Here is a 288,358-nt window from a genome sequence, read left to right as displayed (position 1 = left end):
CCAGCGGTTAAAGCTGAGACCATCCAAAAATGGGCTGTAAGAGCCTGACGGGTATCGCCAGCCTGCTATCCCGTTTCAACAATGTCTTTTTCAAAGGCTCAAATCAACATACACTGTAATCAAACCATATGATGTTGGTATTAAATATTACACTATTACAACCTCACTTAATCAAACCATATGTATGCCTGTTACTCAATCACTCCAACACCACCACACTCATTTCCTGGAAGATGAAAGAGCTGACGGACCTTTGCCTTAGGGTTCTAGTGCTCATGATGTCATACAAATACATTTCTGCCACCATAAATTACAGATTTAAAGGTACAGTGTTGTATTAAACAGATGCATTATTATATCACAAATAGAAAGAGAGTCCCATCTCATTATTTAGCCAATATGGAAACAGTGTTTTTAATATGAATATCCATTCTGACTCCCTTTGCAATAACTTTTGGACATCATAGTTCAAGGATGGCTTCATTACTGTTAAAACTGAAACCTTAAAGTCTTTCTCCCCATGCTTGTTTTCAATGAAATGGGACACTAAAGGGACATCTGTGACTTTATTCTTTATTCTGGATATGTGTTCTTGAATCCTCACTCTCAAGGATCGAGTGGTACTCCCAATGTATAATTTTTACAGACACATTGTAACACATAAACTACATAAGGTGTTTTGCAGTTAGAAAAGTCTCTATTACTGAGTTGTTTCATAACTATTTGATTCTCTATCTCCTTCAAATTAACTGCCATGTTGCAAATCGTGCAATTCCTACAAGGGAGTACCACTCGACCCTTGAGAGTGAGGATTTAAGGTTTCAGTTTTAACCCATCAGGCTCTTACAGAACATTTTTGGATGGTCTCAGCTTTAACCACTGGGAAATGTTGTAGTGTGAAGATATTCCATACGGATATGAACAGTTCTGAAACTTCTAACAAATATCAACAGCTTTGAAACAGAACAAAGAACAAGATCATACAGGTTTTCATAGCCCAATCTTGGAGATTTTTCAGCTGTAACCACTAGACAATGCTGTCATCTGAGGATACCCCACACAGATACTTATAGTTTTCAAGCTCCACACAGATATTAACAGCTTTGAAATAGAACAAGAACTAAGAATATACAGTTTACAACTCTGGAATTTGGAATTCAAAGTGGACTGGAAGGATTGGACGCTTGATGAATATTTATGATTATTTATGAAGGTTTATTAGCTGTATATTTATTGTAGTATATTTATTGTAGAATAATTATCACATTTGAGCACTTGCACTTTTGTAAGAATTAAAAATATAAAAATTTACAAAATATATTTAACGTATAACCTTCGAGGTTTGTAATTTGTTTTGGAGTGTTAATCCAAGTTTCAGGCATAGTTCCAGTTTTGTCAATTAGTGTGAAAAGAGTCGCCAAGGGAGGGGCCCACCATTCCAAATTGTTTTGGAATAATTCCAGAGGGAGGCTATACTTGTCTGGGGCCTTACCAGCTTTCAAGTGGCTAATGAGCCATTTGATGTCATTAAGGCAAACTGGGGGCCATTTGGGAAGATCAGAAGGCACTGGTTCCTGTATTCCAGTTGTGGTAAATGAAGGATCAAAAAATATATCTGAAAAGTAATCTTTCCAAACTGGCACTGAGATCGAGTAACTCGGGGAGTAACACCTGATATTAGCGGCATCGACAACAAGGGACCACAATCGTCTACTATGTATAGCAAAAGAAACATTGATCAATAGGTCCCAGTTTCTAATGCAAATATGTCTTTCCCTATGAGCTATTGCATTCTTAAGCTAGCTGTTTTTTGAGTTGGAAATACCTAAAAGAGATATTAAGCACTTTGCTATTCCGATAGAGGCGGTATATGCCACGCAATTGAGCTTTCAATCTTTTGAATTCATCGTCAAACCGTACATCTGCCTTGCTTCTGAGTAGGCTGTCATTGGCTACAGAATGCTGTCAGAGGAAGTGTATAATTAAAACAGTCAAGTTATTGTAAGACTGAAGAGCCTCAGGGAGGTTCCTAGCACTGGTTAATTGTTGACTTAACTCATTTAGCCTACCAGTAGGAAGCAGCTGGTTGATACCTGCTTCTAATTTTTTTGTCCATCTAACTCTTTTAAGAACAAGTGTATTATCGTGCTGGTTAGTGGCTTCAGGAGGTAAGTGGGTCAGGGCTTCACTTCTTAGAACTGTAATCAAAGGAAAATGGTCACTAACCTCACTTTCTCTCACCGAGAAATTCAAAATGTGTTGTTTCAGATTAGATGAAACAATAACATAATCAATAACACTACAGCCCCAGGGGGAGCAAAATGTAAATTCACCCAGCAAATCTTGATGCAGGAACTTTGTTGAAAGGAATTCAACATAACAACAAAATAACTTTGTTGGAAGGAATTCAAAAATTAGCCAATAAAGCTCCTGCAGCGTTAACATGGGGGTCTTTGAAATTTCTTGTGGAAAAGAGAAGGTCAGGGAGGGAATCATTAAAGTCAAGGTCTGTGGCCTTGAACAAGGTAAAATTATCCTTCCAGATCCTAGCATTAAAATCACCTGCAATTAGAATTTCTGCCAAGGGGAACTCCAGTTCGATGTCCTCAACATACATGGTTAAACTGTTCCATTGGGCTACAAGCTCCCTTCTGTTTGGGCAAAGAGGTAAGTAAACGTTAATCACAATCAGATTGAACACAAGCAATTTAAGAAGGACAGCTTGAGCCAGGGAGGAACAAGGTGGCAAAACAGAATGTTCAGCCTTGATCTGGGTTGAAACCAGACTGCATAAGTCAGGTGTCATGGCCCAGTCTGAGAGTGAGATCTCCTCTGGAGGAGAGGAGCCTCATGTAGCCAGCCAGGACTCCTCAGGAGAAGAGGAGCCCTGTGTAGCCAGCCCTAGCCCTGATTCAGCAGAAGCCAGCAATCAGGAGCAACAGCTGCTGGCTGATCAGAGCTTGCAGCCAGCAGCTGAGACACCAGCACCCTCTAGCTCCAACACCACAGGGGAAGCTCAGCCAGGGACTTCTACAGGTGCAGCGCAGCCAAGAGCCTCCACCCCCCCCCCCCAGGTTCACCCATGCCCAAGGAACGTCACAGGCAGCGCCAGAGACTGGAACTGCAGGAGAGACAGCACAGTGCTCACCTCTTGAGCCAACGCCAGCTGCTGGAGAGTGACGATGAGCAGCATCAGGATGGAGCCCCAGCAGCTGGCTGAAAACCACGCCTGGCTATAAGAGCCAGTCTGGAGGAACTGCCAGGCATGGAAGCAACGTGTCTACTGCCTGCAACCACTCCGTATTCCTTGCCCATGCCTGCTTTTGGACCTGACACTACCGGTAAATGACCTTGGATTGTACCTGACCTTGCTCTTGGACTTTGGACTCACTCCTGGTGTTATCTTGTGCTCTGACTACCGGTTTGACCTGGCTTTTGCTCTTGGAACTCCCCTCAGACTCTGGCATTAAGATTTGGACTTGAACCACCCTGCTTGGGCTGGCCCAGCCTGTGACACCAGCTCTACTACGGCCCTTGTGACCAGATTTAGAAGCCAGAGTTGATTGAGATCTAGAGCCCCCCCCCCCCCCTCCAGCTGTATTTCATGCTGGTTCCAAGTTTCTTGGAGCAATATGATATTGAAGCGTTTCAGGAAGGTAAGAAAGCCATCATCGCTAGCCTTCTTCCTCCAACCTGCAATGTTCCAGGACAAGATCTTAAGCGCAGTTACTTGATTATAATTAGAGACTCGATCGGTCTCCAGGACCTTATCTGAGGAGCCCCCATAGTCAAAAAAGGAAGTACCATTCTTAATCATATTTCTAGATAGTTCCGGCAGAGAGGAGCCTTTTGGAAATAGCTCCAAGTGGTCGAGGGGGTTAGCAGCATCCGGGGTACCAGGGTTAGTCAGATTAAAATTAGATGAAGAAATAAAACTAATTAATGATCCACCTCAAATAGCCAAGAACATAATGTGCTAATAACTGCAGAGAGATGCATTCAAACTATTCAGCTATGGTGCGCAAGGAAGAGATGTCTGGAATTTACTAGGTAAGCTAGCTTTTTGGTTGGTTGGTACATCAGATATTCATGATATTTTGTATATTTTCTTCTTCACACCTGTCAATATCTGATTAAGGATTCTTTCTTCTGACCTGTACACTCCACTATACTTACATTGTCCAGCAAGAATTCACAGCCTATGAGTTTGAGAAATTTGACTATGTTTAGGATGCAAGATGGTCTGTTGCAAGTCAATGTAGTTCAGAATTTACAAATGAGTTAAGGTCTAATGTGGTGTTCAGAATGATGAGAACCTGGACCTGTGATCCTTCCATTTGATTTGCCGGAATCAAATGGAAAGACCACAGGTCCAGGTTCTCATCGTTTTGAACACCACATTAGACCTTAACTCATTTGTAAATTCTGAACTACATTGACTTGCAACAGACCATCTTGCATCCTAAACATAATAAAATTTCCTGAAAGTCTTAGTTGAACTAAAATACCAATTAATCCATGCAAAACTGTCCTGAGTCTCAGTGAGAAACACAGGCGACAGACAGACAGACAGACAGACAGACAGACAGACAGACAGACAGATAGATGTGTTTAGAGCTGCACACTTTGCACAAACTGTAGAAGAGCAGTGATGATGCAATAGGCCATACAGCAATTTACACTCTGAAAATCTTGTTGGTCTATAAGGTGCCACTGGACTCAAACCATGCAGATTAAGACTGTGCCCATTGGAATCTGTTGTGTTTCACCTAACAAATAGTTAGTGCTGTCAACTATGAGGTAAAGTGGCCAGAAGGCAGAAGAGTCACCATTGCATCCTCCAGCCTAATGGATAGTTGAAAATGTTGGAGGACACAATGAGCAACTCTGCGCACACAGTATAGGAGCATCACTTGTTCACGTAGGAGTGTCCTACTTTTGCATCCATTCATTCACCTGATGGGTGAGACTCATGATGGATACCTGTTTTCACTTTAAGATTTCTCTTGTTAGATCATGATGCCTGACTACCATACGCAGATCATAGTATTGTTAAATGACACATGCAAAAGATACAAATACTCAATTAGAAATAGACTATCATTAGCTATTAAGCCCCCCCCCCGTCAAATCAAGAGACCTGCCCAAACATTTGCACATTTTACTTCACTCAGTGAGACCACTTGAATTGTACTGTAATTAAACTAAAAAGAAAGAGAACAGTCTGGCAGCTACAGAGTGATTTCTGGTGTGAACTTGAATGGCAATTCCTACGTTGACTACTACAAAAGAATTAAAATAACTTGGATAATATTCAACTGCTTTGAATCAGGATACTGTCAAATTTTTGATAGTTTTATTCCTTGTGAGTGTTTCCATGAAGATATTTAATAGGATTTTTAATAGGTGGTTTTATTTAGAATAAGGTACAAATTTCAAACTGAGTAAAAAGAAGATTGCACTGTAATTGAAGTTACTTTAAAGATCTTGCCAAGTCTAGCAATGATTTATTTTGCCAATGATTGTATAATATAATTGTCTCATTTGTAGGCCAAAGAAGGTCACTTTGAGATAATGGCTCACTTCATAACTATGGATAGTCTGTTAAATCATCCACTAACCACTAACTATGGTTAGTCAGGACACCTTAGACCAGGATCTTGAACTACAGTTTGAAGTTGGATAATTAATTAATTAAGATAATGTATACACTGCTTCCTCAGAGATCTGCTTGTGGTGACTCTTAAGTAAAAACAATACCATAAAGTAATAGAACCAACAACATGAATTATCACTATTAAAACATGTCATTGGCATAAAACAGCATAAAGCAAAACTAAATGCCTAAGACATATTCATAAAACAGCTGGAAAAAAGCTGCTTAGTTAAAGCAGCTTGGGTGAGGTTAGCCTCAAGTAGGGCATTCTGAAGGCAACTGAAAAAGCCCCGTCTTCACCACCCACCTCCCTTCCTCAGGCAGGGGTACAGATAGAAGACCTTGGGAAGCAGATCATAACAGACAAAATGGACAGCACAGGAGGTGATGGTCCTTCAAAGAAGCAACACCGAATTGTGTCTGGAAACAGATCACAGAATCACAGAGTTGGAAGAGGCCATACAGACCTTCTAGTCCAACCCCCTGCCCAATGCAGGATGAGCTTAAAGCATCTCTGACAAATATTCGTCCAGCCTCTTCTTGAAAACTGCCAGTGAAGGGGAGCTCATCGCCTCCCTAGGCAGCTGATTCCACCTTTGAACTACTCTGACAGTGAAAAAGTTTTTCCTAATATCCAGCCGGTACCTTTCTGCATGTAATTTAAGCCTATTGCTTCAGGTCCTGTCCTCTGCTGCCAACTGGAACAGCTCCTTGCCCTCCTCCAAATGACAGCCTTTCAAATATTTAAAGAGAGTGATCATGTCCCCTCTCAATCTCCTCTTCTCCAAACTAAATATTCCCAAGGCCCTCAGTCTTTCAACATAGGGCTCAGTTTCCAGACCCCTAATCATCCTCATCACTCTCTTCTGCACCCTCTTGATTTTGTCCACATCCTTTTTGAAGTGAGGCCTCCAGAACTGCACACAGTACTCCAGGTGCAGCCTGACCAAGGCAGTATAGAGAGGGGCTATGACCTCCTGCGATTTCGACGCTATGGCCCTTTTGATACAACCCAAGACTGAGTTTACCTTTTTTGCCACTGCATCACACTGACTGCTCATATTTAGTTTACAGTCCACTATTACCCCAATATCTCTTTCACATACATAACTACCCAGAAGTGTATCCTCCATCCAGTATTTGTGCTTCACGTTTTTGTGTCCCAAATGTAATACTGTGCACTTATCAATGTTGAATGCATCCTGTTCACAGCCACCCACTTCTCCAGAGTATTCAGGTCTTGTTGAATTTTAACTCTATCTTCTTGGATGTTTGCCACTTCTCCCAATTTGGTATCATCGGCAAATTTAATGAGTAGCCCATTTACCCCTTCATCCAGATAATTGATAAAAATATTGAAAAGTACCGAGCCCAAAACAAAGCCCTGTGGCACCCCACTGGACACCTTCCTCCAATCTGATGAAACGTCATTGACCACCACTCTTTGGGTGTGATCCTCTAACCAGTTTCCTATCCACCAAACTGTCCTATCGTCCAGTCCACAGTCTTCCAGTTTACCCATTAGAATGTCATGGGGAAGCTTATCAAAAGCTTTGCTGAAATCCAGGTCAATCACGTCAACAGAGTTCCCATGATCCAGGAAGCACATCACTCGATCAGGTTGGTCTGACAAAACCACGTTGACTTCCCCAGATCACTAAGCAGTCCTTCAGATGCTTACAGATCGATCCTTTGAAATCCTATAAAATCTGCTCTAATATCTTCCCAGCGGAGTTCCACGCATGCGCTAAATCAAGCCAGCAGCTGTACTCCGACCTCTCCTCTGAACTAAAGATTTATAGCTCAAAAGAATGTAAATAGGCCAATTCCAGCAAAGCTAAACGAGATAAGAGTGAAAGGAGTGTCAGAAGTGACTAATGTCCGAGCCTGGAATACGGTAAGACTGTTTTATTTACAACTCTTCTGCGAGGAAATGCCCGGAAGCTGCAAATAGCTAAATCATACCCTCCTAATTAGTCAGCAGAAATGGCAAAAAACATCAGAGAGCTCTCGGAGCAAATATCTACCCTACAAAATACAGTGCTAGAATTCCAAAGTAAACTAAGTGAAGAAATTAAGTCTATTAAAGAAGATGTGGCGAAAGTGGGAAAGGAAATAGCAGGAATTAAGCAAACAGCTCTTTCTGCAAAAGGTCTTGCTATGGAGAATGAGCAGAGGATTGCTCAATTAAAGCGGCAGATTAATGAAATGTCTGACCGTAACAGAAGGGCTAATCTAATATTGGCAGGGATTTCTGAAGAAATTTCTGCCAAATGCTTAGAACAAACACTCAGAGAATGGTTGGGAGAAAATGGTATAAAGGTTCAATCCGAGGACATAGAAAGAGCACATCATGTGCAAAGAAGGAGGAGGGGAGGTGACCCTCACGACGTTATCATTAAATTTTCAAGAGAAAAACTACAACAACAGATATATAAAGAATTAAGAAGGAACAAGGACCTGAGTTTCAGAGGGAGAAGAGTCTGGGTGAGACAGAACTTTTGCAAGGAGACACTTAAGAAAAAGAGCTTAATGCAACCCTATGCCCAAAAGCTACATGCAAATAATGTAAAGTTTACATGGGGATATCCATCCTCAATAATTATATTTAAAGAGGGAAGAAGACTCATGGCACGAAATACTAGTGAAGCAAAGAAACTACTTAACCAGCTGGGAATGGAAACAGAAGATTTGAGGGAGCAAGAAATGGAGGAAGAACCAGCAAAAGAAGAAGTAGAAGCCTACGAGGACCCGGGTGAAGGAAGATCTGCAAGGGGCAAAAAAAGGCCCAGGACGGACTCACAAAGTGGAACTGCCTAAAAGGGAAGGATACAAGAGCTTATTGAGCTAATGATTTATTTTTAGGAGTGTAAGGAGAGGGAGGAGATGCGTGTTACTCTATGAGGTGGAGAGAGGGGAGGATTCACTCTCCCCAAAAGACTTCTCAGCCACAGGGATGGGTGGGGAAAGGGAGGGACTGGTTAGTTAACTATATAAAATACCCACAGCCACGGAGCTTAAAGATCCAAAACCATAAGGAGTATGGTTAGGGTAATAAGGTTACTTTCACTAAATGTCAATGGTTTAACCTTGGACCTTAAGAGATATAGGATATCTAAACTGGCAAGAGACCAAAAGAGCGATATAATATGCCTTCAGGAAACACATAAGGCAAAAAATGATAGAAAGCCGCTTTTAAATGATCCAGCCTGGGAGGTATTAGTAGAAGCTAGGAATGATACCAAAATTAAAGGAGTAGCAGTTTTGATTCATAAGAAACATAAAGTGGAGGAAGTAGATAAAATGGTAGATAGAGAAGGTAGATACTTATTAGTTAAATTTAAACTGGAAGGTATATGGTATACAATAGTTAACATCTATGCCCCAAACAAGGGACAAAAGAAGTTCTTATGTAGAATTTTTTAAAAAACCAAACAATTCTCACAGGGGAAAATTATTATAGCAGGGGATCTAAACTTAGACATTACAAAAGGTAAAATAATCAACTTAGGAGACTGGGGACTGACAGAGGCGTATGAACTTATGTGCTTGCAACCTAAACCCACGCATATATCCAGCAGGCACAAAACAGCATCATGTATAGATTATATAATCCTAGGGAAGACTAGCAATATGAACATAAAAGGGATTAAAACCCACCCAATCTGGATATCTGACCATGCTCCAATAAGTATTGAAATAGAAGTAGACCACCAACAAATAAAAAAATCTTGGAGGTACAACAATTTAATAATGGCTGAGGAAGAGGATAGACAATACATGAAAGAACAGATAAGGATGTTCTTTGAGGAAAATAGAGGATCGGTAACGACTAATATTTTATGGGATGCTGCAAAGGCAGTACTGCATAAGGGGGTACTGCATAAGGGGGTACTGCATAAAAAAAGAAAAAAATATAAAAAGAGAGTGGCACTCAAAAAGACAACTCAAAACTCAGGAATTAGAGAGATTACAAAGTAAACAAATGAATAAATGTGACCCCAGGATACAGTCCCAAATTATGGAACTTAAAAAACAATTAGAAGCTTTAGATCTAGCAACACTATGGAAAAGGGAAGTTATGGTGAGGAATGAATTCCAAAGAAATAGCATTAATTCAGTAAAAAGGCTGGCTAACTATTTGAAAAATAGGAAGAAAAGACAAAGAGTTAAAAGTATAAACGTCAATAGTAAAATAACACAAAGCCCTAAAGAAATTACGGAGGCTTTTGAGTCTTTCTATAAAAACTTATATAAGAAGGAGGACAGAGTAGAATTTGTAGAAGAAATTAATGCAGTAGTGAAGGAGACCGAGAAAGCCAAATTGGAAGAGGAAATTTCAATACAAGAGATAAAAGACGTAATAACAGAATTAAAAAAAGGTAAATCACCAGGCCTAGATGGGTTTACAGGGGAATTCTACAAGGAAATGGCAGAAATCCTAGCCCCAGAACTACAGAAGGTGTTCAATGAAGTCTTGAAGGGTAAGAAAGCTCCAGATTCATGGAGACAAACTGAAATAATAGTTATTCTAAAACCACAGAAAGACCCTGAAGAGGTAGGCTCATATAGACCTATAAGTCTCCTTATTCAAGACTATAAGATTTTCGCTAAAATACTGGCAAATAGACTAAAGAAAATTATTCCAAAAATAATAAAAGAAGACCAGTATGGATTTGTAAAAGATAGGAATATAGCCCATCCTAATAGAAATATAATTAATGTCCTACATCATGGCCAGCGGAAAAAACTGGCCCTCCTAAAATTGGATGTATTTAAAGCCTTTGATACCCTTTCCCAAGAATATCTATGGCAAATTATGAGTATGGGATAGATAACAACTATCTAAAAGCAATTCAGAAGATATATAGAGATGGAACAGCAGTGGTGAAGGTAAATAACGATCACTCACAAGCCTTCCAGATTCAGAGAGGAGTACGACAGGGATGCCCACTCTCACCACTCCTATTCATTATGGCAATAGAACAGTTAGCAGAAAGAATAAGGAATAGTGTTAGGATAGAAGGGTATAAGGCGAAGAAAGAAGTAATGAAAATCAACCTATTTGCTGATGACATTATAGTCATTATGACAAACCCTAAAGAAGGGATAAAAGAAATAAAGATTATATTAGAAGATTTTGAAGGGAGCTCGGGGTTAAGAGTCAATATGACTAAATCGGAAATTATTTATCTTAATGTGAACAACGCCGAAAAGAAAGAGATAAATAAAATCACAAATATAGGGCTGGGAACTAAAAAACTTAAATATCTAGGAATAATTCTACAAAAGAATATTAATAGAATACCGGAGGACAATTATAATAAGGTTTGGAGGAAGATAGAGAAGGATATGAAAAAGTGGAGAGACAAAACCTTAGGCATCTCCTCTAGAATTAGAAGTGTTAAAATGTTCTGGGTGCCCAAATTAACGTATTTATTCCAGACGATACCTTTAGGACTTAGCACAAAAAAGATAGAAAACTGGAATAGAAGAATAAGACAGTGGATATTTGGCAGTAAAAATGTAGGATTCAAAAAAGGTTGGTATACAGTCACAGAACAGAATTGGGCTGGGGAGCCCCAGATTTGAATAGTTATTATGAAGCTTTTCAATTAAAGTTTTTACTAGAGATAGGGGAAGGAAGAGAGACAAAATGGGTGACATTCAAAAACGAGATTAACAACGACATAGGAAGCTTTGGTATTTTCTCAAAAGTTATAAATAAAGATTTAAAATCAACTATAGGGCCCAGGAGCTCAACATTAGAAGTATGGAGGAAATGGCAACCTTTATGGCTAAGGAGACCTTCAAGATGGGCACCGCTAGAGACTATCTACAGCGAGACGAGAGAAACTAAATGGTGGGAAATCTTAAGGGGGAAAGGATATTATAGACTGGGAGATATGTACAGAGGAGGAACCTTAAAATCCTTACAGGATATAGTGGAAGAGATAGGTAAGAAATACTGGTTAAAAATAACAGGTCGCTATAACAGGGTTAAAATAATTAATGAAAAAGAGGCAATATGGATAGAGCAGGAAGAATTTATAGGAGAATGTTATCAAATAAAGATAAGACAATAGCATATTTACAAAAAACTTGGAGTAAGGAGGGTCAGATATCAGAAAAGACAGCAGGCAAAATCATGGAAGGTCTAGAGGAAATCAAAGTTATGAAATTTAACGAGCTGGAACATAAATTTTTTACAAAATGGTATAAAACACCAGCACAATTAGCAAATATGATTTCAGGACTAAGCCCAATGTGCTGGCATTGTAGACAGTCTAAAGGGTGGTTTTCCCACATGTGGTGGGAATGCCAAGAGGTCAAGGTTTTTTGGACAAAAATATTAAAAATTATAGGAAGGATATGCAAAGTATCCTTAACTATAGACTTTAACCTAATGGTAATGAGTATAACAGGGAACCTGACAGTAAATAAGGGGGACCAAGCAACCTTTAAGGCTATGTTATTAGCAAGTAAAGCAGTTATTGCTCTGGGTTGGAAGGATCAAAGTAAATGGACTGTAGAAATCTGGCACAACTATCTGTTTGAATTCATACAGTCGGATATCATCGAGAGAATGCGCCAGAAGACTACATGGCAAGAAAAGAATGAAGAAATAAGGAGTAGATGGAAGACCTACCTAGAGTGGATGTCAACGGAAGGAAGAAAAGATTCAGACTTTGTGCCCGTGGCTAGGAATAAAAGACTAGAGGCTACAAGGGGGAGGGGAGGGAGTAGGGGGAGAGGAAGGGGAAAAATGTGAAATGTACGATATATGAACAATGTATGTTGCATTTGCAACAGATACTAAAAACTCAAATAATATATATATATTGCATATATATATATATGTTGCTGGGAAGATATATATATATATATCTTCCCAGCAACAGAAGTCAGACTGACTGGCCTGTAGTTTCCCGAGTAATCCTTTTTCCCTTTCTTAAAGATTGGGATAACATTTGTTCTTCTCCAATCTTGTGTCACATCCCCAGTCCTCCTGTAAGCAGTCAGCCTGGCCTTCGCCAGTTGTACAGCAGTTTTCATATAGCTGCGTGTGATATTAAAAGTGTACAAGCCTCTGGAGTTTAAAATGGCTACTGTATGGCCACCAGAGGACCTCTAACAGTTGCTACGTCCCGCCCAGGAGAACCAGGCATGCAAGGAATGCTGCCTTGGAATATGGCGTGACCGCAGCTTGATTGGATTTACTATCTTGTTGGCCCCACCGGTGCCCAGAGCAACAAAGGACTTGCAGAGTCACCCCCACTTAGCACATTCCTTTCCCTCCTTCCGTGATGAGATCTCCTGTCCATGATTGAGGAGCTAATCAAATGACATTCATAAGTATAGACAGTCATTCCTGGCACAATGTATCCCCTCCCTAAAAACACTTAACCTAGCTCCGGTGGGCCTCATCAGCAAACTATCCTGTTTGTGTAGTGCTAGAACTAGTTTTACTTTTGTATTCACACACCCCGGCAGCTGCTAATTAACATACTCAAGCCTTTTGTCTAACCCAGGAACTAGCCATTGGAGCCTTCGTTCCAGTGGCTAGGTGGGCTCTTCCACCTCAGGGCACATTTTACCTATAAAGATACAGCTCTGACCCCATTCAAATCATGCAAGTTCCAAGATGCTGCTCCCTTAAGGTCTCTTCCTTAAGCCTCTCTTCCTTAGAACACATTTCTGGATCCACAAGCACTGTTCCCTTGAGGTTTGCTCTAAGCCTCTTGCCTTGCCGAGAACGCTAGACATTTGAAGCTCTCTCTCTCCTCACTGTGGACTGGACCCCCTTCTCCAGGATAGATAGGTATCATTACTCCCTCTCGCTATTCCCAATTTCTGGCTACATTTCCTAGGACTCTGTGTGTATGTGTGTGCGCGTGTGTAATTATTTTCCCCAGTAATTGGTGTGTATGTGCATGAAGTTCTTGTGTTCAATAAAAGTTATTGTTTTATATTAAGCACCAGACTCTCTTGTTCTATTGTAGGAAGGGACCTGGTATACAAAGGTGATAGATTCCAGTTACCGCCTCTCATATAGCCATCTTCCTTGCTAGCTAATTCCCCCATAAATCATATTTATTGCAAGGAGACCACTTCAGGTAACACTCCAGGAGGCCTTGAAGATGATGGACAAAGGCTCTGCAAGTTCCCTAGAAAGTTCTTTGAGCACTCTTGGGTGCACCCCATCCGGCCCAGGGGATTTGTATTCGTCTGGTGCAGTCAGGTGGCTCTCCACAACCTGTCTGTCAACGTCAACTAGTCAACCAGGTGTCTTGTCATGTCTTCTACCATTTCTAGATGAGCTCGAGTTCTTTAGGGAGAAAACAGAGGCAAAAAGTCATTAAGCTTGTCTGCTTTTTCTCTGTCCTCTGAGTTTCTCCTTCTACTCCCAACAGCGGTCCAATTGTATCTTTTACCTTGTGTTTGCTTCACATATCTGTAGAAGTTTTTTCTTATTGTAGCAAACCCCCCCCCCCCGCCCAGCCAGATCCAGCTCATACTGAGCTTTAGCTTCTCTAATGGCTCATCTGCAGTACCTAGTAACCCTCATATATTCCTCTTTAGAGGTCTGTCCTTCTCTCCATTTCCTGAACATTTCCTTTTTCTTCCTTTACTTATTCTGGAGCTCTCTGTTCATCAACATTGGTTCTTGGAGCTCTTCCCATGTTTCCATCTTGCTAGAATAGTGAGGGCTTGAGCTTGCAAAAACTCATGTTTGAGAAGAGCCCATCCTTCACTTGCTCCATTCGCATCCAGCACACTCCCCCAAAGAATAACTCTTATCAAGCATCTGAGTTCATTGGTCAGCCCTACAAAAATCTGAGTCTGGCTACGAACTTCCTTGGCTCCCCACAGCAACTGGAATTCAAGGAGGACAGGGTCATTTCCTCCTAAGATCCCCACCACCTTCACCCCATCTACCAATTCTTCCCTGTTGGTTAATATTAAGTCTAGTATGGCCAAGCCCCTTGTAGCTTCCTCCACCATTTGAAAAAGGAAGTTATCGGCCAGGCAGGTCAGGAAGTTGCATGATTTCTGTCGCTTTGCTGTGCTTGTCTCCCAGCACACATCGGGGAAGTTGAAGTCACCCATAATTATAAGATTCTGATGTCTGGATACTCTACCAATCTGTTCAGGGAGGGCAGCATCCATCTCCTCTCCCTGGTCAAGCGATCTGTAGCAGTCTCCAACAATATCTTTTGTCCTTTCTCCCCTTATTTCCACCCATACCCTTTCCACTGAGCTGTCAACCATTTCCCCTAGAACTTCCTGACAATCAAGCCCTCTTCTCACATACAATGCCACTCCACCTCCTCTTCTACCCTTCCAGTTTTTCTTGAACTCGTACCCATCCACTACCACATTCCAGTCATGGGAATCATCCCACCAATTCTCAGTAATTCCTACTATATTGTAGCCCCCCGTTTGCAAGAGAATCTCAAGCTCTTCATTTTTATTACCCATAGTTTGGGCATTGGTATATAGGCACTTGTAGCCTTGTTCCTTTGTTTGATCTATCCTACCCAGGTGGGCCCCCACTGTTATCATTTCTTCATTGAAATCTCCATGTTGATCGTCCCCCTTCTGCGGCATCAGATTAAAGCTCTCCTGATGAAGTTCTCCAGGTTCTTTCCAAACACTTTCTTCCCTGATCTTAAGAAGTGAAGCCCATCATGTGCCAGAAGACCTTCTATGATAAAACTTATCCTGTGGTACCAGAACCCAAAGTGCTCCTGCCAGCACCACCAGCTCAGCCAATGATTCACCTCAAGTATGGTCAGCTACCTTCGCATTCCTCTGACAGGAAGGATAGAAGAGAATACCACCTGTGCCCCCACTGTCTTCAACTGCCTTCCAAGAGCTTCATAGTCTTCTTTAATTCTTGCAACGGTATTAGTGGCCATGTCATTCGCTCCCACGTGAACCAGCACAAATGGGTACTGATCAGTTGGTCAGATCAGTTTTGGCAGTCGGTCTGTAATATCCTGAATTCTGGCCCTGAGCAGAGAGTCCCCAACGACCACCACTTTCCATTTTCTTCCACTTCTTCCCAGATGGGCAGGCAGTGCAGATAGTCCAGCACAGGACTGATATGGTCCCTGAATCTAGTCTTCTTGACAGTAGCCTTGCTGCCATCTTTTGGATAAATTGAAGACCATCTTAACTATGGTTTCAAGTGACATAAAACATGGATATCCTGGCTTAAGCCTGACTTTTTCCCTGGCACTGCTTTTACACTCCCTAGAGACAGAAATACTTGGCTAGAGTGGATTGAAACAGAAACCTCTTGCTTTTCACTATCTTTTGCTATCATTCTATCTGACTACACTATTGGCTCCTAGTCTGCCTTGCAGCAGCCTAGTCTCTCCTCTTTTGCCTTCTTAAAAACCAGGAACATTGGCCTGCTGTTTACATGCATGAACAGGGAGAGGAAAAGCAATGCCAATGAATCCTTGGCTTCCTTTATTGACTGTGCTTCATCAGCAAAGTTATTACCACAAGCTATCAGTTTAAATTTTTTCCTCATAGACACAGTGATTCTGCAATTTTGAGGGAAAGGGAAAGCAAACAAGACCGCTCCTTCACACATCCCCCCCCCCATCCAACGTTCCCTGCTGCTCCATCTTTATGGGGAGGACTGGCTGTTAGACCCTATAAGGTTTGGGTGAATTAGGGGACAAATTAGTAGGGAGTTAGTTTCCTGGTGTTTGGTGCCAAGAAACTGTTAATGTGAAAAGCAAGTTTCCTTCATGGGTGCCTAAGGAAGTGGAGCATGGATCTGTGGTTGCTTGCCATATAAAGTGTAGCCAAAGATTTGGCTTTCCTGCCCTCACAGTGCTACCAGCCAATGGTAGGAGAATTGGTGAAACGAGACATTTCCCTTGTTCAGGCAACCACAGGCTAGGATACCATCTGGTTCTTTGTAAGCGAGGCAAGGTAAAGTGAGAAGGCTCTGAAAACAAGATTTGCCAAGTAAAACCAGGATTGAATGATTATCTGCACACTTAATTGTAGTTTTACAGTAAAAATAAACTATGGTTTTGTGTTATGTCTGAGGCAAGCCAATCTCTATACTGGAAAAACATTTGTTCACATTCATTGGCTATGTATAGCACAAGTATTTATTGTGTTGTCATTACATATGTTGAAGCGCTCTAAGCAAAAATGATGTATTTGAAGTAGCTCTGGTATTTACTATCACTCCAGGACTAGGCATAGGGTAAGCAAAAAAAAAAAATGGCATCATATACGTGGATAGATGAATACATGAAGCTGCTCTATACTGAGTCAGACTGTTGGTTCTTTTAACCTAGTATGGTCTGTTCTAACAGGCAGTGGAGCTCCAGAGTTTCAGGCAGAGGTCTTATACATCACTTACTACCTAATCCTTTGAAGCAGAAATACCAGGGATGGAACCTGGGACCTGTGGCATGCAAAATAGATAATCTATTAATGAGATTTGGCAATAATCCAAAGGGAAGAAGAACTTCTTAGGTCTACTGCATGCTTTCAGATCCATAGGAAAGGGCCATAGAAAAGCAATAGTCTTGTAAAAAATAAGCACAATATTGGTTCCACAACATACTCACAAACCATGAAGGAATTGCACACAATATAAGTTGTGTGGGGTAACATTTTTCCAAGCTGGGATAATTTATTTATTTTTAAATTGCCCTCTGCTAACTAGAAAAGAATGAGTTGGATCCCATGAATCTGCTCTGGTAACAGCAGAGTTTTCCTCCAGTGCAAGGAGCCTTCCTCTGGCACAAAGAACATTTTCTGGTTATTTTTTCTTGCAGTGCCTTTCCAAGATGGAAGCCCTTATCATCAGGCAAGAACATCAAAGGTTCCCGCTGGAGAAACACCAGCAACTAGAAGATGGGAGTGGAAGGCTAACTCCTGGGGTGCCACTGACTCACAGTTGTCTGTCAGATCCCAACAGATGCAAAATTCTCTCTCAAAAGTTGACATTGGTATAACTGTAGCGTTATGATTTATAGGAAAAGGCTAAAGGAGGACAATGAAGTAGCTCCCATGTCTTTTCCCCACCTGATTTAGGAGTATGTATTGATCTTCTAAGTGTAACAGCAGAGCCAAAATGGTTCCAAAGATGAACAAATTGAAAGCCCATTTTTATTGAGTTTTGATCAGGGTTTTTTAAAGTGTTATTGTATTCTTATAATGCTTTTTTGTTTGTTTGCATGTTACATTGGGGATTTTCAAATGGAAAGCATATCGTAAATACATCTTTGGGAAATCTAGGGTTAAAATATGTCAGCATACAAATTTCAGCTGAGCACGGACAGCTTCATTTGCCTGTGAAGTTTAACATTACAATTTGTTACTTGCCCATGCATCTTGAAAATGAAGCAATTGCCAAGAAAACTGTCTACAGAGCAAGAAGCAGGGCACTTTTGATCATTAGCAACAGCCCAGTGTTCAAAATACCTCCTGGCAAAGATTCTAGTCTTTTGGATTCAGGATCTCATTGCTCTACCAGTTGGTCTCACCACAACCTCTGCTGTTGTTGTGTACAGGGCTCCCAGAAAGAGTCACCTACCCAGCAGGCAACTCTAATTCTACAATGAAGAATTAGAGTTGCTAACTTGCCATGGGGCCTGGGGACCTCCCAGAATTACAACTGAACTACAGACTACAGGGATCAGTTCACCTGGCTGCTTTGGAGGGTAGACTCTATGGCATTATACCCTGCTGAGGTCTCTCTCCTCTCCAAATCATGCTCTCCCTAGGCTCCATCCCCAAATTTTCAAAGAATTTCCCAACCTGGAGCTGGAAAATCCTAAAAAGAATAGATTGGCTTATCTGTGGAGTGGCTGATTGTTTACTTACAACAGCACCACTCTGTGATCTATATGGATTATCAGAGGAGCACATCTCAGATAGATTTCAAAGTGGTGATATGCCAGGCAGATGGCTTGCAACTTGAAGATGCTGATACTGAACCTTAACTTAAGAAATAATATGTCCTGAAGCACTTGTGAGTATTGGGACCAGTATCTAAACAACACAAAGAATTCTCAGGAAAGCAAATTCTCTTACACAATTGTAAGAAAGGTTGTTTTGCAATATCAATATATCATTCACCACCCATGGAGAATTTACCACCTACAAATTCCTGTTCAGAATTCCACATCAAAGTCTGGATTTCACAATGCATTATTATTCAGCCTCTATTTCAATATCCAACAACATAAGAAAAGACTCTTTCTTGTCCCTCACTTTCAAAAAGCTAGCTAATAATTTCACAGAGATCACCATTCATATAGTCAAAAGGACAAGAACCCCACACGCTTAAAAACTCATTAAGGAAATTTTAAAAATCAATGAAAAATGAATGAATCATTTACAATGAAAAAGAACAAAGAGTTGGCCATGCAAAAGCAGTTGTCCAGTGAATATGAGGAGCAAGTTTGCTTATGCAAACTATCTGCTTTCCATCTGCATACAATATTCCCATGTATGAGATCACACTATAGTTTCTTTGCTCAAACCTGTATCTGTATACAGATACAGCTAGTATCAATTTCTGCAATTACAGTAGCAGGGGGGAAATGTTGCTGCTATCACAGAAAAGGTTGCTTCAAGTTCCATAGGATTTCTGAGGAGGCCTACAAAATGTTACGCTTTAGCTGAAGTCACTGACCATCAGGCAGAATAGCAAAACACACCAGTATCATATAGAGGTATGCACATCACCCTTTTATTTCATAGCCAACAGTGTCATTCCAAAGGATAAATCAATAAATAATTATGAACTGTAAAACCCCTCTCTTTGGCATTGGACAGTATCCCTTAAATCACGCTAAATGCTATGTCAAGCAGTTTCTTAAAAAATCATTCCTCACTATAATAGAATGTTGCAGCTTGCTGTAAAAATTACTAGCTTCTCCTTATATTTAAACAAAAACTATCCCCATATTCTGTACTGTGAATGGAAAAAAGTAGGAGAGATGACATGATTTCCAAAGCATGTGCATTCCATCTTAAGGGAAAAAACCTCATCCAGTTTTTCCATTCCAAAAAAGCAGGACTTTGCTAGGAATGATTAATAAATGATTGGTTTCACAGAAAAGTTAAACCCTCAACCCCCCTTCAAACGAAAACATTTTAAGCCTTCACATCTAAGTAACTTACAGATCAAAAACATAACATGGTTGCACACTGCTTCAGTAACAAACAGCACATTTTAAAGAGAGAAAAACAATGACAGATTATTTTAAATGCTAAAGTTAGACTAGCTAAATTAAGTTTGTTTGGAGATGATTTCTTGAAACATTTGAAAAAACATCTTGAAAAATTTTTAAACCAGTGCATTTGACATAAATTATAATTCGGTATTGAAATGGTCAAGGCTTTTTATCAAAGCTCAAACTCTAGATTTAAAAAGTAGTATTCAGTGCTGTAAATAAACTGGAATGATCCAGTGCAGTGCTAAAAATGTGGTCTGGTAAGACCTCCCCGTCATAACTAAGCAATATGGTAGTACTAGTATCTAGAACTCCTTTCATATTCTGCAGATTCAGATGCAGAATTTTATGATATATATATATATATATATATATATACACACAATGTAAAGATTCCAAGTCAGGAATTAAGACTGTTAAAAAATGAAGGTACTAAATTTATCAAATTAATGTTTGCTTTGCAAGTAATTTTTTCCATTTTTCCTTGAAATCTTTTTTTAATTTACATTGAAATCAATTTGAAATAGGAAAACTAATTCAGTTGCACTTTTTAAAAAGTCAGTTCCAGTAATACAAGTACAAAGCACTCAGCCTTAACATCAGTGATTAACTTTGTTCCCAGTGCAAATCCAGTTACAAGAAATGTAAACTGGGTTATTTTAAAGAACACATGGTCCTATTTAAACATTTTCTGTTCTACAATGCAAAAAAAATAAAATACATATGTAAAAATACATATGTTTTAATATTAAGAATTAAGAGTGTATTTCAGTGCTTATCCATGAGTAATTTCTTACAGCAAGCCCAGTCAGGAACAAGTCACAATTTCTGAGTGTTACATCACCATGGATCTGAGTTATCCCTGTGCAAAACCTTCTGTTTCATTATAGTGTTCTAAAGACATTTGCAGTCAGGATTGTCCCAGAGTTCCTTCTATATGATTTTTCCCCTTCTCCACTATCTTCATAATCTTACTATTTAAATTATGGTCTGCTGACAGGAATTAAGTACCATGTGCAAGTCTGTCCACATAGTTCAGAGGATTTTGATGCAATGAAAAACCAACAATAATTTATCTTCATGTGCTATTCCTAGCAAACATACGGTCCCCTCTTAGGGTGAGGTGTTGGAGCTGATACTGAAGCACTTCTGTGTCAGCTGGTTCCTTGATATTCATTCTGTCTAAATTGAGGTAGTCTAGAGATTTAGAGTGAGCCCTTTTACCCTTGAAAAGGCAAAGAGGCAAAGGACCATGAAAAGACTTGTATGGTTCATAAGGTAGTGGCTTGGTGCATTTATCCCCTGAGCTAGGCATTCGTCGCCTTCTTCGACCATTGATGGCTGGGATTTCATAAGGCTGGTAATATCTGCTTCTAGCTTTACACACCCGTGAGGAGCGGGAAAGTCCTGAATCAAGCTGTTTGGAGCGCAAAGTAGGCACCACTTCAACCTTATTCTCCTCGCCTACAGTGCACTTCTGGGCTAATTTCAAGAGCTCCTCCCCAGTTGTGAAACCAACCAAATAGTTAGAATCCATGTGGAGGATCTGATAGCCTGAAACAGTCTGACGCATCGGTGAACATGGAGTGCTGGAACAACGAGGTTTCTCTGAGTCCACCTTGCCTGTGGCACCAACCTCAGCAATAGGCAAGGGGAGAGTAGCTAGGATAGACCTGGACTCTCCGTTAATGTCAACTTCCATTTTAAGTTTGAGACAGCTAGCCTGGAAATATAAAAACAAGATTTATTAGTGTGGCATAATATTCAGAAAGATATAGCACAGTTTCTCTTGGGTTTTACTTCCCAACTTGACATGAGCTCTGATAGTTTTAGATCTTCTAAAGCAGATGATTTCTTGCCAAGAGCAATCCAATGTGTTCTAATGAATAGGTAGCTGGGCTTGAAGTCAAGCCCCATTCCTCTCATAGTACATCTTAACAAGTCACTTACATTATGGGCTCAGTTTCCAGTTCACAAAACAGAAACAGTAGTGACCTCTCTTTATACTAGTAACTATGAAGACAAACACAGCAATAGTTACAGAACAACTGCTAAAGTAAAGGGCATATGTACATCAAATAATAGTAGCGTGAATGCCATCCACAAATCTTGTCTAGGAATGGAGCCACATACTAACAGATGAGAGGAGGCACTCTGTCCAAACCAGCCTTGCATATCTGAAGGATCTAAGAACCAGGAACCAGTTTAGGAATTAGCAGCTTTCAGTTTTACATGATTACGAGAAACTAGACTGATGGATGAAAAAGTCAAAGGTAACAAGCTTGGTCCTCACACACCCATCACACATTTGGCTGCAAGAAATCAGATAGGTACTTTATAGATTCATGCCATACAAGAAAACTGACATCTAAAAGTATTTTTAAAAGTTCTAGATTTTCTCCTTTTACTATTATTTAGCAACAGGGTGCACAAACTAAACTTAGGCTTTGTTTCTTTGTAGGTTGTAAGGCTTCACTTTCTTGCTTCCTCCTCCACAGAAGCAAAATAAATGTGGTGGTCATGTGTCTTAGTAACCATCCCTCCAATCCAGATTGTGACACTGTACAGCTATAAAAGTGCACAATCTAACCTGCATCCATCCTTACTATACGGCGCCAATCTTCTGCTACTCATTCAACACATGCCCCAAAGTACACATTTTCCCTCTTTGGGGGGCTTTCCTTTTTTTCCTCACTTCCTGATAAATTGATAAATAGCTGAATTTCACTGAAGACCAGGTGACTAAACAATCTTTTTAAAAGAGTGAGAGAGGGCCTAGCTAGTTTTGCAGACAGCTCTGTAGCTTGCTTCCACATAGTTTAGTGAAAACAGCTTCTGTTGAAGCTGAACTGACCTTTTACATCTCCTGTTCAAGGTCCACTGGAACTAATGAAATTCAAAGAGCACAACCCTACTAGAAATCTAATTAGACTCTTCTATTTTTTTGAACTTCTAGTGCAGTTGCACTAAATATCCATCTGTCTGTGGGCCACAACTCACATTCTTTTTGGTGTTTTGTTTGGCATAGAATTATCACAAAGACAGCACATATTCACAAAATCCTCTCCATGTAGGTTGACAATATCCACCATTTGTGTTTATTGCAGAAGGCTATGAAAAGTGTCCAGCCACAACAGAATTATCAACATGGACTTTATTTATCCACCTCCTGAAAAAGCTCAAATGAATGGGCCATGTGATTGAGAAAACATTTCACATCTTGTAAAATATAGAATTGTGATTCAATCTCACCTGAACCACAAACTCAGTAAGTGGTCTTAGGAAAACTATTCTTGGCTTCCACCTCTCTGTAACATGTAGACAATACTGGCCTACCTTAGAGGGTCACATTAAAGATTACTGAGGTAATGTATGTGGGGCACCTTGACCTCTTGAAAGTATTATTAAGTAGTAAATATTACATCTGCACTGAACTCACTGTACTGAGTTCAAAATTAGCCTATGGGCGTGGGAGGACAGAGCATTCTGAACAGTAATTTTGCAGTTTGTTTTATATCCCCCCCCAAAAAGCATAGAGATCAATAGGACTGCTTTTTAAAAAGTAAATGCTTAAGTGAATTAGGATCCACATTAAGTAAATTAAATAAATAAAGTATATTAGGATTAGAATTCCAAAAAGGGAGGTAAAATATCCGGTTATTTAGACAGTTCTGGAAGCTATGCATTTTTTCCTTTTATAAGAGAAGCTTATTAAATCATTAAAAGTAGAAACTACATACTAGCAAGATAACATAAAACGCTTTTTAGTTACCCAATTATCTTCTTAGGCAGCTGCAAAAAGAGACAAGCCTCACATAGTTTCAGGTGGGTGGCTGTGTTGGTCTGTAGTAGAAGAGCAAGATTTGGGTCCAGTGACACCTTTAAGACCAACTAGATTTCCAGGTTTCTAAGTTTTTGAGAGTTAGAGGGAGCTCTAACTTTTGAAAGCTCATATATAGAATTCTAGTTGGTCTTTTAAGGTGCTACTGGACCCAAAACCTCACACAGAAACCAAACACTATTTTTAAATAGGCAACAATACATGCAATGTGATGAGAAACATTGTTAAAACTGGAAAGGATGAGGGGAAACTTGAAAAAGCATTTAACATTTATCACCAATAAACATGCAGATTTTATAGCAATTGGTCCTCTTTATGGAACGAGAAGCACAGCACACATTGGGCAGCAGAGATTAAATGTCACTAAAACAGCCTCACAACAAACCCAATAAAGATACTGTGGACAGGAGGTTTTAGTCTCATCAAAGCTAATTTTGTAAGCATTATTATGGCCAGCTTGACAGAATCAGTAAAGCCATTAAGAGATAACTTTCTTAGCCCCGTCGTGCCAAGCCCCCAACAGTTTGTACTGTTAACACAATGATCAATCTTAAAGTGGAAATTCAACTAAGAGACTGAAGCATTTGTAAACAGAGAAGAATCACTATTATTTAGTCTCTGTTTTAAGATTAATATTTGACTTGTACTTAAAAAAGATTTTTGAAAGTATCCAAATTTTAATTGAAATAAAATATACAACTGGAAATGTTACCAAAGTAATTATAAAAATAACTGAATTTGAGGCAATAATTCTAAATACAAAGTATAGCTTATTAAAGTCAGTTAGCTGGGAAATTAAGGTGGATCCAAATGATACTTGGACTGCATTAAAAAGTGTAGCTTGAATCTGAAAAGCTGGGAGCAAATGTCACCTCTGAAGAAGTCAGCTGACACTGCATGTGAAGTAGGCCATCTGATGAACAGAGACAAGCATAGCAAAATTAAGAGCACTAATAAATACTAAATGAACTTTATCAACATCACATCACATATTAGTTGCTTTTTAATAATGTTTGTACTCTTAATTAAGAGAGGCTGGAGTTAGTTCTTCCACGTTCTTATGGCAGAATGAAGATTCTAATCTGCATTAGAGACTTTGCATACAGAATCAAAAGTGGGTAGTTATCACCAAATAGTCGTAGTGAAATTTAACAGAGGTGAAATCCAGGAGATAATCTCCATTCCATTTACACACAGCCTCCTATACAAGCTCAAGATAAGTCTTTTCAAAGGCAATTAACAAATAAATACTGAGGTGCATGTTAAAATACACAGACACACGCATGATTTTTCATATGTGAAGTTTAAGTTTGTAGGGCAGGGTTTAATTTGAAGGTTACATACCTTATAATTTTTATTTATTTTATTTATTATTTCGATTTATAAACCGTCCATCTTCAGGGCACAGTTGTCAATAAGATTTGTTTACACACTCATGAGACAAACCAGAGATGGCAAAGGTAAAACTGACAATGTCTGGCATGATCAGGAACTCCTGATTAACCTATTTTATCCTATGTTGTCACTTTTTAGTTGTTTTTTTTTAATTCAGTCCTAATTTATATGAAATGTGGGCCAGAGATGGAACAAACTCAGGGCCAAGCTACAAGTGACAAATGACACTTGAACAGCAAGTGGATTGAGTGGAGGGCAAGTGAACAGGGAGAAATACACTTGCTGTTCCTCATCATGGATAATTCATGCCTTAGGGAAGCTTTCCACATTTCATCCTTCTTCTGTGGAACTCCTTATCCAGTTAACTGTTTTGATATTTGTTCATTTTGGTTGAAAGGACAGAGATATGCTGGCTTTCAGTGTGATGCATGTGTTTGCTTTTCTTTATAAAAATCGTTGGTATAATGATTGATAAATGCAAGAATATAATCTGGTTTCACATATAGCCTAATTCATTCTTTATTCTTTGTATCAGACAGTGTTCCATAAAGGCAGCAAGAACAACAGAAGGACAGCCTCACAAAGCCTTTCCACATTAAAATGTTTAAACATTAATTTTTAAAATTTGGTGTAGCGGTTAAAAGCGGCAGGACTCTAATCTGGAGAACTGGGTTAGATTCTCAAGTCCTCTACTTGAAGCCTGCTGGGTGACAGCCCCACCCACCTCACAGGGTGATTCTTGAGAAGATAATAATAACACACTTTGTAAACCGCTCGGAGTGTGGCATTAAGTTGTCCTTAAGGGCAATATATAAATTGAATGTTATTATTATTATTATTATTTTTAAAAACCCCAATGATTTTTCAGCATTATTTTTATTTGTTTAAATACTTCTGTTCTGCCTTCTTGTCAAAAACAGTCAAGGCAGTCATTATAGTTTGCCTAAAAGAAATAACTGCAGAATGAATGAAGCAGAATGGGAGATGCAAGAAAGAATGTGGATGGTGTATGCATATCTGTTACACAGCTGTGTACAGAAGAACAAGCAGGTGATATTTGTCTGTATGAGCATATTAGCTATTTGTGTATAGGCCTGTAACACAAAGGACTTCTGCATGTGAATAAATGTACATTTTTTTGAGCCGAGAGATGTAGATGGATGAAAAAGAGCTCATGGTGGTAGGTGAATGAGAACAGGGGCAGAAAGGCTATCCATGACACCCTGGGCCTATGGCAAGCAGCTCTAATGTAAAAGCTGAGATTTTGCTCCCCTTTCCTACATCCTCTACAATTAAAATAGTTATGACTATGGGATTTATAAGGAACTGTTAATCAGGTCTAAAAAGGAGACTGAAATTTTACCAGCAAACAACTGCCCCATCATGACTCCTCAAACACACAGTCCAGCTTGTCTGTGCCGCTAGCCACAGTGCTGATCCAGTGGCAAGCAGGGCAACCACCATGTTCAAAGACAGCAACTCTTTAAGGCTGTGTGAAACAGATGCATGGGCAACCAGTTTTTTGTCTTTATCAGTCTTTTCATGGCAGAATCCCTGATAACCTATCACTCTGTGGAATGTATTTGGAAAGCCAATTTCTCAAAGAATAGCAAGGTTGTTATCATCTCTGATCCATAGTTCTGCAAAGGAACATTGTGACCTATGAATGATTCAAGATAGGCAAGTGAGAGGATGGGGATGAAACACCCTGGAATTTTTTGTTCAGGCAGACAAGGTTTATATGAGACAGCAACATACTCTGAATACTGAAGCTCGTACACACTGTCCTAGGAGAAGCACAGAACTCTTAGGCTTACAAAAATACCAGTGATTATAATGTTTTTCTCAGTATGTCATACAGAATACATACAAACAGCTTTTTAAAAAGCAAGTGATAATTAAGATTGGTTCATTTTGAAAAATCAAATCACATTCCCTGGTATCTGACTCCAGCCATTGCTCTCCCTAGCAACAGATGTTTCCTAATCTTTATGTTTGCAGTATACTGCTATCTTCAACTCCAATGACTGAAAGCATTTACGTAATATATACATATTCTTGCCTTTGTGGGATTTGCCATTCAAAACTCACTCATATGTCTGGTTAGGAGGTTTTTTGTGTATTTGTATATCCAGAAACTATTTTCTCACATATTACATTACATATTTCGCATATAAACTCTGATTTCTATAACAAAAGAATATAAATATTGTTAATAAATTGGCATACAGAAAAAAATGGTCTTTTCTGTTTGTGTTAGCTTTTTTCCATTGCAATTCAGACTGCCTCTCTGACAATATACAGGCTTATCTCGACATGCCTCATATGTAAACTAGCAAATCATATAAGGTTTCTCATACTGGCATACCTCTTACCATATATATGCTATGATACATACATTAAAAAGACTGCATGTCACAGAAGACAGCTTTACAGGGCATGCTATACTCCACTTGGCATAAACTTATACATGCTGGGATCAGGCCTTGGATTTGGCCATCTTTAGGAAACCACCTATGGCAATAGAGACAAAAAGGAAGTCAGTATTTTTGCATCCTAGTGGGCCATAATGTAGAAATACTTTACTTTTACACCATCAGAAATTGATACCCTGACACCTTTATGAGTAAATGTCAACAGTAAAATGTGGGTTCAAAGTGATAGTAATTCAACTTGCTGCCTATTCTGAAAATACTTAGTAAGATGATCTGAAAAATTTAGTACTTGGGCAACCTTAAGTATAATAATGTTGCATAAAGGGGTTAGATTTCCTCATTTCTTAAATCTAACCACCACCTACATTTTCTTCCACCATGCTGCCATATCTCATCATCATATAGCTATTATAGGCACATAAAAGAGTGGGGATGTTGTTGGAAGGTATACAAGAAAACTAGGTGAAGACCAGGCTTCATAAATGCAGGGCGAGAAAGAGATCCCAGGCTGGTTATGCAGAGGAATCAGGGGCTGCCAAGAGCTCTCCATAGTGCTACTTCCTTATATGGACAAGGAGCCAAGGCAGCAGCACCAAGGAAAGTCCTTGATGCACTCACATAAACTACACTTCAGCACTATTCCTTGGCACACCTTTAGTACTCTAGCTGACTGATGACAGAGGGGCATTTGAGTCATCTACCAAGCATAGGCTACACATCAGCAGATCACTAGAAAGACTCCATGTATCTAAAATTAATTTGCAAAACAAATAAATAAAAACCCAGGTTGTTTGATGTTAGCATTTTGCCACTTTATGTGTGGTGCAAAAAATCACGTAACTATAAGGGCCTTATGCTATTTACAGGTATAAGACTACTTTCAGTTTTCTGTCGCTGCAGAAACGCTACATGCTACCAGAAAGGGTAAAGGACATTAAACACAACACAGCAAACAAGCAGCACTGAAATAAAGAGTTGTTCAACTATAATGCACAGGTATTTCTACACTTGTATTTTTACACCATGTGTATCTTGTACCATGTACCACATAATATTAGACACATGCATCATACAATATATATGCATAATTAAATATGCTGCAATAAAAGATATACAATATCACATGACTACTGGAGAGATTACTCAGTGGCCTGCACAAAAAAAAATTACACATACTCTGGAGAATAATGCATTATCTTTGTTAGATTTGAAAGCCAAGTATACACTTGCATACTCAACAATATGCACACAGCTTATTGTTAAATATACTAAACATATGTGCATGATTTCCGTTCACTTTATATCCACACCCAATGTACACTGCTGTACATATGTACATCTCTATTTATGGGTGCGTTCACAGTATGTTGTTAAGGCTCTTATGTAGATATGCATATGAAAACATACAGACAAAAAGACGTAGAAGCCGCTTGAGCGGCTAAATATGGTCCGTAGTCACACAAGAGATAAAAATCTACTTCTCACTGAAGCTCACAGCCAGACTCCCTTCCGTCATTATGGATGGAGACTCAGGCCAACGTACACACCGTCTGTTTACATGCACGCACTTCCCTTTCCAAGCGCGCAGCCACATGCACATGATGCGTCGCAATTCGACCACCCCTGGTGCCTTCGCCTCCATCCCCACCTCTTCTGGTTTTCCTCCCTCCCCGCCAACCCGCTCTGCAGCTATCGGTGCGCTCACTGCACCCGGCTCTGCGCGAAGGTCCGAACTGCACATCCGCCCATCGTGGCCTTTCAGATGCCAAGCCACAGCTTCTAGTCGCAGCAGTGCCTCTGGCTGCCCTACCTGCGGTCCAGGATGCCGGGGCCTGCGGGCCGCGTTCCGGCCGACAGCGAAGCTGAGACGGCGAGGCGAGAAACAGAGGGAGAGGCGAGCAGCCCCGCCCTGCTCTCTTATTCCACGGGGCTGGGGCGGGGATTGTGGCTGGCGATGGCGAGGCGAGGGAGGCGCTCCCTTTCCCTCTAGCCCGCCTGTCGTGGCTGCTGCTGGCCCGCCCACTGACGCCTCAGTCAGGTCGTCCTTCCTGCCTTCCCGTTCTTACCCAGGGGAAAGTGCGGGCGCGGGCACCTCTAGCCCTTTAATCTTCCGAGGAGGTGACTCTCCCGCCTTATGGCGGGCGGCACAGGAAAGTACAGAGGGCAGGGGCTTGGAACTGAACTTGAGGCCGCTCGACCTGCTTCGGACATCTGCAGCTGAGGGAAAGGGCTAGGGCCAGGAGGGGGGCAACCAACGACTTCCAGACACAGCCTGCATTTCCAAAAGTGTGTGAGAGGTTCAAGAGATCAACTTCTTCGATGTGCTCAAGAGAAGAGAGCTAAATTCATGTACTTACTCTCTTACACCCATTCTTTCATGGAAGAAAGTAAAACCAGGATCCTCACGGATCCTATGGTTTTTTAAATAGGAAAAACACAAATGAAACATCAAATCACATATCACAGCCAGGTCCACAGACTGAAATATAAAAAGCACAGATCCAAAAATAGTTGGCCCTGCCACGGTGAAAAAACATGAATCTGAGACACGGATCCTCATGAATTCATATGATTTTTACATTGAAACAAAAAGGCTGTCATATTTTAGATCATGTCCCAGGCTACAGAGAGCAACAAAACAATCACGCATTCACGAATTTGTGGTGCTGCCACGGCACAAAAACAAGCTCAAAAAGCATGGATCCTCATGGATCCTCTTGATTTTTACATGGGCCCATGCAAAATCCACCATACAATACTAGACCATGTCCATTGCCACAAATGGGACCAAAAATTCAGCCATCCATTGCTTCGTGGCACTGCCACGGGGCAAAAACATGGTTCAAAAGTGCGGATCCTCACGGATCCTCTTGATTTTTACGTGGGGTCATCCAAAATCCACCATACAATACTAGATCAGGTCCATTGCCACAAATGGGACCTAAAGATTATGCTGTCCACCCCTTTGTGGCACCACCACGGGGCAAAAACATGGTTTAAAAGCACGGATCCTCACAGATCATCTTGATTTTTACGTGGAGCCACCCAAAATCCACCATACAATACTAGATCATGTCCATTGCCATAAATGGGACCAAAAATTCAGCCATCCACTGCTTCATGGCACTGCCACAGGGCAAAAACATGGTTCAAAACTACGGATCTTCATAGATCCTCTTGATTTTTAAATGGGGCCACACAAAATCCACCATACAATACTAGATCAGGTCCATTGCCATGAATGGGACCCAAAAATTCAGCCATCCACCTCTTTGTGGCACCACCATGGGGCAAAAACATGGCTCAAAAGCATGGATCCTCAAGGATTCTCTTGATTTTTACATGGGGCCACCCAAAATCCACCATACAATACTAGATCATGTCCATTGACACAAATGGGACCCAAAAATTCAGCCATCCACCACTTCGTGGCACCGCCACAGGGCAAAAACATGCTAAAAAGCACGGTGTCATGGCCCAGTCTGAGAGTGAGGTCTCCTCTGGAGGAGAGGAGCCTCGTGTAGCCAGCCAGGACTCCTCAGGAGAAGAGGAGCCCTGTGTAGCCAGCCCTAGCCCTGATTCAGCAGAAGCCAGCAATCAGGAGCAACAGCTGCTGGCTGATCAGAGCTTGCAGCCAGCAGCTGAGGCACCAGCACCCTCTAGCTCCAATACTACAGAGGAAGCTCAGCCAGGAACTTCTACAGGTGCAGCGCAGCCAAGAGCCTCCACCCCCCCCCAGGTTCACCCACGCCCAAGGAACGCCGCAGGCAGCGCCAGAGACTGGAACTGCAGGAGAGACGGCGCAATGCTCGCCTCTTGAGCCAACGCCAGCTGCTGGAGAGTGACAATGAGTAGTGGCAGGATAGAGCCCCAGTCGCTGGCTGAAAACCATGCCTGGCTATAAGAGCCAGTCTGGGGGGGAACTGCTGGGTGTGGAAGCAACGTGTCTACTGCCTGCAACCACTCTGTGTTCTGTGAACCTTGCCTGTGCCTGCTTTTGGACCTGACACTATCGGTGACTGACCTTGGACTGTGCTTGACCTCGCTCTTGGACTCTGGACTCACTCCTGGCTTTATCTTGTGCTCTGACCACTGGTTTGACTTGGCTTTTGCTCTTGGAACTCCCCTTTGACTTTGGCCTTAAGGTTTGGCCTTGAACCACCCTGCTTGGGCTGGCCCAGCCCGTGACAGATTGCTTCCACCCAAAACTCCCTGGCATGGACATGGCAACACCCACCCCAGGGAGCCTGGCAATGCTGCAGGACCAGGTACTACAACTAACCCAAGCACTGGTCACTTTGCAGCAGCAGATTGCTACTCTTCTTACTGCCCCTGCTGCACCTCTGCCTGCAAAATGCCCAGTGAAGCCTCCTGACAGTTTTGAGGGCAATGTGGAGGAATTCCCAGTGTTTCTTGCCCAGTGCCAGCTATTATTGAACTCCGGGCTAGAGACTTCCCCACAGATAAAGTCAAAGTTGGCTTCATCCTCAGCCTGTTAAAGGGGCAGGCAGCAAGATGGGCCACACCCTTGTTACTGGCCAAATCCCCTTTGCTGGGGGATTTTCCAAGCTTTGTGGCTCACATTACCGCCGCCTTTGCAAACCCACTGAAAGCTGTGAAAGCAAACCAGAGAATACGTGCCCTCACCCAGGGAGATGGGACTGTGGCCCAATATACCACTGAATTCCAGCTACTGGCTCAGGACTTGGACTGGAATGAAGCAGCCTTAGTTGACCAGTACCTGGAAGGACTGTCTGACACACTATTGGATGAAGTGGCCCGATCTGAACGACCAGGAGGGCTGCAAGCGCTCATTCTCCTATGCCTCCATATTGATGGACGACTGAAGAGCCAGCAGCAAGCACGTGCGCTACGCCAGCCACCCCCACCCCAGACCTCGCCTGAGAGGACAGCGGAACCCACACTGTCAAACATGCCTTCTACCCGCCTGCCTCCAGAGGAAAAGGTGAGGTGTCATGCCCACAACCTCTGCTGGTACTGTGGTGGGGTGGGACATTTTGCCGATGGTTGCCCTGCCAAAAGAAGGACCCGAGCTATAGTCCAGGAGCAGACTCCCACTAAACAACTTGTGGGAACGGCCAATGCCTCCAGTGTTCCTCCTGAACCCTTCCTGGTACCAGTAAAGCTGTGCCTGCCTGATGGTTGATGGCTATTTGTGTACGCCATGATAGACTCAGGGGCATCCCGCTGCTTCATGGACGCCAAGTTTGCCACACAGCACCGAATTCCCTTGCGGGCAAAGAAGACCCCCCACCGTAGTTGAGGCCATTGATGGGTGGCCGCTACGTTCTGGGCCTGTGGTCGAGGAGACCCAGGACCTCCTCTTGCAGATCCAGCAGCACCGTGAGCGGCTCTGCTTTGACGTGGTAGGCATCCCTCAATTCCCGCTGGTCTTGGGACTTTCCTGGCTTTGCTGCCATGACCCGGTTATCCGGTGGGGCCAGTTGGACCGCCGCTGTCATGAGTCAGCCCCAGCCCCGACTGGCCACCTTACCTAGTGCCTCAGAGTCCTCCTCAGAAGATGAGCAGGAAGGGCCAGCAGGATCTCCTCTAGAGTCGGAAGCCCCTGCAGAAGCTATGGGAGAGGAGGAGCAGTCAGAAACCACTGCTGCTGCTGCTCCAGAGGGAATTCAGCAAGAACAGTCTGGAGCTTCTGCAGAGACTGTCAGGGACGAGGAACAGCCAGAAACCTCCACAGAGACTGTAAGAGACAAAGACTCCCCCAGAGCAAGAGCGAAATCCAAGCCTCTGGGGCCAGCTGAAAGGAGGAAACTTAGAGATAAGGCAGTGCTCCTGGAGAGGCGTAGGAGTGGCCGTCTGCAAGCACAACGCCGAGCTGAGCTGTTCGAGGGAGAGGCAACAGCTGTCCCTCATTAGGACAGCAATAAAGGAAGACGCTGAGGAAACCAAGCGTGGAAGCAACTCAGCTCGCCACTCCCTGCTACCTGGACGTTTGTGTACCCTGCTCTACTGCTTGCTTGGACTTTGACCTTGGCCTGCCTACTGACTACTCTTCTGCCTGTCCCTGTCTCTCTGACTGATAGCCTGACCCTGACACCTGGCCTGACTCCTGGACCCTGGTTTGCTGTCTTCTGTAATACTGAACTCCTGCCTGCTGTGTTCAGCCCTGCAGTACCAGTGAGCCTCCTGCCTGCTGTGCCCAGCCCTGTGTGCGACATCCGCTTCTGGGACCCGTGCCCACACGAAAATCAATGCCCAGGTCCCATTGCAGCTGCTGTACAGGAGGCCTCTGTGATGCCAGAGGAATATGCAGAGTTTGAAGATGTGTTTGAGGAAAAGAGAGCAGACCAACTTCCCCCTCATCGGCCGTATGATTGTGCCATAGACTTGATTCCTGGAGTCCCTCTGCCAGTGGGACGCCTGTACTCATTATCAGAGCCTGAGTTGGCTGCACTCCGGGACTTTCTCACCACCAATCTGCGGCGAGGGTTCATCCGGCCCTCTACCTCACCCACCTCTGCCCCAGTCCTCTTCGCCAAAAAGAAAAGTGGAGAACTTCGGCTGTGCAATGATTACCGGGCCCTGAACAAGATCACCGTTTGCGACCGGTACCCACTGACTCTGATCTCCGACCTCTTGGAGCAAGTCAAGGGAGCCCAGATCTACGTCAAGCTGGATCTTCGGGAAGCCTACAACCTGGTGCGTATCCGAGAAGGCGATGAATGGAAGACCGCCTTCAGTACCAGATATGGACAATACGAGTACCTGGTAATGCCCTTTGGCCTGACTAACGCACCAGCTGTGTTCCAGAGACTGATGAACAACATCTTTCGAGATATCCTGGATCAGTTTGTCATCGTTTACCTGGATGACATATTAATCTATTCACGTGATGCGTCACAACATACTCGGCATGTGCGCACGGTGCTGCAAAGACTCCGGCAGCATGGCCTATTCGCCAAACTGGAAAAGTGTGCGTTCCACCGGCCTACCGTGGAATTCCTTGGCCATGTGCTATCACCTCACGGAATCCAAATGGACCCAGCTAAAGTCGAGGCTGTACAGACTTGGCAAGCCCCCCGTACTCGGAAGGATGTGCAGCGATTTCTGGGGTTTGCCAATTACTACCGGCAATTCATCCCCCAGTTTGCATCCATAGCCGTCCCTCTCACTCAACTTCTCCGGCCTCGAGAGCCTTTCCGTTGGACACCGGAAGCCAACGAGGCATTCCTGACCCTGAAGACACGCTTCGTCACGCAACCAGTCCTACGATACCCGGATCCCCAGCTACCTTTTCTAGTCGAAGCAGATGCCTCCAGCACCGCCATTGGAGTGGTGCTCTCACAACGGGCAACCCCCTCCAGCACTCCACAGCCTTGCGCCTACTACTCTCGCCAGCTGACCCCTGCAGAAAGGAACTACACCATCTAGGAGCGGGAGCTGCTGGCAATAAAGGCAGCCTTTGAGGTTTGGCGGCATCATCTGGAGGGGGCTCGGTACCCAGTCCAAGTGCTCACTGACCACTGGAACCTCGAACGCCTCCAAACTGCCCGCCGTCTCAACCAGAGACAGATCCGCTGGTCATTGTTCTTTTCCCGTTTTGATTTCAGGATCACCTATGTTCCCAGCTCCCAGAATAAGAAGGCCAATGCTCTGTCCCGAAAGCCAGAGTACAACACATCCCCCGACCTGGAACAACCTCCAATGACCATCCTGGCTCCAGAAACTTTCGCCGCCACGCAACCCCCTCCGGGGCTGGTGGAGGAGATACAGACTCAACAGCTACTGGACCCCGTTTCCCAGAAGTACCTCCAGAATATCCGGGGGTCTCCCCATCCCCAGGCAGATGGATTTGCAGAGGAAGAGGGGCTACTGACCCACCGAGGCCGGATTTATGTACCCCCAGGCTCTCTACGAACAAAGGTACTGCAGCTGGTCCACGGTTCTAGACCTGCCGGGCACTTCAGCCGCCACAAGACAACCCATCTCTTGACCCGTGACTTCTGGTGGCCCCGGGTGCAATTGGATGTGGCCCGGTATGTGGCAGCCTGTGAAATGTGCAGACGGGCCAAAGACCCTCCCCGGCAAACCTTCTGGTCTCCTGCATCCACTCCCCACCACTCCCCACACCCACTCGGCCATGGAGGACTATTTCCATGGATTTCATTACAGACCTGCCCTGCCCTGGATTTCATTACAGACCTGCAGGCCACACCTGCATCCTAGTGGTGGTGGACTTGTTCACAAAGATGGCCCACTTCATTCCCTGTTCTGGACCCCCCACTGCCCAGGAAACGGCACACCTGTACCTTCAGCACGTCTTTCGATTCCACGGGCATCCGGATCATATAATTTCTGATCGGGGAGTTCAATTCACCTCTTGGTTCTGGCGGGCCCTGCACTCCCTTCTTGGCACCCAAGTTCACTTATCCTCAGCACACCACCCCCAATCTGATGGGCAGACAGAGCGCACCAATGCAACCCTGGAGCAATATCTGAGATTCTACACAAACCATCAATAGGATGACTGGCTAGCTCTACTGCCTTTGGCCGAGTTCGCATATAATAATGCAGTGCACTCCTCCACCCAGCAGACCTCCTTCATGGCAAACTATGGCCACCACCCTCGTTTCTTCCCTAGCACGGCACCCTTGTCGGGAATCCCAGCCGCTGATGATCGCCTCCAGGAACTCCAATCCATGCAGGAGCTGTTGCGGGAACAACTCCAGCTTGCCAAGGGAAGCTACAAGGAGGCTGCGGATCGGAAACAGCAACCTGGTGTTCCCTTGTCCGTGGGTGATCGGGTCTGGTTATCCACCTGCCATATCTGCAGCCAACGGCCTTCCAAAAAGCTAGATGCCCGGTTCCTTGGACCCTTCGTGATCATAGACCAGGTGAACCCCGTGGCCTACTGCCTGCAACTACCACCAACCCTCCCAATCCATCCTGTGTTTCACCGGTCCCTTCTAGTCCCGGCTTCACCCCCGGACCTGCACCATCCCGCGCCACCGCCCCCTCCGCCTCCGATTACCATCGAGGGGCAAGAGGAATATGAGGTCGCCCAGATCCTAGACTCACGTCGCCGGCAGGGGCAAGTACAGTACTTGGTGGACTGGAAGGGGTATGGGCCGGAAGACCGCTCATGGGAGCCTGCCATGAACATCCATGCCCCTCGCCTAGTCCGACAATTCCATTGGGCCTATCCTCAGAAACCGGGGCTGCCTGGACCACAGAGGAGGGGGGGCTTGGGAGGGGGGATGGTGTCATGGCCCAGTCTGAGAGTGAGGTCTCCTCTGGAGGAGAGGAGCCTCGTGTAGCCAGCCAGGACTCCTCAGGAGAAGAGGAGCCCTGTGTAGCCAGCAATCAGGAGCAACAGCTGCTGGCTGATCAGAGCTTACAGCCAGCAGCTGAAGCACCAGCACCCTCTAGCTCCAATACTACAGAGGAAGCTCAGCCAGGGACTTCTACAGGTGCAGCGCAGCCAAGAGCCTCCACCCCCCAGGTTCACCCACGCCCAAGGAATGCCACAGGCAGTACCAGAGACTGGAACTGCAGGAGAGACGGCGCAGTGCTTGCCTCTTGAGCCAACGCCAGCTGCTGGAGAGTGACGATGAGTAGTGGCAGGATAGAGCCCCAGCAGCTGGCTGAAAACCACGCCTGGCTATAAGAGCCAGTCTGGAGGAACTGCTGGGCGTGGAAGCAACGTGTCTGCTGCCTGCAACCACTCCGTGTTCCGTGAACCTTGCCCGTGCCTGCTTTTGGACCTGACACTATCGGTGACTGACCTTGGACTGTGCCTGACCTCGCTCTTGGACTCTGGACTCACTCCTGGCTTTATCTCGTGCTCTGACCACCGCTTTGACTTGGCTTTTGCTCTTGGAACTCCCCTTTGACTTGGGCCTTAAGGTTTGGACTTGAACCACCCTGCTTGGGCTGGCCCAGCCTGTGACACACGGATTCTCAAGGATTCACTTGATTTTTACATGGGGCCACCCAAAATCCACCATACACTCCCAGATCATGTCCATTGCCACAAATGGGACCCAAAAATTCAGCCATCCACCGCTTTGTGGCACCGCCATAAAGCAAAAACATGCTAAAAAGGCACGGATCCTCATGGAACCTCTTGATTTTTACACGAGGCCTCCCAAAATCCACCCTACAATCCCAGATCATGTCCATTGCCACAAATGGCAACCCAAAATTCAGCCATTCACTGCTTCGTGGCACTGTCACGACACAAAAACAAGCTCAGAAAGCACGGATCCTCATGAATTTTACATGAGGACACACAAAATCCACCATAAAATTCCAAATCATGTCCATTGCCTCAAATGGAAGCAAAAAATCCAGCCATCCACAGCTTTCTGGTACCTCCATGGGACAAAAACGTGGTTCAAAAGCACAGATCCTCATGGATCTTCTTGATTTTTACATGGGGCCACCCAAAGTCCGCCATACATTCTGAGATCATGTCCATTTCCAGAAATATTATCAAAAAAATCAGTCATACACCACTTCGTGGCATCGCCACGGAGCAAAAACATGGTTCAAAAGCATGGATTCTCATGGATGCTCTTGATTTTTACATGGGGCCACCCAAAATCCACCATACAATCCCATATAATGTCCATTGCCACAAATGGAACCAAAAAAATCAGGCACCCACCATTTCATGGCACCACCACGGGTCAAAAACATGCTTAAAAACCACGGATCCTCATGGATCCTCTTGATTTTTACAGTGGGCCACCAAAAATCCACCATATAATCAATGTCACGTCAAACAAGATAGTGATGGTCAGACAGTCCTCTTGGCTGAACTGACTCTTCTCTATCCCAGTGTTGCTCTCCAAGAGCCATATACTGAGGGTGGCCTGCTACTCCACCAAACACTTGAGCATGGCATGGGTGGAGTTAAACATGTGCTAAGATTGCTGATCCGGTGATACTTCGGCATGCCTGCCAGGTCTGCTTCTGGAGCAATTGGTGAGTAGCTTTCACACTACATGAGATGTGTGATCTGCAGGCATCTCATGATGAGACACTGGAATTCAGGAGTTGGAGAGTCTGTTCAAGGTTCCTCAGAACAATCCAGACCCAGTGTGTCCTTCATCACAAGGTGACGTTTGTGGGCCACACAGTAAATATGCTTATAGCCCACTTGGTCTGCCACTGTCAGGATGATTTTGCCACTACTGGTCACCATGAATCCTGTGGTAACATCCTTACCCATTGAACTAATTGCCACCTGGATTTTGGCAGCAATGTTTTCTGCAATGTGCAATGCAGCATGGAGCAAAGCCTTGCAGTATCTGACCTAGTGCCCCTCCATCTCACCTTGCCTGATGCTGGTTAGGTGGGTAAGCACAGAAAAAAAATAGAGACAATCCAGATCCAGAATTCAGGGATCCCAGAAAAATCAAATTCGCCAAATCTGGGAAACATTCTCTGATCCAGTTCAGACAGATCAGAGAAAATCTCTGTTAATTTGGCAATTTTTCCCTATCTGGGGGGGGGGGGGCTATCCAAGGGGTGGGTGGGTGGCATTTCAAACAAACTTCACCAAATTAACTACAAAGGCACTGCTGCTGCTGCTGCTGCTGCTGCTAAGGCAGCTTCTTCCATCAAGGGCTGGGCTTTTCCATCTGCCCAGCCCCGCCCCTTGCCTGCTCCAGCCTACAAAGGCTGCTGCCAGAGGTCTGCTTGCACTGTTGCTGCTGCAGCCAAGGCAGCTTCTTCCATCAAGGGCTGGGCTTTTCCATCTGCCCAGCCCCGCCCCTTGCCTGCTCCAGCCTACAAAGGCTGCTGCCAGAGGTCTGCTTGCACTGTTGCTGCTGCAGCCAAGGCAGCTTCTTCCATCAAGGGCTGGGCTTTTCCATCTGCCCCGCCCCGCCCGTTGCCTGCTTCTGCCTACAAAGGCTGCTGCCAGAGGTCTGCTTGCACTGTTGCTGCTGCAGCCAAGGCAGCTTCTTCCATCAAGGGCTGGGCTTTTCCATCTGCCCCGCCCCGCCCGTTGCCTGCTTCTGCCTACAAAGGCTGCTGCCAGAGGTCTGCTTGCACTGTTGCTGCTGCCGCCAAAGCAGCTTCTTCCATCAAGGGCTGGGCTTTTCCATCTGCCCCGCCCCGCCCGTTGCCTGCTTCTGCCTACAAAGGCTGCTGCCAGAGGTCTGCCTGCACTGTTGCTGCTGCAGCCAAGGCAGCTTCTTCCATCAAGGGCTGGGCTTTTCCATCTGCCCCGCCCCGCCCGTTGTCTGCTTCTGCCTACAAAGGCTGCTGCCAGAGGTCTGCCTGTACTGTTGCTGCTGCCGCCAAAGCAGCTTCTTCCATCAAGGGCTGGGCTTTTCCATCTGCCCAGCCCCGCCCGTTGCCTGCTTCTGCCTACAAAGGCTGCTGCCAGAGGTCTGCCTGCACTGTTGCTGCTGCCGCCAAGGCAGCTTCTTCCATCAAGGGCTGGGCTTTTCCATCTGCCCCACCCCACCCAGTGCCTGCTCCAGCCTACAAAGGCTGCTGCCAGAGGTCTGCCTGCACTGTTGCCTTGGCGGCAGCTTCTTCTATCAAGGGCTGGGATTTCCATCTGCCCCGCCCCGCCCATTGCCTGCTTCTGCCTACAAAGGCTGCTGCCAGAGGTCTGCCTGCACTGTTGCTGCTGCCGCCAAAGCAGCTTCTTCCATCAAGGGCTGGGCTTTTCCATCTGCCCTGCCCCGCCCGTTGCCTGCTTCTGCCTACAAAGGCTGCTGCCAGAGGTCTGCCTGCACTGTTGCTGCTGCCGCCAAGGCAGCTTCTTCCATCAAGGGCTGGGCTTTTCCATCTGCCCTGCCCCACCCCGCTCGTTGCCTGCTTCTGCCTACAAAGGCTGCTGCCAGAGGTCTGCCTGCACTGTTGCTGCTGCCGCCAAAGCAGCTTCTTCCATCAAGGGCTGGGCTTTTCCATCTGCCCCGCCCCGCCCATTGCCTGCTCCAGCCTACAAAGGCTGCTGCCAGAGGTCTGCCTGCACTGTTGCTGCTGCCGCCAAAGCAGCTTCTTCCATCAAGGGCTGGGCTTTTCCATCTGCCCTGCCCCGCCCATTGCCTGCTTCTGCCTACAAAGGCTGCTGCCAGAGGTCTGCCTGCACTGTTGCTGCTGCCGCCAAGGCAGCTTCTGCCATCAAGGGCTGGGCTTTTCAATCTGCCCTGCCCCACCCCGCTCGTTGCCTGCTTCTGCCTACAAAGGCTGCTGCCAGAGGTCTGCCTGCACTGCTGCTGCTGCTGCTGCTAAGGCAGCTTCTTCCATCAAGGGCTGGGCTTTTCCATCTGCCCAGCCCCACCCCTTGCCTGCTCCAGCCTACAAAGGCTGCTGCCAGAGGTCTGCCTGCACTGTTGCTGCTGCCACCAAGGCAGCTTCTTCCATCAAGGGCTGGGCTTTTCCATCTGCCCCGCCCCGCCCGTTGCCTGCTTCTGCCTACAAAGGCTGCTGCCAGAGGTCTGCCTGCACTGTTGCTGCTGCCACCAAGGCAGCTTCTTCCATCAAGGGCTGGGCTTTTCCATCTGCCCAGCCACGCCCGTTGCCTGCTTCTGCCTACAAAGGCTGCTGCCAGAGGTCTGCCTGCATTGTTGCTGCTGCCGCCAAGGCAGCTTCTTCCATCAAGGGCTGGGATTTCCATCTGCCCTGCCCCGCCCGTTGCCTGCTTCTGCCTACAAAGGCTGCTGCCAGAGGTCTGCCTGCACTGTTGCTGCTGCCGCCAAGGCAGCTTCTTCCATCAAGGGCTGGGCTTTTCCATCTGCCCTGCCCCACCCCGCTCGTTGCCTGCTTCTGCCTACAAAGGCTGCTGCCAGAGGTCTGCCTGCACTGCTGCTGCTGCTGCTGCTGCTGCTAAGGCAGCTTCTTCCATCAAGGGCTGGGCTTTTCCATCTGCCCAGCCCCACCCCTTGCCTGCTCCAGCCTACAAAGGCTGCTGCCAGAGGTCTGCCTGCACTGTTGCTGCTGCCACCAAGGCAGCTTCTTCCATCAAGGGCTGGGCTTTTCCATCTGCCCCGCCCCGCTCGTTGCCTGCTTCTGCCTACAAAGGCTGCTGCCAGAGGTCTGCCTGCACTGTTGCTGCTGCCACCAAGGCAGCTTCTTCCATCAAGGGATGGGCTTTTCCATCTGCCCAGCCCCGCCCGTTGCCTGCTTCTGCCTACAAAGGCTGCTGCCAGAGGTCTGCCTGTACTGTTGCTGCTGCCGCCAAGGCAGCTTCTTCCATCAAGGGCTGGGATTTCCATCTGCCCCGCCCCACCCAGTGCCTGCTTCTGCCTACAAAGGCTGCTGCCAGAGGTCTGCCTGCACTGTTGCTGCTGCCACCAAGGCAGCTTCTTCCATCAAGGGCTGGGCTTTTCCATCTGCCCTGCCCCGCCCCGCCCGTTGCCTGCTCCAGCCTACAAAGGCTGCTGCCAGAGGTCTGCCTGCAGTGTTGCTGCCGCCGCCAAGGCAGCTTCTTCCATCAAGGGCTGGGCTTTTCCATCTGCCCCACCCCACCCAGTGCCTGCTTCTGCCTACAAAGGCTGCTGCCAGAGGTCTGCCTGCACTGTTGCTGCTGCCACCAAGGCAGCTTCTTCCATCAAGGGCTGGGCTTTTCCATCTGCCCTGCCCCGCCCCGCCCGTTGCCTGCTCCAGCCTACAAAGGCTGCTGCCAGAGGTCTGCCTGCAGTGTTGCTGCCGCCGCCAAGGCAGCTTCTTCCATCAAGGGCTGGGCTTTTCCATCTGCCCCACCCCACCCAGTGCCTGCTTCTGCCTACAAAGGCTGCTGCCAGAGGTCTGCCTGCACTGTTGCTGCTGCCACCAAGGCAGCTTCTTCCATCAAGGGCTGGGCTTTTCCATCTGCCCTGCCCCGCCCCGCCCGTTGCCTGCTTCTGCCTACAAAGACTGCTGCCAGAGGTCTGCCTGCACTGTTGCTGCCGCCGCCAAGGCAGCTTCTTCCATCAAGGGCTGGGCTTTTCCATCAGCCCCGCCCCACCCGTTGCCTGCTTCTGCCTACAAAGGCTGCTGCCAGAGGTCTGCCTGCACTGTTGCTGCCGCCGCCAAGGCAGCTTCTTCCATCAAGGGCTGGGCTTTTCCATCTGCCCCACCCTGCCCCGCCCCACCCGTTGCCTGCTTCTGCCTACAAAGGCTGCTGCCAGAGGTCTGCCTGCACTGTTGCTGCTGCCACCAAGGCAGCTTCTTCCATCAAGGGCTGGGCTTTTCCATCTGCCCCGCCCCGCCCGTTGCCTGCTTCTGCCTACAAAGGCTGCTGCCAGAGGTCTGCCTGCACTGTTGCTGCTGCCACCAAGGCAGCTTCTTCCATCAAGGGCTGGGCTTTTCCATCTGCCCCGCCCCGCCCGTTGCCTGCTTCTGCCTACAAAGGCTGCTGCCAGAGGTCTGCCTGCACTGTTGCTGCTGCAGCCAAGGCAGCTTCTTCCATCAAGGGCTGGGATTTCCATCTGCCCCGCCCCGCCCGTTGCCTGCTTCTGCCTACAAAGGCTGCTGCCAGAGGTCTGCCTGCACTGTTGCTGCCGCCGCCAAGGCAGCTTCTTCCATCAAGGGCTGGGCTTTTCCATCTGCCCTGCCCCGCCCCGCCCGTTGCCTGCTCCAGCCTACAAAGACTGCTGCCAGAGGTCTGCCTGCACTGTTGCTGCCGCCGCCAAGGCAGCTTCTTCCATCAAGGGCTGGGCTTTTCCATCTGCCCCGCCCCACCCGTTGCCTGCTTCTGCCTACAAAGGCTGCTGCCAGAGGTCTGCCTGCAATGTTGCTGCCGCCGCCAAGGCAGCTTCTTCCATCAAGGGCTGGGCTTTTCCATCTGCCCCACCCTGCCCCGCCCCACCCGTTGCCTGCTTCTGCCTACAAAGGCTGCTGCCAGAGGTCTGCCTGCACTGTTGCTGCCGCCGCCAAGGCAGCTTCTTCCATCAAGGGCTGGGCTTTTCCATCTGCCCCACCCTGCCCCGCCCCACCCGTTGCCTGCTTCTGCCTACAAAGGCTGCTGCCAGAGGTCTGCCTGCACTGTTGCTGCTGCCACCAAGGCAGCTTCTTCCATCAAGGGCTGGGCTTTTCCATCTGCCCCGCCCCGCCCGTTGCCTGCTTCTGCCTACAAAGGCTGCTGCCAGAGGTCTGCCTGCACTGTTGCTGCTGCCACCAAGGCAGCTTCTTCCATCAAGGGCTGGGCTTTTCCATCTGCCCCGCCCCGCCCGTTGCCTGCTTCTGCCTACAAAGGCTGCTGCCAGAGGTCTGCCTGCACTGTTGCTGCTGCAGCCAAGGCAGCTTCTTCCATCAAGGGCTGGGATTTCCATCTGCCCCGCCCCGCCCGTTGCCTGCTTCTGCCTACAAAGGCTGCTGCCAGAGGTCTGCCTGCACTGTTGCTGCCGCCGCCAAGGCAGCTTCTTCCATCAAGGGCTGGGCTTTTCCATCTGCCCTGCCCCGCCCCGCCCGTTGCCTGCTCCAGCCTACAAAGACTGCTGCCAGAGGTCTGCCTGCACTGTTGCTGCCGCCGCCAAGGCAGCTTCTTCCATCAAGGGCTGGGCTTTTCCATCAGCCCCGCCCCACCCGTTGCCTGCTTCTGCCTACAAAGGCTGCTGCCAGAGGTCTGCCTGCACTGTTGCTGCCGCCGCCAAGGCAGCTTCTTCCATCAAGGGCTGGGCTTTTCCATCTGCCCCACCCTGCCCCGCCCCACCCGTTGCCTGCTTCTGCCTACAAAGGCTGCTGCCAGAGGTCTGCCTGTACTGTTGCTGCCGCCGCCAAGGCAGCTTCTTCCATCAAGGGCTGGGCTTTTCCATCTGCCCCACCCTGCCCCGCCCCACCCGTTGCCTGCTTCTGACTACAAAGGCTGCTGCCAGAGGTCTGCCTGCACTGTTGCTGCTGCCGCCAAGGCAGCTTCTTCCATCAAGGGCTGGGCTTTTCCATCTGCCCCACCCCACCCAGTGCCTGCTTCTGCCTACAAAGGCTGCTGCCAGAGGTCTGCCTGCACTGTTGCTGCTGCCGCCAAGGCAGCTTCTTCCATCAAGGGCTGGGCTTTTCAATCTGCCCTGCCCCACCCCGCTCGTTGCCTGCTTCTGCCTACAAAGGCTGCTGCCAGAGGTCTGCCTGCACTGCTGCTGCTGCTGCTGCTGCTGCTAAGGCAGCTTCTTCCATCAAGGGCTGGGCTTTTCCATCTGCCCAGCCCCGCCCCTTGCCTGCTCCAGCCTACAAAAACTGCTGCCAGAGGTCTGCCTGCACTGTTGCTGCTGCCACCAAGGCAGCTTCTTCCATCAAGGGCTGGGCTTTTCCATCTGCCTCGCCCCGCCCGTTGCCTGCTTCTGCCTACAAAGGCTGCTGCCAGAGGTCTGCCTGCACTGTTGCTGCTGCCACCAAGGCAGCTTCTTCCATCAAGGGCTGGGATTTCCATCTGCCCCACCCCACCCAGTGCCTGCTTCTGCCTACAAAGGCTGCTGCCAGAGGTCTGCCTGCACTGTTGCTGCTGCAGCCAAGGCAGCTTCTTCCATCAAGGGCTGGGATTTCCATCTGCCCCGCCCCGCCCGTTGCCTGCTTCTGCTTACAAAGGCTGCTGCCAGAGGTCTGCCTGCACTGTTGCTGCTGCCACCAAGGCAGCTTCTTCCATCAAGGGCTGGGCTTTTCCATCTGCCCCACCCCACCCAGTGCCTGCTTCTGCCTACAAAGGCTGCTGCCAGAGGTCTGCCTGTACTGTTGCTGCTGCAGCCAAGGCAGCTTCTTCCATCAAGGGCTGGGCTTTTCCATCTGCCCTGCCCCGCCCCGCCCGTTGCCTGCTCCAGCCTACAAAGGCTGCTGCCAGAGGTCTGCCTGCACTGTTGCTGCTGCCGCCAAGGCAGCTTCTTCCATCAAGGGCTGGGCTTTTCCATCTGCCCTGCCTCACCCCACCCCTTGCCTGCTTCTGCCTACAAAGGCTGCTGGCAGAGGTCTGCCTGCACTGTTGCTGCTGCCACCAAGGCAGCTTCTTCCATCAAGGGCTGGGCTTTTCCATCTGTCCCACCCCACCCCTTGCCTGCTCCAGCCTACAAAGACTGCTGCCAGAGGTCTGCCTGCACTTTTGCTGCCGCCGCCAAGGCAGCTTCTTCCATCAAGGGCTGGGCTTTTCCATCTGCCCCGTCCTGCCCCGCCCCACCCGTTGCCTGCTTCTGCCTACAAAGGCTGCTGCCAGAGGTCTGCCTGCACTGTTGCTGCTGCCGCCAAGGGAGCTTCTTCCATCAAGGGCTGGGCTTTTCCATCTGCACCTCTAGCCCTTTAATCTTCCGAGGAGGTGACTCTCCCGCCTTATGGCGGGCGGCACAGTAAAGTACAGAGGGCAGGAGCTTGGAACTGAACTTGAGGCCGCTTGACCTGCTTCGGACATCTGCAGCTGAGGGAAAGGGCTAGGGCCAGGAGGGGGACAACCAACGACTTCCCGCCACAGCCTGCATTTCCAAAAGTGTGTGAGAGGTTCAAGAGATCAACTTCTTCGGTGTGCTCAATAGAAGAGAGCTAAATTCGTGTACTTACTCTCTTATACCCATTCTTTCATAAATAAACCCAAAACACACTGCTGGGAATTTGAGTCATGGTGACTGCTTGTTAAGGCTTTTCAAAACAGGGGAAGCACAGTGTTGTGTGGGGACAATTATTTAGTTATTTATTTATTCATGCTCTTTATAGTCCACCTTTCTCACTGAGGCTCAAGGCTGATTACATAGCATAAATCAATACCTAACGCTTAAGTCAATGATGAAGTGTTCTTCTATATTGATAGCAGCATATGTCAGCTTACTGTATTTGTGCATTCTCAGTTCACATTTTTTTGTTTAATATATATATATTGTTTATTTTACAGTACTTATTTAAAATAGTTGTATCCTCTCCCAGTAAGGGAACAACTCCTGCTCCCCAAAATTCACCTGTAGGAGCTGTGGAGGAGGCTGAAGAGCTCTTGCTGCCGGGGGAAGAGGAACTCATTAATATGATAGCAACATATGTCAGCTTACTGTATTTGTGCATTCTCAGTTCACATTTTTTGTTTAAAATATATATATTGTTTATTTTACAGTACTTATTTAAAATACTTGTATCCTCTCCCAGTAAGGGAACAACTAATAAAGCTCTCAAAATATGACAAAAGCTTCAATAATTCAATTAAAATACTGGCTAATATTAAAAAATTAACTATTGGCTTACGTTAACAAAATCATGGACATTAATAATCCTTAATGGTAAAATCAATACTATATGCACAACACAGATTGTGAAATGGTCGGATTTAATGACTTATGGGTAGGATCGATTCATGCAGCCACGCTGGGATATCATGACAGAGGCTGAGTGGTTCCATGTGGATTTGAACACATGGTGAATGACTTCTTCAACTATGCATATCCTAGTCAACCTCCTGTGCCACCACAGATCTGCCAAAAATTAGCAAGAGCCCAGTAAATGTGAGTGGAGTTGCAAGCTGCACCCCTGATGAAGCACTCATTCAACCATTTCATCATAAATAAATAAAAATAGACTGCACAGATCTTTTCATCTTAAAGTGAGCGGGCGTCATGTGTGATAGAAGCATTGTCTGGCTATTTTCTGCCCTTTAATGATATTTCTTAAGTATTTTAAGTATTTCTTAAGTATTTTAAGAAGTTGGCCAATTTTGAAATTTGGTCCATCAAGTATGTAATGCAGCTAAGGAGCACCAAGTTTGGGGCCCCAGGTGACCCACAGGTGGGGTCTTCTGTATGCTTACTGTTGGAGTGAGCTGAAGGCTCTTTGACTGGAAGTGAGCAAGTATTCTCTCACCTTTCTTTTTGTCAGCATAGGCTGTGTCGTGTGTACTGCTGGCTGCTATTCATGTTGTAAGTTGAAAAACTTTTGTCCCCCTGTTGTGCCAAGGGCAGGGAGAGAAAAGAAGGCAACCCCAGGGCTCTTTTGGGTCATCACTTTATCCATCATTCTTCGTCTTTAGACATGGGCACGAACAGCATTACGAACGTAAAAAAGCCATGAACAGTCTGATCGGCGGTTCGCAAAGAAGCTGTTCGTGAGACCCCATACTAGATGAACAAGTGATCCTCCCAAGCTTCGTTTGTTGCGCTCAGCCGCTGTTCAGGAAGCCAGACACTCAGGCACCTTCAATCAATTCCCTTGGCAATGGGGGCAGGGACTATCTGAACTCTGTCTGCACTCCTTCTGTTGCCCTGAAAACCCCAATCTAAGCCCAATTTAGCTTGATGGGCAGGTCTTCCTTCCAAGTGTGGAGCTCCAAATTGGTTACAATTGGTTACATGGGAGCAGACACCAGGGGGGAGGGAGGGGGTGTTCTCTGGCCATGGGAACTCCAATCTCATCCCTGAAAACCCTGTTAGGCAGTTCCGACTGCCAACCACAGACCTCCTGTGTTGCTCTATGAGACCTCTGGTTATAAAAGGCACTCTGTTCCCAGGCTGGCTTTCAGTTTCAGCAGGCAGTGGTGTGGGAGAGAGCTGTTTCTAGCCTTTTGGGAGAGACAGAGTGCATTGGACCTGGTATTTGTGTGTGTGTGGTGGGATAGGGATCTATCCCCTCTGGTTCCAGGGCTGCTGCCAGGCCCTGGGGCCAAGCTCAGTGGTTACCTCGGCTGAGGGCTCACCCTGATTATTAGTAGTATCAGTGCCTGATTTGGTCAGGTTTCTGGGAGTGCTGGGCTAGGGCTCTACCCCCTCCCTCTGGTTCCAGGGCTGCTGCCAGGCCCTGGAGCCAAGCTCAGTGGGCACCTTGGCTGAGGGCTCACCCTGATTATTAGTAGTATCAGTGCCCGATCTAGTCAGGTTTCTGGGAGTGCTGGGCTAGGGCTCTAACCCCCTCCCCTCTGGTTCCAGGGCTGATGCCAGGCCCTGAGGCCAAGCTCAGTGGGCACCTCGGCTGAGGAATCACAGTGTTTTCTCCTTTTCTTTCCTCCTTGTTTGCTGGCACAATTAGGCTTTGGCCGGGGGCCAAGGGTGGTTATGGGGGGAAGTGCAAAGATTGTCCCAGTTGCCCTGCAGGAAGCAGTACTGCGCAGGGCTCTGGGGCAACAGACTCCCGCTCCCCAAAATTCACCTGTGGGAGCTGTGGAGGAGGCTGAAGAGCTCTTGCTGCCGGAGGAAGAGGAACTCATTAAACTGTTTGAGGAGGAGGGGGTGAGGGATCCGTGGAGGAATTATTGGGGTTTGATGAAACATCCATCCCGTCCCCATCCCAAACTTCTGGTGCTGTCCTTGCCTGCAGTCCACCCCTCACTCTGTCTTCCGTTGCCAGCTCCGCAGCGCATCCAGTAACCCTTCGTCCTCCTTCCCCTGGAACAGTTAGTGGGCCATGGTTCAAACTCTCCATATGGAGGCACTTTTGGGCCCTTCCAAATGACCCCTGCGTGGTGCCGTGCCGTGCCTGTGATGGCCTGGTGCGCAGGAGCAATGTCCTGAAGCACCTGTCATCACCAGTCCTGACTAGGCACCTGAAGATGTGCCACCCAATCCTGTGGTCTCCGTCTTCGACTATCAAAACATCCGGCGGGGGGAGACAGAGGGCTACCCACTCCTCTGAGCCAGGATCAGTGGAAGGGTCACCGGAATCCACCCCAAGCACGAAGCCTTGCCCCGAGGGTGCTGCTGGTGGGAGTGGAACAGTCAGGCAGGCCGCCCTTGGGGAGGTTGTTCCATCAGGGTCGGGGATAGTGCAGTTGAAAAGGGTGAGGTCAAGGACTCAGGAGGCAGGCATTCGTGTCGTGGCAGAGACGATTGCCCTGTAAGGACTCCCCCTATCCGTTGTGGAGAACGTGGACTTCCAAAGGCTGCTTCAGCACTTTGGCCCATGGTTCTCCATGTCGTCATGGCGCACCATTGGGTGTCGAGTCCTTCCTGCCTTCTACCAGTTTGTGCAAGACATGGTGCTCAGGGAGATGTTGGCTGCCAAAGGCCATACAGTACACTTCACAGCAGACCTCTGGAGTGGCTGCCATCATGGCTACCTTGCCATCACCACCCACTGGTGGCAACCAGAGGACCTCCACCGCCCCAGGCCAAGAACTGGCACTCAGAAAAAGGTGCCATGCTTGACACTGGGCTACAGGGTAGTTCTTCTCCAGGCCCAGGGGATGGATGATGTCCATACTGGGAAGTACATCGCCACCACTGTAAAGGCGGCTTTAAGGGAGTGGACGTCCAGGGGGAGGAGGGTTTGTCGGTAGCTTCAAAGTGACGGATGCAGGAAGCAACATGTTGTTCTTGGCCTGGTGTACATGAAGCACAAGCTTCTCCTGGTGATGAGGGATGTGCTCGGGCTGGAGAGCAAGCCAAGAAACAGCTGGGATGCAGGAACCTTGTAGACACGCAATCTGCTGGACCGTTGCCGGTGCATCACTTCCCACTTCTCCTGCAGCATCAACTATTCCCGCAAGCTGTTCCAGAGGCAGGGGGAGGGGGGACCCCGAGCACCAACTTTTTTAGGACCTGCCCCCCTGCTGGAACTCCACCTACAACATGATATGTCATTGGATGGAGCAGAAGGGCCCGTTGCAGGACATCCTGTCATCTATGGATGTTCTGAGGAGGTGAGAGGAGCTGAGCCTCAGCTCCATGGAATGGAGAGTTCCTGCCCAGATGTTCCAGATGCTGAAACCCTTTAAGGAGGCCACTGTGCTCTTGTGCTCGTACGAGGCCAGCCTGGGTCAGGTCATCCCCCTGATGCATGTGCTCAACCAGTTCCTGGCCAAGTAGCTCGTGCATGAGAAAGAGCTGCTCCCCAGGGTCAGGGACTTTGTGAGGAGGTTGGAGGCATGAATGGGCGAGTGCTTGCATCCTCTGCACCATGAGGTGCCGTACCAAATGGCCTCCCTCTGTGACCCCCGGATCAAGGGCAGCATCGCCTTGCAGGTGGGTTAGATGCAGCGCTGGAAAAAGGAGCTCTGCACAACAGTGCTCTATTTCCAGAAAGAAAAGGCAGGACAGAGGGAACCAGTCAGGGGCGAGGTGCAGGCAGCAGAGAAGGAGGGGGAGGAGGGGGGGAGAGAGCCATGCCAGGAGAGACCCACCCAAACGGCCCCACTTGATCTCTGGTCCTCCTCTGTGGGCTGTGTGATTGGCCGCAGCACAGTGGGCGCTTCTCTCGCAGTGGAGGATTCGGTGGGGGCTATGGTGCATGAGTAACTTGCGGAGTCTACTGAGCCCCCCCCATTCCAACCCATTGGAGTATTGGGCGAGTAAATCTGCTGTATGGCCGGACCTGTCCATCATGGCAACCAACATCCTGTCCTGTCCTGCCACCAGTGTGCAGAGTAAGTGGGTGTTCTCCCACCTGGGAGACCTCCTCTGTCCCTGCCTCGCATGTCTGCACCCAGACCTGGTGGACATGTTGACCTTCATGAAGGTCAACCTCAACCTACTTGGGTATCCCTCCATGGACCTGGACCTACCTGAGCTCTGAGCCACCCGAAGTCTACTGTGGTTCTAGGCCAAGCTCCTTTGAAGCGTGCTTTAGCCCCCCTCTGTTCTTCAGTCTGCTTGCACGGCTGGTATCCCTTTGTCCTCCTCTTCCAGACAAGTTCCCGGTCCCTCTTTCAACCTCTCTTCTCTGGGTGGAACCACTATGACCCTTCCCAATGACCTCTCCTTTCCTGCTCATCCTGTTCTTTCAGCGAAGGCAGGAAGGTGGGCGATGTCAGCTGCCGCTGCTTTTTGGCACAAGGGACTACCACGGCACTGCCGCTGCCTTTGGGTCTTTCCGGTCCCGCTCCGCAATGTGGCTGGTAACAACCCTTTGTCCTCATTTCCCTGACAAGGTCCTGGATATTCCCTCTTTCAACCTCTCCCTCTCTGGATGGAACCAATACGACCCTTCCCAATGACCTCTCCTGTCCTGCCCATCCCGTCCTTTCCGCGAAGGCAGGAAGATGGGTGCTATCAGCTGCTGCCACTTTGGGCCACTTTTTGGCAGGAAGGTTAGTCATGTCGTCTGTCGCCACTGTCCCACAACTCAGTGGCTTTCTTGTCTCATGGCTCACAAATGAAGGTGCCTTCCCGGTCCTGCTCCACGATGCGACCAGTAACCCTTTGTCCCCATCTCCCTGACAAGTTCCCTGACGGTCCCTCTTTCAACCTCTCCCTCTCTGGAACCACTGAGATGCCTCCCAACCTCTCCTTTCCTGCCCATCCCATCCTCTCTGCGAAGGCAGGAAGGTGGATCATGTCAGCTGCTGCCACTGCCCTGCTACTCAGTGGGTTTCTTGGCTCATGGCTCGCCAATGAAGGGGTCTTCCCAGTCCTGCTCCTCGATGCAGCTGGTAACCCTTTGTCCCTGTCTCCCTGACAAGTTCCCTGATGGTCCCTCTTTCAACCTCTCCCTCTCTGGATGGTGCCCAAATGACCCTTCCCCACGACTTGTCCAGCCCATCTTATCCTCTCCCTGAAGTTTCCGGACGGTCCCTCTTTCAACCTTGCCCTCTGTGGATGGAACCACTACGACCCTTTCCCACAACTTCTCCTTCCCATCCCGCCCTTTTCGCGAAGGCGGGTTATGTCAGCAGCTGCCGCTTTTGGACATGAAGGGCAGCTCAAAAGCTGTTGCTGATACTGTTGTGCCACATGGTGCCCCACATTCCATGGCACCTACTGTCCCCTCTGAGCAGGGGGTAATGGGTTCCTCCCACCCTTTCTGTGAAGGCAGGAAGGTGTGTGCTGTCTGCTGCTGCTGCTTTTGGGCAAGAAGGGCAGCTCAGGAGCTGTTTCACATATGGTTGCACAGCACGGTGCCCCCTATCCATGGCACCTGCTTTCCCCTCTGAGCAGGGGGGAATGGGTCCCATGACTCCCACCCTTTCCATGAAGGCAGGAAGGTGGGTGCTGTCTGCTGCTGCTGCTGCTTTTGGGCACGAGGGACAGCTCAGGAGCTGTTGCACATATGATTGCCCAGCATAGTACCCCCCATTCCATGGCACCTGCTGTCACATCTGAGCAGGGGGGAATGGGTCCTGCGACTCCCATCCTTTCCGTGAAGGCAGAAAGGTGGGTGATGCTTGCAGCAGCCTGCCTGTACTGCCTGCACAGGTAAGCTGTCTCTGAGTGATGTGGATTCTGTGGAACTGCTGTCTTCTGTAGTATGTGCTGAATAGACTGCCATGTCTGTGATGGCAGGCTGGTCGGTGATGTGGGGGGAAGCCCACAGCTCCCCATGTAGGCACCTACTTGTCTGCCTTGGCTCTTAGCATCTCCTGAGCCAGGTTACTGTCCTCTAGCTGGGGCGTGGTTCTGGGCTGTTGTGACTGCTTCTCTTCCTTGGCTGGTAAGGGCTCTGTTTGGGCCACTGCTGGGTCCCTATTCCTCCTGCCTTTGCCTTTTCCCCCTGGTCTTAGCCCCCTATCCTCCCCCTGGAGGGTGGGACTAGCTGGTCTCTCCCTGCCCCTTCCAGCCCTCTGAGGCTTTGGCCTTCTGCCCCTTCCCCCTGGTGTAGGCAGGTTCTGGCCCTGGTTGCCGGCTGGGGCGGCAGGGCAGCTGCCTCCCAGCTGCCTCCCCTGGCTTCCTGCCAGCAAGGCCAGGGGCTGAGGCTCAGACCCCAGACACACACCCCGCCCCTAGAGAGGAGGTGGCCTGCCACAACCTCCCCTAACCCGCCAGGCCTGGCAGCCGCCGACCTCACCCACCTTCTGTCCTTGGTGGAAAGTAGCCTCTGGGAGGCCTGGCGGGCAGGCACATGGGGGGTGCCACCGGCGAGTGGCCACAAACCCCGCCCCCTAGAGGGGAGGTGGCCCACCACCACCTCCCCCAGCCCACCAGGCCTGGCAGCCGCTGACAACACCAACCTTAATGACTTGGTGGAAAGTAGCCTCTGAGAGACCTGGTGGGCGGGCACATTGGGGGTGCCACTGGGGAGCAGCCATACCCCCCACCCCCTAGAGGGGAGGCAGCCCACCACCACCTCTTCCAGCCCACCAGGCCTGGCGGCCGCTGACCTAACCCACCTTCCGGACTTGGTGGAAAATAGCATCTGGGAGGTCTGGCGTGAGGGCACAATCAGGGTGCCACTGGCAAGCAGCCATACACCCCACTCCCAAGAGGGGAGGTGGCCCACCACCACCTCTTCCATCCCACCAGGCCCAGTGGCTGCCAACCTGACCCACCTTCTGGACTTGACGGAAAGTAGCCTCTGGGAGGCCTGGCAGGCGGGCACATTGGGTTCCGCCGGTGAGTGGCCACACCCCCTGCCCTGTAGAGGGGAGGCAGCCCAGCTTCAAGTCCACTGCTTGTACATGGGGCCAAAGTCAACTGATGGCTTCAATTGTATTGAATGGGAGTTTCCTGGGGGTGTCAGATTTGGGAATGTATAAATCGAAGTTCGGTATTGCAATCTTGACCAAACTTGGGTGATCAAAACGATATGTGTAACCATGCCCAACTAACTATGCAGCAAGTATGCTGTATATACTATTACTTTCAATGAAGGAGCTTTTATAAACCAATCAATCAACAATTCTTACACTCCAAATTATATCATAAATGTTAAAGGTGTAAGTTTAATATTTTAACCACTAAGGTATATCATTCACAGTAAGTCATATTTTATCCATCAATTGTGTAGGTACATGAACCATGTTACCATCTACAATATCAATCAATATTTCCAATACAATCAATGTAACTGCTGACGGGTTCGCCAGCAAGAGGTTCCCATTCCGGATGCCCCTTTCTCAAAGCAATTACCACTGTGAAAATATATAAAATAATTTTTAGAATAATTATAAATATTCATACATCTACAATAAGTTACAACCATTTCACTATATACTCACAAACAACAGTTCTGATGGATGTATTATCTCAATAAATACTATACAACTGTAAAACAAAAGCCACATATCAAATTTATAAGTAACCACTGAATGAATATCACAATATATCAATATACACAGTAAATTTACAAATGTTATATAAATACTTACAAGCAATAAATCAACACATTTCTCAACCTTCAAAGTGCATAGTGGCAGCACGCTCTGTAGCGTCAGCAATTCAATTAAACTCACACAGCCGTTAAGGGCACGGTTACACATATCGTTTTGGTTGGCTGCTCCGTGCCTCTCTCTTTTGGTATTGTTAAAACTTGGGTGATGGCTGGAGGAGAGCCTGCTGAACACTCCCTGTGAATATGGGCTCTCTAAGTCCAACGGGGGCCATTCTGGCCCCCACGAACAACAAACATGTTCATTAACAGGACATGTTCGTTACTGTTTGTATGTTCATGTTTGTCGACGGCAACAAACAACGAACAGCGTGTTTGGTTTTTCCCCCCCGTTCGTGCCCAAGTCTATTCATCTTTCATTTTTGCTTATGTCTGTTTTAATAATCTATTTCAAGATGTCCACTCCTTTGCAGCCCATGGAATTAGATGATAACTGAGGTTCCCCCCCACTCCTACTATTTTCTGAGCAGTACAAAATTATGTATGGTGGTCTTATTACATTTTAAGGTTTTGACATGAGAAACAGTGGAAACTACCTAAATATATAAAGTAATATCTTGTAGTATTTTCTTTTTGCATTTAAACTTGGTTTTATAGTTATTTATGTACTTCATTTATATTCCACCTTTCTTTGCAATGGGGACCTAAAGTGGCTAGCATCATTCTCCTCTCCTCCATTTTATCCTCATGTCAGGATCTGCCATGCTGGGGACATGTAGCCTGTGTAACGCCATATTAATTTCTGTAGTTGTTTAGTCTCTCCCCTCTAGGTCTCTGCAAGTACATTTCCATGGGACAGGATGCTGTGTCTTATCTGTTACTTTCTAAGACGACCTTGATGAACCAGTGTTCCCACAGAGAAGCTGCCTGCTATGTGAACTCTGGGGGGAGGCTGGGATCTGAGACTTTGAAGTGTAACAACTTTCGTTTTGTGACTCATTCCTAACAAAGCTTTGCTCAGCCAGGATCTGCTTGGTCCTGGAGTGTGGACACCTGGGCCTGAATGCTGTCTTTCTAATAAAACCTTTTGAAATCAAAAGACCTTGTCTTCTTGCAGAAGGGAGGAAGGCAGACTAGCCAACTGGAATGCCATAGCCTGACATTTTGTTAGGAATCCTTTGTTTTTCCCCGACACCTCACCCAGGGAGGATGGATACCAAGGACGACTTGATTGATCTGTCTAACCCCGGCCCTGAGGATGGGGGACTCCCAGACCAGTCACAGACGGTACCCAACAGTAACCCTGAGACTGTGCCTGATCCTAATGTTACTGCTGTTCTGGATGGAGGATCAGAACCTGTTCCTGATCGCGAGCAAACTTCTGACAGCGGGACGGAGCCCATGCCAGACAGTGGGATGGAACCGGCCTACCCAACCGAAGGGGGTGCCCGGCCGAAACTGCACGGAGTTCCTGGAGGGGACCATCTGATTTCGCTGCCGATGCCGCGGCAATGGGGATCCCAGCCTCGAGAGGCTAGGGAGAGGTGCGCAGGCACCATGTTTTCCCAGTCGATGATAGACTTCAGATGAACCGTCGGGTTGACGGAGCCAGAGGGCCCGAGCATCGTATGGGATTTGACCAGATCCGCCCGAACGCTGGAAGAAGCGCGAGTCAGCACCCAACCTTGGTATAGGTGGGACAGAGAGTCTGGTCGTCTGGAAGAGTGGGACCCCCGGGGGGAAACCCAAGATACCCAGGACTGGGAGACTACTCGACATGAGCTCATGAGTTAGGACTACACGGATGTGAATTCACCCAGAGCCTGGAAGCGAGGCCATGTGCAGCAACTGAGTCGAGCCCAGGCGGTAGACTCCGGAATCTCAGCTGTCACCAGCCTGACGAAAGGAATACTAGCCAGCATGACCATGGAGGAGCATTCGTTGCCAGAGGGAGGAGAGGAAGACCCGATACGACCATGGCCCAGGGACCATGTTCCTCTGAGGTCAAGGGAGCCGTCGGAGTACAGCGGCAGCGCGGAGGATCGAGTCCCAGACTACTACCGTCGGATGGAGGATAGAATGGGAGCAATGGAGGAAGACCTAGCCCAGGCCATCTATCTCATCGGCGAGTTGGTTAGGGAGCAGCGAGAGATGCGAGCAGTGGCAGCGGCGGGACAAGTAGCAACCCTGTCCACTCCAACGCTGTCGGCGGTGCAGGGCCAAGTTCCGCCGGGGACTCAACCAACCCCCGGTCCGGGTGCCCCAAGCTGACCACTGCCGCCACCGCCAGCCCAACCAGGCTCCCTTCCTTGACTCCAGACAACACCAGCGGTGCCGGCGGCACAACCGCTAATACCACCTCAGCCGCCGCCACCTCAGCCTCCAGCTGACGCCAAGCCAAGTAGTGCAGCCACCGCCTCCTCCACAGTTGGTGAATCCACCACCTCCTCCCCAGCAGATACCACCACCTCTGCCTTCTCAGCAAGTTCCGCCACCACCGCCTCCGCCTCAAGTGCAACCTCAACAGGTAGTACCCCAACAGCTGCCGCCGCCGAGGCAACCATCTCTGATGCAGCCTGCGCTGGTACTGCCTGGACCTCAACTACCCCGACAGCCGATCCCGGGTTTACTGCCACCGGGTCCACCGGGACAAGGCCCGAGAGCTCTACCACCTGGAGGCGCACCCAGACACCGGCCACAAGGGGTTGTAGGACATATACACCGAACTCGAGGTCTGATGCAGGGCCCGGTGTCTACGGGACCCCCTCCAGCTCTGTGGCCGGTACAGCTGGAGCGGCAAGGGGTGCCAGAATTACTGTGGGAATGGATTAAATTAGAGGCCACCTTCGATGGAGATACCCAAAAGTTGGGATTTTTCGTGGTTCAAGTGCTGCAGTTTTTTAATCGTTGGGGATAGTTGTTTCCGGACGAGGAAAGCAGGATCAATCACTTAGCCTCCAGGCTTGAAGGCAAGGCAGCCGAATAGTACGTGACTTTGTATGATTTGGGAGCTCCTGAATTAGACACATTACAAAGTTTCGTCTCTGCTTTACAAGCCCAATATGAGGACCCTCTAGAAGAGGATCATGCCCGCATGGAACTACAGATGTTGTGACAAGGAGCACAACCTATCAGAGACTATGCTGCCAAATTTCGTCAATTAGCAGCTAAATGCCCCCACTGTGAAGAAGGAACCAAGATAGTAATGTTTAAAGGTGGCATGAACCCCAGGTTGTTGGATCGGTCCCTAATGCAGGACGACCCGCCAATGCTATTGGGCTGGATACAATTAGCCTGTGAAGTAGAAAATCACATTCAACAGGTGAGGCTAGTAGAACAACAACAAGCTATGGGAGCAAGAAGAACGCCTGTAATAGCCAAAGGGGGACAAGCAGGTCCTCCAAGCCATGGAGCACGAGAAACTCGTTGGCGACAAGGATTATGCCTCCAATGCGGCCGAAGTGGACACTTTGCAGCACAGTGCCCATTCCATGCGCCAACCCCAGCTGCCCCTACTCCTGTGCGCCCCACTCCAGTGCCGAGGGCGAACCGCGGCCGAGGGATACAGAAGCGAGGCCAACAGGAGAAGGGCCTAGAAGTGGAGGGAGTACTTATGGACTTAGATGTTCAGCCCGCTGAAGGTGAAGAAGAACCCCCTAGCCCCCAGTCGGGAAACAAGATGGATCTGTTGTGAAAGGACCCGAATGTTAGATCAAAGAAGAAACCACCCACAAGGAGGTGAGAGAGAAAGGGTCTATATTGTTTCTTCCGGTTATATTGCTGAATCCCAAGAGGGGAACTCTTATACGAGTAGAAGCCTTAATTGACTCAGGCTGCTCTAGAGACATTATAACACCAGCACTGGTGAACGGATTAGGTTTGAAAACCAGAGAGCTAGAGACCCCTATCATCTTTGAGCAAATGGACGGGTCTAACATGAACCTGGTAAGCCTTGAAACGGAACCAGTACCTACTGGCATGGGGGGGGCACTGGGAAAGCAGATGTTTTGTAGTCAGTCAAACAGCCAAATATCCCCTCATTCTGGGCAGCCATTGGTTATGGGATCTTAACCCATACATAGACTGGGCTAAAGGCATTGTCATGTTTAATTCAGAATATTGTGAGCAACATTGTTGGCAATTGGAGTGGGGGACAAAAGAACCACCCCGGGTGGAAGAAGCTCTTCTGACCCAAGAGGAAATCAACCGCATACCAAAGGAGTATAGAAACCTAAAGCAAGCTTTCAGTGAAGAGGAGGCTGACAGCCTGCCCTCCCCCATCGTTCCACAGACTGCACAATAGAAATAATTCCGGGGGAAAGTCTACCAAAAGGCAAACTTTACCCCATGAGCCCATTGGAAAGAGAAGAATTGCGGAAATTTATAGACAAAAACTTGGAAAGAGGCTTCATTCGTCCAGCGAATAGCCCTCATGCCGCAACAGTACTGTTTGTTAAAAAGGATGGAGGATTAAGACTGTGTACAGATTTCAGAGGAATCAACGTTGTCTCAGCAACCAATGCTTATCCCATCCCATTGATTCGAGATCTACTCAACGTCGTGGCTCAAGGTAAGATCTTTTCAAAACTGGATTTAAAAGATGCATACTTCCATGTTAGAATCAGAGAAGGAGATGAATGGAAAGCCGCATTCAATACGCCATTAGGACAATATCAATACCTTGTCATGCCTTTTGGTTTATCCATGCCTTTTTGGCGATCCATCTGTGTACATGTCCATGATCAATGAAGTATTGCACAAATATTTGTATAAGGGAGTAGTCGTTTACCTTGATGACGTGCTAATTTATTCAAAAACAAAAGAAGAACATGTGAAATTAGTGCGGGAAGTGTTAACCACCTTAATGTGCCACAAACTCCCTATTAAGCTTTCCAAATGTGAATTCCATAAAAAGGAACTGGATTATTTGGGATACCGCATATCAGGGCAAGGTCTAAAAATGGATCCTGCAAAGGTCCAGGCCGTGCGGGACTGGCAGACTCCCTCCACACGTAAACAATTGCAATCCTTCCTAGGCTTTGCCAATTTCTATAGAGACTTCATTGAAGGGTTTGCCCAAATTGCCATTCCCCTTACTGATCTATTGAAAACCAAGGGGAAGGGAGATCAAGCGAAAAAGCCTTCCTGCAAATTGGAGTGGAGCCCTGCTTGCCAACTAGCGTTTGACAAGTTCAAAGCCCAATTTACCTCCGAACCGGTACTACAGCACCCCGACAAAAACCGGCCCTTCATAGTTCAAGTCGATGCTAGCGATGCCGCGATTGGGGGGGGGGGGTGCTCTTCCAAAAAGGAGAAGACACAGACCATGTGCATATTTATCCCGTAAATTTTCGGAAGCTGAACGACATTGGAGTGTGTGGAAGAAAGAAGCTTCTGCTGTAAAGGTGGCGCTCGCAGTGTGGCGCCACTGGTTGGAGGGGGCTAAGCATCCGTTTGAAGTATGGACTGATCATAAGAACCTGGAAGCTCTTAAAAGCCCCAAAAGACTCAACGCAAAACCAACTGCGTTGGGCCAAATTCTTCTCCAAATTTAACTTCACGCTCAACTTTCTCCTGGGGAAAACTAATTTTTTAGCAGACGCTCTATCACACATGCCTCAACACCATAGCAAGAGGGAGGAAACCATTGACACTGTCTTCTCCCCCAGTCAGCTAGGAGGTGTGGCCACCACTCACAGCCAAATGGCCAAAGCCCAAACGGAAGAAAAGGGGTGGAGAGCTAAAGTGAAAAGCGAGGTGGAAAAGGAAGGGGAGGGAGCGCCCAAAGCAAAGGTGTCTCAAACGGAGGAGGGAGACTGGGTTAAAGATGACAGACTGTATATACCTGCCAGCCTCAGAAAAGAGGTCCTGCACCAATGTCATGATGCCCATACCGCCGGACATTTCGGTTACTTAAAAACTCTCCATTTAATATAAAGACAGTTTTGGTGGCCAGGCATCAGAAAAGATGTGTCCCAATATGTCTCCTCTTGCCCAACCTGTATAAGTGCTAAATCAAGAAAAGGAAAACCACCAGGACTCTTACAACCCTTGGAAACTCGTAATCGACCCTGGGAAGTGATATCCATGGATTTTATTACAGATCTGCCTCCCTCTAGGGGCTGTTCCTGTATATTAATGGTTGTGGACTTATTTTCAAAACAAGCACACTTTATCCCATGCACAACCATCCCAACGGCCAAGAAGCTAGCTGAAATATTTATGAAACATATTGTAAAGCTACATTCTTTTCCCTCAAAGGTAATATCGGATCGAGGCGGACAATTTGTTGCCAACTTTTGGCGGGAGCTTCTTCAACTAACCGGAATAGAGCAAGGAATTAGCTCCGCGTTCCATCCGCAGAGTGACGGACAATTGGAAAAAAATCAAATCTTGGAACAATTTCTACGATGCTACATTAACTTTCAACAAGATAATTGGACAGATCTTCATTTCGCAGAGTACGCTTACAACAACGCAGTCCACAGTTCAACAGGGGAAGCGCCCTTCAAAATAGTGAATGGATATGATGGTAAGGCATTTCCCTTTGAAATGCAACTAGGAAACAATCCCAGCAGAGATCTACAACAATGGTGGACTGCTATCACAGAGCAATGGACAGCAATTCAAACAGCTCTAGACAAAGACACAGCCGACTACAAAAAAATACGCCGATCGCCATCGTGCGGCGCAATGGGAATTGCAACCTGGAGACAAAATGTACATCTCTACAAAGAACCTCAAAGCGGAGCAACGAAGCAAGAAACTAGCTTTGAAATACTTAGGCCCTTTTCCTGTGAAAAGGGTGATCAATAAAGTGACCGCAGAAATCGACCTTCCAAAGAATCTACACCATGTACACCCCACATTCCACATCAGCCTGCTAAAGAAAGCACCCACACCAGATAAACGGCATCCTTCAGTAGCAACCCCCATTCCCACCATGATCAATGATCAAATACATTATGAAATTGAAGAAATATTGGACTCTAAACTTAGATGCAATAAGCTGTACTATTTAGTTCGCTGGAAGGACTTTGAGGAGGGGTACAGGGAATGGATAGAGTCAATTCATGTCAGCGCCCCCAGGCTCCTAAAACGGTTCCATCAATAATACCCTGAGAAACCAGGAGGGGGTGGTGGAAGGGGGTCTTAAGGGGGGCAGAATGTCAGGATCTGCCATGCTGGGGATATGTAGCCTGTGTAACGCCATATTAATTTCTGTAGTTGTTTAGTCTCTCCCCTCTAGGTCCTTGCAAGTACATTTCCATGGGACAGGATGCTGTGTCTTATCTGTTACTTTCTAAGACGACCTTGATGAACCAGCGTTCCCACAGAGAAGCTGCCTGCTATGTGAACTCTGGGGGGAGGCTGGGATCTGAGACTTTGAAGTGTAACAACTTTCATTTTGTAACTCATTCCTAACAAAGCTTTGCTCAGCCAGGATCTGCTTGGTCCTGGAGTGCGGACACCTGGACCTGAATGCTGTCTTTCTAATAAAACCTTTTGAAATCAAAAGACCTTGTCTTCTTGCAGAAGGGAGGAAGGCAGACTCTAGCCAACTGGAATGCCATAGCCTGACACATAACAACCCTGTGAGGTAGGCTCAGTGAGAATATGTGACTGGTCCAAGGACACCCAACAATCTTTCATGGCACTGTGGGGATTCTTACCAGGGTCTTCCACATCCTAATATCATTATCTAACCACTACACCATACTGACATTATTTTAAAAACGGAAAACATTGTAGCATCTAATTCATAAGTGCAATGAATAGCAACTTGCCATTATCCAAGCACACATCCTAATTTTGAGCCTGGTAATGCCCTTTAAAAAGGAATTATGTGTGCTGTTTCATTGCCTCTTTAAGAATGTTAATGTGTTTGGGCACTTTGTGTAATACTATGATAAAGTCTAATTCATTCCTCAGCCCTTAGTTAGATGGAAAGAAAAATAGGTCATGCTAGACTAAGAATAAGGATTAGCCATTTAGGAATCTTTGTTTCTATTCATATCATCATCATTTCTGTTGCAAATCTTTCCAGTGAACAAGGAGCCACTCATTTTGTAAAGTATCTGTGTTTATTTTGATGGGCCAGTTAGGAAGATGCAAAGCACTGTCATTTGCCTGCCAATATTAGGGAACTTTGTAGAAGTAGAAACAATTATGGGGATTTAAACACTTGGAAATTATCTAGAGTTATCTTAGCTCCTTCTGCATTATTTTATTTTAAAATGTAACCGGTACTAGATAAAAGCCATTCCTAGGAAAAGGGTGGGTGGGTGGGTGTGTGTGTGTGTGTGTCTATCCACGCACTTTTATATACATCAATTTAAAGTATATATATATACTTTAAATTGACGTAACACTACTTTCCCAACAAATAGAATGCAAGCAGCTTACATCATTCTCATCTCCTCCATATTATTCTCACAACAACCCTGAGATGTAGGTTGAGCTGAGCATATGTGACTGGATCAAAGTCATCCAGTGAGCTTCCACAGCAGAATGGCAATTTGAACCTGGGTCTCCCAGATCCTACTCTGAAACTCTGACCGCTACACTACACTGGCTTTGGAGGAGGTACTGTTGAACAGTGGCAAACAGCCAGGTCTTGGTGAGTCATGCAAGTCACATGGTATCAAGTTAGCTGTTGGCTTGCTTCCAGGCCTGGCCCCAATGAGTCTTCTCTAAAAGGCCAAAACAGCCTGGAAAGAGCCCTCCCCGCTGCGTTTTACTGACAGAAAGCAAGCCTGGAATGCAGGCTAAACTGTTATGATAGCCTAGCAACAGCCACTGAGAGCATCTGATTAAAGCTACAGGCACTCCTTTTTCATTTTGGGTTTTTCTGCAAATGTAGGGCATATTTCACATGTTTAGGAAAATGGCTTGTCCATTCATGGCTCCAATCTCCAGATTTAAGTATCCAAATATCAGAGCCACTTGGCTAGTATATAAGATTATAACTATAACCCCAAACTCATTTTGTCTTCTGGGGCAAGGAGCAGGTTGAAGCTGCAGATCTTCATGACTGGAACATAGCCTCAGTCTGCAGCTGGCAGTGTTATTTCTTCTGGTAAGGAGCCTCTGTCCAAGAGGAGTATTGCAGGTGGAAATTCAGCATATTACGGAAACTGCACTGTTGTACTCTCCATACCCCTCCCTGCTCCTGTGAGTAGCAAATACTTTTATTTGGATGAATTATTAGAAAAAACTGACTGCTACCTTTCATTGAAGGTGTAGATTGTAACCATAAAAGTTTTGACTTCTGTGATATTCAATTAGAGATTCAAATCAATATGGCAACTGCAGTCCAGAGTTATATCGAGTACATCAAGGGTTTGTTATTTCTCTCATGAGAAAGAAACTCTATGCACTCAAACATTTTCCATTATATGTGTTATGGGTTTCTCTCATAAAGACCACAGCCTTTACTTATCAATTTTCATGTGCTCATTGCAACCAGTAATGTGGACTGTATTCTTTCCATAGGAGTGCAGATTTTGTAGAATGGAAGATTTTGGGGTGAGGGGCTTGTTTTGTTTTGCGATAACTGCAGCTTTGTTGTGGAACTCTAAACAAACCAGAATGACTTACACATTCTAGAATGTATAATTAGTTTTTAAAGTTGTTTAGCCAAACCAAAGCCTAATTTGTTGGTAGCCAATTTCACCAGGGAAACCAACCAAAATCAGGGACAGGCAACTTTTTGGCCAGAGTACCAAAAAAAAGATCTTGGTGTGTGTGAAAGAAAAAAGGGGAAGGCTGTAAGGGTTGTACCTGACCACACACACTGTATGTATTATTTATAAATCCAAGGGTTTTTTCCCAGGAGGTACGCACCGTTATGGAGCACTGGCACTTCTTAAGCATTTGGGACTTGGGCTGTTCCCATGGAGCCCTCCTTCTTCAGGAGCGGTAATTATCACCCTATCCCAAATTACTTTCTCCCATTTTCCTCCCTAATTTTCTTAGTTAGCTTTGTGTGTATGCTGTGTGCGTTTTCTGTATGCTTACCTTTTATCCCTCTGTAAATAAAAAAACCCTTTCCTGTTGCACATCTGCCTGATTTATTTTAGAGTTCTCTAAGGGAATAATCCCCACAAACATTAGTGGATATTCCTAATTACCCCCTCTCACTTGTCTTCTTTAATGCTAATTCCCCCAACTAATTAAGGAGACCTCCTATTTGGGTAACACCAAGTCCACCTGAAAGGACATCTAATAGATCTCAACTGCTGGAGGAGGGGGGAGCCTCAGCAGCAGTTCCCTGTCCAGGGCCAGCTCCTGGCTCAGGCACCTTTGGGGGTGGTTCTCCTGCAGCTGCCTTAGCAAAGCGAACCTTGCAAGCCCTCTTGTTGTCGCCAGCCAAGCTGGAGGCTGGGCTGGTGGATAGTGGCCCTGCTGGGGCAGGCCTCTTCCATGCAGGTTGAGAAAGAGCCCCCCCTCCCTCTCCTCTCCATCCCTCTAGTTTTTGTCCTCACATTTACCCCAGGGGCCCCACCGTACCCTCTCATTCATTCTGCCCCCCCCCCGTTCTATTTAACTTAGCTGTACTCCACTCCACTCACTCACATTAACACACTAACCCACAAAAATTTATACCCCCTCCCAAAACACCTAGCCAAAAATCAGAATTTTGAAAAAACTACTTTCTGACTAGTACTTAATGTAAAAGCTTGCTAATGGTTTGGTTGCTAACCTGAAGATAGAAAAAAATTATTTTTAAAAGGTCTTATTTAGGTAGATGCTATTAAATATCTACACTAGCAAGAAGTTTAATTCCTCTTCAGGAATCAAGCAACTTCCTTGAACCCAGATTACTGTCAGCCTATACAACAAACTTCTTCTGCATCTCTTCATGAATCTTTATCCAATATTTTCGTGTTTCCTTGCATGTCCACCATATGTGATAAAATGTTGCATCCATATATTGACATTTCCAACACTGTCCACTATAGTCCTTACTAATTCTCACAATATCTTTGGGCGTAGTATACCATCTAAAGAACATTTTGTACCAGTTCTCTCTTAAGAATTGGCAGTCTGTAAATTTAACATATTTGGTCCATAGATCTTCCCATTGATTCATTGAGATAGTTTCTCTGAAGTTTTTCATCCATTTTAACATACAGTTTTTAACTCGTTCCATTTCTGTGTGGTGTTGCTGTAGAATTTTATACTTTTTTCATAGTAAATGCTTCAAGTCACCACTTATTAGTAATTTGAATTCTGTTTTTAATCTTAATCTGCCATCTTCTTTGAGAATTTGTTCTTTGAACTTAGATACTATTTATTGATACATCAACCATGGAAATATTTTCCCCTTGAGCTTGGATTTCTTGCCAAGTTTTCACATTACTTTGCTTATCTGTCATAAATTCATAGCTGAACTGATCAATTCTGTTTCTAGTGGTGGCAACACAGTAAGTGTTTATTGGTGACATCAGTGGCCAGATTGGTGGGCTCAATCTATTTCTGCATTGAAACCATATTTTAAGTAGTTAATCTCTTAGTATATGAACACCATCTTGCTTTTGAATGGATTTTACTGATTTCTTAAGCCATAAATGGTTATGAATACTCTCTTTAGCATCAGTTGTCTCCAATTTGATGTGTCTTCTACTCGGATTTATAATCCATTTCGTTATCCAAACCAATGCCGCTGCCTGGTGGTACAATTTAATATTTGGTACTACCAATCCTCTTCATTTTTTCATCCTGTAATACTTTAGATATTATTCTTGGTTTGTTCCCTTTCCATATAAAATCATTTATTACTTTCTGTCACTTATTTACAATCTTTTGATCTATGTGAATTAGCACCATTTGAAACAAAAAGGCCAGTTTTGGTAGTATATTCATTTTAACAGCAGAAATTCTTCCCAATCATGAAATATTCAATTTTCCCATCTTTGCAAATCTTCAGTAATGCTTGTCCACATTTTTTTATAATTGTCCTTATATAGGTTCTCATTTCATGCGGATACATTTATTCCTAAGTATTTAAGGCTCTGTAGTAATAACACAGTCTGTTATTTTTCCAATCTCTTCTTGTTCTTCTGTTGTTGCCAAAATGAATATTATCTTTGTTTTCTTTTTATTCAATTTATATCCAGAGTGCTGTCTACATTTTAATATTTTTCCCATTACATTGATCAGAGAATTGTTTGGATTTGTCTTTAATATAACCACATCATCTGCATAGCTTTTCATTTTATATATCTCTTTCCCCTCCTTTATTCCATAGATTCTACTGTCTTGCCTGATTCTCACTGTCAGAATTTCCAAAGCAGTAATAAACAGAAATGGTGATATTGGGCACCCCTGTTTTGTTCCTTTTGTTATTTCAATGTTCTCCATAAACAAACTATTAACTAGGATTGTGGCTTGCTGGTTAGTATAAATACTTTGCATCCAATTAAAAAACTCAGTCCCAACAGTTCATTCTTTGCAATGCTTTCCTAAGAAATTTCCAAGACACATTATCAAATGCTTTTTCAGCATCCAGAAACATAAATATAGTTTCTCCCCCCCCCCCTTCTTGAATATTCAGTTGCATAGAGGAGATATCTAATGTTATCTTTCACTTATCTCTTCATGACAAATCCTGTTTGGTCTTCATAAATTACTTCTGAGCTATATTTTCTTAATCTTTCTGCCATTATTGTTGTAAATATCTTATAATCCACATTTAATAAAGAAATGGGTCTATATGATTGTGGTAATAATGGATTGTTCCACTCTTTATGTATTAAAGTTATATTTGCCTCTTGCCATGTCCGTGGTAGGTTCTTCCTGTATTGTATCTCCATCACTTTTTGTAGGGGTATAGCTACTATATCCTCAAAACAGTTACAACAGACAGCCATCAATCCATCTGGACTTGGAGCCTTCACTGCCTTTAATTTTTTTGATGGCAAAAATATAATAATCTCTCCCTCTTGAGAATCTAATAACGCCTGAAAAATATTTCTCATAAAACTCCTTTTTGCCATTATTTGGTGCATATATTAACATTAGTGTCCATACTTGTCCATCAGAAAGTCTTATTTTTAAAATCAGATATCTTCCCTCATCATCTTTTAATTCTTGAAGAATCTCCAGGCTTGGATTATTAATGTATATTGCCACAATCTTTTTCTTCACTTGTAATAACGATATATAAAGCTTGCAATTTTTTGTATAATTTAGTAGGTATTCTTGATTTTTTAAAATATGGATTTCCTTAATACATATAGTATTTGTTTTTAATTTCCTCAAAAAGCAAAAGTGTTCTTGAGATAAGCACCTGGGTAAAGTAGAGAATACCTTAAGCTGTGTGCATGTGTGTATGTATGGGGAGAAATTCAGTGTGACCAAAAAAACCCTTCTGAGGTAAAAGATAAAGGTAATTGTAAGAAGGTGCTGTGGAGAAGGTCACAGCAAATTAAGAAAAGGAGTGATTTGATAAATAGGGCATTGCCCTCCTGAGCTAACAGTTTATGGTGAAGCTGAAACAGAAACCCCAAGCAATTTTAAAGAACAGAACAGGCTTGTAACCAGCCAGGAAATATCTGTTGCCTTCTCTCAGCAACATCAAAAACCCTTCTCTCAGCCTTTCACTCTCTCTGATGGACTCCAACTGTCCCTGGCTCAGCATTCTGACCCCTCTCATTGGCTGGTTACTCAGGAGAGGCAGAGCTGGAGCCAGTGCTGTCATCACACAGGCCTTCACCTAGCCTACTTTAAAAAGCCTTTTGTTCCTCTAGTTCTCTGGACAACCCAACAAGGCCACCCCAAAACTCCACTAGTGGCTGGCAAGCAAAAACAAAAAATAAGAGTTCTGTAGGTCTCAATACTTGTTTGAGACTTTGGTATCTGGATGTTCAGCTGGTCCTGATGACAGTAAGCACAGGTTATTAATTATTTCATAGAGAGAACGTCGCTTGAGTATTGAAACCTACAGAACTGTATTTTGTATAGATATTGAATTTATTGCATTTATAGTATTTAAGGAGATAGAATTAACTATTCACTGTGAGCAATGCACACTTTACTATACCAAAAATTAAGAGTTAAAAAATTAAAATTTTAATATACTAAACTATTGGTGTTAGTTTCCCACAGAAGATTTATATCTTTACTTTGGTGGTTCTATTCCGGGGAGCTTGTTTAATTGGTGTGGTTTAAACCACTGGTGTGCAGGGCAAAAAACAGCAACAGGAGACAAAAGACATGCTCAGAAGAACAGCTAGCAAATAAATGAACATTCATTAGAAAGCTGAGGTTCAAACAAACAATTCAGCAAAAGCCAAAGTACTCCCCTCCAGATCAGCAAAAGCAGTTTTTAAACAACAAACTTTAAAACTAACCTTGTTCCACCCCACCTTATCCCTCTCAGACACCAGGCCACCCCTCCCCCACCCCCAAAGAGACAGGAAAAACCAGAGAGTCTATGATTCTCAAACCAGGAAGCAGTCCTCCAGCAGGCACGGATCTCTTCCTCCAGGCAGTAGTGCTACAGCTGTAGGTAGGAAGCAAATCCACTGGTAAATTCCAAAGGCAAAGCAGGCCAGGTCAGAGAGAGCCAGCAGCAGCAGCAGTCTCTCCCCAAGGCCAGACCACACAAAATGGAGGCTGCTCTGAGTCAAGCCTACATTTTTAACTCTAGCAAGCATTTTGAAAAAAGACTCCCTCCTTCTCCAAGAACCCCATTGGCCAGACAAGGAGAGCTCTTGCATAGATTGGCCACTCACTCCCCCCTCCCTCCTGCCTCACTCTCCTCCCCTTTTGGAAAAAAATGTGGGTGATGTCAAGGAAACAGCCAGCCAAATAATAAAGAATTGGAGTGGAATCTTAAAAGACTGAATCAAAAAGGGTTTGAAGGTGCAAACAAACCTGGGAAATATTTGGCATGGCAATTGAAAAAGAGAAAGGAAAAGAAAATAATAAATAAAATATGTGAAGATAACAAACTTATTTGGAACAGACATCCATTAGTAGAGCCTTCTATAAATTTTATGCTAAATTGTATAATAAGAAAGAGGTGAATAAAGAATCAATAGCGATATATTTGGAGAAAATGAAGCTCCCAGTAATCTCGGAAGCGTGGAGAGACAGACTGAACAACGAAGTAACGGATGAGGAAATAAAAATGGCAATACAATCAACAAATTTGGGAAAGGCGCCAGGGCCAGATGGACTTACAGCCAAATTTTATAAGACAATGGCCAACGAACTGGTACCATTCCTAAAAGAAGTGATCAATGGCGTATTAAAGGATCAACGGATTCCAGATACCTGGAAGGAAGCTAACATTTCATTGATCCCCAAAGAGGGCCAAGATCTGACTAATGTGAAAAATTACAGACCTATATCCTTACTTAATAATGACTATAAAATCTTTGCGAAGATACTGGCAGAGAGAGTGAAGGGATGGCTCTCGGAAGTTATTGAGGAGGAACAAGCAGGTTTTTTACCTGGTAGACAAATCAGAGACAATTTAAGGACAGTGATCAATGCTATTGAGTATTATGATAAGCGTTGTGACAAAGAGGTTGGTTTCTTCTTTGTGGATGCTGAAAAAGCGTTTGACAATTTGAACTGGGACTTTATGTTTGCCACTATGGAAAAGCTACAAATGGGAGAAAGATTCATAAGAGCAGTTACAGAAATCTACAGAGACCAGAATGCAGCAATTGTGGTGAATGATGAGACTACTAAGAAATTAACTATAAGTAAAGGAACAAGACAAGGTTGCCCGTTGTCTCCGCTGTTATTCATTTTGGTATTGGAGATACTGATGATACAAATACGACAAGATGAAGAAATCCGCGGAATAAAAATAAAAGACTTTTCTTATAAGGTCAGAGCATTTGCGGACGATATAATGTTAATTGCGGAAGACCCAATGGAGAATATGCCAAAAGTGATAGAGAAGATCAAGGAGTTCGGAGATTTGGCAGGGTTTTATATTAACAAAAAGAAGTCAAAGATACTATGCAAAAATATGACTAAGCAAAAACAACAACTGTTAATGGAAATAACGGACTGTGAAGTAACAACCAAGGTGAAATATTTGGGAGTTGAACTGACTGCAAAGAATATAGATCTATTCAAAAATAACTACGAAAAATTATGGACTCAGATTGAGCAAGATTTGATTAAATGGAATAGATTGAATTTGTCATGGTTGGGAAGGATTGCAGCAGTTAAGATGAACGTGTTACCAAGAGTAATGTTTTTGTTACAGACAATACCAATTATCCGAGACTTTAAGCAGTTTGAAAAATGGCAGAGGAAAATATCAGACTTTGTTTGGGCAGGCAAGAAGCCTCGAGTGAAAATGAAAGTTTTACAAGATGCAAAGGAAAGAGGCGGAATGCAACTGCCCAATCTAAGACTTTACTATGATGCAATCTGCCTAGTGTGGTTGAAAGACTGGATGACGCTGAAGAATAAGAAATTATTGGCCCTAGAGGGATATAAAAAAATATTCGGATGGCATGCATACCTATGGTATGATAAAGTGAAAGTGAACTCTATGTTCTTACATCATTACATACGGAAAAGCCTATTTGCAACTTGGAAGAAGTACAGAGACTTTCTACAAGAAGGAACTCCCATGTGGGTGGTTCCATATGAAGTAATAGATCCGAGAGCTGTCGATACTGAGCAACAGTGTTTAACATATAAGGAGATAACCCGAATAGAATTTTCCAAACTTAAAATAAAGACACAGGACGAGTTATCACCCAACTATGACTGGTTTCAGTATAGGCAGATCAGAGATCTCTACAACTCGGACTGTGCAAAGGGAGGCATAAGAACAGAGAATTCGGAACTAGAGTAGACACTTTTAAAAGAGGATAAGAAGGAAATTTCCAAGGTATACCAAGTACTGTTGAAATGGTATACTGAAGATGAAATAGTTAAAGTACAAATGGTGAAGTGGGCCATAAATTTTAACAAAGAAATAGCAATGGAGGCATGGGAACACTTGTGGAAAAATACAATGAAGACTACAACATGTACTAATATTAAAGAGAACATTTACAAAATGATCTATCGTTGGTACATGACACCAAAGAAGATTGCGCTAGGGAATTTGAACACTTCTAATAAATGCTGGAAATGTAAAAAACATGAGGGCTCTCTGTACCATATGTGGTGGACGTGTGAGGTAGCTAGGCAGTACTGGGGAGAAATAATAAAAGTAATAAGTGAGATTCTACAATTTCAAATTAATAAGAACCCAGAACTCCTGCTACTGAACTTGGGAATGGAGAACATTCCAGCCCAATATAGAACATTGCTATTTTACATGACAGCAGCGGCCAGACTTTTGTATGCGCAAAAATGGAAAGTACAAGAAGTGCCAACTATTGAGGACTGGACTTACAAATTGCTGTATATGGCCGAAATGGACAAAATGACAAGAAAATTGAGAAATCTGGACCCAGGACAGTTCAACACAGACTGGGAGAAGCTGAAGCAATATGTGTTGAAGAAATGGGAGGTGGGAGGAGAACTGTGGCAGTTTGAGAACTATTGAAACATGACAAAATGTAGAGGGGGGTGACTTTACCGGAGGGTAGAGAGAGAAATGAAAATCTCTAAGCAGTTATCTTGTTAGATTGTTATATATAGAAAAACATATAGAATATGGATAGAAAATAACTAACTATAAGGACCGACTAATTAATATTGTTTCTGGTATAAATGTGTAACATGTTAAATTGAATAAGTCTACCTGAAGAAACATATGGATCAAATTGATTGATAACTTTTGACGATAGTTATATAGATGTATAATTAAAGAAAGAGGAAATTAATAATATAATTAAATATAACTAAAGTAGAATGAAGACAAGATATGTAGAAAAAGTAATATACAGAATATAAGTTAAATTGGTTGACTTATATGAATGTATGGATTATATGGTTTATATGGTATATGGTTTATAGAAATATTTGAAACCAGGAAATTATGAAATTATGGAAAAAGGGACAAATTGTTTGTCTAATACGGAAGAAGGGACTTAAAGATAGGGTACAGAGTGTTAAAAATAGTTAAAGAATTACTGCTTAGATTAAAGGGAAAGTATATGTTTGTTAGATAGATGAATTTAAAATGAGTAAGGGAAAAGGGACAAAGGGTTGGAAAACTGTTGGAAGTCTACAAAAAAAGGGGGGAAAGGGAGGGGGTTAGAAATTGGGAAACGGGAATTGATTGTAATGTGAAAACAAATGATTCTAATTCCAATAAAAATTTTATAAAAAAAAAAAAAAAAAGGAAACAGCCAGCCAAGAGGTGAAGCTGTGTTTCCTGGATTAACCTGAATTTATCCAGGGGTCTTGATCTGGGGTCCTGGATCAGATCTAGGATTCTCTAATTTGATCTAGGAAAGACAGATTTAGCTGGATAGCAAAAATCCAGCTTTTTGCCAATTCACCCCTAATAGTAATAAATGAATCAATTTATCTATAATGAATGCACCCCTCTTGGGAGGAAGCAAGAATTACTGTTAAAGTAAAATTAAGAAAGAACACTCCGTGTGTTCCGCATATGAGAAGCAACTGCCTGATGTTAGAATACATCACTACATTGGCCAGTGTTGTTTGACTGTATCTGTACGTACCACTCACAAGGGTGTCAGTGGCATTCCATTCTGTGATGTTAATAGGGTTGCTATGCACTTCTATGTAATCAGGAGCTAGGATTAATGATGCATAAGAAGAAACAAAAAAGAACTTCATGTAATTCCAGTTGTGCAAGATCTTGTGCAACACCTAGCATTTTCCTCTCTCTATATTACAGTGCCCAGAAATGGGTTGCAGATCGTGTACATGTGGGAACACAAATGGAGATAAAATAAGTTTGACTTAGTGGAAGTGGCTATGGTGGCCTTTTTCTTGGATTTCCACTTGCATAAATGCTCCAACACAAGCAGAATTTTTGCACTGGATCCAACATACTGACCTTTAGAAAAAGGGTTTTTGTTAGAAGCAATCCAAAGCAGGTCTACTCAGAAGCAAGTTCCTCTTTATGACATGGGGATAACTTCCATGAAAGTGTCCAAATATCTGCAGCCTGTGCCACTTAGTTCCCTCTGAGAAATGACTATACCAAGTAGTGGCATCAGCAAACAGCCTGCATTAGGATAAGATGTGGCTTCCATCTCTAATACAACTGGCTATCATATGACCTACAATCCCATGGTTATGTTGCTGTACTTTTTGAAAAACAGTACTGTGAATACTAATGGGAAAATAGTAGCAAATTTGCTCATGACTGCTTTATTATGCATTGTACTTGCTGGAATACAAACTATGTTCCATCTAGGCTCAGTCACATTTGGAAAGCAGTTTTGTTGTCTAAACCGACTCTTGCAGAAGCTTAAGGATTCTGAGTTCCACTCTGATAAGTTTGTAGATCTTTGTGTAAACTTTGGAAATGCTAAATTCTGTGATGGAATTGGTCCATACGTATATATTAATATTTTATGTGTTTTACATTTCTGCATAAAATAACATTGATAAATATAAACAAAAGAATCTGGACGATTTGACACATTATTAGCATGTCATGGTTTAACCACATAAAGCCTGTTTTATCAGTCACCATAAATCCAATTTAGGTGCAAGTTCAATAATCTTCATCTCAGATTGCAATTTTTTCTCACAAGCACTTCATTTTCATGCAGTGTCTAAATATATCAGGATCTAAATGCTTTCAGATATAAAAATATCTCAATATAATTCTCAAGAGCCAGTGTAGTGCAGTGTAGTGACTAGGATCTGGGAAGCCCAGGTTTGAATTCACACTCTCCCATGGAAGCTTACTGGGTGACCTTGAGTCAGTCACACCCTTGCAGTCTAACCTACCTCACAGGGTTCTGTTGAGAATAAAATGGAGGAGAGATCAATGTAAGCCACTTTGTGACTTCACTGGGGAGAAAAGTGGGATATAAATGAAGTAAAATAAAAAAAAAATAAAATTCAATATATCTAATTCTCAGTGCAACCAGATTTGTGGATACTTAAATCCATAGACTGGGGCTGAGGACAAACAAGACAGATCTTTCTAGAAACTTAAGAAAAGTCCCAGGGTTGCATAAAAATATGATTAAAAAAACAGGGCGGGGGGAACCATCAGAAAATTATAGAAGTAACACCTGTAGCCATTGTGGTGGTTGCTATACAATCACAACAATGTTACCTATTAAAACTTGTTTTCTGCCAATAAAAGACATGGGGGAGAGAGCAGGGCCCTTTTGATGGCTCTTTTAGCCTTTGACGGAAGATTCATTGGGGCCAGGTTTGACAGCAACCACTGTACAATTTGATGCCACACAACTTGCATGACTCATCCAGGACTGGTTGCTTGCTAATTTTAAGCAGCAGCCACCCCACAATAGCCAGTGTGGTATAATAGTTACAATTTCAAACTTTGATCTGAGATATCCAGATACAAACCCCTGCCATAGAAGCTTTGGAGCCAGCCACACACACACACAGCCTAATTTAACTCACAGGCTTGTTGTGAGGATAAAATGGAGAATGATGTAAGCTCTTTGGGTCCCCATTGTGGAGAAAGATGGGGGTATAAACAAATAAAATAAATGATAAAATATAGCTGAAGATGGGGGCAGATAAAAAGATGGGTGGGAAAGAAGCATGAAAAGCTTGTCCGGTGATGCCAGCCTTTTGTCCACCCTCACCACCAGCCCTGCAGCAGCAGGCACCCCCTTTAGGCCCTGCAGCACAGCCTCTGGCAGTACCTCAGTTGCAGGAGCCCCTCCAGGCCTCTCTGACCCTTAGGCCAGTTGCAGCCAACGCCCAGGCACAACTCTGGGGAACAGCCTGCAGCTACTCAGCAGACTCACCTGTCTCCTGCAGTTGCCCAGATGGCTCCACTTCATCCAGGCTCACAGGAGATTGCCATCAGTACAAGCCAGGCTGGCACAGGCCCCAAGATGCCAAGAGAGCCACTGGGGAGGGTTCAGAAGCAGCATGGATGAGCCAGGCAGAGAGCAGACCAAATGCCCCACCCTAGGCGGGGATGGAGGAGGTGGGGCCAGGAAACTGCAGAGTCTACCCAGCCCTCCTATCAGATAGGCTGGGAGCAGGGCCAGTCAGGGAGACTGGGTGGCGATTGGGAGGAGAGCCAGGGAGGAGAGGCAAGGGGAGGCCTTTAAATTCAGGTTCCTGTGAAGGCCAAGGAGGATTTTGCAGGGAGAGACAGCTGGAGTGTGCTGCTACTCCCAGGGCAGAAGGAACAAGGTGGTGCAACCCCATTCCCTGCCCACCTGAGGCCGGAGGACACCTGCCTGGAGAGCTGGTAGGATGGCAGGCCATCAGGTGAGGTCGCCAGTGAGGGAGGAGCCTCACAAAGCTGAAGACATGGGGTCTTCCACGAAGACAGAAAGAGGAAATAGCATGAGAGGGATACAGGAGAATGTGAGGTGCTCTCTGCAAGTTCAAGCATATTCCCCACTGTGCAACTGGGCCCAGTCCAGCCTATTAATTTGCAACATGTAATTCAGCCAGAGTTTTCTTAGAGAGGAGCTGCCAGGGGAAGGAGGGAGGGAAAGCTGAAGACAGGGGAACAGATAAAGGTGATTAGTTGTTTGATGGGAAAAGAGAAGAAACAGGAAAGCTGTGGTGGTTGCTGGAATAGGAAATGATTTAGGAGGGGAGATGGGAAATGAGATGTCACCTAAAAGTCCTTGCAGCTCTCCTGCTTGTAAATATATTTATTTCTCAGTATGGCCCTATCTGTGGATAGTTAAACTCAAAGACTGGGGCCATGGACAGGCAACACAGAGCTTTCTAAAAACCGAAAAAAGCCTGAGAGTTGCAGAAAAAGCTGAATTCTTAAAAATGTATACGCGTGCGCACACATGCACACAGACATTGGGGTGTTAAAACCCTCCAAAGTGATACAAGCAACACCTGTAGCTTTAAGAAATGAATGCCCTCCCTCACTGTTGCTAGGCAACCACAACAGTATTGCGAGTCTCTAAGCCTTGGTTTCCATCAGTAAAAGCAGTCGAGGGGGCAGGGCCCTTTTCACAGCTGTTTTGGTGATTGATGAAGGACTCATCAGGGTCAGCAACCACTTGGCAACTTCCTACCATATAAGACTACAATTAGAAGAAACTGCCACTGAGAAAATACCACAATTAAAGCATGTACAATTTATCATAGAATTTTATAGACTTCATGTGGTAAAGTGCTCTTAATGCAAACCCCCAACGTTTTTTTCAAATACAATAAATACCCCAATAAATACCTATATTCCAATTTACAAAAATGTCATTCAATAAATTCAGTCCAATAATACAGTAGTTAACCTCAAATATTTCCTTTTTTTTTTTTACTATCATGAACACCAGGGATATCAAGTCCCTTTAACCAACAAGGTGGGTTTGTAGTAGACGAACCAGCAGGTAAGTCTTTAATATGTGCTGTTATTGTCTTCTTTTTTACTGTTGTGGATAGATGTTTTCTATCATTTTCTTCTTTTTTACAGGTCTAGTGTCACAATGCAACCATCTTCACAAGAATGCTTTCCACATCCACTGTTCTGTATGCTTATGAGTTTGCTAGCTGATTGCAACCCACCTTGCCCTGCCTCCTCATGGGCTACAAATACAATAAATACCCCAAAAGGCCATACATTTCAATTATTCAGTAAATGCTTCTACTCAAAACCATGTTGGTCAGTTGCCAATAGAAATTACCGTGAATAAATGAAATGAATAATTGTGGTATTTCCTCGGTGGGAAGGTCCTCCTAATAGCAGTCTTGTGTAAAGACAGAGGTTACCTTCTTTTTGTATTGATTAACTTCCTACCACAAGACTTACATGACTCATCCAGGCCTAACTGCTTGCTGCTGACCAACACAAACTACCAGAGGCACACCTAGTTATACAGTCCCAACAACTCGGTGGTAAATCCACAACTGGAGGTAGAGTCAAAAACAAAGTGTCTAGTGTGTTCCAATAAATACTTATTTAAAATATTTAAAATATTTATAAATACTTATAAATATTTAAAAGACAATATTCATAAATAGAAGACAGTATATGTTGTTCCCAGGATACAGTTCACTATTGGTGGCTGAAGTCCGAAGGTAAATCACAGTCTCTTGAAAATGTAATAGTCCATAAATATCTTTTTTCTTTTTCTTCACAGATAGTACCAAGAAGAATGCTCGACCAAAGACAGAATTTCAACAGGTATGTATTTCAATATTTCAGAAAGTTAATATTTCATTTTTTTATTTTTTTCTCTCTGTAGGTGGAGCCGAAAAGATGAGAGTAGGAACCAAGGGAACCCCAGCCCAATAAGTGTCTGGCTAAATGCCAACTAAATGCTCAAACTTGTTTCATTGATAAATATCGTCAGGGGCCATTAGAAGCGGTCCACCAATTCCAGTAAGCATTCTACAAATAAAGCATAAATATTCTAACTATCATACACAACTATCTAACTATCATACACAAGCAAAAGTTTCTATAAAGTGTGAATCACATAGGACTTATTCAAAGGACAATTCCAAATAAGTACATTTACTCAAGGTAGCACAAGAAATCGGCCCAAAGCAATTTCCTAATCAGATAAGTAGCAATTTAAAAGACACGCAGCAACCGGCAGTACAAATTAAAGAGACAAGATCCAATATAGTGAAAAGCAACAAGGTGTATTTACAAGAAGCATGTTAGATGCAGTTCACAATTCAAACCTACTGTGAATCTAAACTCCGTTTCCTTATGATGCAAACTTACAAAATGGTCAACTAACAGAGTATCTGCCACTTGATTTTTAATTCTAGATATATGTTCCAATATGCAAGTTTGCACTGGTCTGATGGTATTGCTTACATACATTTTCTTATAGTTTGACTGTTAAGGAAACAGAGTTTAGATTATTGGAATTCTGTCTTCGGTCAAGTATTCCTCTTGGTGCTATCATCTGTGAAGAAAAAGAAAAAAGATATTTATGGACTATTACATTTTCAAGAGACTGTGATTTACCATTGGACTTAGGCCACCAACAGTGAATTGTATACTGGGAACAACATATACTGTTTGCTGCCTATGGCCGAGTCAGGGGAGCCCCGGGAGCCCGTGAATAACTGACACCACACCAGAGGTTGGGATAAAAACAGGCCACAACTTTATTAACAGCATTGAGGAGTATTGGCGCAGCATGAGGATCAGATCCCCCAAATAGCATCAGCTGACCCGCCTGTCAGCTGATGGACCCCAGCCCCCCCCAGCCACCAGCTGAGAGGGGGGACCAAGGAGTGGCATTAAGGGGGAGACCACCCGGTGTACACCCTTTGGTGACTCCCCTGCCACCTGGAAGTGAGGAGCCTTGGCAGCCCCCGAGCTGGGCATGCCCCACCATGCCTCACCTCCAAGATTCCTTATGGGAATCCCCTCCATGGGGGGCCTGAGCCTTAGGCCCTGACCCCCCCAAAATGGGATCTGATCCAATGCCCACCGCCACAAGAGCCCACCGAGGCTCTCCGCCAACACTCCTAAAGCTGTAGCCATTCCAGCAGGCCGTCCCTCAGGTCCTGCAGCCAGATGTCCTGCCCCCAACTTGAAAGGTGAACCCCGTTAGCACGGAAAAGGGGGGCCAGGCGGTATGAAATGTCCCAGTGGGTGATCAAAAGACCCCGGTTCTCCAGGATATGCCGGCTCATGGCGTGAGCGAGTCTCTGCCTGATCCCATCGACCTTCTTGGGACAGCGGGCCCCCCGCCAAATCCGCCTCTGAAGCAGGTCCGACCAGAGGAATGCAGTCCCCGGAAACAGTTCCTGTAGGAAGTCCAGGTCTGCACACATGGAGCGCTTCAAATTGGGGCCCTCACGCCTGCCCAAGTCATTCTCCCCCAGCTGGATCACGATAGCGTCTGGTGTTCTCTCCCGGCGGATCTGCTGCTGAAGCATCGGGACCAAGGCCTCCCAGAGCATTCCCCGCACACCCAGCCAGCGAATCTGCAAGCGGTCCTCCAGTCCCAGGTGTCGCCCCCAGCCTGATGATTCCGCATATTTCCCGGCCCAGTGCACGATGCTGTGCCTGCAGATCCAGACGGTCTTTCTAGGCGCTGTAAGGTAAAACATATAGACACCTGGAATTAGAGAGATGCCCCGCCGGCCGGCCGGATATACGAGCGGAAAGCCCAAGACCGCCATCGGCCGATGGCCTGAATGGCGGGGCTGGGGAGGCCCACACCATGTGCCACTGTGGCCGCCCCGATGCGGAAAGAGTGCGTGCAAAACTCAGCCGGGGGGAGCCCGGCCGCCTGCAAGCTGGATCGCAGGACGGCCACCAGCTGGAAACGGGTAAGGGGGAGCCGTCCTTGTGAATCAAGAATGGCCCCTGTTGGGGCGGCCGAATGTTCTGGTAGGCCCCGACTGCCCGCACCGGGCACAAGAGCTGATCCCCGCACTCATTCAGGGAGATGGTGTGGCCCCTGCCCCGTTGGTCCATCTTGGAGCGGCGCACCCTGAGGGAGACCCTGCGGGGGGACCAGGAGACGTCGCCGATCTCCAGGGCCCGGCCAGACTGATCCTGGTGGGAACTGGCCACCAGCTCACTGACCCTGAAAGCCCCGAAAAAAGCCAGGGTAAAGGCCGCCCGGAAAAGAAGGGCCTCGAAAGTGGACCAACAGAGAACGGGGACCTGCCGCAAGATCCCCCCAAGGATGGGTAAGGTGATGGGCCGCCTCCGGTCGGGGGAGGAGGGGGCCAGGCGCGCCCAGCCCTCCACGGCCCGCCGAGCGATGAAGCTATCGCACGGGTCCGGGAAGCCGGCAGCCTTGCTGAAAAAAGATATAGCGGCCATGTCCCCTTTTATGGTCCTGGGGGCCCGCCCAAGGCCCCGCAGATGGTCCAAATAGCGGAGCACCAATTCCTGCGAGGCTGGCCAAGTCGCCCGCGCCCCCAACCCCTGAGCGAAGGCTGAAAATCTTGCCACCGCTGCCGTGTAGGCACGGAGCGTCGACGGCGCTACCGAGCCTAATACCCCCTGCATTATGGAGTCACGCCAATCCGCCACAGCTCCTCCGGGAATGGGTTGGGGGTGTGAAGAGCCTCCGGTGCCAGTGCGAAGAACCTCTCCATCTGGAAGCGAGACAACGCGTCTGCCAGGCCGTTATCTACACCTGCTACATGCCGGGCCGAAAAAGTGATGTTACAAACCAGACATCTTAGAACAAACTGCCGGACAAGCCGCATCACCCGCTCAGAGCGAGAGGACTGCCTGTTGATTACCTTCACGGTCGCCTCGTTGTCGCACCAGAAGGTGACCCTTTTATCCCGCAAGAGCTCCCCCCAGATGGAGACCGCTACCAGGATAGGAAACATCTCCAGGAACGTGAGGTCCCTGAGGATCCCCAACCCCTCCCAAGACGGGGGCCAGCGCTGTGCGCACCAGCGCCCCCTAAAGTACACCCCGAAACCCAAACTGCCCGAGGCGTCTGAATGCACCTGTAGGCCTGACCCTGGACAGAGAGGGTCCTGCCAGAGGGACACCCCGTTGAACCCCCCCAAGAAACTGAGCCAAACCCGAAATCCGCCTTGATACCCCTTGTTAGGCGGATGCGATGATGGGGGGCGGACACCCCCCGACAGGCCCAGGCCAAGCGGGCACAGAAGGCCCGCCCGGGGGACACCACTCTGCAGGCAAAATTCAGGTGACCGATGATAGACTGTAACTCCCGCAGGGTGCACTTTTCGTGCAACACGACCCCGGACATGAGCTCCTGTAGGCGGGCAAGCTTATCGGCAGGAAGCCGGGATAACCCTGCAATCGAATCCAGCTCAATACCCAGGAACGTGATGCGGGGGGCGGGACCCTCCGTCTTCTCCCGAGCCAATGGCACCCCCAGCTCCTCCGCCAGCGCTTGGAAGGTGCCAAGGCGGGCCGTGCAGCACGCCATGTCAGGTGGGGTCATTATCAGGAAGTCATCTAAATAATGCGTAATTAGTGGGGATCCCATGCGATCCTTCGCGGCCCACTCAAGAAAAGTGCTGAAGGCCTCGAAGCCTTGTCGACATACCACTGTTCCTGAAACTTGAACCCCAGCAGGCAATGATCCTGCGGGTGGACCGGCCAACGCCCGGGCTCGCAAGACATTCCCCAAGTGGTTGGTGAGGTGCCACCCCCGGTCAGGAAAAGCCGCCTGGACAACCCCCATGTAGACTGTGAAGCCCTCCCAACCAGTTCGCAAATGTGCGCTCCATGGGCTCCTTCCTATCCCTGCGCTTCTCCCGCCTGGACGCTGGGGCGCACCTCCCATCCTCGGCTTCTGGCCTAATCAGCGACAGGATGTTAACATAGTATCCGTCCAGAATTCGCTCTCTCACCTTGCGGGACAGGTGAATGCCCAGGGGGTCCTCCTGATCCGTGTAGGAGGCCACTAAAGGAAGGGGCTCCTCCTCACCCCAGACTGCCCGGGGATCGCCCTCCCCCCCGCGAGCCTTGGCCCTCCTACGTTGAGCCCATGCAGGGAGGCCAGGGACGCCTGCAGCCACCCCCCAGTAGTCTTCCCCTGGGGCCCCGTCCTCGGAGGATGAGGACTCACCTGAGGTCTCATCGCGGTCTGTCTGCTCCTGCCTCTGGCGATGGGTGCTCCTCTTCGATGTCTTCCTCCTCTTGGACCCCCTCCGCCGCTCCCTGTTGCCCGACTCCTCAGAGGTGGAGGGGGAGCGCTCTTTGCGGCTCTGCTTTCTTGCCTTGCCTCCCCTGGCTGCTCTGCGAGCTCGCTGCTGGGGGACCTCGACAGACTCCAGGGCAGGCTGACCCACCCCAGGCCCGGAGTTCCCCAGGTGCTCCACCCGGGCCGTGAGGAGCTCCAGGGCCCGGGTGATGCTTTGCAATGTGCTGGGGTTGGTGCCCTCTGCCGCCTGCTTGGCGCCCCCTTTAGCCCCCCCGCGGCCTGTTGTAGAGGCCGACTTCTGTGCCTTCCCCCTAGTGCCCGTGGGTGTCTGGGAGGCCTGGGGCGGCTGGGCAAGCCCGGCTCTCCCGCCCTGGCGGTGGGCATGCGTCCGCCTCCCCCCAGCCCCGGAGGATGAAGCCCAGGAAGGAGGCATGCGAGGAGGCGCAGTGCTCTGAGCTGATTTTTTAGCCCCTCTTGCTGCCTTGCCAGTCCCCTTGCTGGGGGCCGCACGTGTCCCCCCCCACCGGAGGCCTTCCCCCTCCCTGAGGAGCCCACCCCGCCTGCTGCTGCCCGCTTTGACGGGGCCATGGCTAACGGGGCTGAAGGTAGCCCCCTTTCCCTTCTGAGTGGGAGGCAACGTTGGAGGCCCAAAGGCGTGCGGCCTCACCACCTCGGGATTCTGGAGCACGGGGTTCAGCTAGGCCCCCTGCTCGCAGGGCGCCGTCGTCGTCTTTCGCCGCTCCTGGACCTCCGCTGCACGTGGCTTGCTGACCGGAGCTTCTATCTTCCGCCGGGCCCGAAGTCTCACCGCCCAGGCGCTGCGCTGCAGCACGAGGGGCTCAGCTAGACCCCTCCGGCAGCCGGGACAGCTTCGCCTCGCCCGGGCTTCTGCTGGTTCCTCCCGCTTCGTCCTCGCCTCTTCCGCTCGGCTCCGACGTCCTCCGATGCTCGCCACCGACGAAGTGTCCCCGAGCCGTGCCGAGCCGAAGAGGAGGGGGGCGGGACCAGCAGCGGGTTAAATACCCAACTGCCGGACCAGAGGGGAACCTGCAGCCAGTCAGGCCCCGCCCCCCCGTCCACCACCCGGGCCGCTCCTGATTGGGCGGCCGGGGTTTGAACGGATTGGACGAGGGCCTGCCCGAGGCATGCTGGGCGAGCCCTCAAACATGGCGGCCGGCCCGGGCCACGCGCTCCCCCCAGCCACCAGCAGCAAACAGGACCCCAGGTGAGTCTGAGGTCTCCGCTTTCTATTTATGAATATTGTCTTTTAAATATTTATAAGTATTTATTGGAATGCACTAGACACTTTGCACTTTAATATATTATTTAAATATTTATTGTGGTATTTTGTTTTTGTCTCTATCTCCAGTTGTGGATTTATCACCAAGTTGTTGTTACGGTTCAACAGCAGCCACCCTGCAAATGCCAATGTAGTGTAGTGGTTAGAATTTCAGGCTAGGATGTGGGACACTCAGGTTCAAGTCCCCACTCTGCTATGGAAGCTCATCGGGTGGCCTTGGGCCAGTCACACACACTCAGCCTAGCCTTTCTAACCAGGTGGTTGTTGTGAGGCTATAACTGAGAGGAGAATGATGTAAATTGCTTTGGGTCCCTATTGTGGAGAAAGGCAGAGTATTGAAAACAGATAATAGGTTGGTTGGTTACTGAAGGAGAAATGGAAGCAGGAAAAGATGAATATATGGGGGCTAGCAGAAGGAAGAAATGAGGAAATAGTGTGGTGAAGCACAGACAGAGAAAATGAGGTTCTCCCCATAAGTCCTTGTGGGTTCCTCACTGTGCAACTGGGTCCTGCCCAACAGTTGGCACTATGGAACTGGGCCTGGGCTGGGCCAGAACGATGCAGTTTTCCCAGAGAGAAGCCACCAGGAGGGAAGCAAGGAAAGCTGAAGACAGGAAGTCAGATAAAGGTAGGTTGGCCAGTGGGTGGGAAGGAGAGAAAGAAGCAGGAAAAAGAGAGAAGCTATGGGGCTTTCAGGGAAAGCTGGACAGGGGAATTGACATGCCTTTCAGGTCCCCCACTTGTATCCATCCTAATTTTTTACAAATTTAAGATATTTTGTGGCATTTTTTAACAACATTGTAAAAGGTAAGAATAGAGAGCAAGCAAAGTAGATGCTATTGACTCTTTTTATTTAAGAGCACATGAAACTTTTATGCGAAAGCTTTGGTTGACTGGAATGATACGCACATTTAAAATGAGGCATTTTCAGATAGAAAAACAATAAACATGACATGTACATTCATAGGTGTGCAGGACAAACATTACCCATATTACAAAGTTACATTATAGAAAAGGAAATATTTGCAATGAGAAGTTGTGAACCCATTACATATTTGATATCTTAAACAGCACTTGAGAATTTCTGATATGACCCATGGAAAGTCAGCAAGACTGTGGCAACTTAATCAGCAATTACACCTTTGTAGAAAATTGCTGGATAAGAAAAGGAAAGAGCCAGTCTTCTTAGTGGTTTTATTTGAAGCTAGGACTCTAAAATTTAACAGAAAGCTACTGCAGCTAATGAGTCATTTTTAAATATAAGTTAAAGTAATTATCAGAAATGTATTTGAGAGAGCAATAAGTATTTGACAAGTCATCAGTCCATACAGGAAGCTATAAGACAACTTATCTCTAGGCGATGGCCAGCAAACTGGAACATTAAAAAAAATCAGTTGAGCTGCTAAATATTTTGTCAGCTCTCATAAAATGTTCAATTGTCTTTAATCAGCATTTGAAAACAGTAAAAAATAAAGAATAGTGGGCTAATTCCCAAATGTTCAGAGAATTTGAATTTGGTAATACTGCAATTTCTTTTAATTTTAAAATATAACAAGTAGTATCATCTGCAGATATATAAAGTTTACAAGCATGAAATGTTAACAGGCCAGCTGTTTCTTTTTTTCCTTATAAAGCTCATTTATCCAAATGTGGATTATTCTGTTAAGCAATATTCTGCAGAAACCTGTGGAGAAAGCAACTTTTCAACAAAACAGAAAACCTTAGGAAGTACATAAACAGGAAATCCATAAACAGGAGTCTCTCTCTCTATATATATATTAAAGCACAGATATTAACAATCAATGTATATTTGAATGTCAAGATCTGATGTAAACATACAAAAAGCATGGAAATTCACAGACATGCCACCCATAACTTCCTAGCATACTTAAAAATATAAAAATGTTTAAATTTAATAGAAAGCAACATTCTCTTTGGAAATGTATCTAAATAAAAGATGCTCCCTGGTCAAGAGTAAGTGTGCCAGGACGGTAAGAATTAGCTCATAACTTATGAATACTTGAACTTTGGACAACAGACTTTTAACTGACTAAGCACTACCAGTATTGCTGTAATGTGTTCTCTTCCAGCTGTCTCAGAATAGAAGAGAGGAGGTAACATTTGTAGAAACCATTTGTAAAACTGGAGCAAGGCATGAGAATCTAGCACAAGATAAAAATCTTAGATCTGACTTGATCTGAATTCAGCATGAATCTGTGAAGTGGGGTCAAGGAAAATGTTCTTATTCCTTATCAAGTTGCTGCTGGGGCGGGGGGAGAGAAGTGACATAGACCATCAGTGAGAGTGAGGACCTTAAACTTGGGTGAGGTGACCATGTGCTAAGACATTTAGTATTGGAGAAAAATGTTTCCCTGTGAAGCCATTGGTTCTAGTGCTACATGTCTTTCTTCTCTAGTCTTGTCAAGTGGAAAGGAATTTATATATAATGGTATGAACATTTCTGATTACTGTTTTAGGCTGTTGGTCAATTGGAGTGAGTACAGATTTTCTGGGAACTGAAATGAATGAAATACACCTTTATAACTGGCATCTGAACGAGTTATTTCATTAGCACTTACGTGTGACAAAAGTTATCTGGTACAGTCAGCAGAAGAGACCCTACAGGGAGTAGAACGATGGATCTTCCTGGTTGGTGGTTTTAAGTATTTTCCACATCATCAAAATAAAAAATTCGCTGCAATCAGGAAGGCATGGGATCATTCATTAAGTTCTCTTTTCAGCAACTGGCTGTTCAAAAGATGGATGCTTACTGGGGCCATGTTAATATGATATGGCAATGAAAAAGATTTCCTTCCTCACACTGGCCTCTGCTGCAGCTGAGAAAGTTGTGTCTTTTTCTGTCCCTCTCTGTCTCTTTCTTGACAGCTCCTACTGAACAAAGTAATCTATTAGGCTGTTTTGGTTTTGCTGTGTTTGTGTGAATTTAGGACAATAAAGATGGGGGGGGAAGTTGTGCAGTTTGTCAGGTCAGTTCCTTAAAACTATAGATGTAAACCTCTTTGCTTTTCATATTTTAGAAACAAATCAGTACAGAAATAATTTTCTATACAGGAAAATACATTGATACAAACAGAAATGAAAAGCCTTTGAAAACTAACTTGTTTTTCTACAAAGAAATGTACACTGCAACAGATGGTGAGAGCAGATCCTTCCAGTTTTGTCAGAAGTGTTTCATTTGTTCAAGAGAGTTTAAGTACCAACATTACACAAGTATTGTTTTTTCTCTTTTTGGCTTTTCAAGCTGCAGCTTTTAAATATCAGTAGGTGGATGATCAATGGAACCTGGACATAAGCAACACAGAAGAATGATTCTTACAGTGTGTATATATATATAAACACAATGAGTATAACCTGGCTAGTCCTCAACTTTAGCCAGATTATATTATGAAGTCCTTGGATTTCAAGAAAGGGTACTTAAAATTGTGCTTATTTCTTCCGCTGAAATTAATGGAACTAAAAGTGGATCATGCCCAACAATTGCTTTTCTCAGACTTGACTAGAAGTCAAGATCAAGAAGATCTGGAACTATTTTCAAATCAATATTTTCTGTCCATTTACACACAAACCACAGTCTCATAGAATAATTTATACAAAGTCGGTAAGTTTTCACTAATCATCCTGAAACCTTGGGATATATTATTTCCATCACATTTTATGTTTTTAAAGTTTGGAGACAAATACTGTTATCACCCTGCAGCTGAGAATGTTGTGTCTTCTTCTGTCCCTCTCTGTCACAGCTCTCCACCAATCTCCACTCCCAACATACAATGTATGGGGAAAGATTAACAGTCTATCTGAACTGAAGATCTAATTTTAGAACTTTTATTCTATGCACAGACGGGCAAATGAGGAAGACTCATAAAAGGGAAACAAAGAACATGAGAGATGCAGTTTCTCCAAACGTAACAAGGCTTTTTTGGTTACTTTATCTCCCTTATAAGACAAGTCACCCTGACCTAGACAGCCCAGGTGAGCCTGATCTCATTAGATCTCAGAAGCTCAGCAGGGTCGGCCTTGGTTAGTAATTGGATGGGAGACCTTCAACAAAGATCAGGGTTGCAGAGGCAGGAAATGGCAAACCACCTCTGTTAGTCTCTTGCCATGAAAACCCCACCAGAGTTCACCATGTCAGCTATGACTTGAGGGCACTCTCTACCACCATAAGACAAGTCACATGTTCCACAGTTCATAGCTTAGAGATGCCCTAGCTGAAAAAGGACCCCGTGCATATTTCAGGGGTTCAATGGGAAGGGGGGTTTCATTTTAGGCCAATCAGACAGTGAGGGGCTTTTGGAAATGTTTTCTCCACAAAGGTCCAAGCCAAGTACTTTTGGAGTGATGAGCAAAACTAATGACAAAATGCAGAAGTTTCTTGTCTAAGGCATCAGAGAGGTCTGATTGGAGGAAACTCTCCACTGTCCTCCCCCAGAACTGCATTCTGCAGTGATATGGATAGTAAGGTATAGTGTCATCTACATATTAACGGGATCTGATTCCACAGTTATGAATGAATTCTCCTAAAGGCTTTACATACAAGTAGATGTATGAAGATGACTGGGGAAAGCAATGGCAAACCACCCTGTAAAAAGTCTGCCAAGGAAACGTTGTGATGCGACATCCTCCCATGGGTTAGTAATGACTTGATGCTTGCACGGGGACCTTTACCTTTTTACAGGTAGAATAACATGGGGGATAAGATGGCACCCTGTGGAATCCCACAAGACAATTCCCACTCTGGAGATGGCTGGTCTCCAACACCAACCTTTTAAGTCTGTTCCATGAGAAATTATTTAAACCAGTCCAAGGCACATCCCTCGATACCCGTTTCTGCCTATAAATGCCTTAGTGAGATGGCATGGTCTACTGCATTGGCTGCGGATAGATCCAGGAGAAGCAACGAAAAAGCATGGCCTTTGTCTACATTCAGGTGGAGATAATCAACTAAAGCCATCAGAGTTTTGGCTTGAATCCAGACTGAAAGGGGTCCAAAGCAATAGAATTATCCAAGAAGACCTGGAGCTGGTCAGCTACTGCTCTTAATCATGTTGCCCTGGAAGAGCAGATTAGAGACTGAGCGAAAATTGGCCACATCATTTTTGTCTAGGGGTGGTTTTTTAAGCAGCAGGTGGATAACTGCGTGTTTGAATGGCTGAGGGAAGGTACCCTTAGTATTTATGATAGACCTTAAGGGTTCATTTATGTGGTCCTTACATGTTTTTAACAGCCAAGATGGGCAAGGATCCAGCACACAAGTAGTGGACTTCTTAGATGTCAGGATCCTGTCAAAATCCATTATTGTAATTGGGTCAAAGTGGTCCATATGTGAGCCAGATAATGTATGAGGCATTTCTTCCCCTCTCCTATATACTTTCTGTAGTTGTACGCATGATCCTACCGCAAAGTTTCTATCCTGTTTAATAGTCTTAGAATTGCTTATGCTCTGTTTTAGCATTTCTTCAACTTTGTATTGGATTCTTGCTAGTCTGAAATCTTTGCAAATTTGAATTTATATGCCCTATTACATTGTTTATTGAAATGTCTTTGAAACTGAAATTGACTGTACTGATTCACATTGTGTAATCTGCCTTGAGTCTCAGTGAGAAAGGTGGACTATAAATAATGTAAATAAATAAATAAATGACATTGTTAATTAAGCAAATATGTAAAATATACAGTAATGTGAGAAGAATTTTAAAAGAAATGCTATTCTGAAACATAACGTAAATGGCACTTATCAGCATAACGAACACATAGCATTGATAAATTTTTGAACTGGAATTTTTTTTATACTGGAATGTCAAGATGATTTTTGAGTTGCTAAACTTACCCTGAACTATCAGAGCATTTTAAACATTATAGTTCCTTACACACAAACAAATTGCGAGTGAAGGTTATATTGTTCAGAAATTTGGCAGCTCCAAACATGATGTATGCATGAAGACATTGCAATGAAATGTTCTGAATAAGCTGATCACTAGTGAATGAATCAATATAACTATCTGAATCTACTTGCACACAGGAGATAATGATTAACGAAATTCCTGAATATTAAATAATTTCTTAAATTTTTAGACATTGATTACTGCTGTGATTCTGCTAATTAGGCAAACTGTTTTGAAAGACATTTTGAGATTTAAAATGAGGCTTATAGCACCTTGACTTATTTTTAATCATTTCACAACCCTACCTCATCCCGCTGCAGTGCTTCTGGGTCTAGCAACATGTGAATTCCCTTGGGAGAAAGATCTTCTGGAACTCTTTCCCCAGAGAAACTCATCTACCCCCTTCTGCTGCCGTCTTCTGACTTTTTTCTCTTGTCTGTTCTCTGTCATCCCTCCTCCCTGTCCTATGTTTTAATTTTTGTTTTTATGTATGTGTATTATATGGCACTGTATTGTGTATTTTTGCTTGATAAGTGTCATAATGAGTTGGTTTTTTTTTGTTTTTAATGGTTTTTAAGATGTGTTTTTTTTCTATTATGTATGTTTTGAATCTGTTAACTGCCTGGGTGGCAGCAGGGCAGAAAGGCAGGGTATATATGTTGTAAATAATCAATCAATTAATTAAAACCACAACCTGATATTGTACCAAGGAGAAGGGTGAATATGGCCCTGACTCTCCACAAAACAGGGGCACCTGTCAAAATGGTTTGCCCATGGAGGCTCATGAATCTTTCTGCATTCCAAACTGCTCTGGGTATTACACTATTCCAAACACAATCTCAGTTGAGACTCTGGTGGGAGCTTGCAAAGTGAAGCTTCTTGAAGCCACTGACAAGACTGCTCCTTGACAATCCCTCCCTGCTTGGGGCAGACGCCAGCCCCATGGTTTACCACAGAACCAGGTGGCCTAAAGAGGGCTGGAAGATGTCTAGAAAGGCACTGGCAGAAAACTCATGCTGAATCTGATTGAGATACTACAGAGCCCACTGGAAAACCTATGAAGTGGAAGTGATAGCAGCAAAGAAACTTTATTTCTCTGCAATTATTGCATAAGCCAGTTTGTAGCCATATCATTTGTTTAAGCTATCTCAATATCCTTTGACTTCTAAATCTGAACCTTTACTGGCTCAGGAACAGACAATGAGCTGTGACAGCTTTGCAAATACACTGTGATCGGGATTCCAGCTGTAATAAAGAAAAGGAAGAAGAAATTAGGGGTGTGCGATTCGGTATAGCTATATTGAATATATAGCCAGATATATGCCTAATCAGCATTCTTTCGCTGTACCAAATAAAAACAAGGAATCCTGAATATTTAGGATCCAAAATATATCTGAGATTATCTAGCAACTGCAGCTCCAGCTGTTCTAAAATGGCTGGCTGCTTCCAAGCGGTTTTATAATTTCCTGGGCTTTTCCCCCCAAGGAAGAGGGGACTGAGGCAGGAGAAATGAAGAGTGAGTGAGCAATGGGTGCAGGAGCTTAAGTTGTCTGGCCAACTGGGATTCTTTGATGGGAGAGAGCCTTTTTCAAATTCTGCAAAGACGTAAAAAGCAGGCCTGGCTCAGAGCAGGCTCCATTTTGTGGAAAATTTCTGGAGATTAGAGAGACTGTGCTGTGAATGCTTGCTGATCCTCAGCTGCTCTCTGGCTTTTGGATTAACCACTGCCTGCCTGGATCTTAGATTACTGTTACCTGCCTGAAGGAATACCTGATGAGGAGAGGAAGGATCTGCCTGCCTAAGGAGGGCCACCTGGGAGTCTTAAGACTCATTTTTCCCTGTTTTTTGGGGGGAGGAGGCAGGGTGGCCCTTATGTGGGTTTGGCAGAGGTAGGGTAAGGGAGAAAGGGAAACCTTTTGTTAACTAAAATTCAATATTGATAAATAATTGTTTCTGTTGTGGGGAGCCAGTTTGGTATAGTGGTTATGAGCGGTAGGACTCTAATCTGGAGAACAAAGTTTGGTTCCCCACTCCTCCACTTGAAGCCAGCTGGATGACCTTGGGTCAGTCACAGCTTCTTGGAGCTCTCTCAGCCCCACCCATCTCACAAGGTGATTGTCGTGAGGATAATAACAACACACTTTGTAAACCATTCTGAGTGGATGTTCAGTTGTCCTGAAGGGCAGTATATAAATCAAATGTTATTATTATTGCTAGCTATTTTAGGAGTTGCTGTCTGACTGTCTTGTGGGGGGGATTGGTTTTTTCCTAGTTATAGAGATTTTGGTTGTTTGTTTGCTGCTTTTCTTGGGAAAGTTGCTTTATCACCCTGGTTAGTGGAGTTTTGGGACTCTCTTGTTGGGTCATGCTCTGAGTGCCAGTAGCTTGTCGCTTGCTCTACGTGAACATTTCAAAAGGCTTTTAATGTAGGCCAGGTGTTGACCTCCTTGGACTTCGGAGATGTGAATTTCTGGCCCTTGAGCTCACCCCAGGGATCCAGAGAATGTTGGAGGAACTGGAGAAGAGGATCTCAACAGGTAAGCCTTCTCTGGTTTCCTCTGAGGCCATCAGCAGGCCTTTGAAGAAGAAGCAGGAGTAGAGGATGAAGGTAGAAGAGGAAGAGATGGAGGAGTTGCTCCCCAAGGTGCTGCCATCTTAATCCCTTCATCCTCAGCCTTCTGCCCCTCTAGACATGCCCTCTGGACGCCTAACAGGAGGTGGCTCCTGGGGTGCCCACAGCTGCAGAGCAGCGTGGGTCCCTGACATCTCTGCCATTTGGGATTCTTTCCAGAAGATGGACTCCCACTATGCATGTGCCAGCATTGTAGGGTACAGATTAGTAAAGGGAAAGATATGGCTCATCTCTCAGCTACAGGGATCTGCAACCACTTGGAGAAGCATCACCAGGCAGTGCTTCTTCAGGGGGAGAAACAGGTTGGTGCTACACAGCTGCCAGCAAGCCATGAAAGGGGTTGTCCTGCAATCAGCTCTGGCACTCCCCCCGGCCTCCTGTAGGGAAGGGATACCAAGCTTCTCTGACAGAGATAGCTTGGGGGGTTGGCACAAGTGCGCTGAGAGGGGTGATCCAGAAGGCAGGGAAGAAGATCACTTGCCGCATCACTAAGATGATTGCTCTAGATGGACATCACTTGACCATGGTTGAGGATGTTGGCTTCCGTAAGCTGCCACAGAAAGTCAGTCCTTGGTACATGCTCCTGTTTGCACCATACTGAGTAGGACCATGATGATCTCCCTTTACACAGCTTCCAAGGAGTATGTGAGAGCACAGCTGTGCCGTGCTGCTGGGAGAACTGTGAACTTCACATTACATATCTGGACCTGCCCTAAGTTGCGGCATGTGTACCTCTCACTGATTGTGCAATGGTGGCAACCTGATGAATTTCTGGGTCAGAGCGAGATGAGTAGTGTCAGGCAGGGTGAGGGCTGCCGGGCCAATTACTGCTAGACCTTGTTCTATGCTGAGGTTCTCTATGAGGCACACTGTGGACAACACCATTGCTGCCATCAAGAGCCAATTAGTAGGATGGGTTGGCAGGGACATCATCATGAGATACGTGGTGACAAAAACATCTGTGCAGCAGCAATGAAAGTAGGCCTTAAAAGCATTTACTGCATCCGGGGGCGGGGAGGACTTTGCAAGGACAGGATCCTGGCATCTGTGAAAGCCATTACTTCGCCACTGCATCCTTGCCCATATTATCTGTTAAAATCATGTAAGGACCACTCAAATGAGCCCTTGAGGTCTATCACAAATCAGTCACCAACTCAAGGCACCTCCCCTCAACTGCTCAAACAGGCAGTTATCCACCAGCTACTTAAAAAATATCTCTAGACAAAAATGATGTGGTCAATTATTGCCCAGTCTCTAATCTGCACTTTCTGGGCAAAGAGATTGTGAGAACATTGGTAGTCCAATTCCAGGTCTTCTTGGATCTCTTGTGATCGGGACCTTTTTTCAATCTGGTTTCAGATACGGCTCTGGGACAGAGATAGCTCTGGTGGTTTCAGCTGATGACCTCTGTCTGAATAGAGATGAAGGCTACACTTCTTTTTTGCTCCTCCTGGATCTATCTGCAGTCTTAAACACAGTAGGCCCTACTATCTTGCTGAGGCATTTACAGGAGTGGGTAGGCATGTGCCTTGAACTAGTTTTAAATCGTTTCTCATGGAACGGACTCAAAGTGTTGCTGTTGAAGACCAGCTATATCCAGAGTGGGAATTATCTTGTAGGGTTCCACAGGATGCAATCTTATCCCCCATGTTTTCAACCTCTATGTAAAGCCTTTAGAACTCATTTGTACCTATGGAATCAGATGCCATCAATAAGTGGATGACATAAATCAGTATGGTAATGCAATAGAAGTCCTGAGTCACTGCCTGACAGCTGTGGTCAAATGGCTAAAAGTAAACCAATTGAAACTGAACCCGGACAAGATGGATGTAGTGCTGGTTGGGAACACAGAGATCTTGAAGGACACTATTCTCTCCACTTTTGATGGGGTTCAGTTGACTCGGTTAAGAGATTAGGGGCTATAATGGATGCAGCACTGGTGCTAGAGAAGCAGGTTAATGCAGCTGCAAAAAAAAATGCCTCCAACTCAATCTAGCCAGATGATGGCCCCCTACCTTGACATGGCTGATCTGGCCACCTGGATCCACATCATGGAAACATCAAAACTAGTCTACTTTAATGCACTGTACATAAGTCTTTCCTCAAAGATGATTCAGATACTCCAGTTGGAGCAGAACACTACAGCTCAATTATTATCAGGAGCTAGGAGAACCACACACATTACTCCCCTTCTGTAATCATTAGCTACCCTCCGTTACTGGGCTCAATTCAAGGTTACGGCTATTGCATACAAAGCTCTACATGGCCTTGGTCCCACCTATTTACAGAATTGCCTTTGTCCCTATGCTCCACAACTGCAGCTTTGCTCATCTGAATAGGGTTTTCTGTAGGTACCACTCTGCATGTACTGCTGCTTGTACATGCGCATTCTCTGTAGTGACCTCCACATTATGGAATGGTTTACCTGAAGAGGCCAGGAAAGCTCCTACTCTCAGGGTTTTTCATATACTATGCAAAACTGAATTATTCAGGACGATTTTTTTACACAGGTAATAGGGCTGTGCTGTGAGGAAATGGCTCAGAGAAATGCTTTGGTAAAGGGATAGGAACTGCAGACTATACTACTATGTACTGTGTGTTGCTGTAAGTATGCTCCTACTGGGTAGTTTCTGTGTCGTTTAATGTGTCATATCAAATTGCTTATGTCTTAGTTCAAAATTGTTTCAGCTCTGTATTTGGATTTATGCTTGTTTTCAGATTTCTGCAATCCATACCTTATTATATTGCTTATTGAATGTCCTAACTGTTGATTTTATTGACTTACACTATGTAATCCACTCTGAGTCTCAGTAAGAAAAGCAGACTATAGATAACACAAATAATTTTTTAAAAAATTTCCTCCCAAGGAACCTATATTTATCATCACTTGCTTTGCTAGTATTAATCATGCTCATCACATGGAATTAATTTTTTTTTCAAATATTACATACCCGAGGAAGGCATTTCCACACTTCGACGATCCATAAAATCTTCAAGTGGTGTTGGCTGGATTTTAGCAGGTGTGTACATATTTAAAGAACTTTTTCTTGCTGATATGGCATTCACATATGATGGAGAAGCTAAAAGGATAAAAAAGGATTTTAAAAAGGATTAAAAAGTTAAACAAAGTTGTTCTCTCCTTATTTCCCATGTATCTCTGCATTATTTCTAAAATAATTAGAGATTATATTACACCAATATAAGCAATATTGCTTTTTTGATATCAATATTAAATTTGTTTTGAGAATGGATGCATGTATGAATGGTAGCATAAACATATTCTGCCCTAATAATACTATTTATCAACATGAATCTTAAGATTGCTGTCAATGCTTCCTTAGAATGGATAAAAATACTAATCATGTCTTCTAAGAAACTAATTTATAAAACCTTAAAAGCTATGTCACTAGACTGAAGTTGGTATTCATGCACATAGCAAATGTTAAGCTTCATAACTGGTCATAGAACTGACAAGAAATGTAGAAGCCAATGTTCCAAATGAAATAAAAGACTGATTTGGTTATAGATGTCATCATGCCCAAGATCCAATAACCTGCTTTAGATGCACAGAAGGGGTTTCATTACCCCGCTCCAACAACAATTTCCCCCCTCCCTAACAGCATCTGAAACATTCCTAAGTTTAAAACAAAGCTTGCAGCACAGAGATGAAGATAGAACATAAAAGCTTGACTGGATATGCTCCTGTGGATCATAAACAACATGCAAATGACCCTTGTTACTATAATATTATTCTGCACAGCATGCAAGACAACCAACATCTTCTAATTATAATGTGCAACTAACAAACACTGAATTGCATTTTCTTTATTTCAAGTACAACTGAGAAAGTAGCGGCAGTGTGGCAATGTGGTAATATGCCTGTTCATGGAGAAGAGAGGAAATACTTATTTGATTAAAGTTGAGACTGTTTATGAGTCATACACCACAAAACACAATTCCTGTTTTAATTGCCTATGCTTAGTGAGTTTTTTGCAGTTTGAAAAATAGAAAACAGAGAAGTAATTACGAAGGGAGGTGGTGGACATCCGTGGAAGATTTTCACATGAAGCAGAAGCCGCAATGGAGGTAAGGAAGTCATCCACTTGCTTTAATGACAAGGAGTTATGGAGAGTTTCTAGAGGGCAGATAGAAGGCACCATGGAATACAATTCAAAGCCTGAAAAAGAAAGACAATACAGATTTCCAATGTAAAAAGAAGCAACTGAACCATCATACTGACAAAGCAGCAAGCATAACAGCCAGCATCCAAAAGGAACAGTGTGTATTAGTGGTACTCAAGTACTTCTTCATGCATTGGGGCTTTCTTGCTATCCATTTCTGTTTTGACTTTATGCACTGTGTCTTAGGCAGCTCCAAAGGACAGCTTGGATTGCTGGAGAGATTTCTGGGGGGAAGTGGGCAAAAAGGGCTGCAGTGAGAAGATGATAATTCACAAACAGCTCTTTGGATCCCATCCAAGATAAATGCGGAACATAAACACATTTAATCATATCACAGTACTTTAGTCACTACTTCAGATACCAAAGCAATACAGTGCTATTGCAAACTAAGCTCAAGATTCAGTATATGCACAATTCAAAAACATGCATACTGAAATGAATCCAAGGCAACAATTGTTTATTTATGTGGACAAAGTCCTAATGACACACTATAGGTTTCTTATACTTTTCATAGTTCCAATTTTCAAAAGACAGATCTAGGAAATTGTTCAAGTTAAATGCTCAGTATTTTCCAAGGATATTTCCATAGCCATCAGGGCTGACTTTTTCAGCTGAAACAACCGCCTGACTATGAAAGATGTTAAATGGCAGCTTTCACAGAAGAAAAGAAGGACAAACCCTTTCACAAATCTTTAAAATGTAGGAGCAATATGTCTCCTTCAATTTATTTCCAGCTTTACTAAATTTATAAGAGTTGCTGTAAAACCCAAATAAATATGAAATCCAGTGTGAAGGCAACTTAAGCACATTACTACTGATATACAGACTTAATGAAGCATGACTGTGAACTAATTCTGATGGCTCCCAACTAGACATGGGCATGGAACGGGAAAAAACGAACCACATGGTTCATGGTTCGTTCATTTTCATGGAACACAAACCACAAATTAGCTAAAATTGAGCCAGTTCCGAACCGGTTCGAGGTTTGAGGTAGCCCAAAACGGGCACCTTCACATTCACAGCCAAACTAAACAAGACTTTCCCAATGTTCAATACTCACCAAATTTGCAGGTGACCTAGTCCTTACTGTCTTCTAAAGACCCCCCCCCCAAGTTTCAGAGAGCTTGAACCCCGGGAAAGGCATGATCCATGGGTCCCCCCCTCCTGTCATTTTTCTTCTCATAGTGGCAAAAACTGCAGTGTCTGCTGGAAGCTACTTTGAGGGGCTACAAACTGACCTTCTCAATGTTGAATACCCACCAAATTTGCAGGGGACACAGTCCTCTCTATCCTCTAAGCACCCCCCCCCCAAGTTTCAGAGAGACTGAACCCTGGGAAAGCATGATATATGGGTCCCCCCTCCTGTCATTTTTCTGCTCAGAGTAGTAAAAACTGGAGTGTCTGCTCTAAGCTAGTTTGAGGGGCTACAAACTGACCTTCCCAATGTCCAATGCCCACCAAATTTGCAGGGGACCTAGTCACCCCTCAAGTTTCAGAGAGATTGCACCCCGGGAAAGGCATGATCCATGGGTCCCCCCTTCCTATCATTTTCTCTTCACAGTAGTTAAAACTGGAGTGTCTGCTGGCAGCTACTTTGAGGGGCTGGCCCTTTTCCTGGCTGGATGGGCCAGAGTTGGAGCTCTCCATTTCGCAGGGACAGCTGCCAATCAAGCGTGGAGGCCTCAGATTGGGGGCAACCAAAAGACTGCCACTGTTGCCTGGGCGACGGATTGAATGGAGCAAAGTGTCTGGCTTCCCGAACCAGCAACGAAATGGAACGGTAGGAAAAGCCGTTTGTTTCATAAAAATGTGGACCCGAGGAACACATTTCTTTGAAAACAAACCAGCCGTTCCATTCTGAATTTTGTTCCGTGCTTCGTTTCCTGCCCATCTCTACTCCCAACACAACTATGTACACATACAGTATCAATATTGTAATTATCAAAACTAAAGTTTTATTTAAATTGGTAAATTTCTTCCCTTATTTCAGTGAAAGAGTTGTTAATGAAGAAAAAGTCATATTTTCAGTTCAAGGTACGTTTAAAAATACAAAGTGAACTCCATGATCAGAAATATCTGTCCTCCCAAGATTCCAACACCTTTAATTAAATTTACTTTTCCTGTCTTAAATTTATAAATAAAAAAACCTTCATATAAACAAGCAACTTTGACACACAACATTTTTGTATCTTGAATAAATAAAGCAGCTAAGTTTCTGTGTGTGATTTAAATTACTTGTATTTAATACACTTTAAAAATCTTCTAAAAATAAAACACTGCTCATGCAGGCAAGCGCAAACCCTTTCTTTGCATTACAGTAAATTCCACAACAACTTCAGCTTTCCCTGACTGCAAAAAACCTCACATTTGTATGAATATCAATACAATTCCAAGAAGGAATTTAGTGTTACAATGATGTTATTTTGTTTATTAAATGAAAGTACTTGTGTCTATGTTAATACTTAGTCATTAAAACCTCAAAAAGATTTTCTATAAAGATCTTTAAAATGTAACATTATATTTAATATTTCTGCTTGCTTCTTCTAGCTTTGCCTACCCAGTCTACAAGAACCAACTAGCCACTTATGCACACACCCACCTTTTAACATCCCCCTTACTGAGTTATCAAGCATTAGAACAATGCTCTGAAGCAACATTTAACAGATCATTTACAAGGAACTGACAATGGAAACTGTACAATTACATTCATTTGTAATATATTTTTAAAAAGAAGCCACCAACAGATTGGGCACTATCCCTCTAAATGTTTGCTCTTTTGTAGTCATGAACAGACTTTGTCTATGGTAAAATCTCAAGTTTCCTTCAAAATGCAAGACAATGAAAGGGTTAGCGCAGCAACTTAAAAAGCCACCCTGCCGTCTTACATTTGAAAGCTATAAAGACATACCACTGGAGCCTAGAAATCCCTCAGAGGAAACCGACCAGCACCTATAAAGGTCTGGATGTTCTGTACAGAGGCCCAGAAAATAAGGTAGAACACTGTCAGAAGATAACTTGTTTCATCATGTTCCTTGAACTCAAGATGAAGGGATAGGGAAGACTGAAATGGGTTAAAGGTTGCATCATTAACTCAAAGTTATGGAAGTCATAAAAGAGGGTAAAGAAGAGACAATACACCACCAATATGTTTTCAAAGCAGGTATTGCCACCCCCAAGTATCTCAGGAAGTAAAATTTAGGTTGCAGAGTAATACATATAACATGCAGTAAATTGTGAAAGATGTAAGGAAACATTAAATCAATCAGTGCAGTCTATTAAGGAATACTAAACTCTTGAAAATTAGATTACAGTGTGCTCAGATACTGAAGATATGAAAGAAAATTTCCTAATTGCATAAACATTTAACATTTTTCTGTCCAAACCCAACTTTCAATTATTTTATATTACTAAACTTGGCTTTTTCTTTTTCTGATAATAGTTTTAGAGAAAATATCTGTATTTCTAGTTTTCTGGCTACTAGTGCAATACTCTTAAACATCTTAACTATGAATTAGTGCAGTGATGTTTATTAATATTCTTCACAGCTGAAGCAAACCGTAGATTTACTATGATCTACATTTTTCGGAGTAGATGTATTGGAGGACATAAACACAGATCTTCAGTTTCACTAAGACACTATATTATCTTACTACTAAATTCTGTTAGTGAATGGTATTGGAAAATTATTGAATAATGACAGAAAAAACTGAAGACGGATGTCTTTTTTTTGACCCAGAATTGTCAATTTAGTTTCTGTAATGGCAGAACTAGTTCAGTGACAAACTTGTATATGACATTTTATATATGAGAGAGGAAAGATACTTTCTAAATCTTTGATTTCAACAGTAGAAAAGAGAAGTTGGGCAAATATTAATGTATGTCCATGGACTTCAAGAGGAAAATACAATTTTAGATAATGCTGATTAAAAACAGAGTGCAAATACTGATATAGAGATAAAATATATGAAGTTACTGGAACATTGAACAAACTGTATAAATGCTTATTATTCTCTTGTTGTTGTTGTTGTTGTAGTAGTAGTAGTAGTAGTAGTAGTAGTAGTAGTAGTAGTAGTAGTAGTAATAATAATAATAATAATAATAATGGTAGGGGTATTTAAATTATGTCCTGTAGTCTATGTTGCAAATGACAGAAACATAAGCAAGATTTTCAGTTAACTTTTACTTTAAGTTTAGTACCATTTCAAGAAAGATGGTAACAAATTTTGGTTGTCATTTATAATGAATTCATGAATTCAGAGAGCATAGGGTTATTCACAGCAGATTAGTTATTAAAAACATAAGGAATCTGCATATCCAGAGAAAATAATACCTCCAAGCCTAGCTTCAGAGGAAAAATAACAGGGGATGGCAAGTTCCCTAGGGATTATGTGCTGCTCACTTGTGAAAACAAAATGTTGGAATATACAGAACTTGGGTCTGATTTAGCAAGACGGTCCTTAAAGGAAAAGAATATTAAGCTATGGAGAAAGAACTAAGAGGCATTTCAGACCAGAAAAGGTTTAAATATACACTAGATGTAGTCTTATTGGCTGAATCATTAAGAATAATTAATTTAACTCCTCCCTCACCCCCCCCCCTAAAATTTGGAAGAGTGAATTTTTAAAATTAGGTTAACAAATTAAAAGAGGAAAGGGGATTGAAACTATTCATATATCTAATAATCAAAAATTGGGATATGTGATTGGCTGGATTAGAAAGGATGGTGGTAGACAATAATGTGCATCCTGTAGTTTGGAAGGGATGAAATAAGGGAGTATTGTTTTTTTTTAAATAAAAGCAAACATACCATTGGTTGGGTGTCGAGCAAATGAGATAGAAAACCTTTTAACAGCAGAACCACGTGTGGTGTCTGAGAAAGAGAAAAACAGGTACCTGAAATTCAAAACAGCTACCAAAAGAGGGACATTTCAAGAAAAAAGAGAAGGGGGGGGGGGAATGAAGAGGTGGTTAGAATTAAGTGACATGCAGAAGGAATTGGGAGAAGTGCATAAGCCAAACTGGTTTATAGGTAGATAAACTTTGCTTTTGATACCGTTAGATCTTTAATGGAGAGTATGGAAGAAAAACATGGGTGAGTTTACAATTCTGATATAAGTGGTTAGATCTTAATACCATGAAAGTGACATGAAAAAGTTACAGTTATTTACCCTCAAGAGTGTTAACAAACACAGTATATTATTAGTCTATACAAAACAGTGGGAAAATGGTACTGACACATCTACTCTGATAATTACCTAGCACATTAAAACTAATAAAAATCTATTTCTCTATATAGTACTTTACCAATATGAACATTATCATCTTTTGAGTATTCTAAAAAACATCCAAAAATGTTTTCAATGTTTCAAAAAATGGTGTTTTTGAAACACTGAAAACTTTTTTGGATGTTTTTACAGGCTGAAGTTGTAAATTGTTTTTACCGGTTGAAGATGTATCTTTTCTATAATGGTAGATTTTACTATATTTTGAATTTCTTTACCCGTATTTAGAAGATGATGTTTGTTATAGATGGTTGGAACAAAAATATCTGTGCCATTAATTCAATGGAGCATTGAGAAATAAAATTCTCCATAAGTAATATCAGAAAACAGAATTCTAGGCTTTTATTTGACCAACAGGCCTAGGTCTTTGCCTTCAAGATCTGATGTGCGCAGATGAGTGGATGTGTGTAAGTGCATGTGCGAAAGTGTGCACATACCATCTATGCAGCCAGAAGAAGTCACCTTTATACGATGGATACGAGCATAATCCTGTAGGTTAGGTGCACTTGAAGAACCCCCGAGCACAGTGGTGCTAAACAGGCCCGCACAGTGAGACCCTGATGGGAGTTAGAGAAAATACATACAGCAACCAGGTGTTCTTCCATTCATATTGGGGATGCATGCAGCATGCAAGCATATAACTCTTACCACACAAAAGGCACCTTCTGGCAGTGCCTTGGACATGTTCACAATATGCTTATAATGTCACAGTGGTATTTGTAGGATGTAATTAAAATAATTTACTGTGCTATATATCACAATTCCCTTTCCTAATTACATACAGAGAGAAGATCGGACTTTAACAAAGGGGCTTCATGTCATTTCCTGTCATCAGGCTTGGTAAAGAAAAAAATAATGTAAAATAAAAAGGGTTGAGAAAAGGAAAAAGAATAATGAGAAACATTTTAGAACTTGCAACTGACCATATTAAAATAACTTGATTTTGGATATGGCAGCAGGCACAATCCATGGAGAACTTCTCTCATGCAAGAAGAATGTGCCATTAAGTTGCAATTGACTCATGGTGACTCCATCCACATGGTGTCCCAGGCAAGAGATGAGCAGAGATGGTTTGCCATTGCCTTCTTCCACATAACCCCAGTCTTCCTTGGTGATCTCCTATCCAAGTACTTACTATGACCAACCCTGTTTTGCTCCCAAACTCTGATGAGCCGGGCCTAGTCAGGGCTATTTGGGCTGCCATTCTTAAGACGTGATACAGATTTCTTGCATGGGTTCCACTTGAGACGTGCATTTTCCATCAAATGTGGCCAGTATTATTTTTATTCATACTAAACATCCATTATTTTCACATTATTAGAAAATTAACAAGTCTGGAGAGAGCCAGTGTGGGGTAGGACCTAGATCCACCTTCAAAGTCCTTATTCAGCTATGGAAGCTTGCTGAGTGACCCTGGGCCTGTTGCTCTCTTAGCCTAAACTAACTCACAGGGCTGTTGTGAGGATAAAATGGAGGACAGGAGAATGATGTAAGCTGCTTTGTGTCTCCACTGAGAGAAAGGCAGGGTGTAAATGTAAATAAATATATAGGTTGATTTTTGGTTAACAAATCTATAACTAAAGTTATTTTTTTTAAATTGTTCCCATAATTTTTAAGTGAAATTTAATTTAAAGTTACAGAGACATTAAATAACCTAAAGATTTACTTTTGTTATACAATCATTAATCTAGTTTTGAGGACAAATATTTTTAATAGAAAAGAGTATATCATTGAGATCACTATTACTTTTATATATGTAACAGTGTGGTAATGTTTGGTTTATATTTAGAAGCCTGAGGAACAGACTACAATAAATAATGCAATCCAATGTTGACATAAAGTTCATATTAATACTGCTTCTACAAGAGAAGTAAGTAGTATGCTTGTTTTTTTATTCATTATCCTTTGATCTCTATTTGTTTTCCAATGCTTATTCAAAATTTCTGTTATTAACGCCAATGAATCAATGGTGAAAAAAAATTACTGCACAATCAATACATGTGCATGCCTGATATGTGGCAAAAGTTTTGGAATTATCTTCAATTTAAGAATAGAAATAGAACAATTTTCATTAACCATGATGTGACATATCACAGAAAACAAGATCGTATAACAATTGAGGAATATAAGAAAAAATAAAGTTCCAGTAATCAAAACCTGATATATGACTGTTGTTACAAAAAAATGACACAAAAATAAAGACTATTTCTAGTAAAGGAGTACAGAATTATATATATAAACTTCTAACACATGCACAGAGTACTGAATATAGTGTGTCTATTTTGTTCAATATACATGGACGAGTTATCCAAAATGAGATTCTATGCATTTAAGGGCACAAAATACTGGTGGCTACATTATTGAATGCAATATTGTCCACTAATATAAAATAGTATCAATTCTACAGTACAAATTGGAAATCAAATGTGATGCCTGCTATAATGAAGCAGATACAAATTTACAATGGTTAAGTCTGCACACTGAAAACTGTAGTAGATGGAATCTGAGGTAGTGCAAAGAACTTTATTCTGTTTATAAAACCGAAGCTTCTTTTCTTGCAAAACAATGAGAAAGGTAAATGTTTGGATTCCCAGAAATATCTCTAGACCATAAAAGAGCAACCTCCCCTCAAACACCTTAAAGTATCCTAAAATGATCTTAATTAACACATCATCAAGCAAATATAGCTTTGACCCAAACAAAGAATTCAAACCTACAATGGCAACTGACACTCTGCTTTTAACAATCCAGTATCTATTTTGTATAAACATTTCAGTGATGCTCTATCCAATCTGCAAGACTTAAAAAAATACATGCTTTGTTGGCAGAATGCCAAGAACTAGACAAATCTATTTTAATGGAACAAAATTTCAGAAAGTATATACATACCTATGCTACTTGTCTTTTGCTCCACAATTGTTCTTGGTGTTCGAAAGTGACTATTGTTTTCTGGTGGGACCTGAACATAGGAAACAAATAAGTAAGGATAAAAAGTAGACCACTAGGCCTGAAGAATCCATAAAGCAGGAAACAGTGGCCTGTTCAAGACAGACAAGTATTAATAAGCCACAGGATGTGTTAGTAGAAATACAAAAAAGTAAAATGGCAGATCATGCAATACTTGAAAGGAGTCCACTTCACTCATGAGGTCCTTGCAATGAGGGGGTGCAAAGCAGGCTTTCATGACCAAAACAGGACAGACACCAAGAAATATATGAAAACACAGACAACTGTGTCATTTTAGTTTACCAAATGAACAGTCCTAAACTGCGCCTGTATTGGAAGGGGGGGGGGGGGAAGGAAACATAGACAGACTGATGAGGTCACTATAGTCTCTGATCCATGCAAAGGCTCTATCAGGGATAACTTCTGATTTTGACAGTGTTTAACAAAACTCTCTTTCTATATCTGAGCTCTTTATAGCTCCAAGAAAAAACAGAAATAACTAGTTCTTGGTAACAGAAAAAAGGGTCATTTTTAACAGAACACCATCCACTGTTAAATATAAATAATATCATAAGTATTTTAGTTTAATATTATCATGACTATTTTACAGTATATATGCTATTTTGCCAATTCCCCTATACTCAAATACTTCAGAACATCATACATTACAATGGATGAAGTATGGTCATTGAAAAAGAAGAGAGGAGGGGAAAAGGATACCTCCCATTTCAGGAGTCAAGAAAATAATTATTAGTACTAGGGGTTTTCTAACACCAGAGTTAATATCAAGCCACTGATAATATGATCTATGCATAATCCAGCTGGGCAATAGCAAAATCAATCTCCCAACAAATTATTTCAGTTATGGCATTTTGTGTTATTTTAATGTACCTACCACCAATTTATACAATGCTGGTTTTGTTCTTTAGGGAAAAAAGTCTTAAAGGACAACTAAGCCAAAGCTGATGTCCATTTTATTCAAGAGCTATTTTGTTTAAGAGCTAACTACATTACAGCGCTGGAAAAAACCCCAATTCAAAGTTCTATTATGTAATGTATTGAGTGAAATAGTATGAAAAAACATGCACTTGCTTTTTTCCCCCCAAACATTCTTGGAAGTAACCAATATTTTTAAAAATACTCTTTTAATGACTGGTGAAATAATTTATTTCAAATAAAATCCAGAACAAGGGATTAGATGTCCTTAAAGACAGTTGGTTCTTGCTCAGAATGCATAGCAATGTTTAATGAAGTAAAGTTTATAAACCTGTTGCCATGAGCCAAATATACTGGATGTGAAAGCCAGTGATTTAGGGGAGACAGGGGAAGAAGTGATTTGTTCCCCTGATCTGCGTCTTCGACGCCCGGTACCCACACCACTGGTGTAATGCAGCCAGGTACCAATACACTCTGGGCTAGACACACTCAGGGGGCTCTCTTCCTGGAAGTGAGAAAGGGGGCAAAAAAACAGCAAAGCATGCAACGTTAGATTCATAGCCAAATGATAAGAAAATAAAATACAGTTTGTTTGCACCCTTTTCCAATACCTCCACCATTATACAGTAATGTTTCTCATTAATTAAATCACATGGTACAAGCAAAAACAACTATTAAGCTATATTTTTCACCAAAGATAAAGTAAAACTAATGGCAAGTTAATGGCATGATTTTAAAAACTCAATGGAAATTATGTACAAATAGCTTAACAGGTTTCATGTTTACCCTCTGTTTAGTCATCACTGTTCCCTCCTTACACTTTATTCTATAAAGGACCAAACCAACGATCAGCTGCAGGCCCCACCCAAAATACTGTGCTAATCACTAATCTATCTATAGGTCTCAACAGAGCATATGTAAATCATTGCACTGCCTTAAAGCACTGATGGCTACCTGGTATTAGGAGTGTGCACCAAAAAAAGATCAGGGTAATCTGGATCCAGGTTTTGGGGGGAGGGGGGATCTGGTATTACTGAAATCTGGCTCAGATTCTCTGATCTGGTTTAGAAAATCCCAGATTTAACCACCCATTATTCCCTATTGGAAAAAAGGTCTGGATAACGAAAGGGGGCATTTTTTAAGCAAACTCCACCAAATATTAAGGGAACCTACTCCAGATTGTCCACTAAAAAGTCCCCAAATTTCAGGAAGATTGGACCCCAGGCTCCAATTCTATGGGCCCCTAAACAAACTACCCCCAGCCATTCTCCACTGTTTCCTATGGAGGCAAAATTTCCAAGGCTTTTAAAGTCACAGCTTGTTCCCTCCTATCCCTTGCTTGGGATTCTATGGTTTGACATTAACTCCCTTGCAAATTTAACCAAGAAAGCCCAACAGAATCAAACTGTGATAAGAGAACCAATGTCAAATCAGAGAATTCCAAGGTCAAATCAGAGAATTCCAAGAATCCCTTTACTGGAGTGGGGGAGGGGGGGAGCTTGTTAAGCCATGGAGTTTAAAAGGCAGCCAATGGTGGCAGCTTAAACGGTCTTTTGGAGCTTGGGTGGGGGGAAAGGGCAGAATGGGATGGGAATCCACTCTGTCTGCTGCCTCCTCCTCAACCCCGCCAGCCCCATGCCACTCCCCTGCAGTGGTGTAGAACCTGGCTCCATTCAAAGGAGCTTGATTCAATTTGTGCCACTGCCCTCTTGTTCTGAGTTGTGTGGCTCTGCTGCAACTGCCTGCAATGGCTGACTATGGCTCGATAATTTGGCCCAGCAGAATGTTACTGCCTGGATTGGATATAGGGTTTGTCCTGAGGAACCATCATAGCCTTATTTTGCAGATTGGCATAAATCTGGCTTTTTTGCCAGTTGCCGGACCCTGTTTGCACATCCCTATGCAGTATCAGAATGAAAAAGATGTCAAAGAACAGGATAAGGGGAAAACAGGCTTGGATTTTGATGTTAACTTACTTTATTTTTGCTCACTTGCAACACAGAAAGAAGAAAGTCAGTTTCATACTGCTTTAAACTGCAAATTAAAACTAGCTTCCCTTTTAAAATGGTATTTTATAGAAGAAAACTGTTAGCATCCCTTTAAATGATTACATAGGATGTTTTGGAAATGCATAAAAATGATTAAAATTAAGCGATGTTTTCCAGATTTTCTCTTATTCAGATTTTATACTGATAAGTACAGTACATTATAAAGGAACCTTAGATTTTCTGTGAATCGTCTTCCTTATCAGTAGTTTGTAGGTGTCCTGCAGAATGGGTTAACTGTATTTGTTCTGAACAGAAGGCTAAGCACATGACTTGCCTGATATCCCTTGCTGTGGGAAGAAGCCTTTCTCACTTCCTGGACACAGTTCAGTATAGCAAAAAAGACCCTATAAGGTGTCACCAACAACAGTACATGAAGATAAAAAGATCCAAAAAAGAAAAGTAGCCAGAGAGAAAGCAGCTAGCTGCTGAGCTGCACATTGATAGGATGACAGACAATAAAGCACTGGTCCCCATCCTCCAGCAAAACACTTTGAGTGGGACAGAATACCTTCCAACCAAAGATATGAAGGGCTATTTATAATAAATTCAACTTTCTTTTTCCATTGTTGATGGAAGGTATCCAGCAAAATGGGATATTCAAGCACTGAGTGTATGAATCAATTTTGTTATGTTGCATGAAAGAGGTGGATGACCAAATGGCTGCCTTACAAATCTTTTTGAGTTAAGCGCTACAAACAGGGCTCTAGAAGTAGCAGCATCCCTCCTGGAATGGCAGTCATTCCAGATGTATCGTATCATGTCTCATAAATAAGAAACAAGTAGGTCTGGATCCAACTCTCCTGCCCAGACAAACAGGTGGAATGAAATAAATTAGGAATCTGGACATCTTAGCCATCAGAGATAGATCTTCATGCTCCCCTTACTTCTAATGTAATTTGGATCATCATGTTGATAGAGTGACTTGTGGAAAGAAGAACACTAACCATAGCTTTAGAGAAGCTGAATTTGTTTAGCACTCAGCAGAAGGCAAAGTCAGGTCAGATTTAGGATGTACACCAAAGAAAAAGAAATCATCCGGGATTCCTGAAAGCTGGGAAAGCCATTATTCCCTTTGGGGAAAACTATCTGGGGGACATCCATGAGGCTGATGTGTGAGTGTTTGTGTGTGTGTGTCATTTTTCAAGCAAACTCAACCAAATTTACAACCTACTTGTGACCATTTTCTAAAAACCCTCAAGTTTCTATGAATATTGTATTTTAGCATCCAGTTTTATGTGCCTCTGAAGAAGATGCCCACAGCCACTCTCCATTTTTCCCTATGGGGAAAACTATCTGGGGGGGGGGGGTTGTGCCTGGCATCTTTTAAGAAAATGTCACCAAATTTTCTGGGAACCTACTTCTGACTGTCCTCTAAAGATCAAGCATATTTCAAAAAGATTGGACCCAGGGTCTAATTCTCTAGGCCTCTGAAGAAGGTACCCCCAGCCACTCTCCATTGTTTCCTATGGGAGAAACATTTTCAAGCAGGCTCTCAGGCAGAAACACACAGAGCCAAGAGTGCCAGTGGCCAAAGACACACTTCCAAATTCAACCTCAACCCAGAGAAAGCCAAACAGAACCAAAGTGAGATTCCTCACAAATCCAAGTGCCCCCTGGACAAGTTAGTAAAATGTGGTTTGGACCCTATTAGGTGGGTCAGTAACTGGTTGACAGATCACACCCGAAAGAGTGCTTGTTAATGGTTTCTCATTCTCTTGGAGAATAATGACAAGTGGAGTGCCTCAGGGATTGGTCCTAGGACCAGTTTTATTCAACATTTTTATAAATGATTTGGATGAAGGAACAGATGGAATGCTTATTTGTAGATGACACTAAATTGGGAGAGGTAGCAAATATGATAGAAGACAGTCAGGATACAAGATGATCCTAACAGGCTGGAAAACTGGGCTAAAACAAATAGAATGAATTTCAACTAAGATAAATGTAAAGTTCTACATTTAGGTAGGGAAAATAAAATGCATAATTATAGGACGAGGGAGACTTTTCTTGGCAGTAGTATGTGTGAAAAGGATTTAGGAGTGTTAGTAGACCATACACTGAGCATGTCAGCAGTGTGATATGATAGCTAAAAAAGCAAATGCGATTTTGGGCTGTATCAACAGAAGTATAGTATCTAGATCTCGCGGAGTGATGGTATTGCTTTACTCTGCTCTGGTTAGACTTCACCTAGAGTGTTCAGTTTTGAGCAGTACAATTTAAGAAGGATAAAGACAAGCTGGAACATGTCCATAGGTGGGCAACAAAGATGGTGAGGGGTCTGGAAGCCAGATCCTGTGAGGAAAGGCTGAAGGAGTTTGGTATGTTTACCCTGGATTGGAGATGACTGAGAGGCGATATGATAACCATCTTCAAGTACTTGAAGGGCTGTCAAATAACAGATCGTTTGTATTGTTTTCCATTGCCCTAGATGGTCAGACCAGAACCAACATGTTGAAATTAAATCAAAAGTTTTTGGCTAAACACTTCCTGACAGTTAGAGCAGTCTCTCAATGGAACAGGCTTCCTCAGGATGTGGTGGGCTCTCCTTCTTTAGGGGTTTTAAGCAGAGGCTAGATGGCCATGTGACAACAATGCTGATTCTGTGAACCTAGGGAGATCATGAGATGGAAGGCAGGAAGGGTTACCTCAGTGCTTAGTTCTTGTGGCCCTTTCTTACACACCCAGGGTAATGTCAATCACCACTTTGGGGTCAAAAAGGATTTTTTTTCCAGGCCAGTTTGGCCAAGGATCCTGGAGGTCTTTTGTCATCTTCTAAGCATGGAGCAGGAGTCACTGGGGAGTGTGGGGGGAGGTAGTTGTGAATGTCCTGTATTATGCAGGGGGTTGGTCTAAATGACCCTGGAGATCCCTTCCAATGTTATGATTCTAAGCTGCCCAACCACTGTCTATTGTTTCCTATGAGGGAAACATTTCCAAGCACTCCAAGGCAGAAACATAAATGGGCAAGGCTGCCAATGGCCAAATGTACACTCCCAAATGCAAGAGGAAGCCCAACAGAACCAAACTGAAGTATGGGAATAGATGGACCAAAGTGAATCAAGGGGACCAACATCAAACCTGACAATCATGTCAAAACAGAGAATTCCACCCAAACCAAACTGAAGCAAGGGGCACTGCTGCAACTTAGCCCAACTGAATCAGTGTCACTCACAGAAGCCAGGAAGACAAGGAAAGAGCTCCTGCAACGATTGGCCTCTCACCACACCACCTCACTCCCACCTACTTCCTCCCCCTCCCCTCATGGCGAAAAAGTGGGAGGGAGCCAACCAAAGATTGAAGCCATGTTTCCCGGATTTATCCAGGGGTCTGGATCCTGGTTCCTGAATCGGATCCTGGATTCTCTGATTTGATTCAGGAAAGCTGAATTTAGTTGGATCAGCAAAAATCTGTCTTTCTGCCCAAATCCTGGATCCCAATTGCACACCCCTACAGTTAATTTGGATACAGAACAGGGTCCTAAGAGAGTAGGCTGCTCATAAGTGATATTATCCAGAGAAGCTAAGATGAAAAACTGACCAGATCTACAAACCAAAGTTTCCTCAGCCAGTGCATGTGCATGTGCATGTGATACCTACTTTCTCAACACTGATCTTCTGTACCACCCTGTACAGAAGTGGAAAAGAGGGCACAGACAAGAACTGATGATCACACAACTGGCAAAACAACTCATTTTTCACTCACTGTTGGAAACGTGACCTTTTTTAAATTGACTAGGGAAGCAAACAAGTCCATCACTGGCAGTGCTAATGGTTCTGAATATGACGGGACTCAGACTCTATTTGGCTACATTTAGGTTCAGGAACCCATGCAGTCTGTCCTCATGATGAACTGACTATGCAGATGATGTCCTAAAACTGAGAGATGTGTCTCTGCTCAGTTCAAGAGACAGTTGGACCCTTTGAAGCAAAGATCTCAAGCATATTTTCCCTAATTTAGTGTATGGATTTTGGCTATCACATCATTAACACTAGTACATGCCTCCCTAGAAGAAGAGGTGGAAAGGCAATTAGGGCACTGAAGACTGCTCAGCTCTAGTCACTTGATACAATAGTGTGTTTTAGTCTCTGTTCAAGTGTCCTGACCTACAAGATCTAGACACTTGCACCACCCCACAAAATATCTGTTGTTAAGCTAACACACTAGAGCCTCTCCAAAAGGTGCCCTTGCCTTCTATTTATATTCAACAACAACCAGTGAAGTGAGTGTTTCACTTGAGACAGACTCTAGATCTGAATATATCTCTTGACAACTGTGTCGTCTTAGCATGGTGGCCAGTGCAGAAGTGTCCAAGGTCGGGGGCTCAGCCCCCGGACTTGCCAGTAGAAGGGGACAGGAGGCAGCTGGGGGACAGCTACCCAGACAAACCAATGGACACTCAGGACCAGAATAGGCTGACAACAAGGGGGAAAGAGAGACACCCCAGTCTCAGGAGGGCAGAGCAACACCCAAGCCACAGAGAGTTAGGTGGGGTAGGTGGAAGCCAGCTAGCCCCACCCTCTGGTGGGAGGCCCAAGGGACAAGCCAGGAGAGTGAGGACCACCAGGAAGGGAACACCCCAAGGGAGAAGGCTCAGAAAGCAAGGGCAGTCAGCCAGTAAGCCAGCCAGCAACCTTACCGACAATGGAGGGAAGGCAGCCAGGACAACACAGGGCCACAACCTAGCCTGCAAGCTGGAAAGAAGGGAATAACAGAGGCTAGCTGAGGCTGCCTAAAGCACTGAGTAGAAAAGGCTTGGCAGCCTACCAAGAAGGGACAGGTGGGGCTGCCCAAAGGCCTGAAGCACTGAGCAGAGGAGGCTTGGCAGCCAGCCAAAGAAGCACAGGTGCAGCTGCCCAAGGCAGACAGACTAACTACCCCAGGTGCAGCTGCTTGAGGCAGCCAGGGCCATGGCTAGAGGGCAAAGGAGGGGCATGGGTGACAGGTGGAACCAGGAAGAAGTGAAGGGATATAAGGGAAGTCCACCCACAGGGCATGCTGGGTTGTGTAGGAGTGTGGTGCAGTGGAGGAGGAAGAGAAAGAGTGAGGGAGCAGCAGAGAGGAGGAGGAGGAGGAGGAGGAAAGAGGAAGAGGAAGAGGAAGAGGAAGAGGAAGAGGAAGAGGAGGAATACGTATTTATTTATTTATTTGATTTATACCCTGCCCTCCCCACAGATGGGCTCACGGCGGCTAACAACATTCAAAAATACATTAAAAGTCACAAAAACGTAAAATCAATAATAATTTTTAAAAAGTCATTAAAATAGTCCAGGAGCAGGCTATTTAAAAAAATATTGGGAGTCTGTATACAGGCATAGCAAATGGCCAAGGGCAGCCCCAGAAGAAGTGGTGGTCTTAAATGGAAGAAGGAGGACACCCGCTGGCATTCAGCCAAATGCTTGGCGGAACATCTCCATTTTACAGGCCCTGCAAAACTGTAACAGGTCCTGCAGGGCCTGGATCTCCAGTGGGAAAGCGTTCCACCAGGCCGGGGCCAGGGCAGAAAAAGCCCTGGCCCTGGTTGAGGCCAGACGGATGTCCTTTGGGCCAGGGACCACCAGGAGTTGCTTGTCTGCAGAGCGCAACACCCTGCAGGGGACATAATGGAAATGTATGGAGGCTGGAAGAGGCCAGCTGGCATGGAAAACAGCCAGGATTGTCACGTTGAATGGAGCTGCAAGTGGACTGAGAGGGTGTGAGAGTGAGGTATACCCCTCCTCCTTCCACAGAGCGGGATCCAGCAGAGTCTCTGACGGTACCCTAAGGCTGAAGTCAGGTATGTCTGCACCTCACAGGGTGACGCCCAGGGTGGAACCCGACAAGAAGGCAGGAGTACAGTCAGGCCTATGGGTACTTTATGTATTGCCAAAATCTTAAGTTCTTGAGTTTCCATCAGAAATCAGGCCTACAATGCCTTTTCAGTCTTCAGCCTACAATCTAAGCGGAAGATTTCCTTGCTTATGAGGTAGGGAAAGAACGGGAAGAATATGTCTGTGGGGGGGCGGGTGGATTCTGGATAGTTTAATGCACAGAAGTTGGAAAGAACTGCAGATCAGACATTCATGTGAACCAAAGACAGTGGAATATCAGAGTGCCAAGAACCAGAATGGGAGCTCTACTTTATCACTGTTTTACGAACAGGGGATGCAGGAACTGGGAAGGGCTTTGTCCACTGAAAAGATTAACTGGCAAACTAATATGGGAGGATTAACCCATTCTGCAAGATGCTTTCTACTACAAAGGGAGTTCAAAATATGAGCACATAAGTTATAAACAAAAGTAGACATGGGCATGAATGGAAAAAAAATGAACAAGCTGTTCATAGTTCATTGCCATCAACGAACATGAAAAGATGAACAGTAACGAACATGTCCTGTTAAAGAACATGTTCGTTGTTTGTGGGGGCCAGAACGGCCCCCGTTGGACTTAGAGAGCCCATATTCATGGGGAGTGTTCAACAGGCTCCCCTCCAGCCATCACCCAAGTTTGGTCAAGATTGCAATACAGATCTTGGACTTATACATTACCAAATCCGATGCCCCCAGAAAACTCCCATTTGATACAATTGGAGCCATCAGTTGACTTTGGCCCTGTTTACAAGTGGAGGACTTGAAGGCAGGCCACATCCCCTCTAGGGGGCGGGGGGTCCAGCCACTCGCCGGTGGCACCCCCCATGTGCCTGCCTGCCCGCAAGGCCTCAGAGTACTGCACTGTACTTTCATGAACAGACAGGGACGTGGGTGATGAGTGCGGCTGTCGGGCCTGGTGGGCTCGGGGAGGTGGCAGTGGGCCGCCTCCCCTCTCAATGGCGGGGGGTCTGGCCACTTGTGGCACCCCCATGTGCCCGCCTTCCTGCCAGGCCTCAGAGTACTGCACTGCACCTTCCTGAGCAGACAGGGACGTGGGTGATGAGTGTGGCCACCGGGCTTGGTGGGCTTGGAGAGGCAGCAGTGGGCTGCCTCCCCTCTAGGGGATGGGGGGGTCTGGCCACTCACCAGTGGCACCTCCCATGTGCCCGCCTTCCCGCCAGGCCTCAGAGTACTGCACTGCACTTTCCTGAGCAGACAGGGACGTGGGTGATGAGTGTGGCCACCGGGCCTGGTGGGCTTGGAGAGGCGGCAGTGGGCTGCCTCCCCTCTAGGGGATGGGGGGGGGTCTGGCCACTCACCAGTGGCACCTCCCATGTGCCCGCCTTCCCGCCAGGCCTCAGAGTACTGCACTGCACTTTCCTGAGCAGACAGGGACGTGGGTGATGAGTGTGGCCACCGGGCCTGGTGGGCTTGGAGAGGCGGCAGTGGGCTGCCTCCCCTCTAGGGGATGGGGGGGTCTGGCCACTCACCAGTGGCACCTCCCATGTGCCTGCCTGCCCACCAGGCCTCAGAGTACTGCACTGCACTGCACTTTCCCGCGCAGACAGGTATGTGGGTGATGTGTGCGGCCGCTGGACCTGGTGGGCTTGCGGAGGCGGCAGCAGGCTGCCTCTCCTCTAGGGGGTGAGGGGGGGGGTCTGGCCCCTGATGGCTGACATCATCCACCTTTCTGCTTTTGCAGAAAGGACGGGAGGGACAGGAGATGTCGTTTGGAGGAGTTGGAGTATTCCTGAGAGGGAGAGGTCGAAAGAGGAAACGGGAACTGAGAAGATCCCAACAGTTGCGCGGCCGCATCTGAGGATCCCACTGAGGTACTCAGTGGAGGCAGGTAACATCACCCACCTTCCTGCTTTCACGGAAAGGGCGAGATGGACAGGGCAAAAGAGGGCGTTGGGAAGGGTCAGAGCGGTTCCAGAGAGGACTAAGTTCAAAGAGGGACGGGGAGCTTGACAGGGAAAGGAGGGCAAAGAGGACCCCAACATCCACCATGTCGGATTGTGTAGACAGCTCTGGCAGAGGCTTGTCCGTCCCTCCTGTGTCACAGTGGAGGCTGTCGCCAGCATCACTCACCTTCCTGCCTTCGCAGAAAGGACAGGATGGACAGGACAGTAGAGGTCATTGGGAAATGTCGGAGTGGTTCCAGAGAGGGAGAGGTCGAAAGAGTTACCGGGTACTTGTCTGGGAGAGGAGGACAGAGGCTTCCTGGACGCATTGTGCAGCATGACTGGGATCGAGGACCCCAACTTCCACCCTGAAGGAGTGCACAGACTGCTGCTGGAGAGGCTTGTCCACTCCTCCTGTGTCGAACTGGAGGCTGCCGCCAACATCACTCACCTTCCTGCCTTCGCAGAAAGGAAGTGAGTTGTGGGACCCATTCCCCCCATGCAGGGGGCAACAGCAGGTGCCCATGGATAGGGGTGTACCTTGCAGCACAACCATATCAGCAAAAGCTTTTGAGCAGCTCCTCCTGCCCAAAAGCAGCAGCAGCACCACCACCACCACAACACCCACCTTCATGGAAAGGGTGGGAGGGACCCATTCCCCCCTGCTCAGAGGGGACAGCAGGTGCCCATGGATAGGGGGCCCTGTGCTGTACAACCATATGCGCAACAGCTCTTGGGCTGCTCCTCGTGCCCAAAAGCAGCAGCAGGAGACAGCACCCACCTTCCTGCCTTCACGGAAAGGGTGGGAGGGACCGATTCCCCCCTGCTCAGAGGGGACAGCAGGTGCCATGGAAAGCAGGGGACTGTGCAGTTCAACCCCATCAGCAACAGCAGCAAAGCTGTCCCTCGTGGCCAAAAGCGGCAGGAGCTGACATCATCCACCTTCCTGCCTTCACGGAAAGGATGGGATGGGCAGGACAGAAAGGATAGGTCGTTGGGAGGGGTCATACTGGTTCCATCCAAAGGGGGAGAGGTGGAAAGAGGGAACATCCAAAACCTGGCCGGGGAGAGGAGGACAAAAGGTTGTTTGTCACAGCCGCATTGCGGAGCTGGACCGGGAAGGCCCAAAGGCAGCGGCAGTGCCATGGTAGTCTTCCGTGCCCAAAGGCGGAGGCAGCTGACATAACCCACCTTCCTGCCTTTGCGAAAAGGATGGGATGGACAGGACATGAGAGATCGTTGGGAGGGGTCTGAGAGGTTCCAGAGAGGGATAGGTTGAAAGTGGGACCATCAGGGATCTTCTCAGGGAGATGAGAACAAAGACTTCCTGGCCCCATTGCGGAGCCAGACCAGGAAGGACCAAAGACAGTGGCAGTGCCATGGAAGTCCCCCATGCCCAAAGGCGGCGGCAGCTGACATGACCCACCTTCATGCTTTCATGGACAGGATGGGATGGGCAGGACAGGAGAGGTCATTGTAAAGGGTCATTCCGGTTCCATCCACAGAGGTTCCATCCACAGAGTGCAAGGATGAAAGAGGGACCGTCCAGGAACTTGTCTGGGAGTGGAGGACAATAGGTTACCAGCTGTGGAAGCAGCACCGAGAACCGAGGAGGGATGGAGCCTGCTGCATGGGAGCTTAGCCTAGAACCACAGTAGACTTGGGGAGGCTCAGAGCCCAGGTAAGTCCAGGTCCAAAGAGGGATACTCAAGGAGATTGAGGTTGACGTTGATGAAAGTCAACATGCCCACCAGGTCCGGGTGCAGACGTGTGTGGTGGGGACAGAGGAGGTCTCCCAGGTGGGTGAACACCCGCTCACTCTGCACGCTGGTGGGAGGGCAGGACAGGATGTTGGTTGCCACGATGAACAGGTCTGGCCATATGGCATATTTCCTCGCCCAATACTTCAAGGGGTTGGAGTGGGGGGGCTCGGTGGGCTCTGCGAGGTACTCGTGCACCATAGCCCCCAATGAGTCCTCCACTGCGAGAGAAATGCCTACTGTGCTGCGGCCAACCACACAGCCCACTGACGAGGCCCAGAGATCAAGTGGGGCCGTTTGGGTGGGTCTCTCCTGGTGTGGCTCTCTTCCCAACTCGGCCCTCCTCCTTCTCCACCGCCCATCCTTCGCCCCTGCCCGGTTCCTTCAGGCCTGCCTTCTCTTTCTGGAAACAGAGCACCGCTGCACGAAGCTCCTTTTACCAGCGCTGCATCTGACTCACCTACATGGCGATGCTGTCCTTGATCCGGGGGTCACAGAGGGAGGCCATTTGGTATGGCACTTCATGGCGCAGAGGATGCAAGAGATTGGCCACGCATGCCTCCATCCTCCTCACAAAGTCGCAGACCCTGGGGAGCAGCTCTTTCTTGTGCTCGAGCTCCTTGGCCAGGAACTGGTCGAGCTCATGGATCAGGGGGATGACCTGACCCAGGCTGGCCTCGTACGAACACAAGAGCTCGGAGGCCTCCTTAAAGGGTTTCAGCATCCAGGACATGTAGGCAAGGACTCTCCATTCCATGGAGCTGAGGCTCAGCTCCTCTCCCTCAGAACGTCCGTGGATGATAGGATGTCCTGCAATGGGCCCCTCTGCTCCACTAGATGACAGATCATGTAATAGGTGGAGTTCCAGTGGGTGGGCAGGTCCTGAAAGAGTTGGTGCTTGGGGTCCCCCCTCTCCCTGCCTCTGAAACAGCTTACAGGAAGAACTGATGCTGCAAGAGAAGTGGTGTGGTGGCAGCTGTCCATCAGATTGCGCATCCACAAGGTTCCCACGTCCCAGCTGTCCCTTGGTTTGCTCCCCAGCCAGAGCACGTCCTTCATCAACAAGTGCAGTTTGTGCACCATGCACACCAGGCCCAGGAGGGATGCCTCTTTCAGGGCTGCCAACATGTTGCTTCCCACGTCCGTCACCATGAATCCACGGACAAACACTTCCCCCCCCCCCGGCCGTCCACTCCCTCAGTGCCGCCTTTTCGGTGGTGGTGATGTTCTTCCCAGTATGGACCTCGTCCATCTCCTGAGCCTGGAGAAGAACTACCCTGTAGCCCGGTGTCAAGCATGGCAACTGTTTCCAGGTGCCAGTTTTTGGCCTGGGGCATCAAAGTTCCTCTGGTTGCCACCAGTGCGCGGTGATGGCAAGGTAGCCATGATGGCAGCCACTCCAGAGGTCGGCCGTGAAGTGTACTGTATGGCCTTGGGCGGCCAACAGCTTCCTGAGCACCATGTCTCACACAGACTGGTAGAGGGCAGGCAGGATTCAAAGCCCAGCGGTGTGCCATGATGGCATGGAGAACCATGGGCCAAAATGCTGAAGCAGCCTTTAGAAGCCCACACCCTCCATGACCGATAGGGTGAACCTTTGCAGGGCAATCGTCTCTGCCACGAAATGAATGCCCACCTCCTAAACCCTTGCCTTCACCCTTTTCAACTGCACTATCTCCAACCCTGATGGAACAACCTCCCCAAGGGCGGCCTGCCTGATCATTCTGCTCCCACCAGCAGCACCATTGGGGCAAGGCTTCTTGCTTGGGGTGGATTCTGGTGACCCTCCCACTGATACCAGCTCAGAGGAGCTGGTAGCCCTCTGTCTCCCCCTGCCGGTTGTTTCGATGGCTGAGGATGGAGACCACAGGCTCAGGTGGTGTGTCTTCAGGTGCCTAGTCAGGACCATCGATGACAGGTGCTTCGGGTCATTGCCCCTGCGCACTAGGCCGTCAGAGACAAGGCACCACACTACACAGAGGTCAGTCGGAAGGGCCGAAAAGTACCGCCCTACAGAGAGTTTGAACCGTGGCCCACTAACAGTTCCAGGGGAGGGAGGACGAAGGGTTACTGGCTGCGCCGCAGAGCTGGCAATGGAAGACAGAGTGAGGGGTGGACTGAAGGCAGAGACAGCACAGGGAGTTTGGGATGGGGACGGGATGGATGTTTCGTCGAACCCCAACCATTCCTCCATGCATCCCTCACCCTCCTCCTCCAACAATTTAAAGAATTCCTCTTACCCTGGCGGCAAGAGCTCTTCAGCCTCTTCTACAGCCCCCACAGGTGATTTTTGGGGAGCAGGGGTCTCTGCTGTTCCACAGCCCTGCCCAATACTGCTTCCCACAGGGCAACCGGGACAATCTTTGCACTTCCCCCCAAGACCACCCTTGTCCCCCGGCCGAAGCCTCATTGTGCCAGCAAACAAGAATTAAGGAGAAAAGAAGAGAACACTGTGAGCCCTCAGCCGAAGTGTCCACTGAGATTGGCTCCAGGGCCTGGCAGCAGCCCTGTAACTAGAGGGAGGGGTTAGAGCCCTAGCCCAGCACTCCCAGAAACCTGACCAGATCAGGCACTAATAATAATAATAATCAGGGTAAGCCCTCAGCCGAGGTGCCCACTGAGCTTGGCCCCAGAGCCTGGCAGCAGCCCTGGAACCAGAGGGAGGGAGTAGAGCCCTAGTCCAGCACTCCCAGATACCTGACCAGATCAGGTACTGATAGTAATAATAATCAGGGTGAGCCCCCAGCCGAGGTGCCCACTGAGCTTGGCCCCAAGGCCTGGTAGCAGCCCTTGAACCAGAGGGGGTAGATCCCTATCCCACCCACCACACACAGAAAAATCCCAGGTCCAATGCATTCTCCCTGTCTCTCTCCCAAAAGACTAGCAACAGCTCTCTCCCACTCCACTGCCTGCTGAAACTGAAAACCAGAACTGGGAGTACAGTGCCCTTTTATAACCAGAGGTCTCATAGAGAAAAGCAGGAGGTCTGCGTTTGGCAGTCAGAACTGCCTAACAGGGTTTTCAGGGAAGAGATTGGCATTCCCATGGCTACAGAACACCCCCCTCCCCCCCTGGTCTCTGGTCCCATGTAACCAATTGTAACCAATTTGAAGCTCCACACTTGGAAGGAAGAACTGCCCGTCAAGGTAAATTGGGCTTAGATTGGGGTTTCCAGGGTGACAGGAGTGCAAACAGAGTTCAGGCAGTCCCTGCCTCCGTTGCCAAGGGAATTGATTAAAGGTGCCTGATTGTCTGGCTTCACAAACAGCGGATGAACGCAACGAACCAGGCTTGCAACGACCACTTGTTTGTTTACAATGGCGCCTCACGAACGGCTTATTCGCAAACTGACGAACGGGGTGTCCGTTGGGTTTTTTGCATTCATAATGCTGTTTCTGCCCATGTCTAAACTTAAGTCAGATATTACAAAGGATTTACACAATACTGTTACACATTAATGTTTTGCCTACTGGAAGAAAACGTTTATGGGAGTATTCATCTCACTAAAAATCTTGTAAGCTTCTGAAGACTGTCATGATCAATAACCAAAGAGACTTCTTTCAAAATACTGCTAAAATATCTCCATGTTATACGGTGTTTCTTCTACTTGAAACAATGTTATCAACAATTCTTTGTGCATTTAGGCAATGCTCCAAAGTATTGCACAGCTATCTCTGCATCCCCAAGCAGGAGATGTGTTCTTGAGCAGCAGTCCCCCCCAGAGCACATAGCAGATCACCTGTGAAACTAAAGACAGTTTCAATGGCAACAGCATTTGAAATTGTTCCTGTTATGGCACTCAATCTTAGTCCATCTATGAAACTGAGATAAATGGACCATTAACCTGATTCAGGATAAGGTAGCTTCCTATATTTCATCACTGAAATATAGGTAAAATGGCAACTAGTATCTCTGCTGATATGCTTTACAAATGTTACAAACCTAAGTTATCTATAAATAAAAATAAAGATTTCTTCTTTTATATATCAGACTCTCAAAGCTCAGAAAAGACCAATATACCTTCTTCCTAAAAGCACACTACTAATTTGCTTTCTTACCTTTTAATGTATATGCCACTACAATCAGTTATACTCCATATAAATAATAACCTGCCTGCAAAGTGTAAGACATGCTTACTCTGTTTTATTCCTTGTAGTACACATCTTGTGAGACAACTCGTTTACCATGCAATAAGGTTTCCTATTACATGGTTGCTTCTTAAGTCTCGATTACTATAGCACAGTGTAATTTTTTTTCCATCATGCACTTTCATTTGTGATGAAAGTTGGCAGTCTTCATCAAGTGATAAGGCTTCCCCACATTTCCCATCAGGTTGAATGGCCATCTGTATTACTAATACATGGCCGGACATTTTGAGTGTGGAAAGGGTGTTTTGTTGTGGGGATAATAATGACATACTTTGTAAACCACTCTGAGTGGGCATTTTGTCCTGAAGGGCGGTATATAAATCGAATGTTATTATTATACATTATTATAAAAAAACATATAGCTTACCAAGAATTTTCATTCACAGTGTTGTTGGGGTGGGGCAGTCCTTGGTCATGGGAAATGCCTCCTTTTGGTGACAGACAGGATCACATAATGATCTTGAGTCACCTAGAGGAGGGGGCTTCCCATTATTCCCAAGATTGAGCCTAGAAAAGCACTCCTCCACTTTAATCTATGAAAACAACTGGACATTGCTCAAAGTTGGCAAAAGCTTTTTATCTAGAAATGAACAACATTCAGAGAGAAAATAGGAGAGAACAGAAAGACATTCTACTGGATTTGAACTCACTAATCCAGCTTCCCTGGTATCTGGCTATCCCAGGAAAATGTCAGCCACCTGGTTCTCTCTGATGATTCAGGTGGAACGAGATATTCAGCCTAATTCTGCAAGGCCCTGCTATTATGACAAGAGAAAGGTGGATGGCCTTCCCTTACCACAGCAACACTGAGAATGAAAATTCATGAAAAATCACATTTTTTCTTTCTCCAGTGCAGCTAGGGTGGGACAGGATCACTCAATCAGGCATCACCATCTAAAAGATTTGTCTGCCAGATATTTCCTCTGATGTCAAGAATAATTCAACACAGTAAAAACTAGAGAAGATGTGAACTAATTTCCACACAGCAGCCTCAGGTACAGATGCCATCAAGGACCTTTATAAGCTACCGATGAGGATGGCCCTCTCAAAAATGGGCCATGATTCCCTTAGGAATAGCTAGCCCAACTTGTCAGATCTCAGAAGCTAAGCAGGGTTAGTCCAGGTTAGTACTTGGATGAGAGACCACAAAGGAAGTCCAAGGTCATTATGTAGAGCAAGCTAAAAGAGAGCTGCCCTGGAAAAGTTACCTGAAAACAATAGGACCCAAAAGGTCTCCAGAGAAAAGAACCAATTAATTACCAAATCTTATCTATATTTAATACTCGTCAAAAGTCAAAGTAGTAAGTGCTAAATGTGTGCAAGGTTAATCATGAATCAATATACAAAAAGTCATACATAAGCCACCTCTTCGATAAGTACAATGATACAATCAATATATATAGAAATAATCAATATAAATAATCAATATAAATAATTTTGTTCGCAGATACTCCAATCCATCTGGTGAAAGGGACTGAATTTGTGGGTTTCTTCCTCAACAAGATGTAAACAATTGTTCATGCTGCAAAAAGATAGTTCATAGACGCAGGTGACCCTCCATGCTCCACGAAGGAAGCAAAAAAGCACAAGGGCTGAAAAGCGCAAATATTGGTGGTAGCATCCAGTGCACAGCCGGACAGGTGTATTGCCAGTGTGATTACCAATTCCTGTTTTATTGTCACTTGTTTACCGGCTATATTTAAATAAAGGCTGAAATAAAACATACAGAGTTGTGTGTACCACCCTTTGGTGTAGATTCAATCTATAACTAATGAAGAAATTACTTACAGGTCACTATTCAGCATGTAGGGTATAATCACTCCACACCAGATCTGCTCAGACGGAACAATGCTGTGAGAAAGCTACTATGGGAGGATCTATTTATATCTAGCTATAGCTTAAAGGCGCCACGCTCCCAATTGTGAAGGACATAACATGCCAATCACAATAAACAGACAGTTAACTAACAAGAAGCCAACAGTAAAAAATGTATCATAGTATTACAGAAAGCAAGAATAATCCAATTCATTATTCAACCTGTGTAGGACCAGGCTGTTAAGCCTAAAAATCCACTGGGATTCTAATTGGAGAAGTCTTTGAGCTGTGTTCACTTGCAAGTTAGTTTCCACTGCTCCCAATACCGATACAGTGAAGTCCCTGTTAGAATGTTGTCTCTCTACAAAATGTTCAACAAGAGGGGCTTCCATTATTTTGTTTTTAATCCGTGAAATATGTTCTTGTACCTTTACTTTTAAGGGACGTGTAGTACTGCCAATATAAATTACCGGACAGCTACACTGGAGAATGTATACAACACTGGATGTTTTGCAAGTGGAAAAACTTCGAGAGAAGAGAGGCTTCCCCTGTGACTGGATTTTTAATCATTGAAAAGCTCACCATCAGTGGACAAATCTTACAATCACCGCAATGGAAGTGGCCTATTGGTAAAGCCCTAATTGTCTCTGTATCTTTGAATTCTGAGGAAACCAAGAGATCCTTTAAATTTCTCGTCCGTCGATACCCTATGGAGGGAGCTGTTTCACACCCTTTAATCGTGTTCACCAAATGCCAGTACCTTCTAATTATTTTGCCAATGGCAGGGGCTGCAGATGTAAAGTCTAAAACCCATCTTATTTTACTACCCTGAATCCGATTCTTTGGAGCGAGCAATTCCCGGTGGCTTGTAGTCACCGCCCTGTTCTTAGCTGCTATTATTGCTGCCTTGGGATAACCTCTTCGTGCAAAGGAAAACAGGGTTAACATACCTGTAACTTATGTTCATCGAGTTCTTCTGTGCTGACACACATGGGACTGCGCAGGCGCAGGCCAGCCGCCGGAGAATTTTCTAGAGCTTCCATGGCTCCGAAGGGGCCGTTTGTCGCGCGCCTCAGCGACCGTTTTCCCGCCCAAACGGTCACGTGATCCTCCAGCGACCAACGGCCCCTTCCCTCAGTTCTCCCTTGCCGCCGCTTGACCAACACACTTCAGCCATAACACCTTAAAAACACCAATTTCCGTTACAGCCAACACATTATCGTGCATTGGAGTTCACAGCGGGGTAGGAGGGAGGGTTGTGTGTCAGCACAGAAGAACTCGATGAACATAAGTTACAGGTATGTTAACCCTGTTTTCATCTTCGTTCTTCTGTGCCTCCACACATGGGAGTGTACCAAGCTTCACACAATAAGGAAGGCGGGGGTGAAGTCCAACACAATTTTATTGAACAAACAAGAACAACAATAAATAGATATGCATATATACATCTACGTAAAAATACTGTGTAAGGACACATAAATACTCAATATTTACATATATAAACACCCCCAGGTACATATATACACACTTTCACTCAAGGGTACCCAGCAGGTACGCCAAGAAAGTCATTCCTAAACTCCCTCAGGAAAAAAGGGAGTGTAAGACAGCCTTGGCCACAGATACATCCTGCTCCGCATTGACATCAACGGCGTAATGCCTGACAAAGGTGTCTGCAGAGGACCATGTGGCCGCTTTACAAATGTTAACCAGGGGCACCCCCCTGAGGAGTGCCGAAGAGGATGCTTGGGACCGCGTGGAGTGGGCTCTGACATGAAGCGGGCAAGCCACCCCTGCCAGGGAATAGGCCTTGCTAATGGCCGTCACAATCCACCTAGACAGGGTCTGTGAGGAAGCCCTGTTACCCTTGTCCTTGGCCCCAAAACATACAAACAGGTGAGGACAGGAGCGGAATTCCTTCGTCCTATCCAGGTAATAGGCTAGGGCCCTCTTCAAGTCTAGGGAATGAAGGGCCTTTTCCCCCTTAGAGGAGGGTTGAGGAAAGAATGCAGGCAGTGAGATATCCTGCGAGAGGTGGAAGGCGGACACCACCTTGGGCAGGAACCCAAGGCAGGGACGCAGGACCACCTTGTTGGAATGAAACACAAGAAAGGGAGGGTCAGACCGCAGTGCAGACAGCTCACTGACCCTTCTGGCCGATGTGACGGCCACCAAGAATGCTACCTTGTAGGATAGCACATCCAAGGGGCATGTAGCCATAGGTTCAAAAGGAGGCAACATGAGACGTGAGAGCACCAAGGACAGCGACCACTGAGGCACTGGCGCCGACACAGGTGGGTAAAGATTGTACATGCCCTTAAGGAACTGGCGGGAATGTGGGTGAGAAAACACCGTAGCACCCTCAACTCGGGCGTGAGCAGCTGATATCGCCGCCAAGTGTACCTTGAGGGAGGACACCTTCAAGCCCAGGCCACGCAAGTGGCACAAATACTCGAACACAACCCCCAAGGGACTGGTGTCAGGCACCACTCCTCTGGCAAGTGCCCAGAGCTCAAACCTGCGCCACTTGGCCGCATAAGCGCGCCTAGTGGATGGCCGACGGGCATTCAGGAGGACCCGCTGTACCTCGTCAGTAAAGCCTATCGGGGAGGAACGATCCGCCAAGCCGTTAGGTGCAGCTTCCTGGGATCGTGGTGGACTAGGCTCCCGTTTAGGAGAAGGTCTTGCCGAGGGGGCAGACTCACATATGTCCGTTGGGACATCCGCAGGAGCTTCGGGAACCAAACCTGCCGTGGCCAGAAGGGGGCCACCAGGATGCAGTCCGTCCCGTCCTCCTCTATCTTGCACAGGACCCTGGGAATCAAGGGGAACGGAGGAAACATGTAGTGCAAGCCCTGCGTCCATGTAAACTGGAAGGCATCCCCAATAGAGAGGGGGTCGCTCCCTGCCCTGGAACAGAACGTGTGGGCCTTGGTGGTCGCCGCAGTGGCGAACACGTCTATCACTGGATGACCCCACATCTGGAAGATCGGCCCAACGCACTCTACGTTCAGTTCCCACTCGTGGTCCAGCAAAGGGACCCTGCTGAGGGCATCTGCCCGGGCATTGTCTGACCCAGCCACGTGTATAGCACGGAGTGACACGCCGTTCTTGATAGCCCACTGCCAAGTGAGTGTGGCTTCCCGGCACAGGGCCATGGACACTGTGCCCCCCTGCTGATTCACGTAGTACATGGCAGTCGTGTTGTCCGTCTGCACCAAGACCTGACGATTTCTCAGCAGTGCTGTAAGAGACACAAGTGCGAAACGAATGGCCCTTAGTTCAAGCACATTGATATGGAGGGTCTTTTCCCTGTCAGACCAGACATCTTGCACAGACACATCACCACAGTAAGCCCCCCATCCCAGCAGAGAGGCATCAGTGGTAACCGTGACGTCATGGTGCTGATACCCAAAGGGGGTCCCTCTAAACAAGTTGTCATCAGACAGCCACCAGTCCAAGGAGGAGAGGATGACCCTCGGGATAGAGAATTTGAGGGATGGAGGGTGCAACAGAGCATCGTACCTCCGCACAAACCAGTTCTGGAGAGGGCGCATACGCAGCCTAGCGAAAGGCACCACAGAGGTGGCCGCTGCCATATGCCCCAGTAAGCACTGGACAGAGCGCACAGACTGGAATCGGTTCCTTTTAAACATGGACACTAGACCCCTTAGGGACCGAGCCCTCTCCAAGGGGAGCAGGGCCTTACCCTCCTCAGAGTCTAACAGTGCACCAATGTAGGACACCTTGCAGTTGGGCACCAGCTTGGATTTCTCCAAGTTCACCAGGAGCCCCAGGCGTTGGCAAGTGCTAAGTACCAAGCCAATGTCCTGCACCAGCCCAGACTCCGATTCAGCCACGATGAGCCAGTCATCGAGGTACGGAAAGATGGTACAGCCTTCTTCCCGCAGGAAGGAAACCACAGGGGCCACACATTTAGTGAACACTCGTGGGGCAGTGGACAGGCCAAAGGGGAGCACCTTATACCGGAAAACCCTTTGCCGGTAAACAAAGCTCAGGTACTTCCTGTGCTCCTTCCTTATGCCCACGTGAAAGTATGCGTCTTTTAAGTCAAGAACCGCAAACCAATCTCCCTGTTTCAGCAAGGCGATCACAGCCGCCAACGTAACCATCTTGAACTTGGTCACCTTGAGGAAGGCATTAAGGCCCCTCAGATCTAAAATGGGACGTAAGCCCCCATCCTTCTTAGGGACCAGGAAGAACCTAGAGAAGAAACCCTTTACAGAGTCCTCATAGGGCAATTCTTCCACAGCACCCTTGGCCAAGAGCGACACGATTTCCGCATCCAGCTCGGCCATAGTGTTATTGACAGCTGTCAGGGGTGAACTGCATCTGGGCAGCTCAACAAACTCCAGCCCGTACCCCAGTTCAACAATAGTTAAGACCCATGAGTCAGATGTTATTGACTCCCACTCAGAGAGGAGTGGACTAAGTCTGTCTGAAAAGTTCGGGGATACGGCTGGCGTGACCCGTCAGTACTGCCTCCCGGCGCCCTGCTGATCTTTCTGCTGGGCCGGTTGTTGTGACGGGCGAAGCTTGAAGGGCCGACGCCTCCTCTGCTGTTGTGCGGGAGGGTATGGCCGCTGCTGGTAGGCAGGATACGGTTGGTAGCCCGGCCGCTGATGTTGGTATCTGCCCTGGTAGTGGTAAGGGCCGGACCGGGGAGCGTACCGTGGTCTGGAGGAGGGCTTGTCCGCTGGAGCCAGACCCAAGGACCGCGCCGTCTGCCTGTCCTCTTTTTTCTTTTTCAGGGTCTCGTCGGTCGATTTGGAGAACAGCGAGTCCCCTTCAAAGGGCATGCTCTCCACCCTGAAACGCACCTCCTGGGACAGGGCCGTAGACCGCAACCAGGAGTGGCGCCTGAGGACCACCGCCGAAGCCATCCCCCGAGCAGCAGTGTCAGCAGCGTGGCTCCCGGCATTCATCTGCTGCTTAGACAGCCGGACAGCCTCTGTTTGCAGCAGGGACACCACAGCCTTCTGCTCCGGTGGAAGGTCCCGGGTATAGGATGCCAACTTCTCCCAGAGGTACAGCTGGTACCCTGCCATGATGGTCTGGTAGTTGGCAATCCTCAGACCCAGCGAAGCGACGATGTACTGGCGCCTGCCCATGGCATCCAGCTTCTTGCCCTCTTTATCGGCAGGCACCGAGGAGTGACCCGACCGTCGGGGGTTGAATTCCTCCGTGACCAAGGAGGAAGGTGGAGGGTGTTTCACCAGTGCCGGCCAGGTACCCTGCTTGATTTTGTAGAGCTGCTCAATCCTCTTGGATGTTGGAGGCTGATCACAGGGCACCTGCCATACCTTCTCCACGATTTCCTCAATACCCTCAAGCATGGGGAAGCCAACGTACGCCGGATTATCCCCGTAAATACGCTTGAGGAGCTTGTCCTTGGTCTTCGGGGCTGCTGAAGAGATGTCCATCTCGAGAGCCTTGGCCATCCTTGCCATCTGGTCGGCGTAGATACGGAGGTCCTCGAATGGCGAGTCCGCAGATGGCACTAGCTCCTCAGCTGGCGATGGTTCGGACCAGGACTCCGACTGGTAGCCGCCAAAGCTCTCCACATCCTCCTCATCGGAACCAAGCTGGGATTCCGGAACCTGGAGCGGAGGGGGAGCCCACGCCGACCTCGATGTCGAAGGCCTCGGTTCCGACACGGAGAAAGCCGCAGGTGCCCCCTCCCATTGGCAACGGTATGGCGAGGGGAGGTAGGAAGCCTGTCGATGCCGGGACGCAGCGGACCGGACCGATCGGACACTGTCCCCGGAACCATGCCGCTCACGACCGACCGGAGGTGGAGACGGACGGGCAGGCGACGGACGGCTCCGACGAGGAGACGGGCTCGGTTCCAGCCTCGGCGAACGAAGGGCAAGCGACGGTCGGCTCCGACGGCGTGGGCTCGGCTCCGGCCCCGACGAGAACTCCGCGGGCACCGTCTCGAAGGCCATCGGATCCGGCACCGGCACGGAGATGTCTTCTGGCTCCGGGGAGCCCAGATGAGGGGAAGGCGTGTGAGGAAGCACGATGACCTCCTCCTGAGGAGCGGGACGCGGCGACCGATGATGCTTGGTCTTCTTCTTCTTCTTCGCTGGTTCAGAAGAAGACCTTGGAACCGACGCGCTCCTCGCCTTCGAAGGGGACCTCGGCTTCGACCTCTTAGGCTTCATCGGAACCGATCCGGTCGTCGGTTCCGACCGGGGACTCGGTACCAGGATCCTCGGTTCCGAAGCTGGTCTCGGATCCGACCTGGTAGATGACGCGCTACGGGGCGGCCGCACCGGTCCCTGCGCTGGAGAGGCCGCTCTCGACGCCGAGGTACTCGGGGGACGCGGTTTCGACCCCGACCTCGCGGAGGCCACTGAGCCAGCTCTCGAATGCCGTTCGGCAGAGGGGCTTGGGCCGGCCTTGGTGGAGGGCAAGGGAGCGCCTCCGGACATGACCTTCTGCCACAGGGAGGAGTTTAGTCGGGCCTTGCGCTCCTGCCGGGCCTTGCTGGTGAAGCCCTGGCAAATCTTACAGGCCGTCACATTATGGGTCTCTCCCAAACAGAACAGGCACAGTTCATGGCCATCGGTCTTGGCCATTTTAGTGTGGCATTGCAGGCAATGCTTGAAGAGAGCCTTAGAGGCCATCTTCAGGGGCACGCGAAAGGAAGGTCAAAACAGTCCGAGTCAAATTACCGAGTCCACAACAAAGTCCAAAACGAGATCCGAAGAATAGTCGAGGTCACGAAGTCCGAAGTCAAAAGCCAAGCAATCAGTCAGAATAAGCACGAAGCACAAAAGCACAGAGCAACGAAGCTCACGTTCTCTCCAAGCGGCGGCAAGAAGAGAACTGAGGGAAGGGGCCGTTGGTCGCTGGAGGATCACGTGACCGTTTGGGCGGGAAAACGGTCGCTGAGGCGCGCGACAAACGGCCCCTTCGGAGCCATGGAAGCTCTAGAAAATTCTCCGGCGGCTGGCCTGCGCCTGCGCAGTCCCATGTGTGGAGGCACAGAAGAACGAAGATGAACTGTCAAGGTCCCTTTGCACTTTACAAAGATGAAAAGGAGGTGGTTTGGCAATGGTGCTGCAGCGCTCGACTACAAGCTCAGAGGCAGATGGAGCTGATCCAGGATGACGAGACAGGGCAATCAATGGACGAGGAAACAACTGGCCTGTCCACCTCTTAAACAAGGTGGAGTATAAGAACGGACGCTGAACTCAGAGCAGCGTGGAAACAACTTCAGTCGTCATCCACTCTGCAACCAGAGCCTCATACCTGGAGACCTTCTCACCTCCTTTGAATCTTGTTCCCCTCTTGGATTGACTCCTGGACTTCGACCTCAGCTTGCTTTTGGACCCTGAACCTGCCTGACCCTCGTTTGGACTGCCTTGACTGGATTTGACCTGGACTGTTGACTTTGGACTTTGCCTGAACCGACATTGTAAGAGCTAGCACTTGACTAGGTGAGCAACCTTGCTTGGCCCCAGCCTGAGCCCCGAGCGCCGTGCCAAAGCATGACATTGTTTCCACCCCATAAAACAACCGCAGCATGGAAGCCGCTACTGCTAATGCGTTGCTGGACCAGAACCAAGCAGTCCTGCAGCAGGTAGACCAGCTCACCAACACGGTGACCCTTCTGCAGCAACAGCTTCAACAGCAAGCCCAGCCGGCAGTGTTGCCTCCAACCCCCGCTCCATCCAAGTGTCCAGTAAGCCTGCCCGAAAAGTTCATGGGAAATGTGGAGGAATTCCTGAGCTTCTTGGCCCAGGGCCAACTCTATATCCACCTCCATTCCCGGGACTTCCTGGATGACAGTACGAAGGTGGGCTTCTTCTTGAGCCTGTTGAAAGGGCAGGCCGCCCGCTGGGCCACGCCCTTACTCCTTGAACTCTCGCTACTGCTCCGGGACTATGCGGGGTTCCTTGAGCAGTTTAAAATGGCCTTCGCCAACCCCATTCAGGCCAAAAATGCCAATAGGCGCATCCCCCGCCTGCGCCAAAGATGGGACTCCGTGGCGGCCTATGCTGCGGAGTTCCAGCTGCTGGCCCAAGACCTTGCCTGGAACGAGTCAGCATTAATGGACCAGTTCATGGAGAGCCTGACTAGCGAGGTCCTGGATGAACTGGCCCGCACTGAGCGTCCTGCCACGCTCCATGCCCTGGTGGTGCTATGCCAGCGCATCCACCAACGTCTAGAGAGCCGCAAGCAAGCCCGAAACGAGGCACCCTAGGTGCTGCTAGCTCTATATGCCGCCCTGGCGCCGCCACCGAAACTGCAGGGGCAGGAGAACCCATGGAACTGGGGGGAGTGCATCCTCGGTTGTCGATGGAGGAAAAGAACCGACGGTGCAAGCAAGGACTCTGCCTGTACTGTGGAGGTTCCGGACATTATGCCCTTGTGTGCCCACAAGAGCGCCAACCTTCCGTGTCGGCAAAAGGCAAGCCCCAGCTTACAGCGGCCCAGGCAGGTTGGGGCGAGAACACTGCACCTGTAACCATGGGGCTACCCACTGTGGAGAAGGGCACTTTCTCCTACCCGTAGATCTCCTGCTGCCAGATGGGCAGCACCTTGCAACCCAAGCCATGATCGATTCCGGAGCTTCCCACTGCTTCATGAACATGGCATTTGCACACCACCACGGACTTCCATTGCGGGAAAAAGCCACCGCCACCTCAGTGGAAACAATCGACGGGTGGTTCCTGAGATCCGGACCCGTGATCCTTTGTGCTGTGAACCAAGGGTCATCAGGGGCAGGTTCAATTCGACCTGGTACACATGCCACACCATACCATCATCCTTGGCATGACCTGGCTGGTCCAGTACAATGCCATGATCAACTGGCCCCATCAGACCGTGCAGTTCTCTTCCCAGGACAAGCCCTCAGCCACTTCAGGCTCGGCCAGAGGGCCTCCGGAACTACTCTCTGGAACCAGTACCGACCTATCGGGGGCCCGCCTCCCTCTCCGATATCGAGACTTCCAGGACATTTTTGAGGAACGGGGGGCGGACGAGCTCCCTCCACATCAGCCCTATGATTGTGCCATTGACTTGTTACCAGGTAAACCCTTGCCAGCGGGGCGCCTCTATTCCTTATCCAAGCCAGAACGGTGGGCCCTCCAGGAGTTCCTCAAGAAGAATCTCGAGCAAGTATTCATCCGACACTCCACATCTCCCACATCAGCACCGGTCTTGTTTGTCAACAAGAAGGGAGGGGAGCTCCGCCTCTGTAACGATTACAGGGCACTCAACCAGATTACTATCCGAGATCGCTATCCGTTGCCTTTGATCTCTGAACTCCTGGAGCAACTCCGCGGGGCTACTCGATTTACCAAGCTGGACCTCCGGGGAGCTTACAATTTGGTCCATATCCAGCCCGGGGATGAATGGAAGACAATGTTTGGGACCAGATATGGACAGTTTGAATATCTGTTAATGCCATTCTGGATTTGTAATGTGCCTTCCATCTTTCAGAGGCTAATGAACAATGTGTTCATTAGCCAGTATCTCATAGTATACGTTGACGACCTATTGGTCTACTCTCGGAAACCAGCCAAGCACACCAAGCATGTCTGAACCATCCTACGCCGGCTCCAGGAACATGGGCTCTACACCAAGGCCGAGAAATGCGAATTTGACCAAGAGGAAGTGGAATTCTTGGGACACCACATCTCCACTCAAGGCCTCCAGATGGACCCAACCAAGGTAGATGCAGAATTCTCCTGGCAGTCCCCCCGGAATCAGAAGGATGTCCAACGGTTCCGCAGATTCGCAAATTATTACAGGCAGTTTATCCCTGACTTTGCCCAGTTAGCTGTGCCAATCACCAAGCTAGTCTGCGCTAACCCACCATTCCTCTGGACCACCGAAGCTCAACAGGCATTCCAAGCCCTCAAGGCCCAGTTTGCCAAGGGCTCTGTGCTGGTATATCCCAAGCCAAGTCTTCCCTTCATCGTGGAAGCCAACGCCTCTGATACGGCAGTGGGGGCTGTCCTGGCTCAGAGGCACACACCAGATGGCCCACTGCAACCCTGTGCCTATTACTCCCGCCAACTCACCCCGACCGAGAACAACTATATGATCTGGGAGAAGGAGCTTCTGGCCATCAAGACCGCCTTTGAAACCTGGTGACACCACCTAGAGGGGGCCCAACATCCCGTGATTGTGCATACTGACCACTGGAACCTGGAGTACCTCCAAACCTCCTGAACCTTGAAACAATGCCAGATCCGATGGATACTCTTCTTCTCCTGGTTCTATTTCACCATCCATTACGTCCTGGCCTCCCAGATCAAACAGGCTGATGCCCTATCCCGGAAACTGGAGTTTGCACGACCAGGAGAGGAAAGGTTGGAAACTACTGTTCTAGCCCCAGATGTGTTCGCGGCCACCAGTTCAACCACCCTGCAAGAAAGAGTCCAACAGGCCCAGCAGGGAGACCCTTGGACCCAGCACCTCGTACAGACCCTGTAAGACCCAGATCAGCCGGACCCCCAAGGGTATTGCCTATGCCAAGGCCTCCTGACCCATGACTAGGGGTGTGCAATTCGGGTATATGATACCCGAAAAAACACGAAACAACCTCTTTCGGGTTGTTTCGGGTTCTCCCAAAACGTTTCAGAAAACCCGAAACGTTTCGGGTAATCCGAAACAGTGATTTCCGAAACGTTTCGGGTTGTTTCGGGTTTTTCAATGGGAAAATGCCTCCATCTTCCCAGACGCCTGGGGGAGGTATTTTCCCACCAAATCAAGCCAAAATTGGTGGGGACCTTCCTGTAACTCCTCTCTAACAGCCCCCCAAGTTTCAGACCGATTGGACTTTGGGGGGCCATGTTATGGCCCCCCTAACCAGGTCCCCCTATCCTCGCCTAAAAAAGGGAAACGTGAACGTATTTTTAGCTTGCTGCTGCTAATCTTCTTCATTATTTCCTATGGGGAAAAAATGAAGAGGCAGGCTTATCTTGCCAGGGGTGGCATTTTGCATGCAAAATGCCCCCCAACCCTCAGGGGCCCTTCTCCCACCTTTCCTCCCACCCCCCACCAAGGCTCAGCCTGCTCCCACTTGGGGGGGCATTTCATGGCCTCCCCAAGTAGGTGCTCTTTTCTCTACTACTTACAGCTGGGGGAGGCTTGTCTTGCCAGGGGTGGCATTTTGCATGCAAAATGCCCCCCAACCCTCAGGGGCCCTTCTCCCACCTCTACTCCCACCCCCCCCACCAAGGCTCAGCCAGCTCCCACTTGGGGGGGCATTTCATGGCCTCCCCAAGTAGGTGCTTTCAGCCCCCAAAGTCCACCCCCTACAGCCCCACACAAACCCAATTCCCACCCAGCTGCCACACACAGACCCAAATCCCCACATTAGCCCCAAACAGACCCAAATCCACCCCCAGCAGCCCCACACCCATAACCCCAGGAACAGGCTGGCAAAGGCCAGCCCTCTCCCTTTGCTCCCTATGCTGGGAACTTCTAAACTCTCTTTACTTGGGCAATTCTGCACAGCCCAGGGGTGCCACAATGGTGGGCACAATTCTGAGTGCCAGCTTGTCCCTGTGAAAGAGCACCTGAATCACAGACACCCTCCCTCAAATTCCCCCACCAAAGGGCATGGCAGCAGTATCTTACACAAAAATAACACAACTCACTTCACATTAAAGAATCACCCCCAAAAATTGCTGTCAAAAGCACTTTATTTCTTTAACTGCTTTAGGTTACACAGTAGGAAGGCACAACAGGGCATGAAAGCAGTGTACTACACAAAAATAACACAACTCACTTCACATCAGAGAATCACCCAAACACAATTGCTGTCAAATACGGTGAAGTGGGTTGTATTATTTTGTGTAGTACACTGCTACCATGCCCTGTTGTGCCCTCCTACTGTGTAACCTAAAGCAGTTAAAGAAATAAAGTGTTTTTGACATGAATTGTGTTTTTGTGATTCTCTGATGTTAAGTGAGAGTTGTGTTATTTTTCTGTGTGGGGGACTGCTGGTGTAATGTGTCATAATGCTTTGCCTACTTGTACTTTGAAAGGAAGAAAATATATTTTTTAAAACTTTATTTTGTGTTGTTCGTGTTTTATTCTTTGTTGTGCAGTTGGTTCCCATCATAGGGAACAATGGGGAGGCTGGCCAGCCTCTTCTGTAGGTGGTGGGGGTGTCAGGGGGTGGTTGTCTGTGTGTCAGGTCAGGTGCTCTTTCCCAGAGACAAGTTGGCACTCAGAAGTTTGCCCACCATTGTGGCACCCCTGGGCTGTGCGGAATTGCCCTGGGAAAGAGAGTTTAGAAGTTCCCAGCATAGGGAACAAAGGGGGAGGGCTGGCCTTTGCCAGCCTGTTCCTGGGGTTATGGGTGTAGGGCTTCTGGGGGTGGATTTGGGTCTGTGAGGGGCTAATGTGGAGATTTCGGTCTGTGGGTGGCAGCTGGGTGGGAATTGGGTTTGTGTGGGGCTGTAGGGGGTGGACTTTGGGGGCTGAGAGCACCGACTTGGGGAGGCCATGAAATGCCCCCCCAAGTGGGAGCTGGCTGAGCCTTGGTGGGGGGGCGGGAGGAAAGGTGGGAGAAGGGCCCCTGAGGGTTGGGGGGCATTTTGCATGCAAAATGCCACCCCTGGCAAGACAAGCCTCCCCCAGGTAGAATTGGTGGAGAAAAGAGCACCTACTTGGGGAGGCCATGAAATGCCCCCCCAAGTGGGAGCAGGCTGAGCCTTGGTGGGGGGTGGGAGGAAAGGTGGGAGAGAAGGGCCCCTGAGGGTTGGGGGGCATTTTGCATGCAAAATGCCACTCCTGGCAAGACAAGCCTGCCTCTTCATTTTTCCCCATAGGAAATAATGAAGAAGATTAGCAGCAGCAAGCTAAAAATACGTTCACGTTTCCCTTTTTTAGGCGAGGATAGGGGGACCTGGTTAGGGGGGGCATAACATGGCCCCCCAAAGTCCAATCGGTCTGAAACTTGGGGGGCTGTTAGAGAGGAGTTAGAGGAAAGTCCCCACCAATTTTGGAATGATTCGGTGGGAAAATGCGTCCCCCAGGCGTACGGGAAGATGGAGGCATTTTCCCATTGAAAAACCCGAAACCTGAAATAATACCAAACTGCTAAACCCGAAACGGCTTGCCGTTTCAGATTTAGCTGTTGCCGAAACAGATTCTTGTTTCGGGTATACCCAAAACGAGAATCCTGAAACAGTGTGCCTTTGCACACCCCTACCCATGACGATCGCGTCTATGTACCTTGTGGGGCCCTCAGGGGAGAAGTATTGCGGCTATCCCACGACTCCCTACTGGCAGGTCATTTTGGACGCTACAAAACCTTGCACCTAGCCTCGCAAGAATTCTGGTGGCCTTGGATGCGCCATGATGTGTTCCAATACGTCTAGTCCAGCAAAGTGTGCTGACAGGCCAAGGACGTGCCCAGTCAACCTGCCGGCCTTTGGCATCAGCTTCCAACACCAGAGACTCCGTAGGAAGCTGCATCCCTGGACTTTATTGTAGACCTCCCCACCTCCCGAGGGCACACTTGCATTGCCGTGGTAGTGGACCTATTTACTAAGCTGGCCCACTTCATCCCCTACCCTGGAACTCCTTCTGCCCAGGACTTGGCATGCTTGTACCTCCACCTTGTCTTTTGACCCCATGGACTTCCAAGACATCTGGTCTCTGACTGTGGGGGTCCAGTTCACCTCCTGGTTCTGGAGAGCTCTCCAGACCCTCCTCGGCACCCAAGTACACTTGTCTTCCGCCCATCACCCACAGTCTGATGGGCAAATTGAGCACACCAACACCACACTGGAACAGCACCTTTGGTGCTACGTGAACTACCTGCAGGATAACTGGGTGGACCTGTTGCCTCTTGCTGAGTTCGCATATAACAACTCCACCCATGACTTGACAAGATGGACACCGTTCATGGCCACATATGGCTACAACCCTCGTTCCTTTCCCCCAGTCGTGCCTAGCTCCCTGGTCCCCTAGGCAGAGGGCTTCCTCCAGGAGCTGCTCCAAGTGCTCCGGGAACAATTGGACAAAGCCAAACAGGCCTCGAAAGTGGCCTCAGACTGGCACCGCAGGGCGGAGGAACTGTCATGGCCCAGTCTGAGAGTGAGGTCTCCTCTGGAGGAGAGGAGCCTCGTGTAGCCAGCCAGGACTCCTCAGGAGAAGAGGAGCCCTGTGTAGCAAGCCCTAGCCCTGATTCAGCAGAAGCCAGCAATCAGGAGCAACACCTGCTGGCTGATCAGAGCTTGCAGCCAGCAGCTGAGACACCAGCACCCTCTAGCTCCACTACCACAGGGGAAGCTCAGCCAGGGACTTCTACAGGTGCAGCACAGCCAAAAGCCTCCACCCCCCCAGGTTCACCCACGCCCAAGGAACGCCGCAGGCAGTGCCAGAGACTGGAACTGCAGGAGAGACGGCGCAGTGCTTGCCTCTTGAGCCAACGCCAGCTGCTGGAGAGTGACGATGAGTAGCGTCAGGATGGAGCCCCAGCAGCTGGCTGAAAACCACGCCTGGCTATAAGAGCCAGTCTGGAGGAACCGCTGGGCGTGGAAGCAACGTGTCTATTGCCTGCAACCACTCTGTGTTCTGTGAACCTTGCCCGTGCCTGCTTTTGGACCTGACGCTATCGGTGACTGACCTTGGACTGTGCCTGACCTCGCTCTTGGACTCTGGACTCACTCCTGGCTTTATCTCGTGCTCTGGCCACCGGTTTGACTTGGCTTTTGCTCTTGGAACTCCCCTTTGACTTTGGCCTTAAGGTTTGGACTTGAACCACCCTGCTTGGGCTAGCCCAGCCCGTGACAGGAACCCTTGAAAGTGGGAACTTGGTCTGGCTGTCCACCTGACACCTCCAAACCCGCCGGCCATCACGGAAGTCCCATGTGTGATTTATTGGGCCGTACAAGATAACGGAGCAGGTCAATCCAGTGGCCTTCTCACTGGACCTTCCCCCAACTGTCCGAATCCACCCCATGTTTCACCGGTCCTTGCTCACAGGCTCGGCACCCCCTCACCCACTCCATGAAAAAGCCCCGCCACTACCTCCGGTCCTGGTGGACGGACAAGAAGAGTTCGAGGTAGCCCGCATCCTTGATTCCCACCGGTCCCGTGGCCAGCTCCAGTACCTGGTGGAGTGGAAGGGGTATGGACCTGAGGATCAGTCCTGGGAGCCGGCCAAGAACCTGCATACGCCCCTACTCCTACAGGACTTTCACCAGACTTACCCTCTGAAACCAGGCACTGTGAGGTTCCTCCCAGGGGGGGCCTTGGGAGGGGGGATGGTGTCATGACCCAGCCCTGGACCGAGCTATTGCCACCCACCAGCGAGTCCTCGTTGGAGGACTGCATTGGGCAGGCAAATCCTGCCCCAGAATCGGTGAAACCGGTACCAGCGGAGCCGGCCATGCAGCAGCTAGAGGTACAGCCCGTACTTCCCAGCGAAGACACCATGGCCAAGGAAGCGAGCAACGCACAAACAACCCCGGCCACTACTTGGGGGGAGCCATCCGAGCCAGCAGCCCGGAGGAAGGGCCGGGGCGCGGGAGGTGGTTTGGCAACCACACCGCAGAGCTCGACTACAAGCACAGAGGCAGCTGGAGCTGATTCAGGATGACGAGGCAGGGCAATCAATGGACGAGGAAACACCTGGCCAGTCCACCTCTTAAACAAGGCGGAGTCTAAGAACGGACGCTGAACTCAGAGCAGTGTGGAAACAACTTCAGTCGTCATCCACTCTGCAACCAGAGCCTCGCACCTGGAGACCTTCTTACTTCCTCTGAACCTTGGTCCCCCCTTGGACTGATTCCTGGACTTTGACCTCAGCTTGCTTTTGGACCCTGCACCTGCCTGACCCTTGTTTGGATTGCCTTGACTGGATTTGACCTGGACTGTTGACTTTGGACTTTGCCTGAACCGACATTGCAAGAGTTAACACTCGCCTAGGTGAGCAATCTTGCCTGGCCCCAGCCTGAGCCCAGAGCACCATGCCAGAGCACGACACCTCTGTTAGTCTCTTGCCTTGAAAACTCTATAGAGTTGCTGTAAGTTGGCTGCAACCTGATGACACTTTACAGATAAAAATAAGTTTTAGTAATATATTCCTTAAAACCAATGAGCAAGTTGAAACCTTTTTCCACATGACTTTTAGAACAAAATGAAGAGTCAGATTTTCTGAACTCTCTAGAAATTAAAATATAGACATTTAGAGCTTGCTTTACATTCATATTATGTCACAATCATTCTGTAGAGTGTTATGGCTCAGGACAGAATGTAGGAAGAAGCATTTCCTCAGACCTATGAAACATGCTGTTAATCTTAGGAATAAAGGCTGGGCCTGTTCTTAGGACAATTCTATCCTCATGGGATATATACAATTTCAACACTGTACCAACATAAGCAACATAATCCTTACTAAAAAGACTGCTTTGATGGTAAGCTCCTTGACAGAACCCATAACCATATGATCAAAAGTGGAAGGTTAAAGGCAGAGAGGACAGTGTTAAGATTCCATATGGGGAATCTATGGACAGTGGGAGGTCCTATGAGTGGTATCCACCTTTGGTTTTCCAAACTGATCATAGGTCTTTCTGAAGGAACCAGTTGCTGCTATGTTTAGCTCACAGCCTTCCTGCTGAGCCAGGGTGGCCCTGACATTCACTGCTCCCACTATGTGCACAGCCTTTATGGAACTGATTAGCTCCTCCACCCATGCAGAGAACCATGTCACTCTAAGTAAGCCTTCACTGAAGTGTGAATTAGAATACTGGACACCTGGATCAGATGGATGAAGGCCAAAAGTGTCAGCTTTATTGCCCTCAACTCATAGAATGACATCCTGACAGAACTCATGGCATACCTAGGTGATGCGCTAGGATGAGAATGTCCTTGCCAGATGTGTGCATAATTTCCTGGAGACGTTTCTTGATTTTTTTTTATGTTCCTCAAAGAGGGAGATACTTTCATTTAGAATGTCCATCATTAACTCTTAACTGCTGGACCCATTAGCTGGGAAAAAATTGTTTGAGTTGGTCATAATCCATGTGATTGAAGGCTCATGGTCTGGAATGCCTCTGGGCTTGGTGGAGGTTCGGGTCAACAGATAATCTAGGTAAGAGAAAACTGTGACCCCCCCCCTGCCATAACCACTTTCATAAATACTCTGGATACTGCAGAGATGCCAGAAGGAAGAGCTTGGTGTTAGAAATTATTCTTGCTTAGATAAATCTCAGAAATTTCCAATGTGATCATCTGATTGGGATGTGAAGATATGACTTAGATAGCTTGATGGAAGCAAGGCAATCCCCATGCCACTTGGCTGAAACAAGACATGCTGTCATGTGAGGTGCAATGGATCTGGCTGGTAGCTGACTGGAATTCTAAGAGGAATCAGTCACAAAAGCTGCTCTCAGTGAAATCTTCTTTAGATCATCCTTTGTCACCTTTGGTAGATTAGCTTCTAAGCTCTCCAGATCACTGTTCTAGAGACAGATGGCTCCAACAAAGAGACAGCCAAGACTGGAGGCTCTGAGCATACATGTTGAAGCTTTGAACTTCTTCTCAGGATCACCTCTGTGTTTTTATCACAAGGTTCTCTGAGGAGGTTGTTTGCCTCTGCTAAGAGCATGGCTGAGAAGGACAGCACCACCATGGGTACTGTGTCTTCCAATGGTACCCCTAGTTTCTAGTAGTACTGGAAGGGAGAGAGTAAAACTTGGATGCAATTCTGAGGGAAAGAATGCTGCATATATGATCAAAAGGCTCTGTAAAAGGAACAGAAGTGGTCTTATGAGAGAGAGATGGAAATACCTTCTTGGAGCAATTAAAATTGCCCTCGTCTTTGTCTGGTTGGTTGGATATCTCTACTTTTTTCAGGTGACCAAGCTGCTTCAGTAGGTGTAGCCAGAAGACCTAACTATTGCTGTCTCAGTAGGGCCATTCTTGATAATCATGGGAAGCTTTCTCTACATCATGATTCAAGATCAAAATATGACCCTGACAGTTACCAAAAAGAGGCATTTCTTATAAGAAAGAATGACCAATCCTGGAAACACTGGGAAATAGTTTCAGAGTCTTATTTCAAGAAAGTTATCACCAATCTCTCATGCTAATATCTGCTCTAAACAAGCTGCAATGTACCACTGTACCACTACATCCTGACATTTCCTTTGCTACATCCCTCCCCTCTATTCAAGCTGCATTGTACGTTTGCATCCTGATGCCCTTCCTTGTAACACATTCCTCCTTTTGGCTGGGATATAAAGGCTCAGGGATTTCTATTCCTATTCATATCTGAAAAAGGGAGTGCTAACTCTCTGAAAATCTTGTGCCACTGGATTCATATCCTGCTGTTATACTGCAGACCAACATGGCTACCCATGGCCATAGCACCTGTGGATGTTTTTCCTGGGACCTATTTAATTCTCTGCTTCTCTATCAGTGGCCCTGACAGGTATGAAACAAGACATATAATAGTCAGTCAACTTTGCTGGAAAGTAGCCTGGACAACATTACAGAGCTACTTCAGAGGCTGTATCAGAGGATCAAGCAGGGGGTTGGGAAGAGAGGATACAAAAGAAGCAGAATTTCTTGAGCACTTTTCACCTGCTCTGCACTATTAGATCGGTTACTTATTAGGCTTCCTTTCCTCCTTGCTCTTTTTCTCTGCTTATGTGCCTTCTTCTCCACCTAGCAGTGCCTTCTAACTTAGCCTGCTGTTGCCCACTACTTTGGCTGCCTTAGGAACTGTTACATGACACCTGCAGCCGGTCACTTTCACCTTGCTTTGATCTACTGCCTAGGCAGGATGGTCCTGGCCCCACCTAGAGATGTGAGGGTCCAGAAAAAAATGGAAAAAATCAGGGGGGAAATCGGGTTTCCCAAAGCCTTCTCTTCATTTTTTCCAATGCAAAAATTGGAGCAACACTGAAAAGAAACTCCCATGAGATATTTTCTCATTTACAGTGTGTAATATGCTTCTTAAGGCAAAGTTTTTCACATTCAAAATGTACAATCTGAGGACTTCTTCAATTTTTCCAATAGAAATACTGGGAAATTACTGTACTGGTAGTACTGATAAAACCTCCTATGAAATATTTTCCCTTTTTGAGTGAGGAAAAAAAAACTTGTCTTACAATGTATTTCACTCATTCCAAATGTATAGTATGAAAAAGTCGGAGAACTTTTTCAATTTTTTTAACAGAAAATGAAATTTTGGAGACACAGAAAAACACTGTAGATATAGACAGTATTTTCAAGATTTTTTGTTTAAATATAGATAACTTTGAAAACATGCTATAATGTGTGTAATGATAACACATTAAAAAGTTGTGTGTTCAATGTTACAAAGTTTAATATACAAATATGGTAGTCCTTTTTATGACTATGAGAGAATTTGTTTTCTACTTTCAACTTTTTTTTCTTCCTCTCAGATAGCATAAATTAAAGATAAACGCTGTGGTAGAATAGGGTGCAACAGTTTGCAACTCTATCAAATATTAGGTATACTTGCAAATTTTTCTTACAGAAAATGAAGCTATTTATAGAATTAAATTCCATACATATGCCAAATAGTACAATTTTATATGCTATGTTATAAAAAATGCATTTCATGATGTCAGTAAAAGAAGATTTATTTATGTCATTTATACCATGTCTTTCTCCCCAATGCGGACCCAAAGTAGCTTACAGCATTCACTTTTCCTCCATTTATTTGATTTGATAGGAAAGTATTCTGTATATTTCAATATCTCGCTGAAATTTCAATTTTTCCCAGGAAAAAAAGGGGGGGATCCCTATGGCTTCAACGTTTTTGGAAACTTTACATCTCTAGTCCCATACTCTCTACCCCATGAAAAGAATGCACTTCTAGAGTCTAGTTTTCAGACAACTCAGAGGTAACTCCTTCAGCTCTCCACAACTCCAGCAGCAAAACTTATAAACTTACTACTTGAGCTGAGGTGACTGTCACTCACTTCCTCTGGGTGGGTTCCCTGCTTTACCCACTTCCTAACTTTCTCCAGGACTCCTAGGGGAGCTGCTCCTCCCCACCCACCATTCTGGGAAAGTCTGAGTGAAACAGAGTCCTGGTCAAGCAATGTTTTCCTATTATTGCTCTTTTGTGCTCCATCATAGTAGTAACATTGTTTGTTGTTGCTGGATTCAGGGTATCTGGGTTTGTGGCAACTGTGTGTAAAAGCCAAACTACTTGGTTACCAGGCATGCACGGAACGTACAGTAACAAGATTCTCTGAAATGAGGCATGTTTGATGCCAACTAGGGAGAAGAAGAAAAAAGAAATGGAGAAAGGAAGAAGTGTTGCTTGCTGTAATGTATATTGATTTTGGAGTAAAATATACCCATGTCAGCCATTTGTACCCTTTCTCAAAATTCCAAAAGTTCCCAGATGCTCAACAAAGTTGGGAAGCTCCACTTGAAGGTCTTTCTTTCTTTCTCTCTTCTTCTCCAGGGTTTTTTAATTTCACTGTATTGGCTATCGTTTATGTACTTTGGAGAAGGGTGATCTCTCAGTTGTAAAACACATGCTATACTGAGCTGATTCCAGGTTCAGTCCCTGGCATCTTCACTTACAAGGACCTCAGGTAGACTTTTTCCTTCCTGAGACTTCCTGGAGAGCCTCTTCCAGACAGAGTAAATACTGACTGAGACAGATTAATGGCCCTACTTGGTATAAGGCATTTTCCTTTCATATGTACTTGAAAACATTTCACAAGTTGCAGTTTACACCACACATATTTAATTTCCATTTATGTACTGATGTACTTAAGCTTTTTTCTTTACTCACAAACTGTACCCTAGTGCCTCTGAAGTCTTGTTTGTTTGTGCCTTGCATAAGGATGATTTTCATGAACCAGGTAACTATTTTGTAGATTTCATACTCGATTCCCCCCACCCACCCAATTTTGCAGAGATTGCAACATCTATGTAAGAAAACACACATACATAAACAATGTGTACAAATATATTAAATTATACACAACAGGAAACTGATTCAATGGGAGTGAAAAATGAAGTCTCCTTGCCTGCTTCTTGCCACATCTGCGCAGCCATGGCATAGCTCAGAGTATCACCGAAGTCTGCAGCCAATCATAGCATACATAAGCACTATATAAAACCAGGCAAGAAACTTGGCATGCAGCATGGGGGTTACATCTCTCTCTCTCTCCTTCTCTTCATGACATGCACAGAAAACACAGTGGGGAACTTTAGTAAAAGAAACTCTAAAGAAAGGGCACTCTGCACAAAGAGCTAAGGAGATGACCAAACTTTGTTTTAGCATATTACCAACACAATTCTGCTCAGAATGCTTATGGGTAGAGATGGGCACGAACAGCAATATGAACAAAAAAAAGCCACAAACAGCCCAATCTGCTGTTCGCGAACAAGCTGTTCGTGAGGCCCCATTCTAAACAAACAGGTGGTCGTTGCAAGCATCATTTATTGCTGTTCATCAAGCCAGACAGTCTGGCACCTGCAATCAATTCCCTTGGCAACTTAGGCAGGGATTGTCTGAACTCTTGTCTGAACTCCTGCTGTTGCCCTGGAAACCCCAATCTAAGCCCAATTTAGCTTGATAGGCAGGTCTTCCTTTCAAGTGTGGAGCTCCAAATTTGTTATAAGGGAACAAAGACCAGGGGAGAGGGGGGCTCCCAGCTCTGGCTTGGGAGAGGGAGAGACAGCTGCTGTTGGCATTTTGATAGAGTGAGTGCATTGGAGCTTGAATTTTCTTTGTGTATGGTGGGATAGGGATCTATCCCTTCAAGTTCCAGGGCTGCTGCCAGGCTCTGGGCCAAGCTATTATTTATTATTGGTATCTTCCCTGCTGCCTGCTCAGGTAAGGTTTCTGGGAGTGGTCTGGTAGGGATCTACCCCTTCAAATTCCAGGGCTGCTGCCAGGCTCTGGCGCCAAGTTATTATTTATTATTGGTACTTTTCCTGGTGGCTGCTCAGGTCAGGTTTCTGGGAATGGTGCAGTAGGGATCTTGACTTGGATGATGGCTGGAGGAGAGCCTGCTGGCCCCCACGAACAGCCAACCACGAACATGTTCGTGAACAGGGCCATGTTCATGGTTGTTTGTGAGTCCCTGTTCGTGGATGGTAATGAACAACGAATATCATGTTCGTTTTTTTTCCTGTTCTTGCCCATCTCTACTTATGGGTACTCCACAGCAGTACACAATTACCAACTTAGATCCTCCAGTCTTCCAACTAAGGATGGAAGGATAATGTATTCCATATAGGGAGGAGGATCCCTTGCCTTAAATTTGTATTGCTGCTGCAAATCAATTTTTACTAATCTCTCACATGTTAACTACTGTGTATTAGCTCAATATTTGTTCCTATATCAGCAGCTCATTCCAGCGTTTCCTACATGGCACACAATATATGTACATATAGTGTAGTAGGAGAAGGCACCCCTTCAACATATGCTGACAGTGCAACATCATGCTGGTATAACCTCATACACAAATGATAAAACAGGAAGCACAGTGACATCACTGGGTGATCACCAGCCACTCTAATCATTGCTGCTGCTCTCCAAACACCCATGACGATTTTTGCTTTGCAGGCTCAGAGGCCCAATTAGAAACTGTAGACATAGTTCTAACAAAACTCCCTGAGGGATATTAATGGTAATAATAATATTTGATTTATATACTGCCCTTCACGACAACTTAATGTCACACTCAGAGTGGTTTACAAAGTGTGTTGTTATTATCCTCACAAGAATCACCCTGTGAGGTGGGTGGGGCTGAGAGAGCTCTGACAGAGCTGTGACTGACCCAAGGTCATCCAGCTGACTTCAAGTGGAGGAGTGGGGAATCAAACTTGGTTCTCCAAATTAGAATCATGTCGCTCTTAGCCACTACACCAAACTGGCTACTTGTGAAGGTACTAAGAAAAATGAGTGGAACCTGGGCCAACCAATCAGCCTGAGTGGCCCATTACTAACCCAACAATAAAAACCCAACAATAAAAAAATCCAGCCAGATCATATAGACAGCATAAAACATTTAGCAACATAAAATTATATTCATAAAAGTTCTTAGTTGAGTGGCCTAAAAATCAATTTAAACATATAAAAAATGTACATTTAAAACTGATCCTTCAAGTATTCTGTCCCCGAGCAATGTAAGACCTTACAGATAATAACCAGCACTTTAAATTGGTCCTGGAAACAGACAATGGAGATCTTTCAGTATAGAGGTAATAAGATTCCTGTATTTAGCTCCAGCAGTAGCCTGGCCACTAAGTTTTGCACAAATTGGATAGTTTCTGGACAGTTTTCAAAGGCAGTTCACATTACAGTGTGATCACAATATGGATTACCAAAGCCAAATTACAGTTTTTGAAGAACAGCCATAACATATATAAATCAAGCTGATAAAATGTGCCATGGAGAAGACCTGAACCATGAACCATACACTAGTATACAGCACCACCATATTATGAACCAGCTCTTTCAAGGCACTGCAAAACCACTCCAGGACAGACTGACTTCTCAGTCTTAGCAGTTTTGATCAACCACAACTCAGTATTTTTTGGGTTAAGCATTAGTTTGCTGGCCCTCATCCATCCTTTGCCAGACACCTTTCCTATCCTTCCAGCTTTGCCAGATGCCTCTTCAGGAATTCCACAGACCCACCAGATCCAGTTAAGGAAAAACAGATCTGACTGTCATCCACATATTGGTAGCACACCTTACTTCAAATCCCTGGATTTGAAGTGGTCAGTTGGAGTGGGAGAGTAAACAAGAGAGTGAAAGGGAGTTGGAGCCTAGCTTTAGACCAGAGAAGGTCAGCCAGAGAATCCTCTGTAAGAGGAAATAATATTTGTGAAACACTTTTAGTCCTAGGATTAAAGTGGGGAAAACCAGCACAAACTCCTACTTAGACTCAAGAGATCTGGGAATTATAGAGGGCCAAGGAAGTGGGTAGAGAGGAGTCGCCCCTTCAGTGCCAGGAACAGGGTTATACCTCATAACTATGCCTGCCCAGTATCTAGGAAGGGTTTGTCTCAATGGAGCACCCTTAAGGTCTGGAGATGAGGGAAAGTCGTGCTGTGTTTGTGTATATAAAGTGTAACATCTGTGAAGAAGTGTCAACCTCTGAACGAAGCCAGCAACCTAGTGTTATTCCAAGTGTTTTGTGCCTCACACCAGTGAAGTTCCTGTACAAAAACCTTTCTGTTTCTTCAGTTCAAACACCTGCCTTTTGACTTTAACCTACTGTAAATAAACCTCCTGTTACCTTTTGAACCTCAAACAAAAACCCCTGGATGATCTCTCCCAGAAGTCTCATACAGATGTTAAACAGATAGGAGACAAGACAGATCCCAGTTGGAATCCACAGTATGACTGTCATGGGCCAGGCAGTATTCCTCCAGCACCATCTTCTGGAATTGGCCAGTCATATAAGAAAAGAAGCAGTGAAGCACCATGCTCCCTATTTCCAACCTAGGCAGCCTCACCAGAAGTATACTGTGGTTGATGGTACCTAAAACTGCTGAGAGATCTAGGAGAATCAACAAGGACGCAGTTGCACTGTCATTCTCTTGGTGAAGATAATTAGTTGGGGTGACTAGAACTGTTTCCATCCCAGAGCCAGGACTGAATCCTGAATTAAATGGGATTTCTACACAATCTATTTTTTTCCAAACCCACCTAAAACTGTATAACCACTACCTACTTGAGCACTTTGTACAAGAATGGAATGTTGGCCGTCAGAAAGTAATTATTTCGATTACTCTGATCTATGAACATTATCTTCAGAAGGATCTCACAACCATATTAAGGTGGTTGGAACTATACCCTCATGCTCAGAAAGGCACTTGTTACCTCCCAGATCTGCTCAATCAACCCAGTACAGCGTGATCCTATCATCAGCCATAAATGGAATGACCTGCACACTTCTAAGCAGTGTGTCTGCTTCATCAGGCCTTCCCAACTGAAAATCAGCCATACAACTAGGACCAGACAGCACTCCAATAGCATTGGAGTGAACTATGCATCTAAGTTATGATGGATTTGAGAGATTTCATCTGCAAAATGCTTTACAGTTTCCAGGTCTATACCCGCAGTGGCTTGGGAATGAATCCTCTTCACAACCTGGAAAAGTTCTGCTAGACAACATTTGGACAGCTGCGATGGTGGCAGAAACATGAGCTGGGTTTTTATTGGTGAGTGAGCAAGTGAGTGAGACAGAGAGAGAGAAAAGAGTCTGATGGAGCACAACTTCAGCTGTGTCTGTACTACTTCCAGTGCTGTATGGTTGCTAGCCACAAGGAGGGACATCAGGCCTGCCAAACCTATGATTCATTATTTTTCTTTGTGCCCAGCTAGGTATGTGGTTAGAATACTCTGCAGTATGTGAGGTGTGAGTTCTATTACTGTCTTCTCCTTCTGTTTTGCTGTGGCTAAGATGCAGCTAACCAAAATGTGAGCTTTAATTATTCCTCTCAAGTGATCTCAGAAAGGTACGTTAGCATGCATTGGTTGGCTGTTTCCAGATATGTCAACACATTACTCCATGATTGATGGGCACTGGTAGTTTGTTTTCTTATTTCTTTTCTCCTTACGCACATTTAAGAAGTAATGAAACGTCTTCACATTTCCCGTGTGGTCGTCTGTAATCATCCATTGTATATAAAAGCCATGTAGGGTAGTCATCTTAGAACTATGTGTTCCAAACTCTACTAAAATTTATCAAGATGGGTAGCTGTGTTAGTTGTCTGTAGCAAAAGAAAATAACAAGAGTCCAGTAGCACCTGTAAGACTAACAAAATTTGTGGTAGGGTATGAGCTTTCCCTCATCCCTCATCAGGATGAACCACAAGCCATTAGAAACATCATCCCTGACAAGACCACAGCAGCTCTTGCCACTGAATTCTGCACATTTGTTCTCACCCATAACTACTTCAGGTTTGGTGAGAACCTATACCTCCAAATCAGTGGCACGGCCATTGGCACCCACATAGCTCCACAGTACGCCAACATTTTCATGGCAGACCTAGAACACTGTTTCCTGAACTCCTATCCATTGGCATCTCTCCTTTACTTGAGATTCACTGATGACATCTTTATTGTCTGGATCCATGGAAAAGAAGCGCTTGAGAGATTGTACCAGGTTTTCCACAACTTTCACCCCATCATCAATCTAACTATGAATCACTCTACACAAGTAATAAACTTCCTGGACACTACAGTAGGGATATATGAGGGACACAAAAATACCACATTGTACCAAAAACCAACAGATCGGCAGACATATCTACATGCCTCTAGCCACTACTCCAACCACATCAAGCAATCTATTGTGTATAATCAAGACTTATGCTATAGTCGCATCTGGTCCAACCCCTCAGACAGAGATACCCACTTGAAGGATTTGCAACAGACATCCAGGAAGAATGTGCAGTAACGTTACAATGTTACAACATTACAACGTTACAACCCATTCTTGCCTTTGGGGAAAAAAGAGGGTGTGTGCATACCCCCAAATGAGGAAGGGAAAAGCAGCCATTTAACCCTTTCCTGGTTTTTAAAGCCAGCAGGGAACAAGCAACAATATTAGGAATCATTCCTAGCTTGGGGGGGGGGGAAGTGTGTGTGTGTGCATACTGGGAGGAAAGACACCAATGGAGACGCAGCCTTATGATCCTTACCTCGCTTTACTGATAAAAATGACAGGAGTTCAGAGAGCTGAGTTGGGTGGGAGTGGTTAATTCCACACAGACCAATCAGCTCTTGGGGAAAAGGAGAAGGGGGAGAAGAGAAGCAGAAAGGGAGTACAGAGTACTGATGTTAATCAAGTCAGATGCAACTCGGCAGTGGCAGTGGCTTCAAAATAACATTGCGGTATGTTTGCAGGGGGGAAAATTGGTGATACCATGGACAAATATTGGTACTGTATCCCATGACTACCTTGCAAGTGTAAAACTCCTGCAAACATGGGAAGTAGAACAGATACTGAAATGCTTTAAAGTCCCAGTCCAAAAAGGATCATAGTGAGAAAGATTATTGGAAAGGCCAGAATGACACAGAACACCACTGGTGGTCATCTACAGCTCACAACTCAAGCCAGTTCAACACATTATTAATGACTCATACTGGATTGTGACACTTCCTTCACACAGGCACTGTGGGGCCGACCTTTTCTTGCTTACAGACACCCTGCTAACCTGAAACAATTACTCACCCACAATGATAAACTACTTAATACTAACATGGGCTCTGGTACTAAGGCCTGCAACAAACCAAGATACCAACTTTGCTCTCATATAGATCTTAGCAACACCATCAGTGGAACCAACAACAACAGCCTTACCATCTCGGGTTCATACTCCTGCTCATCCTCAAATTTGATTTATGCCATCATGTGTCATGTGTCAGCAATGCCCCTCCACCCTCTACATTGGACAAACTGGCCAGTCCCTTCGACAAGGAATTAATGGACATAAGTCTGGCATCAGAAGCCACAACATTAAAAAACCAGAGGGGAAACATTTTAACCTTCCAGGACATTCAGTTGTTGACCTAAAAGTAGCAGTTATCCTGCAGAGGAATTTCAAAGGTAGATTAGAAAGAGAGACTGCTGAATTGCAACTGATAACAAAGCTCAAGACAATGCATCCACCTGGACTGAATCGAGACCTAGGCTTCCTAACTCATTAACAATGCTAATTTCTCCACACCCACCACTCTTCTACATACCACACCCTATCCAATCATGCCTGCTATTTTCATTCACTGGCCATTGTCATTTGGCATCTGTAATCCCTCCATTCTCCAAGATATAAGGATAGATAGACTCACATTCTAGCTGTATCTGAAGAAGTGAGCTGTGACCCACGAAAACTCATACCCTACCACAAATGTTGTTAGTCTTATAGATGCTACTGGGCCCTTGCTCTTTTCTTCTACTAAGATTTGATATCTTTTAGTTTCTAACTGATAGAAGGGTTTGAAACAATCATAAGATGCAACCTCTGCAATCTACTATGCCATGCAGTTTGGGGATAGAAGGCTGAAAATAAATAGTCCCACCTCTCCAAACTGGGAACAGTTTCAAACTTTCAATATTAGTATGCACTGGGATGGAGTAATAAGATGGCAAAACTTACTTCCACTGAACCAATTTTCCGAGATCTTGGAAGGGGTGACTTTCTGTGTATGTGAATTGGATCTGACACCATAGGCTTGAACATCATTATAGATCGATCAGTTTCATCCCTTTTAGAAGAATGTGATTCTTCATCACTGTCAATTTTATGTGAAGATTTCTTTGCCCCATCATTCTGTAAGAAAGGGGATATTTCATGTGACAAAAATACTTATCAGGTAGATGGGAACATGTCTGTTATGTGCCATGAAGATGCCTCTGACCTTATAAATGAAAGACCTCCAAAACATCCTATTTTTAACAGACTTGCTCAGATCTTGCAAACTGGTGGACGTGGCTTCCTTTGTTGAGTCAAGCCATCTAATTTTAAGTCTTCCTTCTGCCTTCCAATTTTCCTAGCATTACTGTCTTTTCCAGTGAGTCTTGTCTTCTAATGATGTGTCCAAAGTACGATAGCCTCAGTTTTGTCATTTTAGCTTCTAGGGAGAATTCAGGCTTGATTTGATCTAGAACACTTATTTGTCTTTTTGACTGCCCAAAGTATCCATAAAACTCTCCTCCAGCACCACATTTCAAATGCGATAGGAAGATACTTTTATGACTATTATGGAACGAGTAACAAAGCCTATTGTGGGAAAAAATACAACGGGCTCTGGAAAGGGGAGTGCAGGCAGGCAAGCATTGCTTCCTCCTCCGTTACTCATCCTGGCTGGGTGAAGGTGGGGGGCAGACACTGCCACCTGTACCGCTCCTGATCCTGGCCGGGTGAAGGGGGGCGAGCATTGCCACCTGCTCCCCTCCTGAGTGAAGGCGGCATGCACTGCCACCTGCTCCATGCCTGATTCTGGCCAGGTGAAGGGGGGCGGGCATTACCTCCTGCTCTGTGCATGATTCTGGCCGGGTGAAGGGGAGTGGGCATTGTCGCCTGCTCCACACCTGATCCTGGCTGGGTGAAGGGTGTGAGCATTGCCACTTGCTCCATGCCTGATCCTGGCTGGGTGAAGAGGGGAGCGGGCATTGCTACCTGCTCCACTCCTGATCCCGGTTGGGTGATGGCGGGGGGAGGCACTGCCACCTGTTCTGCTCCTGATCTCAACTGGGTGAAGGCGGGGGCATCTATTGCCACCTGCTCTGTTCCTGATCTCACCTGGGTGAAGGTGGGAGAACCAAACATTGCCACCTGCTCCACTCCTGATCCTAGCTGGGTGAAGTCTGGTGGCGGGCACTGCCACCTGCTCTGCTCCTGATCCCAGCTGGGTGAAGGCGGAGGTGGGCATTGCCACCTGCTCCACTCCTGATCCCAGTTGGGTGAAGGCAGGAGGGCGGGCATTGCCACCTGCTCCGCCCCTGATCCTGTCCTGGTGAAGGGGAGCAGGTATTGCCACCTGCTCCACACCTGATTCCGGTGGGTTGAAGCCACGCCGTGCTCTCTGAAGGGATGGGCTGCCTCGTCTGGGCCTCCCTCCATGACAGCACCCACTGGAGGTGCACTGGGGTAGGAAATGAGTTGTCAGGAATACGGTTAGCCTTTTATATAGTATGATACTGCCATCATCTAGAGATTCAGATGACAACATCCTCTACAGCAGTTCTCCTACACTGTTATCAGAAGCTTATTTTGGAAATTTAAGAATAGACATTCGTCAAAAGGTTCATTGTATGGGGTATAAAGGTTTCTCTAGGCAACTTTTTAATTTTTAAGAAACAAGTATGACTATTTTTATATTTCTGTTTAAGAAATTATGTCTAAATATCTGGAATATGTTATATTGTATCTTACTATATATTTATATATCCAATACTATGTTTAAGCATTAGCATAATACCTTTATATAACTGTACGATGATTTCTTCAGAGATTATAGTAACATTGCAAAAAATTTCTTTTTATAGTGTAACAACAACTCCTCAAAGATCATTAACTTAGTTTAACAAGGTAACTTTATACCTTTCCAGGCAGCCAGATCTCAATTTGTTTCTAGAAAATGACAGTAAAATGACACACAAGTCCCTACTGTAATTTCATGTTTGTGAGAATAATTTCTAAGAGTACTTACCTCTCGAGAAGCAGGTCTATAGCCAAAACCTGATGGTAAATTTTTATCTTCTTCACAACCTTTAGCTCCTGGACTAAAGTGCAATTCCACATGGAAACGGTCTTCTGATGAAAGCTCCTAAAGAGAATTGACAAGACAGTTTATACCGTATTTCACAGTAGATATTATCACGTTATGCTTTTATTAGTTATTTTATTACCTTGTTTGGATCCTCATACAGCATTATAACAATCTGGGTCATATAATTGAGTTCACTGACAACATTGAGATAATCCATGGCTCGCTTCCATTGTTCATCTTTAGATTCCTTAGATCAAAATAACACAAAGTTGGCATCAAAAGAATGAGTGGTGACCACTTTTGAATCTAAAATCCACTGATCATTCATAATTCTAATATAGTATTACAGTTTTATATTGTGTGTGTGTGTACACACACATACACACACGTACACACAATAAGCTATATATGTGTGTGTGTGTATGTTTGTATGTATGTGTGCACACACACCATTTCTATATATTTTCTTAAAATCAATCATAATTCAAGTTATATCATTTTTTGTTCAATTGCTTCATTTAAACATAAGAATAAACCACATTATAAACCATGGTTTGATTAAAGTGATTTTGTATGATGTTTGACTGCAGGCTGCTCAACAAACTGTGGTTGGCTTAAGGGTGCTAAACTGAGATTCTAAACCATGTGTTATGACATCTGAAGGCAGAAACCCCAGCTTATTCACTAGTGCAACGTTTCTTAGCCACACACATATAGAGAGGGACACATAGAACAATAGAAAATTGGCCAATCCAACTGCGTTCAGTTATAGAAGGTGCTTTCACTCCCTCTGTCCTTCTGTCTGCATTCTCTTTCTGCAGCTGTCCACCACCTCCTGACCTAGTGATGACTCACCAAGAAAGAATATGTTTCAGATACTTAAGCCTCAGCCTACCGATAGCAAAATGGCATGAAAGAAAGATCTATTTTGTTTCCGAGTACACTGGAATACCTTACAGTTGCTGGGCAGAATAACCTTCTGCATAATAGTTGTGAAAGATTTAATTTGTTTCAGAATTTTAAAGTTCAGGAACTTAGTGAGGCAATTAGACAGAAAGGGTGAGGGAGACTTGATTCTTAGGCATGAACAAGGCAATTTGGTTTGCCCTACGCTCTTCTTCCCCTTCCCTCCCCTTTACTGCAGCTATCCAATAACGAGCAGCCTCCATACATACATCTTCCTTAAATCTTCTGGGACCAATCCTCCCTCTCACAAGTCTCCCACTTTAACAATAAAAAATTGATAATACAGAATACAATATAAGGAAGAGGAAACAAGAACAGCAAAGGATAAACGCACACTACTTAAAACTTAAGGAAGACGATGACGTTCTACTCACTAAAAAAAAAGCTCACAATGGAACTGCTTTTAATTTCTATAGTTATTTTGTTTATACACACTTTTCACAATATCAGAATTCCTTTGACTGTGCCTAAAATTATAGCACTGATTTTTAAAAGTCAGGAGACAGATATTGTGATAATGAAATAGGTTAAGTATTATGATAGAGACTGAATTATAATGGTTTTTAATTAAATAATTGAAGACGCAAAATGCTGTTATATAAACTTGCAAACAGAGGCATTTGGAATTTTGTATTCAGTCCTTCTTGTCCCACCTGAAAAAAGGTATTGTAGAGCTTGAAAAGGTGCAGAAAATGACACCATGATTAAGGGGTCAGAATATTTTCCCTACAAAGAAAGGTTACGGACAACTAAACTTTTTTAAAGGAAAAAATGATGATGATGGATGATATGATTATGATTTATAAAATTAAGCATAGTTTTGAGAGGGGACAGAAAGCATTTTTATCCTCTCATAATGGGGTGAGATTCAGACTCACTTTATGGTGATATTAAATCAAATGTGCACAAATGCTATGCTTTGTTCCTCTGCTTTGTTCCGTCTCACATGGATAATACTGGTTAGCAACTAACTGTGGATACTCATGATATGAATGCTGTGCACAGGTGAGCTGCAGTAATTTTTCTCCAGCATTAATTTCTGATTTAGAACCCCAGCTAGGATTAACTCTTGTTAATCAACACATCTGCATTCATACATCATGGTAATCTGGAATTAGTTTATAGTTGGGATTTTTCTCATGAAAAGGGGTTATAGAGGAGCAAGGAACGTATACAGAACGTATATACCAGCTTAACATCAGGTTCAAGAGACACTTGAACACAGCCAACCACTTGAAGTCATCCAATGAAACCAGTCAGCAGTAGATCTGGTGGTGGTGGAAAGTGCCATCAAGTTGCAACTGATTTATGACAACCCCATAGGGTTTTCAAGGCAAGGTTTACCAATATTTGCTTCTACAGAGCAACCTTAAACTTCTGTGGTGGTCTCTTATCCAAGTATTAACCAGGACTGACCCTAATTAGCTTCTGAGATCTGATGAGATCAGACTAGCCTGATTTCAGTCAGACAAAAGAAAGAACTTCCTTACAGAATGCTTAATTAGTTCAAGTAATTCCCTGCCGTAGGATGGTTAGATAGCTTTGTTTAGATTAGATTACTGGAGGATAGGATGGTTAGATTAGATTATTGGAGGATAGGACTATCAGTAGCTAGCTATTGGTCAAGACAGTTGAATAACTGCCAAGTTTAAAGGCAATATTTCACTGAAAATCAGTTGCTGGAAAATAAAACGGGATGGCAATTGCTTTTCTGATACGCTGCCAGACTTCCAAGATGTATCCTGCTGGCCAGGGCTTTTTTTGAGGGGGAACACCCTGGAACGGCGCTCTGGCAGCTCTGGAATCTGCCCACGTGATTCCTTCCTCCTTCAACCCCACAGGCTCTGCAGAGGCTAGGCTTCTTTGAGTTCATTCTGCTTTCTTTTCATTCCTGTGTGCGTGCGTGCGTGCGTGTGTGTGTGTGTGTGAGAGAGAGAGAGAGAGAGAGAGAGAGAGAGAGAGAGAGAGATGCTGCTCGGGCCCAGCGTAAGCTCTGCAGAGGAGGCTAAGCTGCTTTGAGTTCATTCTGCGTTCTTTTCATTCCTCTGTGAGTGAGAGAGGAGGGGAGCAAGCTGGGGACCGGTGCGGGCTCTGCAAAGGAGGCTAAGCTGCTTTCAGTTCATTCTGCTTTCTTTTCATTCCTCTGGGAGTGAGAGAGGGAGGGAGCAAGCTGGGGACCGGTGCGGGCTCTGCAAAGGAGGCTAAACTGCTTTCAGTTCATTCTGCTTTCTTTTCATTCCTCTGGGAGTGAGAGAGAGAGAGCGTGCAAGCTGGGGCCTGGCACAGGCTCTGCAGAGGAGGCAAAGCTGCTTCGAGTTCATTCTGCTTTCCTTTCATTCCTCTGAGAGAGAGAGAGAGAGACTGCTGGGGCCAGCTCTCCAGAGGAGGCAAAGATGCTAAGCTGCTTTGAGTTCGTTCTGCTTTCATTTCATTCAGGGGTTTCTATGTATGTGTGTGCTGCTTTGTGTTCATTCTGTTTTATTTTCATCGGGGGAGTGGGTGGGTGGGGCTGTGTGTGTGCTGCTTTGAGTTCATTCTGCTTTCTTTTCAGGGTGGGGTGGGGCTGTGTGTATGTGTGCTGCTTTGAGTTCATTCTGCTTTCTTTTCATGGGGGTGTGGGGGCTGTGTGTGTGTGCTGCTTTGAGTTCATTCTGCTTTCTTTTCATGGGGGTAGGTGGGGCTGTGCATGCGTGTTGCTTTCATTCTTTTGTTGACTGAAGCTGACATTGTTATGGTTCCCACAGCTTTTGAATGTGGATTGGTTCTGTTAGTTAAATATATCAGTTATGGTTATTTGTATTAGTTAAAATATCAGTTATGGTTATTCCAGTTTTATGCTAGGAATGGATAGCTGTGTCCAAGTCACAGAAGGCTTTCATCAATATATTCATCAGCATATACGTGTTCTTATGTCTTAATACCTGTAACTCAAATGGTTCTCCCCACCTTCAGCTGATTAATATCATTGAAATTGCAGTAGACATACGGGTGTTAAGGAAGTTTTTATGAATATTGTTTGTCTGGGACATCGGAATATTTATGAGCATTTCACAATGTCACAGCAGCTTAGTCATTGGTAAGGTAGAGTTGGCAGGCAACAAAAAAAAGCCATTTTAAACTAAGTAAAACCCTAATGTAGCTAAAGTTGAGTATCTTCTATGGAATTGCTCCAGTAAAGCAAAACACTCCCTGAAAATTCAATATTCATTAGATTAGGAATTTCAGATTGTGGAATTTTGAGAAAGAATTTTGGATTTTTTTTTCTACGCTGGCAGAGGGACTCTGTTAGAATTTAGACTTGTGAGATGGGTTTTGGATTTTTAGAGGTCTTCTTGCATATTTTAAAATATGATTCCAAAGAAATGAAATGTTTGGGAAAGGGAATAGATTTCACTTTTTGTAGAGGATACAGAAAGGGAAAAAACCCTTTCTCATAATAGTGTAATTTTCCAAGATTACTAACACTTATCTCGTCGTAATGCATTGTGCTGGGTTCCAGGAAAAGGGTCACTTCCGGGAGTGGCGTCACTTCTGGGAGTGATGTCACTTCTGGAAGTGACGTTATCATGCATTTCCAGGAGCGTGCACACGCTCTTTGTGCGCAAACATGTGGTAATAGAGAGTTCCACCACCTCTTTTCCCAGGAAAAAAGTCCTGCTGCTGGCTATTGATAGAACAAGAATGGCAGACACAAAACACTGGGATGGAAAACGAATGCTAGATGTTTGGTATGATACAGCAGGGCTCTCTTGATGTTCTTAAGTAGCCCACCGTAGCTTTGTTCAGTTGATTCAGAACAAAGCTAAGCCACTGAAAGGTAAAAGGACCGCTACCTTAAACAAAGTCCAATTAGAAAAGAGTTATTTTTTAAAGTTCTCATTATTTCAATATTTGCAGAACAGATATCAGGGCTCTTCAAAAACCTCCCCACAGTTAACTTCAAATATTGTTCCTCCAAATGTTAATCCTCCAGAAAGTGATAATTTGAGTTTGCCACAGAATTGTTAAAAACAATGAATAAAGAATGTTGTGTTTTCCTTTAAAAAAATTAGATGAGGATATCACTTACATCACACAAGGAACCATAACGTAAAGTTGATAATAAGGAATGGACATGACTCTCACTAGTAAAGTACAATCTTGTTCGAACATGACGTTCAGGAGATGTAACCCCACTGGAGTACCTATAAGCAAACACAGAAAAAGAAGTTTAAGAGTAAACAAATGAAGACATTCATAACATGTTGGCTATGGACATAATGGCCTCATCCTTTGTATGACAATTTAATTAAGCTCATCTTTGTTAAGGGCAGTAAAAGGCAGTAAAAAGGCCATTGAATTTAATTAGGCCCTGTAGCGTCATGATGTCTGGGTATTGTTATTTCTCAGAGTTCTTGCGTACTAAGTAGAGACCTAGAAACCCTAGGAAGTACAATGCCTAGCAATTCTGGTACTTGGGGTACTATTTCTGAATCATTCAACATTCAATAAGCATTCGAAGCCTAATGAAAACTACAGCAGCAGTCTTGGAGGAAAGGTGGCATGCAAGAGGGGTGGGAAAGCAGCCAGGCTTCATTGTGTTCATTGAAGAAGAGGGCTTTGGGGTGGTTGGGGGAGAGGAAACCTTGATTTCTTGAACATAGACTAATATTTAGCTAATCTGAATCGAGCCCAAATTAGCTCTTTTAAACTAAGCCCATTCCAAACTGAGCGCAAGGAAGTTCACCTGTAACCTCATATAAGGATGATATAGAATAGAGTATCAGTCATTACCAAAGGCAACACCTAAGTTTTAAAAAAAAACTTACAAAGGGTGAAGCTTGTTTACGGTATCATCATCTTGAGTCCTTTGAAGATCAGACCTGATTTTATTCAGCAGAGGAGTGCAGTAACCCTTTGCAATCTCTAGTTTCTCAGCTTCACTAATACCATATTCCTTGATGGGAAAAAAATACTTTCTTGAAAATAAAACTATAATAAAAATTGAAGCCAAATCTTAATTCAGGATTCAAATATCACTCTTTCGAATGGATTGTGTCCTGTCAATATGTTCATCCAATAGTGGCATATTCTGTCAGTACAAACATTTATTGGTAGAGGAATTCTTTCACCAATGAAACATCCTAACCTTAGCTGAGAGTAGATACAACCCTATGTATGCAACATATACTATGCACATATAAGAATTCAAAGCATTCAGAAGTTTATGGCTCCCTAATCACTGTAATGGAGGGAATTTAAAGGAAGCTTTTCACAAGACCAGTACTAAAAGCTCATAAATCTGAACAGACATAGAAGACACTGCCTTTTCTCAGATCAGCAGAGAAGCATACATAATTAATTTTCAACATGAAATACATTAATAGTGATTCGTTTGAGAGACAATGCAATTTAACAAAATCACTAATGGGGTGAACAATGAAACAAGCACTCTCATCTTGGAAGACCAGGTATCAACAGAGACCACATTTAATGACAGAACAGCACTCTTGTCCACATACAAGCACCTCTATTGCCATCTGCTGATGGCAAAGGTGTGAGAATGAAGCTAAAGCATTGACACTTAAACCACAAATTTCAAGTAACATTTTCCAGCTCGCCATAGCTGAAAAGTAACTTGAAATTAATTAGAAAATTAACATGAAATACATTAATAGTGATTCGTTTGAGAGAGAATGCAATTTAACAAAATCACTAATGGGGTGAACAATGAAACAAGCACTCTCATCTTGGAAGACCTGGTATCAACAGAGACCACATTTAATGACAGAACAGCACTCTTGTCCACATACAAGCACCTCTATTGCCATCTGCTGATGGCAAAGGTGTGAGAATGAAGCTTAAGCATTGACACATAAACCACAAATTTCAAGTAACATTTTCCAGCTCGCCATAGCTGAAAATTAACTTGGATTCTGGTGGTGTTCAGATTCAGACCTTCTTAGATTTCAGGACCATGATACTGCACACAGAGCAGACCGCTTGGAATAATAGACAGAACTCTGTAGTACCAACACAGTGCTTGTGACAAAACTTCATGACATCCTCTTTTGTTCTCATGATCAGCAATCAACAAGCCTTTCTTGTACCTCAGTCCATACTGTTGCATCAGGCCTGCTATACATTATAATTAAATATCATGTAAATAAAAGGTTGGGAAGGAAAGCAGCATGGTATAACCGGATCTTGTCAGATCTCGGAAGCTAAGCTGGGTCAGTACTTGGATGGGTGACCACCAAGTAAGACTCCACAAAGAAAGACACTGTCAGGTGCTTAGCATCACCTGTCATACCCAGCGACTTCCTGCTGTTATGATTGTATTCTAATGCTTTATGTTATGGTTATGGATAAATGTTGAGGCTATTCTTTGACTGGACTGCAAATGTTACTCGCCTTGTCTTTCAGACCCGAGATGTGAACTATGCAAGGGAGGCATTTGTTCCTGCTGTTATCTCTCTCCTTAGTCTGGGAAGAGGTGCCTGCACAGACACCATGACCTTGAAGATCCCATACATCAGTTCTGCTGTTTTCCCACATAGATGCTTTCCCACTGAACTTAGCTTAGACTGGGGGGAGGGGGCGTGGATTTTAGAATTTGCCTGCGCTTTGGAAGCCTATGTATGTTTGATGCTTGCATGTGAATGTTATTCCTGGCAAAGATGGAGTAAGCTCATGATGTTAGCAGCTTTTTAATAAAGTTCTTTTACTGCCTGCAGTAAAGTCTTTTGAGAGTTGCTTAGCAGATCCTTACAGGCACTGGCAAATCTCCTCTGCTTCTCATTTGTTTTGAAACCCCTTGCTGGAGCCACCATAAGTTGACTCAACTTGACAGCACATACACACACACACAAAAGGTTAATAATAATTCATATCGTTCCCTACAATATTTGAACATTTGGGAAAGTTATGTCACCTGATAACAGCAATTAAAGGCCTTACAAATCTGTACAGTCCCAATGACTAGTTATGCTCTCCTATTTAATTTATCAAGGAACAGTGACATGCTTCCAAAAATATTGAAACAGTCACTTTCTTCCCTATGAAACTAGCCATCATCATAATTTTTGAGGATCCTGTGTATGACCCCTCTGTTTGAAACCAGAAGGGTAGCCATAAGAGATAGATCTTTGTCTCTCATGGTGCATAGGATGGCTCCATGGCTCAGGGAGAATAGGAAGGGTCCTGCCAAGCATGAGTTATTGTAATGGTGTTTCCCAAAGGATGTGAGATTCTGTGGATTCACTGTGGATTCTTCTGGGTATTGCCCAGGCAGAGAAATAAACTTCAGTATCCTGCACATTTATTTAAATGGAATCCCCCATTCCCCATGAGTGCTGGATAACAAAGCTTCTACTGTACTACACTATTAATATGTGGTTTTAAATTACTGTTTTAATTGTGTTATGCACAATTAGTATGCTAGTTTTTAAAATACATCTACTGATTTTTCACTGTTGGTTTTAAAATCTGTATTTTATTTACTACGGAGTTGTTTGGGCATTTTTTGTAAATAAATATTTCAATTGGATTGGGTTAGCCATCAACAGGAGGGGAATGGATTGTTGCAACACTCCCCTGCCTCTCATAATCATGCCCCATGGAAAGGTGATTTCTGTGGATGGGAGGAATGCAGTGGGTAAAACGGCTCTCCTCCTAATTTCTACAATAGCAGATCAATTGATAGAAGCAAAAGAATGGGAAATTTTGTCCCCTTTGCCCTCCGCTCTGCATCTCCTGACCTGCTAGGTTACAAGTCCATGTAAATCTTACAATCCTGGGAATCAACTTTCTGGAGGTTGTAAGAGACTGCTGGGAAGAAGGGAAAACACCAACACTCTGTATCTGCCAGCATCTTCTGCAGAGACATTACTGGATCTAACCTAACAAATAAATAAAATTCAGTTTGAAACAGTTAACTATAATTAGCCCAGTGTTCAGTAAGTATTGTCAACAGGATACCCTGGAAAGCTAGCTGGTCTTTAAGGTGCTACTGGACATGAATCTTGCTCTAAGGCACACTGAGTTATTGATACAAGGTTATTATTATAGAGGCACGGTGCAACTGGCAAAGTACATACCTGGGGTATCACAATATCAGCCAATGCTTTTGACAGCCTGTACAGTTCCATAATATTTTCTAGTTTTAAAGAGACATTATGCTGGACATCATACTTTATACAGTCATAGATATCTGGGATTTTACTAATATCATATCTTCCATTCTTTGTTTTAAAGTCCTTTTCAAGCTTGGCCCATCTACGCAGCATTAGCTCCAGGGTTTCACTGTGGTAAAGTTGAATATCTAGATAGGCAAACAATTACTCATTATTACAGAATAATTAATGAACAAATTTAGTATCACTGACTAACCTGAAAAGAAATGTTAAATTTAAAAGAAATATATACTCTGAGAATGTCTATGTTTACTCTGGCTAATCACTTTCAAATATTTGTTTTTCATTTTGTGGCTTCTCAGAAAAAAGTTTATAGCATATGGCCAAAGGCCATCGCAATTGGGCAGATTAAACACACAAGTAAAACTTAAACAAAGAACAACAAACAGCAAAACTATAACATTAAAAGCACATAAATGTATGTGCTTGTTAGCACTAGAGATGGGCACAAAACCAACCATGGAACAAAATTCTGTACGGAACGGCTGGTTCGTCTGCACTGAAACACGCGTTCTGTGAGAAAAACAGGGTTTCTCACCTGTAACTGTTGATCGTCGAGTATCTTCTGTGCAGACACACATTGGGGACTGCGCAGGCGCAGGCCAGCCATGGAGAGATTATTCTAGCTCTTTGAATCTGTTAAAGGGGACGCTCGGCTCCGCCGCGCATGCGCGGTAGCATTCCCGCCAAAATGCGACTCTTCTGAGCGAGCGTCCCCATCATCCCCTCAATCCAACTGAGCTGCCGGAGAGCCGAAAATGCAAACCACAGTACTCACAGCGGGGCAGGAGGGAGGGAATGTGTATCTGCACAGAAAATACTCGACGATCAACAGTTACAGGTGAGAAACCCTGTTTATCGTCGTCATACTTCTGTGCAGCCCCACACTGGGAGAATAGCGAGCATCTCACCAATGGGGGCGGGTGTGAGTATATTATTGGAACAAGGAATGCAGGACAGCCGTGCCGATGGCTGATTCACGCCGTGCATTCACATCCACAGAGTAATGTCTGATGAAAGTGTCTGGTGTAGACCAAGAAGCCGCCTGACAGACGTCCTGAAGAGGGACTCAATGTAGAAATGTGGCAGAAGCAGCTTGCGCCCGAGTCGAATGAGCAGTCATGGAAAGAGGGCACTGCAGTCCAGCTTGGCGATAACACAGTTTAATGGCAGACACAAGCCATCTGGAGATGGACTGGGCAGAAGCAGGAAGACCTTTGCGTGAGCCAGAGTAACACACGAACAGCGCAGGAGACTTCCTGATACATTTAGTACGATGTAAATAGTATAATAAAGCACGTCTTAAATCCAACGTGCGCAACGCTTTTCCCCCCGGGGTAGAGGGCGTCTGGAAAAAGGGAGGAAGGACCACCTTTTGTTGTAAGTGGAACTTGGACACAATCTTGGGTTGGAATTCCATGCTGGTGTGAAGGACAAACTTCCCAGGGAAAAATTGTAAGAAAGGGGGGTCAATGCGGAAGGCAGAGAGTTCCCTGACCCGTCTAGATGACGTGATAGCAACCAGAAAAGCTACCTTCAGTGTCAGGAAGGGTAGGGGACAGGTAGCCAGCGGCTCAAACGGCTGGAGCATCAGCCAGGATAGAACTAAAGGCAAGTTCCATTGAGAGACAGGTGGAGCCCTAGGTGGAAAAGACTTAAACAGGCCCTTCAGAAACTGTTTCGAAAGCCAGTAGGCAAAAACAGTCTTCCCATCAACCATTTCATGCAAGGCAGAGATCGCAGCCATATGTACTTTAATGCTGCTGAAGGAGAGACCTTGCGAATGCAGAGACAGGAGGTAGTTCAAAACCAGGGGTAAGGGACAAACAAAGGGGGAGATCCCTCTAGGGGCTAACCAGTGGGAAAAATGAGACCACTTCCGATGGTAGGACAACCTGGTGGACCGTTTTCGGGCATTCAGGATGACCTGCAGAACCCCAGATGACAGGGCTACCATGGGGGGTAAAGGAGCCAGGCAGCCAGGTTCAGAACCCCCACATTGTGATGCCAGATTCCGTCCCTGAGCAACAGGTCTGGAACGGTTGGCAACGGCAAGCACCGTCCCTCGGAGAGAGAGAGAAACAGGGAAAACCATTCTTGGCAGGGCCAGCGTGGGGCCACCAGGATGCAATGGGTCTGGAAGGCCCTGATCCTGCAGAGGACCCTGTGCAAGAGGGGAGTTGGCGGGAAAGCGTAGAAGAACCCTAGGGTCCAGGGGAACTGGAAGGCGTCCCCAAGGGACAAGGGGTCCATCCCGGCCCAAGAGCAGAAGGCGGGAACCTGTCTGTTGGCAGCCATTGCAAATAGGTCCACCTGCGGGCGCCCCCACCGGTGGAAAATCGGTAGGAGGTAGGCAGGGTTGAGGGACCATTCGTGTTCGGGCAAGAACACTCTGCTGAGAGTATCCGCCGAGGTGTTGCACTCTCCCGCAATGTGAACGGCTCTAGGAAGGACGTTGTTGGCAATGGCCCAGTCCCAGAGAGCTGTGGCTTCCGTGCAGAGCTTGAGCGAGACCGTTCCTCCCTGCTTGTTGAGGTAATAACAGGCTGTGGTGTTGTCCGAAAGGACTTGGACTCATCTGTTGCGGAGCACATCTGTAAAAGAAGCAAGGGAGTAACGGATCGCTCTAAGTTCTAACACATTGATATGCAGGGTGGCTTCAGCCGGCAACCAAGTGTCCTGGACTGTTAGCGAGTCACAGTGCCTTCCCCAACCTAAGCTAGAGGCGTCAGTGTAGACCGTGACCTCGGCCACAAAAGTACCAAACGGGCAACCCGCTGACAGATTCTCAGGGACCGTCCACCAGTTCAGGGACCTCAGAATCACCCTGGGAATTGAGAACCGTTGATGCTGGCTCATCGTGAAAGGGTTGAAGTTATGTACAAACCAGTTTTGCAAGGGCCTCATACGCAGCCGTGCAAAAAATACCACTGAAGTAGTGGAGGCCATAAGACCAAGTAAGGTCTGAATCAGAAGGGCTGTCTGATAATGAACGGAAACAAAGAGGCGCGCCAGGGAGATTAGCCTGCGCAGCCTATCAGTGGGCAAATATGCCCGGCCTAGGGGGGAGTCAAAAAGGACCCCAATGAATCGTATGGCCGTGACAGGGGAGAGCACAGACTTAGGCATGTTAACCATAAGGCCCAACTTGGAGAGCACTGACATGGTTAGGGCAAGGTGATCCCTGAGGGAATCTGCAGACGGCCCCTACCAGGAGCCAGTCATCCAGGTAAGGGTAGATGACACAACCCATTGACCTCAGGAATGCCACCACTGCAGACATGCATTTTGTAAATACCCGGGGGGCAGAGGCCAACCCGAAGGGCAAAACCGTGTACTCGTACACTTTACCACCGCAGAGAAAACGGAGGTACTTTCTATGCCCTTCATAGATGGACACATGGAAGTAGGCGTCCCGCAAATCAATGATGGCCAGCCAGACACCCACTTCTAGCAGCTCAAGCACATGTGACAGGTCAACATTCGACATTTCTGGACCCTGATATAGGCATTAAGACCTCGTAGGTCCAGTATGGGCCAAGAACCCCCATCCATCTTATCCACCAGAAAATATCTGGAGTAGAACCCACAAGGTGAGGTTGAGAGATTAACTTCACGCACAGCACCCTTGGTAACTAACTCGACAACATTGTTTTGAAGAATAACATCATAACAGGGAGTTGAACGAGGAGGGCGTGAAACGGGGGGAGGTTCAACAAACAACAACTTGTAACCATGGGTCACTATAGCAAGGACCCAGGAGTCATCAGTTACACGCTGCCAAACAGGCAGGAAGGAATGAAGCCTGTCCAAAAACGGGGCAAGCGGAACAGTCTCCGAAGGGGCCAACCGGGTAGCACCCTCCTGCAGTCAGAACAACGACTTCTGACCCGAAGCCGGGGCCTTTGGAGAAGAGGGCTGGTTTTGCCTCCCTCTGGAACGGGAAGACCGCTTAGAGGCGTGCCTTTGAGGACCAGAATAGGACCGCTGGACGTAGGGTTGTTGGTAGGGGAACCGCCCTTGACGCTGGCGATACGGCTGGTATGGCTGTTGGTAGGGTTGGAACCGGTTAGAACGGTACCTCGGTGCACTCTGCTGCTGGGATGTGATCACCCCCAGGGACTTTGCGGTTTGATGGTTTTTCGCATCAGGGAGAGGAATTCATCCGTCTTCTCTGAAAACAGAAGGGATCCCTCAAAGGGAAAATCCTCAACTTTAGCCCGCTTGTCAAGGGGCAAAGCGGTGGAACGCAGCCAAGCGTGTCGCCGGAGAACCACAGAGGACGCCATGGCATGGGCTGAGCAGTCAGCGACATCCTTCCCAGCCGTCATCTGCTGCTTGGCCAACTTGAAGGCTTCCACCTGAAGGGCCTTGACCAGAGGGCGCCAGTCCTCAGGCAGATCTGACAGGTGGGCCAAGAGATGCTGCCACAAAAATAAATTGTAGGAGCCCATGATGGCTTGGAAATGGGCAATGCGGAATGCAAGGGACGCGGAGGAGGAGACCTTGCGGCCAAAGGCGTCAAGCTTGCAGCCCTCGCGGTCAGCCGGGGCAGAAGAGGAACCGGTCCAGAACCGGGCGTGCACTTCCTCGGTCACCAGAGAGGAAGGCTTGGGGTGGCTGAAGAGAAAAGGACAGTCGTCTTGCTTCAGACGGTAACAGCGGTCGATCTTCTGCACCGTCACTGGAACCGAGGAGGGGCTCTGCCACAGGGCGAGAGCGTTATCCGTGAGATCCTCGACCGGAGGGAATGCCACCGTGGCTGGGGAGCCGGAGTATAGTGCCTCCAAGATTTTGCTCTTCGGCTTGTTAGTGGTAGCTGAGACATCGATTTCAAGAGCAGCAGCCATACGCAGCATCTGTTCCGCAAACATGCGGTAGTCGTTGTTCGGGGAGGATGAGCGCGTTTCCCCCACAGACTCTTCCGGGGACGGATCTGAAGCCAGGTCGGTAGAATATTCCGACGGCGACAAAGCACCCTCCTCATCCTCGGAACCGGAGAACTCCAGAGGGGGAGGCATCGGAACTGAAGCAGGCGGCAACATAGATGGAACCAACGGGTGGGCCCGGCGCGCGGTCGAGGGCTGATGCGAGGTCGAGGGGACCAGAGGTATCACCTGCCGGTAGACCGGAATGGGCGGCTGTGTCGGAACTGGCGGACGTTGGAGGAAGGAAGCCGAAGACTGCCCCCAAGAGACGAAGTCTTGCCACGTCGCCAGGTTCCCGACTCCCAGGACAGACTGCGATGGTGGTAGCGGAACCGGGGGCACCTGCAGAGGCCACTGCGGCGGAGCAGGATAGCGCGGATCCGTGGTCGGAACCGAAAGCCCAGGCCGATACGCCGAGTCCGGAGCAACAGGCAGGGATTGCTCGAACGCTAGACCCTGTTCCGAGAAACCCGGTATGTCCACATACTCTTCTGGCATGACCGGTGGAGGCGTGCGAGGCGGAGATGGGGTACAGAGGAATCCTTCAACCTCCTCCTCAATTAGTACAGGCGCGGGGGAAGCATCACCCCGGCGAGTAATGGCCACAGATGAAGCACGTTTCTTGTGCTTCGAATGCACCTTGGGCTTTTTGGGTGGGGGCTCCGAAACAGTCCCATCAGCCTCGGGTGGAACGGAGGTTGCCCGCTTCTTCCTCGGAGCCGTAGACTCGGAACTTAAGGGAGCCTTTGAGGTGGAGGCTACAGACAGATCCGGGATCGGATCCGAGGGCTTCGGAACAGCTGGAGACAGGGAAGGAGCGGTCGAGCGGGACTCCTTACCCGGCATCTCCGATGCCTTGGGAGGGAGGAGATTCTTCTCCCAGAGGAAAGCCCTCAGTCTGGCCTTTCTGTCATTCCGCGCCTTCGGGGTGAACGACTGGCACACCGCACAGCGCTCCACGATGTGGGACTCACCCAGACAGAAGAGGCAAAGATCGTGCCCATCAGTGTGGGTCATTTTAGTGTCGCAGCGTTGACACTTCTTGAATAAAGATGACTGAGACATCGCGGCAGGCAGATATACTGTGTTGTTAAAAGTATATCTGCGCGAAATCCACGAAGACAACTAACCAACGGAACAGCAGTAGTTGACACGAAGCTGAGTAGAAAGAACCTCTCTCGTATGGCGGCGAAAAAGGAACTGAGGGGATGACGGGGACGCTCGCTCAGAAGAGTCGCGTTTTGGCGGGAACGCGAGCCGAGCGTCCCCTTTAACAGATTCAAAGAGCTAGAATCTCTCCGCGGCTGGCCTGCGCCTGCGCAGTCCCCAATGTGGGGCTGCACAGAAGTAGGACGACGATCGTGTGTTTACGCAACAAACGAATTTTTGCAGCCGTTCTGTAGCCGAGTTTGGATTTTCACAGACCCTGCGCCAGTTTCAGCCCATCGGCTGAACTCAGCGCGGGTTCTGTAAAACTGATAGCTCCTGCGCAGGAGAAAGGGGCTGTCAGTTTCACAGACCCTGTGTGGGGTTCAGCTGATGGGCTGAAACTGGCACGGGGTCTGTGAAACTGACAGCCCATTTCTCCTGCTGCCCAGGCGGTCTGTTTTACAGACCCACAGCATGGGGTTGTGAAACGGACAACCCGGGCAGCAGGAGAAACGGGTTGTCAGTTGCACAGACCCCGTGCTGGAACCAGTGGGGGGGGGTCTGTGAAATGACAGCCTCTTTCTCCTGCTGCCCGGGCTGTCAGTTTGTCAGTTTCACAGACCCAGTGCTGGAACAGTGCAGGGTCTGTAAAACTGACAGCCCCGGCAGCAGGAGAAAGAAGCTGTCATTTCACAGACCCCCCCCCCACTGGTTCCAGCACGGGGTCTGTGAAATGACAGCTTCTTTATTCTGCTACCAGGCAGCAAAACAAAGGGCTGTCTGTTTCAAATGCCCTGCACCGGCTTCAGCAGCCGGTGCAGGGTGATTGAAATGCCACGGAACAATGAACCACGAACTGGGAAAAGGGTGGAAGTTCGTGGTTCGACGTTCCGTGGAATACTATGGATCATGTGGTTCAGTTCTTTTTTGTTCCGTGCCCATCTCTAGTTAGCACCTTCGTTAAACACAGGTGAAGGAGTATCAACCAAAGCACAGCTTAAGCCCAAAGTTTCTTAGCTACCAGGGTGAACTGTGCTACTCTGTAAGAGACATATGGATCCAAATCGGAAAGGGGAAGAATTAATTAAGAATTAATGCTTTTAAGATTTCTCAAAGACATTTATTTCTGGGCTTTGTGTACAAAGCTCAGAACAAAATATAGAGTGGAAGGTCTTCAAGGACTGAAGCTCCACAAATACAAAAAAACAGGCAGCAATCAGTATTTGTGTATAAGGACCACCTAGAATGGCTGAGGCCATGGTTTGAAACATCAGAGAAGTAAACACCATTCTAAGACTAGGAAAGGTGATTTTGGTCAAATAAGAGGCTCTGCCATGGTCCCACTTAAACCAGGGAGAAAATTTGGAACAGAGAGAGCTGGACTTCTGTCCAACACAGCATCAATCTTAAAGAGCCAGTCTCGTATTGAGATCAGGCAAGGAGAATAATGATGGAGAATATTTATTTATTTAATTTCATTTATAGTCCGCCTTTCTCACTGAGACTGAATGCAGCAGTGCATTGCTTTGCCATAAGAGCAGGAAAGTGAAAAGATTCCTTTACTTTTTGCAAAATCTAAATAAGGCCAAGTGCAAATGGGCTGTGATAGAAACTAACCCAAGTTCAACCCTCACTAAAGCTGCTGAAGTGCTGCAAGGCAAAGCTGGAATTCTCTTTAACAGATTTTGGATAGATTCCAGGGTCCAGATCAGATGTTCATTCCAACCCCATATCTGTGCACTGTATAGAAACTGCTTCTCAACCTTAGCAGCCTCTTGATTAAGAGTGTGATTACTTCTGTAGCAAAATTAATCACTCAAGAAAGCCATACCTCAGGAAGCAAAATTCAAGTTACTCTCAGGCTAGCTGAATTTTAAAGGTTTAGTCATCTGATTTTAATAATCCTCTTTTTGTATATAGGTCAAAGTTTACCCTAATTTCTAGCAGTCTGTTTGCTAAGGCATCAGTGAATAATTTCCTTTATCTATCACTATCAATATATGCTCAAAGTCCTTCCTCATTTAAACATCATGTTAACTTGAGCCAGTTTGGTGTAGTGGTTAAGAGCGCGGGACTCTTATCTGGAGAGCCGGGTTTGATTCCTCACTCCTCCACTTGAAGCCAGCTGGGTGACCTTGGGTCAGTCACAGCTTCTAGCTCTCTCAGCCCCATCCACCTCACAGAGTGTTTTGTTGTGGGGATAATAGTAACATACTTTGTAAACTGCTCTGAGTGCGTGTTAAGTCATCCTGAAGGGCGGTATATAAATCAAATGTTATTGTTATTATTATTAACTTTTTTGAGAGTTGTCAGTTATCTTAAGGGATTTCCTTCCATCCTGCCCACAGAGATATGTGAAAGGTCCTTAAAGATGAGAACTTGTTTCATCTTTATTTACATGAATCTTCAAAAACATATATCTTGACTTCTCTAGTTTCCCACTAGCATCTTTGTTCTGGGTGAAAAGGGACATTCTCTGTCTTGAAATGGCTTGAACAAAAGACTCAACCTGAAAGTATGTCTGTGTCGTGCCAGCCTCTGTGAAAATGCTTAATTTTATTACTTGATTGCATTTTTAGACTTTTCTATCTATTATTATTTCCTTTTATAATAAATCAGCTCCCACTTTTTCATCATAAGTCCGTGCTTAGGATTCTTCTAAATGCTCTGCCCACCTATATCTCACTGTATTCATATTATCAGGTTACTCCCCAGATTATATTTGGGTTCTTTGGCGTAAATAAGCGTATTCAACATCATAGTAAACAACTGAGATGCTGGCAGCATCAATGGTTTTACATATCTGACACAGGAATATGAGCCCCAGAGGACCCTTCGCTCGAGGGTCCTCTGGTTTTACATATTTGACACAGGAATATGAGCCCCAGAGGACCCTTCGCTCGAGCGATAAACATCTATTAGAGATTCCTGGCCCTAGGGAGGCCCGCCTGGCGGAACGCTCTGTCTTACGAGACCAGGGCTCAGCAGGACCTGTTAGCATTTCGCCGGGCCTGCAAGACGGAGCTGTTCCACCAAGCATATGGTTGATGCTAGGTGGTGCCCCCCCCAGTGGGGGGTTAAACTATATGCCCTCCCGTTCAATGTCACCTCCCATCTCTCACATATTTTGCTGAAAAATGCTCTACAGATGGTGAAAGCTAAGCGTCTAACATGCTGCTATGCTCTGTTTTTATACTTATATAGATGTAGTATATTTTTAAATGAATGATATGTACTATTTATGTTTTTAATGGTAATATTGATTAATTGTGTAGTGTGTTTTTAAGCTTTGTTGTGATCCGCTCTGAGCCCACTGGTATGGGGAGGGCGGACTATAAATTGAATAAATTAAATTAAATGAGCTGGGAGTGGGAGTATAGGGCATGAGTTCAAGCAAAAAAGAACTCTCAATATACTCATTAGCCTGATCTCTACATACATTACCTCCAGCCATTCAGTCTCCCACACTAAGGGTTGAACTACACACTATGTTTTTTAATTAGTCAGGTCTGGGTTCCTTGTCTTCAATTCACTTTCACTGCAGCCATGCAACAGTTGCAGTGAACTATTTTTTAAAAATACCAGAGGTCCAATTCAGATTAGAACAGCAGCATGGTTGGAAGAGGGGCTCCTGACTTCTCCCACTTGTCATTTTTCCAAGCTGAAATGGTGAGACGAGTAAGTTATTTGCCTCATTTTGGAGCTACACATGCTCAGAATACTACACATGCAACTCCAAAATGGGGCAAATAACTCCCGTTCTGGGCTATTTCAGCTCAGAAAATGGAAAAGCAGGAGCCTCTCCTCCCCCTACACCCCAGTCTTCAGCTGTGTGGCTGCAGGGAAAGTGAGTCTGGTTTAGGGGACCCATACATCACTTATTAAAAAAAAGAAGTGTGTGTCGCTCAGCAATATGGGAATCACAGGAATAAGAAAGTCATGCTGCATAGATGGCTAGCTACAAGAAGCAAGAAAATCTGGTGCCAAGCCAACTCTATTATAGGTCTGTGAATCTCAAAATGAACTTGCCATATTGCAAATCTTCTTGGAAACAGAGGAGACTTTAAACAGTTTTTTATAGGATATCAGGATTTGTGGCTCAAAGGAAAAAAGCTCTTATATGTGTCTAAAATGACTTTTTGAATACTGTCCTGCAAATATTGCACAAATAAATTGCTGTAAATATATTTCGATTAACTATTTTACTTCCTGAGTTTGATACTGATTTCAACCAGATTTTTCGTATGGAAATGTGTGCTAAAGCTAAACTTAGTTAATTCAGACATACTGTTTATAGTAGCTCGGTATTGGCTAAATATTATCCATTCAAAATATTACAGACTGCTTAAAATAAATACCTGCAGACTTAGGATCTTCCATTCGTTGTCTGATCTGAGATGTCAAACTCTGAATCAAGGAATATACCTTGTCACATGTCTTAACAGGATTTTTTATCTCTTGCATTGATTTTATCACAGAAATGCTGCCAGATGGTGTAAGCTGAAGTACCAGACAAAAAGAGAGTTAAAAATGATTTTTATGTCACCTTATGTTTTCATTAAAAACTGCTGCTTGAACATAAGCAGAGTATTAATACACCATTTGAAACTCAAAATACTTTGCTGATTTAATCCCTGAAGAAGTACATAATATAAGTGACTCTAGAGTACTTTGAACATAGTTCAATAGAGTACCTGATTCTGTTTAACTAATTCATTAGGTGTTTTTCTCATCAATATATAATATGAACATTTTAAGTCTAACAACTACATACTATTTTTAACACAGTATCTTGGTTCAGATAGAACAGCCAGCTCTAGGGATTGTATGACCCCTTTTCCTTTTGTGCTCCAGTTTCCTCATTCACTCCTTGATATGCAACCACAGCTTCAATTTGGGCAAACAATGGTTTCTACAAACTAAATTTTCCCTCCAAACCAGAACTGGAAACACACATCAACCTTAGGTTTCCAAAACGAGACTTCCGGTTTGGGATCCATGGAGGTCTAACGCAGCTCTAATCGTGGAGCTGACCGGGCTGCCGTTTAAGTTGCCGGCGGGGCAAAACAAAGCCCGCGGCCAACTGTTCTCAGGCAGAGAACAGGCATAGAACGCTCAAGCACCTCAGGGCGCGTTGATCTCGGGCGAGGGGGGGGTCCTACGCAACGGATCCTCTCCCGACCCTTGAGGTCCCACCCTAAGACAGGTCGGCTATAATCTCTGCGGTAGTCCTGGTGCCAATGCGGTTGGCATAAGACCTACATGCCCAAGCTTCAACAGGGGAAAGAAGAGTGGATGGGAATCTAAGATTGAAACAGCGATTACAACCCACGGAAAGTGAATGAGAAGGTAAAGATCATTATCTCTTGAAACTGGACAGATTACTTAAAGTAAAGAAGAATTAAAGTAGACTTTTAAACTGCAACAGACTCAGTATAAGGAGGGGAGGACCCGGCAAGATTCATATTAGAAAAAGGACTAAGTTAAACGAAGTTATTAAAGAAATTGGACTATTGTTTTGAATACCTGTGGTTATAAGGAGATAGCAGGCTGTGAGAAAGTTTCACCATCGCGAGAATTGCTGTGGGAAGTCGGGAAACAAGAAGTACGTAACAACGATAGAGTTGCTGGAGAGAAGCGGCCCTTGCCGGAGGGCAGGAAGAAGGGAATCGCCATCTTTGAAAGGGGAAGAGCCACGGCTTCAGCGAAAGAGGAAGTAAGCCATATTGGATTACAAAAATCATAGAGAAACCATAGAGAAAAGACGCCCGACATTTTGGACTACTTAAAGGTTTTTTTTGGAAAGATCGGGACATTTAAATTAAAAGGACATTAAATTAAACGCCACGGAGCTAAGGAAGAGAGCGGACTCGTGGGAGCGAGCCAAAGCAAGTCCCACGATGTCGAAAAAAGAGTGGCAATCGGCAATAGAGAATTTGGATAAAAAACTTTTAGAAGTGATTAAGGAGCTCAAAGACATGAAACCGGAGTTGGTGAAAGAGGTTAAAGAGGTTAAAGAGACAGTAAAAAATAAGCTGGCAGAAGTGAAGAAAGGTGATCACGACATGTACCAATATTAAAGAGAATGTCTATAAAATGATTTATCGTTGGTACTTGACACCAAAGAAAATTGCGCTAGGGAACTCGAATATGTCTAATAAATGCTGGAAATGCAAGAAACATGAAGGATCTTTGTATCACATGTGGTGGACTTGTGAGGTAGCTAGGAAGTACTGGGGGGAAATAATAAAAGAGATAAGTGAGATTTTACAATTTCAAATAAATAAGAACCCAGAACTCCTGCTGCTGAACTTGGGAATGGAGAGCATTCCAGCACAATATAGGACATTGTTATTTTATATGACAGCAGCGGCTAGACTTTTGTATGCGCAAAAGTGGAAAGTGCAAGAAGTGCCAACTATCGAGGACTGGATTTACAAATTGCTGTACATGGCGGAAATGGACAAAATGACAAGAAAATTGAGAGACCTTGATCCAGGACAGTTTAACACGGACTGGGAGAAGCTGAAACAATATTTGGTGAAAAAATGGGAGGTGGGAGGAGAACTGTGGCAGTTTGAAAACTATTGAAATGTAATAAAGCAAGAGGAGGGTGACTTTACCGGGGATTAGGGAGTTAAATGAGAATTTCTAGGCAATTATTTTAGTGGATTATTATATTAAGTAGTAATTTCATTTTTGACAGACAATTGTATAATGGAGAAAACATATAGTCAAAATAGAACAAGTATATAGAAGTTAAGTTAAATTGATTAACTTATGCTGAAGGTATATGGTGTTTATAGTCATATTAAGAAATTTGGGTTAAACTGATCAATTATTATTGATAGATAGCTATATAATGGAGAAATTACATAAGTAATATAGAGTATAAGTTAAATGGACACCAGTAAAGATGATATGCCAGAAATGTAATATTTAGTTGATATAGTGAAGTCTAGAAGAGAGTGAAAGAATATATACAAGGGACAAAATAAGTTTGATAGGAGTAGGGGGAAAAGGGACAAGGGGTTGGAAAACTGTTGGAAGTCAACCAAAAGGGGGGGGGGAAAGGGAGGGGTTAGAATAAAGATAGGTAAAGGAAATTGATTGTATGAAGTATGAAATATAATGATGTCTAATCCAATAAAAAAATTTTCAAAAAAAAAAAACCCTTAGGTTTCCAAAACACCTGTAAATAATGAAACCATACATTATCCTCTTCAGATTTTTTTATAATCCATGTTTCCAAATGATTTAATTTGTTCACATACTGCAAAACATGTAATTACAGCTGTGTATTAAAAGTAATAGATATGTCATCAACTTTCAGATTTTAAAAACTCATTTTTGCACTTGGAGCACTACATACTATTCTTGTAGGCTATCTTCTAACCTTTTCATAGTCTTCAGAAGTGAAGTCTCTGTCTCTCTGTAGTATTTCATGAAGTCGTGCCTTCACACGATGCTGGCAGCTGCTAAGAGAGTCACTATCACTGTCAAGTAGACCATTCATATTAGCGCTTTTTACCATCTGTACAAGGATAGGAGTGAGCTCTCCTTCCAGCGCAAGCAGTCCCTGGAAAGAACAAAATTTGTGAGTAGAAAATGAAAAAGCCTTAAACGAAAAACACGTACTTTTTATGATACCATACCTTCTGCCTCTAATATTTCAATATCTTTAAAGTTACTTCAAGTATAAAAGCAATGAAATACTGCAAAGAGAACATTGGTTATATTTTAAAAATCAAATATTTTGATCAGGATCCAAGAGTTCTGCTCAATAGAATTTTTGGGTATATATGGATTTTATTTTTAAGCGCAAACTGTAAAACCATATGCCATTTCTGGTCTCAATTTCTAATCTCTCTATCCCCTCTGTCTCAAAAGGGGATTGTGATAAGCTAGAGAAAGGAAGACCTTCTGTACTAGCAATTTAAGTCCAAAGATTCTTTAGTACATGGAACTACTTGAATGTGCTATTTGAGCACAATGGCTCTGTAGACCTCACAAAAGATAGGTAGAATTCATTATCTGAATTGCTTAAGGCTACTGTTTCAATAAATATTAGAAAAATGATATTAAGCACACAGTATCCTCAACAAGTTGTACTGATTGTGAAGACAGTATCCTGAGAAAGTCAAGAAGAATTAGAACACTGACAACCCAATCTGGGGGCGGGGGGCACAAAAGCACCCAGAAAGTTGACTACGAGTCATGATGGCATATCCTAGACATACGCCGTCATGATCCTCTCCCCCCACAATGGTGCAACAGCCTGGCGCTGCTCCACCTAGGTCCCCTGCCGGCACTCAGCCACAGCTACTGGGCGTGGGTGTAACTCCCTGTGACAGGGAGCAGGACATGATTTATTCCACTCCCTAAGCCTCAAGAAGCAATGCAAACTTACACCTCAAAAAAAGGTAGCATAGCCTATAGCCCCCCATTGTGAGGGAAAAGTCAACCTCCCTCCATGCCTGGCCTCGTCCAAGTGGCCCAGCGAAGCACAGAATGAGACTACTGCAGTGACTAACCCACTCACACCACTACGCCAATTGAGTCCCTTCCCAGCACCCAATTGGCCCTTCTGTCCCAGCGCAGGGAAGCTGGCCAACAGCAGGGGGAGAATACGAAGTGGCTGCAGCAGCTGCCAGACCGAGATTTGCACAAGCACCTCCCCAGGGCTCATTACCAAGAGCGGTTATCCCCAGGATGGCCCTCAAATCTGCATAAAGAGATCCTTGGTGGCAGCCAGAGGATTGGAATTGGGAAGGGAAGCCACCTCACACCCATGTATGTGCAGCCAGGTGAGGGAGGCTGGCCCTGTCCAGCAGACCGCACAATGCTGGCATGAGACAGTGTTGCAAGCCCCAGTGGGGCAGCTTGGTGCCCCCAGTGGTGCCGTAGGGTCCGCGAACCAGTAACGGGCCTCCCTGGTGTCATAGCATAAGCTCCCCATTCAGCAGCCACCATGCCAAAGGTGCCCCTTTACCCATTCATGCTCAGCTGTGCACTTGTTACTCCACTTTGTTGCTAGCGGGGTCCTTGTCCCAGGCCAGGGGTCCTCCCTTGGTCCCTCCATTGGGGGCAGTGGAAGCTGCTGTCGGACAGTGATGTTGTGGAGCATTACACAGTCATGGGCTTAGCGACCGCTATTGGCTGCATTGTCGACTGGTCCCCCATACAGTGCAGGTACAGGAACTGCATCGTTAGTTGGCTGAATCCCCTCTTGATGACCATCTGTGTCCACTGGTGCATGTAGGCGCACAGGTCTGTCACAGTCTTTGACATGGGATCACGTGAAGACGGCCTTACCCACAGCTGCATCCTTTCTGGAATCTACGTCAATGGCATAATACTTGATGAACGCGGATGGCATAGACCAGGTTGCTGCCTTACATAATTCCCCTAGAGGGATGCTGAAGTTGGAGGCTAACGAGGTGGATTGAACCCTTTGTTGTGGGCTGGTCCAGTAGCGAGGTCAGAGTCCATTCCAGAGTCCAGATAGCAAGGTCAGGCAGTCCAAAAATCAGTTAACAGCAAGTTCCGAGGGCTAGGCAAAAGCAGAGTCAAGGCATGGTCCAAAGGTCACAATAGTACAGCAACGGCAAGGCCAGGTTCAGTGGAATGGTTGCAGCAGGAACAGGATTTTGACGTGTTGCTTCCACGCCTCCTGGCTGTCTGTGGCAGGCTTTTATAGATAGACTGGGCTGGCAGCCAGCTGCTTGGGAACTATCCTGTGCTTACTTCCTCATCACTCTCAACAAACAGCTGGCGTCTGGCCAGGAGGTGTGCACTTTGCCGCCTGTCTTGCAGCTCGACTCGTTGCTTTTGTCTATGGTGCTCTCTGGGTGAAGCTGGAGGTTTGGGTGTTCTTGACAGTGCTTCACCAGTGGTGTTAGAACTGGAGGGCAGTGGTGCTGCTGGATCATCTGCTGACTGAGGGCTTTGGGTAACTGCCAGCTGGGCTTCACCAGTGGTGTTGAGGCTGAAGGGTGTTGGGGCTTCTGGCTCAGCTGCTGACCGTGGACTCTGATCTGCCAGCAGCTGTTCCTCCTGATTGCTGGCTTCTGCTGTATTGGAGCTGGCTTGGCTGGTTACACAAGGCTCCTCTTCGCCCAAGGAGTCCTCACCTTCACTGAGCCCCATGACACCCTTGTAGACTGCACTCTTATGTGCAATGGGCATGATTGTTTAGACTGATTAAAACAATCCTTAATAAGCCAAATTATCCAATTTGAAATGGTCTGTCTGGTGACCTTCATACCCTTTTTGGGCCCTTTAAACAAGAGAAAGAGATTGGGGTCCTTTCTGATAGGAGCTGCCCTGTCCTAGTAGAAGCACAAAGTACATTTAACATCAAGGGTGTGAAAAAGTCTCTCTGTGTCTGTCGTAGGAGTCAAGAAAAATACCAGTAAAACAATGTCCTGATTTAAGTGAAAAGCGGAGATGACATTCAGCAGAAAAGGGAGGCTTGGATGCAGGACCACCTTATCTGTGAACATCTTAATGAAAAAAGGGTCATGTCTCAGGGTTTGCAACTACATCAACCTCCTAGCTGAGATTATAGCCACTAGAAAGGCTGTACTAGCTGTTAGAACCTTAAGGGAGCAGACAGCTAGGGGCTTGAAAGTTTTATACACAAGTGAAGTGAGAACCAAGGAGAGATTCCACCGTAGAATAAGCATACACGCTGGTGGATATAAGTTTGCTAAAATTTTGAGGAAGGACTTGCGGTGTGGTCAGGCAAAGAGAGATTTCCCCTTTTATATTATCATGGTAGGCCAAAATGGCCGCTAGATGGACCTTAATGGGGGAATTAGTCAAACCTTGATCCTTAAGCTGGACCAAATAGTGCAGACCAGATGGTAATGAGGCAGAGGCTGGGTTCAAGTTGTTGCCTGTGGCCCAAAGAGAAAATCTTCCATTTGGCTAACTATGATTTCTTGGTGGATGGTTTCCTAGCTTCCAAGAGGGCCTTCTGGACTGCGGTGGAGAAATTCAGTCCGGGGGATAAATGAACCAGGCTGTCAGTTTCAGAGTGCTCAGATTGCCCCTGCAGACCATCTTTCAAGCATCTGTTTCTTAGCCAGCTGGAAAGACCCTAAATGACAATTGAAATATAACAGTATTCTTCAAACATACAACCTCCCAGATGTAATCTTCGGGCCTTCCTAGGCTGATTTCAACAGTAGGGAGCAAATATACACACAAGATGCTGTCCTTGACAAGTGAGTTATACAAGAAAATAAATCCTCACCTTGGTTCAAATTAATCAAACTAGATCATACAAGGGCACAATATCTAGTTAAGATTTCAATTAGCAAACTACGTGTAGCCCTCCCTCAATCGTTTTCAGTCAATGCAAACAGCTATGCTTGAAGGTCGTTATATCAAGATTCCAGTTGCTCAGTGTCTCTGCTTGTGTGGAGGCTCTGAGCCAGAAGACTTGTGTCACTATCTGCTACACTGCCTACTCTACACATCCCCTAGAAAGAAATTCCTAAGACCAATCCTAGCCAGTTTAGGCTCCAATCAAGATAATGAAAACATTATTGCCGTATTAGCAGATGTGGACCCAGAGACCTTGTATAAGGTCGCTCTTTTTGCCCTTGCAGCAGGGAAAATTCGAGGGAAGGTCATGACAGCACAGGGCTGTCAATAGGCTGTAAGCACAATACTGTAACTTTTATAGTGTTCTATTCAGCTTGTATTGTATATTTTATCTGTATCGTCGCTTATAATTTTGCTACTGTTTTATCATTTGCAATAGCCTTTGGCCCAATGCAATAAATCTTGAACTTGAGTGCTCAGATTGTGGTGGTGAACCACATTGTCCTGTAGCAGGTAGTATGCTAGGGGGAAATGGTAGATTCTACCTTGCATCATTTGGAATTGAGTGGCAGACCAGGCTTGCCTCAGCCAGTAAGGGACTATTACAATCTCTAAGGAACCTTCTCTCATCTTGCTGAGTATTAATATCATAAAAGGAAGATGGGGAAATGCATACAGGAGGATACTCGACCATAGGAACTGAAAAGCATCCCCAAAAGAGGCCTTCCCCGTTCCTGCCCATGGACAATATTGAACACATCTCCTGTTGAGGTTTGTAGCAAACATATCTATATTAAGATACCACATTGCAAATACAGGACAGAGGAAGTCCATGTGGATGGACCATTCACAGTTCTGGTATTTGGACTGAAGTAGTGCATGTAGAACATTGTCCTTGCCTTCCACTAGGCAAACCAGAGCCTACAGAGGATACCTTATTGCCCTGAGCTTGAGGAGGTTGATGTGCATGGACAATTGTTGAGGGGACCATGCTCCCTTTACCTGGTGGTCCTAGAACAAGCCCCCCATTCTGACAAAGAGGCATCTGTGTAGATCGATATGTGAACTGCAGAGGAGCTGAAAGGAGTCCCCATTAAGAGATTCTGTGTCATTTGGACTTCTGGTTGGATTAATGGAGATCTGACGCAGCCTGCTATCGGGGCTGTCTGAGCCACTGTTTTTACTGGAAAGCGGGGTGTTCCAACGCCCGTTTCCACCCCCAACTTCAGGGAGAAGTGGGGCTTGAACACTACTTATCCCCGAGAGAGCATGATCTCGGTGATAGAGGGGGTTCTGAATCAAGGACTCCCACTATTACCTTGAGGTCCCCTCGAAGAAGGGTGAGCTACTATCTCTGCAGTGCCTCAGGAGTCATTAAATTGGCATAATATCCTCATAACCAAGCTTCAACAACAGCTTTTAACAAATAATTGGCAAAGGAAACAACACAGACAGCCCGCAGAATCGGCAAAGGTAAAGATCGTTATCGTACTTTTCAATAACAAAACGGCAGCAAAAGACCAAAGGAAAATTAATTAGCGGACAGAATATAAGACAAGAAGTGCTAAACAATAGAATTGAGACAAATTTGGAGAAGCAGGAGAAGTAAAAAAGGACTAAAAATATAAAAGGAAAATTTGTTTATACTTACTGCAGTCATAATTGAGATAACCAGCGTGAGAAAGTGGAGGGGGACTGGAGAAACATCGCGAGATGGGAAGTTAACTGCGGGGCAGACTAGTGAACGCCTAGCAAGGACAGAAAATTGAAAGGGAAAAGGTGCGACGCAAAAGGTTTGCACTCGGAAGCAAAACAAGAATATTATTGGAGGAGCAACGAGACCAGCAGGAACAGGAAGTGCACCATCTTAAGTAAGGCACGAAGTTAAGCCAGAAACCATAGAGACGCTGTAAAACTACCATAGAGAAAAAACGCCCGACATTTTGAATCAATTTTTTTTTTACATTTATCAACACCTTTCTATTTTAGAAAGATTATCAAGAGGAGGTAAGCTTTAACGTTTCAACACGGAATTAAGGAAAAGGGCAGACACGTGGGGGGGGGGCTCCAAACCGAGTCCCACGATGGCAGGAAAAAAAGGAGTAGACAAGGAATGGCAAATGTCAATAGAGGCTGCAATTGAAGGATTGGAGAAAAAAGCGGCGGAGAATCATAAAGAACTGCTACAGAAGATGCAAGAATTGCTGGCAAAGGACTTCAAAGAGATGAGAGATGCTATTCAAGCTGATGTAGCCACTTTGACAAAGACTGTAGAAGGAGTAAAGGAGGAGTTGCAAGTAACAACAAAAAAAGTGGAACAGGTTGAGCAAAAGGCAAATGATATAAAAGTAGAAATGAAACAAGAAAATCAAGCGATTCAGACAAGAGGGGCAATGATGGAGTGCAAGGCGATGGAGAGAAAGCTAAGATTTCGTGGCATTCAAGAATCTGAGACAAACCAAACAGGAACAGATGACAGAGATATTGGCAGAATTTTTAGGGAAAGAGAAGGATGAAATAACAGCAAATATGGACCTTGCATATAGAATTAATTCGGCTTTTGCAAAACAAAGGAAGATAACAAGAGATATTATTGTGCAACTAGTGACAGAAAGAATGGAAGAGATTCTCAAGAGGCATTTTGAAAAACCCTTAATAAAAGAAGGGAGTAGAATCAAAATTATGAAAGAAGTACCAAAATGGATTCTCCAAGAGAGGAAGAAATACAGGGAGCTGACCCAGAAGTTAAGAGACCAGGATATTAGATACAGATGGGAAATTCCAGAAGGACTAAGCTTTTATTATAAAGCGTTGAGAATAGTTATCCAAACTAAGGAGCAGATGGAAAGATTTTTACAAGAACATGTAGAGGACTTTCCTGGCATATTAAAAATGTAACAATATGGAGTACAAGTTAATATCTTGGAATGTGAATGGACTAAACTCACCCCAAAAAAGAAAAACAAATTTTCATTGGCTAAAGAAGCAAAATTCTAATATAATATGCCTACAAGAGACACATATTAAAGATAAAGATGCAAAATATTTAAAAAACAAGCACTTGGGAAAGGAATATATATCATTGTCCAAGCAAAAAAAAAAGGAGTAGCGATTTATATAAATGAAACTCTAGAATCAAAGTTAATCTTCCAAGATAGTGATGGAAGATATATAGCTGTGGAAATAAATATAAATGCAAAGAAAACTCTGGTAATAGCCCTTTATGCCCCAAATGGAGCCAAAGACTAATTTTTTAAAGATATATTGAATAAATTGGATCAGGACGTATTTGATCAGATAATTTTGGTTGGAGACTTTAATGGCGTGGTAGATTTACAACTAGATAAAAAATCGAAAGCAAATGTTAAAAAATCAGGAAAATTGCGAAAAAAATTTTTTGAATTAGTCCAGCAAGGAAACCTGGAAGATGTATGGAGAAAGGAAAATCCAAAAAGTGCAGAATTTACTTACTACTCCACAAGGCATTTATCTTTTTCACGTATTGACATGATTTGGGCGACAAAGGATTTGACTTTAATGACTAAAAAAGTGGAAATATTACCAAGGGTGAGTGCAGACCATAATCCAATGTTATGGAAATGGACAATGGGCTGAAAAAAATTTAGATGGAGAATAAATGAGGATTTATTACAAAATCAGGAGAACCTGAATTATTTGAAAGAAGAAACTAAACAATTTTTTTAACAAATAATAATAATGAAGTTTCAACACAGATGGTATGGGACACTTATAAGGCTGTAATAAGAGGAAACTTAATTTTATTAAATAGTAAGGACAAGAAGAGAAGACAGGAGAAATGGCAAGAAATACAACAAAAAAATTATAAAAAAGAACAACAGTTAAAGAAAAAAACTAGGAAAAAGTCGATTATACAGGAAATTAAAATACTACAAGACCAAATAACAGCCATTAGTAATAAAGAGCTAGAATGGAAATTAAAGACATTAAAGCAGAAATCATTTGAAGGAGCAAATAAACCAGGAAAGTATCTAGCCTGGCAATTGAAAAAAAGGAAGGAAAGGAAAATCATTAATAGAATAATAGAAGATGACAAGGAGCTGAGAGAGCATCATTCAATTAAACGCTCATTTTATAAACATTACGCTAAGTTATTTCAGAAGAAATCAGTAAACTTACAAGAAATAGAGGGGTATCTAAAGAATACTCATTTACCAAAGATACCAGAAAAGATGAAGCAGAGACTGAATGCTCCAATTACAGAAGAGGAAATCATAGAAGCAATTGATGCGGCTAAGATTGGGAAAGCACCATGACCTGATGGGATCACAGCTAAATTTTATAAAGTAATGAAGGAGGACCTAGTACCGATTTTAAAAAATATAATGAATGAAATGTTTCAAGGAAAAGGCCTCCCAGATACGTGGAATGAAGCAACTATTGCTCTGATCCCGAAAGAAAATCAAGATTTGACAGATGTTAAAAATTACAGACCCATATTGCTTATAAACAACGATTATAAAATAATGGCAAGAATATTAGCAGAAAGACTTAAAATATGGTTAATGGATTTTATAGAAGATGATCAGGCTGGATTCTTACCAAATAGACAATTAAAAGACAACTTGAGAGTAATGATAAATGCCATTGAATATTATGATAAGCGACCTGATAAAGAAGTTGGCCTATTCTTTGCGGATGCAGAGAAGGCCTTTGACAATTTGAACTGGGACTTTATGTTTGCGACTATGGAGAAGATGAACTTAGGCAATGAATTTATAGAAGCAGTCAAAACAATTTACAAATTACAAAGAGCAACAATTTGTGTCAATGACGACCTAACAGAGAAATTTGAAATAAGGAAAGGAACTAGACAAGGATGTCCACTATCGCCGCTTTTGTTTGTGGTGGTCTTGGAAGTATTATTGAGGAAGATCAGGGAGGATGATATAATAAAAGGGATAAAAATAAAGGGGTCTTCCTACAAACTCAGAGCATTTGCAGACGATGTGATGTTTATAGTGGAAGACCCTCTACAAATCCTGCCAAGATGGTTAGATAAAATAAAAGCGTTTGGAGATTTGGCTGGCTTCTACATTAACAAAAAGAAATCAAAAATAATAACAAAAATATGACCAAGAAGAAGCAGCAGGAACTGAATGATTTAACAAATTGCGAAGTGGTACATAGAACTAAGTATTTGGGGATAGAGCTGACAGCTAAGAATATAGATTTATTCAAGAATAATTATGAAAAGCTCTGGACTCAAATTGAAAGAGACATGATAAAATGGAATAAATTTAATTTGTCGTGGTTAGGTCGAATTGCCACAATCAAAATGAATGTGCTGCCCAGAATGATGTTTTTAATGCAAACAATACCAATAGTGAAAGATAAAAAGCAATTTGAAAAATGGCAGAGAAAAATTTCGGAATTCGTCTGGGCAGGAAAGAAGCCAAGAGTGAAAATGAAAGTTCTTTGCGATGCGAAGGAAAGAGGAGGTATGCAACTACCTGATCTAAGACTTTATCATGAAGTGATATGTTTGGTGTGGATTAGAGAATGGGTAACCTTGAGCAATCATAATTTACTAATATTAGAAGGACATAATAAAATATTTGGATGGCATGCATATATGTGGTATGGAAAATATAAAATGGATGCAATGTTTCAGCACCACTATTTAAAAAGAAATTTACTGTTAACCTGGCTCAAATACAAGAAATATATAGAAGAAAAGAAACCACTTTGGATTGTGCCGGCTGAAGTAGTTAATCCAAATTTGGAATATCAGGGGAAAGAATGGCTTACCCTCAAAGAACTGACAGTACTAGAAGATGATCAATTGAAGCTTAAAAGAAATGAGGATTTGCCATTTAGATATGTTTGGCTACAATACAGACAAATCAAAGACTTATTTGATTCAGAGCAAAGAAAAGTAGGTTTTAGAACTAAAAACTCAGACTTGGAAGAGATACTATTGGGAGATAATATTAAAGTAATATCTAAAATGTAAATGTTGTTATTGAAGTGGTTCACAGAAGATGAGACAGTAAAAGTTCAAATGGTAAAGTGGGTTATAAACTGTAATAAAGAAATAACTATGGAAGCATGGGAACAGTTATGGAAAAATACCTTAAAAATATCAACTTGCACCAGTATTAAAGAGAATGGGTATAAAATGTTGTATAGGTGGTACTTAACACCGAAAAAGCTAGCCATTGCTAACAAACAGTTGTCAAACAAATGTTGGAAGTGTAAAGAGCATGAAGGTTCTTTGTTTCATATGTGGTGGACTTGTCAAAAGGCTAGGGACTTCTGGTCTAAAATATGTGCTGAAATGTCTTTGATATTACAATATAATGTTGCAAAAAATCCAGAAATGTTGTTATTATCTTTACATTTAGAAGAGGTTAATAGAAATGATAAGATAGTGCTATATTATATGATAGTAGCAGCAAGAACTCTATATGCTCAGTATTGGAAAAAAGAAGAAACACCGAATATTGAAGAATGGACAAGGAAGCTGTTGTACATGGTCAAATGGACAAACTAACTAGAAATCTGAAAGAGCAAGATCCAGAAATTTTCTTGGAAGATTGGAAGAAGTTCAAGTAATATTTGGAAAAGAAATGCGATGTTAAAGGGCAATTGTGGTCTTCTGAGGGACTTTAAATTTTATACAAAGGACTTTAATGAAAAAATATATTAATATCTATACCATGGTATAAATATTAGCAATATAGTGTAACAATAATAATATCTATGAATAAACGGGGGGCTCAAGTGTTGTTGGAAGTCAAGAAAGAAAAGGGGGAGGGGAGGGGTGGGGTATATAGACATGTAGAAGAGTTAAATTGGATAAATATATTGTATTAAGTAATGATTGTATATTACCTCATCCAATAAAATTTTTATTAAAAAAAAAAAAGTGAGAGAGATTCTGTGTCATTCCACCACTCCAGGGACCTGTGGATGAACCTCAGGTTAGAGAACTGCTTGTATGGGTTCTGTTGATGTGGGTGGAACACTCTGATGAACCAGTTCTGCAGGGGACGAAGTCTTAACCTGGCAAACGGAACTATCAGTCAGAGTGACCATAAAATCTAACTGTCTTTGAATTTGTTTTGCACTTTGATGCCTGTATGAAAGGACCTTGTTCAGAGTGAAGAGAAATTTCTCTGTCCTTTCTGAGGTAGGGAAGACAAGGGCTAGGGAGGAGTCTAAGACTGTCCCCACAATTATCATCTTTTGCCAGGGAACCAGAGATGACTTCTCCATACCAACCCTCAGGCCCAGCTGGTGGGGAATGGTAAGGACCAGAGACGTGCCCTGAGACAGGGATTCTCTGGAGTGGTCCACCAAAAGCCAAACATCAAGATAGGGAAAAATGGCACACCTTTTCTCCCTGAGGTGGCTTACTACTACTGCCATGACTTTCGCAAAAATACAAGGGGCAGAGTAGAGGCCAAAAGGAAGAACCTTTTATTGGTAGTTCTCAGAGCTACACTGAAAGCAAAGGAAATTTCTGTAGTGAACATTTATTGGAACATAAAAATATGCATCCTTTAAATCAACAGTAACAAACAAAAGTGGAGTTTTTAATGTGTGAAACCTCTTTAACGACAACATTCTGAACTTTTTGAAAACTATAAACTTGTTTAGGGAATGAGGTCTAAAATGGGACAGGAACCTCCTGACTTTTTGACAACAATAAAATATTGGGAAAACACCCAGTTGGTACAACCAGATGTAATCAGTTTTATGGCCTGTTTCTGCCACGATTGCACTTCCTCTAAGAGTAAGGTGGGAGGAGGTGGAGGATTAAACAGATGCAGAATGTTGAGTTCATCTGTCCTGAACTCTAGGCAGTAGCCTTGGTTCACTGTGGACAACACCCAAGCCTGTAGAAGTGAGAGGTGGACTGACATGGCCCCCAAAGGCATGGCATCAAAAACCTTGTTTACTGGATCCAGACTGAGCTCTCAGGAAACAGGATCTGTCCTTCGATTTGCTTCAGAAATAACTCCTCTGAAGTTGAATGGAGGCTGAGGTAGATGGCTATTGAGAGCCTCTGGGCAATGAGTGCATTGGTTGGGGATGGAACTGATTATATTTACTGTTGTAAGACGTATACGACCTTGGGGGAAATCTCTGCCTAAAAGGATTTGGGTGGAGTGGTGTGATAGTCAATAACCTTGCTGTCACCTTATCCTTAATCTTTTTGAAAATCTCATCCGTGGTTGACAAAAAAAGTCTGCACTTTCAAAGGGAAAATCTATCCTCATCCTATGGTCAGGAACTAGCACTGTGGTTCTGAGCCACGCATGCCTACATATTACAATTGCAGAGGTCATAGCTCTTGATGAACAATTTCCAATATGTCTGGCAGTATTATTTGTTGTTTAGAGAGCCTTAAAGCTTCTCCTTGCAAAATTTTTGCAAGCCTTTGCTTATCATCTAGGATTAGGCATAAGTATAGGCCTATCTTTTCCCATAAAAAAAGTTGGTAGCAGGCCATAACTGCCTTATAATAACTGATTCTAAAGGTTAAGGCTGCAGAAACATAAATCTTTCTACCCAGTAGAAAGGCTGCAGAAGCATAAACCTTTATACTCAGTTTCCTGCCTTCTTTATTGAGTGGAGCCAAATGGCCCATGCTTTTTTGGAGGCCCTTGCCTTGGAAGATCTCGGTAACAATAGAATTGGCAGGAGGGTGAGCAAACAAAAAATCCGATCCTTCTTGTTTGGTTCTATATATATTATCCAGCTTTTTTGACATAGCTGGAATTGAGGCTGGTCTGGACCACACATCTTTGGTCACGTCAAGCATGCCTTGCATTATTGGAAATGCCACCAGTCTGGCCACTTCTGAACGCAAAACCTTGAAGACTGGATCCAAAGAGATCGGAGCACAGCAGGTCACCTCAATGTCCAGACATCTCTCCATCTAACTAACTGTTTGGTATATAAACAGAGATCCCCACTTGGAGACACAGCAGAATCCTCGGTAAGGAATTCTGATGGAGATGGTTCTGATGCAAAATCTGATCCGACATCAGAGTCATCATCAGATTGAGTAAAGTGGTTCAATGTTGGTTCTGGAACAGCAATGTCCTCTGGAATCATGGCTGGAACCAATGAAGGTTTAGTTTTGCCTCTTGGTTCCGAGCAAACCGAAACATAAGGGTCCTTGTCATGGGAGAAGTAATGAGGGAGGTACATGTCCAGTGAATGTTCAAACCTGTAAGCATAGTAATGGTATGCTTTGTGGAGAATATAGCTTTATGGAGCTATATGGAGAATAATGGAACTAATGGCATCTATGGTAACGAGCCAGTTCCAAGCAATTGTCATTCTCCGATGGAACCAAGGAACTGTCTTTCTCCAGGCCTGTATTGGTGATGGCGGCAATGGAGAAATAGCTGTAGATGCTTCTATGATTTCTGGAATCTCACCCTCTGAAAGGGATTGAACCAAAGCAGAACACCTTTTGGGGACTGGAAACGGAGTTCTTAGAACCCTGGGAAGACTCAATGCAATCAAAGCATTCGGAACTGAAGAAGAGGCTTTTTCCCTGTTTTGTGACTTAGAAGTCAATGTTTTATCAACATACTTCAACTCGAGCTTAGTCTTTTTTGCGGGTAGCTCTGACTGGCACCAAGATGGAACCGATGAAGAAGCATCTGAAACAGACTGATCTTTCTCAGTAGTGATAGGCCCCAAGCATGCTGGAGGAACCAAGGAGGCCCGTTCTGGGTGCTGTGGTTTGATTTATTATTGTGGTCCTTAGACCAGACACAGGCGCTGTGGTCCATTATCTGCAGTATTAATATTGGATTCAATAGAGCCCTTCAGGGCTGACTCCCAAAGAGCCACTTTAAGTCGCAATGCTCTTTCATGTTTACAGACTGCATACTGCAAGGTATCACGGTCCTTGCTCAGACAAAGAAGACATTTGTAGTGCCCATCCGATTGAGCCATCTTTGTCCCACAACATTAACACTTCTTGAATAGGACCTTAGACACCATGGAATCGAAGGCCCAAACTTCCATATGCAGTGATTGGAACTAAAGAACGGAGAGAAGACATGTCCTTCAGTGGTGGCAAAAGAACTGAGGGAGGGAGACACTTGCCCTGCCTTTTATAGCTGTGCTTGGGAGAAAAGTGGGCAAAAAGGCTAGGCAAGTGTCTCACGCCTCTAGGTTTTGAAATGTCTGCAGTTGGCCTACACATGTGCAGTTCCCATGTGTGCCTGCACAGAAGACACAACAATGAACTGATGTGTGTACGTGTGTGAATATACACACACACTCATACATATGTGCAAATGTACGCATAAAATGCCAGTCCACAAAGTATCTATCACAAATATGCTACGGACAGCAATCGTTTACAATTAAAGAGAAACTAGAGTAAAACAAACATCAAGAGATCAACAAAGAGCTAATATAAAAAAACCCATGTGCATAACTGAAAACATACAATTTAACATTACTGATGACTGACATGCTGATTAATAGCCCCTAAAGTTCTGCAGCCCAAGCACTGATTATTGGAAGCCTTTAATTTGGAAGTGACACACATGAGGTCTCACAATAAGTAATAAATATACTCAAGAGCACCCTGCACAATCGTTTTTGTATACTGGCATAAATCTACTCATGGCTCACATTTAGATTACTGGCAACCATTTACCTCTGTCATTTCCCTTTCTTTAAAGCATCTCCAAGAAGTCCTTTGTCCCTATAAAAATCACTTTCTGCCATTCCCTTCACATACAGGTTATTCTAGTATGCCAACTACATCTCCAATATACTTTAACTTAGGGCCAAATAAGATGATATGGTGATCTCATGGCGGCCATGAGGATACTACCACCATTTAAAATGATCTTGTCCCTCCCACACTTTTCAAGTGCTAAAACTGCTGGAGGGGTGGGGGCTGCAGCTGTTTGGGCACTTGATAAGGGTTGGGGGGACAAGAGTACTCAGCCTGCTGTGCTGTAGGCCTGATCAGGATTGGCCCCTCATGGCATTTTTAAATGACTTAAACATGGCAGTGGTATCTTCATGGCAGACATGAGAAAGCCGTCACATCTAGTTTGGCCCTTAAAGACTTCATTTTCTTTTTAAAACAGCCATGTATTTGGTTCTGTACTGATAATGCCCACATAAATAATGCCCTAACCTGATCATTTCTCATAGTACCTTTGCAAAAGCTGCTGCAGTCATTTGAACTCTTCCTTCATCAGAAGCATATATTTTGAGATCATGCCGATAGGTACTATGCAGTCTCAGTAAACCACATCCAGGAAATCCAGCATAATCACCTACCAGAGGAAAAACAAAACACCTTTGTAATTTGCAGCTGTTTCTTTTTAAAAATGTTCTCTTTTTAAGTTATAGCTTCTTGTATTATCCATGCAAAGAAAATAAGATACCACCTTGTCCACCTGGGTACATGCACCGGAAAGCTCTTCCTAGTTCCTCTGCTTGAACTCTGCCTGCAGGAGTCAGTTCTCCTCCCCATTTTAGAACCAAGAGTAGAGATGGCTCCTCCTTGTGGCTGTCTAAAAGGATGCAAAATAAATCAATGAAAAAGTAATACACAATCAATAGTTGCAGGTGGTGGTGGCAGCAAAAAGGTTACTTATCTATGACTGATGTTGTCTGAGAGGTCATCTGAACAGTCATATATATGGGTTTTGCACAGGTGGAGACTCAACACCAGAAAGTTCTAAAGCTCTTGATTAAATTTTAGAATTCCATGCCACTCCACCTATTCTGAGGAAAGGAACATGCATCTTCCCACTCATTTCCTTATAACCATTACTAGACACTCTCCCAGAGGGAAAGAACTGAGAAGCCTACAGCAGGGAAGATGGGCAGATTGTGAGACTGCACAGATGACTGCATGAAGAAAATGAGTTACAGGCAAACTACATAGGTTTTTTTTCTAGGAGTTGCCATCAGTCATCTATGACTTGATAGCACTTTCCATCACCATAGGGGGTTATTCATATTGGGACAAAATAGCATAGGGAAAGGACTTTGTCATATCCATGTCATACCCAATACAGATTATTGCAAGGATCCATAAGTGATAGAACACCATGATATGAAGAAGGGTTTCAGCTTGATTCCAAATCTAGATGTGTAAGACAGCAAACAGGATGGAAAGGTGTAAGGTTGAAAACTATGCTTGATCTGATAGGCAGGTTGGGATTTGTTGTATGCTTTTTAGCCAGTATGATACAGGTTTTAATCGTTTCCTCCAATGAGTGAACTCTACAGAGAAATATGGGAAAGTACCCTGGAAGAAGGGTCCTGACCAAGATCATCCTCAAGAAAACCTGGATGATGAAGCTTGTGACAGGCCCAAATGAGAGGTAGTTTTCTTGCCCTCAACCACTTTGTCTAGCATGATTCAAGTTCAGTAGCACCTTAAAGACCAACAAGATTTTCAGAGTATAAGCTTTCAAGAGTCAAAGTTCCCTTTGTCAGATGCTGATGAAGGGAACTTTGATACCATACTGGTATCTGATGAAGGGAGCTTTGACTCCTGAAAGCTTATACCTTAAACATTTTGTTGGTGTTTAAGGTGCTACTGGGACTCGAATCGTGCAGTTTAATTGCAGACCAACACAGCTACCCACCTGAAACCACTTTTTCCAGGCTCTTTTCAGCTGGAGGAGAACAACAACCCTGTTTCATCAAAAATAAGATCTTAGATACATCTTTTGGTATCAGGTTGAGAATTGCAGAACAAAGTAAAGGAGATAGAAAGCTACAGATATGACAATAGTTTGGGGTGCACAATCAACTTCACATGAACGATGTTTTCTTGCTGTTTAGTCAACCTTTGTCCTGAAGGAATTTGAATGGTGGTATGGAGATCTGGTAATTCATTCCAGGTAAGTAAGAATCTTGACTCATAGTGCTATAGCAGAATATAATGTTTATCCCATAATGCTTAGTTCCCATATTTCTCTGGCTCCTCAGTAGAAGCACTGTTTCCCATTCAAGGAGAAGTGGACAACTCTGGAGTTGGGAGACAAGTGGGTGAAGAAGGTAGAGGTCTTGTTCTTGATCTATGTTTTTTGGTCATCAGAATGAGGGCAGCACCACAGACAGTTTTGACCATGTATCCTTAGTTAATCCCATTAAACCATAAAACCACCATAATAGAAAGGGTGAACAATGAGCTGGCCACTGATTGACCTCATTGGTGCCTCACATCAGTGACCTTAGTCCCTCCCTTTCCAACTCCGCAGTGAGATAATTCATCAGCTTGGCACAGTGCCTAAGATTTTCAGGAACAAAGACAGGCCCTTGTTCCATGATCTCAGAGCACACCAATCCCACAGAGTATGAGTTTTTATCGGAGTCGGCAACAGAGCCAGTACACTGCACGTAAAAGAGAAAAGTTAATGCCAGTATCTGTACAGCTTCTGATATAAAGTGAGTGATACCCAAAGCAGTATTGGGGACCAAGGGCATAGTTAGTGCAGTGGAACCTTGAAGTGAAGTTAACTGTATAGTAAGTACAGCCTAACCTACCTCACAGTCGTGTGAAGACAAAATGGAGGCGAGAAGAACAATGTTAGTCCTCTGGGGGAGAAAGGTGGGGTACAAATGTAGTAAACAAATAAATGTGGTACACAGTCTGAGGACCACTAGTGGAGCTGCTGAAGGCCAAGTCAATATCGGTTGCACAGCAGATATAAGAGTGGATTGCAGTGCCATGGGCAACCTAGTGGATATCAAGGTTGGAATGGGGTTGGTACCAAGGTAGGTGGCTGTGATGGTATCTGACTATGTCAGTGATGTGTTGTCATGAATAACCTGTATAATCTGTGTTTGGGAGCTTGCTGCCTCAAACTTGGCAATGATTAAAGAATGGAAGATTTGTATACACTTACCGTGAAACTTCCTTTCTCGGTGGTGTGGGAGTGGGTCAGTCTTGACTGACAGGAAGTAGCTCCTCCTCTATTGCAGGGTCGGTTGAATCATACGATCCCCTGTGGGAGGGCTCTTCCCTGGCGCACCAGTTGTTTTTTCAAGCCCTCTGGACTCTGCTGTTTTGCTCCATCCTCTAATGCCTTCCTTCACTCTGTTAATGAAACTTTAACACTAACACAACACTTAATTGCCAAACCCATAACTCAAAACATTAACAAACCTGGGTGGGCTTAGACTGACCCACTCCCACACCACCGAGAAAGGAAGTTTCACGGTAAGTGTATACAAATCTTCCATTCTCCAATGGTATGGGAGTGGGTCAGTCTTGACTGACGGGATATACATCTAGCAGTACACCCTAGGGCGGGCAAATTCGTTCACAGAGCGTGCTGGAGCACCCTCCTACCAAACACTGTCTCTGCTGAAGCTATCTTGTCCACTTTGTAATGCCTTGTGAAAATATGCACAGACTTCCATGTAGCTGCTTTACATATCCTCTCTAATGACAGAAAAGCTCTATATGCTGCCGTCGTAGCTGCCCCTCTCAAAGAATGAGCTGTTACTCCCTCTGGAGGAGTCAGCTGTCTAGCCCTATAAGCTAGAGAAATGCAATCCCTAATCCATCTACTCAGGGTGGAAGTGGACACCTTCTCCCCTGACGAGCCCTTTCTGGAGGAAACGAACATATGTTCTGTCTTGCGAAAAGGTTCAGTTCTGTCTAGGTAATAACTCAACGCCTGTCTTACGTCTAACTTATGCCATTCCTTCTCCCTGTCGTGTTTGGGATTAGAACAGAAGGATGGTAGAACAATATCCTCACCCCTATGGAAAGCGGAATTCACCTTAGGGATGAAAGTAGGATCGGGCCTGAGCACCACTCTGTCATTATGAAAGATACAGAGTTCCTTATTCACTGACAAGGCCCTAGTTTCTGAAACCCTCCTAGCTGAGGTGACTCCCACTAGGAAAAATGTCTTAAGTGTCAACTCCTTAAGAGGACAAGATGCCATGGGTTCAAAAGGCTCCCTGGTAAGTGCCTTCAAAACAACATTCAGATTCCATGTAGGAATCTCTGGCGGATTAATGAGCATGGTCCCCCTCAAAAACCTTCGGATATGTGGGTGCCTGGTGAGAGACGTTCCCCCCTTTGACCCCCTAACAGCTGAGATGGCCGCAGTTTGTCTTTTGAGTGTGCTGGTACTAAGTCCTTTACTCAGTCCTTCCTGAAGGAACAATAGTACGTCTGTCACTGGTGCGGTCAACGGTTCACAGTTCCTCTAGCTGCACCAACTATTAAAGGTCTGCCACGTCTTATTGTAACTACTATTCGTGGATCTCTTCCTGGAAGCCAGCATAGTAGCTATGACACCATCTGTATATCCTAATTTAGCGAGCTGTTCATGCTCAATCTCCAGGTTGTTAACTTCAGTGATCCCAGGTCCGGATGAAGCATCTTCCCTTGGGACAGTAGATCTTCTTGGTGTGGCAGTCTCCATGGCTCTGCAATCGAGAGCCGTTTCAATTCTTGGAACCACTGCCTCCGTGGCCAGAAAGGAGCGATCACTATTACTTCCGCTCGTTGTTGAATTATCTTTTGGAGTACTCTGACTAGGATCTTCAATGGAGGAAATGCATAAAGAAGAACTGCAGGCCAGTCTTCGTTTAGTACGTCCATGCCTAACGCCCCTTGTTCCCTTCTTCTGGAGAAGAACCTCTGCAACTGGGCATTCTGAGCCATGGCGAAAAGATCCACTTCCGGTTTCCCGTATTTCTGACATACCCAACTGAAGACCTTCCGGTGTAGCATCCACTCTGCCTGGTCTACTTGGTTCCTGCTCAGCCAGTCTGCAACCATGTTCTGTACGCCTGCCACGTGTACCGCCTTGATCGATTTCAGGTTCTGTTCTGCCCGCAGCATGATTTCCTCCACTTCCATGTTTAACTTCCTGTACCTGTTTCCTCCCTGTCTGTTCACATATGCCTTTGCAGTCGTGTTGTCTGTCTGTATTAGTACATGTTGTCCCAACAGCAAATCCTGAAGTTTCCAGAGTCCCATCTTAATGGCCCTCAGTTCTAGCCAGTTTATGCTGCTTTCTCTTTCCGTTAGCGACCATACACCTTGGGCCATGTTGCCCTTTGCGTGTGCTCCCCAACCTGTCAGGCTTGCATCTGTGGTCATCACAATCCGTTGCGGTTCCCTGAGGGGAGACCCTTCCTTGAACCTGTACGGTGCTGTCCACCAGTTCAGTTCTTCCTTCAGTGACACTGGCATCTTTATGAGTCGATGCTCCTTGTGTGCTATGATCCTCTGAAAAGGTCTTAGGAACTTCTGTAGTGCACGTGTATGGAATCTGGAACATGTCAGGGTGCCCTGACAGGATACCATCTTTCCCAGAAGTTTTGCCAACTGCATGACCTCCACCTCCGTCTCCCTCTGAACGAAGTTCACTAGGGAAATTATCTTGAGTTGTCTCTCTTCCGAGATGAAGGCTTTGTCTTTGATAGTATCCAGAGTCACTCCCAGGTGTGATATTCTCTGTGTAGGAGAGAGAGTGCTCTTCTTTGTGCTGATCACGAATCCATGATCCTCCAAGTACGATATAGTTGTCTGGATGGCCTTCTCCCCTTGAGTCTGGGAGGGGGCCTTTATAAGGATGTTGTCCAGATACGGAAACAGGGAGACCCCCTGCAGTCTGAGGGTGGCTATCAAGGTCACTAACACCTTTGAGAACACCCTGGGAGAGGCCTTGAGGTCAAAAGGGAGAGCCTTGTATTGGTAATGTTCTCCATTGTAAGCAAAGCGGAGGTATCTTCTGTGATTCTCCCTGACTGGAATATGCAGATAGGCCTCGGATAGATCTATGGAGGCCAGGAAGTCCTCCTTCTGTATGGCCCCCAAAATGGATCTCAAAGTCTCCATCTTGAACTTGCGTGAAGCAATGAACTGATTCAGCCAGCGCAGATCCAATATGGCTCGGACATCCCCGTTCTTCTTTGGAACAATGAAGAACACTGAATACACTCCCTTTTTCCAGTGAGGTGTAAGAACAGCTTCTATTGCCTTGATAGCTAGAAGGTGTAGGATCGCCTCCTGAATCTGCAGATGTTTCATCTTCCTGGAGTTTCGTTGTATGCAAACCACACGATTTGGGGGTCTCGTCTGGAATTCTAGTGAGTAGCCCTTTGATACTGTCTCTAGCACCCATCCATCTGTCACCGTTCTTTGCCACTGTTCTGAGAATTCCTGAAGTCGGCCCCCTATTTGCATGGTTGTCGTTTGAGGATAGTCATGTTTGATGGGCCTTCTTCTGGCCCTTGGTCTGTTGACCCATCGTTAGAAAGGAGAAAGACCTGTTGTCACTCCTGGGTATTGGTTGCCACCTGCTCTTGTAAGGTCTAGGTGCACTCTGCCTGCTGGGACGCTTGGAGTCACGAAAGGAGTGTCTTTCCTTCCCTTTTGTATCTCTCTTCTATGATGGGAGAACCCTCTTTTTCTCTGTATCCTCCACCAGATACTTGTCCAAAGCTTCCCCGAATAATCTGGCTCCTGTGAATGGTATCGCTGCTACCTTGCTCCGAGCCTGAGGGTCTACGTCCCAGTTTCTCAGCCAGGTATTCCTCCTTGCTGCGACATTGAATCCCATTGCCCTAGATGACATCTGCAATGAATCAAGGGTAGCGTCTGCTGCGAAGGCCAACACCAATGCAATCTCCTTTACCTCATTCTTGATTTCCTTTGGTACCTCTCTGCCCGCTGTCGCCAGCTTGGAAGCCCAAGTGAACGCTGCTCTTGCGAAGAGGGACCCGGTGGCTGAGGCTCTAAGAGAGGCGGCCAAAGCCTCGAAGTTCCTGCGAAGTGTCTGCTCGATTTTCTTGTCCGAAGGGTCCTTGGGCAGCCCTTCTGCATCCATAGGTAGTACTAATGTAGTGGCTAGGCTAGTAACCGGGTCATCGACTATCGGAAGTTTGATCTTTCTTGTAGCCTCTGGAGTAAAGGAGTAAAACTTGTTAAACACAGATTGAACCACCTTAGGCCTGGCTGGGTTCTCCCATTCTGCGATCAAAATGCTATGGAAAATTGCTGGCAGAGGTACTCCAGTCTGGGTACTCCCCACTTTAGGAAGCACTCTCTCTAAACCTTGTGGAAAGGCAGGGTCTGCTTCCTCTTTCCCCAAGTCCATCTGGGCTAATTCTAGAGTCCTCAGAACTTTGGGGAGTAGTTTGGAATAAACTTCCTGAGGGAAGAGTCTGGTTTGAATTACTTCTCCTGTTCCCTCCTGTTCTTCCGAAAGTTCCCCCTCTTCACTCTCAGAGTGCTCCCTTGAAACCTCTGAATCTGACTGGGGCTCTTCAGAAAAGCTGGAGTCCCCTTCCAAATAACTCTCCTGTTTTCTCCTTTTAGAAGAATGGGGAGTGGGGGGAAGCAAGGGCCTCGTTTGCTTCTTTGGCCCTGTGTTAGACCTACTCTTTCCACAAGTGTCTTGGGTCTTGATGGAATCCATCACTTCCTTGAAACCTTTTCTCATCTCTGTCTTAATCCAGGCCAGCAGGTTGTCCTTGGCCTCTGGGCCTGAGAGGTCTAGCTGGCCAAGCTCCTGGCCATGACTACTAAGGCCTTGTGAAGGGGGAGTGGAGGGAGGAGAACTGGAGAGGTCTAGGCCCTCGGCCCTCCCGGTCACCATTTTAGGGCCTTTTGCCCCCTCCTGGGCTGCCATTCCCGCCAAATTACTTTCCCTCCTAAACGGGAGCAAATGGGGAGAGGGAGAGAAAAAAAGACAGGGTTGAGAGAAAGAGAGAGAAAGGAGGCCAGTGAGCTTAATTAAGACCACATACAGCCTTTCCCAACCGTTTGCCCTGATTGCTCCTACTTGTGAGCAAAACCAACTCCCTTCCAAGCCCAGCGCCCTAAAGGGACACTTACCGGGCCTGTGGAAGGGAGACGAGGTCTGTCGCTTCCGCCGCTATTGCGTGCGTGCTTGTGCGATTTTTGTTGTCTGTGCTCCTGCGGCGCTCTTTTCTCACCGCCCGCGCCTCGCTTGTCCTCTCCCCGCTTGCCAGGGCTCAGCCTCACCGTCGCGTTTCCCCCTGGCAAAAGACTATGCCGGGATCACTGTAGCCTCCTCTTTGGAGAAGAGGAGGTTGAGGGGGGACATGATTGCTCTCTTTAAGTATTTGAAAGGCTGTCATTTGGAGGAGAGCAAGGAGCTGTTCCAATTGGCAGCAGAGGGTAGGCTGCGAAGCAATGGGCTTAAATTACATGCACAAAGGTACCGGCTGGATATTAGGAAAAACTTTTTCACGGTCAGAGTAGTTCAAAAGTGGAATCAGCTGCCTAGGGAGGTGGCGAGCTCCCCCTCACTGGCAGTTTTCAAGAAGAGGCTGGATGAATACTTGTCAGAGATGCTTTAGGCTGATCCTGCACTGGGCAGGGGGTTGGACTAGATGGTCTGTATGGCCCCTTCCAACTCTATGATTCTATGATTCTAGCCGCCGCAACAAACCGGCATAGGCTAGCGTCCCCCTCGCTGCGCTGCCTCTGCTGCAGGGATAGAGCGGCTGGCTCTGTGCCTCCTCGGCATCGCGTCCAGAGTCTGGGGTGGGGGGTGGGGGGGGAATTCGGGGTGGAGGGACAAGCCCTTCCTTTCCCCCTTTGTATTCCTTCCCTTTTGTTCTTCTTTCTTCCAAGTCTTTCTTTCTTTCCTTTTTTTTTTTTTGGAATCATTGCTCAAGAGCACAGCAATTCGACTCCCTGCCAGAGCAGGGCCGGTAAAAAACTGGCGCGCCAGGGAAGATCCCTCCCACAGGGGATCGTATGATTCGACCGACCATGCAATAGAGGAGGAGCTACTTCCCGTCAGTCAAGACTGATCCACTCCCATACCACTGGAGAAAGGTTGCTGCACCATATGTGAACTGAGAGAACAGATGAAGGGGAACATGGAGAAATAAAAATAAGGACAATGTAAATGACCTGTGTGTGTGTGTGTGTGTGTGTGTGTGTGTGTGTGTGAAGCGGCATCAAGTCGTAGCTGACTTATGGCTACCCCTACTGGGATTTTCAAGGCAGGAGACTAACAAAGGAGGTTTGCCATTGCCTGCCTCTGCACAGCAACTCTGGTTTTCTTTGGTGGTCTTCTATTCAAGTTCTAACCAGTGCCAGCCCTACTTAGCTCCTAAGATCTGACAAGATTCGGTTAGCTTGTGCCATTCAGGTCAGGGCATAAATGTGACCTACTATAATTTTTTTTTGTCTGAAGGTAACAAGACAAGAGAAGAGAGAAAAGCTTAGGCAGTTTTCTGATATAACAAACACACAGCTGCTAACAGTGAAGTGATTAGAAGAAAACTCAGCAGTAAAATGTTTGCCCCTCCACTAAAAACAAGTGTTGTGGCATGGTATTTTACTTCAGGATCTGAGTATCAATTTCTAGTATACAGCTCCAGAATATTCCAGAGTTGTTTCTGTACCAGTGCATCACGCGATCAAAGAATAAAGAATATCCAAACTGGACAAAATTAAAGGGGTTTTTTAAGCCTACATTTTCCTAAAATTTCTCTAAGCCAATGATTTGAAAGTTAACTTCTACCTCTGCTTTCATGACAACAGAACAGTTAAAAAGAAAAGAAAATCCAACAGACAAATCAAATTCCAATAATTAATTTGTAAATGATTGGTATCATAGTACCTTCCTCTTCACTAGATGTTTTGGGGCAACCATGAGGGAGGTATGTCAGCTGAACTTTGCGATTTATACCAGAAAAATGTCCATACCTAAGGATAACAAAAGAACAAATAAGAGGAAATCATGAAAATGGACCTTAGATACACTTAAAAACACCTGTTAAGAATACTTATCAGATAGAAAAACATCATATACTAAATAGTTGATATTGTGGCAAAGCCATAAGGAGTAAAACTTTTTGGGAACTGTAGCACAAGGCTAAGGGAGGTTAACAGAAGCACCTGGGCTGAGGCAAGAGCACATGGTGGAGAGCTGCTGCTAGAAGGTAAGAGGTTGTTGTCTTTCTGCCTTTTGCCCTTTGCCTTTCCAAGCTACTGTGTGAGAAGCTAAGGGTGAGTGGGTTCTGTGTAGCTTGCTAGAGAGTGGTTCTGGTTAAGTTCTGTGTGGGGCTGTTGGGGGCTGAGTGAATTGCTGTTGTTTGCTGCTGGTTGCTGTTGCTCTTGGTTACAAGCCCCGCCCCCTAGTGTCCTGGGGCCCTGCTGGGCTAGGAAGGAAATGACCTTTTGAAACAAAAGGCTCCTCCTCGCCAGAGGGCAAGAGCTAAAGAGCTCTTGGCCTGTGGCTCTTAGCCTGGGGATCTGCCTGGGGGACCTGAAAATCTGCTGGTATACTGGTTCTGCTGGTACTCTAGGTATATATTTGGAAGGCAATCATGTCTACTGAAGCCCCTTTCGCAGTCACCTGCATGGAGTGTGCCATGTTTGTTTTCCTCCCAGAAGAGAAGACAGAGTTCACTTGCCAGAAGTGTAAGCTGGTCAGAGTTTTGGAAGAAAAGGTTCAGAGCCTGGAGGAGAGGATCACCACCCTTCAGGAGATCAAGGAGGGAGAGGATTTTATTGACAACAGCCTGGGGGATCTGCACAGCCAAGAAGAGGAAAGTCAAGGAGGAGAAGAAAGAGTTGATCTCCCTTCTGAGCCTCCTCTCAGATCTACGGTACAAACCCGAAGACGTCAACGAAGAAGATGCTCTGGTCCACTTGAGCTCAAGAATCGTTTTGAAGTGCTAGAGATGGTGATGGAGATGAGAGTGGAAGGAGAACCGCAAAGATCTGGAAGAGGGTGTGCAGAAGACATGGGGCCACATGGAAGTGGAAAAAAACGGAAGGTGGTAGTCGTCGGAGACTCTTTGCTCAAGGGTATGGAACGCCATGTCTCTGGGCCAGATCCCCTATTCCGAGAGATGTGTTGCTTGCCGGGAGCCAGAAGTCAGGAAATTACCGACCGGCTGCCAAAACTCATCAAGCCTGCTGATAAGTACCCATTTGTGCTGATTCATGTGGGAACGAACGACATGGCTGTGAATACTGCTGCAAGAATTAAAGAGGATTATGAAGCTCTTGGAAGGCAGTTGAAGACATTGGGGGCTCAGGTGGTATTCTCTTCTGTCCTTCCAGTCACAGGAAGAGGAACACGCAGGGAGCGGACCATACTTGAGGTGAATCGTTGGCTGAGTTGGTGATGCCGGCAGGAGCACTTTGGGTTCTAAAACCATGGGATAGGTTTTCTTAGAGAAGGCCTTCTAGCACATGATGGGCTTCACCTCTCAAGGGCGGGGAAGAAAACATTTGCAACAAACCTGGAGAACTTCATCAGAAGAGCTTTAAACTGATGCCGCAAGGGGAAGGGGACGATCGACATGGTGATTTCAATGACGAAGTGAAAACAGTGGGGACCCACCTGGGTAGGAAAGGTCAAACAAAGGTACAAGGCTACAAGTGTCTATATACCAATGTCCAAAGTATGGGCAATAAGAAAGAAGAGCTTGAGCTTCTATTGCAAACAGAGGGCTACGATATAGTAGGAATTACTGAGACTTGGTGGGATGATTCCCATGACTGGAATGTGCTAGTGGATGGGTATGAGTTGCTCAAGAAAAACCGGAAGGGTAGAAGAGGAGGTGGAGTGGCGTTGTATGTGAGGAGAGGGCTTGATTGTCAAGAAGTTATGGAGAATGGGGCGGACAGCCTGGTGGAAAGCATATGGGTAGAAATAAGGGGAGGAAGGACAAAGGGTATTATTGTTGGAGTCTGCTACAGACCACCTGACCAGCGAGAAGAAATGGATGCTGTCCTCTTTGAACAGATTGGTAGAGTATCCAGACATCAGAACCTTGTAATTATGGATGACTCCAACTTCCCTGATGTGTGCTGGGAGACAGGCTCAGCAAAGCGTCATGAATCACGCAATTTCCTGACCTGCCTGGCCGATAACTTCCTTTTTCAAAAGGTGGAGGAAGCTACAAGGGGTTCGGCCATACTAGACTTGATATTAACCAACAGGGAAGAATTGGTAGATGAGATGAAGATGGCGGGGACCTTAGGGGGAAGTGACCATGTCCTCCTTGAATTCCAGTTGCTGTGGGGAGCCAAGGAAGTTCATAGCCAGACTCGTAAATTAGATTTTCGTAGGGCCAACTTCGATGAACTCAGAGGCTTGATGAGAGTCATTCCATGGGGGAGTGTGCTGGAAGGGAAAGGAGCGAGTGAAGGGTGGGCCCCTCTCAAACACGAGCTTTTCCAAGCTCAAGCCCTCACTATCCCAGCAAGACGGAAACATGGTAAAGGCTCCAAGAAATCGATGTGGATGCACAGAGAGCTCCAGAATAAGCTAAGGGAGAAAAAGGAAATGTTCAGGAAATGGAGAGAAGGACAGACCTCTAAAGAGGAGTATATGAGGGTTACTAGGTACTGCAGATCAGCCATCGGAGAAGCCAAAGCTCAGTACGAGCTGGGTCTGGCCAGGAGGACTCGCTACAATAAGAAAAACTTCTACAGATATGTGAGAAGCAAACGCAAGGTAAAAGATGCAATTGGACTGCTGTTGGGAGTAGATGGAAAAAATCTGATGCAGGACAGAGAAAAAGCAGACAGGCTTAATGACTTTTTTGCCTCTGTTTTCTCCCTGAAGAACTCAGGCACATCTAGAGATACTAGAAAATGTGACAAGACACCTGAGTGGCTAGTTGACATTGACAGAGAGGTTGTGGAGAGGCATCTGGCTGCACTGGATGAATACAAATTCCCTGAGCCAGATGGGGTGCACCCAAGAGTGCTAAAAGAACTTTCTAGAGAACTTGCAGAACCCCTGTCCATCATCTTCCTGGAGGACTGGGGATGTGCCACAAGATTGGAGAAGAGCGAATGTTATCCCAATCTTTAAGAAAGGAAAGAAGGATGACCCAGGAAACTACAGGCCGGTCAGTCTGACTTCTCTTGATGGGAAGATATTAGAACAGATTTTAAAGGGATCAATCTGTAAGCATCTGAAGGACCGCTCAGTGATCCGGGGAAGTCAGCATGGTTTTGTTCCTAACAGATCTTGCCAGACCAACCTGGTTTCCATCTTTGATCGAGTGACCAGCTTACTGGATTGGGGGAACTCTGTTGACGTGATTTATCTAGATTTCAGTAAAGCTTTTGATAAGGTTCCCCATGACATTCTGATGGGCAAACTGGAAGACTGTGGAGTGGACTATAGGACAGTTTGGTGGATAGGGAACTGGTTAGAGGACCGCACTCAAAGAGTGGTGGTCAACGGCATTCCATCAGATTGGAGGGAGGTGTCCAGTGGGGTGCCGCAGGGGTCGGTTTTGGGCCCGGTACTTTTCAATATTTTTATCAATGATCTGGATGAAGGAGTGGAAGGGCTGCTCATTAAATTTGCTGATGATACCGAATTGGGAGTAGCAGCAAACACCCAAGAAGATAGAATTAAAATTCAACAAGACCTGAATACTCTGGAGAAGTGGGCAGCTGTGAACAGGATGCAATTCAACAAAGACAAGTGCACAGTATTACATCTGGGCCACAAAAATGGGAAGCACAAATACTGGATGGGGGATACACTTCTGGGCAGTAGTATATGTGAAATGGAACTTGGGGTAAGAGTGGACTGTAAACTAAATATGAGCAGTCAGTGTGATGCGGTGGCAAAAAAGGCTAATTCAATCTTGGGTTGTATCAAAGGGGTCATAGCGTTGAAATCGCAGGTCATAGCCCCTCTCTATACTGCCTTGGTCAGGCCACACCTGGAGTATTGTGCGCAGTTCTGGAGGCCTCGCTTCAAAAAGGATGTGACCAAAATCGAGAGGGTGCAGAGGAGAGCAACGAGAATGATCAAGGATCTGGAGACTGAGCCCTATGAGGTAAGGCTGAGGGCCTTGGGAATGTTTAGTTTGGAGAAGAGGAGGTTGAGGGGGGACATGATTACTCTCTTTAAATATTTGAAAGGCTGTCATTTGGAGGAGGGCAAGGAGCTGTTCCAGTTGGCAGCAGAGGGTAGGACCCGAAGCAATGGGCTTAAATTACATGCACAAAGGTACCGTCTGGATATTAGGAAAAACTTTTTCACGGTCAGAGTAGTTCAAAAGTGGAATCAGCTGCCTAGGGAGGTGGTGAGCTCCCCCTCACTGGCAGTTTTCAAGAAGAGGCTGGATGAATACTTGTCAGAGATGCTTTAGACTGATCCTGCACTGGGCAGGGGGTTGGACTAGATGGTCTGTATGGCCCCTTCCAACTCTATGATTTTATGAACAGCATGTTTGAATGTTCCCCCATCTCAAAAATTCCCAGCATATACAAAATTGGCATGTCAAGAAAGAGTCAGCTTAAGTCTTCCTTTTGACTTGCTATTTTCTTGTGAAGAGTTCACCTTTATGACAGAACATTCAAACATCTAACTCTTATCTTCAGTTGAAGGAGCATAACAAGGAAAAACTCCAGTTTAGCTCAAACTGGTATTGTGTTGCCTTGCTTATAGGATATCTTCTCCACAGCTACCTTCCTGGCCAGTACCAGCTTAAAATAGTTTTATTTACCCAGGCTCTTAGTGAACTTTACCGAGTTTTTACCCATTCCCTTTTCAACATTTTTCTGACTTCCTTATAAAATATTTCAAAACTATTTTATTCCTGACTGTTACTGTTTCATTGCAAGTATGCCTTTTAGTTAGTATTGTTCTTTTTATTTTGTTTTTAGGCTATGTTTGTCACATTTTACATATTTTATTTAAAAACTGACCTGTTGTTGGCACATTATTATTGCAAGTTTTTTAGAACAAATCATCCATTGTTGCTGTTTATACTTGATCTATATGTTGACCTGTCCCTATTTTAACGATTGTAATATTACAATTCTGGTAAGGCTGCACTTTATATACTTATGTTATGATGGTTTTAATGCTCTTTGTAAGCTACCATTCAGGTAGAGCACAGGTTAAAAATGTAAACAAAGAAATAAATAGGGCCAGATTTCATACACACACACAAAAACTGAAAAAGGTATCATCTTACTAATATCAATAACTGGTTATAATCCACTTTGACAACAGTGAGCCGCAGCTCCCTCTTAATACCCACTAAAATTGATGCATGTCCAGACTCCAGAAAGATGCTCTTGCTTTGTCAAAAGACTTTCAAATTAAACACTTACATTTCCAACACAGTTTTCAATTGTTCAAGTTTAGCCTTGCTTTCTTCAATTTCAGAGTCATTGTTTTGCCCAAGTTCTACTAAAAGTTGTCTTGCAATATCAAGTACTTCCTGGAAAAAATGGTATATTGTATAATCAGCTTATAAAAATACACTATTTTTATGTAGAAAAATAAGAAAGACTAACAAACTTGCCTGTAATTGCTTAGGTTTTTTCAGTTTTAGCTTCCCAGACTTATATCCATTGCATTTTTCAAAAAGATCGAAAAATCTTTAAAAGAAACATGTAAATTATTAGAAGTGGATTAATCTACCAGCTGCCACTAGGCCTTGAATTACTCAACTCTTATGGCAGAAGAAACAGAACAAACACAATTGTCTGGCTAATGTCATGATATGTGCCATTTGATATGAATATTTACACACACAAGAAGTTGTTCAAGTACGAAACTTGCATGGCCCTGGTACCAAGAGTCCCCAAAAGACTGAAATAGTACCATATTGTACATATAGTTTCTTCTGAGCAATGTCTCATATTATTTGTTCCATACAGTAATATATGTGAAAATTCACAGAGGTTTATGTTTCTTACCCAGTTCTGAAACAGCTAATAATATAACTCGTCATTCAGACTTCTGCTGTAGATGACACCAACCATTCTGGAATTATTACTGCAAAATCCTGAAATGCTTTGCACAGTCCATGCTTCATTTAATAGCTTATCTTACACAGTACTACATTTCTGAGTTTATTTGTAAAATAAAACGAACATCATAATATTACATAATATCCCTAATGCTTTGGAATGTCCACTTTTCTGACCAATGTACTGCCACCTGTTATGAGAAATATTTCCAAGGTATCCACCTGTCTTACAGAAACATCTCAGGCTTACCCTGCTCCCTTTTTGTACATCCATAACATGAAAGAGTGCATTGTCAACTTGAGAGATTTTGAGTACTATATTATTTTATTGATTTTAAAATTAAGACAACACAAAAGCCCCCATTCCCAGAAGCAACAAGGAAATACGAGCAGGGTACATGCAGAAAGTAACTTTAAGATATCAGAACCTGTAACAAAAGACATTGATGCAGACACATCCTAAATTCTTAATTCTGGTATTTTAAAAACTACTCAAAATCCATATTACTCTATAATCTACAGACACCCACGACACAATGATACCCGACAATACAGTCACCGGGGGATTCCACATGATCGATTTTGATCGGACTTTCTGAGCAGTCGTGCTGCAGTGGAGTCGTACGAATCCACTGCTCCCTGATTCCACATTAAGGCTTTTGTTTCGCATTGACATTTCATTTCATCATGCTCAAAGTCCATCATGCGGAATTTGCCAGTATAAAAATCAATTCCTCACTGCTTTTTCCAGGGGAAGTGTTGACAGATGTGTGTCTTCATTTAAAAAAAAAAAATTGTCAAAAAAAGTTGCTACATATAAACGTTGCATCAAACAAACACATCTGATAGGTCAGAGCATTTCCCACCAATATCGTGGAATGTGTATTGGTTATTGACATCTGGAGGGAAAATTGTTACCGATGACCCCGCTTTCCCTCTGCCCCAGAAGCTGTCAGCTGTCAGCGAGCAACAAGTATCAAATTTGACAAGTTGAAAAACGGACCCGTTATTGGTCAGCTGTTGTTACATGACAAAGGATATGTTTCTGCACAGACTTGAAGAAACATTGCAAAGATTTTTATAAATTTTTTTTTAAAAAAACAAGGGAAAAGGAAAGGTAGTGGGTGTGGCTTAGAAAACATGATTGGCCAATCAAATTAAGTTGATTCGAAGGGCGAGAGAGAAGGGCAAGGGTGGGGAGAACATCGGATAAAGAATTTCGCATGATTAAAATCCCTAATCTGCTGCAAATGGACAAATAAGTTAGGGAAAAGCAGGATGGAAAAAAACCAGACAAAACCTGCAGTGACTTCGAAGCTGCTGCTAGGATTGCCTTCCCACATGTGGAAACACAAAGAAAAATCGAGGTCATTTGGAAGCTGAACAGCAGAAAACCACTAGTGTGGAATCACCCGCCCAATGCACAATAATACCCTAGGACAATACCCTCAAACAATTTGAAAAAAACAATAGGTTAATCTAGTTCCCCCCCTTTCCTGTTAATCACTTACCGTTGATGTTTAACTTCCATTTTCATTTTTTGTTTTGGTGTCCGATCCCCATGCCGTATAACAGCAATAACACATCTAAGCTCCATCCTTTAAGTATACAAAGAACATGGTTATTCTTCCCAGTTCTAGGATTCCAATTAATATTAAAAATTATATCAATCAGCCAAAGGATCCATCTTTTTGTTAATATGCTCAAGGCAGCTAACAAAAATCAAAGTTGCATCAATACAAAATAGAAACCTGAGTGCTGGAACTTCACTCAGCTGCAAGTAAAAGATACAAAATCAGTGTAGCAAGCACAAATGTTAAGACTTCAAAGGAATACTTAGTAGTCACCACTATTGTTTTGGAAAGTAAATTTTAGAATACCAAAATGGATTGTGCTCCGGATTAGTTTAAATTTTTCCACACAGAACATATTCAAATAGTCGCCACTAGAGACCAGTTACAATCAATAGATTTGTCCTAAGGGGTTCCCCCAAGCTATTCAATCTCTGGGTAAATCTCTTAAGAGAAATTATTCACAGTATTTTGAGGACAATGCTATCAATATGGTAACAATACCAAGCTCTTTAGTTCTCTATTCAAATCTCCTGGTGATGTAGTAGAGGTCTTGAGCCACTGTCTGACTGCTGTCATTACATGGCTAAGAGTGAACATATTGAAATTGAATCCTGACAAGATGGGAGGTAATGCTAGTTGTGAAGCCTGAGGTCTTTAAGGACTTTGTGTTTCAAAATTTCAGTGGAGTTCTGCTGTGCCTTAGTGATTTGGTTAAGAGCCTAGGACTTATACTAGACTCAGCATTGCTCCTGGAGAAGCAAGTTAATGCAGCTGCAAAAAAATAAAAATAAAAAAAGCTTTCTTCAAACTTTGTTTAGCCCAGAAGATGCCCCCCTATGTAGACTCTGTGGATCTGGCCACCTGGATCCACGCAATAGTAACTAAAACAGGGTTAACATACCTGTAACTTATGTTCATCGAGTTCTTCTGTGCTGACACACATGGGGGACTGCGCAGGCGCAGGCCAGCCGCCGGAGAATTTTCTAGAGCTTCTATGGCTCCGAAGGGGCCGTCTGTCGCGCGCCTCAGCGACCGTCTTCCCGCCCAAACGGTCACGTGCTCCTCCAGCGACCAACGGCCCCTTCCCTCAGTTCTCCTTTGCCGCCGCTTGACCAACACACTTAGCCGTAACACCTTAAAACACATCAGATTCAGTTACAGCCACCACATCTTTGTGCATTGGAATTCACAGCGGGGTAGGAGGGAGGGTTGTGTGTCAGCACAGAAGAACTCGATGAACATAAGTTACAGGTATGTTAAACCTGTTTTCATCTTCGTTCTTCTGTGCCTCCACACATGGGAGTGTACCAAGCTTCACACAATAAGGAAGGTGGGGTGAAGTCCAACACAATTTTATTGAACAAACAAGAACAACAACAAATAGATATGCATATATACATCTATGTAAACTGTGCAGTGATACATCAGTACCCAATATTTACACATATATACACCCAAATATACATATATATACACTCATTCACTCAAGGGTACCTAGCAGGTACGCCAAGAAAATCTTCCCAAGACTCCCTCAGGAAAAAAGGGAGTGTAGGACAGCCCTGGCCACAGATACATCCTGCTCCGCATTGACATCAATGGCGTAATGCCTGACAAAGGTGTCTGCAGAGGACCATGTGGCTGCTTTACAAATGTTAACCAGGGGCACCCCCCTGAGGAGTGCCGAAGAGGATGCTTGGGACCGCGTGGAGTGGGCCCTAACATGAAGCGGGCAAGCTACCCCTGCCAGGGAATAGGCCCTGCTAATGGCCGCCACAATCCACCTAGACAGGGTCTGTGAGGAAGCCCTGTTACCCTTGTCCTTGGCCCCAAAACATACAAACAGATGAGGACTGGAACGGAATCCCTTCGTCCTATCCAGGTAATAGGCTAGGGCCCTCTTCAAGTCTAGGGAATGGAGGGCCTTTTTCCCCCTTAGAGGAAGGTTGAGGAAAGAATGCAGGCAGTGAGATATCCTGCGAGAGGTGGAAGGCGGACACCACCTTGGGCAGAAACCCGAGGCAGGGACGCAGGACCACCTTGTTGGGATGAAACACAAGAAAGGGAGGGTCAGACCGCAGTGCAGACAGCTCACTGACCCTTCTGGCCGATGTCACAGCCACCAAGAATGCCACCTTGTAGGATAGCATATCCAAGGGGCAGGTAGCCATAGGTTCAAAAGGAGGCAACATGAGACGTGAGAGTACCAAGGACAGTGACCACTGAGGCACTGGCGCCGACACAGGTGGGTAAAGATTGTACATGCCCTTAAGGAACTGGCGGGATCGTGGGTGAGAAAACAGTGTAGCACCCTCAACTCGGGTGTGAGCAGCTGATATCGCTGCCAGGTGGACCTTGAGGGAGGAAACCTTCAAGCCCAGGCCACGCAAGTGGCACAAATACTCGAATACAACCCCCAAGGGACTGCTTTCAGGCACCACTCCTTTAGTAAGTGCCCAAAGTTCAAACCTGCGCCACTTGGCCGCATAAGCGCGCCTAGTAGACGGCCGACGAGCATTCAGGAGGACTCTCTGTACCTCGTCAGTAAAGCCTACAGGGGAGGAACGATCCGCCAAGCCGTGAGGTGCAGCTTCCTGGGATCGTGGTGGACCAGGCTCCCTTCAGGAGAAGGTCCTGCCGAGGGGGCAGACTGACATATGTCCGTTGGGACATCCGCAGGAGCTTCGGGAACCAAACCTGCCGTGGCCAAAAGGGGGCCACCAGGATGCAGTCCGTCCCGTCCTCCTCTATCTTGCACAGGACCCTGGGAATCAAGGGGAAGGGAGGAAACATGTAGTGCAAGCCCTGCGTCCACGTAAACTGGAAGGCATCCCCAATAGAGAGGGGGTCGCTCCCAGCCCTGGAACAGAACGTGTGGGCCTTGGTGGTTGCCGCAGTGGCGAACACGTCCATCACCGGATGACCCCACATCTGAAAGATCGGCCCAATGCACTCTACGTTCAGTTCCCACTCGTGGTCCAGCAAAGGGACCCTGCTGAGGGCATCTGCCCGGGCATTGTCTGACCCAGCCACGTGTATAGCACGGAGCGACACGCCGTTCCTGATAGCCCACTGCCAAGTGAGCGTGGCTTCCCGGCACAGGGCCATGGACACTGTGCCCCCCTGCTGATTCACGTAATACATGGCAGTCGTGTTGTCCGTCTGCACCAACACCTGACGATTTCTCAGCAGTGCTGTAAGAGACACAAGTGCGAAACGAATGGCTCTTAGTTCAAGCACATTGATATGGAGGGTCTTTTCCCTCTCAGACCAGACATCTTGCACAGACACGTCACCACAGTAAGCCCCCCACCCCAACAGAGAGGCATCAGTGGTAACTGTGACGTCATGGTGCTGATACCCAAAGGGGGTCCCTTTAAACAAGTTGTCATCAGACAGCCACCAGTCCAAGGAGGAGAGGATGACCCTCGGGATAGAGAATTTGAGGGACGGAGGGTGCAGCAGAGCATCGTACCTCCGCACAAACCAGTTCTGGAGAGGGCGCATACGCAGCCTAGCAAAGGGCACCACAGAGGTGGCCGCTGCCATATGCCCTAGTAAGCACTGGATAGTGCGCACAGACTGGAATCGGTTCCTTTTAAACATGGACACTAGACCCCTTAGGGACCGAGCCCTCTCCAAAGGGAGCAGAGCCTTACCCTCCACAGAGTCTAATAGTGCACCAATGTAGGACACCTTGCAGTTGGGCACCAGTTTGGATTTCTCAAAGTTCACCAGGAGCCCCAGGCGTTGGCAAGTGCTAAGTACCAAACCAATGTCCTGCACCAGCCTAGACTCCGATTCAGCCACGATGAGCCAGTCATCGAGGTACGGAAAGATGGTACAGCCCTCTTCCCGTAGGAAGGAAACCACAGGGGCCACACATTTCGTGAACACTCGTGGGGCAGTGGACAGGCCAAAGGGGAGCACCTTATACCGGAAAACCCTTCGCTGGTAAACGAAGCTCAGGTATTTCCTGTGCTCCTCCCGTATCCCCACGTGAAAATATGCGTCCTTTAAGTCAAGGACCGCAAACCAATCCCCGTGTTTGAGCAAGGCGATCACAGCCGCCAACGTAACCATCTTGAATTTGGTCACCTTGAGGAAGGCATTAAGGCCCCTCAGATCTAAAATGGGACGTAAGCCCCCATCCTTCTTAGGGACCAGGAAGAACCTAGAGAAGAAACCCTTTACAGAGTCCTCATAGGGCAATTCTTCCACAGCACCCTTGGCCAAGAGCGACACGATCTCCGCATCCAGCTCGGCCATAGTGTTATTGACAGCTGTCAGGGGTGAACTGCATCTAGGCAGCTCAACGAACTCCAGCCCGTATCCCAGTTCAACAATCGTTAAGACCCATGAGTCAGATGTTATTGACTCCCACTCAGCGAGGAGTGGACTTAAGTCTGTCCGAAAAGTTCGGGGATACGGCTGGCGTGACCCGTCAGTACTGCCTCCCGGCGCCCTGCTGATCTCTCTGCTGGGCCGGTTGCTGTGACGGGCGAGGCTTGAAGGGCCTACGCCTCCTCTGCTGCTGTGCGGGAGGGTAGGACCGTTGCTGGTAGGCAGGATACTGGTGGAAACCAGGCCGCTGCTGCTGGTACCTGCCCTGGAAGTGGGAAGGGCCGGACCGGGGGGCGTACCGTGGCCTGGAGGCGGGTTTGTCCGCAGGAGCCAGACCCAAGGACCGTGCCGTCTGTCTGTCCTCCTTTTTCTTTTTCAGGGTCTCGTCGGTGGACTTGGAGAACAGCGAGTCCCCTTCAAAGGGCATGCTCTCCACCCTGGAACGCACCTCCTGAGACAGGGCGGTCGACCACAACCAGGAATGGCGCCTGAGGACCACCGCCGAAGCCATCCCTCTAGCAGCAGTGTCAGCAGCGTGGCTCCCAGCATTCATTTGCTGTTTAGACAGCCGGACAGCCTCTGTTTGCAGCAGGGACACCACAGCCTTCTGCTCAGGTGGGAGGTCCCGGGTATAGGACGCCAACTTCTCCCAGAGGTACAGCTGGTACCCTGCCATGATGGTCTGGTAGTTGGCAATCCTCAGACCCAGCGAAGCGACAATGTACTGGCGCCTGCCCATGGCATCAAGCTTTCTGCCCTCTTTATCTGCAGGCACCGAGGAGTGACCCGACCGTCGGGGGTTGAATTCCTCCGTGACCAAGGAGGAAGGTGGAGGGTGCTTCACCAACGCCGGCCAGGTGCCCTGCTTGATCTTATAAAGCTGCTCGATCCTCTTAGATGTTGGAGGCTGGTCACAGGGCACCTTCCACACCTTCTCCACGATCTCCTCAATACCCTCGAGCATGGGGAAGCCAATGGACGCCGGGTTGTCACCATATATCCGCTTGAGCAGCTTGTCTTTGGTCTGTGGGGTTGCCGAGGAGATGTCCATCTCGAGGGCCTGGGCCATCCTCGCCATCTGGTCGGCATAGATGCGGAGGTCCTCGTACGGGGAGCCCGTAGATGGCACCAGATCATCAGCCGGCGATGGTTCGGACCAGGATTCCGACTGGTAATCGGCCAGGCTCTCCACCTCTCCTTCCTCGGAACCGTGCTGGGAGTCCTCACCCTGGACTGGAGGGGGAAACCACGTTCGCCTCGACGTCGATGGCCCCGGTTCCGACTCGGAGAAACCAGCAGGTGCCCCTTCCCACTGGCAACGGTATGGCGAGGGAAGGTAGGAGGCTTGACGATGCCGGGACGCAGTGGATCGGGCAGATCGAATGCTGTCCCCGGACCGGCGTCGCTCACGACTGACAGCAGGCGGAGATGGACGGGCAGGAGATGGACGGCTCCGACGAGGAGACGGGCCCGGTTCCAATCTCGGCGACCGAAGGGCAGGAGATGGTCGACTCCGACGGCGCGGGCTCGGCTCCGGCCCCGACGAAAACTCTGCGGGCACCGTTTCGAAGGCCATCGGATCCGGCACCGGCACGGAGAGTTCCTCTGGTTCGGGGGAACCCAGATGAGGGGAAGGCGTGTGAGGAAGCACGATGACTTCCTCCTGGGGAGCAGGATGCGGCGACCGATGATGTTTGGTCTTCTTCTTCTTTTTTGCCGGTTCCGAAGAAGACCTCGGAACCGACGCGCTCCTCGCCTTCGAGGGGGACCTCTGCTTCGACCTCTTCGATGTAATAGGGATCGAACCGGTCGTCGGTTCTGACCGGGGACTCGGCACCAGGATCCTCGGTTCCGATGTCGGTCTCGGATCCGACCTGGTGGATGACGCGCTCCGGGGCGGCCGCGCCGGACCCTGCGCTGGAGAGGCCGCTCTCGACGCCGAGGCACTCGGGGGACGCGGTTTCGACCCCGACCTCGCGGAGGCCACTGAGCCAGCTCTTGAAAGCCTTTCGGCAGAGGGGCTAGGGCCGGCCTTAGGTAACGGGGTCCCCTCGGACATGACCGACTGCCACAGTGACGAATTCAGTCAGGCCCTCCGATCCTGCCGGGCCTTGTTGGTGAAGCCCTGGCAGATCTTGCAGGCTGACACGTTGTGGGTCTCCCCCAAACAAAATAGGCACAGCTCATGGCCATCGGTCTTGGCCATTTTGGTGTGGCACTGAAGGCAGTGCTTAAAGAGAGCCGTGGAGGCCATCTTAAGGGGCACGCGAGAGAAAGGTCAAAACAGTCCGAGTCGTATTACCGAGTCCACGTCAAAGTCCAAAGCGAGATCCGAAGAATAGTCGAGGTCCGAAGTCCGAAGTCAAGAAGCCAAGAACAATCAGTCAGAAAGGCACGAAGCACAAGCAGAGCACGAAGCTCAAACGTTCTCTCCAAGCGGCGGCAAGAAGAGAACTGAGGGAAGGGGCCGTTGGTCGCTGGAGGAGCACGTGACCGTTTGGGCGGGAAGACGGTCGCTGAGGCGCGCGACAGACGGCCCCTTCGGAGCCATAGAAGCTCTAGAAAATTCTCCGGCGGCTGGCCTGCGCCTGCGCAGTCCCCATGTGTGGAGGCACAGAAGAACGAAGATGAACATAAAAGTTAGGCTGCTGTAATGCACATAGGTATTCCCTTCAAGTCAACCTGCAGTCTGAAGTCAACCTACAAAATGCCTCCACTTGGCTACTATTAGGAGCCAGGTGGAGTATGCACATCACACACATTCTGTAGTTACTCCACTGGCTGCCACTCAGTTACTGAGCTCAATTCAAAGTACTCACTATGACATATAAAGTCGTTCATAGACTTGGACCCTCAAATCTGCAGGACCACCTCTTCCCCATTCCTCACCATGATAGCTTCACTGTTCTGAGCAGGGCATTCTGCAGGTACCACCCTGAAATGGGTGAGATCAAAAAGCCTGTACATGTCCTTTCTGTGTTGTGCAATGGCCTGACTGAGGTCAGGAAGCCCCCCACGCTTCCACAAAATATGTACTACAGAATTGTTCAGGACAAGCAGTTTTGTAAAGCAGTAGGACTGTGTTTCAGTGCAATTGTTCAAGAAGGTGATTTAATGAAGGGGATGGGACAATGGGTTACACTATTGTGTGTGGTGTAACAGAAGATTTGAATCTTACTTACTGTGAAGCTTCCTCCTCAGTGGTCTGGGAGTGGGGCAGTCCTCACTGTTGGGCTGTAGCACCTCCTCTCTGAAGCAGGGTCAGTTGACTTGATCAATCCCAGAGGGGAGGGGCTTGTCCCTTGCTCACCAGTTTGTTTGCCAGCCATGATTCACCACGTGAGCCTCCATGTTGAGACTAAGGTATATTTTTCCTCTCCACCTTCACATTTTGCACCTAGTAAACCTTATCTGTAACACGATGATGCAAACATTTACTTTTACGCAAACTATGATGCAAACTGTTTACTATGATGCAAACTATAATACTATGACGCAAATGGTTTACTTTTTACTATTTCCATCATTTTTGTCAATAGACCTGGTACTTGAGTTTTTCCAGCACACCCCTCCCCTAGTAGATACTGAGGGTGGGTAGGACTATGCCACTCTTGGACCACCAAGAAGGAAGCTTCACAGTAAGTGAGATTCAAATCTTCCATTCTCCAGTGGTCCTGAGAGTCAGGCAGTCCTCACTGTTGGATTCAAAAAAGCAGTATGTCCCAGAGTGGGTCTTTCGGTTCCTGGGTTCAAAGGGTGTTCTGTAGTACTCTCCTCCCAAATGCTGCCTCATCAGAGGCTATTTTGTCTCTCATATAATATTTGGTAAAGGAGTGTACCAATTTCCATCTTGCAGGTTTGCATATCATCTCCATAGAAGGAAATGCTCTGTATGCTACCAAAGTGGCTGTTCCTGAGAGAGTATGCTCTGATACCTTTTGGAGGTTCCAGCTTTTTGGCTTTGTATACTAAGACTATACATTACCTGTTCCATCTGCTAAAGGTGGCTATGGACACTTTTTCTCCCAATGAACATTTCCTAAAGGGCACAAACATATTTTCTGACTTACGTATCTGTTTGCTTCTATTCATATAACAACTCAGCGCTCGGCATACATCTAGGTGGTATCATTCCTTCTGTGTGTTTCAGGTTTGGGCAAAAGGATTGTAAGACTATGTCCTCACCCTTATGAAACATCAAATTTACCTTCGGGATAAAAGCTCGATCAGTTCTTAGTACGACTTTATCGTTGTGGAAAGTACAGAGCTCTTAGCTCTTTTACTCTTCTTGCTGAGGTTAATTCCTACTAGAATAATGGTTTTGAGCATCAGTTCCTTTAACGGACATGACACCATGGGTTCGAAGGGTTCCTTTGATAGTGCTGTCAATAATAAGTTAAGGTTCCAAGTTGGGAATCTGTGGATTCAAGGAGGATTTATGAATGATGTTCTTCTTCGGAACCTTCTGACATGTGGATGTAGGGTGAGTGGTGTTCCCCTCCTTACCCCTCTTATGGCTGAGATGGCTAACGAGAGTGCCAGTGCGCAGCCATTTGTTTACCCTTTCTTATAGGAATAGTAGGATCTCCTTTACTGAGGCCGTTAAGGGTCATATAATCTATTCATACTCCAGGTGTGAAATATCTGCCATGTGTTATAACTCTTATTCGCTGAGTATTTTCTGAATGCCAGCAAGGCGGAAATCACCCATTCCTCGTAGCCTGATTGTGCTCAATCTCCATGCTGTGAGGTTTAGGAATCATAGAATCATAGGGTTGGAAGGTACCTCTAGGGTCATCTAGTCCAACCCCCTGCACAATGCAAGCAATTCACAACTACCCCCCCGACTGCCCCAGTGACCCCCACCCCTCCCCCTGCTCCATGCCCACAAGTTAGCAAAACATCTCCAGGATCCCTACCAAAATGGCCTGTGGAAATTTGGCTGACCCCCAAGGTGGTGATTGGCATTACCCTGGGCATGTGAGAAGGCCACGAGAACTAAGCATTGATGTAATCCATTCTGCCCTCTCCCTCATGATCTGCCCAAATTCACAGAATCAGCATTGCCATCAGATGGCCATCTAGCCTCTGCTTAAAAACCTCCAAAGAAGGAGAAAAATCAAAAAGAGTCCAGCAGCACCTTTAAGACTAACCAACTCTATTGTAGCATAAGCTTTCAAGAATCACAGTTCTCTTCGTCGGATGCATGGAGGGCAAGAAGAAACTGGTCAGATATATAGGTGGAGAGGGGAGGGCGGAGTAGATGCAAACAGTAGCTTCTGATATGGAGATCAGTTTGCTTCTGTTAAGGAAGTCAGTAGCTTCCCACTGGATTCCAGCGGGAAGCTGCTGAATTGGAATTCATATGCAAATTTGACTCAGTCAAGCTGGGATTGAATAGAGACTATGAATGGTTATCTCATTATCAGAAGTAACTGACTTCCTTAACAGAAGCAAACTGATCTCCATATCAGAAGCTACTGTTTGCATCTACTCCGCCCTCCCCTCTCCACCTATATATCTGACCAGTTTCTTCTTGCCCTCCATGCATCTGACGAAGAGAACTGTGATTCTCAAAAGCTTATGCTACCATAGAGTTGGTTAGTCTTAAAGGTGCTGCTGGACTCTTTTTGATTTTGCTACTGCAGACTAACACGGCTAACTCCTCTGCATCTATGACCAAAGAAGGAGAGACCACCACCTCTCAAAGAAGCCTGTTCCACTGAAGGACTATGTCAGGAAGTTCTTCCTAACGTTTAGCCGAAAGCTCTTTTGATTTAATTTCAAGCCGTTGGTTCTGGTCTGACCTTCTGGGGCAGCAGAAAACAACTGTGTTCCATCCTCTATATGACAGCCCTTCAAGTACTTGAAGATGGTTATCATATCACCTCTCAGTTGTCTCCTCTCCAGGCTAAACATTCCGAGCTCCTTCAACCTTCAACCTTTCCTCATAGAACTTGGTCTCCAGATCCCTCACCATCTTTGTGTCAGTTCTGGATGTTGCATCTCCCCTTGTGTTAGTAGGTTTTTTTCTCAGTGGTAGGCACCATGGCTCTGAGGTCGACAGTCTCCCCAGTTCTTGGAGTCATGCTCTCTTCAGCCAGAATGGAGCTATCAGGATCACTTCTACCTGTTGTTCCACTATCTTTTGTACCACTCTGCGTAAAAGTTGAATTGGAATGCATATTGCAGTTGCTGAGGGCACTTGTTCAATCCATCTGGCTCCTGTGGCTCGAGACTCCTTTCTCCTTGATATGAACCTTGGCACTTGGTGATTCTGTGCATTTGCAAATAGATTCACTGCTAGTACTCCTTATCTGTTGAACACCTGTCTGAATACCTCTTTGTTCATCATCCATTTCATTTGGTCTACTGTTCTGCTTAGCCAATGTACCAGAGCATTGTCTTGTCCTGCAACATGTACTGCTTTCAGGGATCGTAAGTTGGTCTCTGCCTATTTCAGGATTGCATTTGCTTCCTTGTTCAGTGTTTTGAACCTGATTTCTCCTTGTCTGCTTACATACACTTTGGCCGTCATGTTGTCTGTTTGTACCATGACATGATGTCTGACAGTAGATCTTGGAATTCCAGTAAACCCTGTCTGATTACGCTGAGTTCTAACAGATTCATGCTGTTGTCTTTTTTCTTCTTCTTACCATGTTCCTTGGGCCATCCTTTCCTGATTGGGAGCTCCCCAGCCCCAGTGTCTATCATCATTACGATTCTCTTTAATTCCCTGTTACACCCTCCTGGAACCTGGCAACGTTAATCCACCATTGTAGTTCTTTGTTGAGGCTCATTGGTATTTGTGTGATTTTGTGATGTTTGCAAGCATTGGCTTTCTGGAAAGGTAGCAGGAACCTCTGGAGAGGTCTTGTAAAATGTTTTGACAGGACACCATCATTCCTTGGAGCTGGGCTATCAGCATCACTTTCACCGTCCTTCTTTTCTGATGGAGCGGATCTTTCGTTGTCTCTTGTCTCTCCTGTGATACAAAGACTTTGTCTTGCATCTATTATGCACTATCCTCTGCACCAGGGTCAGACTGCTCTTTCCTTTGTTGACTGCAAAGTCATAGATCGTCAGACATTCTATCATCTGCTTTACCACCTCCATTCTGGACGTTTAGAAGAGAGCCTTTATCATAATATCGTCCAAGTATGGGAACAGTGAGACACCCCGGAGCTTTAGGAATGCTATTAAGGTTACTGGTATCATGGTAAATACTCTTGGAGATGATTTCAAGCCAAAGGGTAGAGCCCTGTAGTGAAAGTGTTCTCCATTATATGTGAAGCGAAGGTATTTCCAAAGGGTTTCTTCTATGGGTACATGTAAATAAGCCTCTGATAGATCTACTGAGGCTAAGTAGTCTCCTTTCTGAACAGACTCTACTATGGATCTCATCATTTCCATCCTGAACTTGTGTGTCTTGATGTACTCGTTTAGCCACGTCAGGTCCAGGATGGTCCTGGCATTTCCATTCTTCTTTGGTACAATGAAGATTATTGAATATACTCATTGGTTTCTGTATTGTAAAGGCAATCGCTTTATTGGGTAGGGCCCCTGCCAGCCAAAATAGGGTAGAATGGGGCCCTCCCTGTTAGAACATCCACCTCCAAAAAAGAAGTTTCCTCCTTCTTTTAACTATTTTTCAGTGGCGGTTGGAAATAGATTCATGAACTGTTTGTGCTGCTTGTGTTGGTTTTAAATATTTATACTGTATCTATTATGTTTTTAAACTGTGGCTGTAATTTTAATGTATACAAATGTGATCCTCCCTGACCCTGCCGGTGCGGGGAGGGCAGAATATAAATTTAAACAAATAAAATAATAAAATAAGTATTGCCCTTATCTCTATGAGGTGTTGTATGGCCTTTCTTATTGAGAGGTGCTTTTGTCTCAATGGGTTTCTTGGGATAAGGAGAGAGCAATGGGGAGGCTTTGAATCAAATTCCAGACTGTATCCCATAGTCACCATATCCAGTACCCATCTGTCTGTAATTGGTGCTACGTTTGCAAAACTTTGTAGTCCCCCCCCCCTCCGATTTTGACAGTCTGTGTCTCCTGGCAGTAGTCATGCAGAGGCTTCTTTCTTTTGTCCTTTGGAATACTGACCTGATTTTTGAAAGAAAAAGGGTCTGTTCTCTGTTTTGGTTCTAGGTTGCCAGAGCCCCTTGCATGGTCTAGAGTTTCCCAAACGCAGAGAACACTTAGATTCCCGAAAGGACTGGCATCTCATTGTTGTCTTTACCTCCCTCTTCTTTGATGGTAGGACCTTTTTTTTCCCCTTATGCTCTATTAGGAATTTGTCTAAGGCCTTCCCGAAGAATTTAGTTCCTGTGAATGGTATTGCTACCACCTTGGCCTTTGATGAGGGATCTACGTCCCAATTTCTCAGCCATGTGTTACATCTATTGAACCACAAAGCTCTGGATGACATTTGAAGCGCATCCAGGGTGACGTTGACGATAAGGCTTTAGCTAGGGCTATCTTCTTGACTTCGTCTTTAATGTCCTTAGGTACCTTGCTTCCAGGTGCAACCAGGTCCAAGACCCAGGAAAACATTGCTCTTGCAAACAACGACCTCATAGCTAAGGCTCTAAGAGAGGTTGATGAGGCTTCAAAATTTCTGTATAGAGCTTGCTCTGTTCTCCTGTCACAAAGATTAAATGGGAGTCCTTATATGTCTATCAGCAGTACCAAGTTGGTTGCTAGACTAGTAACTGGGTCATCAACCATAGGCAGTTTGATCTTCTTTGCTGCTTCCAGCGCTCATGAGTAGAACTTGTTAAAGATGGACTGGTTGGATTTTGGTTTGGCCAGGTTCTCCCATTCCACTTTCATTAGGTTATGGAAAGCTGCTGGTCGAGGCATTCCAATTTGGGTGGCCCTCATCTTAGGCAGAGCTCTCTCTGATCCTTGTGGGAAGGAAGGGTCCACTTCCTCTTTTCTGGTGGATGTTTGTGGGATTTCCAGTGCCTTTAACACCTTTAAAAGTAACCTAGAATAATTTCTTGGGGAAACAACCTTGCATGTATAGGGACTGATGTTTCCTCTTCTTCATCCGATAACTTTCCTTTTTTATTCACTGAAAAGGGGTCTGACATTTTGGAATCGGACTGGATATCCCCCAGGGGACTGAGATCCTGAAGGCTCAGGGTTTTCCCCACTCTCCATTTTTTAGATTTAGGGAGAAAGGGTGAGTTCGCAGAGCTTCTGCTCCTTTTGGAGCCTGCCCCTGGTTCTACTGTCTTCCCTGCCTATCTGTTGAGACCTGTGCTGCCTGATTATGAGAGTGTTACTTTATAGCCTTTTCAATTCTTTCCTTATCTCTGCTTTAACTAAGCTAGTAGACTGAATTTAGCTTCTTGATATGAAAGGTCCAGATCATTAGCAAGTTGTCTTTTCCCACAAGCGGACTAAGATGAATGTGCGGAGGCCAGAGAACTAGGCAGATCTAGGTCATGGCTGCTGTGGTATCTAGCCCCACTTTGGCCACCATTCCCACCAAAAAGGTTTTCCCGCTTAAAGAGAAAAAACAGAGGGGGGGGGCTCAGTGGTGAGTGCGCTGAGTATACCTATACTATACAGTTGTAGAGGAGTCTCCATTTCAGTCTTGGTGCCCTAGGGGAAGGCAGCTTACTGCGATTCACGTTAGCAAGTGCTGTTGCAGACTCCCCCAATCACCTCTGCTGCTGCATGCCAGCTGAGTTGAACTCCCAGAGGCTTTTTTCTAGCCTTGGCATCATTCTTGCTGGCTGCCGATGGCTCAATCACACCCCTGAAGATTGCTGAAGGTTGGGGGGAGGCTGTCCTTGCTCGAAGGCTGGAGAGACCCTGTGAAAGTCCGCACAGAAGCGGTGGATCTAGAGAACCTAGGGCCATCAGCTCTGCTGCTTGCGTTCACGTTCTCTGTGAATACAAGGGGGGGGGGGCTTCCTTCCTGAGTGAACTTTGTACGGGCTTCACCCTGTTGTTTCCTTTTTTCCAATGTCTGATTGTTGCTCTTCAGGAGTTCAGTCATCCAACATCCTGCTCAGAGGCAGGGCCAGAAAGAACTGGTGAGCAAGGGACAAGTCCCTCCTCTCTGGGATCAATCAATTCAACTAACCCTGTCTCGGAGAGGAGGAGCTACATCCTACGACCACTAGAGAATTATCCAGTGCTCTAAATAGAGCATGATCTGCTTTAGGCATGACTTTCATTTAGTAAGCAAAATTTTAAAAGTACCTTGTGTTAGTTTTACATCCAAATAGCAAAAAATATTCAAACAGCTAGTGGACATCCTTTTCCGTTTGGTTAATTTATAAAGTCATATTTTTCCTGCATACTTGACAAATAGCATTAGTATGTAGAGATCACTAATTTGTCTGCCTGGTTTTCTGTTTTTGTAACTGTCATGTGGACCAGCCACTGTATTATTACATATATACATTCAAAACAGAATAGATGCCCATACAGAGAGATAACAATTTCCTCCAGAATATTTTCTGAATCACCATAACACAGTGCCTCCAACTCCCATTTCAGCCAATTTTTCCAGACGAATTCCATACTCAGTGGTATTAAAGCCACTGAGAGATTCAGGAGAATTTAATAGGGTCATACTAACCCTGTTCCTCTCCTCACAAAGATCATCAGCCAAAGCCACCAAGGTAGTTTAAGTACAAAACTCCAGACTAAATTCAAATTGAAATGTGTTGGGAGAATGAGAGTATTACCATACCCAATGGACGGATACTCTGATGGGTAAAAGAGACAGGCACCCAAGCGGATGTCTTGAAAGTTGGGTGAGCCCTTTACAGACCAGCCTGAGGCTAAGCTTGGTGGTATGGGGGGATATGCAGTCAATACTCTTATTGACTTGTACTCTTTGTAATCTGCCTTGGGCACTGTTGTGAGAAAGGAAGACTATAAACTGAATAAATAAATTAAATAATGGTATACTATTTTGTTGAGATAGTCAATATTAAGGATGCATATAGTTGTGTGGTAATAAAACAATAAAATGGAAGCAACTATTTCTAATAGTATTACTTGTGTACTATACCTATAATGAAACAAAAGTGTTGTTGAAGTGTACCTCTTGCCAAGAATTAAATTATCGAATATAAAAAAGCTAACTAGATGCATAGGACTTAAGTGCATGTCTGTTTCTGAATAAAGCCTAACCAGAGTCTTCCAGAACAAGAGGCTCACCCCTTTAAATCCCAGACAACAGGCAGCTGAGTAGCAACTGGGAGGTAGGAGAACCAACTTGCCCTCTGAAGGTAGGGGAAGCAAAACCGCCTGCCAGAAGACCAGTCCCCTCCCACTTTTTTCTATTATCTCTTTTAGAGATCGTTTTAGAAAAAATAGGTTTAATGAGAATTTTTTCTATCAAATAAAAGTGTTTGCGATGGGCTGCTCAGCAGCCCCTAGTGTGGCAAACATATTCATGGCCAAACATGAGAGTTATTGAAATGCTATTGAAAACCCTTGGCATAGAAGCCGTACATAGATGATTTATTTTTCATATTTAAAGTCCCCAAACAGGTCCAAAACTTCTGCTTATGGATGAATATAGTAAATAGAAACATTCAATTTACAAAGTAGTGGAGTTCAACAATGATTAATTTCTTGGATATAATGATATATAGATCAGTAGAAAACAGGCTTGCGATATGACCTTACTGTAAACCCATGGACAGAAGCTCATACCTTTACTTCTGGTTCATTACATCCGTCCCATATACACAGGAATTTACCATTTGGGCAATTTCTTAGGCTCAAACGTAATTCTACCTATCCATCTGATTTTTTTTGATAATAGTACATGTTTGAGTAAAGAACTTAAGGCTAGAGGGTACCCAAAAGACATTATTTCCAGCTGCAAGCAACAGGCGATGGAGAGAAGTGCGGATGAACTATCAGATGCCACACTGAGCCCAAGGACAATAGGAGAGTACTTGCATTACATTATACACCACTGGGCAATTCAGGTAAAAAAATCATCCACAAATGTTAGCCCCTGTTGGAAGACATTCCAGGATGCTATATGCCCCCCTTAACTGCATTCCATAGGTCGTGCAATATTAAGAGATTCAGTAATTAATCTGATATTTGACCTGTAGAAAGTAATAAGGGTTTACTGGCAGGCCATCACAAATGTGACTGCTGTAAAGCTTGCAACTTTGTGATGAATAAAGATGAGATCCAAGTAATATTTTTACCACACACTGAGGTTTTCTCCACTTGCAACACGGCAAACATGGTGTATTTAATTAAATGTGCCTGCAAGAAATTGTACATGGACAGAACTTGCCACCCAATAAAACAATGAATAACGGAACAGCAGTCTTGAATCAGACATCTTGTTATAGATGCTCCTTTAGTTGCCCATTATGTGGAAGAACAACATAAAGACTCATACTTACAATACATGGTGATATATGTTTATAGGCCTTACAACACTGTTATTCAAAGGGACTTATTACAGAAAGAATCCCTCCAGATTCACAAACTTAAGACTTTGATGCCAACAGGGTTGAACGTGAACACTGATTTGTCATGCTTTCTATAAACCTGATACTACTGATTGGGCTTGTCTCTAGGGAACCTGTGCCTTTAAGAGATCTTAGATAGTATGTAGTAAGTATGGCAGTACAGGTTAAAAGTGCAAGTGCTCACGGGCAGTCATACCCCTGCCAGACCTGGGTTTTGAAAGCTGCAGTATTTTGGGTTGAAGCTAAGAGAACCCTTAACGGTGAGCGTGCAACCTGTTTTAGTAAAACTTGTGCTATGAATGGTCCTGGAAGCTGATTGTGAATATGTACTTTTCAGTAGTTGTAACTACCCTGAATATGTGACTCTGAAATGGGAAGAGTAACTCCGGCTTGCCCGTCGTGCAGTTACAAGAATCTTCTAAGGAATTTCCAGAGTTTCCTTGAACCTACTTGTTTGTAAATATTTTGTAAATATTTATGAACTTTGAAGAGATGCTACTTGATTATCATGCTTACCTGCACAGAGTTACTCTTATGAACAATGCTGCTTCAACTATGTAAATATTTGTTGCATACTCCATGGAGATTGTAAGAGGCACTGGCACTTTTTGCAATATGTTTACACATTGTATGTTATAAGGTATTTATAGTGGTATGCATTCTGATATACTTGAATTTACGAGCACTTGCACTTTAAGGTTTTGAGATTCTTTTATAGTACATCAAAGTTACCACATATTTAAGTGGCCAGGTTTGCCTCAGGCTATGAGATAGTGTTGTGCTGCATAAATGAGATATGTGAATTGAATATATGTCTAAGACACCCAGACCAAACAATTCAGTTTATTCATATAGCTTTACTTGTTTTCTTACTTCACATCTAGTCAGTTTCCTCTGGATAGAGACTCGGTTTTCACGGCTCTTAATTCTTCGTTAGAAGACCAAATATGGCCAGACCAAAGGGTGGGACTTCAGGGGGAAAGCAGGAGATTGGCCTGTGGGAGCCCAGTCATAAGGTCTCACACGAAGGCAGGAGGAAGGACAAGGCCTGTGAAGAATGTCATGCTATATTTAAAAGGCTGGGGGAGAAGGCCAGCAAAAAAGATTTGGTACTTGTCCCGCTCAGTAGGAGCAAGGCTACGTATGGAAGCAAAGCATATGGGTGCTGCCTAACTTACTTCCTCCCCATTCTGGGGCACACAGAGGTGGGAAATGAGCACCAATTGTATAAGAGAGGGTGGGACTCCACCCAATATGTCATAAAGTGATAAGACCATTTCATCCAGAAGAACCTGAAATTTCTCAACCCCTGTCTTCTCAATTATTTGTTAGAAAAGTGGAATTTGTCTGCAACATTACATATTAAGAGGATTCACAAAGGGTTTTTTCTGGTAGCCACGATTAGCCTTTTTCACAGTCTCCTTTAAGAAAGAAGGTGTTTCTCATTTTCTGCTAGAGTAACTTATAATATACTGGATCTGGAATGTCTGTTTTCTCAACTTACTGATATAACCTATGATAGACATAAGACAAGAAGACAGGCTGTAGAGTGAACTTGTCTACATGCTCAGGTGTCAACTGAAACTTATCCAAAAATAGTAGACAAGAGACCATAAATAATTACTATCTAACAGTAAAGGTCTTAATGTGAGACATTTTATCTTCAAAGAACCTAGCAAATGTTTCTGTCCCATGAAGACAGTTTCAGGTGGGTAGTCATGTTGGTTTGCAGTCAAGGAGCAACATCCAGGTCCAATAATCCCTTAAAGACCAACTAGATTTCCAAGGTATGAACTTTCGAGAGACAAAGTTCCCTAAAGTATGAACCTTGGAAATTTCATTAGTTTTTAAGGTGACTGTTCCAGTGGGCTATGGAGCGTTTAACTTATTAAAGAAGAGTTGGGATATGTTAAATTTTTAATCACCCAGAAAAACTTTACTAGATGGAAATGAGCAAATACAATGTTGAAAAGGAAATCAGATTTCTTCACTGCCATCTTTCCAGAGTACACATTCAAGTAGGCTCTAATTGTGTTTGGTCAGATTTGTCCTTGTGTTCCAGCTGTCATCATTGCTGTCTAAACTCCTGGAGATTATCACTAAGCAAAGGCAAGTTACATGCCTTGACAGTGAAAGAGGATGTGTTGGATTTTAATGTGTCAACCACCCAAGTCAACCCCTTATTAAAAGAGTGGACTGACTTCAAAAGTATTTTATTAAAAACGCTTTAGAAGAGAAAGAAAAATTCCTCTGGATAGTGAGTCTTGGTCATGCTGCTTTAAACTGAGTTACACCCAACTCTTTCAACCAAGAGGCAATAAAACAAAACTCTACAGATATTAACAAATTCCAACAACTATTGCTAATTACTCAGTAAATCAGAGTCTGGTTGAAGCCAACATCATTTGAAGCAACATGGCCAAGATTCACCATCATGTCCCGAGGAATTTTCCTTTTCCTTTTTAATTATTTTTTATAACATCCAGGTTGATGAAGGGTTCTAGTAAACCCCCAAACTCATACACTGTTATGTGCCATTTGGCTAGTCCTAATAAAAGACATTATAGAAACTTGTTGAAATTTTTTGGATTTTACTTGCGGATCAATAAGACTGCTACAACTTCTTTCAGAAGAATGGCCAGGCCAGATAGCTAACTTCTCCAGATCTGTCTGGAAGCCAACTGGATCTATAAGGGCAGACCAACTTAATGGGCCATCTTCCGCCACAGAGATCAGTACAGACCAAAAGCCCAGTTTTCATCATATAGTGACTCATTCTTTGCCCTCAGGAATAATATCCATTGAGCCCTCCTTCTGAATAGAGCCTAAAACTATCATCAAGAGAATGATGGAGAGGCAGACCAATTGTTGTTCTGGCTGCCATGAACATCATGGCAGCCAGAGACCTTTCTGTTAAGGTGGTCTCAGTGTGGAAGCTGAAATGCTCCAAGCCAAGAAGTCATAAAGATCTCAATATGACCTCAGAAACCCCTTAGAAGACAACACAGAAGATTGTTAAGTATGGGGTAGTTGGTATACCAAGAGAGTCTCAATCTGTTTCGAGTACCGAGCAACAAGAAAAGATACTCAGTTTAGTTCAGGTCTTTCAGTGGGTATCAACTGAGGTAGACTGGATCGTTATGGACTATGGCTCCCCAAACTTTCCCTGAGCTGTTCCTTTAGAGCAATCAGTAAGTAGTAGGGGTGTGCACCTAAGAAATATTCAGGTTTCCCGCTTCGGGTTTACCTGAAGTGGGAAAAGGGTTCGGAAAGGCCCGAAATCCGAAATGGCATGCCACTTGGGATTCAGGATTCCAAGTCGCTTCGGTATGCTCCGGAAAGATTTGGAGCATACTGAAGTAACGGGGGAGGGGGAGGCCCACCACCACCCTTAAACCGCCACCCCACCTTAAAACCCCACCCCCACCCTACTTAACTTGTCAGATGGCTGGAGTGGCCCAATGCTGTGCTGGCCAACTGGCCGGCGGGGAAGGCCTTCCCTACTGCCATCACCGTGGAGCCGTGGCCATCGCAGCCGGCCAGCAGAGAGGGCCTTCCTTACCGCCGGCGCCAACCGTGCAGCCGCGGCCGGCTGGCAGAGAGCTGCCAGAGGCTCCTCCAACAGGTAAGTAGGGGTGGGGTGGAGTGGGGGTGATGGTGTAAGTGTGGGAAAAGGGTAAGTTTAAAGGGCCCTGCCACTTGTGACAGGGCCCTTAAAACTTAATCCCCGGAGGCCCCGAAGCTTTCCGAAGCATTACGAATGCTTCGGAAAGCTTTGCTTTGGGATTTCCGAATTGGGGCCAGCATGCTGACCCTGATTCCGAAATCCCGAAGCTCTCCAGATCCGACGCGATTCGGGTATTTTACCCAAATCAGATTCCCGAAGAACACACTCCTAGTAAGTAGTAGTTGGGCTCAGACAGGGTTACTAAGTCTTATCTAACTGTAAAGGGATTTTACAGGTCTCTAGATTTTATTTATCTATTTTAAATATTTATTAGCTATCTTTGCACCTTAGAGGAGCTCAAGGGGGCTGATAATCTGAAACACAAACAAACTGGATTTCTAAGGTGACTGCTGTTTCAAGCTGCGACTCTAACATTTCAAGGGGAATTTAAAGGCATCCAAAACAGGGGAGACCTCACATTGATGGTTAGCCGTTCTACTAACCCAAAGAACCTCTCTCTTGTCAGGATTAAGCTTCAGTTTGTTCACCCTCATCCAGCCCTTTAAGGACTTCAAGCACTGTCTTAGAACACCAACAGCATCCTTGGAATTAGATGGAAACAAAAGGTAGAGTTGGTATCATCTTCATATTGGTGACAGATGCATGTCAGGCCAATCACTCATTCACAATTACAATAAGTTACAGTAAGGACATGCAAAATAACAACAGAATATTGTTATAACTGAAACAATTTCTGTTGAAAATCTGTTGTTCTACATGCATCTGACGAAGAGAGCTATGGCTCTCGAAAGCTTATGCTACAATAAAGTTGGTTAGACTTAAAGGTGCTACTGGACCGTTTGCTATTTTGTTGTTCTACAGTTCACTCAAGGGTCAAAACTAGTAATACCACCAAATTTCAGAATGAGGAGGAGAACTCAGAAATGTAAATAGCAGGGTTATCCAAAGCTGCCAAAACACATTTATCCATGGCCATTGGGGCGTATGAGAAATGCAGTTCCTAAGGAATCAGATTGGAAATTACATTTTCCATGCTTTCCAATGCTAATGTATTTCCTTAAGTAATTTCAAAGTCTTCAACCTTAGGCTTCCAGTGCTACCCCCCTCAATTTTGTTATAGTAACTTTGGGATGGGGGGGCTGTGGCAGTGAATCTTCAAGTAGTCAGCAACGAAACAGGTTCTGACTTGAACCAGGCCTAAGCTTAAACAAGTTAATTTGGGCCAGTTCCAAACTGAGCCAAAATTAACTTGTTTGAGACAAGCCATTCCACCGTGGGTACAGGAAGCTTGTTGATCACCATCAGAAACCTGTACTGATAGAACTGTGACAGCAGTGCATTTCTTGTTTTCATCAGATAAAAAAAAATCAAAGCTGCAAGTGAAAGCACTGTGAGCAAAGAGAAAAATCAGAAACATTGCATAAGCAGTATGCATAATTTAGACAAGAGAACTTTTATCTTACATTGTCCCCGACGTGGTTGGCACAATAGGAATATCTTCTGCTTCTAAAGGTATGGACCATGGTATTTGAAATTGTGGAGCAAGTTCTCGCATTATTATATTTCTAAGCAAGGGGAAAATGAATGTTCACAATAATTAAATAATTAAATAAAATAAATAGCTTAAAATATACTTAAATGTATGTCTTATAACCTTGACTACACTGCATTAATACAACAGATACAGCTTGATGAATCAGTAATTGTATCATAGGCTTTAAAGAGCCATTGCTAATCAGAGTCAACAACATCACAGATAGACTATCAGTGTGAATGGGCAAAGAAAGCCTAATACATTCATTACATTCAATAAAATCAAAAGCCTGATAATTGCTAAAAAAACACTTTATTATGTTTTCTTACTTAGCCTCCTCCATTTCATTAATGCTTCCACTACTCAGCTTCCCTCCCCAACCCATAATTTGTTAATGACAGAGACAACGATGGGGTGAACTGAAAGAGAGAAGGAAGCTGTCCACCAGATTTCATTCCCCACCCCCACCAATCAATTTAGCAATGCTCTCAGGATCCTCTGGAATCTGGTCTGATTCAAAATTAACTCAAGGGACAGCAGAAAGAAAACCTTCAGGCAATAACTGACAGTGCCATTCTAAGAAGAGTTACCTTCTTCTAGATCAATTTACTTCAATGGACTTAGAAGAGTATAACTACACTTAGGATGACACTGTTAAGCTACAGACATTGCCACAAGCTTATACAGTAAAATTCAGGACTTTAGGAGCCATAAGAAGTGTCATTACCATGATTTCTGATATTTCTGGATGTCAGAATTTAAATAATGGACACCATTAATAATTCTGATGCCTGATCTGCAATAGCCTTCAATACTTTCAGGTAAAGGGCAATGAAAAGGGCTCTAGATCATATTGTGCTCTCAAGGACCAGAATGGGAACAAAATAGAACAGATTCAGAATGAGCGTCCTTTAAAATCAAATTTATTTCAAGCCTTCCAATGACAACTTCCATATTTGTTAAATTTGAACAGCCCTATTCTGAAACAAGTTAATTTTTCTCTAACAGTCACTAAGTAATTAAAATGAACTTCAGGAAAGGGGAAAAGATGTGACAACTACTTGTATAAGAAAACATGCTGTCCGGGGTCTGAGGCTCAGCCCCCGGACTTACCAGGAGAAGGGGACGGGAAGCAGCTGGGGGACAGCCACCCTAACTGGCACCCAGGATCAGAGCAGACCAACAACAGAAGGGGGGAAGGAGGCATCCCCGCCACAGGAGGGCAAAGAAGCACCCAAGCCTCAGAGAGTCAGGCGAGGCAGGTGGAAGCCAGCTAGCCCCACCCTCTGGTGTGAAGGCAAGGGGCCAGGCAGGGAGAGTGAGGACCCCCAGGAGGGGAGTACACCCGAGGGAGGAGGCAAAGGAAGCAAAGAGTCAGCCAGCAGCCTTACCAGACTGGGGGAAGGGGCAGCCAAAGCAGCACAGAGCCAAGCCCCAGCCTGCAGGCCAGCTAGAAGGCAGTAGCCTGGTCCAGGAGAAGCCAGGAGCAAAACAATCCCAGGTGAAGCCACCTGAGGCAATCTGCAGGAAAAGCTTGGCAGCCAGCCAAGGAGGCACCAGTGTACCTGCCCCAATCAGCCAGCAGAGCAAGCCCAGGTGCAAGCAAGCCCACGGCCCAGGGCCGTGGATAGAGTGCAGGAGGGGGGCGTGGCTGACAGGTGGAGGAGGAAAGAGATGAAGGGATAAAAGGGAAGTCCACCCACAGGGTGGGGTGGGTTCTGTAGGAACATGGTGGAGTTTGGGGGGGGGGGGGGAGAGCTGGAAGAAGTAGGAGTGAGCAATGAAGAACAGGAGGAAGAGCAAGCCCAGAGGAGGTGAGGAGGGCAGACGCTATGAAAGGCGAGGAGAAAGGCAGGTTGAGCAGGCCTGCGAGTGGACTGAGAGGGAGCAAGGGTGATGTATACCCCTCCTCCTTCTACAGAGCAAGAACCTGCACTGTCCTTGATGGCTTCCCAAAATCAAGGTTAGGCGTGCTGGTGCCCAGCATAGTAGCGCTCATGGCAGAAGCTGACACCTGCCACAATGAATTCCTTTGGAGTCTGATGTCCTTGCCAGGGGCACATTGGGAGACCAAAACAGCCAGGGAAAGGGATCATGCTAATTCCTGCAGCCATATCCCCCTCAACTGATGAAGTGCTGAAGTGCCAGCTGGAGAAAAAGAAGGTGCCACCATGCTCCTCCTTGCCAGTCAGGCTTCACTTGAGACAGCATGGCAAAGGAAGGCACTGTCATGTTTCTCCTTTCCAGACACACTATGCCTCATCTGGCCTATCATGAGGCTACACACTAATATACCTGTGTTCCTCCTCACCAGTCTGGGCATGGTGGGGTTAGCAAAGAGGAATACAGATAATGCTATGCTCCTCCTAACTAGCCTCATCAAATTCATGTCAGCAAGGTGAAGGAAGGCACTACTATGCATTTACTCCTCCACATCAGCTGCACATACTTGGGCCAGCACAGGGTTAAGCCAGCTATTGCTGTGCTTGTTCTCTTCCCTCATAGGTTGAATCCATGGACTGCTGTGGGTGGCCATTGCTCTTCAGCAATCCAACACAGAGCAAATCTGGGTGCCACTCTAATTGTGTTCCTCTTCACTGGCCTGGGTACAGTGGGGCCTATAAGGCAGAATATGGCAACGCTGTGATTGTGCTGCTCTCCACCAGCCTGGGCATGGTAGAGCAGCAAGGAGGAATACAGCTACCATGCCATACAGAAAAACTGGGCCTCCAGTGCCCATGTTCCTTGATCCTGACTTAGCCATGGTAGGGATAACAAGAAAGAATATGGTGCCACCTGTCAGGGCTTGCCACATATGCCGCTGGGCAGGGCACCGGCATGCCCAGTCCTGATGTCAAAGGGTGGCAGGGATACTGCAGGACCCTGCTCTGTGGAAGGAGGGGCGGTATACCTCACCCAGACTCCCTCTCAGTCCACTCGCTGGCCTGCTCAACCTGCTCCTTGCCTCCTCTCACGCTCCGCTCCGCTCCACTCCATCACTTCTACACAACCCACCAGGAGCACTCTTCTGAGTCAGCTTTTATAGGGTTTCCTTTAGCTGCCTCTGCCCTTCTTTCCAAGCTCCTTCCCTCTCCTGATGCTGACCAGCTGTATATGCTCTCAGGTGTGCCTGCCCTTTCACTAATTCCCCCTGGCCTTCCTTGCCTCTCTAGCAGAGTGGGGCTCAATGTGAATGTGTCCCAGCTGAGGCTTCCTCCAGGTGTGCCTCCTTTCCTTCCTCCCCCCTTCTCCTTCAGTCTTTCCTGCAGGACTGGGCTGGCAGGGCCTTTCCAGGCGATGCGCCTTGGCCATCTCTGCCTTTGCTCTTGAGGTGCCACCTCAGCTGGCATCTGGGCTGCCTGTCTACTGTGGCTGGACGTGGCTGTGCTTCCCTGGCCTTGCTCCTGAGGTGCCAGCATCTGGGCTGCCTGTCCACTGGGGCTGGGCGTAGCTGCGCTTACCTGGCCTTGCTCCCGAGGTGCCAGCATCTGGGCTGTCCTTCCCTGGCTGGCTTCCCCCTCTAGTTCTTCTCCTCCCGCACTTGCTGCTGGCTGTGTTGCCTTCTCTGGAGCCTCTGGGCCCCCTGACTCTACTGCTGGTGTGCTGTGACTGTTCCACCCTGGAAAACTGTCTGTCAAGGCAACTGGGCGGTTGTCTCCTGGGGGTCTCCCGTCCTTTTCTCCAGGTGAGTCCGGGGGCTGGGCTGTGGACCCCAGACACTACCAGCATACAGCAAAGCTGGGCACTACTGTGCTCCTCTTCACTGGCCTGAGCAAAAAAAAGCATCAGCACAGTGGTCCCTGGCTTCACTCTATGCCAGTGGCACTTGTATTCCTCCTTGCCATGAAACCTGGGGGTGGGTGGGGAGTGGGGGGTGGGAGGGCCTTAAAGAAATGGTTTAACAGGATTTCCCCTGGTAAAATAAATGGCCAATCTGTTTCTGGTCCATGAAAAATAAAAATGACACAAGGGTTATTTCTGAAACAGATAAGCAAGAGAGATAGGAAACAGAGTTTTCCCTTGGTAATATGTTGAGTATTCAGGAATATTTTGGCAACATACAAGAATAATTAGTATTGTTTTTAAAGGGAAAAAAAGTATAATAACTTTAACTAAATGTTCTCTGAACTCCTGAAAAATTGGAAAGCTGTAATGCGTAAGACTCTTCTACATTTATACCATTTGATAGTCTAATGGAACATTTCAACTATCCAGGTTATCACTACAAAGTTCCTGGTCTGCAACTCAGTACCATCCACCAATGCATTGAAGAACAAATTTAAAAGATAAGATATACTATTTGATGAAGCTATAAAAAGCTGTTCAGTTTTTAAGTTCTTTCAGACTTTCAGTTTATTTTGCCCCACATGGTTATCAATAGCTAAAAGCCTTAATGCATACTTCTGTTGGGGCAGAGGAAAGATATATTGCAGAATGCAATAGTGCCTTTATCAGCCTGAACAAATTTATAAGAGGTTCCTGACCCCTCTGCAAAATATAGAAAAATACAATATTCTAATGATGTAGGTCATATTTTGTGTTTGGCAGTCAAGGAATTAAGCTTTTTAATGAAATATAAAAAGCTGGGTGGGGTGGGGTTTGGGCTGTTTAAAGGGAGGGATCTCCCCTGCCGCCTGCCAGCTGATAGTTTAAAGGGCCCTTTCCTGAAAGCGGTAAGAAAGGGCCCTTTAAACTATCAGCTGGCAGGTGGCAGGGGGAATCCCCACCACCACCTGCCAGCTGATAGTTTAAAGGGACCTGCTGCTTAAACTGGCCCTTTAAAGGGCCAGGTAAGTATGTAGGGCGCTAAGTGGGGGGTGAGGGGTGAGGGGGTGGGGTGCTGGGAGAAAACCCAGCCCCCGGAATCACTTTGGAATGCTCCGAAACTTCGGGTAAACCCGAAGAGGGAACCCAAATATTTTTGGGGTGCACGCCCCTAATTTATATCTATAGGTATTTGTTGTGCAAAAATATCACACTTTCAGATCTGAGGTTTTACACTATTTTTGGAATTGGGGGTTGAATGTACCCCCAGGAAAAACCAGTGTTTGCACCCTGAATTTTTGTGTATATTTTAGTAGTAGGCAAAAGCAAGGAAGAGAAAAAGGGGTGGGGGGAGATGTACCTTTACTGTACCTTGGTCTATTTGTGTTGGTCATCACACTTTCCCATCATCTGTATCTTGAGATGTTTTAGTATATATATGTAGCCTGCCATTCAAGCCTTATGTTTTAAACTTGTTTTTAATCTACATTGGTGCATATATCTATATCTATATCTATATCTATATATCTATCTGTGTGTGTGTGTAGAGAGAGAGAGAGGTTGTTACTTAAAGCCCTGTGTCTGTGTTTTATCAAAGCTTCCCTCATGTCCCATAGCCATGTGGAAAAGCTCAAATTGAACTGTATTCAATTTTGGAAATGGGGCCATTCTTATCCCCCTTTAAGACAAGCCTGGGCTTGTTTGCAGACATTCTCTGAACTATGTATTGTCGAAGGCTTTCACGGCCGGAGAACGATGGTTGTTGGGGGTTTTCCGGGCTGTATTGCCGTGGTCTTGGCATTGTAGTTCCTGACGTTTCGCCAGCAGCTGTGGCTGGCATCTTCAGAGGTGTAGCACCAAAAGACAGAGATCTCTCAGTGTCCAACTGAGAGATCTCTGTCTTTTGGTGCTACACCTCTGAAGATGCCAGCCACAGCTGCTGGCGAAACGTCAGGAACTACAATGCCAAGACCACGGCAATACAGCCCGGAAAACCCCCAACAACCATCATTCTCTGAACTACTTCACATTTTCCAGATGTGAAGGAACCATTCAGCCTTGAACTTTAGATCACCCTTAGACATCTGTCCACTGAGCTGAAGTGTTGTTCCACACTTTGTTGTTCAAGAAGAGCTCTTAATTGTAAGGATCCCACAGGTGCAGTCTGAGGCAGGTTACAACAAGGCTATCAGAAAGAATACAGATATTTTCTCTTCTTTTATTAACCCTTTATCTGGCAGGAATGGAATCCTCTTTATGTTATGTTATAGGTGCCTACTTTTTTCTTGTCTGTGTCATAGACTTTAAAAATCGTAGGATCAATTTGACCCCAATTCCATTTCTGTAGGGTTAATACATTTTAATCTGAAGATATATGGACTGGAAATATATTGAAGTAATAGGTTGCAGTCCATCTATGAAATTCAAGATTAGTCTTTTCATTCTGGAAGTATATAGAGCCAGGTCAAAGCATTAAATTCCCACAGACCACAGTTCTATTAAAACTGTACTGTATTTTTCCTATTTAAAAACATTCTACCTGTGTCATCTGTTACCTTATTTGTTTTATCTGTTGTTCCACACTGCGCTATTATTACATTAAGTTTCAGTTTTGTAACAGTTAAAAATAATTGCTTTGTTTAAAAAAAACAGTGTTGCACTTACCTGTAACTAGTATTCATTGAGGTCTTCTATGCAGGCACACACGGGACGGCACATGCGCAGGCCTGCCGATCGGAGATTTCTTAGCTATATTTTTTAAAACCACTAGAAGGCACCCTTGCCTCCCAAATGCCTGAACGGCTGTTTTCCCGCCGAAAACAGCCCCTTAGAGAGGCTGGGCATCCCTCATACCCTCAGTCCTCTTTCGCCGCCGTACTTTCAGGTAAGTAAAGAAGAGCCTTAGCGAAGGAGGGAGGGTATTTGTGCCTGCACAGAAGACGTCGATGAACAACAGTTACAGGTAAGTGCAACACTGTTTTTCATTTTTGGTCTTCTTGTGCAGTCCCACATGGGAGATTAACAAGGTATTTAGCTGGGTGGTGTATCTTGCTTCATTTACAAGAAGAGAGACTGGAGTACTGCCATGCCTGCTGCTGCTTCTTTCCTGTCCAGGATGTCCAGAGCGTAGTGCCTGGCGAAGGTGTCACCAGACAACCACGTTGCAGCCCTACAGATGTCCTGGATGGGCACTCCCTTCAAAAATGCTGCAGAAGATGCTTGCGACCTTGTAGAGTGCATGAACCTCCAAGGGGCAAGGTAAGTCTGCATTTTTATAACACAGTTGTATGGCCTGTACCACCCACCTTGCAATGGTCTGTGCACTAGCTGTTTATGGGGGGGCCATAAAATGCCCCCCCAAAGTGGGAGCAGGTTCGGCCTTGGTGGGGGGGTGGGAGGACAGGTAGGAGGAGGTCCCCTCAGGTTTGGGGGCATTTTGCATACAAAATGCCACCCTAGCCAGACAAGCCTCTTCATTTTCCCCCATAGGAAATAATGGAGAAGGCGAGGATAGGGGCACCTTCTTTGGGGGGCCATAAAATGGCCCCCCAAAGTGAGAGCTGGTTGAGACTTGGTGGGGGGTGGGAGGAAAGGTAGGAGAAGGGCCCCTGAAAGTTGGGTGCATTTTGCTTGCAAAATGTCACCCCTAGCAACATAGAAAGGTCGCCTGTTTTTCCATAGGGAATAATGGTGAATGGAGGAGGATGGGGGTACTGTCTTTGGGGGGCCATAACATGGCCCCCCAAAGTCCAAACTTTCCGAAACTTGGGGGGGGTGTTAGAGAAGAGGTAGGAGAAGGTCCCCACTAAGTTTGGTTTGCCTCAGAAAGAAATTGCCCCCCCCAGGGCACCCGTAAGCCGGAAGTGAAATTGACACCCGAATCTTTCCGAGGCAAACCAGAAGCTTTACGAAGCTGTATTTCCAAAGCTGCTTGCCGCTTCGGAAATACACTTTACCTGAAGCTTTTTCCCGGTTTGGGTAAACCTGAAGCAGGAAACCCGAAGTGACCAGGGCTTGCACAGCCCTAGTAATGACCATTGTGGTACAACTTGTCTGGAGGAATGGAATAAATTGTTCAAACCCTTCAGTAACATCCTGGAGGTATAGTGAGAAAAACACTGTTTTATTATCAATAGGTGAATGAAAGGCTGAAGTGGCTGCCAGGTATACTTTGGTGTAGTGGTTAGGAGTGCAGACTCTAATATGGAGGACAGGGTTTGATTTCCCACTCCTCCACTTAAAGCCATCTGGGTGACCTTGGGTCAGTCACAGCTTGTAGGAGCTCTCTCAGCCCCACCTACCTCACAGGGTGATTATTGTTGTGGAGATAATAACGACATACTTTGTAAAATGCTGAGTGGGCATTAAGTTGTCCTGAAGGGTGGTATATAAATCGAATATTATTATTATTTAATCAAAGAGTTTGACAATCCCTGCCTTTTGTGTTCTAACAAAAACTCCAAGATGTGATCTAATGTATATTCAATAGCATTAATGTCTTTTTTTTCTGCCCACATAGTGAACCTTCCCCACTTAAAGCCATATGATTGTCTGGTAAATAGACGTCTGGCATTCAGCAGCACCTGAGCCATATCCATGGGAAAACCACTTATGGTGTTATTAACCACACTGTCAATCGGAGATTCTCCACATTGTGATGCAGTGTCCCTGTGATGCAGTATTATCTTGGTGTTCTGACTGTATCTTGCTTATTACTCTTTCTAGTAGGGAAATAGGTGGGAAAGCATAATACAGATGCCCTGACCAACTTAGCTGGAACACATCTCCCAAAGAGTCCTTTTCCTGGCCACCTCTTGAGCAGAACAATTGGGATGTCCAATTTTCTTTTGTCACAGATAAGTCTATATCTGGGAATCCTCATTGTTGGAAAATAGGGATCATATACTTGTCTCGAACAGTCTATTTGTGTGAGTTTACATCTAACCTGCTGAGTCTGTCCACAATAGTATTGTCTGTTCCTGGTATGTATAACACTGTGATGCTTATGCTTTGACCTGCGGCCCAATTCCATAGTGACATGGCCTCTTTGCAGAGTATCCTGGAGATAGTACCTCTCTGCTTGTTTAAGTTAAACATCGCAGTGGAGTTGTCCGTGAGAATCTGTACTTTTCTTCCTTTCACTACATCTGTAAATGAAACTAAGGCATAATAAGATAGTTCGTAATTCTAAGAAATTTATTGAAGGGATTTCAAAATTGCAAGACCAATTCCCCATGAAACGCTAAAATAATCCATAATTGTAGTTCCCTCATACTTAAACTTGCAAAGGGAACTACTGCCGTAATGGACACCATAGGCACTAACAAGGTCTGAATTCTCCTGGCTGAGTAGAAATGGCATTTCTGAAAAATCTGAATTATCCCTTTTATCTTCCTTGCCCTCTCTTCAGGTAAGAAAGCTTTATTGGCCGAACCACCCAATGTTGCACCTATGAATTGAATTCATTTAGTTGGCTCTAATCTAGATTTTTTCTGATTTACAAAAAGGTCTAGTTGCAAGCAGGTGTGCAAGGTTACTGTGACGTCTACAGACTTCCTCCTCCAATTGACCCATGATGAACCAATTGTCCAGGCAGGGGTAAACAGAACATTCTAACGTTCTAAGGTGTGCAATAACCACTGCCATGCACTCAGTGAAGACACATGGTGCAGTAGATAGACCAAAAGGAAGGACACAATATTGGAAAATCTCCCCTTCATAAATTAATCTAAGGAACTTCCTATGCTCTGGGTGAATAGAGACATGGAAATAAGAATCCTTAAGGACTAATACAGCAAACCAGCAATCTCTTGTCAACAGTGTCAGGACTATGTGTAAAGTTGTCATCCTGAACCTACGAGGGGTAAGAAACTTATTCAGAACCCTCAAGTCCAGAATGGGTCTATGTCCACCATCTTTCTTATCTGTCAGGGCTTGTCGCTGCCGCCGCTGGGCGGGGCCCCAGCTGGGCCGGCCCTGACGTCAGAGGGGCACCAGGGATACTGCAGGACCCTGCTCTGTGGAAGGAGGGGCGGTATACATCACCCAGACTCCCTCTCAGTCCACTCGCTGGCCTGCTCAACCTGGTCTGCTTACCCTCTGCATCCTCCATCATCTCCTCCCAGAACTCTCCTCCAAGCCTCCACTCTCGCACTGCTCTACTCTCACTCCACACCATCTCTCCTTACTCACACCCACCACCTCAGGGCTCTTCCTAGCCACCTTATATAGGGTTTCCTTTCCCCGCCCCACCCTCCTTCTAGGCTTGTTCCCTCTCCTGACTTGGCCCAGCTGTGCCTTCCCTCAGGTGTTTCCCTTCTACCACTAATCCCTTCTTGGCTTCCTTGCCTTGCTGGCAGGGTGGGGTTGAATGCAAGCCATCCCCAGCTGAGGTCTCCTTGGCCTTGCTCACGAGGAGCTGCCCCAGCCGACTTCTGTGCTGCTGAGCATGCCTGGATTTGCTTGCGAGGAGCTGCCCTGGCCAGCTTCTGGGCTGCCTGCTTATTGATGCCAGGCGGGGCTACCCATCTCCTCCCCCAGAATGCCTGTGGCAGCCCCACCTGGAGGGGCTTGGCTCCTAGCACCTCCTGAGCCAAGCTGCCGTCCTCTAGCCAGGGTGTGGCCCTGGGCTGCAGTGGCTGTTTCTCCTCTCTGCCAGGTAAGAGCTCTGTTTGGGCTGCTGCTGGGCCCCTATGCCCCCTGCCTTGGCCCTTTTCCTCTGACCCGCTTAGCCCCCTCTCCTCCCCCTGGAGGGTGGGACTAGCTGGTCTCTCCTTGCTCCCTCCAGCCCCCTGAGGCTTTGGCCTTTTGCCCCTTCCCCCTGGAGTAGGCAGGTTCTGGCCCTGGTTGCTGGCTGGGGTGGCAGGGTTGCTGCCTCCCTTTTGCCTCCTGCAAGTCCTGGCAAGTCTGGCGGCTGGGGCTCAGACCCCGGACATTATCCACTAAAAAGAACCTTAAATGAAAACCTAATTTTGTTTCTTCTCCTGAGAAGGGTTGTATTGCACCCTTATTAACTAGTGCTTTCAGTTTCACCCCCAGCTCTAGTCGTTTCTGACCCTCTGAGTAATTAGGAAGACTCAAACACAGAGAACAATGAAACTCAACTTTATAACCTTCAAGAAAAATATTCAGAACCCATGAATAGGTGGTGATAGAGCACCATGCATCATATTATGGTAATAGCCTTTCACCAAAGGTCGGTTCGAGGCCTTGGTCTAGTCCGAACTGCTTGGTGCCTTGATGCTGATCCTTGGGCTGATGCGATTGTGGCCCCTGCCTAGGTCTGTGGGGCTGCTTCCTTTTTGCAAAGCCACTTTGATTGCCCTGGTAAGAACTTTGGGAAAGATATGTGTCCCTGATAGGGTTGGAAGCTATAAGACTTCCCTTTGTATTGTTGTTGTCTGAATTGCCTTCCTTGGCTTTGCTGTGTTGGCGAGAGGATGCCATAGGAATGTGCTGTCTGATGAGCTTTTTTTTTCTGGGATAGGTAATCGTCTGCCTTCTCTGAAAAGAGCATCTTCCCCTCAAAGGGTAAGTTCTCCACCTTAGCACATGTCTCGGTGGGTAATACTATCGCGTGCAGCCATGCACGCCTTCTCGATGCCACAGCAGATGCCAGGGATCTCACCGAGATGTCAGCAGCATTATGTCCAGCGTTAATTTGGTGTCTGGCAAGTCTCAATGCTTCCTCTTGAATGACTCTGACCAGAGAGCTCTGCTCTTCTAGCAACTTGTCATGAAAGGCAGCCACTTTACTCCAAAGAAAAATTTGATATGCTCCCATCATTGGATTGTAATTTGCAATTTTTATGTTTAAGGCAGCTGAAGAAAAACGTTTTCTTCCTATGGCATCCAGCTTCTTTCCCTCCTTATCAGAATGGGTGGAATGTCTTTGATGTGTCTGCATTCCTTTGGTTACAAGCGAGGAGGGTGTAAGATGTGTCGACAAATAGGTGCAAGAGTCATCCTTTGCTTTATACAGCCTCTCAGCCTTCTTAGTGGTGGCTGTAGCTGATGCATATTTTTCCAAGGGAGTATTTCATCATCTCTGCCAGTTCCTCGATGATGGGGAAAACTACGTTAGATGTAGAGTCCGAATACAGATGCCTGAGAATCTTGTCTTTGGGTTTAGGTTCAGCTGAGGAGATATCTCCCTCCAAGGATCTTGCCAGCCTCACAAGTTGCTCTGTAAGCAGGTATGGTATGGGTCAGGACCAGCTTCTGATTCAGAGAACTGAACGGTCATCCTGGAACTGGAGAAGGAACGCTATCTCTTCAGTGGTCTTGGAGAGGGTTTCCCTGAGCTGTGTGGTGTGTTCTCCCAGTATCCGCCTCACGGTAAGGTCTTTCAGTACGTCTGGAATAACTTCTCCTAGACAACGGTGAGTGGGGAGATCTGAATCTCCCATGTGAGATCTCTCCTTTCTCCTCCAACGAGCATGATGACAGTGTCCTGGAGCACACTGAAGACGTCCTGGAGCTCACTGAAGGAGTGGGGGGAGGTTTGATAAGCAGGATCTCCTGGTTGAGCCATTCACTCCTAGGAGGTGTCCCAGGACTATTCTCCGTAGGAACCAGATGTTTAGTCTTCCTTGTCTTCTTCCTAGGAGTCTTCCTTGTCTTCTTCCTAGGAGGCGTCTCCTCAGAAACTGCTTCTTTGCTAAATGGTTCCGATATAGCCTGGGTAGGAGTCTTGGAGGCTTTGAACTTCGACCATCAGCTCCGATGTGTCAGATCCAATCACACTGGAGACCTCGGGTATGATTGATTAGGTCAAGCTCGGGTTGGTTCCTTCAAGCTCAATGTTTCAAGCAGCATCAGTTCCACCTGTCCCAGTTGGGTCCAAGTCGATTCCGGTGCACTCAATGCCTTGAGTGATACCGAGTGGGCATGACTCCAAGGAGTTTTTGACCCCAAAGAACCGGGTCACGGAGCCAATGGGGGCTTCAGATCTGAAGGCTCAGCGCTGTCAGACTACATTTGTTTGGCCGTCTTTGGAGATGGTCTCGCAACAGCTAAGGCTTTCTCCTACAATGATGCCTTTTATCGGACAGCCCTTACAGCCCTTGCTTTTGGGGTAAAGCTTTGACAATGCTTACAGGATAGGGTATTATACCCTTCTCCTAAGCAGATCAAACATAATGAATGTCCATCTGTTTTGGTCATCTTAGTGTTACAACTTGTACAACGCTTGAACAAGGCTTTATCAGCCATCGTACTCATTCCATTTGTGAAGATCGATAATGAGAAAAAAATGCTGCAAAATGCAACGAAGATTCGATGAACATCTCATCTAAGAACCTCTCTAAATGGCAGCAAAAGAGGAACTGATGGCATGAGGGGTGTGCCCCGCCTTCCTAAGGGGCTGTTTTCGGCAGGAAAACAGCTGCATGGGCGGTCAGGAAGTAAGGGTGCCCTCTAGTGGTATAAAAAATATAGCTAAGAAATCTCCGTTTGGTAGGTCTGCATGTACACAGTCCCATGTGGGACTGCACAAGAAGACCTCATTTACATTTCTGTCAGGTTTTGATGTTTTCAATGAGGGATATTTTTGACCCCCCCCCCATTCCGAATTTTATTCTTTGTCCTGCCTTGCTGAAGAAAGTTATTCTTGAGGCCTGATTTTTTTTCTTAGTAGCTAATGTCATGATTGAGAGAGCTATCAAGTTTCCATTATTTTTTGCTATTAGTTTGTGTATCAGAAAATAAGGGAAACAATTATTTCAATAAAACAAAACAGCAAACACTAATTACAGAAATATAAATATAGATTATTTTAACAAATTCCTTACAATAAAATCAGTTCAGTAATGTGAAATATCTCCTATTGGAAGTTTTCAAAAAAGAGGTTATCAGACATGCTTCAGGGCCTAGACTGAAATTTTTGAATGGTGGTGTACTTCCTGGTGTATCATTTTTAGGACCACGGGGCAATGTCCAGGTGCAAAAACAGAGTTTCAAAGTTAAAGAAATTGTATGAAAAGGAAAGGTTGATTAGCCAAAGAAAATCCAAATTTATGAGTTCCTAAAGTATTACCCGAGAATTTTAGCACAATCATCATAATATTTCATAGAGTTCTTCACAAAACTGAAGCCATTGACATCACAGACGTAGGATTGTCCATTTGCACGCAACAAATCAAAGCCACAAACTGTTTGCTGTCAAGAAGAGAAATCACACATTCAAAAGTTTGCATAAGTTCAAATATCTATTTTTAAACAGTGAACATTTTAGCTACAGCAAAAGTGTAACTAATATTAACTAGTACAAGTGCCATTAGTGGGCAGTGTTCTACTATTCCATGCATGAAATGTCTTGCCTTCCTACATTCCTCTGTTTTCACAGCCCATTCCAGCCCCAGCAAAGATCACTCCCAGCGTCATGGAACTGCACAGATGAACAGCAGATTGGTGATGCCTGGAATGAGGAGAACACTGAGGAAAGGGATAGATTCCATCCTCTTGTCTCTCCTCACTCTTGCTGATGGACCCCTTAAAACCATTCCTCTGCATGGCTTCTGTGACACCAAGATTTATCATTGCATGGGTAGGAAAGAGCTGAAGGAAAGGAGAGGAACATGAGAAAACTCTGTGCATTTTCTGCACATGGATGGCAGGACACTGGCCAGTAATTCTAAGATTTTACAAGGTTATATTCTGTTTTATTATTTATTTAAATGTGAAGTCTGTCTTAACCCCGCAAAACTAACTTTTTGAAGGTGCTTCCCCCTAGAAAATACACCCTTCAAAGTGCCTCTTTGCTCATTCATTCTTCTTTAAGCTTTGTGACACATTCAAAAAATCTGAACCTTTGTTAAAAGACAGAATACGTAACTGTTATTACTAGAGGTGTGCATAACAAAAGTCTGAGACAAAAATAAATTATTCATTAAAGCAGCATCTGGAACAGTGGAACACATTCAGGAAATGAAGCTGTAACCAAAAAGTTCATGTGTTTCGGTTCAGTTCTTGTCTGTGCAGCAGCCAGTGAGCCATTTGGCAGTATCTTGTTTTCCTTAACGGCAAGTCTGCACTCATTTAACCAACTGGATCCAAAGGGGAGAGACTGAGCCCTTACTGTTAACTCAATTAACGGAAAGGGGATGTGCGAAGTGTACATAAGTGCATTTTTTTTTCTTCAGCGCTTCCTGGGCAATGGCATTGAGCCCCTTGTAGGATCGAATCACAAAAAGTTTGCTTTGCACCAGAGAGGGGAGCAGCAGATGAGATGGTGCCATCAGCACCAGCATCACCATATCTTTCTGTGTGTTTTATGTACAATGCAAGGAATGGCTGAGTCCCTGGCTGCCACAAAGGCTCATGTTATGCAGATTAGGGTTAAAATTGGAAAGAAAAAGCAATTATTAAAGGATAGCTGCACTTAGGAGGTCCTAGGCATGTGGAGCTGGTTGATGCCCATTCAGTGGCCTTCTGCTGCTGTCTTTTGCTTAAATGCCATGTTACCAGTGCCACTACTGTGACTAAAGAAGCCCTCTGAAGACAGCATATTGAAGAGTACCAGCAGGAACTTCACCTTGCCCAGAAAGCCTTCTGGCTTTGGGGGATTTTCTGATTAAAACTGTTAACCGAGCATTAAATGATGCAGAGGTAGCAGGTGTGTGAACAGTGTACTTGCACACATATGTACACGCAAGCCTTTCCAGATCAGTATTCCATGTGGAAAGACCAATTTGACCAGATGTTTTCTTTTTGAGCACACCAACAGGACACTCTCATTTCACCTTTACCCTTCTCTTTGTCTTTTCCTCAATCATTCAACTCTCGGTTAATGGTTTAGTCTGAAAGAGAGATTGGCAGCCAGCAACCTGCCCAGTCTCTCACTTTAACTAGGAAAAAATAGGAAAAAAAGAGGGCCATCCTCCCTCTACTTCCCTTCCCATGAAGGAAAAAACAACATCTAGCCCTCCCTTTCTGTGTACTTTTATTCACAAAGCAAGGACAGGCCAGCAGCCAACAGTATCTTTTACATGGATTTATACAGGGAGGGGTCTCCTGAGTCCCGGGCTGTTGCAAAGACTCATGGTTATGCAGATCACGGTGAAAATAGGATTCCCTCCTCATTGTGGGAACAAAACTACAAGGCACAGGGGAACATGGCATAACAGCAAGACTCAAAGGTAATTATTTATTGGCTTTGTTACTACCATAAAGCATGATTTTTTTTATTTTACTGTGTTGTACTGGTTGGCTTTCCTGATTGTGTCCTGTGCTGGTGCCACTTTGCCAGTAATTTTCCCGCCAATATGTGCATCCACCAACACTCACTTTCTTTGTTGTGTGTGTTTTTATTGTTGTGTATATTTTCATGTGCTTGAGGAGAAACTCATTGGATCGATAGGTTTTTGGAGGATGTGGTTTTCCATTACGCAAATAGACCCTTGTTTCCCACCCTTGAAAAGAACAGTGTGCCGATGCTTGCCTTGATGAGTGCCTTCCCCAAGCATTCTACAGGGGCCATAAATACAGAATCCCATTGCTGCATGCTCTCAAATTTTGTGAGTTATTTGTTTAGAAGGAGGATTGTGTTCTATGCAATGTTGGTGCTGTTGTATGCAGAAACAGCTGCCCCAGAGCTTCATTTCCCCATCCTCCTTGAAAAGAACAGAATGCATCTGTGCATGTGTGGCCAACACCCACCTTGTGCATGCACAACAGGCTGAAACTCATGAAAATGGGGGTGGGGGGACCCAGATCAGATCTGAGCCGGCACCAGCCCACTTGAACAAACTAGTGATGACATGGAATTCTTCCAGAAACCCCAGAACTGAAACTGAAATTTTCTACTACTATGACAATTACTTATTATATCTTATTATATATACAGCACTATCAATGTCTATGATGCTTTACAAGATACCAGTTACAAGTCCCTGCCTCAAAGAAATTACAACCTAAAATTTGTTTTCAGACAGAAAACAAAAGGAGGGGAAGCAAGTAGAAAACATGGTTGCACTTACGTAATTGTTGTTCATCGAGTGGTCTTCAGTGCAAGCACACATTACGACTGTGTATGCGCAGGCCACCCACAGAGAAGATTTCCAGAGCTTTCTAGAGGACTAAGAATGCCCCTCCTCCTTTTGGCATTTTCTCGCCAAAAACATCACATGACCAGGAGGAGGGGAAGTATCCCCTCAGTTCTCTCTATACCAATGCCAGAGACCCCCCAGAAACTAACGTTCCAGAGATTTCACAGTGGAGCAGGAGAGAGGGATATATGCTGCAGGTGTCTCCCCCTAGAGCTGAAACAGCCAAGGAGAGGGGCTTTTATCCATGCAGGCAAAGCCTTTGGGAAAGAGCCTTAGAACTGTGGGCTCTGTTAGGCCATATTTCCAGCCTCCTCCTCTTCGAACCAAGAGGACAGGGGTCTTTAATCAGGCTAGCATAAAGGCATAATCTTGAAGGAGGAGCGGGTGCCTTTATCAGGCTGGCATTTTCCAGCATCTTGAAGAAGCCTCTCTTGCCCCATAACAACAGGAAAGACAGAAACTTTTCTTCTTTAAATGTAGTTGTATTCTTCACTAGAATGTCTACTGAGGGTTATAAAAGTTTAAAGGAAGTAATTCTCCTCAACCTCAAGGATGAGGTGAGGGAAAAGCAGAGAACAGCAATGGAGATCCTCTATCTGCAACGGCATGGCAAGAACTGAGGTGATAGCCAGGGCCAGCGCCGGCAGTGAGGCAGGGGCCGTGGGCGCCGTGGGGCTAGAGGGGCCACCGGAGGGGGTGCCAGGGGCGGAGGTGCGTGTCCTGCGCTGCCGCCAGCCAGCCCCGCACCGCCGCATGTCCCTGAGCGGGCGCAGCAGCCATGGGCCAGGGACTACAGGCGGCTGGGGCGGTGTGTGGGCGGCCTCCTCACACCGCCCCAGCTACCTGCTGGCGGCACTGCGTGATGACGTCATTATGTGATGACATCATCACGCAGTTCAGGGGGCTGGCCTCCGGCGCCAGAAACCCTAGCACCGGGACTGGTGATAGTGCCCCTCCTTCTGGTCATATGATGTATTTAGTGGGAAAGTGCTAAAGGGAGGAGGGCTATTCCTAGTCTTCTAGAAAGCTCTGGAAATCTTCTCCATGGCTGGCTTGTGCATATGCAGTCCCAATGTGTGCCTCTACAGAAGCCACAAAGATGAAGGAATGAATGAAGACTTCAACAACTAAAAATCATGATAGCCTCGCTATGTTAAAGCAATTTCCTTTAAACATTATCTGATAGGTAAATAGTTCCATTACATTCTTAGTGCTCATATTACCTTAAATGCAAGGCATACTTTCCAGGCTATCAACTTCTCTCTTGCATTAAGGATGACTGGATACCTGACTTCCTTCCCTTCACTGTCCCGCTCTACCTTCCCATCCAGAGCAGGGGATTTGCGAGCTTCTGCATGAGCATAATCTGGACCTACAGTGTACACCTGTGTTAAAAAAATAACAATAGTAAGCTTTTCTTTTAAAATTATTCATTGCATTCTTATTTTACAGCCAGTTCCAAATCAAACACCTCCAGATTGACACAAAGGTATACAGCATTTATGTCACATAAATCTAATTTTGTTGAATGTTTCATATTATATGTGTTGCTGCTAACAATTTATTTAGCAGCACTACTGATCAGAGGGCTTACCATCATTGGCTAGGATACAAAAAAAAAAAAAAACACAATTAGCTTTGCATGCCCAAGTCCTACAACAAATGACTCCTGACACCAAATGTAGTTTCTGTTCTGTGACACAGTGACAAATTCCTTAACACAAAACAAAATATTCCACTCAATGCACTCAAGTCCTTGGACACACCTACAGTAGCTCTTTGGATCCTGCCTTACAGCAGCTCTTTGGATTCTGCCCTTTGGATCCATGAACTTTCAAAGAATAAAAAGTGATATGGTTAATATATAATATGCATAATTTTTAAATTTACAAAGCTCCTTAGATGGAGGTCTTAGATGTTTTAGTGATCAACGATGCTGATCAAGCTATTAAACACAGGCAACAGAATTCGGTCTTGCCACAGAGCAAGGCACCAGACCAAGATGTAGGCGGCATTCAGTATCACAATAAGTCATGATGTACTTAGAATATGCTTTGTGTAACAAATTCTGGTTAGTTTACCAAACACAAGTAACAAATCTCTTTGCCTTCCTCCACAGAGACCTTCCTTCCTATACTACTATCTCTATGGCCATAAAAGGTAGCACTACACAATATACTGTGGTATGTGAAATCAGACATCATAAGAAAGGAAAATCTAATTTGAAATCCTGGTTTGTGCCATTTTCATTTTGAATTACCACTGAATTTTTGAGACTTATTTCCAAGTAAATAGGCTTAGAATTGAAAAAATATCAGAATAAGCGGTTTGTAGGACAAGGACACCTTCCCCTTTACATGGTCAGAATACAGCAAGGTAAAATGTTGATCTGCTTTCGTCATTATAGGAATGATTGCACTACAATTCAATAGATAATAGCACTATGTAAAGGGGGAAAAAATAGAACATGCTTTACTGTATTATTTTCCATGGAGAAAACAGAATGGGACATCTAAACTACTTCAGATTTAATAATAGCTCTGCTTCAGGAAAGGATAAATGTTTCACATCTAAAGCTACTGAGTTCCTAAGCACTTGATTAAATATAAACTGGAATATGCTGCTGTCGTACCTTCACATCAGTGCCATCTGTAGGCATGAATTCCTCGTAAATGTATGAACCAGTTTTTCTCACACTGCTTTCAGGGGAATAAACACTGCTTCTGCTTCCAATCTGAAACAGAAATCTTTGCATCAAGATAAACTCATGCTATGACAAAACCTTCTCATGTTCATAAATAAAGGATAAATTTTAACTTTATTTTTTCCCCAACATTTTAAAAGTAGAACACAAAACAAAAAAAACCGCATACCTATAAATACATAAAACTCACAAATTTAGTGAAGTATGAGAATCAGAGATGGGCACAAACCGGGAAAATGACGGTTCGTGGTTCGTGAAAAGTGAGTTCATGAACCAGTTCATTCGGTTTGTGACTTTCAGGCACCAGCAAAGTGACAGCAGCCACAGCACTTTTCTAGCTAATTGCACTTGCAAACAGCAAGAAAAGTTTCAAACTTCTCGCCCCGCTGCTTTTTTCACCCGATGGGAGGGGGAGGAGGGAAACCCCTACTCCCCCTCCTATCGAGTGAAAAAAGCAGGGCAGAAAGTTTGAAAGCAACACTTTTCTTGCCGTATGAAATCTGCAAGGTAAGTGTTGCTTTCAAACGCTAGCCACTTTCAGCTGATGGGAGGGGGGATCCCCCATCAGCTGAAAAAAACTTTGGGTGTTTGAAAGCAGCTCCCATCAGCTGAAAAAAAGCTGCTTTCAAATGCTGGCCGCTTTTTTTCAGCTGAGGGGGGAGGGGAGGAGGGACCCCCTCCTCCCATCAGCTGAAAAAAACAATGACAGGAGCAATACTTTTCTTGCCGGACAAGAAAAGTGTTGCTGTTTTCAAATGCCAACAGCTTTTTTCAATTAACAGGAGGGGGATTTCCCTCCCATCAGCTGAAATAGGCTGCCTTCAAATGTCCACAGTTTTTTTTTTCAGTTAAGCGGAGGGGGAGGAAGGACCCCCTCCTCCCTTTCCCCTCAGCTGAAAAAAGTGGTGGCGGGCGTAAGCAAAGTGTTGCTGCTTTTAAACACTGGCAGCTTTTTTCAGCTGATGGGATAACCCACCCTCCCATCAGCTGAAAAGTGACTAGCATTTGAAAACAACAGTTTGCTTGCTGTTTGCAAACGGCAAGAAAAGTGCTGCTTTGAGCTTCTAAAAAACAAATCAAATGAACTGGCCTAAAGTTTGTCGTGGTTCATCAGAAATGGGCTCTGACAAACTGCCGGTTTGCAGATCACGAACCGGCTTGGTTTACGACAAACTTTGGTTTGTATTTCAGTTCACGCCCATCTCTAATGAAAATAGTTTACAAGGAGAGAGAAGGGATTGGATCTAGCCATGGCCAGCAGAACAACTATGAATCTCTCTGGGCAGGTAGATTAAATCTCATGAACAGATAGGAGAAGAATCACAAATATGAAAGGACCTTCTGGTCTAACACACCAAGCCCAACATTTATAAAGCTCATGCTGTTCTAAGCATTAGAGTATACTACTGTTCAGTCCAACTTCACATTTCCTTCCAACATAGTTCTGCAAGGTAAATGTATTAATACAATATTTATCATACTTTCCATTAAAAAATTAAATATTTTCTGCTCTATCAATTATTTAGCTGTTAATCAATTCTATTGCCTGTGACATCTCATTTCTATTCTACCCCAGCCACATCCAGCCATTATATATGGTGTACTTCAACTCTCCACATCCCTTTTCACTCTGACTGCAAGGTTCAGAATATTAGAAGGTAGGGGTGTGCACCTGAAAAAAATTAAAGTTTACCTGAAGCAGAAAATGCTTCGTAACAACCCCAAACCCTAATTTAAATCGTTTCGGTATGCTCCATAAAGATTCAGAGCATATCGAAGTGAGAGGGAAGCTTTGTCCCAGCCCCACCTCCCACTTAGCCCCCTGTCCCCTCCCACTCTCCATCCCACATACCTGGCGGGGGAGGCAGCCCGGAAGATCAGCTGGGAGGCGGGGAAGGCCCAAAGCCACCACCTTTGCCGCCTCCGTGGCCACTGGGAAAACCCAGGTGGTAAGTGGGGTGGTGGTCTGCCAGCCAGCGGGAAAGTGGAAAGGCCCATTAAATTTCAGCTGGCTCACGGGGGGGATTTCCCGCCTGCGGGCCAGCTGAAGTTTAAAGAGCCCTTTTCGTGCCACTTGCAAGTGGCAGGGAAATGGCCCTTTAAACCAGCTGGCCCATGAGGGGGAATTCCCCCGCAGGCCAGCTGAAGCCTGGGAAGGGCCCCAAAGCTTTCCAAAGTGACCCGAATCGCTTTGGGAAGCTTTGATTTGGGATTTCTGAATCAAGGCCAGCATGCTGGCCCCAATTTGGAAATCTCAAATCTTTATAGATCAGGTCCAATTCAGGCATTTTTTCCAATTCAGGCATTTTTTCCAAACTGGAAACCCGAAGCACAAACCCCTATTAGAAGGGTCAAGTCTCAAAGGTAAGTAGTGCAACACAATATTTTGTAGTTATTTAATAGGTATTAAATAATGATGGATTTGAGTAGGGGCTCACAACTATCTGGGCTTTAGGTAACAGATGAGAAAAAGAGACAATGAGTGAAGTAATTTGATTGTAAGGTGTAAGTGGTAGAGGAATTATATGGAGTTTAATAGACCATATAAAATAAAATGTAGGAGAGAACTATTGAAGAGGAAATGGAAAAACGGTATGTGGAAATGTTAAGGGATAACAACTTAAGAATAATGTCCTCTAATTGACCTTTGACAGTAGCACTTCCATGAAAATAATAACAACAACATTCAATTTATATACCACCCTTCAGGACAACTTAACACCCACTCGGAGCAGTTTACAAAATGTGTTATTATCCTCATGACAATCATCCTGATAGGTGTGTGGGGCTGAGAGAGCTCCCAGAAGCTGTAACTGACCCAAGGTCATCCAGCTGGCTTCAAGTGGAGGAGTGGAGAATCAAACCCAGTTCTCCAGATTAGAGTCCTGCTGCTTTTATCCACTACACCAAACTGGCTCTCCAAACAAATACATAAATTACATCTATGAATATATACAAATGGGCCTTAATCACCTGCAATCCTACAGTAGATACTGATAGATACACACCCATCAGCTCTCTCTTTTCTAAAATTATTTTCATTTCTCTCTCAGTCTAAAAAACAAGGTAACTTTATTATTGTTGATTTTAATATATTCTCACTTTCCGAAAAAGCCTTTGACTTCCACCTCCTGCAGATGTTGGATAATAAATATACACATTGTGGTCCTCAGCACTGACAGGTTTCTCTACAAATGGCTTTTGGAAAACTTCTCCATTAACCTCCACGTGATCTTCTCCTTCAATCAAGTTACATTCTGAAAAGAATATGAAGTGCAGACCTCAGGCTGGGTTCACAAGTAAGAAATGTAAATGTTTGACAGGGGATGTGGGAAAGAGTTACTTATCATCTCTACTTATTTGGGACTCTCTTGCTTTCTATAATTTCATTGCTTTGCATGGTAAGAATTCATGAACAAAAATGCCCTGTGTGCTTCCTTCAATAGTTCTATTCAATGTGCTACATAACACATTTATATCACATTCTAATCATTTTAAGTCAAGTGATTTCATTGAATCTTACTTCAAAATAAGTAAGGTTAGAGTTGTGGCCTTAGGTGAAAAAAGAGAATTCAGAAAAACCAGCCTAAATTTTCCTCTAGATTTTTCTTCTTTTAAATTTTTTTTAAATTCTCTATGGCGCCAGAATTCCTGAGATCTTTGGTCCCAGAGATATTGAAATGGAAAAAGGAATAGGAGATGATGATTCCGGAGAGTCCTTTTGTTTGTGGCAAGCAGCCCTTTCATCTCAGCATGGAGAGGCTGGCCAGCAGAAGCAGGAGGGCACAGGGCAGGTATGGCAACTGCTAAAGCGAGATCCCTGTGAGCACCACCTCAGCAGGGAATGACCAAAAGTGGCTTTCACCAGGATGCCCCCCTCATCTGCATAGAGATTCTTTGCAGCAGGAGAGATTGGGGGAGGGAGGACACTGCATTTGCACCCACGTGTATGCGGTAGGGTGGAGCTGGCCAGCCCTGTCCAGCGGGATGTGCGATGCCAGCACAGGAGGTCATCATGAGGCTGTGGATCATATGGTCGGGAAAATGGCCTTCATCTGTGCAGGGAGGGTCCAGTAGCCTGGGCCCCATGAAGTAGGTTGGTGTTCACAGCAGTGCTGGCGGGGGGGGGGGGCTGTGGGCCCATGACCTGCCCAATCAGTGTTGGGGCTGCCCCCATGGCATTGGGGCCCCCTTCAGACAGCTTTCTCCCAGCTGGGCACCTCGATGCGGGTGCTGTGACCATAGGGGTATATGGTCCCCAGCTGCCTGCTCTCTGGTGTGGGGGGGGGGGTATCAACGGGCAGTGAGGATCATGGCCTGCACATTTTTTGTGCCTTTGCTTGCCATTTGCAGGCCTGTCATGGGGGCAGCACAGCCATTGGGGAATGCTGGTGGGCTTGTCAAAGGAACTGCGGGGCGTGCACTTCCTACTACAGCCTTGCTGTACCTTGTCAAGCACGGCCGCCAGCATAGCTCTCCTGTGAAGGTCCTTAGGGAGCAGACAAGCAGTGCCAGTGGTACGTGGGCATGCAGGGGCTAGTGGCACAGCAGGCCCCAGGATTGCACTGTAAATTACCTAACTTCAGATGGAATTTCTATGCACATAGGTCAATATAGCTTTCAGAGATTTGTTTTATTTTCAGTAGTTTGGAAACTGACACTCTTTCTACAAGATTAAGTTGTACTAGCACTGAAGAGCAAATATTTCTGTGCAAGTCACAGCTGTCTATTTAGAAAATCCAACAATAGAATGTAAGGATCAGTGGGTTCATATGTACGCATGCTCCAAGGCTAAGAGTTCCTGGACTGTACCACTTCAAAATATCTGTGAAACATTTCATGTGAAAGACTAACAAGTAAGACAGAAAGGTAGGATAGCTACCTATATCTAATTTTTCCACATGCATGCTTTTTAAAAAAAATTGGAAATCAATCATGTGACTTCATCTGAAATAGGACATTTGAAGACCAGTCTTTCCATACAATGAACTGTTTATACTGAATGTCACAAAACAATAACAACAACAACACTAGGTAGAGAAAGCAATAGAGATGTTAGAGGTTAGTGTTCAAAATAATTTACTACAATGTATTTAATATGGCTGCACTCAGACATCAAACCCACCACTGCACTTTGTTAATTTGTTTTATTATTTATATATTGATTTTAGTTTTTGTTTTTATCAATTTTAACTGTTCACCACCCAGATCCCCTGGGGATGGGCGGTATATAAATTGAATAAATAAATAAATAAATAAATAAAGTTGTTTGTTCATGATGGACATGAATCTGGCATACTGTCATGCTCATGAGCTCTTTCCCTCCGACACTTGTGCATGCTTGAAGAATTATTGGTCTTGGAAGCCTTGATTCAAACTTCAATTTGCCATGACATCAAAATGCAGACACTTCAGCAAACTGGAGTCAGCTTCAATCTCAAAGACCAGGATTCTGGGTTTAGAATACTGGCCTGTGATGAAGAAACAAGCCCAGGTATGCACATTCAGATACCGCAGCAGCTGGAGTTTGATTCAATACTTCTGAAACCAGAAAACTTTCAACTATGCTTTTGTAAGTGGGGAGAACAGGGAGAGAGCACATAGAGAATGGCAAGAAGCTGGGTTCTTGCTCATCGAAAATAAGTATGATGTCTGAATGCACCCAATGGTTAAATCAGAATCCTTAGACAATTCCACTTCAACAGATGTTACCTTGCGGATTGTTTGGATCACGGTTTAGAACGGCGTAACGAGGAAGTAAAATACCTTCTGCTTTAAGAATGCTATAAACTTCTCTCCTGAAAGACAAAATAATTCCCATATAATGAATATCAATGAAATGTACATTGGAAGATCTCCTATATGACGTCACAGAATTCCCGCATAATTTTATATATTCTTTCAATAACTGTCTAATCAGAGACTACTACTTCTACAAACACCACCACCACCTGGTATAATACTTCCTTTAGTCGAAGCATTTTTATTTTAATATTTATAATTAGTAACTGAACATATGAGTACTTCATACAAATAAAAAAACATACAATTTACAGCTGCTAAGAAAATAAAATCAATCTTTTATTAACTATTTCTTTTGTCTGATACAGGAATATATAACAACAGTAAGAAACCTGGAAGAAAATAAAAGAAAATATGTCACCTTATAGTTTTTTCTGTTTTATATAGTATGTGAAATATACAACTCCTTAATGTATACAGTGCAATTTGTAAAAAAAGTTTCTGAAGGTTTGGGGGAGAGAATAAAACAATACAGGGCAATTAACTTTATTAAGGGTGAAGTTTTTCTACTTCTCTAGGTCAATTTGACCATATTTTTCAGGTATGTTTAACTTACCTACAGACTGTGGTCTGCTGTGATTATGTTAGAGCCATTGGTTGATTTATTATGAGATATTGTTAGGCATTGGGGTGAATTCTACACCTATCCTACCACTGAACTGAGCAAAGTTTATTTATTATTTAAAATATTTATCCCCCATTTTTGGCTTAAGTGTGAAACCTTCCTCTAAGGTTTAAATGGCTCTTCTATTGGAGGAAGAACCACAAGTTGGAGGAAGGCTTCTTGGACGATGGTTTGCCAGGATCAAACTCAGGTTGTGAGCAGACCCTGGGCTGCAGTACTGCAGTTTACCGATCTGCGGGTTCAGGTAGCCAGTTCAAGGTTGACTCAGCCTTCCATCCTTCCGAGGTTGGTAAAATGAGTACCCAGTTTCCTAAGGAAAAAGTGTAGATGACTGAGGAAGGCAATGGCAAACCACCCCGTAACAAAAAGTCTGCCAAGAAAACGTCGTGATGCGACATCCCTTCGTGAGTCAGTAATGACTTGGTGCTTGCACAGGGGACAACCTTTACCTTTAAAGTATAGTTTGTGTTTGGACATGGGTTTTTAAGAAGCAGAATACAGAAATGCAGTTATTATACTCAATCTGTGATTTATGAATATTTACTTACCTGTCTTGTATGCGATACTGCATATTCAAATCATTAATAACAAATGGATTCCTGAGTTTTGCATAGGCAACAGCTTTGTCCAATGGAAACCCTGAATAAAATGTATGAAATAATATTAAGTTCACATCAACCATATTGAAGTAGATTTTGGGTAAGGGGGAAGGTAAAGTGGATTGGAATTAGTTTCAGATTTGACCAACACTATGATATGTTTTTTAATATTATCCTTTATCTCTTCTTCTATAAATAGTATCTGGTTTTCAGTGGGATACAATCTATTCAGTTTGCCCTATGCCAAGCTCACAAATGCAAACATAAGGATATTTTTAGAGTCAGAGAAACTACAATAAGTTAACAGCATCTAAAAATAACTTTTGGAGACCATCAATAATAACTTATATCCATCATTTCAGCCAACTGAAAAATTACATTGTGTGTGTCAAACATAAATCATTAGTTCATTTGATCAATTATTTAACCAATTAACATATATAAATATATAAAAGTAAATAAATCATTTAATTTTTTGTCAGTTGGCTGCTGCACTAGTAGATTTTTTGGAACCCAGCAGGAAAGTATATATAGCAATCACCTTTTGAATGAAAAGAAATGAGACAATCACATAAAGGCCAGTTTTCCACAAGCTCATTCAATATCACATCCTCTTCAAATATTACTACTGTAATATATTTAAACATGGAAAGGCGTTCAAGTATTTCTTTCATTGGTTTTGAGTTGGATTTCTTTGCCATTGAACATATTCCAACCACAATCTGTCTTTCTGGAGGCTAATCATAATAAAAACAAAGTCAACAACAAGAAGATTGTTCTTTTGTTTTCAATATTTTTCAAATGCATATAAAACAAACAAAAGCAATGTTATATTATTACCAAGTTCAAAATATCACGTCACTTTCATACATTGTATTTTATCTTTATCATACTTAAAAGGATGAAGAATCCAATCTGAGATCAATGTCTCATTTTCAATGCAACATTTAATCTAAAAATATGTATGCCAAGAAAATCAATCTATTTTAATATTCTCATATGAAGAATAATAATTTAACTAAACTGCAGGATTATAGGAATAATGCCAACATAAGAAATTTAAAGGGAAGTAAGCACTTGTTAAAAAGTATTTTTAAAAATAAAAACACAAAATAATTACCTATGTCCCAGTTAAACCTTCTTACTAACAATGTTTGAACATATAAATTTAAAGCCAAGAGTTCAGAATAAAGCACTTTTGGGGATGTATTAGAATCATAGAATTGGAAGGTACCTCTAAAGTCATCTAGTCCAACCCCCTGCACTATGCAGGAAATTCACAACTACCCCCCCGACTGCCCCAGTGACCCCCTGCTCCATGCCCAGAAGATGGCAAAACACCTCCAGGATCCCTGTGGAAAATTCCTACCTGACCCCAAGGTGGCGATAGGCATTACCCTGGGCATGTAAGAAAGCCACGAGAACTTAGCACTGATGTAACCTATTCTGCCCTCCCCCTCATGATCTGCCCAGGTTTACATATTAAGTTTACAATGTTTCAAAAAAAGACAGCACAAACCACAAGAAACTGTACTTTAGTCTCCAATTATATCAAAAGCAATGTTAAGGATGCAGCTGCATGCCAGTAATACTAGCTGGACTGTATCCTAAATAACTTATGTCCAGAAAAAATGAAATATTCTGCTGCTTCAAGTAACCATCTTCACAGTGCAATTCTACACAGAATTATTCACTAAACCAACTGAAATAAAAATAGATTAAAATTTAAATAAAAGTGTACTAGATAGACTAAAATAATTGGTTTAGACTGGGATAACTGTGCATAAGATACTTTTAAACTGCAAGGGGGAAATATTCAAATTTTTAAAACAAATTAGTGACTTCCTCTATTACATATATTGAAACTAGGAATTTTTTTTATTTAAGAATTTCTATGTTAAATTTTGCGATGACAATTTCACAACAGGAAACGAATCCCAATGAAATAAAAATGTTTTTATAAAGGCTTCTCAACCCCAGTAAGGCAGATATAATTTTTGAGGAGGTTTAAATCTCCATACGTGCAGTATTGACAACTAGCTAAGCACAAAACAACTAATTTTTTGCATTGTACAAACTGACAGGTCTTGATCAGTTTGATTCCAATTAAACAATACCAATGTGATGATTTACATCTAAACATATCTTTAAATATTTTGCTGAAATGTGGCCACAGATCTTCTCCATTAACAACACTTTGATATCTTTTCAGAACTCATGAAGTTACTTGCTCAAAATTATTAAATACAGTACATACAGAATCATACTCCTCATCTTCATCTTCAATATGATCGTAAAAGGAATCAAATTCTGAAGAACTGGCTTGATCCAAAAGCTCATCTCCATCTTCGCCACCCACAAAAAATCTAGGAAGTTCACTCTCTGTCACACTAACAGACATAATTACAGAACCTAGAGTGATCTACGTAGAAACTGCATCCACTCTGAGCGCTGAGACACTGTACATAATTCCCGGTGGTGGGGGTAATAAAAATCCTTGCAGTTTGGCACTGCTTACGCAGTCACTTGTTATTGTGATAAAGTCAGTTGCCAAAAGCAGTTTAATTGATATCATCTGTCCATTATTTTCAGTTGTTACCGGAAAAAAAACCCTGCAGGTTACTGTTTCCCTGAGATACTGTAGCAGTTTTCTACCCTAAAAAAAAAAAAAAACCAACAGTAACGGATTCAATCTATTCTTTGGCATATTTAATTACTAATATTTGAAATATCAAGTTCAAAATGCATCCCATACCGCAGAATTAAAACTACTTGACAATATACAATATCAAAACAATAAAAATATGATTTTGCACACAAGATAATTTCATAGGATGAGTCATACTCATCCATATATAACGTTGAGGTAGGAAAACAAGATTCACTTGGGAATATTAGATGAAGAAGGAAATGCAGTACAGAAAGTCAACATTATCTTTTACGATGGCTAGTAACAAAGGGGAAGAAAAAGCTTTTATTTGTTCAAATAAAATTGATCCCTAGTGCTCCATGTCTGGCCCCATACTATTATTGTTGATAACCCCCCTCCCCCAAATCAGTGATATTTGTATTTTCCAGAAATAGCTTTATCCAACAATAATATCTTAGATGGGGTACAGGAAAATTTGAGGAAAAAAATATTTCAACTGTGTGTTAAAACTTCCATTTCCCCCAAACTCCAAGACTATTCCATTAGGGCCTGTGCCTGATTATTGCAAAAAGAAATATTTGATTATTGTTCTGTATCTCATCTTGGCAGCTAAAATGATAATCGTAAAGAAACTGGAAATCTGGGTATATTTAAATATTTAAAAAACAGATTAGTCAGGTTTGGCAAACTGCTAAATTATTGAAGTTAAGTAAGATGATCGCCTGAGAAATGGCAAACAACAGAAAAACAGGTTTTACTTACCATAACTGTTGTTCATCTAGGTCTTCCGTGCAGGCACACATGGGACTGCGTACGCGCAGGCCTGCCAATACTGGAGATTTTTATAGCTCTAAACCACTAGGGGGCGCTCTCGCCTCTAAACGCACATGCACGGCCGTTTTCCGCCAAAATGGCTCCTAAGAGGCGGAGCGCCCCTACCCTCAGTTCCTCTTTTGCCGCCCCCTACAAGGTAAGTACCAAGAGAGTCAGCGGGGAAGGAGGGAGGGCATGTGTGCTGCACGGAAGACCTAGATGAACAACAGTTATGGTAAGTAAAACCTGTTTTTCATCTACGGTCTTCCTGTGCAGTCCCACATGGGAAGATTACAAAGCTTAATACCTGGGTGGAGGTGACGCCAAAGCATCACTCAAAGATGGAACGTAGAACTGCCATGCCCACCGCTGTCTCCTTTCTATCTAGGATGTCCAGCGCATAATGCCTCACAAAGGTATCCGCCGAAGCCCACGTCACCGCTCTGCAGATGTCATGAAGAGGAACACCTCTGAGGAGAGCCGCTGACGACGCCTGGGACCTGGTGGAATGGGCATGCACCTCCAAAGGACAAGGCAAGTTAGCAGCAGTGTAACAAGTTAGTATAGTCTGGACCACCCATCTTGAGATAGTCTGAGACGTGGCCCTTTTGCCCTTATTCTGTCCCGCAAAACAGATGAACAAATTAGAATCAAGTCTAAAAGGTTTCACCCTATCTAAATAGAACAGAATGGCCCTGCGGACATCTAAGGAATGGAGAGCTTTCTCTGCTTCTGAGGTCGGGACAGGAAAGAAAACTGGAAACACCAGCTCCTGGGACAGGTGAAAACGAGACACCACTTTAGGCAAGAATTCAACCTTGGTTCGAAGAACAACCTTTTCGGGGTGCAGCTTCAGATAAGGAGGCTCACAAGATAACACTGCTCACTCCCCCACCCTCCTAGCCGAAGTGGCCGCAACCAGAAAGGCCACCTTCATAGACAAAAACCGTAACGGACAGGAGGCCAACGGCTCAAACGGCTTGGACATTAAACGAGTCAGAACCAGGGGTAAAGACCATTGTGGAACCAGAGCCCGAATTGGGGGGAACAAATTATTCAACCCTCGTAAAAATAATTTAGCAGAATAGTGGGAGAATACAGATTTCCTGTCAATCGGAGGGTGAAAGGCAGAAATAGCTGCCAGATAAACCTTAACTGAAGTATTGGCCAATCCCTTCTGTTTCACCTCCCACAAAAATTCCAATATATCAGAAAGGGAGGACAGAAAGGGGTCCAAATCCCTCTGCCGACACCAGGCAGAAAACTTATCCCACTTAAGGGCATAGGACTGCCTCGTAGACAGAGGCCTAGCATTTAGTAAAACGTGAGTCACAGCCGAGGAAAAGGCACCCCCGGTCTGATCAGCCAAGCTGTCAGTCTGAGTCTCCCAATGTCGTGGTGAAGCACCCCTTCGCAGGAGAGGAGGTCTGAAACTACCGGGAGACTGATCGATTGAGTCTGTAGACTCAGGAGAGAATGGAACCAGGGTTGCCTCGGCCAATACGGGGCCACCAAGATGACTGACGCCCTGTCTCTCTGGATCTTGCTGAGGACCCTGGCTAGAAGCGGGAATGGGGGAAAGGCATAACACAGGGGACCGGACCAATCTAGTTGAAACGCGTCCCCACATGATTCTGGGCCTACGCCTCCTCTGGAGCAATAACATGGGGCCTTGCGATTCACCACTGTCGCAAAGAGGTGCAGCTCTGGAGTCCCCCATCTGGAGAAGATTGGGGCGAGATACTTGTCCTGGAGGGACCACTCGTGGTTGTCCCTATGCAGCCTGCTCAGGTGGTCTGCCATGGAATTCTCCACCCCTGGAATGTGTACTGCATGCAGCCACACCGTGTGATCTATGGCCCACTTCCAGAGCCTCAGAGCCTCGGTGCAGAGCACCACAGACGTCATGCCACCTTGCTTGTTGACATAGAACATCGCCGTCGTGTTGTCTGTCAGGACTTGGACGGACTTGTTCCGCACGGCATCTGAAAAGGAGATCAGCACATATAAAATTGCCCTCAACTCAAGAATATTAATATGCTCCTTACGTTCTGACTCAGACCACAAACCATGAGCATAAGATCCTGCACAGTGAGCCCCCCAGCCAAACAGGGAGGCATCCTAAGTGACAGACAGGTGAGTTTGTCGATGTCCGAACTCCACACCTCTAAACAGGTTAGCATCCTCCAACCACCAGTCTAAAGAGAACACCACCCCCCTAGGGACCGACAGCCTCTTATTCTGAGAATCACGGCCCGGTGAAAAAAATCGAATTGAACCATAGTTGGAGAGGCCGTATAAATAACCTGGCCAGTGGGACCACCGCAGTTGTAGAGGCCATGCAACCCAACAGTGTCTGGATAAACCAGACGGACTGAAAACGACACCTTTTAAGTGTAGAAATGAGTCTCTTGATCTTAGATGCACGATCCACAGGCAAGAAGCCCGCATTTCTTACACCATCTAAGATTACCCCTGTGAACTGAATGCAGCGTACAGGAATCAGTTTAGACTTTTTTTGATTAACAAAAAGTCCCAAACGCAGACACGAAGTCAGAGTGAGAGACACTTGATTAGACACATCCGTCTCAGAGTCGCCAACCAGGAGACAATCATCCAAATATGGAAATATGCAACAGACCTGAAGGCGCAAGTGAGCCACAACCACTGCCCTGCACTTAGTAAACACCCTAGGTGCAGTGGCTAGCCCAAAGGGTAAAACCCTGTATTGAAAAACTCGTTGGTCATAAACAAAGTGTAAAAATTTCCTATGTTCAGAGAAAATAGAAATATGAAAGTATGCGTCCTTCATATCCAGGACTGCAAACCAAGACTGCAGGGGCAGTAAGGTCAAAACCATTTGTAAGGTAACCATCTTAAATTTACGGATTCGTACAAACTTGTTCAAGCCCCTAAGGTCCAGGATAGGTCTTAGCCCACCATCCTTCTTTTCCACCAGAAACAGGTTGGAATAGAATCCTAACCCAGCTGAGTCGACAGGAATCTCCTCTATTGCCCCTTTCTGTAATAGAGCAGAAAGCTCTCTCAAGATCTCAGATCGTGGAATGTCAGAAAAAAAGACAGGGAGACGTAAATAAGGTATATCAACAAATTCAACTTTATAACCAAACTGGATTATAGAAAGAACCCAAACATCTGAACAAATCGAACACGACGAACTCAAGAATGCACTAAGCCTGTCCCCAAACATGGGGTCAGGTCCCTGTGATAATCAGAATTGCTTGTGCAATTGATTTTGGTCCTTGGCCTGATGCTGTTAGGAACCAGGCTTAGGACGCTGGCCCTGCCTCCGTCTAGGAAAAGCAGACTGCGGGCTCTGATAGTTCCTATGAGGCTGGTAAGCATACCCTTGATAGGGTTGGTAGCGGTGTTGTCTGCCACGCTGGAAGGAGCGGTAGTATGGACAAGAAGACTGTTGCGGGGCCTGGTGCAGGACCCCATACGAGCGGGCAGTCAGGCGATCTGTTCTCTTTTTTGACAGATATTCATCAGTCTTTTCAGAAAACAGCATGGTGCCCTCGAAGGGTAAATCCTCCACCTTATTTCTCGTCTCTGCAGGAAGAGCAGTCGTACAAAGCCAAGCATACCTGCGCAACACCACAGCAGAGATAAGTGACCTGGCGGAGATGTCAGCCATACTCCTACCAGCACTGATCTGATGCCTAGACAGGCGAACAGCCTCCTCTTGTATAACTCGAAGCAGAGTATGCTGTTCCTCGGGAATCCTCGGGAGGAAAGATGCCACCTTCTTCCATAGAAAAAGCTGGTAGGCCGCCATCATAGCTGCGTAATTCGCAACCTTGATGCCAAACATTGCAGAAGTGTACAGTTTCCTGCCCATGGCGTCGACTTTTCTGCTATCCCTATCAGCCGGAGCCAACATAGAGCCCTTATGAGGTCGAGCCTGCATTTCCTCAGTCACAAGTGAGGACGGGGGCGGGTGAACTGCAAGGAACGAGTGTACATCATCCTTGGTTCTATAAAGACTCTCCACTTTTCTATTAGTGGCCGTAGCAGACGCAGGTCTAGTGTGCAACTTCTTCCAAAGATCAGCGAAACCCTCAATAAGGGGGAAAGCGATCGAGAGCGTCGACCCTGAATAAATATGTTGCAGTATTTTATCAGTAAATTTGGACTCAGTTGATGTAACTTCCAAGTCCAAAGCTTTAGCCATTCTTAGAAGAAGTTCGTTATAGGCTCGAAAATCATCGGTGGGTGAAGCCTCCTCCAAGGGCCCAATCTCCCTCTCAGGTGAATTCGATAGTGGGGATTCGTTGTATCGAGCACGGATCTGAGGAGACACCACCTCCAACGGACAAGGTGTCCGATCATATCCAGTGTAGAAACCGGCTCTAAAAGAGGAGAACAGCGAGACCCTTCTGTACTGTCGGTCCGAATAGTACGAGCCCTCTCTGTCATAATAGTGGGTAACTGGTTCATCTCGATGCTGACTATCCCTGGAACGGCTCCGGTAGGAGCAAGGGCTGCTCCGACGATCAGACCAACTCTGTCGACTCCTCACAGAACGAACCGAGCCCAATTCATAGGAAGCTCATCAAGGCCAACCCGATGGTGTAGGGGGCTTCTTGATCGGAGTCACATCCTCCTCCTGGGTCACCCTCGCAGGAGGGATCTTAGATGAAGGGCGGTCAGTTGATTCCTCACGCCTCTCCGAAGGGGCAGTAACGGATTCGGTCGGAACCAACGGGGGAGCAGTAATCAGGCTCTCCAACAACGCCTTGTCATGCTTGTTGGAGTGTTTACGTTTCTTCTTTTTCTTTTCAGGATCGGTTCCCATTTTCGACTTCGAAGTCGGATCCGAAGTCCTCGGATCTGATGTCTCCTGAGAAGCCGGTGGGGTCATCCTCGGAACCGAGGGTGTCTTACCTCCACGGGCTCAACGGCTAGGCGAAGTCTGAACGGTCGAAGAGGTCGAAGGAGGTCGACTCCGAGAAGGTCTCGGAACCAAAGCAGTCGGTTCCGACGAACTCTGTGCTGGGGCCGTTTTCCTGGATCTTGACTCCGATCGACTCGGGGACGGTTGGGAGCGTGGAGTCTTGGAATCTGACGCCTCCGGGGGAGGACGAGAGGGCGCAGACGGAGCAGAAGAGGATTTCGGTGGGGGATCCTCAACAGACATCGCACGCTGCCAGATGGAGGCATGCAGGCAATCCGCTCGTTCCGCCCTGGCCTTGGAGGTAAACGCGCGGCAATGTTTGCACGCTTGAGTATTGTGTGTTTCTCCAAGGCAATATAAGCAAACAGAATGACCATCCGACCTGGTCATTTTGCGACAGCAGGTCTCACATCGCTTGAACAAGGCCGTCTCCGACATCACGTACGAAGGAAGAGCTGTAAACCTCAACGATCGGCGGCGAAAGAGAAACTGAGGGTATGTGAGGGGCACTCCACCTCTTAGGAGCCGTTTAGGCGGGAAAACGGCCGTGCATGCGCGTTTAGAGGCGAGAGCGCCCCCTAGTGGTTTAGAGCTATAAAAATCTCCGGTGTCGGCAGGCCTGCGCGTGCACAGTCCCATGTGGGACTGCACAGGAAGACTGTAGATGAAACTTTGTTTCCTGGTAATATGGAAACCTATTTAGGTAAAAAATAAATTTAGATTTAAATGTTTTTGTTATACTTTTGAGCTAAAAAAGAAAAAATATAATGTGTTATTTGTCAGATTTCTGTTTCTGTTTTTGTTGATATTTCCTTGTATTCTATTAATTTCTCCTCAGATTTTCCAGAATTATAACTCCACTCCAGAGTACAAAGATCATTTCCTCTTGAGAAAATGGCAGGATGGACTGTATGGCTTTACTGTAGTCCCTCCCTTCCCCAAGCTCCACCCCTAACAGGACAATCCTATGGAGAGTTACTCCAGTCTAAGCTCATTGACTTCAATGGGCTTAAACTGGAGTAACTTGCCATAGGATTGCATTGTAAATCTCCAGGAATTTTCCAGCCTGGAATTAACAACCCTAGGTGTATGGTTATAAAACTAAAATTAAAAAATCAAAAGGTCTGTGTAGCTAAGGGATGACATACAATAATACAAAACAAATTCAAACAGAAAAATATTTATTATCCTTTGAAGTACACATGCAGTTTTGAATGATGACTATATCATCTAAGAATGCCAATATTTCCAAACATAAATCACAGAAGGAAATCATCACTGCAGAACAATGACCTGTACAGGAAGTTCTTTGGCTAGATTACTTAACCAAAAAAAGGCAGAGTTCTTTCCAGGAGACCATGACCAAGATTCACTTGTGTACATCAATGTTACATATTTTTAAGATGGAACTTCATAGGTTGCACATTTATTCTTGATAGAGGGCAGTAATGTGCTTTTCATTTAAATCAATTAAATCTATTAAAATCAAATGTAGTGGTTTCATGAGACTAAGCAGGCTCTAAATGAATAATTTGGAAGTAAATCACAAACATCTGCAGAGTCTCTGTGTAATGTTTTTGAATAATGATGTTTAACTAAAGCACTTGCTGTACATTCAGGCATTTCTATGGTCCATTTCTTCCCAAAGGAACCAAAAGCAGTTTACAGAAAACTCCAGTATACAAAGCAACCAATTTCAATAAATAAACAAAGAAAACAAACACATCCTGGGTGGTTCCTAATTAGAGCTGCCAAGTCGCCTGCCAGGGAGGGAGATTTCCTACCCTGAACTGCTGTTGCTTGCTGCCGCTTGGGGAATTTTTTTTTTATGTCAGTGTCACAAGCATGGTGACATCACTTCTGGGGAAAACTTGGAAGTAATTGCAGGTAGTTCCTGGAATCATCAGAAACTCCATGGTTTTACCATAGTGTTTCCAGTGATTCGTAGAGCTACCCGCCATCACTTCTTGGTTTTTCCTGGAAGTGATATCACACCTGTAACACAGGTGGCCCCATGATGTACCTGCTCCCCAACCCTCCTGCCAGCTGTTAGGCTCAGTCTGGCAACCCTATTCCTAAATCACTAGGCTGGCTAATGTAGATAGACTCCAGGTTATGAGACATGGGTTTAAGACCGAAGGGTCAGTAGCACTCACTTATTTCATATATAGACCGCTTTTCTTGATGAGACTCAAGGTGGATTACAAAATATAGAAACAGTTTAAACAATGTAAAATATCCATTAAAATATAGTGATTACAGAATTATTAAACTGTCTAAAGTATGATATACTATAACACAGAAAATGGATTACTAAGAACATTACAGTAAAAGCAAGGTGATACATTTAATGAAACTGCAATAGATTATAACCCTATCATCAGTATATCTTGTAGTCAACATAGCCCCATATCTAGATATTTAAATTCATAGACTTTGGGGGGGGGGGTCACATTGAGAGATCTGCAGAAAAATCTCAAACCTTACAAAAATGGGAAGGTCACAGAAAAGCTCAAAAGTGGTGGTAAGGTTGTCTCTTTAGCATGACTGTGCAGAGGTGGGGATGGAGAAGCAAAAGCCTCCCCATCACCATCAATGAGGCCATGATAATACAGGCAGACTGAGTGTGACTGTTGCCGACCCTTACCTCTGCTGCCAAGCAGTAGCATTGGAGGTGGGCAAGGAGAAGTGGAAGCCTTCACTACCAATCTCCTTCCTACATCTACTGCCGGATTCACTACTAAACCACTGATATTTAACATGGGAAGATGGACAAAGAGAAGCAGGAGCCTCCCGCTGCCCTCTCACCATCCCACTTCCACCATATACCCAGGGCTGCAGTACCAGGCGCTGCTGCTTCAGCATTAGCCATGTGGCTGGGGGGCAATACAGCAGCAATGGGGCATTTAGCTAGGTGGGCACAGAGGGGGATGGCCAAGTAACATCCCCTCAAGAGTTTTGTGGGTCCCCTCTTGTAATTCTAAATATGGCCCCAACTGTGGATCCTTAAACCCAGAGATTGAGACCATGTAGAGAGAAGGAAGATTTTTCTACCAACCTGCAGGAACGTTAGGGAACCCCAGAAAAAGCTAATGGGACTTGGCAAGAACCCCCAAAATTCACTAACTAGGGAAAAATCCAAGATCTCATAACATTATCTTGTGAGGTCCCAACATATAAGCCAGGAAATTGGGCAACAGAGTGGGATTGGGCAGGCTAAACACTGGGGAGGCAAGAGGAGCGGCAGGCTGGGCAGCAGTAGGGTACCTCTGCCATTTGAATAGTCCCTCCTCCATGAATTTTTCGCAGGTCCCTGTGGTGGTGCGGCTGATTGACAGCAGTGGGTAACCCGAGCTGCCACTTTATAAGGCAAGCTGGCAGAGGTGGCAGCGCTGCAAGTGAGCTGGGGAGTGGGAGCTGCCTCCTGCTTCCACCAGCCACCGTATGAGCCAGGGATGTGGAGGCAGTGACATTACAGGTGAATGGACTGGCAAGTAGCCAGCCCAATGAGTGGATAGTCAAGAAAGCTGAAGGGGAAGAGATGAGATCATCTCTGAGTCTAATATATTGTTGAAGGCTTTCACGGCCGGAGAACGATGGTTGTTGTGGGTTTTCCGGGCTGTATTGCCGTGGTCTTGGCATTGTAGATCTCTCAGTGTCACTGACACTGAGAGATCTCTGTCTTTTGGTGCTACACCTCTGAAGATGCCAGCTACAGCTGCTGGCGAAACGTCAGGAACTACAATGCCAAGACCACAGCAATACAGTCCGGAAAACCCACAACAACCATCCCCGAGTCTCATGAGTCCCCTTATAAAAGCAACCTCCTGAGTTATTCCATTATGCAACTGTTCTAATCTCTTTACAAAAATGCCCTGCTGATCATTTCTGTTGTGCACATTCTGCAAAATGACAGAAATGAGGGGGCCTTCCTGACCTCATCAGGCAGGCTGTTCCATAAGGTAGAAGCCACAACAGAGAATGTGCATGAACATGCGATTGTCAATCTCACCCATTTGCAGTTTGGCATCCTCAGAAGACTTTGCGAAGATTACCAAAACTGTCATAGCCGGGGACAGAAGTAGAGGCAATCCTGCAGATATGTGGGCCCAAAGCAACTACAGGTTTGCAAGTGATAATCAGAACATTGAACCGAACCTGGTAACTTATAAACAATACAGAATGTGAGTTACATGCAAGTTCTGCTTAGCACTCAATAGTAACTAGGCTGTGGCGTTCTATACCAACTGGAGTTTCTGAGTTGACTTTAAGTGCAGACTCATATAGACAGCATTACAACAGTCATTCCTTGAGGTAACCATAGCATGGATCCATGTGGCCAGATCAACTAAGTCAACATTACTTCTGGCTTATCAAGATTCAGTTTCAGTTGGTACACCCTTAAGCCATTTAACCACAGAAGTAAGGCAGTGGTACAAAACCTCTATGTCATTATTGAGCAATCTGGATAAAGAAATACAGTATATTGAAGACAGCTATTTCAAAACCACAAATGATTAACCCCCCACTGGCTTTATATTGATTGATTGACTGACTGACTGACTGTCTTTCTCACTGAGACCCAATGCAGATTACAACGGTGCAAGTGAAAATACAATATAATCAATAGCTAAGTCATTCACTGAGCAAAATACAATAATAAACTACAGCTAGGACATTCAGGGAAACAAATACAATAGGGAATGGTAGCAGAAAAAATTTAAACAAGCATAAAACCGAGCACAGAGATGAAAGCTATCTGAAACAAAACATAACTAATTTCTATGGGATGTGTAAAGAGCATGGAAACTCACTAATAGGCGGATGTCTACATCAGCAGACAGTACCCAATAATGCAGGGTTTAGTCCCTGTACCTACCAAGGCACCTCTCTGAGCTATTTCTTATGACACAGTCCTGTAATCCGGGTATAAAGCCCTCCTGAATAATTCAGTTTTGCACAGTTTGCAGAAAGCCAGAAGAATGGGGCCTTTCCTGACCACCTCAGGCAGGCCATTCCATAAGATGGCCGCTACCACAGAAGACGCACATGTGCAGATAACTGTTGATTATGCCCAACTGCAGGGTGGTATCTATAGAAGGCCCTGACCAGATGACCAAAGCTGCTGTGGTGGAAGACAGAGGGAGAGGTGGTCGCACAGATATGAGGGGCCAAGATCACATAGGGTGTGATAGTCATTACCTTAAATTGAGCTTGGTAACTGATGGGAACGCAATGGAGTGACTGCAAAATGGGAACGACACGCATACTCGGTCTAGCTCCTGAGAGTAACTGAGCTGTAATGTTCTGTACCAACTGAAGTCTCTGAGTTGAGGGGAGACCTACTGTACATTACAGTAATCTAATATTAGTCTAGTCTTTTAAAAAAAATTTTATTGGATGGGTCATTATATCAATTCACACATACAACATATTATTTTGTCTCCCCCATATAATAATATCCCCCTTCCCCCCCTTTTCCTTTGACTTCCGACAGTTTTCCATTCCCTTCATCTAATTTACATTACTACCTTTTAGTATATAATCCTTAACCATCCTAGACCCTATATAACATAGTTATCTAATAACATATAATATATTCTAATATATACCATATATTTAATACTATATAGTATCTAGTATATTCTAGTAATAAATCATATATTCTATTACATATACACTCTCTATAATAACAATCTATAATAGTATAATCTATAATATTCCATGTCCAAAATAATATATATCTACTATACCATGTCTATAACATTCAAAATTATTATTTTCAATATTACTTTAAGATACATTGTCTCATTTTTTCCTCTTACAACTTAAATTAGGTGTTTATTATAATGTCCTACAATATATCATAATCTGGTGTATCGTATAATCCTACCCTATAGATCCTGTCTTACATTATAACCTAATGTATTATAACAAAATGTATTATAACAAAATACATCATTATAACATGGTATATTATCACAAACTATATTATTCTTTTCCAATATAATATTAAAATTTCTATCTCTATATTCAGTTAAAGTAAAAGAGCACTATCCTCCCCTTAAAAAGTATCCAAAGACCACACCTTCCCTTTAATGTCCCACTTTTTCTCCATATAATTCTTAAATTTCTCCCAACTTATTATATATTCTTCCGCAACTTCTTTTTGTAATTTCCTCATACGTTTGTCCATTTCCGCCAAATTCAATGTCTTCAAGATCCAATCTTCCACCGATGGTATCTCCTTTATCTTCCACAACTGTGCATATAGTATCCTAGCCGCCATTGTCATATAAAACACCATTATCCTGTCCATTTTATCAAATTCTTCAAGGTTCATACACAACAATAGCAATTCTGGGTTTTTAACAACATTTTTCTGCAATATATCTGACATAGCGTCTACTATTTCCCCCCAGGAACCGTTTAGCTTTTTCGCACGTCCACCACATATGGTAAAAAGAACCTTCATGTTTCCCACATTTCCAACATTTATCTGACATCTGACTGTTTCCCTTAGCTAACTTTTTTGGCGTAAGATACCATCTATAAATCATTTTATACACATTTTCTCTTATCGTGGTACATGTTGATATCTTTATGGTATCCTTCCACAATTTCTCCCAAGCTTCCATCAATATATCCTTATTGCAATTTATTGCCCATTTTACCATTTGAACCTTAACTATCTCGTCTTCTGTAAACCATTTCAACAAAATTTTATACACTTTAGATATCAATTCCCCCCCCCCTTGAAGTAAACACTGTTCCAGCTCTGAATTTTCTGCCCTAAAACCTGCTTTCCTCCAATCAGAATCATACAGATCTTTTATCTGCATGTATTGAAACCAACCATATCGAAATGGCAATTCTTCATTATTTTTAATACTATATAAATTCTGGTCCACTCTAAGAATATTCTGATATGTTGTCCACTCCTCTCCTTCATATTCAGTCCTTGGATAGACAACTTCCGCTGGTATAATCCACATTGGTGTTTTTTCATTCAAGTATCTCTTATATTTAGCCCATACAGCAAATAGACTTCGCCTCACAAAATGATGCAAAAACATCGTATCAGCCTTAGTCTTTTCATACCATAGATATGCATGCCATCCAAAGGATTTATTGTACCCTTCCAATGTCAATAGTTTATGATTTTCCAACAGCATCCAATCCCTCACCCAAACCAAGCATATGGCTTCATAATATAATTTCAGATTTGGTAGCTGTAGTCCACCTCTCTCCTTTGCATCATATAACTCTAGGCTTTTTCCCTGCCCACACAAATGTTAACATTTTCGTTTGCCATTTTTCAAATTGCTTATTGTCTTTCACTATTGGAATTGTCTGCATTAAAAACATTATCCTTGGTAGGACATTCATCTTAATTGCGGCAATACGACCCAACCATGACAAATTTAACTATTCCAAACCATCATGTCTTTATCTATTTGCTGCCATAACTTTTCATAATTATTCTTGAATAAATCAATATTTTTTGCAGTCCTCAATACCTAGGTACCTTGTTTTATGAACCACTTCACAATCCGTTATCTTCATTAACTCTTGCTGTTGTTGTTTAGACATATTCTTACAAAGCAGTTTAGATTTCTTTCTATTTATAAAGAATCCTGCCAACTCTCCAAATTCTTTTATCTTCCCCAGCATTCTTGGCATATTCTGGAGCAGATCTTCCACTATCACCATCACATCATCTGCAAAGGCCCTCACCTTATATGTATACCCTTTAATCTTCATACCTTTAATCTCATCATCTTCACATATTTGTCTAAGTAAAATTTCCAATACCATTACAAATAACAATGGAGAGAGTGGGCATCCTTGTCTCGTTCCCTTTATCTCCAATTTTTTCGTTATGTCCCGGTTAACAACTATAGCTGCAGATTGGTTTTTATATATCATCTTTACTGCTTGAATGAACATCTTGCCCATCTGCACTTTTTCCATCACTGCAAACATAAAATCCCAATTTAAATTGTCAAACGCTTTTTCAGCATCCACAAAGAAAAAAACGACTTGTTTTCCTGGGTTTTTATCATAATATTCTATCACATTCAATACCGTCCTCAGATTTTCTTTTATCTGTCTATCTGGTAAAAAACCTGCCTGCTCCTCCTCTACAAACTCTACCAGCCAGATCTTCAACCTCTCAGCCAGTATTTTTGCAAAAAATCTTATAATCATTATTTGTTAAGGATATCGGTCTATAATTTTTCACATTAGTCAAATCTTGTGCTTCCTTGGGTATTAATGTAATATTAGCTTCATTCCATGTCTCCGGCAAATCATGGCCTTCCAAAATTGCATTCATCACTTTCTGCATCAGCTGCTTCAAGTCCTCTGCCATTACTTTATAAAATTTAGCTGTAAGTCCATCCGGTCCTGGTGCCTTTCCCACTTTTGTATCTTGTATCGCTTCCAAAATTTCCAGTGTTGTTATTTCAGCATTTAATTTCTCTATCAGTTTCTCGGGTACCGTTGGTAAACTCAACTTTCGAAAATACTCCTCTACTGATCTTTTATCAATTGATTTCTTCTGATATAGCTTTGCATAATATTTAAAAAATGCCCTCTCAATTGAATTTTGATCAAACAACTCCTTCCCGTCTTCCACAATCTTACTGATTGTTTGCTTCTCCCTTTTCTTCTTCAATTGCCAAGCCAAATATTTCCCTGGTTTGTTGGCTCCTTCAAATGCTTTTCGTTTCATCCTTTTTAACTCCCATTCCACTTCTTTATTCTCCATTGCTCTTATTTGTTCCTGCAATATTTTAATTTCTTGTTACAACTTCTTTTTGCCCGGTCTTTTCTTTAACTGCTGTTCTTTTACCTTGATTTTTTCTTGAATTTCTTTCAACTTCAACTCTTTATTTTTCTTATCTCTGGCATTTAAATCCATAAGCACTCCTCGAATCACAGCTTTGTATGCATCCCATACTTTATGAATTGCCACTCCTTGATCCACATTATATTGTATAAAGTTTTTAGTCTCTTTCTTAAGAACCTCCACATTAGCATGACTGCTCAAAAGATCCTCATTTATTCTCCATCTCTTTTTTTTACCTCTCATTCCAAATCTCCAAAACACAGGATTGTGGTCTGAACTAACTTTTGGCAAAATGTCCGTTTCTTTTGTACACACAGCAAGCTCTTTAGATACCCAAATCATATCAATTCTTGAAAAAGAATGTCTTGCTGAAAAAAAGGCATATTGTTTGGCATTCGGATTATATTTCCTCCATATATCTTCCAAACCCTCTTGTCCTTGAAGTTCAAAAAAAGATTTTGGCAGTTTCCCTCCTTTATTTTTTATCAAATTCATTTTTTTATCTACTTGCACATCTACTACCCCATTAAAAACCCCTGTCACAATCACTTGATCGTATGTCATCTGTCCAAGTCTGTCTTTAATTTCATTGAAAAATTGCTCTTTCGCACCATTTGGTGCGTATATTCCCACAATCAGGGCTTTTTTAGAGTTACAGTCAAATTCCACTGCCACATATCTTCCATCTTTGTCATTAAAAATAAATTTCGGTTGCAGTTCTTCTTTAATATAGAGTACAATCCCTCTCTTCTTTTGCTTAGTTGTCACCACAAATTGTTTCCCTAACTTTTTATTTTGTAAATATTTTACATCTTGTTCTCATATATGGGTTTCTTGTAAACAAATCACATTACATCTCTGTTTAGCCAGCCAATGAAATATTGCTTTTCTCTTTGAGGGTGAATTAAGTCCGTTTACATTCCATGATATTAATTTGTATTCCATAATTACAATCGGGTTGATTTTGGTAAGTCCTTTTCATACTCTACCAGAAACACTTCCATTGCATGTCTAGATTTGATAACTTGCCTCACAGATTGAAACCCAAAACTCAGCCCTTCTGGTATTTCCCATCTATATCTTATATTCATGGTTTTCAACTTTTGAGTCAGATCCCTATATTTTTTTCGATCTTGCAGTACTGATCTTGGTAACTCCTTCATTATTCGAACACGTTTCCCTTCAAGTACCAATGGGGATTCAAAATGCTTTCTGAGGATTTCCTCTTTCATTCTTTTGGTAGTTAACTGGACAATAACATCCCTTGGTACATTTTTTTGCTCTGCATACTTGGAATTAATTCTATAGGCAATATCTAAATTGGCAGCCACTTCTTCCTGCTCTTTATTTAGAAATTCTGCAATTATTTCAGTAACTTGTTTCAAGGTTGTTCCAGCCATTACTTCTGGAATGCCTCTAAAACGAAGTTGTTTTTCCATAGCTTTGCATTCCATTACAACAACCCTATCACTCACTCCCACTGCCTCTGCTCTTAAACCTTCCGTTTTCATGTCCACCTGCTGTGTAGCTTGGAGTTCAGTTCTTATTTCATCAATACTCTTTGCCAATTCTGCAACCTCTGATTTTATTGCCTCTTTAATCTCTTTCACTAAATTCAACTGAGAGTCCTTCACTTGCTTTTGCAATTCTTGAACCATTTCTTGCGTCTTTTGTATGGTTTCATTTGTTTCCTTATTACCTTCTGTTATTTTTTTATCCAAATTTTCAATCACTGCCTGCCTATCTTCATCTTTTTTCCCCATCATTGGACTTCCCTTAGGACCCCACGAATCGGCTCTCTTCCTCAACTCCGTCTTTCCTTTTTTATATTTCTTACTTTAATTAAATCAGTCTTGTCCAGTAATATAAAAAAATGTGAAGGGAAAACTTTATCTTTTTCCAGTAGTCAATATGTCGGGCATTTTTTCTCAATGGTGCTCTCTATGGTTGCTTTCCACTTTTCCCCTTTCCAAGATGGCGTATTTCGCTCCGTTTTTTCAATGTCAGACGCTTTTCTCTGTTACACAGTTACACAGTTCACATGAAGTCATCTGCCCTTCCCACACTCAAGATGGCCAGCTTCCGCTTCCTCTTCGGTCTTCTGTCCCTCGTTGTTTCTCTTCCTCTGTTCCCGCTGACTTCCTGCCCTTCTAGCCACCACTCGTTTATGTTACAGGCAATCCACTTCTCACGATATCAGCTTCCGGTTTGGGATCATGGTGGTCTGAAGTGATTCAGGGAGCTGGATCATCCGGGTTGCTGTTTTTGGGCTAGTGGGGTGGTTAGATCACCCGCAGTCCCCCGATTTCAGGCAGAAGTTGGGCAAGGACGCTCGTTGGCCCTAAGAGGGTGTGATCTCGGCAGATGGGGGGTTCTGAATCAAGGATTCTCCATCTGCCTTGAGATCCCCTCACAGAGGGGTGGCTAATATCTCTGCGGCACTCTTTTGGAGTCATTAAATTGACATAGGATCACCGTGCCCAAGCTTCAGAAATGAATTTTAACCAGGATTGAACAAAAGAGACAGTGAGTACAACCCAAGAAGAGTTAGAGAAGTAAAGATCACTATCTCCCCTAACGGGCTTGATTTTTGCTCAAAGACTGAAACATTTTAAAGAGACAAATTCCCAAAACAAAGGACATTAAAAGTGGTGGGGAGTGGAGAACTGTGAATTTAACGATTTAAAGAGCTTAAAAAGAGCAAAAGGAACTTTTTGTTTTGCATACTTGCGGTTTGGGAGATAACGACGCGAGGGGAAGAGTGTGGGTAATATTAGTCTAGTCTTGATGTTACTGTGCCAGGAATCTAGGTGGCCAGATCAGCCATGTCAAGGTAGAGGGCCATCTTCCAGGCTAGTCTGAGTTGTGAGAAGACTTAAGGCCTTTTTTGCAGGTGCATTTTCTTGCTTCTCCAGCAGAAGTGCTGGGTCTAGTATAACCCCTAGGCTCTTAACTGAGTCAGCCAAGGTTAACTGAATCCTATCAAAGGTCAGAAGTACAATGCCCTTCAAGATCTCTGCTTTTCCAACCAGCATCACTTCCGTCTGGGATCAGTTTCAGTTGTTTGCTTTCAGCCAACTGACAACCTCTGTCAAGCAGCGACTCAGTACCTCTACTGCATATTGATGGCATCCAGTTCCATAGTTCCAAATGAGTTCTCCTAAAGGCTTTAAATAGAGGATGAATAACAGGAGGGATAAGACTGCACCTTGTAGAGCCCCACAAGATAATTCCCACTCTCAGGATAGCTGGTCTCCAACAGCAATCCTTTTTAGTCCATCTCATGAGGAAGACTGTAAACCAATCAAAGGCACATCCTGATACCTACTCCTGCCTCCAAACACCTCATTAAGATAACATAGTCTACTGTGTCAAAGATTGCAGATAGATCTAGGAGGAACAACAATGAACCTTTGTCAACATTTAGACAGAGGTCATCAACTAGCCACTTGGGCCATCTCCATTCCAGAACCTGGCCTAAAATCAGACTGAAAAGGGTCTGAAGTACCAGAGCTGTCCAATAACTCTTCCAGTACTTATTAGATCACCCAGCTCTGCAGTGAACCACAGAGCTGATGTCTGCTGCAAGGGACGGGGGGGGGGGGGTTGGGGAGGAGCAATCTTGTCAATCACTTCAAGGAGCTTTAGATTCCATGCTTCCTCCACAGCCTCAATAGAGCCTGAGTTCAGAATCTGAAAACCCCCCAGCCCATTTTGAAATCCAGAAGGATCTATGAGCCTTCATGGGTGGACTATTTTAGTTGGACCCCCGTTTTGTGGGACATGAAGATCATATTCATCCTTGACATGAGCAGGTAATGGTCAGTCCATAGTTCAAGCTGAATCTCCAATTCAAAAGAAGATCCTCCCTTAAAAGCTGAGAGCAAAAGATTAAGTCCAAATGAGGCTCTTTTCATACCTGGAGCCTGTCACTCTCGGAGAGAGGCCAAGGAAGCTATGAAGTCCTGGGCCAGCCCTGATGAGGAACATTCAGCATGGATGTTAAAGTCACTCAGAACCATCTGTCTAGGTGTCTCCAGCACCATGTTCAGGAGTACCTTAGCCAGCTCAGAAAGGATGCTTACTGGGGAGCTAAATCACCAGTAGATTAGCAGAATACCCAATCTATCCTTTGTCCCCAACCTAAGGAGCATACAGGCAAAGCCTGCTATAGTTTGTACCAGGAGTCTCCAGAAGTTGAAAGTCTCACAGAATACAAAAGCAATACTACCACCCCTGCCAGCTGTGTGGGACTGGTGGAAGAATGCATAATCAGGTGAAGTTAGCTGGAACAGGCACACTACATCATTTTCTTCCAACCATGTCCTGATTATGTAAGCCAGGTCAATTTTCTCCTCCTGCAACAACGTAGCCAGAAGGGCAGATGTGTGTCTCACTGATCTGGCATTGCATGGTATTAAAGAGAAGGTGAGGGAGGGCCTTGCAACACAGAAATGTAATAACTTGGGATAAGACTGAACCCTATGGAACCCAACAAGACAAGCTCCAGACTAATGACAACTGATCTCCCACAGTAATCCTCTATGGAATGATTTAAATTTTGGCTCTTGCCCTTTGACATATGCCTCTGGACAAACCCAAGCTAAATACTTGTCTGCAGAGGGGAAAACAAACTCAGTCCGGATCTTATTCAGCTGCTGCTAGTAAGCTTGCTACCTAAATAGCCCTAAATAGCCCATACTATAGCCCATAAGCTTGGAAGCTCATGAGTGACCTGCCTCCAGTTAATAATAAATATTTTGTTATATTCAGCAGCTAAGCCGGTGGCAAAAGAGGTCAGAGCTCACATATGTGACAGTATTGAGTAATACACATATACAGCTAACAACTGTAACTGAATCTAGAAGCTAACTAGTAGTCAATGCTGTGGTTTCAATATTCATTGGCTACAATCACCTCCATCTGTAAGTGGGCCATCACATTCTGCGCCAGAATAAACTTCTACATATTTTTCAAGAACTGCACATAGCATGCATCGCAGTATTTGACCTTATTCATAAAAATCTAAGCATGTATTAAGAACAATTATAAATGATGTTCCAGAAACAGTGAATCAAGTAGTATTCCTAGGCTGCATACTTGAAAAACATTTCATCAATAACAGGTCTGCCTACTTCCCCCAGATTAAGATACCATCTTTAGTTATGCCATCTATCCAGTAAACAAGATGTGTCTAATTGTGTCAGTGTTCTACTTCTAGTTTACTTTGTGTTACAGTTAGACCTTGCAAAATAAGTATTAATTAGGGTTACTGTAATGTTGACATTTTGAATTGCTCTCATCCTCTATTTTTAATTTGGTAGCTTATTTTGCACACAGCCTTCTAATCTGTCAGGCACCCTATTTATATATTCTCCTAAATATCTCCAATGCATTTTCATGATATTGAGGTGAATGTCCCATTACCCTTCCCTTTTCAAAAGGAATTTGGATGAGTCATTACTGATTTTTGTACAAATGAAAAAAAATAATAAGTATGTGTGTGAGGTCATTTTGTATTATTAAAATGCACCACTCTTAAACCTGCCTGCCTAAAAGCCTATTAAAAGTATGACAACAAATGATATATAGAATGTATTCACAGAAATCACTTCATGAAGATGTTAATCTTGTCAACAAACTCCAGATTACTATGTAACTGACTGGCTTTTTATGGTATTTATGACATGTAAATAAATTTACATATCGGCAAAACTCAACAAGTGCTTTTTTAAGCTCCCAAAGACAAAAAATAGTTAATTTAAAATGTAAAAAAAGCTTATAATTGCTTAAAGACCATTTATTAAACAAACTTTTCCCTTCCTAGAATCCACCTGCTTCTTTCTGTATTCCAGCAACCTCCAGAAATCAGCTCTCCACAGCTTATGGGGAATCCATTCTCTGGAACTCATATTTAATACTTTGTCTTAAACACACTGTTGAAAATCCAAATAGTGTTGCAACAGCTCCGAGAAACAAAGTCAAAGCCGTTACAATGGTGATGATATACATATTGCCGCATATATAAAAGTTTCAGCTTAATATAATGACACGAAATAATGGCATAAAAAGGCTATAGTGTTTATATTCTTGCCATAGCTCTCCTAACTACCACTATACTAAATCTGAGAGTCCCATTTGTGGTTCTCCTATAGCTTTGTCAGCCTAGCAACCTGACCCAATGAACCTGCTGCACTGGCACAAGCAGAGTTCTAGTTATTACACCTAAAGATGCAGCATATTTAAGCCACAATGCGTTCCTGTTTGCTTTCTAAAATGGGTTCCCTTTGGGACAGTATTCGTCTGGCTTTAAGCTGCACGGGCGCAAAATAAATGAGGTTGCTGAATTGATTTTAACCCATTCCATTCTGTAACTTTGGGCCAAGTATTTTAATACCAGCAGCTGTTTCTACAACAACAAAGCAACAGAACAAGGGGGCAAATTAACAGTGTGAGGTCCCAAGAGATATAGACACTTTGAGCAAAATATTACTGGCTAATATCTGAATGCACAAAAACCAAGCCAGCAAGTGTGAATTCTGTAATAATTCCAGATGTTCTTCACATATATTTCCTCTATTATGCATGCAAACCATATGCTGAACTGAGGTAACTGTCCAGAAGAATTTATAGTTTCAGCCTAAGCATGTATGGATAAGATTAAAGCTCTAAGCGCTAAACCTTTGTTTGGATATCCTTCACAATGTCAGGATAGTAATCTTAGAACGTACTCAAAGCATGCTGTTCTCAGAATCCATATTGTATTTTCAATATGAACATATTATAGGGAAGTAAAATGAGAATTTTACAACACACCTAATGTTGTAACAAATACAAAATAGATCATAAATCCAATTTGATTATGGATGGCACAAGCATATATACAGATAGTTGCTTTTACTGGTATTTGCCAGAAAACATATTTGGATACCTGAAATATATTTATCCTTGTAGTCTGAAAACTCATTGCAAATATATACATGCTACACTTTGTTTCTAACACGCTCTTGAATGTCCAACAGTACAGTGCTTCTTCTTACCACCTTTTACAGTTCCATAAAGGTAGAATCGGTGTCAGTATTTTAATACATTCCTAAGATCTAGTTTGGCAGAATAAAAGATCATGTCAATAATGCCATGGAGCCTCACTCATAGTGAAACCCCCTTTCCAATGCAGGTACAGCCTAAAGCATCCCCAACAAATATTTGTCCAGCCACTCCTTGAAGACTCAATCCAAAGTGTATAGACATATAAAGACAATTTATATATAAAGTGCTACAGTGCTCAATTCCAAAAATGTCTACAATAAATATGAAACAGTATACATCACAATAATATCTGAACATTCTAACATCCAAATGGTGTTAGACCGTCCTGGGAATGCCAATATGGTGGTGCGTTTCCAATTGAAGAAATGTCTATGAAGAAGAGATTATACGAAATGGGATTGGACAACATATGCCAGCAAAACCCGTAGTAAAACAGATTAAAGAAATGCCTATGAATAAGTGATTATATGAAACAAGATTGGACAACATATGCCGGCAAAACCCGTAGGTGTAGCACTTGGAAGCTTCACGGCTTCATAAACATCCAGAGGCAGCTAATCAGCGTTAAACAATGAATTTTGGACTTTCGTAAACGAATTGATTTTCATTGTGCACTACAGACTAATGAACTATTTTTGTATTGAATTATTATCCTTATATTGTGGAAAGTGACTTGAATACTGGATGTGCACTTTAAATGAATGAATTATTGTTCTTCGTTTCTGAATTGGCGATGTTGTAACTTTTGTAGCAGTATTTTCCCAACAGTTGGATGTTAGAACGTTCAGATATTATTGAGAGGTATACTGTTTCATATTTATTGTAGACATTTTTGGAATTGAGTACTGTAGTACTTTATATTTAGTCAAGCAAGCCTTTATTGGCATATATAAAATATAAAATTTTAAATACAGAGACTCCATACAAAATGAGATTAAAATACAGATAGGAACAGGGCAACAGTGCAGCAAAACCAGTACAGAATATTACTTGCCAGGGCGTATAGCCATGACACTGTAGAGAAACTTAGCTACTATTTCACTTATTTCCTCATTTGGGTTGTCAAGCAGGAACTGAACCTTAAAATCATCAGAAAACTCTGAAAGTTGGGCTAATATAGGATGTAGAAGATCCCATCATGGCGCCAGATAAAAAGAGCACTGGAGAAGAACATGGGAAAGTTTCAACACAGTCCATCAAACAAGGACAACACCTGCTATAATAAGGAATCCTATGAAATCTGCCAGATAAAATGGCTGAAGAACATTAAATCTGGCCAGAGAAAAGGCTCTACATAAATTGGGAGCTAGGAGTTGGTAAAGGTATACTGCTGGGAGACTTACATTAGGGACAATCCCCAAGTTTAGGGGAGAACAAGTTCTATTAGCAGAACTATAGAGAGTTTGTAACTCTAATCTAAGTTCAAGGAACTTATTTTAGCTTCAATACAGGCTGGCCAACTAGAGTTGGCAAATACAGATAATAAATGGTATGTATAAATGAGGGGGTCAGAATTAAAATGGAGTTTCAACCAATATTTGATAGTGTGAAGCCATGCCTTGGTGGCCAACAGATTCTGACCACACTGTTAAGCATAAGGCAGCATATGGAACACACATAGGAACCCCCATGATCTTATGCAGAAAGTTAGATTGAACACGTTCAACTGAATTGTCAATAGCATCAATCCAGAGTGGGGCCCCGTACAATAACTGAGCTCCAATTTTAGCACTGAAGGCTTTAAGAGCAGCAGGCACATATTGGTTACCTCGATCAGAAAAATAAAAGCAAGATATTGCTGCAGCATTAACTTTGAAAAAAAAAAAAAAGCTCACGGAGCACCGTGAAAACTAACTACAAAAAATCAATCAAGTGAAACAGTCTCAAGAATAAAAAATATACAGTTAAATATAATTCAAGGTCCAAACATAGTTAAGATACAAAACAACTATACAAAACAACTATACAAGACAAGGTGGCTGCCAGATGTTCTTACTGGAGGAGAGGATATGTTCTGTAATTTGCATAGGAAATATTGCTCATGGTAACTGCCAGGAAGAAGACAGACAGAAATGGGTGGACATACTGGTGCCTCCGTCGCAGTTACTCCTTGATGAATTGATTCATGGATTTCTTCAGCTTCACTTGGGAAATTTCCTTGCAATGAAGATTATGTCTGTTGAACATCTCCTATTGATTGGGTTATAAATGCTTTGTTGCTCTAGGCACGGTCACTTTAAAATTTTGTGTACTATTATTTATTACCCTTTGCAATTTGCACTTTATGGTAAATTTCCTGTTAGAAGCATTATCTGGCAGCCACCTTGTTTTGTATAGTTGTTTTGTATCTTAACTATGTTTGGACCTTGAATTATATTTCACTGTATATATTATATTCTTGAAACTGTTTCACTTGATTGATTTTTTGTAGTTAGTTTTTACAGTGCTTTGTGAGCTTTTTTTTGCCTAGTTCATCCTTCCGTGATTCTCTCTCTTTTTGCAGCATTAACTTTGGCTGTATTAATAGCCATCCTACGGTGGAAGGTCCAAGTAGCATTAGATTGGAAATAGACACCCAGGTATTTAACGTGCTTGACTTGTTCAAGTTTATTACCATTGACAATCCAGTTATACAGTTTCCGGGAATTGGGAAGAACCAATACCTTAGATTTTTCATAGTTTGGAGTTAAACTATTTAAATTGTCTTTATATGTCTACACACTTTTGATTGAGTACTCCGAAAAAGAGACGTTTGTTGTTGTTACTTTGTAGTTACCGGAGTAGCCCGTTTGTATTCTGGTACTCCTTGAAGACTGCCAATAAGGGGAAATCCACCACATCACTAGGCAGCCATTCCACTACAGAACTACTCTTAATGTGAAGTAGTTTTTCCTAATGTCCAGCCAGTATCTTCCTTGCTGTAGTCTAAACCCATTGTTTCAAGTCCTATCCTCTGTTTCCAACAGGAACAGCTCCCTTCCCTCCTCTAAGTGACAGCCTTTTTCTTTTGAGAGTAATCATGTCTCCTCTCAACCTCCTCTTCTCCAAACTGAACATTCCCAGGTCCCTCAGTCTTTCCTTGTAGGGCTGTCTCCAGACCCCGATCATCCTTGTTACTATCCTCTGGACCTGTTCCAATTTGTCCGAATCCTTTTTGAAGCGAGGCCTCCAGAACTGCACACAATACTCCAGGTGGAATCTGATCAGCAGTATATAGTGGGACAATGACATCGTGTGATTTGGAAGTTATGCCTTTGTTAATACACTCCAAGATTGCATTCAAATTTTTTGTTGCTTCATCACACTGACTACTCATATTTAGCTTCCTAGCCACCCATATCCCATGATCATAGTCACATGCACTACTACTCAGAAGTGTATCCCTCATCCAGTATGTATGCTTTACATTTTTGTTACCCAGGTGGAGAACCTGGCACTTATCCAGGTAAAATCGCATCTTACTCAAATCTGCTCACTTTCCCCCATGTTCAGATCTCGTTGAATTCTATCTCTGTCTTCAAGGGTGTTTGGTACTCCTCACAGTTTGGTGTCATCTGCAAATTTAATGAGGAATCCCTTCACACCCTCGTCCAGATCATTTATAAAAATATTGAAAGGCACTGGGCCCAGAACTGAGCCCTGTGGCACTCCATTGGACACCCCCCTCCAAATCAGACATTATGCCACTGACAACTACTCTTTGAGCGCAGTTATCCAGCCAGTTCCCTATATATCTAAACATTTCAGAGTCCAGTCCATAGTCGCCCTGTTTACTCATCAGAACATCATGAGGAACCTTGTCAAAAGCTTTTCTGAAATCCAGATAAACTACATCAACAGTATTCCTGCAATCCAGTAAGTCTGTCATTCAATTGTAGAACCAGATGAGATTGGTCTGGCAAAACCTGCTGGGGACAAATCTATGCTGACTTCCTCATATCACCGTGTTATCTGACAGATACTTGCAAAGCGATGCCTTTAATATCTGGTCCAGTATTTTCCCTGGGACAGAGGTCAGGCTGACTAGCCTGTAGTTTCCAGGATTGTCCTTTTTCTCTCTCTTGAAGAGTGAGATGACATTTGCCCTCCTCCAATCTTCTGGCGCATCACCTGTCCTCCAAGAGGTCCGAAAGATGGTCAACAAAGGGTCTGCAATCTCTTTTAAAAATTCTTTAAGCACTCTCAGGTTTGTACACTAGTGCAGTAGCAAGATGCTTCTCCACAACTTCTCTGCCCATGTCAACAAGCAGCCCAGAACCCTTGCTTTCCCTATTATCACGTTTAGATGGGTCTGCTTTCTCCTTCAGGGACAAAATCAAGGCAAAGTAGGCATTGAGCCTTTCTGCCTTCTCTCTGTCCTCTGTAGGAGTTTCTCCATTTTCACCCAGAAATTGGGGTATCGTGTTTTTGTTGAGGTGAGCCCCTCTGGCAGTTTCAGCTCATTCTGAACTTTGGCCTCTCTGACAGCTGCCCTACAGTGCCTAGCTATCTCTAGATACTTTTTGGATGCACGCCTTCCCTCCATGTCTTGGACATCCCCTTTTTCCTTCTTAGCTCATCACAGAACTCTCTGTAGCAGTAGAAAAGTGCAAGAGTCCAGTAGCATCTATAAGACTAACAAAATTTGTGGTAGGGTATGAGCTTTCATGAGCCACAGCTCACTTCTTCAGATAGAGCTCTGTTTAACTACATTGGTATCTTAGATCCTCTACCACATTTCTGTCCTGCTGGAATGGCAATTGCTTGAGCTTGCAACAGCTTCTCTTTTAGGAAAGCCCACCCTTCATTCACTCCTTTCCCCTCCAGCTTTCTTGTCCACAGAATAATTGTCCACAGAATAACTCCTATATCTAAGTTTATTAAAGTTTGCCCTACTAAAATCTAACCTATGCCTTTGGTTACAAACTCCCTTGGTAACTCACCACAGCAAAAAGAATTCTAGAAGGATGTGATCACTTCTCCTTAAGGTTCCCACTACCTTTACTCTATCAATCAACTCTTTCATGTTCACAGTCATGCCATTTGTTCCCACATGGAGCCTCACAAATGGGTAACAGTCTGTTGGTTTGACTAGATTGGCCATCCAGTCTGTGATATCCTTAATCTTTGCCTCTGGCAAGCAACACACCTCTCAGGCGATGGGTTCAGGCCTGGACACATAACATTCCATACCCCTCAGCAGAGGGTCACTAATCACCAAAACTTTCCTTTTCCTTCTAATGTTATTTGCTTGTAGATTCGTGGCTCCCCTACTTGTTATTTCTATTCGTTGTTGTACATCTGCCAGTGATTCTGACTTGTTCTACATCTGCCCTTGATTCTGTCTCATCAGCAAAGGCCTGGAATCAATTTCTCAACTCCATTGGCATTGAGTGCTGTCTTGCTCTGCGCCTTCTGGCTCATGATGTCAATCTCTGAAGAAGCTCATTAAGAAAATATTCTGTTTATTGTTACTTCCACCACTCTTCCCATCCCTTTGCAGGGGCTGAAGACTTCTGTTGATGAAATCCTCTCCTTCTTTGATCTCTTGAAGGGTACCAGTCCATTCCTCCATGCTCTTTACTCTTTCTTCCTGTAATACTATCAGCTTGCACTTGTGACAAATGAAGTCCTTGTGACAAATGAAGTCCTTCTTGTCCTCAAGGACGACAAACATAGCATACCCCTGGCAGGTAACTGGAAATGGCTCTTTAATAGCCATTATTTTTTTCCAAAAAAGAAGTCTGCTCATGACTGCTGTACAAAACAGTTTTTCTTCTTGGAATCTATTTTCTGTGAGGAACCCTAGCCCCCCAAAACTTGATCTAATATCTCCTAAGAGTAAGAGTGGCAACACAACAAACGAAGTCTGTATTAAAATGTAGAGGGGGGAACCTTACAGGGTCCCCAGGCTTGATCCCCAAGCTAAGAGCCAGAGGTCAAGAGCCCTTTGGCTTTCAACCATAGACCTTTACATTTCAATAGCCCACTCCTCCTGCCTGACAATGGTCAAAGATGTCGCAATCACTTCCAAGTAGACAAGCCATTCTCAATTAGCCACACTACACACAGGGAGAGATGAGGAGAAAACCTTTCCCTTGCATACTAAGCTCACCACTCACTCTCAGGCCAAAAGCACCAGCTTCCTCTCAACCCGTTCTCTCTCTCCCCCTCCCCCTCCCCCTCACACACATACACACACAGCAAGTCTCAGTCAATTATTACCCTGGCAGCTTAGGAAAGGCAAGGAAAAACTCACCTCTGACAGCCCACTTCTATGCTCCTTCTCCCAGCCCAGTTGATACATTGTTCCAAGAATGTAAGTACTAGAGAAGGATATAATTTTGGTCTTAGGGCCGATTCCCATCATCTTAGAGGAAAAGAATTGTTCCTGACACCATGTAAACATGTTAAAGTACCCTGTGATTTCATAAATATTCTCTACTCCAAAGAAAATAGGCAATGTGACTTACAATATTAAAATAAGGATATCAGACAACAGACAATTGCTTGAAGCTACTGAGGGAAAAGAAAGAAGAGAAAGGAGACACAAATAGCTAAAATAGGTCAGTCTTGAACCAAAAGGAGAGTGACAGATTAGTCAGTTGGGAGCAGGATGCTGTGTGAATGAGCAGTAAGGAAGAATGACTGCTGGAAACCTCATATTGTTCAGAGGATGTTACTGATGCTGTCAGGAAGGAGCAGCACTGTCAATAAGGAAGCTGGATATTTAGACAGCGTTTCATAAGAAGATCTCCTTTTATCTTTTCACCCAAATTATGCAAACATATTACACTTTCAAAAAGTCAGATTACACAACTGAACATACTATATCAATTTCTTGATATAATTGATATCTGTATGAATTACTATATTAATTTTACTCAAATGGGAGGGCTGTATTGTAGGGATGGGGTCTCAGATGCTTTGCTAATGAGTTAGGGACCACAGACTTCATCACTATATTGCCTTACATATTATCTGTTGCTTTAAATATGTACTCCTATGTACCACCTGTGCTCCATGCTGTCTAATGTTAGTCCTAGAATTGATTATGTTCTGTTTCAGTATTTTTTCTACTCTATATTGGATTCTTGCTAATACTATGTCTTTTAAACTTGTATCTTATTGGCATTGTTTATGGAAATGTCCTTGATACTGATTGTACTAATCTCATACTGTGTAATCCGCCTTGAGTCTCAGTGAGAAAGGCGGACTATAAATGATATAAATAAATAAATAAATTCCTTACCAAGAATTAAAAGGAAAAGCTGAAGTCTGTAGAAAGAAAAAGCCATAACAAAGCATATTTACTAATTTCTTGATAAACACAGAATAAGCGATCTTTCAGCTAGGGCTGAGCAGTAGTCATCACCAGTTCACCTCCTGAATGAAAGAAACAGTGACTCAGTAAAACAAGTTTCTTTAATGATCGATAATAAGATGGCACATCTGCAAAACAATAGGAAAAATAGCATTGGCAAATGTAGTAAGAGCTTTTAAAAGTCAGCTTAATTTTTTTTCATTATCCTACACATACTTACCCAAATAAACATGCATAAAGAGTGGGCTATTAAAAATGTGTATTATGCAAAGAAACTGACTTAT

At 44.8% G+C, this 288,358-nt stretch overlaps 2 protein-coding genes across 3 annotated transcripts; both read right to left on the bottom strand.

Annotated features, from left to right (window-relative positions):
• Positions 1-20,614: 20,614 nt before the first annotated feature.
• MACIR (macrophage immunometabolism regulator) lies at positions 20,615-29,435 on the bottom strand. 2 transcript variants are annotated; one of them, XM_054986160.1, is made up of 3 exons: positions 29,366-29,435; positions 27,519-27,634; positions 20,615-21,607 (listed from the first exon to the last, which is right to left on the bottom strand). In XM_054986160.1, the coding sequence occupies exon 3, from the start codon at positions 21,584-21,586 to the stop codon at positions 20,963-20,965; it is 624 nt and encodes a 207-aa protein (XP_054842135.1). In that variant the 5' UTR covers positions 21,587-21,607; positions 27,519-27,634; positions 29,366-29,435; the 3' UTR covers positions 20,615-20,962. The 2 variants fall into 2 exon arrangements, with proteins under 2 accessions (XP_054842135.1, XP_054842136.1); XM_054986161.1 differs by lacking the exon at positions 27,519-27,634 and having other exon boundaries at positions 29,366-29,427.
• Positions 29,436-84,204: 54,769 nt separating this feature from the next.
• PPIP5K2 (diphosphoinositol pentakisphosphate kinase 2) lies at positions 84,205-288,133 on the bottom strand. The gene is made up of 31 exons (XM_054986269.1): positions 288,003-288,133; positions 258,744-259,142; positions 257,028-257,223; positions 256,436-256,526; positions 255,173-255,258; positions 252,563-252,717; positions 249,389-249,490; positions 247,980-248,141; positions 243,747-243,868; positions 229,875-229,976; positions 207,835-207,921; positions 205,874-205,949; positions 205,680-205,789; positions 200,194-200,279; positions 190,990-191,115; positions 190,754-190,875; positions 175,626-175,808; positions 172,588-172,729; positions 162,057-162,280; positions 158,787-158,914; positions 158,048-158,162; positions 153,152-153,259; positions 152,953-153,069; positions 150,897-151,070; positions 105,582-105,755; positions 104,258-104,327; positions 101,806-101,925; positions 100,894-100,956; positions 95,933-96,082; positions 94,857-94,985; positions 84,205-86,673 (listed from the first exon to the last, which is right to left on the bottom strand). Exons 2-31 carry the CDS (start codon positions 258,885-258,887, stop codon positions 86,642-86,644), a joined length of 3,696 nt encoding a protein of 1,231 aa, XP_054842244.1. The 5' UTR covers positions 258,888-259,142; positions 288,003-288,133; the 3' UTR covers positions 84,205-86,641.
• Positions 288,134-288,358: the final 225 nt, after the last annotated feature.

Source organism: Eublepharis macularius, chromosome 8 (genome assembly GCF_028583425.1).
Source record: "Eublepharis macularius isolate TG4126 chromosome 8, MPM_Emac_v1.0, whole genome shotgun sequence".
In the NCBI taxonomy this organism is placed as follows: Eukaryota; Metazoa; Chordata; class Lepidosauria; order Squamata; family Eublepharidae; genus Eublepharis; species Eublepharis macularius.
Note: the sequence above shows the minus strand (reverse complement) of the source record. Positions and strands in the feature narration are given on the sequence as shown.

Excerpts from the sequence above, each read along its gene's own strand:
- MACIR (XM_054986160.1), bottom strand. The coding sequence starts at position 21,586 with ATGGAAGTTGACATTAACGGAGAGTCCAGGTCTATCCTAGCTACTCTC.
- PPIP5K2 (XM_054986269.1), bottom strand. The coding sequence starts at position 258,887 with ATGTCTGTTAGTGTGACAGAGAGTGAACTTCCTAGATTTTTTGTGGGT. Across the intron at positions 153,260-158,047 it reads GTTATGGTTCCTTGTGTGAT|GAATCTAAAGATGAACAATG; the intron begins GTAAGTGATATC and ends TTTTGATCTAAG. Across the intron at positions 104,328-105,581 it reads TATTTGGCTCATGGCAACAG|GTCCCACCAGAAAACAATAG; the intron begins GTTTATAAACTT and ends TCCTATGTTCAG.